General features: G+C 40.6%; 1 protein-coding gene and 1 non-coding gene across 2 annotated transcripts; one reads left to right on the top strand and one right to left on the bottom strand.

Moving 5' to 3' along the window:
• Positions 1-46,450: 46,450 nt before the first annotated feature.
• On the bottom strand, positions 46,451-46,525 carry Trnas-cga (transfer RNA serine (anticodon CGA)). Its single transcript has one exon. It is a non-coding gene; the product is annotated as a tRNA-Ser (tRNA).
• A 29,500-nt stretch (positions 46,526-76,025) lies between these two features.
• LOC126188396 (centrosomal protein of 78 kDa-like) lies at positions 76,026-267,066 on the top strand. The gene is made up of 9 exons (XM_049929997.1): positions 76,026-76,106; positions 76,782-77,028; positions 112,714-112,790; positions 163,111-163,287; positions 211,372-211,546; positions 238,151-238,338; positions 250,289-250,449; positions 250,524-250,586; positions 266,886-267,066. The coding sequence occupies exons 1-9, from the start codon at positions 76,026-76,028 to the stop codon at positions 267,064-267,066; spliced, it is 1,350 nt and encodes a 449-aa protein (XP_049785954.1).
• Positions 267,067-288,358: the final 21,292 nt, after the last annotated feature.

Here is a 288,358-nt window from a genome sequence, read left to right as displayed (position 1 = left end):
ATCCAGATTTAGGTTTTCCGTGATTTCCCTTAATCGCTCCAGGCAAATGCCAGGATGGTTCCTTTGTAAAGGAACGGTCTATTTCCTTCCCCAGCGTGGACACCATCCGAGCTTGTGCTCTGTCTCTAATGACCTTGCAATCGACGGGAAGTTAAACTCAATTTTCCTTCCAACTGAGCTACCTGAGCACGACTCATGACCTGTCCTCTAAACTTTACTTCCGCCAGTACCTCATCTCCTAGTTTCCAAAACTTCACTGAAGTTCTCTTGCAAAACTTGCAGGACTACCATTCCTCGAAGAAAGGATGTTGCGGAGACATGGCTTAGCCACAGCCTGGTAGACTGTTTTCAGACTGAATTTTCACGGAAGTTCTCCCACGAAACTTGCGGAACTATCACTTCTTCCAAGAGTGGTAGTCCCGCAAATTTCGCAGGAAAATTTCTTTGAATTTTGGGAGGTAGAAGATGAGGTACTGGTAGAAGTAAAGCTGTGAGGACGGGCTGTGAATAATGCTTAGGTAGTTCAGTTGGTAGAGCACTTGGCTGCAAAATTCAAAGTTCCTGGGTTCGATTCCCAGTCAGACACACAGCTTAAAACTAGTAGAAAGTTTCATAAAAGTGCTTACTCCGCTACAGAGTGAAAATTCATTCTGGAGGCAAGTGATGTACTGTGAAAGTACTCAAGTTGTCTATTTGATGTGTTTGTGGTTTGTTGAAACTGAGTTCCGTACACTCAAATGTACACAGTGTCTTTTCTTATTAATAACTGCCTAATGTCTTTAAATCCAGCAGTAGCATCACGAACAGTTGTTGCAGCTTCAACAATACTGAAAATCATGTCTTTGGGATAATGTGGTTGTCGCCTGCATCCTGTGCTCACCACGCCCCCTGGTGAAATCTGTAATATTTGGGAGCTTCTTAGTAAACAACGCCTGCTGTTTAGTAATTTTCAAGTAAAATGTAAAACTGCATGTATACGGATGTTAGTAGAAATACTTTTGGCTCCTATGTTACACAATGAGGCCATGTGCCGCAGTTGTGCTTACCTATGGCTTTGGTAATATGACAACTTGAGAGGAAAAAAGCGATCTAATAAGAGTCCAACATAGTCACAGTTCGTATGGTCTTAACCTGTATGTGCTTTATCACATGTGTGAAGTCAAAATATCAAATGAAAAAAGTGCAGGTTATATGCAGATTATGTCACCGTACCAGCATACACAACACATTAAAATACGCCAGCCTGCTGTGGAATCTGAAGCTGGTCATCACAAGAGACGCTGAAAGAAAATAATGCATTAACCCAGTTATGACTCAATGAAGAATTCATTATCCACACCAAATTGTTACAGCTGGGGGCGGGGAGGGAGGGGGCTATACTCACCATGTCCATCTCCATGGCATTCATTAAGCCTTATTTGCCTCCTGGTCTTGCCAAATGGCTACCATCTCAGGTAATTTAGTCTTTACTGACTGGCTACGGGTTGGCAATCCCGGGGTTCCTGAGCGCCACCAGTCCTCTGTAACTGTAAGCGGACATGCTCCGGCGAGTGTTGCACAGTGCGCCGATGGAACAAAGTGTGTCACAGGGAATGGGGATCTCGCTTTTACTGCCTGTATCACGAGGATGGTAAAAAACTTTATAAAGAAACGCCACAACCTCTAGGTGAGCTGCACACCAATAGAAACAAGGCTGTTGAGACTAAAATATCGTAATCAGGAAACCTTCGGGGACTCGACTACACATCTGTTTTATAAAGCTCACCCAAGAAAGCGGGTGCCTGCCTAAGTGGACCTTTATAACCCTAACAACTCGTGGGAACACCATGACGAATCAAATACTCAACAACACTCCCAAAGCAATCTGTGTAGTATATGCGAATTTTTACACCCACGCGCCCAAAGGACTGTCGGAGGCTAATCCTCCTGATAATGATTGTATTTAGTACTGGTGCTTAAGAAATAATGAATCAGAATGTGCTTCTAGTGATCAATGGGCAGGAGGGGAGTCGGCCGTTGTGGCCGAGCGGTCCTTGGCGATTGAGTCGGAAACCACGCGGCTGCTACAGTCGCAGGTTCGAATCCTGCCTCGGGCATGGATGTGTGTGATGCCCTTAGGTTAGTTAGGTTCAAGTAGTTCTAAGTCTAGGGGACTGATGAACTCAGATGTTAACTCCCATAGTGCTTAGAGCCATTTGAACCATTTTTGAAGGAGGGGAAGGTTGAAGAAGTGTCCCCTTTCTGTATTCATAAAGGTTTAGAAAGGCTTGCTGATACTTGAAAAAATATCGAAAGATTGAAAAAGGGTTCCTTGCTGGTTGAAACGAAAACATCAAAGCAAGTGGTACTTCTAAGGATATCAAAACATTTAGGTGAAAAATGGTTCAAATGGCTCTGAGCACTATGGGACTTAACTTCTGAGGTCATCAGTCCCCTAGAACGTATAACTACTTAAACCTAACTAACCTAAGGACATCACACACATCCATGCCTGAGGCAGGATTCGAACCTGCGACCGTAGCGGTCGCTCGGCTCCAGACTGCAGTGCCTAGAACCGCACGGCCACTCCAGCCAGCATTTAGGTGAATTTGGCATGTTCTTGAGATGGAAAACTCAAGAAAGGGCGTGGCCACATGCCATGATATTATGGACATGGAGAGCTCGGAACATAAAAAAGCAGCGGTCGTCACAGGCCTTAGTTAATGTGAAACAAAAAACCTGAAGAAGTAATGAAAAGATAGAGAAGATCATCAGCTTCATTATGACCATCAGTTCTCAACCATAGCAGACCATATCACGGCAGGGTCCCTCCAGCTCAGGTTTAGATTTTAGATAAATAAACCTATGAAGCGTTACAAATGTCAGCGATTTGGCCAACAACATTAAGTTGCGGGAAATACTGAGGGCAGTCAATGAATACGGCACTGACTGCCCATCTCCAGCTACATGCATCAACTGACCTGGGAACCACCCTATCTGGGGCAGAGACCGCCTAATACCCGCTAAAGAACAAAAAATTCAAAAAGTAAAAGTGACAAAACGAATCCGTTATGCAGAAGCCGAGAAAGAATATAAGATGCCGAAGCCACTAGACTTTGCCACTTCTTACGCTTCCCTAGTGAAGAAACCAGTCACTAAAGTAGATGTTATGACACGTCCCCTTAGAAAAATTATACATGACTGTGCTTAAACTGACACACAATATTTTTAGCGCAACGCAATCTGACTTTCAAAAATCCCTACAATGGCCCTGACTAACAATAACCTATACCTTTTACAAATCACTTACCTCACAAAAATCTTCGTTACTCGAACTACTGTAATATAGCGAGCGCCACTACTGCCAGGTAAATAAAAGTTTCAAACTACTGAAGGCACTAACTACTGATAGGCATAGTTAGCAAATGAAAGAATTTGATAGAGAAAAAACAATGTATTTACCATAATATTGTTCAAAAGTCATATTATATATATCAGTTCATGTCATCCAGTCTTACAAATTTACTGTCTCTGTCCAGATCATCCGCTCTCACAACTCTGCCATCTCACTTCCCACATCCACCACTGCTGGCGGCTCACCTCCAACTGCGCAACGCTACGCGCTGTTAACATCCAGCTGCCCAACACTACAATGGCAGACAACAATGCAAACTAGCCACAGACTGCACACAGCACAGCCAGTGATTTTCATACAGTGCGCTACGTGGCGTTACCAATATAAAAACCTAAACAGCCTACTTACATAGCCCTCATGCTCCCCACAAAAAATTTTACAAATTGTTTTGGGGTCTGGCCACTACAGATTTGAAAAAATTTTTCATAATCATAATTACAATAAAAAAGAAATCAAATGCATACACTTATTGATACATTGTTGGTCAAAACCTAAAATTTTCTCACAGTCCATAAAGACAGTCCTGATCATTCATCATAATAGTAATTACAGTTTTTTTCCACAAAGTCTCATTAGCAAAAGAAATTGCACACAGAAGTAGTGGATTTCCATGCAGTCTTGAAGAAGTAGTGTTGTCCTTCCAACGGAAAGACAGTGCTGACTCTTGACATGCAGACAGGTAATGGTCCACAACAGAGCAAACCCACCACAGGGTCAGTCGAAGTTTTGAAGAATATTGGTAGGTAGGTCGTCACAGAGCAGACCCACTGTAGTCCTGGTAGAGATTACGGTATTGGTGGGCAACCAGAGGTGCAGACCCACTGCAGTCCTTGTAGAGGTAATGGTATTGGTGGGCCATCAAAGGTGCAGACCCACTGCAGTCCTTGTAGAAATAATGGTATTGGTGGGTCATCAAAGGTGCAGACCCACTGAAGTCCTTGTAGAGACGGCCAGCAGCCATCCGTTGCGACTGTGCAGGTGCACAATCACCATCGAAGTGTCTTGCGAAGAATATAGCAAGTCCATAAACCACCACTTGTCCAATCACAAAAAATTTCTTTGAAATCTCCTTAGAACCAGCAATGCTGTTATCCAGTCCCTTGCTGAATTATTAACACACGTGCAAATGCTAACAGTCCCAACGTCTCACATATTGTCCATATACTATGACCAACAGAAACGTGTGCAGTGAAATGTAACTTACAAGTTACTTAATTTGATAAACTGGTGTCAATTACAATTTTATAACATAAGAATACAATAACAAAGGTACAAAATACATCATTAAAGAACATAACAATACAGATAACATTTGTAGTAATAGGGGCTTTACAAAACAATAGAAATAAACATATACATCAGTGTTACAGGAATTATGACATAAGTAAATACATAAAAGATCATTATAACTTTTGAAATATCAACTTCACACATGAGCATTAAAACAAAACAGAATAAGTAATGTCTAAACATCTTTAAAAAGTAAATAACATACTATGAGAAAAATTCTACAACGTAACTCTCATCAGATAAACACATAAAGACAGGAAGAACACAAAACCCAAGGGTACACAAACACATAGTGGGATAAGACTAGGAAAGGACAGGGTTTGTTTTACTGCAGTATTTTGCAAACAAAACTTTCTTTACTTCTCGGAGAACTCCCTTCGTTCTTCATTATTTCCAAAAAGTCCTATCTATACCTGCTTTCTGTACTTTTTTCGTATAACTTCTCAACGCATTTCTTCCAATTCATCGCAACTCATTCTCTTATATAGTCTATCCCCACTAAAGCTAACTTAAATCTACTGAGCTCAGATGCTAAACTAAGGGACAAGGCAATGCAGCAGCACAAAACAATTAATACAAACAGCAATGAAAAATGCAAATTGGCAAAGCTAACAGCAGTAAATGTATAAATTAGCAAAGAAAATGCAACATTATCACTAATATGAGCCAACGTGCAGCAAAAAGAAAAATAAATCAGTAGTAAAACTGGCTTAACAGAGTAATACAAAGTGAAATTCAGTAGCACTATGTCTGGCAAACAGCAGCAGCAAATGTAATAACTTATATCTAAACATGGCAAAGCTCAAGCAGAAAAAATAGCACACTAAAGATAACAATGCAGATAAGGGAAATATATATTCACATCTTAATGTCTATGTAATTAAAGTGGTGCACCACAGCTTATTCTACGAAATAAATTACCAAGTACTTGAAAAGAAAATTATGTATGCAGTTCCTATGAAGGGAAATGTCTTTTTGTGCTCCCTCATTTTTTTGGAAGTGCATCATAAGATTATTATTTACTGGATCTGTAGACAGATCTATTAAATTTTATTTTAACCAATGCTGCAGTGGAGGCAGAAACTAGATATTAAACAAATTGAGCAATCTCTCAACTAGAAAGACAATAGATGTAGAAATGTTTCTCATCATTTCATTAGGCATTTTAGTAAATATCATGAATTAAGAGCTCCACAGTGTAATCATATGTTTCAAGTTTGAGCATGTCGTATTTGCAATGCTTTCTACAAAGGAATGTCAATAGCAAGGATAATGGCCTCTTTTTTTTTTCTCCACCTGTGCCTCTGAAAGGCAGACACTAATGCTTTTTTCCAGGCGACTGTCACGCAGCCGGGTGCCCACGACGCATTACGTGAAGGTGGTCACTTAAATTTCTTACCGAAATATTTACGACACCAGTTTGCACTACAGTGACAGTCTCATATAAAAAATTTCACAGGTCGAGAATTTGCGTTGCAAATGTGTAGAAACAAAATCCTAAGAATATAACAGTATGCAAAAAATGTTCGCCTGCATTGTGATACATTCATGCATTTACACACATTTCATAACTCTTAAAGTACGATTCTCAGCTTATTGATCATAAACATACCTCAACAGCACAATACACATCGTCATTGTAATAATAATATCTTAACAGATCAATCACATCTCAGAATCGTTGCAGCTTCTTTCAATAATTTCAAGACCTTCAATAAAGTCATCTACCTCAAATGTTCTTAAAAAATCATGTTGTTGTTGTTGTGGTCTTCAGTCCTGAGACTGGTTTGATGCAGCTCTCCATGCTACTCTATCCTGTGCAAGCTTCTTCATCTCCCAGTACCTACTGCAACCTACATCTTTCTGAATCTGCTTAGTGTATTCATCTCTTGGTCTCCCCCTATGATTTTTACCCTCCACGCTGCCCTCCAATACTAAATTGGTGATCCCTTGATGCCTCAGAACATGTCCTACCAACCAATCCCTTCTTCTGGTCAAGTTGTGCCACAAACTTCTCTTCTCCCCAATCCTATTCAATACTTCCTCATTAGTTATGTGATCTACCCATCTAATCTTCAGCATTCTTCTGTAGCACCACATTTCGAAAGCTTCTATTCTCTTCTTGTCCAAACTATTTACCGTCCATGTTTCACTTCCATACATGGCTACACTCCATACAAATACTTTCAGAAATGACTTCCTGACACTTAAATCTATACTCGATGTTAACAAATTTCTCTTCTTCAGAAACGCTTTCCTTGCCATTGCCAGTCTACATTTTATATCCTCTCTACTTCGGCCATCATCAGTTATTTTGCTCCCCAAATAGCAAAACTCCTTTACTACTTTAAGTGTCTCATTTCCTAATCTAATACCCTCAACATCACCCGACTTAATTCGACTACATTCCATTATCCTCGTTTTGCTTTTGTTGATGTTCATCTTATATCCTCCCTTCAAGACACCATCCATTCCATTCAACTGCTCTTCCAAGTCCTTTGCTGTCTCTGACAGAATTACAATGTCATCGGCGAACCTCAAAGTTTTTATTTCTTCTCCATGGATTTTAATACCTACTCCGAATTTTTCTTTCGTTTCCTTTACTGCTTGCTCAATATACAGATTGAATAGCATCGGGGAGAGGCTACAACCCTGTCTTACTCCCTTCCCAACCACTGCTTCTCTTTCATGCCCCTCGACTCTGATAACTGCCATCTGGTTTCTATACAAATTGTAAATAGCCTTTAGCTCCCTGTATTTTACCCCTGCCACCTTTAGAATTTGAAAGAGAGTATTCCAGTCAACATTGTCAAAAGCTTTCTCTAAGTCTACAAATGCTAGGAACGTAGGTTTGCCTTTCCTTAATCTTTCTTCTAAGATAAGTCGTAAGGTCAGTATTGCCTCACGTGCTCCAGTATTTCTACGGAATCCAAACTGATCTTCCCCGAGGTCGGCTTCTACTGGTTTTTCCATTCGTCTGTAAAGAATTCGTGTTAGTATTTTGCAGCTGTGGCTTATTAAACTGATTGTTCGGTAATTTTCACATCTGTCCATACATGCTTTCTTTGGGATTGGAATTATTATATTCTTCTTGAAGTCTGAGGGTATTTCGCCTGTTTCATACATCTTGCTCACCAGATGGTAGAGTTTTGTCAGGACTGGCTCTCCCAAGGCTGTCAGTAGTTCCAATGGAATGTTGTCTACTCCGGGGGCCTTGTTTCGACTCAGGTCTTTCAGTGCTCTATCAAACTCTTCACGCAGTATCGTATCTCCCATTTAATCTTCATCTACATCCTCTTCCATTTCCATAATATTGTCCTCAAGTGCATCGCCCTTGTATAGACCCTCTATATACTCCTTCCACCTTTCTGCTTTGCCTTCTTTGCTTAGAACTGGGTTTTCATCTGAGCTCTTGATGTTCATACAAGTGGTTCTCTTATCTCCAAAGGTCTCTTTAATTTTCCTGTAGGCAGTATCTATCTTACCCCTAGTGAGATAAGCCTCCACATCCTTACATTTGCACTCTAGCCATGCCTGCTTAGCCATTTTGCACTTCCTGTCGATCTCATTTTTGAGACATTTGTATTCCTTTTTGCCTGCTTCACTTACTGCATTTTTATATTTTCTCCTTTCATCAATTAAATTCAATATTTCTTCTGTTACCCAAGGATTTCTACTTGCCCTCTTCTTTTTACCTACTTGATCCTCTGCTGCCTTCACTACTTCATCCCTCAAAGCTACCCATTCTTCTTCTACTGTATTTCTTTCCCCCATTCCTGATCCCTTACCAAATACATCATTCAAAGCTCTCATAGTATCACAATGGTTCCGAAAAAATATGAACAGTTCACAAATTACAGACAAAATACAGTTTCATAAGTGTGAAGTTATCCAACTGTGTAATTACGTAAACATCTGTCACTGATGTAGTAAAATAAATGTTCATCTCTCCCAGTTAAATGATCAGATAGCTGTGTAGTTTATGTGTTAGAGAAATATGGTACCGATGTGTAAAGTTGTATAAGCAAATACCGTATTAGCTAGGGCTCCTTGTGCTTGCCAAACACATGGTACACAAAGTAAGCGTGTACCCCCCTGAGGATTAATGTAATTATACCCTCAGGTATTACAGATTACAGCAATGGAATGAAATTTATCACGGAAAACTTTCTTTGTAATTCAAAAATCTTGAAAAATAAATGGTTTAAGTACAAAATTAATCTCCCAAATGCGTGTCCTGTAGCGCTAAATGTGCATCTTGCTGTAAGATAATTCTGTGGAAGTGTCGTAGTTATCGTCCTCTGTAAGCAAAGTTCTGCTGAAGTCAATGTACTTATCTCAACATAACCGAAAGTGAAATGCTTTGTGTATAGATATCGTAGTTATTACATACCTTATCGTGATCAAGAAAATACTATAATGTAACATATTGTTGTGCTACGGAAAAGGCTGTCTCATTGTAGCTATACCACAAAAGTTACTACTAAAACATGTTTTACTTTCCAGAATAATACAGAAAAACTGTGCAGATATAAAACAGATACACCGCAAAAGCATCAATGTAAATTGTGTCACATATTAGTAGCATCGTGATATAATCGTGTAGCAGTCAAAGAAACCAAATGCTAAGTCATCCTTAATTTCACCGAATGTACTTCAAATAAAGAGTATCTTTTCAAGTAAACCAAAATGTTGCATTAAAATCTCATTAGCAGTACCGGTATATGTTCTAAGTATGTGAGCCTTATAGTTGTTACATAATCGTGCAACTAACAAGCAAGAATGTACACACACAATAACACTGTGCCATCTGTTCACTATAACAATGCACTTCGTAAGTATTGTCTAAATATGTTCCCTGGGTTCTAGACTGGATAGTTAACTTCAAAACATTGTTGCATGTTAACAGTTTCTCAGTGTGACAAATTGTACTAGTAGCGTGAAGTGAAAAATTTTATGGCAAAGACTAAGTTAAAACAGATTATCTCTCAATAAGCGGTTTTATATGTGAAATGTGGTGCAATCCTTTACTCTTCATAGTACTCAGAGTTTCAACTTGACTCCAATTATCATGCGGTATATGTCGGTAAAGAATACTGGAATTTTTCTCAAGGTTAGCGTCTATGTTATTTTTCTCTGAGCCAGTCGGCGCACGTGGCTGCCTGCGGTGTGAGTCATTGTCTGTTTCTTTGTTAGCATGCGTCGTTATTGGGATTAAGAGACCTAACATCTACAAATTCACCTTGTTGAGAGGGCCCTGCCCTGTTTGAATCCCACCAGTTCTGATGCAATTCAAGTCTGTCGTTACGATTATATCTTCTGTCGTCATGTCGGTAATTTCTGTAATTAATTTCTTGTCGGTCACGTGGTGGAGAACTTCTCCCTGAATCGTAAATGCGCGCTGGACCGTTGCGTCTGAAGTTATTCTGTCTCCCTTGATAATAATTATTTTGGTTCCCATATTGTCTGTTTCTCTGATTGTCTCTGTGATACTCACTACCGTGGAGAGGCGATCTTTCCCTGTTATTATTACTACTCTGCCAACGGTTGTTATACAGGTGGTGTCTGTTTAGGTCATGATTTGTGTTGTGAGAATAGCCTTGTTGTGTCCAGTTATTATTTATTTCATCGCGGAATTGCGACGGATGTGACCTGTAATTGTTGTGTTCCTGTTTTCACATTCCGCGATTGTCAGTGTCAATTTCTAATTCTTGTAAGAGTCCCTGAAAAGTTTCAATGTCGTCTTTGCAACGTCCTGCCAAAATAATATGTCGTAAATGTTCAGGTAATTTGATTAAGCAAATGCGGATGAGTTCTGAGGGGCTGTATAGGTTTGACAGGTACTGATTCTTGTGCAACATGTCTTCAAAATATTTCACAAGACTGGAAAATTCAGATTGTTCGAAATGTTTCATCATTATGATGCTATGTTTTACTCGGTCTTGTGTAGCTTGAGACCAATATGCTGAGAGGAAGGCATGATAAAATTCTCCTTCATTGTGACAATCATGAATGACCGATCGCATTCTTACAGCAGGTTCATACTCTAAATAGCCACACATAAATTCTAATCTGTGCTCTAATGACCAGTTGGGAGGAAAACAATGATAGAATTGATGAAGCCACACTTGTGGATGAATGTCGTTGCCGGAATTTTTTTGATGAAGCCACGCTTGTGGATGAATGTCGTTGCCGGAATTTTTAAATGTTTTGAATTTACGTGTAGTAATAAACAGGTTATAGTCAAAATCATCATGTCGGCGAGTCGCATGTCGGTCATTGTTACGTCGTTTCGGCGGTTCCATCCTAAAATTCGGTGTACCTTGCCAATTTCTTTCATAATTTCCGAAGTGCCCTGTGTTATTATTTTGTGGCTGTTCCGTATTTCTATGTCCCTCTTCCCGTATTGGAGTGCGAGTGTCCTCAGAAATACGTAATTCTTGTATTACCTGTGTCAGCTGATCTTGTACTTACCGGATTTCTCTTTGGTGTTGCGTATTAATTTGATTCTGATTTTGTTTGAATTTCCTAATTTTTTCGCACTCTTCTGTGTCATTAAAGACTACCGGTTTTGTGTCATTCAGGTTATAATCTACCTTCGTAGATAAATTATTTAGCTGATCCGAAAGTTCAACTACTTTCTCTGATAATGAACTAATTTCCTCCATGTGTCTTCCTGAACCAATTTTCAGAGTATCTACTGTGTCCTTTAAGTTTTCCTGAGTTTTTGTAAGTAGCGTAACCGAATCGGTAGATGCAACTGAGTCAGTTTTAGCCCACAAGGTCTCATGATTTTCATGAACAATGGTTTGCAGTTATTTTATGGCTGCTTCGTGATTCTGTAATGCATTTTCATGGCGCGAAATAGGTTGAAAATGCTCACAAATTTGTGTTTTTACGTCATTACAGACTTTTTGACATTTCGATTCAATGTTATGTAACTCAGTAGTTAAATCTTCACGTGTTTGTTCAAGCGTGGTGTCTAACTTCCGAAGATTTTGTTCCATTGTGTCTAACTTTTGAAGCTTTAACTGTGTTAGTCTTTGATTTTGTTCCATTTGTTGCATTAATCGCAATAATAATGTATTAGTGTCTGGAATCTGTTTCTCTATGCTTTTTGGCAGTGCATTTTCACCGGTAACATTCACATTTTGACAAGCAGAAAATGTGTCTTGACTCATTTGAGAAAACGGTGAGAACCCAAAACCTGAGTCTACAGTATTTGCAATATTGTGTTCTGTCATTCCCGATTCCTGACGCGAGCTGTTGCCGACCGATCGATCGAAAATGCTTCCCTGTTCACTATTTGTTTCACTGTCTACACCATTATTTGCCGCCCGCTCCATTGCCCTATGCACAATTACCAAATTACTGCTTTGAATGTCTGTTAATTCATTACACAGTGGTGCTGATAAGCTACGCTCGTCGTCACTATTATTTCTCAGTTTACTTTGGAGCCTAGTGTTACGTTTTTCACACGCCATTATTGTCACAATATTTCACACGATAACACAGAAAAGCACAATTTGAAAAGCAAAAATAAGAGAACACATTTACATAGTACTGAAAATAATATCTAGTTAATTGCAAGCGCAGCTGCGAAATACTTGGTGCAAATCTTAATGCATGCCACAACTGTTTTACTGTACAACAATGAAAGACTGCAACTACAAAGGAGATTCTCTCTACAATTACGAGCTAGCAATAAACAAAAGCTGCACTAATTACACAAACTACAAGAAAATATCAAAACATTCCAGTGACGTATCCTCGGCTAAGGGTCGACATATGAAACATCCCCTTAGAAAAATTTACATGACTGTGCTTAAACTGACACACAATATTTTTAGCGCAACGCAACCTGACCTTCAAAAATCCCTACAATGGCCCTGACTAACAATAACCTATACCTTTTACAAATCACTTACCTCACAAAAATCTTTGTTACTCGAACTACTGTAATATAGCGAGCGCCACTACTGCCAGGTAAATAAAAGTTTCAAACTACTGAAAGCACTAACTACTGATAGGCATAGTTAGCAAATGAAAGATTTTGATAGAGAAAAAACAATGTATTTACCATAATATTGTTCAAAAGTCATATTATATATATCAGTTCATGTCATGCAGTCTTACAAATTTACTGTCTCTGTCCAGATCATCCGCTCTCACAACTCCGTCATGTCACTTCCCACATCCACCACTGCTGGCGGCTCACCTCCAACTGCGCAACGCTACGCGCTGTTAACATCCAGCTGCCCAACACTACAATGGCAGACAACAATGCAAACTAGCCACAGACTGCACACAGCACAGCCAGTGATTTTCATACAGTGCGCTACGTGGCGTTACCAATATAAAAACCTAAACAGCCTACTTACAATGTTTCGACGCAACAAAGTCCAGGGAAACAGAATCCACCACAATATCTGTACCTGCATACCTGCTCATGTACCTGCAAATGCAACCTGGATAAAGATACAGCGATCCAGGCAGCCAGGACGCAAGAGAAACGAATACTATAGCACTGTGTATGGCGTAGGCACCCCACAAAACAGTGCCTCTCAACGTTCCCTTTCCTCGTCAATCCGGAAGGGGAAAGGGGCAGGGAAAGCAGCACAATGTTTGGGTCTAAAGCTGTCCTGGGTGGAGTTAGATATACAGGCATGGTTGACTGATGAGGTTGACATAGTGGAGATGGATACCCAATTGCCTCGCTCTATCAGTGCCTCGCCATTCTGTCACAAAGATGGGAGTAAATTAGAACCACGACGCTGGAATGGCTTTAATGCTTCAGTAGAGTATGAATCGATAAGAGACACATGCGGAGGAACTGAGACCCATTGTGCAGGTCAGACATTTTTGCCAATGTCTCCAAGAGATTCACTTTAAAAATACTGACGCGTTCGTTCTTGGAGGACATATCACCACAGGAAATACGACCTTACTGGTAAATAGGGCGAAACATGGGATAGTGGTGTTCACCATGGAAGCATTCCATTCTTCACAACACTGGAAGCTATGGCTCTCACGATAAACGCCCTTGTTTACGTCACAATGTGTTCTGTGTATTATACTGGTAACTTAGGTACTGGAGCCGTAAGGAGGTGTGAATAATATGGATTGTTTCGAGGTGTATGTATGGCGTATACTTTCACCAACAGCAATTCAGGCGTCTAATTTCGCACCTCCACAGTCTCTCGCTCCTGTTACGACTGTCACAGTCTACATTGATTGATATATTAACCTCCATTTAACAGAGTGATATTTACCTCTTCTTTCATGAAGAAGAAGATGCAACGTAGAGTTGTGTTATAAGAATGCAGTATAATACAATCATAAATAATGTCCGGTGTGTTCCGAAGTTTGCAGTTTACGATGTACCTGGATAATGTTTTCACGATGAAGCAATTCTGATATGAAAGAAACTGCCTCCCTTTCCACAAAAGATATAGTAAAAACTTTAACACAAACATATATTGTTTGCTGACATACACGCAATACGTCCGCCCAGAATCGTGGACAGGAAGAGACAGATAGTTGAAGAATGAAAAATAGTTGATTTAGGCTTAAGGATACACTATAACACAGATATATATGTTCGTCTTTCTTTTCGTACATGTATCTTTTTGCCGCGGGCATGTTTGTATTGCATCTTTACCCTGTACAGTGTTCCGATACTTATTAAATGCCATATGCTTTATGGCTAAACCAGAATAAGATCTGTCACAACTGCTCCAGCACTGTATACTGGCGTTATCCATGATTACTGGACGACAGTATACAATAGTGGCACAGCACACTCCGTCGTCAGGCCACAAGTGGCCCATCGAGACCATCCGACCGCCGTGTAATTCTCAGTTGAGGATGGGGATAGGAGGGGTGTGTGGTCAGCACACCACTCTCCCAGTCGTTACGATGGTTTTCTGTGACCGGAACCGCTACTATTCGGTCGAGTAGCTTCTCGATTGGCCTCACGAGGCTGAGTGCACCCCGAAAAATGGCAACAGCACATGGCAGCCTGGATGGTCACCCATCCATGTGCCGGCCACGCCCGACAGCGCTTAACTTCGGTGATCTCACGGGAACCGGTGTATCCACTGCAGCAAGGCTGTCATACAATAGTGGGGCTTTTCACAAATGTACATAACATAAATAACCATATTTCATATGGAAGTATCACCTAAACTACTTTTTGGCCTGGCTGGGGATCAAATCCCTTTATTTGTGGCCAAGTTTATATCTTATTCATCCCCTGCATAAGTCAGCTTTATGTATATTACGATTAATTTACAAGAAATTTGCAAAACTTTAAAGGTATTTGAATTAAAGTCTTTTGCTCTATTATCGAGCTGTAGTGGCCAAATCTCCACACATTAAGTAGTGTTCGTTGTGCGGGTGTCTTGTGGTACCAATGGTGCAACTATGTAGAGCAGTTCAGCGTCGGGTCTATAACTTTGTAGACGATGACGAATTTCACGTCGCTATAGTGTTCAGAGGATAGCTTTGTAGTATAAGTGTACGTTGATGTGTGTTTGGTTTAAAAGGTCGAAGCCATTAAGTTCCGACCATGGTTATATAGACCACGTCGTCCATCACATACTTCAGTGTTCAAAAGGCCATCCCGTATCTTCGGCATCACGACGAGAGTTCATCATATTCCAGGTAAGTCCATAAATTACTTGCTTTAACTCCTCCTTTGTAGTAAAGTTCGTCGTTTAACGCCACTACAAAGGGCACTTAAAACGTTTTTGTCATTGTAGGCACACACAAGTTTAATCACAACTTAACATGAGTGTGTATTCCTCATTCAATAAATGCAAAATATAAGATATGTGGACAGTTTTTCTTGAAGTCCCTTTTCACTTCACATATGTTAAACATCCTTTCCATATAAGGTTTTCCTTACATGTCTTTGTACAAGTGTGTAAAATTTTACATGACTTACACAAAGAAATTAAAACATGACGTAAATTTGCTCCTTATAACTACACATAAATGTCATTTTAATATTAGCTGACACACGAGGTCTAAGACATTTTACTTATATACAAGTTTGGACATGAATTTGTCACATCAACCAAACAACAATATTTAAATAGAAGTGAGTAACATTTAGGAAGTCGTTTTTCGCCTTCCAAGTTAATAATGCAAGATTTCCATGACAAGTTATTCCATATGAATTCTCATCATTAATAAATCATTTATGTTTACAACATTTATGATGAGCAAGTACTCCTTTTTAACTTTTAAACTCATGCCATGATCTTTGTTTATATGACTAATTTGCAAAACATGTCACATGGCAGAACTGAAAAAACAATATACATATATGCAATCTGATGATATGCATGAGCTACTACTATCATGTCATTCAACTCAAGTGTTTCTAAATCCAAATTGCCAACGAAAGGAATAAAAAACTTCACCCTCGCGTTTCCAACACAAGCAAGCATACCTACACTTAGCCACACCTCTCTCAAATCTATCAAGAGATAGTCTACGAAGCTACAGGAAGATAATGATAAGGAATGGAAAGAAACATTTATCATCTCCTGCTGAAATCCATCGTTTACACATCACACCATAATAGAGCAAATTCTCTATAGACGCTTCTTTGTGTTTTGCCACAAACTATTTACTCACTGTTTGCAGCACTATAGATAAAATTCTAACATCATTGTGTCATACAAGTTTATTAATGTGATTTGCTTAAAAGTAATTGTAATGATTGTACTTCAGTGTACTTAATTTATACTTTTCACTTAATGATATAGCTCCTGAGTACTATAATACGTATATATCTAAAGTTGTGTCAAAAGAAGAGTTCTACATCTACATATCTACTCCACTAACCACCAAGCGGTGTGTGGCGAAGGGCACTACTCGCGCGAAAGTCATATTTCCCCCCCTCTATGCCACTTGCGGATCACGCGAGGGAAAAACGACTGTCTCGACGCCTCAGTACGAGCTCTAATTTCCCTTATCTTTGAATGGTGATCACTGCGCGTATTGATAGTTGGTGGTAATAATATATGCTCTACATACTCGGTGAAGATAGGATTTTGGAATTTAGTGAGCAGCCCCTTCCCTTTTAGCGCGTTGTCTATTTACAAGTGTGTTTTGTAACACTCTCTCGATGGCTAAATGTACCAGTCACGAATCTTGCCGCTCTTCTTTGGACCTTCTCAATCTCATGACTCAGACCCAACTGGTAAGGGTCCCTACAGACGACCAATACTCTAAGACTGGACGAGCTAACGTATTGTAAGCAATTTCCTTTGTTTAAGGACTGCATCGCTTCATGTTTCTCCAATAAACCGCAATCTAGATTTCGCCTTACCCGTTACTTTGCGTAATCTAATCGTTCCATCTCGAATATTCACACCTAGATACTTGACGGATGTTACCGCTTCCAAAGGCTGGGCATTTCTTTTGTACTCGTACATTAATGGGGATATTCGCTTTGTTATACGCTGTAGGCTACACTTACTAACATTGAGAGATAACTGCCAGACATTACATCACACATTTATTTTCTGCAAATCCTCATTGATTTGTTTACAACTTTCGTGTGATACTAGTTTGCTGTGGACTACAGCATCATCGGCAAACATTCTAATGCTGCTGTCAATACCGTCAGTCAGATCGTATATGTAAATCATAAAAAGCAGAGGACCTATTACGCTGCCCTGGGGCAGACCTGATGTTACGCTTGCTTCTGTTGAGGTCCCTCCATTCAGGACGACACACTTTTATCTGTCTATTAGAAAACTTTCTATCCAACCGCATATGTCACTGGATAGACCGTAAGCGCGCACTTTATGGAGCAGCAACAGTGCGGAACCGAGTCAAACGCCTTGCGAAAGTCGAGGAATATGGGATCAACCTGGTAGCCGGTATCTACAGCCTTTTGTATATCGAGCACAAATAGGGCCAAGTGTGTCTCGCATGACTGCTGTTTCCTTAAACCCTGCTGGTTTCTGCAGATGAGCTTCAAAGAGTCTAGAAAGGTCACTACGTCTGAACTCAAAATACGTTCCATGATTCAACTACAAATCGATGTCAGGGAAATTGGCCGGTAATTATTTGCATCCGATTTTCTACCCTTTCTACAGATTGCTATGACGTCGGCATTCTTCCAGTCCCGTGGAACTTTCCGATGTTCCAATGATCGCTGATAGATAAGAATGGTGCTATATTTGTAGCATAGTCAACATAAAATCTTACAGACATACTGTCTGGGCCAATTGCCTTCCTGGCGTCTAACGATCTTAACTGTTTTACAATCCCAGACACACTAAACACTACGTCGGCCATCCTTCATTTGTTCGATAATTGAAAGGGGGAGCAGTGCTGCAGTACTCTACCGTAAACAAGTTTGTGAAAACTAGGTTTAGACTTTTGGCCTTCTATTTATTATCATCCGTTACATTACCCGTACTGTCAGCAAGAGAAGGTATTGAATTATTTACGTACGACCAAAATTTTGTGGAGTTATTTTTAGAATCTGCAGATAAAATATTGCTTTCAAATTCGTTAAAAGAATCTCTCATTGACCTCTTGACAGCTGCTTTCAATTCGCATAATTTCTGTTTGTCAGTGGGGCGGTGACTAGTTCAAAACGACTGTGCAAAATCCTCTGCTTTCTCAGAAACTTCCTAATATGTTTATTGAACCTCCCATACATTTTTGCTAGGCACATATTTCTCTAGCAAGTGGTGGACAATACTTTTAAATACCGACCAAAGATGCTCAATATCTTTGTGGCCCGTGGTGAAGGCTTAGAGCTGACTACGAAGATATTCATTAATGACACTGTTATTTGCTTCCCCAAACAAGAAAACTCTACGCCGTTTCTTTGGAAGGACATTCAGATAAGCCGTGATCACGTGTAATTGTAGCTTGAACACTTGTATTCGGCATTCATATCAGTTACTTGCATACTTCAATGTATGGTCCGAAGTCACCTCCCCCTCTTTTTTATATCCTTTGGTAATACAGGACCTCGACATAATTTCACATCATTTTCATACTATAATGTATGGTCCAAAGTCACCCCCCTTTTTTTATATCCTTTGGTAATAGGGGACCTGTACATCATTTCACATCATTTTATGTACTAAACTTCTTTATACTCACACATAACATTCACACTGTCACATTCATAGAATATTTTTTTTATAAATAATTGCTTGGCTGGTTGGTTTGGGGAGTAAAGGGACTAAACAGATTGGTTATCGGTCCCTACAAATAATTACTTATATTACAGTGTGGCCCGTTTCTTTTGGTACCTGCTACCTACATTTTCATTCATCTCATTACTGGGACGTGTTCTTGCATCGTTCTTTGTAAAAATCTTAATATTAACTTATATGAAAATGTTTTTAGTGCATTATTTTTTGACTCATTCTCAGAATTCAACGCCTTTTTGTGAGAGTGCAATATTAACAGCAAGTTTGTCACTTCAGCTTCTCTGCCTCTTCCATACTCATACGTTGAGTGTACATGAAACCAATAGGTATCTTCTTAGACGAGGCACACTATCATTACCCCCTCTCATAGCTTATTCAGAGCGTGAACATATCCCTAGAGTTGTTCATTCTTTCATAGTAGATACAGATTTCTCATACTATAGCGCTTAGTTTATTTGCATATAGCCATAATGTAGATTTTTGTGAATATATTGTAAATAGTAACCAGTGTGCAGATATCTTCCCACAGTTAGTTCCTTTCCTTTCCTTCCATTTAAAAGTTTTATTATCTTAGTTATCTTTTCTTATACTAGTGTTATTCTTATAGTGTAGACCTCGGTATTTATTTTAATAATCAATTTATATTCACAATCTTTTGTGTATATTCCAACTGGTGTCCACATACTAGTATTGGGACAAAGCTGTTACCATTGCTGCCAGGTGTATCCAAGATGGCGGCTATGACGTCATGCATGATGGCGGAGTGTAGACTTGGCAACAGCACATGACGTCATCCAAGATGGAGCCAATGACGTCATCCATGATGATGGGAATTTTGAATTTTGGCGGGAAGATAGGTCAATTGGGCTACCTCCACTAACCTAACCTCCCTCCTCTTCCCCAGAAAATGGCGGGAAGTTCAAAATCCATTGGGATAATGCATCACACCACAGTTACCTCTACTAACCTAAGAAAATGGCAGGAAGATAGGTCACTTGGACTACCTCCACTAACCTAAGTCACCCGACCACCACCTCTTCCTATGAACTGGTGGGAAGTTTCCATTTGGCCGGAAGATAGGTCAATTGCGCTATCTCTACTAACCTAAGAAAACGGTGGGAAAGAATCCATCTAAAAGACTCTGCAAACATGATTGCTAATCATCAACTGTCAAAATCATGCCCCAGTCTTTATTTAAACAATTTGAGGCATTATCACCATCCAGTGTGTTTGCCATGGGGTCCAGAGTCCAACTGACCTAGTACATACAACCACCACCAGAGGGCACTGTAATCCATTCCGTGACATAACCCAAGATGGCAGCTTTGATGAGACACCAAATGATGTCGCTCAACAGGCTGGCTGTGTGCGCTGCTGCATAGGCGGGTGACCTTGAAGGGGACTTAGCCGCTGAGCGAGGCAGCCGCGCGACACGGGCCCTAGTATTACTAGGTCCGTGTTGCTGGAAAATCAAGTTGCGGTTGCGCAATCGGCACTGATAAGGCGCGCTGGCGGCGCTGGCGCCGGAAGTCGTGACGTCATATCACTTGGTTACTGTGCGTGCGGCAGCTGCATGCTCATTCGACTCGAAGCAGCCGCACAGAGCACACAGCCATGGCTGTGTGCGCTGCCGCATAGGTGGGTGACCTTGAAGTGGACTTAGCCGCTGAGCGAGGCAGCCGCGCGACACGGGCCCCTGATGACACAAGTACCGTTATACAAGGTGGGGGAAACAGTATGTCCACCACAAGGTCTGGACCTAGTACACAGTACTGCCACCAGAGAGTATTGTTGTCCATTCCGTGACGTAACCCAAGATGGTGGGAAAATGATGGGAAACAGTGTGCTCGCCAAGAGGTCTGGACATCTTACACAGTACTGTCACCATTCTGTGACATAACCCAAGATGACTCTGGAGGGGGACATGACTCAACCTGTGCTGGGCTGTTGGAGAGAGGAAGGGGTGTAGTTTATTTATTTTGGAAGATTTAATTAGGGACCGATTTGAGTCAGTATATTTATCACACTGATACAAAACACATGCTCTGACATGCTTAGGGTCATGCCACACAGTCCACAGACCTGTAAACTACTCCTAAATAACGCTCTGCAGACACACAAACAACTCCTAAACTACCAAATTAATTTCAGTACAAACATGCAAACTCCTTATAAATAATACAGTACACAGATGTGGAGAAATAAAATCAACACTTAAACTGTTCAAATAACACACAGCACAGCCTACAAACCTGCACACAAACTAATGCAACAGACATGGAAGCAACATATGCAGGCACAGCCCGCCACCCCCTGTCCACTGCCAAGCCACGCATAGGTGCCCCTTCGGGTACCTCAAGGATGAGGCTGCAGTATCCCCATCATACTTGACACCTGAGAAATTCCTCTCGAAATATGTGATCACCTAGGCGCCACTGAAGACGCAACCGGATGGGTGGGAAATTCTATTTGCAGAGTGCAGACACTCCAAGGTGGGAGGGGCACATATGTGTTCGCCACTGCTGTTGTCAACCCTCCCTCTACCTGTGATCTGGCGAAGAGCTAATTGCCGAGCGATGCTACAGAAATCCATTCTAGAATAGCACAGGCTGCTTTATCCCTAGCGATTCTAACAGACCATGCATGACATGTGGCTGATGCATCGCCTTGCATAGCTACATGCATCATAAGTGCATCTACCAATGTATCCGAGAAATACTTAAAGTGTGCTCTTGTAGGAGTTTTCGTGATGTCTCGGCTTGTATGCATGGAAATTCTTGCACTAGCAGAACTTCTTTACGAAAATAGTGCAAATAAACTAGAATGCATTCTTTCTCACAGTGCTAATGTGACAGCCCATCCATCACGTTTACCCTTCCTGCTTTCAACATACGCAAACGTTCTCACTGCTATGTGTTGTTGTTGTTGTTGTGGTCTTCAGTCCTGAGACTGGCTTGATGCAGCTCTCCATGCTACTCTATCCTGTTCAAGCTTCTTCATCTCCCAGTACCTACTGCAGCCTACATCCTTCTGAATCTGCTTAGTGTATTCATCTCTTGGTCTCCCTCTACGATTTTTACCCTCCACGCTGCCCTCCAATACTAAATTGGTGATCCCTTGATGCCTCAGAACATGTCCTACCAACTGATCCCTTCTTCTAGTCAAGTTGTGCCACAAGCTCCTCTTCTCCCCAATCCTACTCAATACCTCCACATTAGTTTTGTGATCTACCCATCTAATCTTCAGCATTCTTCTGTAGCACCACATTTCGAAAGCTTCTATTCTCTTCTTGTCTAAGCTATTTATCATCCATGTTTCACTTCCATACATGGCTACACTCCATACAAATACTTTCAGAAACCACTTCCTGACATTTAAATCTATACTCAATGTTAACAAATTTTTCTTCTTCAGAAACACTTTCCTTGCCATTGCCATTCTACATTTTACATCCTCTCTACTTCGACCATCATTAGTTATTTTGTTCCCCAAATAGCAAAACTCCTTTACTACTTTAAGTATCTCATTTCCTAATCCAATTCCCTCACATCACCCAACTTAATTCGACTGCATTCCATTATCCTCGTTTTGCTTTTGTTGATGTTCATCTTATACCCTCCTTTCAAGACACTGTCCATTCTGTTCAACTGCTCTTCCAAGTCCTTTGCTGTCTCTGACAGAATTACAATGTCATCGGTGAACCTCAAAGTTTTTATTTCATCCCCATGGATTTTAATACCTACTCCGAACTTTTCTTTTGTTTCCTTTATTGCTTGCTCAATATACAGATTGAATAACATCGGGGAGAGGCTACAACCCTGTCTCACTCCCTTCCCAACCACTCCTTCCCTTGACTCTTATAACTGCCATCTGCTTTCTGTACAAATTGTAGATAGCCTTTCGCTCTCTGTATTTTATCCCTGCCACCTTCAGAATTTGAAAGAGAGTATTCCAGTCAACATTGTCAAAAGCTTTATCTAAGTCTACAAGTGCTAGAAATGTAGGTTTGCCTTTCCTTAATATTTCTTCTAAGGTAAGTCGTAGGGTCAGTATTGCCTCACATGTTCCAACATTTCTACAGAATCCAAACTGATCTTCCCCTAGGTAGGCTTCTACCAGTTTTTCCATTCGTCTGTAAAGAATTCGCGTTTTATTTTGCAGCTGTGACTTATTAAACTGATAGTTCGGTAATTTTCACATCTGTCAACACCTGCTTTCTTTGGGATTGGGATTATTATATTCTTCATGAAATCTGAGGGTATTTCGCCTGTCTCATACATCTTGCTCACCAGATGGTAGAGTTTTGTCAGGACTGGCTCTCCCAAGGCTGTCAGTAGTTCTAGTGGAATGTTGTCTACTCCGGGAGCCTTGTTTCGACTCAGGTCTTTCAGTGCTCTGTCAAACTCTTCACGCAATATCATATCTCCCATTTCATCTTCATCTACATACTCTTCCATTTCCATTTCCATAACATCGCCCTTGTATAGACCCTCTATATACTCCTTCCACCTTTCTGCTTTCCCTTCTTTCCTTAGAACTGGGTTTCCATCAAAGCCCTTGTTATTCATGCATGTGGTACTCTTTTCCCCAAAGGTCTCTTTAATTTTCCTGTAGGCAGTATCTATCGTACCCCTAGTGAGATAAGCCTCTACATCCTTACATTTGTCCTCTAGCCATCCCTGCTTAGCCATTTTGCACTTCCTATCGATCTCATTTTTGAGACGTTGGTATTCCTGTTTGCTTGCTTCATTTACTGTGTTTTTATATTTTCTCCTTTCATCAATTAAATTCATTATTTCTTCTGTTACCCAAGGATTTCTACTAGCCGTCGTCTTTTTACCTACTTGATCCTCTGTTGCCTTCACTACTTCATCCCTCAGAGCTACCCATTCTTCTTCTACTGTATTTCATTCCCCCATTCTTGTCAATTGTTCCCTTATGCTCTCCCTGAAACTCTGTACTACCCCTGGTTTAGTCAGTTTATCGAGGTCCTATCTCCTTAAATTCCCACCTTCTTGCAGTTTCTTCACTTTTAATCTACAATTCATAACCAATAGATTGTGGTCAGAGTCCACATCTGCCTCTGGAAATGTCTTACAATTTAAAACCCGGTTCCTAAATCTTGTAACACCTCCGTTTTTTATCCCGACCTGATCTGATCGAATAGCAGCCCAATATTTATTATTAACATGACCGTGAACCTAATGGGGCTGGTAATCAGAATTGACTGCTACGGAAGTTGTTACTTTCCAGATTATTCTGCTCAATACTACAATACTGAATGTCTGGTCATGAGGAACACCAACACAGTTTTACTAATTACGAACTTATGTTCTTCTCAAGACACAAAGAAGGAGATAGCCACTGCCTTCGTCATACATATCTAATTATGGCTAATCTCAGCACAGGCTTTCTTCATTTTCCATTATCGTCACACGCTAATCCATCACTGCATCCAGCACTGCAATCCAAGGTTAGGCCGGCGCGGTAGACGCGAAACCAAATATTGGTACTAGTAACGTCACTGATCACTTTCGTAATGATTCTTCTTCACTTTCCCGGTATTAATCTATTACATAGGGGTCTAACCACGGCGATGGCGACACCCTTCTCCATTAAAGACCTTATTTCAACAATGGCCTTCACACACACTACTCCTACCAACCACACTGACGCATCTCCACACTCGATCTCTCAACATGTCACAATCGATTGTTCACCCTATCGACCTGTGCCAAGTGCAAAGTTATAGTAAGGGCCTATGGACCCCTTACATCCCCGCCCTAGAAAACTTCTTTGGAGCCTCTGGCGTAAAAGAATCGGCAAAGAAATTAGATATTATTACATCTGAACAAAACACACAGTGTAAATAATTAATGAAATTACAATTTACCAAATAATCCCTTGACTCTGGCAGTGGGCTGCCTCCACAATAATATTCTACAAAAGGTTATTACATCTCACAAACATGGCATTGTCCAAATCACAATTTTCCATCAAGCAGCAATAATCCTCTATAGTCCATATTGAATGTAACATACAACATACAATCAAAAATTATTACGTGAACACATGACATATGAGTTATTATATTACAATTTAGTTGTTACAGATTTTACACCCATTCTCAGGTAACTGTTGATATGAAATATGAAGTTCTAATTATAATACATCAGAAAATACAATGCAAATAAACATTCCCCTTTTTCAAATGTCCAATTAAGAACTAAATGTTCCAAACATGTCTTACTCAACTACATCATGGAGCTTGAACATCCCATTTCATGATACCTGGCCGTTGAGAAGATACAGGGTTATTACAAATGATTGAAGCGATTTCACAGCTCTGCAATAACTTTATTATTTGAGATATTTTCACAATGCTTTGCACACACATACAAAAACTCAAAAAGTTTTTTTAGGCATTCACAAATGTTCGATATGTGCCCCTTTAGTGATTCGGCAGACATCAAGCCGATAATCAAGTTCCTCCCACACTCGGTGCAGCATTCAAAGCGTTTGACTTTGTCATGAGTTCGAAAGCATCGTTGATGCGAGCTCGCAGTTCTGGCACGTTTCTTGGTAGAGGAGGTTTAAACACTGAATCTTTCACATAACCCCACAGAAAGAAATCGCATGGGGTTAAGTCGGGAGAGCGTGGAGGCCATGACATGAATTGCTGATCATGATCTCCACCACAACCGATCCATCGGTTTTCCAATCTCCTGTGTAAGAAATGCCGAACATCATGATGGAAGTGCGGTGAAGCACCATCCTGTTGAAAGATGAAGTCGGCGCTGTCAGTCTCCAGTTGTGGCATGAGCCAATTTTCCAGCATGTCCAGATACACGTGTCCTGTAACGTTTTTTTCACAGAAGAAAAAGGGGCCGTAAACTTTAAACCGTGAGATTGCACAAAACACGTAAACTTTTGGTGAATTGCGAATTTGCTGCACGAATGCGTGAGGATTCTCTATCGCCCAGATTCGCACATTGTGTCTGTTCACTTCACCATTAAGAAAAAATGTTGCTTCATCACTGAAAACAAGTTTCGCACTGAACGCATCCTCTTCCATGAGCTGTTGCAACCGCGCCGTAAATTCAAAGCGTTTGACTTTGTCATCGGGTGTCAGGGCTTGTAGCAATTGTAAACGGTAAGGCTTCTGGTTTAGCCTTCTCCGTAAGATTTTCCAAACCGTCGGCTGTGGTACGTTTAGCTCCCTGCTTGCTTTATTCGTCGACTTCAGCGGGCTACGCGTGATACTTGCCCGCATGCGTTCAACCGTTTCTTCGCTCACTGCAGGCCGACCCATTGATTTCCCCTTACAGAGGCATCCAGAAGCTTTAAACTGCGCATACCATTGCCGAATGGAGTTAGTAGTTGGTGGATCTTTGTTGAACTTCGTCCTGAAGTGTCGTTGCACTGTTATGACTGACTGATGTAAGTGTATTTCAAGCACGACATACGCTTTCTCGGCTCCTGTCGTCATTTTGTCTCACTGCGCTCTCGAGCGCTCTGGCGGCAGAAACCTGAAGTGCGGCTTCAGCCGAACAAAACTTTATGAGTTTTTCTACATATCTGTAGTGTGTTGTGACCATATTTCAACGAATGGAGCTACAGTGAATTTATGAAATCGTTTCAATCATTTGTTATAGCCCTGTACCTTACAACGCCTGTATAATACTGTGGCTAATTTCCTCTTAATCTCCTCGTCTAGGTATGTCATTTTCTCCAACTTTTTACTGATCTTATCCTCTTCATGTCGATCCTCTCGTGCTAATCCCTCAAAGTACATCAACACTTCTTCTTATAGTTCCTCTTCCCCGTATCCTACTGTGGGTTCCTCTTCATAACACAAACTTATCCTTTTAAATTCTTCCTCTTCTTTTATTGCACTACCCCCAGCAAACTTTAACCTCTTCTCTTCTCCCTTTCTTCCTTTGACCTTGATAGTACCTTCATCAAAACTCACTATAGCTTCAACTTCATTCACGCAATCTATTCCTGAAATAATTGATGTGTTCAGTCCAGCCACCACCAAAAATGTTGCTTTGTATTCTTCTCTCTCTATCTCAAAGGTAATCAACACTTGTTCTTTAATAGTTTTACTCCTTGCACCCAACGCATTCACAATTCTCACTCCACTCACCAGGAAACTAGGCAAGCTAATGTTTGCTTTCAGTACCTGTTCATATAGCCTCCTGGATATTACACATGCTTCACTTCCTGTGTCAACTAATGCCTCAATATTCTGTCCACATAGCTTGATCCCTATCATGGGTAGTGTGGGTTCTTTGGGAATCCTACTTCTTTCCTCCAGTAGATCTCCTCTTAGATCTCCACCATTGTCGTGTCTTAGTAGGTTTATTCTAGTCCTTATAGCTCTCACTCCTGACCGGACCTCATCTGGAGTGTCATTCAGTTTTCCTGTCTCTGCACCTCTTCTGTATGCACCACGTCATTCATTCGCCTTTCCCATCCTCTCTCATGATCTCTTGGTTCTTCACTCCTTCTCCAATCATTTCTCCATTGCCGTTCACCACCATGGTTCCTATACCTATGGCCACCACCTCTTCCTCTATAATCAGACGAATTATTAAAATGATTCCTTTGGTCACTACTTCCCTCTCGGTTTTGATCATTAGCTTGGTTATGTTCCTGTGATTGAACAGATTCCAACTGTTCCAGTATCTCCCTATCTTTAATGAGGCTCCCAGATACAGTTTCTTGCATTCTCCCTATCTTTAATCAGGCTCCTGGATACAGTTTCTTGCATTCTCTGGCTCAATCTTCTTTTTATCGCTGATATCATTATGTCATCACTCAGGGGTTGCTCCAAGCTCTCATTTAATTCCCACAAATGTTCGGCAAACTCTATCAATGTTCCTCTCCATGTATTAAGTGACTTGTGGTGTAGTAGGTCCTCAAGTGTTGCACACTGATGACTTTTGGACCAGTATTTCTTCAAGAATTCCCCTTCAAACTCATCGTAATTAGTAATCCCTTCCTTCTTCCTGACTCCCCAAGTGAAGGCCTCACCTTCCATCCTATCTATTGCAAATTGAATCTTGTCTGCGTCTTTGAAATGTGCTGGGAAAACTCCTTTTAACCATTTCATAAATATCATTGGGTGCAACCCTCCTTTTGGTTTAAACTTCTGCCCTGTATTGTTTTGGACATACCGATTATCACCGCTCATCAAGGTAATGACTCTACCTTCCCCAATGGTTAAAGTTGCATTGCTAATTCGTTTATCAATTTCTTCTGTCTTGCTCTCCAATTGTTGCACTTCATGTCGTAATTGCCTGACCTCCATTGTGACCCTCTTGTTATCCTCTTCTCGTTGCACGGCTATAGCATTTTGCAGATTGACAGCCAGTTGGTTTTGCCTATCTCCTATCCCCTTAACCGCATCATTGCATTGTTTCTGCATCTGCGTCAACTCGGCGATTTGATGGTTGCAATTTGTTTCCACTTCGGTGATCCTTTCTTCCAATTAGGCTTTAGTTTCTTTAATATCGTCTTCTATCTGTTTTGTTAACTTTCCTTCCATCTTCTCCGCATCTCCCTGGACTTGTTCTATGCTCTTCTGTAGCTTATTCTCTCTCTTGTTGATGTCCATCTTCAGTCGTTCTTGTAATTCCTGCATTTCCTGCTTCAGATTATATTCTATCTTCATTTGCGATGTTTTGATCTCTTGTGCTAGAGTTTCCTTAAATGATTTTTCTAAGCTTTCTTTGGTTTCTTGTAAATCTTCCTTTAATGATTTGAGGAATATTTCTTCCCTTTCTCTAGTTTCTTGTAAACCTTCCTTTAATGATTTGCGGAATATTTCTTCCCTTTCTCTAGTTTCTTCTAATTGCTCTTTTGTTGCCTTGGTTTCCTTTAGGAAGTCTGCTAACATCGACCGTATATCCTCAACCTATGAATTTGGCTTATCTCTTGTCGTTTGTCCCAGTGTCTTGGGGTAACTAGTTGAATGTGCTAATGGGCTTTCTAATGACAATCCATAATCACTGATTCCTGAATCATCTCTGTCTTCCTGTCCTATCCCTTTCCTTTCAGCTACTGCCTCACAAACCTCCTGTTTATCTTCGGTAGACATGTTTGGTTTATTTTTAATGCTCAAGCAAGTAATATAAAATAACCTCTTGTAACCCAAAACACTCCTGATTACCGCTAAACAAATCAAACAGTAACTGCAGTATCTTCAGTTAATCCCAAAATTGATACAATACATATGAGTACAGAACATAACGACTCTCAAAACCTAATAAATTCAAATATCAATGTTCACATACACAACTTATGTAAAATGTTTTAAATAAGACAAATCACACCATTCATTAAATCTATAAATGTAAAATCTCCTAAAACAATGAGCATATCTGTATAATCACCGTTTAGACAGCGCAGTATGCATAAATAAGCATGCTATATTTCAGAGTATGTTTTGTAAAATTCTCTGAAATTACTGAAATTGGGTACTTGTCCTAAGGCAAAACACAGCTTGAAACTGTTTATTTAATGTGAAGATAGTGTATTGCAATTTAATGTTGTGCTAACCAGTTGTCTTCACTCACCAACTGACGTTACCATGAGTCGCGAATTTGACGTTTGAAGTGGACGTGGCGCTTATGTGACACGCTGCTGTACTGCCGCCAGAGCTGCGTGAGTCGCGCTGAAGATCTGTGGCTAGTCGTTGAAGTTCTCAGTCGGCCACTCCGTGGTGCTGCAGGCGGGAGTAGTTTGTAGATCGGCCGCTAGATGCCGGGTTGGCGCTCAGTGTCTCGAAGACGTGCTGGTCGCTGTCCAGTGTAGTGAGTCTGTGTCTGACCTACTCCTTGCACAGGTAGTTGGGATGATGTGTGAAATCACCTCGTGGATCGAAGCTCTTTGGCGCAGCTGCTGCATGGGTCTGCGTGACGTCATTCAACAATTGCGTCGCCACATAAGTTGTCGCCTGCATAACAGTTTATGGGTCCACATGAAGTTTCTCGATTTTCATCATTCAAAAAGTAATTTCGGTCATAACATTACTATTAAACACTTCTTTAAAAGCTTTCGTGACGAATTCTTGGCTCGTTTTGTTGTGGTAATGTTCACACGTGTCTTTCTTTGGTGTTCACTTTTCACAGTTTTTCGTGCGGATTTACGCGTTTGCACATTATAACACAGTTTATCGACACTTATCTAATATGGCGAAAAAAACAGTTTATTCACAATCGTAAGATGCTATTACTTCGTATTGTTCAAGATGCACTGTTTCTTGACGCGATTTTTAATTTTGCAAAACGTGGTGTAGACATTGTCCACCATCCAACATTCGTTATGGCGCAGATTTAACTACGGTAATCATTTATAAGGTCCAACACATCGAAACACTGTTTTAGAGTTTCAATTTAGCATCTACCTATGCATATGTAACTGAATGAATTTATTGCCACAAGTTTAAAGTTTATATACTGTCTTCATCCGAAATTGGAAAATATTTTCTCGCGTTAAGCAAGATAAAATTACCTATTGTTCTTTACTATTTGTCCAAAGATTGCACTTGTCCTTTCACGGTAAGCCAAGGTGTAACACCTCCGTTTTTATCCCGACCTGATCTGATCGAATAGCAGCCCAATATTTATTATTAACATGACCGTGAACCTAATGGGGCTGGTAATCGGAATTGACTGCTACGGAAGTTATTACTTTCCAGTTTGTTCTGCTCAATACTATAATACTGAATGTCTGGTAATGAGGAACACCAACACAGTTTTACTAATTACGAACTTATGTTCTTCTCAAAACACAAAAAAGGAGATAGCCACTGCCTTCGTCATACATATCTAATTATGGCTAATCTCAGCACAGGCTTTCTTCATTTTCCATTATCGTCACACGCTAATCCATCACTGCATCCAGCACTGCAATCCAAGGTTAGGCCGGCGCGGTAGACGCGAAACCAAATATTGGTACTAGTAACGTCACTGATCACTTTAGTAATGATACTTCTTCACTTTCCCGGTATTAATCTATTACATAGGGGTCTAACCACGGCGATGGCGACACCCTTCTCCGTTAAAGACCTTATTTCAACAATGGCCTTCATACACACACTACTCCCGCCAACCACACTGGCGCATCTCCACACTCGATCTCTCAACATGTCACAATCGATTGTTCGCCCTATCGACCTGTGCCAAGTGCAAAGTTATAGTAAGGGCCTATGGACCCCTTACAATCTCTGTCTTACCATTATATAATCTATCTGATATCTTTTAGTATCTCCAGGGTTCTTCCATGTATACAACCTTCTTTCATGATTCTTGAACCAAGTGTTAGCTATGATTAAATTATGCTCTGCACAAAATTCTACCAGGCGGCTTCCTCTTTTATTTGTTGCCCCAATCCATATTCACCTACTATGTTTCCTTCTCTCCCTTTTCCTACTCTCGAATTCCAGTCACCCATGACTATTAAATTTTCGTCTCCCTTCACTACCTGAATAATTTCTTTTGTCTCATCATACATTTCATCAGTTTCTTCGTCATCTGCAGAGCTAGTTGGCATATAAACTTGTACTACTGTAGTAGGTGTGAGCTTCGTGTCTATCTTGGCCACAATAATGCGTTCACTATGCTGTTTGTAGTAGCTTTCCCGTACTCCTATTTTTTTTATTCATTATTAAACCTACTCCTGCATTACCCCTATTTGATTTTGTATTTATAACCCTGTATTCACCTGACCAAAAGTCTTGTTCCTCCTGCCACCGAACTTCACTAATTCCCAACACCGCTATGTAGCGGTCCTATATCCCAGCACAAAGGATGTCTTGTGAATGAATTGGGCATTACGATTGTCTCTTTTCGAATTTACCCGCCGAATTACTGATGTCGCCGGTGTGGAAGCACTGCCCGTCGTTTTCTTTCCTTCTGCAGACGAGGCTTACCTATTTTACACAGATCGTCGCCATATTTCACCAAAAATTAAACCCTGCAAAGCGCCCCTACATATTGTCAAATACTGAAAAACTCATACTCAATTACACTGCTCACCCACTGAGGACAGGAACTTGAACATTATAGCATGAAACGGATCTACAGTCCATCAATATATCACCGTGCACTGTGTCGATGTAGTTAACATACAGTTCGTGTCCTACGCCATACAAAAATCACCCCTTTTACATCATTCACACATATACCGCGATGACGGACAGAACAGTAGATGTACTCACGGCACTAGATATTTCCCTGTGAGGTCGATGGGCATCCACTCCCGACGCGTGACCAGAGTGCCTTCCTTCAGTGGGCCGAAGTCACTCTCAGAACTGTTCTACAAATTTGGGCTCGTTTCATCTCGACACAAACGCGTTACTGTTTCTGGTCCGGACCTGCTTTCCTGTTCGCTTTTCTACGCACATCTCCAGACTCTGGGATTACAAGAACGTATGTATTTTCGCATGGTTTGTCTTAATAGTATACCAACTCGCAGTACTTCTAGATATCAAGCACACAGCAGTATCCTAACGATCGCTCGCGGAACATAATTCCAAAGATATAGACTGGAAATTATTTCTCTACAAACGCGAAACTTTTTCGCTTATCCTGTCTGCAAGGACCTTTACGTGAGAACTCGAAACAAGTAGAGGAAACTGATACTTCCACTCTCGAATACCGATGTCAGTGATGTAACAGATTCCAAATCATCCCTATAAGTTACAAGGTATGCTAAGGTGTTTCTCATGTCTAGAGAATCGGCAAACGTGTCTTCCACATGCTAGATGCACACAGCACAATTGATCTTCTCTCAACTAATAAAGGCGCGAAATGTGCAGAAGCAGTCAACCAAACAATTTATATGGGAGGGAGTAACAGCCGAGTGCAAACACATGTACCTATTAAATCTTCTCAAATTTCCTACGCGATCACGCCAACACATACTAAGAATTAGTTCGCTATTCGGTCGTCTAGAGGACAACATGGTTAATTCATCTACATTCCTACACTCCAACAGGCCTCCCCATTCTGACAGTTCCTACCATTATCGGGAAACGTAGTAGATGCTGTGCTGATTGAGCTCGTAAGAAAATGTACACTAGCTACGTGTTAGTAGTGTTACGCTATCTGCTAGAAATGATGTCTATGATTTAGAATCAGGTCTTTCCTTTCAAGCACATACCTGTGTTTGGATCCTATTGACAATTCCTTCAATGATTACAACCACTACTCAATCATATTTCTGGCACCCTCATATCTCGAAACGAGTCACCTTTCTCAAACCTCTCTTCTACAGTAAAATTGCAACCTAGTTTTAGTCAGCCCCTACACATCTTGCAACTGCTCCCTTTTTGTACAGCTTTGCATGGGTGATAGTTCCAATTCAAGTAGGAACTGAACAGAAGTCGGAGAAATCCATATGCACCACCTTCTGCAACCCATATAGAAACAGAAAGATCTGATTTAGTGCAACAGGACCATGTTTTGACTATTCAGTGGAAATGCGCGCATTGTGGTGTATCTCCAAACCAGATTCAGATACTACAGACCAAACCAGATCTGCGTCCATTCACGTCTATCAGCGCAACATGCTATCATCGTTATTCTGTACCATCCAACAGAGAAAAATTACGAACTATAAAAGTTCCACTAACTTCATCCGATAGAGAACTCACCTAGGCACCGATACTGGCGCGATGATGCATAGTTACGGTAGGGGTCCAGTGCGGAGACAGAGAGATGTCGTAATGCTCCCCAGAATAGCATAAGGTGCATTCCTCGTAGCATTCCTAACAGAACAGCCCATCCATCACTGAATTCACCCATCAAACTGCTGCTGCTGCTGCCCGTGTGCGACGATCCTGTTAAATATACAGGTATTGATCCACTGCAGAGGCCAGTTTAACGTCTCATCTCTTGTACTGTAGGAGGATGATCGTATCTCGTGGACTATACAGTAAATCACAAGAGACACTCCCTGTGGCCATTTCTCGTTGTTTGAAACATCACGTTTTTTTTCTGCTGTGGCACGCTTTGTCCACCACCATACTTTTTTTTTCTGCCATGACTTCGAGTTCTGTGTCAGGTTCAAAACTGACATTAATACATTCTGATCCACGGTCTCTCGCAGAAAACTAGACGTCACATAGTGTAAAACATATTGTTACTGCGGTCACCATAACGCGCCACACATACTGGATGATTTTAAATAAAACACAGTTTACATTCTGTTTTGACTGATTCATCATATTGCAGTCACGTACGCGATCACTGTGTTGGTGCTATCCACCCCAGAAGGTGTTGACCATCAACCAAAACTCTTTCTCCAACTCAAACAAGCGATGTCAGTCAATCATTATGTGGTAACCAACAGCATGCCAGTGGATGGATGGGATGGAAAAGATATTATCGATATACTCTAATAATAAGCATCACAGTTGATAGTGTGAACAGTTTCAGCAATATTACAGTAATTTCAACACCGACCAATGATGCTACAACATGTTTACCAATTCCAGCATCATAGCTAAACCACCCCTTCTCCACTTTCAGAGTATCATTGCTAACGTGGATAGATGACTGTGCAGTACGCCCATTCATTGTTAATTCTCGAACACATACACCATCAAAGTATGTCAGACAGCGCTCTACATATTTCTAACGCCTCGAGGATAGTGATTAATTTATGATCTATCTGTCTGCGTATGGCAGTCACAGAGTATTCTCGCTGTCTTAGGGTAAGATTAGAGACTGAAAGACCCTCCTCACACAGCCATTGACCAACCCGCCCTGCAGCACCGATGCCGATTTAACATGAAACCGACCAGAAGTAGACCACTACAATCCATGCCTCGTGAATGAATGGAGTTTTCTGAGTCCTCGCCCATCCAAGTGCACAAGTTTTCTCAAGATGCACCCATGTCGAGTAGGTTAGCACTCCTTATCAATGTATCATAACAGATTTCAAAGTGTCGTGATGTAATAGCAGATGGTTACGATGAACAACAAACGAATGATTTTTATGTGCAACGGAGCTCCAGATGGATGGAGTGCGACGCATTTTCACGTAAATCAACCAAGCTATCAAATCTAAAGTATTTTCTAGAGTCTAGGATCAGTAGCTGGAAGGTATTGGTAAGAGAGAACATAAACACATGCACTCCGAAGGCTACAACGTTCCGCACTTAAAATGGGCTATAATTCTAGATCGCTTGCGTTTCTGACCTATCAGCTGTATGGAATGTTGCGTTGTTAATATTCCAATGTAAGAAATATATTTCAAGCGGATAACATACATCCTTCTTCCCAGTTTCTCTATGATAAAACTATGTTATCGAACTGTAAAACTAAAAAACTACTTTCTTAAAACATTGGCTCTGTGTGATACGAGTACAATATAGCTTTCCAGAGATGTATAGTGCCCATTGTTCACATCCGATTACGATTTGGAAATTATACCATGCCTGCATGAGCCCTATATAAAATGATCGTTAGTAACAGTGAATACCTATTACAAGGATACAGATAAACGCATAGCAGCAGCATCCAACATGTGAAAATTACAAGTTATTCCGCTACTAACTTTGTAAACAGCACATCTGTTGGGCAATTGTATACAGGGGGATTGCACCGCCTCACAAGCACCTATCGCTAACTTAGTTATAAAGCTGAAGTATTGATTTTACACCCAAGATGCGACAGGGGGATGGAGTACATCGGATAAATCATTCTTCGGTTAGAGGAATGCGCCATGTTTCATCACACATGAGATGGAAGTCCTCTGATGACCGACAGGGGTATCTTTAACGATTGCAGGTAGACAGTGCTTTAAACCACATACAGAACATGGGCTGTATACGAGTCGAACGCAAGCTATGTCACACGACTGACGCATCCTGACAGAACAGTGGAAAAATTGACATGCAGCAACATTCCCCTCTCTAGAATGCATTATCACTCTACCATTAAATCGTACTTTGTTACAGCTCTATCTCAATCTATCATCCTGTCCACTCTCTGTTATCCTTTTAACACAGATGCATGTAAGCTTAGGGGGCAGACGGTTCTCTGCCTTCCTGAAAAGCGTCAAATAACAGTAGTCAGCTCGCCCGTATCACTGGCACCCCAGTTGACATACAGCATAATGCTGCCTCAACAGAGAAAAAATCGCCTGCTTCCCTGATTCCCTCCTCTTCCATGTCGAAGTTTTCTCGTATTCCTATTGCTGCCACATCCTTGTCCCAGTGTACAAACTGTTCTGAGCGAACCAGAAGATATGCAAGTACTTCCTCAATTTCCCTTCATTTTGGTGTATATTCGGTCAATTTAAACCAATTCACCATAATTTTTCACAATACCATCGATTTTTTATGTCAGTTCTATTCATGCTATGATAACCTCTCGTTCTGTATTCTAAAACTGCTTGTAAATGTAGCACAGCTGCCAATACCTAGCCCAAGTGCACTGATTAGGAGGCCTAATATAGCACTGTACTCGATTGTATCCAATCACCTCCACATTTGGAGAGCGTTTGCTCTGTTTACTGTATTCCTGTGTATATGCAAGTGTCGCAGAAGGCACCCAGGACTCGTAGTAAACACAAGTTAGCTTTAGAATGTGGATCTGCATAGGGAGCGTCTCTTGCGATTTACAGTGTAGTCCATGGGATACGACCATCCTCCTACAGTACAGGTGATGAAACCTTAAACTGGCCTCTGCAGTGGATCAATACCTGTATATTTAATAGGATCGTCCCAGACGGGCAGCATTAGCAGCAGTTTCATGGGTGAATTCAGTGATGGGCTGGCTGTTCCGTTAGGAATACTATGAGGAATGCACCTTAGGAATGCACCTTATGCTATTTTGGGGAGCATTACGACATCTCTCTCTATCCGCACTGGACGCCCACCCGTAGCTATGCATCATCACTCCAGCATCGGTGCCTAGGTGAGTTCTATATCGGATGAAGTTAGTGGAGCTTTAATAGTTCGTAATTTTTCTCTGTTGGATGGTACAGAATAACGATGATAGCATGTTGGGCTGATAGATGTGAATGGACGCGGATCTGCTTCAGTCTGATGTATCTGAATCTGGTTTGGAGATACACCGCAATGCGCGCATTTCCACCGAATAGTCAGAACATGGTCCTGTTGGACTTACTCAGATCTTTCTGTTTCTACATGGGTTGCAGAAGGTGGTGCATATGGATTTCTCCGACTTCTGTTAAGTTACTAATTGAATTGGAACTATCACCGTCCCAAAGCTGTAAAAATCGGAGCAGTTGCAAGATGTGTAGAGGCAGACTAAAATTAGGTTGCTATTTTACTGTAGCAGACAGGTTCCAGAAAGGTGACTCGTTTCGATATATGAGAGTACCAGAAATATGATTGAGTAATGGTTGTAATCATTGAAGGAATTGCCAATAGGATCCAATGCAGGTATGTGCTTGAATGGAAAGACCTGATTCCAAATCACAGACATGATTCCTAGCAGATAGCGTAACACTAGAGAACTGAAAAGCTAGGGTACATTTTCTTATGAGCTCAATCAGCACATCATCTACTACTGTTTGTGATCCTTCTCAATCAGTCATCGCCTATAACTCAGTGGATATATCGCAGGACCTCTGACATGGTATCGAGACAGAATACATTACAAGTTCTATACAAATATCTAGCTGGGGCGGCTCGAGGGAGTCGCAAATACTGCTTACATACCACGTTCCTTAGCCGAATCACTTTCAAAATTAAGCGATTTTATCACAAGGTTGCATCGTGGGCTACATGTAACTGGAAGGCTGGTCTGATTCTTATGATCAAAGTCTTGTCCGGAAAAACCACCTCATCCAGAGGTAATGTCGTACCTCGATTTATATAGCCAGTATAGCTTTTAACATGGATACTTGTGTGCACCTGTAGAACCAAGACCGCTTGTGACAGTAACATACAGTAGTTTTGCAATCGCAGTAGTAGTTGGGATCAGTTTTCATTTAACATCTGGCAGTTTGTAAGACGATTACACCTATCTTTCTAAGACACAGTGGTAGCACTCGCAAGAAAAACGTATGAGACATACCCACCAATGGTTGATTTTCGGTCAGTATTATTTCGTATCTCTGGCAAACAGTTATTGACGAAATATTATACTTAGTAGTAGGGGATGTGTGATAGGTTCTCCTTGGGCATCTGGCTTATAAAGTATGTGTTTGTGTTCAACCATGTGCAAAGGAAGGCATGGATTTGACGTCGAGTACTGTCATAGCAAAGGGAAGAGTATATCATGTAATAAGAATGGTACTGATATTTCTACTTTCAGAGCCACAGCCATCAACAGGGTGTATTTCCGATACTTCGCTCATTGTCGAATGTCATTGAACTAATATCGCGATTGTAACATTTAGTTGTAAGTACGGGGATAAAATATGTGTATGATTAATTTCTTAGGATGATGATTCTACCTGTGCGTGTTTGGCCTGCAGCGCCAGTGACGGGAATGATTCACATTTCCCAATAATGGTAGGAGCTGTCAGAATGGGGAGGCCTGTTGGAGTGTAGGAACGTAGATGAATCAACCGTGTTGTCCTCTAGACGACCGAATAGCGAACTAATATTTAGTATGTTTTGGATAGCTTTCATGATCACGTGGAAATTTAAGAAGACTGAATAGGTACGCGTGTTTGCGCTCGGCCGTTATTCCCTCCCATGTAAATTGTTCAGTTTACTGCTTCTGTACATTTCGCACCTTTATTTAGTTGAGACAAGATCGATTGTGCTGTGTGCATCATATTGAGGAAGTAGCACTATGTCTTTATCTTCTTGGTGCATTTAGAAATGCCATAATGTCTCCATACGTTCTGAATGTAAAAAATGAATCCATCTACAAACTTTTCAGGCAAACATACGCACCAACATTCTTGGTTAGGTGTAAGTGATGAAACGGTACTCATTTACAAATACTATAAAATTTTTAAAGTTTTTATTATCTCCTTCACATAGTTTGAGTCTTTCCTGTTTCCAGCATGTGGATCTTCTTCTTGCACTTACTTCAGGCTATTGCACATTTTTACATAATATGGTTGATGTGTTTTGTCTCATAAGTAGAAAGCGGATTCAAAAATTCTGTTCTGTGAGTTCTTAAATTCATTTAACCGTTGGGGTAGCTGCGACAAGGCGTCAGAAGTTACGTTTTGTTTACCTTTGTTGTACACTACCTCGAAACTGAATTCCTGCAACTAAAGACGTCATATGGCTATTCTTCTGTGCAGCGGTTTGCACATCAAGAGAAAAGAAAGTGTGTAGTGGTCACAGTAGACTTTGGTGTGTTTTCCCCACAAATAATATTCGAAATTCTTAAAAGCCCACACTATAGAGAGGGAGCTTCGAGTTTTGTTACTGAATATGATCGCTAACATTCGGTGAGAATTCTGCTTACAAAACTATTTTGGGGGTTTGTTGTTTATCTGTATCGGTGATTTGGACCAGACATGCCCCCCAGACCCTGCAAATATGCATCAGTGCTTAAACAAACCTCTTGTGACAAGTCTGGGTGATGCAATATATTTCCATTGAGTGTAGCTTCTATTTATGGTTTCAAAGTTGGTACGATGTTGATTGGTCCATATCCATGGGTTATTCTTCCGTAACAAGTTTAACAAGACATCACTGTTCAGCTACTGGTCAGCAATAAAGTTTCTAACGAAAGAAACTAAGCTCACGTAAGCTTTGAGTTGTTTTTTGTTCTGGGATGGGGGAAAATGATTCCATCTAGTTCCTCCGCATTTGTCAAAATACCTTGAAGTGATATTATATATCCTAGGAATATGACCTTTCCTTCCAAAATTCAGACGTCATTAAATTTGTTGTAATACAGTATTCTGAGAATCAGTATAGTACTTGTCCCAAAAATCGCAAATGCACTTCCCACGTAGGCGTTGCTATTAGTAAATCATCTACGTAGACAGTGACTTTATTAAGTAGTTCTGGACCTAAAACTTTGTCTACCACGGAAATGAAGATACCTGCATTCATGTTTAAGCCGAGAGGCAAGGCACAAAATTCATAGCTTCTGCCCTCACATACAAAGGCTGTGTACTTTCTACGGTCTTCGTGAAGACCTATCTGCCAATAAGATTCCTTTAAATCAATTATGTTAGGGTATTTGACTTGATGGAACGTTAGTAACTCTTCTTCTAAGTTGTCGGGACGTGGCCTAACAAGAAAAATGATCTTGTTTATATTCGGGTGTCGAGTACACGCCTGCCGCTACCGTCGGGTTTGGCGACAGCTAAAACTACAATACGGCGAATGTTAGTCTTGTATGACATCCCAATGTACTATCTTCACAATTTTCTTCCTTACTGGCTCTTTCTTCGACCAGGATATGGGGTATGATGAACAACAGAACGTTTTGTGTAGGTAAACGTCCCTTTTATACGTGTAACCTTTTATTACTCCTGGGCGCTTTTCAAGTACAGGCAGATACCGAAGTATTAATTTCTCTAGCTCTCCTTTCTGGTCTTTCGACAAACAAACTGGTTCACTTACCTTTGCTTGCAAAATGGTTCAAATGGCTCTGAGCACTATGGGACTTAACATCTATGGTCATCAGTCCCCTAGAACTTAGAACTACTTAAACCTAACTAACCTAAGGACATCACACACATCCATGCCCGAGGCAGGATTCGAACCTGCGACCGTAGCGGTCGCGCGGCTCCGGACTGAGCGCCTAGAACTGCTAGACCACCACGGCCGGCCCCTTTGCTTGCACTGGTGCTAGATCCATACTCCTTTCATGTAGCTGTTCGTCTTTTTGGCGCATCACGGAAAAATACGTCTGAATAAGACAATTGTACTCTAATGTCTGTATCTGGCAGAGGTTTGTTTTTAATTATACTTGTTCTGATCAAATCTACCGATAAGCTTTGTTCGTCAGTCATAAACCCTTTCAATCTGTACCTTATACTGTCAGAAAATATCCATACCAATAAGACAACTAACTACAAGTTTTTCACCCACTTGAAAAATGCATTTTAAAGAAATTTTTTCAGTATTAATGCGTATTAAAGCTTGAAGTTTCACCCCTTTAGATTTGCTCCCTACTGCAGTCAGGATTCGATATTTATGCACAGGAGATGCCTACTGCAGTCAGGATTCGATATTTACGCACAGGAGATGTTGGTATGCGTGTTCACATTTGTAACTCTTTAAATAAACGTTGTGAGATTAAATTTGTCAATGGACCAATATGCAGTACAAAGTGCATATCTAAATCAGCTGTCCTGGCATTTATTAAGGCCTGTACAGTTTCCCTTCCGTTCTTGTCCAAATTGTCCACATTTTCCTGACACAGGTCCTCCTTGCTGTCTCTTCTTTATCATACCTCAGAAAATAATTAGAAATTAAGCGTATGCCCCTATCCCCTTCCCTGGTCTGCAATCGGGGCCTATCGCGACCTGTTTTGATTTTCCAGATTAGACAGAGCAAGGGGGGAGGGGGGGATAATCTCTTCATTCTCGCTAACCCCCGCTATATGTACAGTGTGGTCTTGACTCCCCCAAACAGTGTCTTGCAATGTCCATGAATTAAATTCTCTTTGATCTTGACCACCACCCGGTACATAATTGTTCCACTGGTTGTAGCCAACACGAGGAGGACTGCCTGGCAGTCTACAACCGGTCGACCCTTGCCAATTATTATACTGGCTATTACCATCTGCTGTGGTTATATTTTGAATCTGTTGTCCAAAACCCCTCTGTTTGGTATACTGTTCAAAAAATGTTCAAATGTGTATGAAATCTTATGGGACCTAACTGCTAAGGCCATCAGTCCCTAAGCTTACAAACTACTTAACCTAAATTATCCTAAGGACAAACACACACACCCATGGCCGATGGAGGACTCGAACCAGCCGCACAGTCCGTGACTGGAGCGCCTTAGACCGCTCGGCTAATCCCACGCGGCGTTTGGTATACTCTGGTCCATTGCAATTAGGGTTGCAATTTGCTTTAAAACCTCGTTTGTGTCCTTGGTTACCCCAGTTATCATAGTTACCTTTTGTGTGATTATTATTATGTGGGTGGTAGAGGTGCGCACTGTGTTGATTGCTTCCGCCATTACTACTTTAAGGATCACTATTTCGTACAGGTTCACTTTCCACATTATTGTTCTCGGATTGGGACTGCACCTCTTCATAAATCAGGTCAATCAAGTCTAGAATGGATAAAAAGTATTATACATCTTTCCCGGGTGTTGTGATCAATTTTCCCATGATATGTACTGATAAGCAACTTTTGGTACTTTTAGTACATCCATGTGACAGACTGGATTTGCCCAATACCTTATTTTGTTCTGGTATTTTTCAAAAGACTTCCGTAGTCCTCCATGTTTACTACTGAATGGAGGTGGGTCAAATACTCTCTCTTGGACTTTTATGGACCAGAATTTGTCAAAGAATGTATGCTCAAACTGTTTATAAGTAATTCACCACTCGACCATATCAGTTGCCCATAATGAAACATCGCTTTGCATGTACCCACAACGAACCTAATATTCGGTGCCTCACACCATTGCATGATAACACATTACAGAAAGCTATGAGGATTACCACGGGGTTCGTTCTTTTACCCTATGTAGTAAAAATTGGAAACTGCTTAGGGCGGAGTAATCTTTCGTCAACTAGAAGAGTAGATAGCCAGGAGGTACCATCTGATACTGCCACTGTATTGTTTGGCTGCATACGTGTATACTTTGTGTATGCCAGTGCAAATGGTATAGCCCATGCAGGATACGGTGGCTGGTGTGCAGTGACCAGCTTTCATCCAGAGCGCTGGTTGAGTTCATTCATTTGCTCGGAAGGGGAGGCTGACAAGTGCTTTACACCATTCGGCCAGTCAGCAATGTCAGAATTGGGACGCACGCCCTGCAATCTTTCTCAAATGATTTTACAGAAACTATTCCATAAAACAATCGTTTTTGCTTACTTGTAACTTTATATGTCAGAATCGTGATGAAGTGCCCATCATTTCGTTAAAGGTCATAGTTATTACGATATTTACGTGGAACCATGGACCTCGCCGTTGGTGGGGAGGCGTGCGTGCCTCAGCGATACAGATAGCCGTACTGTGCAACCACAACTGAAGGGTATCTGTTGAGAGGCCAGACAAACGTGTGGTTCCTGAAGAGGGGCAGCAGCCTTTTACGGTTGCAGGGGCAACATTCTGGATGATTGACTGATCTCGCCTTATAATGTTAACCAAAACGGCATTACTGGGCTGGTACTGTGAACGGCTGAAAGCAAGGGGAAACTACAGCCATAATTTTTCCTAAGGGCATGCAGCTTTACTGTATGGTTAAATGATGATGGCGTCCTCTTGGGTAAAATATTCCGGAGGTAAAATAGTCCCCCATTCGGATCTCCGGGTGGGGACGATCCAGGAGGACGTCGTTATTGGGAGAAACAGAACTGGCGTTCCACGAATCGGAGCGTGGAATGTCAGATCCCTTAATCAGGTAGATGGGTTAGAAAATTTAAAAAGGGAAATGGATACGTTAAAGTTAGATATAGAGGGAATTAGCGAAGTTCAGTGGCAGGAAGAACAAGACTTCTGGCAGATGAATACAGGGTTATAAATACAAAATCAAATAGAGCTAATGCAGTAGTAGTTTTAATAATGAATAAACAAGTAGGAGAACAGGTAAGCTACTATAAATAGCACAGTTAACGCACTATTGTAGCCAAGATAGACACGAAGCCCACGCCTACCACAGTAGTCAAGTTTATATGCCAACTAGCTCCGCAGATGACGAAGAAATTGAAGAAATGTATGATGGGATAAAAGAAATTATTCAGATGGTAAAGGAAGACGAAAATTTAGTCATGGGGGACTGGAACTCGATAGTAGGAAAAGAAAGATAAGGAAAAGTAATAGGTGAATATGGAACTGGGGTAAGGAATGAAAGAGGAAGCCGCCTGGTAGAATTTTGCACATAGCGTAACTTAATCATAGCTAACACTTGGTTTAACAATCATGAAAGAAGGTTGTATTCGTGGAAAAGGGCTGGATCACTAGAGGGTTTGTTCAAATGTTCAAACGTATGTGAAATCATATGGGACTTAACTGCTAAGGTCATCAGTCCCTAAGCTTACACACTACTTAACCTAAATTATCCTAAGGACAAACACACACACCCATGCCGAGGGAGTACTCGAACCTCCGCCGGGACCAGCCGCACAGTACTGGGATTCATATAGATTATATAATAGTAAGACAGAGATTTAGGAACCATGTTTTATATTGTAAGACATTTCCAGTGGCAGATGTAGACTCTGACAACAACCTGTTGGTTATAAACTGAAGAAACTGCAAAAATGTGGGAATTTAAGGAGATGAAAGAACCAGAGGTTGTAGAGGGTTTCAGAGAGAGCATTAGCAAACAATTGACAAGAATGGGGGAAAGAAATACATTAGAAGAAGAATGGGAAGCTTTGAGAGGAGAAATGGTAAAGGCAGCAGAGGATCAAGTAGGTAAAAAGACGAGGGCTGGTAGAAATCCTTGGGTAACAGAAGAGATATTGAATTTAATTAATGAAATGAGAAAATATAAAAACGCATAGATGAAGCAAGCAAAAAGGAATACAAACATCTGAAAAATGAGATCGAAAGGAAGTTCAAAAAATGGTTCAAATGGCTCTGAGCACTATGGGACTTAACAGCTATGGTCATCAGTCCCCTAGAACTTAGAACTACTTAAACCTAACTAACCTAAGGACATCACACAACACCCAGTCATCACGTCGAAAGGAAGTGCAAATTGGCTAAGCAGGGTTGTTTAGAGGACAAATGTAACGATGTAGAGGCATATATCACTAGAGGTAAGACAGATACTGCCTACAGGAAAATTAAAGAGACCTTTGGACATAAGAGAACCTCTTGTATGAATATCAAGAGCTCAGATAGAAAACCAGTTCTAAGCAAAGAAGGAAAACAGGAGGTGGAAGGAGAATATAGAGGGTCTATACACGGGCAGTGTACGTGAGGACAATATTATGGAAATGGAAGAGGATGTAGATGAAGATGATATAGGAGATATGATACTGAGTGAAGAATTTGACAAAGCAATTAAAAACCTAGGTCGAAACAGGGCCCCGGGAGTAGACAACATTCCATTAGAACTACTGATAGCCTTGGGAGAGCCAGTCCTGACAAACCTCTACCATCTGGTGAGCAAGATGTATGAGACAGGCAAAATAGCATCAGACTTCAAGAAGAATATAATAGTTCCAATCCCAAAGAAAGCAGGTGTTGACAGGTGTGAAAATTACCGAACTATCAGTTTAATAAGTCACGGCTGCAAAATACTAACGCGAATTCTTTACAGAAGAATGGAAGAACTGGTAGAAGCTGACCTCGGGGAGTCAGTTTGGATTCCGTTGAAATGTGGGAACACGGGAGGCAATACTGGCTCTATGACTTATCTTAGATGATAGATTAAGGCAAACGTTTCTTGCAGTTGTAGACTTACAGAAAGTTTTTGACAATATTGATTGGAATACTCTCTTTCAAATTCTGAAGGTGGCAGGGGTCAAATACAGGGAGCGAAAGGCTATTTACAATTTGTACAGAAACCAGATGGCAGTTATAAGAGTCGAGGGGCATGAAAGGGAAGCAGTGGTTGTGAAGGGAATGAGATAGGGTTGTAGCCTATCCCCAATGTTATTCAATCTGTATATTGAGCAAGCAATAAAAGAAACAAAAGAAAAGTTTGGAGTAGGAATTAAATTGCATGGATAAGAAATAAAAACTTTGAGGTTTGCCGATGACATTGTAATTCTGTCAGAGACAGCAAAGGACCTGGAAGAGCAGTTGATCGGAATGGACAGTGTCTTGAAAGTTGGATATAAGATGCACATCAACAGAAGCAAAATCAAGATAATGGAATGTAGTCGAATTAAATCAGGTGATGTTGAGCGAATTAGATTAGGAAATGAGACACTTAAAGTATGGATGAGATTTGCTATTTGGGGTGCAAAATTTCAAGATGCTACACCAGGTGGGTGTAAAATGAATGTGCGCAATGGAAAATACTGAATGAAAAAATGAAGATTTGGCCCTGTCTGACTACCCCCTGATGCAGATATTAGGATCTCTTAATGGTGATATTATCTCCCCATTCTTGCTTTTTGACATATAAATTACAACATAAACATAAATGAATGATTAAGGCAACAAGTATCTACAAAATGATAAATGCTGTGAAACTTCCTGGCAGATTAAAACTGTGTGCCGGGCCAAGACTCGAACTCGGGACCTTTGCCCTTTGGGAGGCAAGCGCTCTACCAACTGAGCTACCCAAGTGTGACTCACGCCCCGTCCTCACAGCTTTCCTTCTGCCAGTATCTCGTCTCCTACCTTCCAAACTTTACAGAAGCTCTTCTGCGAACCTTGCAGAAATAGCACTCCTGAAAGAAAGGATATTGTGGAGGCATGGCTTAGCCACACAGCCTGGGGGATGTTTCCAGAATGAGATTTTCACTCTGCAGCGGAGTGTGAGCTGATATGAAACTTCCTGGCAGATTAAAACTGTGTGCCGGGCCGAGACTCGAACTCGGGACCTTTGCCTTTCGCGGGCAAGCGCTCTACCAACTGAGCTACCCAAGCACAACTCACGCAAGCACGACCCACGCCCCGTCCTCACAGCTTTATTTCTGCCAATATCTCGTCTCCTACCTTCCAAAGGTAGAAGTAAAGCTGTGAGGACGGGGCGTGGGTCGTGCTTGGGTAGCTCAGTTGCCCGCATCTCGTGGTCGTGCGGTAGCGTTCTCGCTTCCCACGCCCGGGTTCCCGGGTTCGATTCCCGGCGGGGTCAGGGATTTTCTCTGCCTCGTATGGCTGGGTGTTGTGTGATGTCCTTAGGTTAGTTAGGTTTAAGTAGTTCTAAGTTCTAGGGGACTGATGACCTAAGATGTTAAGTCCCATAGTGCTCAGAGCCATTTTTAAAAGCCGGCACGGTAGCTCAGCGTGTTCGGTCAGAGAGCCGGTTGGCCTCTGTAATAAAAAACTGAGTGGAAGGATCAACCACCAAACTTGAACAGGACGTCTTGCCACGTCCGCAACGACCAAACACAACGATCAATAACGAAAAAAAAAAAAAAGTTGGTACAGCGCTTGCCCGCGAAAGGCAAAGGTCCCGAGTTCGAGTCTCGGCCCGGCACACAATTTTAATCTGCCAGAAAGTTTCATATCAGCGCACACTCCGCTGCAGAGTGAAAGTCTCATTCTGATAAATGCTGTTTCTGCTTATAATTTGTTGTAGACTAAAACCACTTTATATATTACAAATGTTTATGCATCAATGTCCAATGGACATAAAGAGAGACAAATGAATTTTCTAACTAATATTAGTGATCAACTGCCCAAATCTGCCCCTTTTTGTGGCTACGCGATCTAATATAAATAACGTGAAATGACAGATATTATCTACGTACCGAACACTAGATGACACTATTTTTCAAAGATGATCTACAGAGGTGTTCGACCTCAGTGGAAATACAAATAACGTGATCAGAGGTGTTTAGCTGTATACTCCTAAGAAGCCGAAGCAATTAGCAATATCACCATATGTACTGTGTCTGGTGCATCGTTGTGGTGGTTCTCATACACGTCTGCAACTATGGAAGAACTCCAGCCACAAAATATAAAAAACAACTCAGTCAAACTCTAGGACGGCAGAAGACGGTCCTCTGACAAGTATAATCTAATACTGCCTTCTCCTCTCTGTGTTCTGCAGACGGGAAACGCGAACTCCTAGCCACAAGGACGGAGTTCAGATAACATCTCAGTGTGAGTATAGGCAGAAGAAGTGCTCTCAATCACTGAACGCTGTGTACTCAACGACAACTCACTACCCGAAAGCAAAGTTCACAATCGTATAAGTTCGCAACAGTACAGTGCCTAACTGTCCTAACTACAAAATCTCCTGAGAGCAAGGACGGCAAGTCTGTCTGCAGCAACAAAGCTGTTACTGAGCGACTGTCAGACACGGGTGGTCCAAACATAAGACCTCATTCTCTCCACTGCTGTCTTCCCAGCAAAGCTCGACTCCCCTCCCTCGTAACTGCAGAAGGCGAATCATATTCCCGAAACCACGTAATATTCTCCCTCTCTACAGATACTTCCGAACGCCGACCAATCATATTTTAGTCTTTTGTCGTCCAGCGCGGAAAGTTTGCGAGGAAATCCTATCCCCATAAATTAGGAATTCATACAGTGGTATGCTTCTCAGAGTAAAAATCTTCGGAAATAACCCAGACTGCGTGGTTTCCGAGGTAAAGCTTCCTCATTCCTCTGTGCTGCGTGCAACTTCTTCAGAGTTTCTGAAGTATTATCTGGTTATCCTTCTGGCCTAGGTACAACACCGGCTGGACGCCACTGTATTGTGCTTCAGCGATCAGGGGCCCCGACCGTCTGTCTTGGCTACTTATTGTGTCAAGCAGGACCAACACACCTGTGCAGGCTTTTCCACCTGTGGGCTTTCAAATAATAAATGATGTAATGGTGTGTGACCCTTAACTATGTACCCTCAATCTCAAAGTTTAAATACTAAAAGATTTGGCTGGTTTCGTTGTCTAGGGGCTGGGATACGTAGTTGCTGCATTACAAGCCAAATACTGGTGACTCTACAGTATAAATATTAATATACACATGAATCGAATCGTTGAACGTTCCTGTCACTTGGCAATTGCGAATTTTGAATGTTATATAGGAATTTATAAATGGAAGATTGCAACTAAGTAAATTCTGCTGATACTATTTTAACGACTTTAAATGATGGGTATGATAGCAGAAGTGCCTTTAAGATTGCCCTTTATTACTGTAAAACACTTATTGGTGTCTATAGTCCAGCAATTAAATAAAATATAAGTTGAATAACAGGGTAACTATAGATTCCTACTTCAAGTAATTAGTTATGAACAACAAAATAGGTCACGAGATATTCACTTCTAAACACATACTACGTCTTCACTGCAGAAGCCATGGAAATCTCACAAGTGCACAAGTTGGCACTACGAAATATTTCTATCTTTCGTGACCATGCGCAAGCTGCTCCACTCTCCAAGACTTTCCCGCAACTGTGCGTCCGTCGCGCCGTACTGTCCAGGACTGTGTGTCCTCTACGACTGTCCCTCACGCTGCCCTGTCCAGGACTGCCCTGTGTCCTCTCGTGAAATGATGCTCCTCCCTCGACCTCCTTACATCTCTCCACGTGTCCTTTTTGGAACGATCAATGTGATTGGTTAGAGCGCTCCTGCCCTGTCTCCAAGCCAACACACACTCACAGACATAATGAAACATTTTAGAAATACTTGATTTACATTTAAATAACTTGAAATTAAATAAATATTCCTACGGCTGGACCATAAACACGCTCTAACACACATTATTAAATACATAAACAAATCAAATAAACATATATCAAAGCAATAGCAAGCAAAAATAGGCCAGTAGCCTAATGTCTCTGTACTTTCTAAAACACAGTAAATATTTGACCAATTTCTTCATGATATAAACAAAGACAAAGACGAAGAAGTATATTTATAAGCATGCTGCTACCGTTTTTTCGTGTAACTGTGGAGTACTTATGGTCTGACGCAAGTAATAGCAATCGGCCACTTTGACCTTCAATAACTCATGTGCTATTCAAGTTACATGCCTGTAATTTATACCAATTTAGGTTTACACTAATAGCTTTCTGAAGACACATCGATCGACAAAATCGGATGAACCGTTTAGATTTTGGAAATTCGTTGTTATCGTCAGACACTAAACTTTAAAATAATAAAGATATTTAAAAACTGCTTGACCATCAGAATCGTCATGCAAATAATAGTAATGTACATGTATCTTTCTGAGGTATCATGATTCATCTGGCTACTATTAATTTCTATACGAACTGTGAAATGTCTGCCATTAATGTTTAACAAAGTCTGCCATCTTTGGCACTCCTGGGATGTCTCCTTCATCGACACAGCGTCACCAAGGAATTCCCAGCCATGTGGTCGGCCTGCGTGCGTATTCTGTATCTTTCCGCCATTGTGCCGATCGTTTCGATACTAAAGAGCACCGAATGGTCTAGTACTCGAATTAGAGCCCCTGCATTATTCAGTATGCATTTTGGAAGCGATACCGTTCGGGTCTAGCGAAACCAAGCGCTGTTGTCGGTTCGTGTCGCGCAAGCCAATCCTCATAAAGCAAGCGGCCGCAGATCCGCGCATGCACACTGCAGCGCGCACAGCGCCACGAACGCAAAGCGGCAATCAGACGACACAGGCGCGCTATTCTTCGAAGTACCGAAAAGTGCTTTTACGTTGCCGTAACGCATGACGCCGCATTCCATCGAGCTCACGTGCCCACTTTCATCGCTCTTGCCTCCTCCTTTACAGTATCAGGCACAGTATATCCATTTCTATGATTATCAGCTGATATGCGTAGAAATTTTTACAGTTTCCCTGACCATATGTTTCCATACATGCATAATAACGATAGCGTATTTGACTGTATTCTACAGATTGTCGTAAATGCCGCATTATGTCATCTTATTATCATTCACACTGACATCGTGTTTTGGATTTTAAGTTTCAGAAAATGAGTTAGGAATTGTGTGTACTACCATATTGTACTAATACATCTATAAAAACACTCGAAAAATTGATTCTGAGAGTTTCAAAGAATAAGAAGATAAACAGAATGTGGTTATAGCTCGCTCCTAGAGATCCAAATGATTAAGTAGCCCACTTCCCTATATGGTACGTCACTGATTTGGGTCTTAAAAACAAAATTGAAAAAACGCAATTTCTAGAGCTCCTGCAGTTCGTCGAAGTTTATAACATGCATCTCATGAATGAAAATGTTTCGTATACCATGCTACAGTCTAAAAATATTACGCCGGAGATCTTTCATCTCTGTCTACTGTTGCTGAGGATTCGATCGCAGATAAATACTTGTGACAAACGAGATTATGAAGATGACTGCTGCTAGTTACACTCCCAGTAATTTAAGTTGTGCTCTTAATTTCCTCTCTAACCGCATTCTCGGAAATCTCTACATATTCGGAAAAATGTTGAATTATTTCTGATAAGAAAAAATATAAAGATCACAGTCGGCTGTTTCACTCACAGCAATTTCATCTTCAGCAATTTCGTATTTTAAACAAACAGAAATCACGAAATCATTAATGAGGAAGTGCGCTCTTACATGTAAGTAATAACGAATATTGCAGAAAAATCTTAACTTACACGAATAACAATGTCTCAGGACGTGTTGCATATGTGAAGAGGAAAAAATTTTTTTTCATCCATCCATGTGCGAACCCATGTCCTTTCATATCGCATTCCCGCACGCTAACCACTTTTATTTTATTCCACAAAAACAATAACAAAAAAGTGGCTAGCTTACAATGAAATGACATAAATAAGGTGACAGATAATTGCAGTCATAAATTACAGCATTCAGAGAATGAGGAATGAAATGCAGTCTTTAGCAGTAGCACACATTTGGCACCTTCACCGTCACCTTCAACTGGTGGCAGTTCATCATGCACATTTTCTTCTACTGCAGCCTGAGGTTCCTCATCATCATTTCCCAGACCCAAATTAATCAGTCAGTAAATCCTTGATGTGTGTTCCTTCAAGGGTAGGTTACGTGGACAGAAGAGCAGTCCCGAACAGTGACATCGCAAAGTCCTTCACTGCCTTGTTATTTTTGTGAGTTCCAGCCTTCTAAATGCATCCTTAGGGAGTTCAAGATCTTATAAAAACAGACACCAGATGTTTGCCGTCATATTCTTGTATTCTGCTGTACTACTGATTTATTTTTCATGTGTGACTTACACGTGAGGTTAGAGTCGGGAACGTGACACAACCCATCCCCTCTCCACGAGGAATCCAGTTCCTAACTTGTACCCATTCTGTTGAAGACAATTCGGAGCATGTTACTATATTTCTTATTGTGATTCTGATACTTAAGTGTTTTATCGAATTCATTTTCCATATACATCTTATATTCAATATGTTCATCGCTCCCAACATTATTAAAAATGTAACTTGTATATTTGCCCATTAACCAAAACACTGCGTTATTTTTTGCCTGAGGGTAGTAAATTTCTTCTGATCTGAAGAAATTGTTAGTCGGTGCATTGTTTGCTAAAGTTCTTGTTACTTGAGCAATTTTCTCCATGGTCCACCTCCAGTTGATAATCCGATCTCCACATGTGTAACGATGAGGCACACTATCAACGAGGTTGCATTTGCTGCAGAGGTTAGTGTCACTTAAACCGATGGTAAAGAGACGCTCATTTGTGCTGATGATGTTATTGACTACCTTGTACCACGCTGTTCTAACGTCAGACTAAAGAACATCACTACTGACGTTTCTCCAGACCACATTCCATGCTATTCCAGCATATTTAGTTTCTATGTTATTTTTCCTTTCATGTTTCCGTCTTTCAGCTAAAATCGCCTTCGCTGTAACGTTTTTGAAGTTTAAAAGCTTTTTGCTGAGATAGCTTTAGTTCAAGATAATACTCTATAATATGTTTTAGTTTAAAACTTATTTTTTGTATATTTAACGCCGGCTCTACACTTTCTGGCCTGACAATGTATAATTTTGCACCCTGGATCGTTACACATTATGCTCCATGTTCGTTTGACATACAATGCCATCGCTTTAGACTTGATGTCGGTTAGTCCCATTCCTCCATTGCTTGGATCCAAAACAGCTGACTTCACCGGCTCTCGAAACAATTCCCCTTTCCACAAAAAAACAGGCTAAGGTGGACATGATCGTCTTCGCCACCATTTGGAATGGGGAGAACCTGTGCTATGTAGTAGGCCTTGGATAAAATATACGTGTTGATAAACAGTATATTCTCTGGAACTGGTCTATGCTACGTTGACAGTTTTCAATCAAAGCTCCCTTGATTTTTCTTTCCACCTCCCGCCAATTTATTGCTATCATTTTTAAAAGGGAAGTTGTCAGTGCTATTCCAAGAGCTTTGTGTTCATTTATATGGTTCTCCCACTCAACGCGCAGGTTAGCAAGCCGCCTTATATATAGAAATTTACTTTTATTTTCATTTACCCACGCACCTGATGCGGATCAGTATTTTGCAAGTACCATCTCTAGTTGTGTCACATCTGCTTGGTCTCTGATGATTACGCCTACATCGTCCGCGTCAGCACCTACCACGGTCTTTGTTCCTTGAATGGTAATGCCTGTCAGCTTGTGCTGTAGCTGTCTCAGGAAAGGTTTACGGAGATTTATGCAGTAACACCCATTGCCATGTTCTTGATGATGTCGATGGTTTTTGGCAGGAAGTCCATTCGGCGCATTGTCTCTATCAGGTATTTGTGATTAATTTGATCAAGTGCCTTATGGAAGTCTACGAAAAGCAGTCCACATTTTATGTTACTTGCCTGCGTCAGCGCAATGACATCGCGATACAAAGCCGAAGTTTGTAAAATTGTCCTTCTAAAAGCACAAGTCTGCTGCTGGCCTATGATGTCAGCGGTGCACGGTGTAAAGCGCTTGTTAATTACTCGAGCTATAGTTTTATTATCCGAATTTAAAAGCGAAATCGGCCGTAGATTGTTTATTTTTTTGCAGCCTCTGTTCTTCAGGATCAACACGATTTTGCATTGTTTGAACTCTGCAGACACTGGCTTTCCCTGTAAGACTTCATTGACAATTTCGGTGAACTTTTCTCCTATTAGGGGACCAAAATCGTTCGTAGAATTCAATGGGCAGTCCGTCAGGTCCTGTAGATTTCCTAGCGGGGGAGCTGCACACGATTTCTAATACATCTTCCTTGGTGATGTCCGAAGAAATGTTCTCATCATCATCTCGCGATATTCGTGGAAGAGATGTACCAAAGAGCTCATCGTATTCTTCTTCGTTTGTTTCCCCTGACGCATGCATACGTTCAAAGTACGCTGAGATCTCTTTGATTATTTCCTTCTGGGTGGTGATTATGGTACCATCATCGATTTGAAGTTCATTCATGAAACTTGTTCTTCTATTCTTAGCGTGTCTGACAAGGTGGTACAATGCAGCAGTCTCATCTTCAGTGACAGACTTTGCTTTGGATTTTATTTTAAGTCTCTCCAGTTCCTTACGTTTCAGACTTATTAATTTTGCTTTAATTTGCTTGATGTCTTTTAATCTTGTAGGAATTGCATCTGTCTGATCGTAGAGATCTCTTAGCACACTGTAGTGCTGACTTCAGCCGTCGCACGGACGCCAAAATGGAAAATATTGAAATAAACGATATCGGAATTGAAAAACAACTGCTATCACTTAGTAGCGGAAAAGCATCCGGACCAGACGAGATACCCTTAAGATTCTACAGTGATTATGCTAAAGAACTTGCCCCCTTTCTATCAGCAATTTATCGTAGATCGCTGGAAGAACGTAAAGTACCTAGCGACTGGAAGAAAGCGCAGGTCGTTCCCATTTTCAAGAAGGGTCATAAATCAGATGCGAATAATTATAGGCCTATTTCGCTTACGTCAATCTGTTGTAGAATAATGGAACATGTTTTGTGTTCTCGTATTATGACGTTCTTAGATAATACAAATCTCCTTCATCATAACCAACATGGATTCCGCAAACAGAGATCATGTGAAACTCAGCTCGCCCTATTTGCCCAAGAAATTCACAGTGCCGTAGACACTGGCGAGCAGATTGATGCCGTATTCCTGGACTTCAGGAAGGCATTTGATACGGTTCCGCACTTACGTTTAGTGAAAAAAATACGAGCTTACGGAATATCGGACCAGGTTTGTGATTGGATTCAGGATTTCCTAGAAGAAAGAACACAACATGTCATTCTTAACGGTTCAAAATCTGCAGATGTAGAGGTAATTTCGGGAGTACCGCAAGGAAGCGTGATAGGACCTTTATTGTTTACATTATACATAAATGACTTAGTTGACAACATCGGTAGCTCCGTGAGGCTATTTGCAGATGACACGGTTGTCTACAAGAAAGTAGCAACATCAGAAGACTCGTACGTACTCCAGGAAGACCTGCAGAGGATTAATGCATGGTGCGACAGCTGGCAGCTTTCCCTAAACGTAGATAAATGTAATATAATGCGCATACATAGGGGCAGAAATCCATTCCAGTACGATTATGCCATAGGTGGTAAATCATTGGAAGCGGTAACGACCGTAAAATACTTAGGAGTTACTATCCGGAGCGATCTGAAGTGGAATGATCACATAAAACAAATAGTGGGAAAAGCAGGCGCCAGGTTGAGATTCATAGGAAGAATTCTAAGAAAATGTGACTCATCGACGAAAGAAGTAGCTTACAAAACGCTTGTTCGTCCGATTCTTGAGTATTGCTCATCAGTATGGGACCCTTACCAGGTTGGATTAATAGAAGAGATAGACATGATCCAGCGAAAAGCAGCGCGATTCGTCATGGGGACATTTAGTCAGCGCGAGAGCGTTACGGAGATGCTGAACAAGCTCCAGTGGCGGACACTTCAAGAAAGGCGTTACGCAATACGGAGAGGTTTATTATCGAAATTACGAGAGAGCACATTCCGGGAAGAGATGGGCAACATATTACTACCGCCCACATATATCTCGCGTAATGATCACAACGAAAAGATCCGAGAAATTAGAGCAAATACGGAGACTTACAAGCAGTCGTTCTTCCCACGCACAATTCGTGAATGGAACAGGGAAGGGGGGATCAGATAGTGGTACAATAAGTACCCTCCGCCACACACCGTAAGGTGGCTCGCGGAGTATAGATGTAGATGTAGATGTAGATGTAGTAGAGTTCTACAGTCTGTTTCCTTTCTCTGGCCATATCTATATTAAAAGATATTAAAACTTTCCTTAGCTTCGGTTTCGCTCGTTGGGTCCATCATTCTATCACACTTGGAAAGTTGTTCAGTGAACGGAGACACATTTCCCAAGCTCTGGTTAGGGCATCTCATAAGTCTTCTTCTGATAATAACGACATATTTAGATTTCACTGGGTTCTTACTCTTCGGGTAGGTTGTGGTGTTAAATTTACGCAGGTCAACAACGCACTGTGATCGGAAAAACTAACGGGAACAGTTTCTGTTTTCAGTACTGTATCTGCTAAATTTTCCGATACATAAATTCTGTCAATTCTACTACCGGAATTCTCAACAATATGAGTGAAGTTCACCATTGTTAGGTATTTCATTTCCCACTCATCTCTTAATTTTAAATCAACAACAAGACGTCTCAAGTCAGTTGAGTAATTGAAGTTGGGGATTTGATCCTTTCGACTCAATACACGATTAAAATCTCCCCCTATTATAAGTTGGAGGGTTTTTTTCCTCAGTAAATAAATTTACGCTTTCGTTAAAAAATGTCGCTCTTGCGGCTCTATTAATGCTGCCAGAAGGCACATATATGTATATAAATTGACAATAGGAACTCCTGCTACATTTATTCCAATACCTCGTCCCGATTCTAATTTATCAACGTTACGTACGGGGATGCCCTCTATAACTAAAATGGCCGTGCCAACTCTCGTTTCAGTGGAAATATTGTAAAAATCAACGTAATTGGAAAAATTTAATTGTGGGAATACCACTTCCTGCAGGAAAGCAATGTCCGTCGCTGACTCATACAGAAACTGTTTCAGAGCAGATATTTTAACATCCGACTGTATCCTATTAATATTTAATGTAGTAATCGTATATGACTGTAACGTAGGGGAGTGACCTTTCTTACCGCTAGTCTATCATTTCATGCCATTCCATGCCGGATACTTCCTGAGAATCTGACGGGAGACCACCGTCCCGGTTTGCATTTGAACCTTTCTTTTTACTTTTCTTGCGGTTTGCATTGACACCGGCCTTCACCGAATGTCTGCTCCGCCCACCCCCTGAGTAGTTTTCCACCGAGGGCGGTTTCGGTGAATCTGAGGGGCAGTCGTATGCCTCCATCTCGTCTGCCAAAGGCGGCGCGGCCGCAAACATTCTTCCAATACCCGGTCACTTCTATGATCACTTTCGTTTGCTGTTTGTTTGTTATTGCTGTAAAACTCCGATTCTTCGACTTGGGATTTCGGCTATTGTGACGTCGCCTATTGTTGACAGTCACTGGCTACCTCGTCATGTTTGCTTTCAGTTGCATCCGCGAGTGAATCTGTCTGCATTGATTGACGTACGGTACTGCAGCGCGGGGTTGTGGCGTCACCAAGACCAACGCATTGCCATCTACTGACGAGTCCAGCGCTACAGAATGGGACTGTGATGTCACATCGACCTGTTCAGTTGATGGTGGCCTACTCGATTTGTCTACTGTTATACTTGACTCAGAATTTGAATCTATGCTGACAATATTGTCTGAAACAGTAGTTTCCAGTACTGTTTTCTGAATGTCACCTACAGCTTTCAGCGACAGGTTGATATCTTCTCCATCTGTGCTACTGCCCTTGTTAGTGGCTATACTACTTTTTCCAGCCGGATTGTCTACAGTGTCTTTCCTGAGTAAAGGTGGAAACGCTTCAAGAGTATTTTGTGGCCTGTCGTCCACATTTCCTGTAATGATGGAAACTTCACCACTCGTCAACTGATTTTCGGTCACAAGATCAGCCAGTGTTAACCTTTTACGCTGTTGTAAATTATTCTGCAATACAAATGCCTTTTTTGGACAGTTTTGCCGGAGATACCCACCTTCGTTACACATGACAAGTCAAAGTCTGTCCGTTGTAAATAACGTGTGCTTTGTAGCCACAAACCAAAATATGAGATGGAATGTTTTGTTTGACTTGCATATCGGCAGAACGAACACCACTAAAGCATTGCAATCTATATTGGCTTGACCATCGTTTATTACGAATTTGCTTGATGTCTCCATATTTAGATAATACGTCTTTTAAGTAACAGTTTTCTAACTCAGGGGACAAATTAAATACTCTGACTTGTTTATAATCAACATCAGCATTTGAAATGGTAATGGTACTCACCGAATTATCGCGATGGCGGAATTCAGCTTTTCCTTTAAATTTCTGCAAAATCCGTTCCAGCACAAACGGGGAAAGCACCTTCACAAAAAAGCAGTAGTGCTCCAAGTCGTAATAAGCAGTGTGCGTCTGATCCGAAGTAATGCCAATAACGTCAACGATCCAGTCATGAATTTCCAGTGAACTTGGCTGAACATTACCGGTTGCTTTGTCAAATTCAAATCTTAGCGTAAGCTTTCTGGGAAACATGGTTACCACGTCAGCAGTTAACAGCTCGCGAAAACAAGGTGTGGCAGTGATATTTTTCATGTCTGGTGCAAAGTGATATTAAAAGTGCGCGAGAGTTTTTTTTCTGGTCATGTGTTGCTTTTTATCTTTTGCATAAGACTATAGAGTCTCCCAGCTTTTGTTACTTCTCTGTTTTTTTTTTTTTAATTTCTTCTCATTGTGAGTTTTTGCGAATAAATATTTTTTCGTTAACACATTATACCGGACGGCTATGCAATTATTTGTTGTAGGCACGTCGCCTACATAATTGGTGACCTCCGATTAAGGAACTTTAAACCTTTCGTTAGCTACGTCGAACATTAACTGCAAAAGCAATGAACGACGACGGCAAACGATACGGTTCGATAACGGAAGAAATTCATAGGCTTCAGAATGAGACTTTACAGTTGCATATTTCGAAAGATATGAACTTCAGGCATATACCGGACCAAAGGAATGACGTTGGTTCAACAACCATGGCACACACCAGCAAGGCAACATCATCGGAAACTGGGACTACTGCAGCACAACCACAGCAAGTAACAGCAATGGTACTACCCGCTGGTTTCAACGCTTCACCAACTCAATGGTTGCAATTACGAGCGCCCCCATGCATGCCTTCTCAGCCACACACATGGTTCGCGGTAATGGAAAATATATTTCTACAACAAAGAACAGTCATTGATCACGAGAAGTTCACCTTGGTGATAAGTAATTTGGACCATCAGACCTCGGCTTTGATATCTGACATTATAGTGAACCCGCCTACAGAAGGAGCATACTGTAGACTGAAAGAGGAATTAATTTCTCGGTGTGTGAAGTCAGTCGACATCAGAGTCAAACAAGTACTGTACCAAGAGAAACGGGGAGATAGGACCCCGTCAGAATACTGGCGTCATTTACGCAGCCTGGTAGATAGTTCGACAGCCTCAGATAGATTGTTACTCCACGTATGGCAACAACAGCTACCAACGCAAGTAAGAGCTACACTAGCTATATACGACCAAAGATCAGTTGACAAGCTGCTGCTCGCTGCAGACAGAATCTACGAGACGCAAGAGCCTACTGCAACAGTCGCAATGACGTCGACAGATGCCACGTACGGTAACTACCATTACCAGCAAGACCAAACTGACGATATGACAGTAAACTGTGCCGCGGTCGCAACGCGACAAACAACAAAAAGTTCAAACGAAATTAGAGATTTAAAAACTGCAATAGAGGATTTGCGAACGCAGCTACGCACGCTGCAGCGACCACAAGTTATCTTTAAGCGCAAGAGAGACCGGGCTGGGCGTGAAACACGAAGTCAACAAGAGGACGAGCGTAAGGTGTGTTGGTACCATAAATGTTTTGGGAGAGATACTACAAGATGTACATCACCGTGCGCCTACTCAGACAACCAAGGTATGTACAGAAACAGTGTTTTCATGTCAGCGACAGCAATCGTCAATACATATGCCTCCTGCTTAGAAAAGGTTGTATGTATCAGACGTACTTATGGGTACAAGGTTTTTGGTGGATACCGGGTCAGACATTCGTTCGCTTCCTGTCAACCATGCGCCACACAACGAAAAAGGCATACAGCCACGTTTGAAGGCAGTGAATAACTTGGTAATTAACACGTACGGATGTAAAGTGTGCAAGATTGATGTGGGTTTTTCCAAACAGTTTACCTGGCCTTTTGTGATAGCTGGTATATCAGAACCTATTTTGGGGGCTGATTTTCTGGCGCATTCCGAATTGGCGGTCGACTTACAAGCAAAACGTTTGTTAAATCTGACAGACAACAGTGCAATATCAAGCACTAAAGGGCATACAACTTGTGAGAAACTACAGGCGTGGGGCAACTCTGTAGCCGAACAGCTACACGACGAAGAGAAGAATCGGAGATGTTCTGGGAGACAGGCAAAAGAAGTTAAACATAGTACGGTTCACTATATTCGTACCACGCCAGGACAACCAGTTTCACGACGAGTACGTAGAATCGCACCAGAGAGATCGACAGAAACAAAGGCGATATTCGAGGAATTGTTACAGTCTGGAATAATTCGCCGGTCAGACAGTCCGTGGTCTTCACCCCTACACTTAGTACCTAAGAAAGATGGATCATGGAGACCGTGTGGGAATTACCGAGCTTTAAACTCAAGAACCATTCCAGATAGATACCCAGTGCCTAACATACAGGACTTCACATGTGCTTTGGCCGGCGCGAAAATTTTTTTGCGTCCTCGATTGCAAGAAAGCATTCAACCAGATACCGGTGGCTCCAAGCGATGTTCAGAAGACAGCAGTGATTACACCATTTGGATTATTCGAGTTTTTATTTATGCCTTTTGGCCTTAAGAACGCAGCAGAGACTTGGCAGCGTTTTATCGACGAAGTGATAAAGGGATTAACATTTTGCTTTGCTTATATTGATGACATCTTGGTTTTCTCTCCGGATAGTCAAACACATGAACAGCATCTGTGTCAACTTCGCAAGCGTCTATCTGACTAAGGAGTCGTTTTAAACGAAAATAAGTGCGTCATGCACAAGAACCAAGTCACTTTCCTCGGCCATACTGTGTCATCAGAAGGTATATTGCCTCTGCCAGAGAAGATCGCGGCGATACAGGCCCTTCCGAAACCGACAAACTACCAAGAGCTACGACGATACATGGGAGTAATAAATTTTTATAGACGTCATCTGCCAGCAACGGCTACGGTGCAAGCACCACTCACTGATGCACTCAAGGGACGCGACGCCAAAGGTCGACGAATAATTAAGTGGACACAAGAAATGGACAAAGCATCTAATGATCTTCAAGCAAGCCTCAGCAAAGCAGTGTTGCTCGCTCACCCAGTTCACTACGCACAGCTAGCTATTGTTGTAGACGCGAGCCAGTCAGCAATAGGGGCGGCGCTGCACCAGCGTGTAGAAGGGCAATGGCACCACTACGGTTTTTCTCTAAAAAGTTACAGACTGCGCAACAGAAGTGGAGCGCGTATGATAGAGAATTGTTCGCGATCTACGAAGCAATTCGATACTTCCGCCCACAAATAGAGGCTAGACCAGTGACTGTGTTTACAGACCACAAACCCATAACATTGGTTTTTAAAAACACCAGTGATAAGTGCTCGCCAAGACAGTTCCTTCATACTGAGTTCATAAGTCAGTTCACGACAGATGTACGTCATTTAAGAGGCGCAGAAAATTTAGTGGCTGACTATTTTTCACGTATTTGCGGGATTTCAGAAATTATAGACTATGATAAACTTGCAGGGGAACAGACCAAGGATGCAGAGCTACGACAGCTGTTAAACGACCCGTCTACAGGTCTGAAGTTCGAGCAAATTCTGGTGCCTAACTCAAAGCGGAAGCTGTGGCGCGACTTTTCTCAAGGCAGACCAAGACCATTCATTTCAGAAATATTGCGCAAGACGGCATTCGACAGTGTCCACACACTATCGCACCCAGGAGCCAACGCTACAATCAAGCTGCTGACAGACCGCTATGTGTGGCCTTCTATGAAAAGAGACGCGCGCCTTTGGTACGTTCCTGCATTCCTTGTCAACAAAGTAAAGTAGGACGACATGTGCGTGCTGATATTAGAGATTTTCAAGGTACCTCTGCTAGATTCGCACACGTTCAAGTGGACCTGTTTGGACCTCTCCCATAGTCAGAGGGTTAGATATTTGTTTACTGCCATAGATAGGTGCACAAGATGGGCAGAAGCAACTCCAATAGTCGATATTTCAGCCGAAAGTACAGCGAAGACGTTTCTGTGTATGTGGGTTGCCCGTTTTGGATGCCCCCTTCATGTCACAACTGACCAGGGACGTCAGTTCGAATCTACGTTGTTCCTCGAGCTATCCAAAATGTGCGGTTTCCAACGCCACCACACGACTACCTATCACCCTGCCAGTAATGGTATGGTAGAACGATTGCACAGAACACTCAACGCAGCATTGATGTGTCATCAAGAGAGATGGACGGAAGCATTACCATTAGTGTTGTTAGGCCTGCGGACAGCTCACAAACCCGATATTGGTGCATTAGTTGCCGAGATTGTTTACGGCGAGCCGCCACTGATTCCTGCAGATTATTTAGTACCAACCTCACTACCTGGATTAGAGGGCCTCACACACTGGGTGCAGCAGCTAAAACGTCACTGCAAAAATATACATTGCCCGCCACCTTCTCGCCATGGCAACCGTAAGGTGTTTGTACACAAAGACTTTACGATTGCTCTCACGTAATGTTGCCAACAGACTCAGTAAAATCGCCTTTACAACCACCATACACGGGACCATTTCAGGTGCTGAGTAGAAATAAGCGTAACGTGGACATAATGTACAATGGTGTTCCGACAAAGGTATCGATTGAACGTGTCAAGCCAGCATGGGTTTTACCCCCTCCGACCTCCGATACCACGCCTGTGCATCAACACATGATGGACGCAGAGCATACCGAAACACCGCTCAGTACATTGTCTGAGACAGGTGAATCACCACCACAAACAACAACGTCACCGCCCCCGAGACACCCGACGCACACCAGAGCTGGACGTCGAATAAAATTCAGGTATCAAGATATCCCTGGGGCTCCGCACTTTAAGGGGGGGGGGGGGCTGTGTGGCAGTGATATTTTTCATGTCTGGTGCAAAGTGATATCAAAAGTGCGCGAGAGTTTTTTTTCTGGTCATGTCTTGTTTTTTATCTTTTCCGTAAGACTATAGAGTCTCCTAGCTTTTGTTGCTTCTCTGTTGGTTTTGTTTTAGTTTCTTCTCATTGTGAGTTTTTGCGAATAAATATTTTTTCGTTAACACATTATACCGGACGGCTATGCAATTATTTGTTGTAGGCAACTCGCCTACAAAGGAAACTAAAATGCTGCATCACCACAATCACAATTTTACCCAACACTGTAACGCAGACACTGTACCGGTATATGAAGTCGTAAAATCCAAACAGAAGCGCCACAGCGCGTCCGTTCAGAACGGTCGCAAAAGCCACTATTCTGGTCCCAGACAAACGAAACTTTTGTGTAATTACTTGTCGAAATACTATGAACGATAATGGACACCGCTCAAAGTACAACTGTCTGTAATACAACTATATTTTTAAATTATTTCGCAATGCGAACCAAACTGAGATCTCTGTTTACGTTGGTAAGCAGAGATACTCAAGCCAAATAACAGAAACATACCGCTCAATTCTCGTACTATTTGCGTAGAGGAACGTAGGCTGACTTCGTTGCCAAACGGTGCTGCGTAAGTCATAAATGCGTGATAGTTTGGAAGGTTTCCAATATCAGGTTTCACATAATTGCTTTCCATTCTTACTTGAAAGATGTAAACACGTTTCGATAGTTACTAACTAAACCATTTGTGGGAAAAAGTACACAAAGTCACTAGTAACGTCAGTTCACACTCATGTAATATTCGTAAGCAGAGCCGATGTCTTGATATTTAATGATCTTTAAACTCTTATTTGCATAAAAATAACACGTATTTTGAGAGAATATTGAACGAAAACGTTTTTTTGGATGTTATCATTCACAGTAACAACCTGTTGTTGTTGATGATGTATTCAGTCCTGAGACTGATTTGATGCAGCTCTCCATGATACTCTATCCTCTGCAAGCTTCTTCATCTCCCAGTACTTACTGCAACCTACATCCTTCTGAATCTGCTTAGTGTATTCATCTCTTGGTCTCCCCCTACGATTTTTACCCACCAAACTGCCCTTCAATGCTAAATTTGTGATCCCTTGATGCCTCAGAATATGTCCTACCAACCAGTCCCTTCTTCTTGTCAAGTTGTGCCACAAACTCCTCTTCTCCCCAAACCTATTCAATAGCTCCTCATTAGTTATGTGATCTACCTATCTAATCTTCAGCATTCTTCTGTAGCACCACATTTCGAAAGCTTCTATTCTCTTCTTGTCTAAACTATTTATCGTCCACGTTTCACATCCATACATGACTACACTCCATACAAATACTTGCAGAAACGACTTCCTGACGCTTAAATCTATACTCGATGTTAACAAATTTCTCTTCTTCAGAAACGCTTTCCTTGCCATTGCCAGTCTACATTTTATATCCTCTCTACTCCGACCATCATCAGTTATTTTGCTCTCCAAATAGCAAAACTCCTTTACTACTTTAAGTGTCTCATTTCCTAATCTAATTCCCTAAGCATCACCCGACTTCATTCGACTACATTCCATTATCCTCTGGAGACAACTGTTCCAGTGGCTGCAGTAAGGTCCTGAGCGAGGCTACCTGCAATACTCCGTGGCCATCTGCGGGCACTGATGGTGAGATATCGGTCTTCTTGTGGTGTTGTACACTGTGAACGTCCCGTACTGTAGCGCCTGGCCGGCCGCAGTGTCCGAGCGGTTCTAGGCGCTACAGTCTGGAACCGCGCGACCACTACGTCGCAGGTTCGAATCCTGCCTCGGGCATGGATGTGTGTGATGTCGTTAGGTTAGTTAGGTTTAAGTAGTTCTAAGTTCTAGGGGACTGATGACCTGAGAAGTTCAGTCCCATAGTGCTCAGAGCCATTTGAACCATTTGTAGCGCCTGGACACGTTTCCTGTCTGCTGGAATCGTTGCCATAATTGTGTGATCACACTTCGTGGCACATGGAGCGCCCGTGCGCCGGCCGGAGTGGGCGAGCGGTTCTAGGCGCTACAGTCTGGAACCGCGCGACTGCTACGGTCTCAGGTTCGAATCCTGCCTCGGACATGGATGTGTGTGATGTCCTTAGGTTAGTTAGGTTTAAGTAGTTCTAAGTCTAGCGGACTGATGACCTCAGATGTTACGTCCCATAATGCTCAGAGCCATTTGAGCCATATTTTGAGGGCCCGTGCTACGACTTGCTGTGTTTGACCAGCCTCCAGTCGCCCTAGTATTTTGCCCCTCATAACGTCATCAATATGTGTTCTTTGAGACATTTTCAACACACAGTCACCATTAGCACGTCTGAAAACGTCTGCACACTTACTCGCTTCACCGTACTCTGACATGCACCAACACACGTCTGTGTCAAATACACTGCATGGCCATACCCTGTGGTGATTTAAACCAGCAAACCGCCCACCAGACCGTTGTTTCACCATGCATCAGCATTACCCTTAATTTATGAGCATGAGTGGATATATGAAAGAAGCTACATAAATATTGAATCAGACCTTGATAAGATTTCAAAGTGGTGCAAAGATTGGCAACTTGTTTTAAATGTTCAGAAATGAGTCACTGCTGGAATCGGCCAATTCATATAAATACCTAGGCGCAACACTTTGTAGGGATATGAAATGGAATAATCACATAGGTTCAGTCATGGGTAAAGTGAGTGGGACCCATATGAAGTAGGACTAATGGGGCATATGGAACTTATACAGAGAAGGGCAGCACAAATAATCACAGATTTGTTTGATCTGTGGGAGAGTGTCACTGACATACTGAAGGAACTGGACTGGGAGACTGTTGACGATAGATATAATCTATCTGGAGAAAGCCTATTAACAAAGTTTCAAGAAACAGTTTTAAACGATGACTAGGAATATACTACAGACCTCCACGTATCACACTAATAGGGATCGTGAGGCTAAGATTATAATAATTACTGAATGCATAGAGACATTCAAACACTCATTTTTTCTGCGCTCCATTCGTGAATAGGATAGGAAGGAATCCTATAAACTCGTAAAACGGGACGTAACCTCTGCCTTGCGCCTACATCTACATCTACATCTATACTCCGCAAGCCACCCAACGGTGTGTGGCGGAGGGCACTTTACGTGCCATTGTCATTACCTCCCTTTCCTGTTCCAGTCGCGTACGGTTCGCGGGAAGAACGACTGTCTGAAAGCCTCTGTGCGCGCTCTAATCTCTCTAATTTTACATTCGTGATCTCCTCGGGAGGTATAAGTAGGGGGAAGCAATATATTCGATACCTCATCCAGAAACGCACCCTCTCGAAACCTGGACAGCAAGCTACACCGCGATGCAGAGCGCCTCTCTTGCAGAGTCTGCCACTTGAGTTTGTTAAACATCTCCGTAACGCTATCACGGTTACCAAATAACCCTGTGACGAAACGCGCCGCTCTTCTTTGAATCTTCTCTATCTCCTCCGTCAACCCGGTCTGGTACGGATCCCACACTGATTAGCAATACTCAAGTATAGGTCGAACGAGTGTTTTGTAAGCCACCTCCTTTGTTGATGGACTACATTTTCTAAGGACTCTCCCAATGAATCTCAACCTGGTACCCGCCTTACCAACAATTAATTTTATATGATCATTCCACTTCAAATCGTTCCGCACGCATACTCCCAGATATTTTACAGAAGTAACTACTACCAGTGTTTGTTCCGCTATCATATAATCATACAATAAAGGATCCTTCTTTCTATGTATTCGCAATACATTACATTTGTCTATGTTAAGGGTCAGTTGCCACTCCCTGCACCAAGTGCCTATCCGCTGCAGATCTTCCTGCATTTCGCTACAATTTTCTAACGCTGCAACTTCTCTGTATACTACAGCATCATCCGCGAAAAGCCGCATGGACCTTCCGACACTATCTACTAGGCCTCCAGTGGTTTGCATAGTATAGATGAAGATGCAGATTAATTATCACAAGCCACGTTTCGTGAGTGATTCTTCCAAACTGTAATATTGGACAGAAGGTATGAATAACGACAATTCTGAATGACGAACCGACTGCAAGGTACATGTACTGCGACGTAAGTACCAGACAGCACAATGGTATAATCATTTTGTCGCAGCTGCTGAACTGACGAAAAGAAGGCGAAGGCTGAAGTATTGTTTCTGGAGAGAAAGGGAAAAATCTAACGACAATACAACTGACAAAGATACTGTACATCTGAACAGTGGCCTTTCTTTACTGAGATGTTCTTCCTGATGGACACCTTCAATACAGACTACCCTCCAAGCAGCATTAACGATAAAAAGCAAAGCTCTGCTTCTGATGACGAAGATAAGGAATAATGAGGTTGACTCGAATTAAATCTATCGTAGTGAAGAGCAGTTTACCAATAACGGAGATCATTTAGATTTTAGATGGTACAGATGATATTCAGAGACAATGTTCACGATCTGAAATCCAGGCAATGTCTGCATCACAAGAACAGAGTTTCAGGTGCCCATGTAGAAGTAAGATTCAGAAGCTAAATTACGATAAGAAACAACTTGAAACTGAAAATAAGAAACTGTCCTTTTTACACAAGTGAGAGAGAGAGAGAGAGAGAGAGAGAGAGAGAGAGATCGGCCTCTCAGAGTGAACGTTGTTATAATTAATTTTTGTTATCCTGCTACATATGGTGTGTCCAGTGAGTCTATAAAAAGTAAATCAGAAAAATACATGACAACCTCACTCACCAAAAAGCCGACTGGTCGGACGACATCGTGAGCAAAGGATGCGGTGTTCTCACGTGATAACGTGAGACACGGCAACGTGCGACTGTCTTTTGCATATTTACGCATACACTGGACACCTAGCCTTCATGGTAATTATAGAAACCGTGCAGGATATTGCGGTCGAGGCACAGTGATCAGTTTTCGTCCAAAGCTCTGGATGAATTCACTAGTTTGTTCGAAAGGAGTGGCCGACATTGTCCGCACTCTGCTGGTCGGCTACGCGCTGCGATAATAGACTCGAGGCACAGTGATCAGTTTTCGTCCAAAGCTCTGGATGAATTCACTCGTTTGTTCGAAAGGAGTGGCCGACATTGTCCGCATTCTGCTGGTCGGCTACGTGCTGCGATAATAGACTCGAGGCACAGTGATCAGTTTTCGTCCAAAGCTCTGGATGAATTCACTCGTTTGTTCGAAAGGAGTGGCCGACATTGTCCGCATTCGGCTGGTCGGCTACGCACTGCGATAATAGATTCTAGGCACAGTGATCAGTTTTCGTCCAAAGCTCTGCATGAATTCACTCGTTTGTTCGAAAGGAGTGGCCGACATTGTCCGCACTCTGCTGGTCGGCTACGCGCTGCGATAATAGACTCGAGGCACAGTGATCAGTTTTCGTCCAAAGCTCTGCATGAATTCACTCGTTTGTTCGAAAGGAGTGGCCGACATTGTCCGCACTCTGCTGGTCGGCTACGCGCTGCGATAATAGACTCGAGGCACAGTGATCACTTTTCGTCCAAAGCTCTGGATGAATTCACTCGTTTGTTCGAAAGGAGTGGCCGACATTGTCCGCATTCGGCTGGTCGGCTACGCGCTGCGATAATAGACTCACGGCACAGTGATCAGTTTTCGTCCAAAGCTCTGGATGAATTCACTCGTTTGTTCGAAAGGAGTGGCCGACATTGTCCGCATTCTGCTGGTTGGCTACGCGCTGCGATAATAGACTCGAGGCACAGTGATCAGTTTTCGTCCAAAGCTCTGGATGAATTCACTCGTTTGTTCGAAAGGAGTGGCCGACATTGTCCGCATTCTGCTGGTCGGCTACGCGCTGCGATAATAGACTCGAGGCACAGTGATCAGTTTTCGTCCAAAGCTCTGGATGAATTCACTCGTTTGTTCGAAAGGAGTGGCCGACATTGTCCGCATTCTGCTGGTCGGCTACGCGCTGCGATAATAGACTCGAGGCACAGTGATCAGTTTTCGTCCAAAGCTCTGGATGAATTCACTCGTTTGTTCGAAAGGAGTGGCCGACATTGTCCGCATTCTGCTGGTCGGCTACGTGCTGCGATAATAGACTCGAGGCACAGTGATCAGTTTTCGTCCAAAGCTCTGGATGAATTCACTCGTTTGTTCGAAAGGAGTGGCCGACATTGTCCGCATTCTGCTGGTCGGCTACGCGCTGCGATAATAGACTCGAGGCACAGTGATCAGTTTTCGTCCAAAGCTCTGGATGAATTCACTCGTTTGTTCGAAAGGAGTGGCCGACATTGTCCGCATTCTGCTGGTCGGCTACGCGCTGCGATAATAGACTCGAGGCGCATACCCTGCAGTCTTCCTCAAACGATTTTACAAAAACTATTCGGGAAAAAAGTTAACTGTTGGGTTACTTATAGCTTTATTGTCAGTTTCTTGATAAATGTGCCCATCAATTCGTTAATGGTCATAGTTACTGTGATATTTGTTTTTAAACAAGACTCTGCCAGAAATTCGAAAAAGTTTGCAATGAAAAACAGGGATCGCTATGATTTTGGGCTTGATGCATACTACATAATATATCGCTGCGTGTAAAATTTAGCTGAAATATGAAATCTTTCTTTAGACTTGGGTGGAGGTTTCTGTCACCAATCTGGAGAAAATTGATCTAATGTAGCATACTCATTTACGATCGCGCACGCCAGCAATAAAGCCAGAAACTAAGAGTAAACAGGCCTTTGAAGGCCCAACGGGACCGACCGGCCGCCGTTTCATCCTCAACCCACAGGCGTCACTGGACGTATATACGGAGGGGCATGTGGTCGCACACCGCTCTCCCAATAAAGCCAGAATGAAATATTAATAAATCTCTCGTATCTCGTAAACAGTTTGAAATGTCGAAATGAGATTTTGGCAAATGATGGCGCGCAAAGAGGAGAATCTTGCAATATGGTTATTACATTAAAACTTCATTATCTACCATGTAATTCCACTAGCTACACACTTTTTCTATGAAAGAATATAATTTTTAAGGGTCATTAATAGCTGGTTAAACGAGAAATGCTGTGGGTTTTGGAACAGCGTAAGTGAAACCATTACACGTTTATTTTTGTACCGAGCGTGTGCGTTTTCATAAGCTATTGGCCTTACTTTCTCCTCAGTTCCTCACTTAATAAACTGAATAAACTATGGTTTCAGAATTCTCTCGTAACTGCGTCCGCATAACATGTTAATGTGGTGAAACTGTGTAAACTCCGCTGCGTTTTGGCAAAAGAAGTAAATTTTAATATGGTAACAAGAGAAATGTAGGTTTGACTCAAAATTCGCGGTTCATGACGCATCCCTGAAAGCTACGAATGGTAATAAGCCAGGCGAAAATAAATCACCGCTTTTTGCATTTTCAGCACAATTATTTCTAGATACTAAGCAAAGCACAGGTGACAGTAGATCTTTCTGAATGGTCACCAAGCAAATGTGAGCATAGAGGGGCTTCGCTTAATATGCACAAAAAAACGTGAGCTTAGGTTTGAGTTTAAAACGGCACTTGCCGTCCAGCACTCGGAATTCCCTCTGCAGCGCCTGCCCGCAACCCCCACCACAGCCACTCTCCCCACGCATGCCTTACAGATTGCACGTACATCAGCCATGTTATTCTGCGTCATTGTAGTTGTGGTAGTGGTTGTTAGTAATGCTAGATATATGTTCATTAAAAGGGAATTTTCTAGTACATGCCCCCTAGCCTCCCCAAAATTTAAGCATAATGATCCGCCACTGGAGTATAGTCAGTGCAGTGTTGTTGATAAGGTCCCGAAAAATTTCACTTGTTTTGCTTCGAATAAAACGTAGCCTATACACTTCTTACAGTTCCCATCTCCTATATAATGTAGATGCTTACTACTGCGATCGCTGCATCAATGCTGCAATCGAAGGCTGCAGAAGTTTGTCGCTTTCACAAAGCAATATTCTGCATTTCACAAAAACAAAACCAGCTACCGCGTCTATCAGGAGAACAATTAACATACGACGTTATTCATAGCACGTCTTTATAATTCGTACATAATAAATTGGGTAATTGTATGAAACAGCACTTAAGAAAATACCGAATGACTAAAACACCTAATTCACAGTGCCAAAATCTATCGTGAAACATGTTAATTTTTTACAGGTTCAACTACTGTTTGTCAGCGGGGTGCTAAACTGTACCGGTATCTTGTGCCGTCGAAAAGATGTGTCAGCGAACAAAAATTTTGTTCCGTTACTTCCAGGAATGAGATAACTGCAACAAATATGAGACGTAAATCTTCATATTAATTGCAGCCTTTAGGGAAATAGAACTTCTTGGTGGTTTTTGTACGAAATAGCAGTATAAAAATCAAAGTGCTATTTCTAGTTGTCTTCTCTTTGAAACTCTACATAGTTATCAATATCCGGTAGAATTCAGCCACAGGGGAATAACAGAAATTAGTACATGGCGCGTTTAAGCCCATTTGAATTTTAATTTGTGGGGGTGGGATATTTTAACTGTATTAGGATCATTTGTTTAGTACCTCGTTGTACGAAGAAAACAATAAATGTTTCATGCCATCCATATTTCTGGTGGCGAGAAAGGGCCAGTCGTCAATTGATCCATTCACTAACCTCCCAACAACAGTGCAATTGAGTGTTATTTCCAGGTAAGTGTGCACACAATTGGTATAAAGTACAAGATTCTAATGCAATTTCTTAGCACAGTCTCCTCTCTTCCATACAAACTTTCGATGAGTTAAGCTTTGTACTTACATTTGCACTGTCTTGAAGAACTGCGGGGTATATCTCCTTTTCCATTATGAGAAGAAGCTGCTCGTGTCAGTTTTTAAATTCTTTAAGCATTTTCCACTGCATACTAAAAAAGGAGAAGATTGAATTCTACGTAAATATTCTGCGAACTATTCCATTACAGTACTAACAGTGTCATCTGTCGTCACTCTATGGGTACTTATTCAACGAGTCGCTCCCCGAGAAAGAGGGGGAAAATGAAATTCATTCTTAGCTGTATTATAATATGATGGACATAAAAAAGGGGAAGTTTCTTACGACCGAGAGTCGTGCCACAACAATATCATCAGACATTGACGTGTTAAAATCGAAGCTACCTTGGCGCAAAATGGTCAAGAATTTGACGTACGCTCCACTCGATTACTGCGTAACTACTTTTTTTATTTTTTGCTAACATTCCACTCATCAAAACTTATTCGCGTTGTAAAGGGCCAACGGCTTCTCTTTTTATATTTGACGCCATACACGTACTACGTTCGAAAATTATTCGAAAGTACCGATACTGTTGAAAGCGAAGTCGATTTGCTAGTGCTGTTTTATGATTTTCTTATCGACACACAGGTTGTAGGTTACGTTGATATCAGTTACCAAATGTTTCTCCTGATCTCTGCATTTTCACTCCCGCGAATTTATACCGCGATGAAAATATAGTTAATTGAGTACTGTGAGAATAAACTGGACTATGACTTCTAAACACTGAAAACTAGCTGAACACAAATTCTGAGACTTGTGTCCTCGCCGTTGTGAATTGTCAAAGGAATTGCAGCTGTTGTCAAGTAACTGCAAAGAAAGAAAGCGGTGCCGTACCGATGATACAAGAAAGAGAGTACGATTGTTGCAATAAAATCTAACAAGAGTGAAGCAATAAATAAATAAAAATAAAGTAGTAATAATAATTTTTAATTTGGCTAACTATGATTCCAAAACCTATGTGAAGACACATCTGAAGTTGCTGTCTATTGATTCATCTTATTTAGATGCGTGTAGTTGGGTAGTGTAGGCTATAGTTTGAGTTTCGCTCTTTATGACGACCATTTGTTGTTGTTGTTGTCTTCGGTCCCGAGACTGGTTTGATGCAGCTCTCCATGCTACTCTATCGTGTGCAAGCTTCTTCATCTCCCAGTACTTACTGCAACCTACGTCCTTCTGAATCTGCTTGGTGTATTCATCTCTTGGTCTCCCTCTACGATTTTTACCCTCCACGCTGCCCTCCAATGTTAAATTTGTGATCCCTTGATGCCTCAGAACATGTCCTACCAACCGGTCCCTTCTTCTTGTCAAGTTGTGCCACAAACTCCTCTTCTCCCCAATTCTATTCAATACCTCCTCATTAGTTATGTGATCTACCCATCTAATCTTCAGCATTCATCTGTAGCACCACATTTCGAAAGCTTCTATTCTCTTCTTGACCAAACTATTTATTGTCTATGTTTCACTTCCATACATGGCTACACTCCATACAAATACTTTAAGGAACGAATTCCTGACACTTAAATCTATACTCGATGTTAACAAATTCCTCTTCTTCAGAAACACTTTCCTTGCCATTGCCAATCTACATTTTATATCTTCTCTACTTCGACCACCATCAGTTAATTTGCTCCCCAAATAGCAAAACTCCTTTACTACTTTAAGTGTCTCATTTCCCAATCTAATTCCCTCAGCATCACCCGACTTAATTCGACTACATTCCATTATCCTTGTTTTGCTTTTGTTGATGTTCATCTTATATCCTCCTTTCAAGACACTGTCCATTCCGTTCAACTGCTCTTCCAAATCCTTTGCTGTCTCTGACAGAATTACAATGTCATCGGCGAACCTCAAGGTTTTTATTTCTTCTCCATTGATTTTAATACCTACTCTGAATTTTTCTTTTGATTCCTTCACTGCTTGTCAATATACAGATTGAATAACATCAGGGACATGCTACAACCCTGTCTCACTCCCTTCCCAACCGCTGCTTCCCTTTCATGACCCTCGACTCTTATAACTGCCATCTGGTTTCTGTACAAATTGTAAATAGCCTTTCGCTCCCTGTATTTTACCCCTGCCACCTTTAGAATTTGAAATAGAGTATTCCAGTCAACATTGTCAAAAGCTTTCTCTAAGTCTACAAATACTACTAATGTAGGTTTGCCTTTCCTTAATCTATTTTCTAAGATAAGTTGTAGGGTCAGTATTGCCTCACGTGTTCCAACATTTCTGTGGAATCCAAACTGATCTTCGCCGAGGTCGACTTCTACCAGTTTTTCCATTCGCCTGTAAAGAATTTGCGTTAGTATTTTGCAGCTGTGACTTATTAAACTGAAAGTTCAGTAATTTTCACATCTGTCAACACCTGCTTTCTTTGGGATTGGAATTATTATATTCTTCTTGAAGTCTGAGGGTATTTCGCCTGTCTCATACATCTTGCTCACCAGATGGTAGAGTTTTGTCAGGACTGGCTCTCCCAAGGCCGTCAGTAGTTCCAATGGAATGTTGTCTACTCCCGGGGCCTTGTTTCAACTTAGGTCTTTTTAGTGCTCTGTCAAACTCTTCACGCAATATTGTATCTCCCATTTCATCTTCATGTACATCCTCTTCCTTTTCCATAACATTGTCCTCAAGTACATCACCCTTGTATAGACCCTCTACATACGCCTTCCACCTTTCTGCTTTCCCTTCTTTGCTTAGAACTGGGTTTCCATCTGAGCTCTTGATATTCATACAAGTGGCTCTCTTTTTCTCCAGAGGTCTCTTTAATTTTCCTTTAGGCAGCATCTATCTTACCCCTAGTGAGATAAGCCTCTACATCCTTACATTTGTCCTCTAGCCATCCCTGCTTAGCAATTTTGCACTTCCTGTTGATCTCATTTTTGAGACGTTTGTATTCCTTTTTGCCTGCTTCATTTACTGCGTTTTTATATTTTCTCCTTTCTTCAATTAAATTCAATATTTCTTCTGTTACCCTAGGATTGCTACTAGCCCTCGTCTTTTTACCTATTTGATCCTCTGCTGCCTTCACTACTTCAGCCCTCAGAGCTACCCATTCTTCTTCTACTGTATTTCTTTCCCCCAGTCTTGTCAATTGTTCCCTTATGCTCTCCCCGAAAATCTGTACAACCCCTGGTTTAGTCAGTTTACCCAGGTCCCATCTCCTTAAATTCCCACCTTTTTGCAGTTTCTTCCGTTTTAATCTACAGTTCATAACCAATAGATTGTGGTCAGAGTTCACATCTGCCCCTGGAAATGTCTTACAATTTAAAACCTGGTTCCTAAATCTCTGTCTTACCATTATATAATCCATCTGATACCTTCTAGTATCTCCACGATTCTTCCATGTATACAAACTTCTTTTATGATTCTTGAACCAAGTGTTAGCTATGATTAAGTTATGGTCTGTGCAAAATTCTACCAAGCGGCTTCCTCTTTCATTTCTCTCCCCCAATCCATATTCACCCACTGTGTTTCCTTCTCTCCCTTTTCCTACTCTCGAATTCCAGTCACCCATGACTATTAAATTTTCATCTCCCTTCACTACCTGAATAATTTCTTTTATCTCATCATACATTTCATCAATTTCTTCATCATCTGCAGAGCTGGTTGGCATATAAACTTGTACTACTGTAGTAGGCATGGGCTTCGTGTCTATCTTGACCACAATAATGCATTCACTATGCTGTTTGTAGTAGCTATTTTTTATTCATTATTAAACCTACTCCTGCATTACCCCTATTTGATTTTGTATTTATAACCCTGTATTCACCTGACCAGAAGTCTTGTTCCTCCTGCCACCGAACTTCACTAATTCCCACTATATCTAACTTTAACCTATCCATTTCCCTTTCTAAATTTTCTAACCTACCTGCCCGATTAAGGGATCTGACATTCCACACTCTGATCCGTAGAACGCCAGTTTTCTTTCTCCTGATAACGACGTCCTCTTGAGTAGTCCCCGCCCGGAGATCCGAATGGGGGACTATTTAACCTCCAGAATATTTTACCCAATAGGACGCTATCATCATTTAACCATACTGTAAAGCTGCATGCCCTCAGGAAAAATTACGGCTGTAGTTTCCCCTTGCTTTCAGCCGATCGCAGTACCAGCGCAGCAAGGCCGTTTTGGTTAGTGTTACAAGGCGAGATCAGTCAATCATCCAGACTGTTGCCCCTGCAACTACTGAAAAGGCTGCTGCCCCTCTTCAGGTACCACACGTTTGTCTGGCCTCTCAACAGATACCCCTCAGTTGTGGTTGCACCTACGGTACGGCCATCTGTATCGCTGAGGCACGCAAGCCTCCCCACCAACGGCAAGGTCCATGGTTCATGGGGGTAGGACCATTAGTTACAACAAAATACGGTACCTCTTAGGACAGGGCAAAATATTTCCTCTAGAACATTAGTCGATGGTCGGATGGAAATTTTAATTTGAATAATGAATATATTTTTGGATCATTAATGAGATGACTCTCAAGGATGTGGAATATGTAAAAACAAAACTACGGTTTGTTTACATTTTCAATGATGGAGCAACAACAAAGATAGTTAGTACCGTAGTTATTAAAAGATGCTCCTTGTAACAGACCAGTATATTAAACTGTAGTGATTTTGATATTTCACCTGTGTAGTGATCAGTTGAGTATAAAAAGTGGAAACCTTCAATAACTGCATATGGTGTCTGTTTGGCATTCGTTCTAAATTGTGTAATAATATGCACAGATACCCCCAGCCGTATATGCCCAAATCTGAGAGCAGCCATTTGCCATTCCTTGACTCTGTGCGCTACGATACCATACTGATGTATCCGTAAACAGTTTCATTTTTTCTCAGAATTTGTCTTCCTCTTGCCATTTTAAAAAATCGTTATATTTTCTGAAACCAGCATTTTTACCATATTTTGTTTATGTGTACCAGTATGTCCCCTGTTATACGGATTTATTTTGGAAGTATTTTACTTTAACATTTCTTTGTACCCAACCACACTGATATCTTTCCACTTAAATCATGAATGAAATGCATGAAATCAGTTCTTCAGTGTATTCCACTGAAAAAATACAATGAGCATAGAAATAAATAGCCTACTGTATTGCATGTGATGTTAGCTTACTGGTTTCAACATTTCCTACCCAGATGTTACATGTTTTATGTTACATGTTTTAAAAATAAATTAATCATTGTTCTTCAACAATCATATTTTTTGTTTTTTCTTTTCTTTGCAGAAAATGGTTGGCCCTGCCCCAGATAAAAAAATTTGTACTTCAAACTTCTTCTCTGTTTATGATGAGCTCTGTAGAAAGAGAAAGATGATGCCACTTCGTAATGTTAAGGAACATGCATGGAGAAAGAGCATTGATTTTTATACTGATCGAATAAAGTGTGATGAATGGATTCCTATTATAGAGGCAATTTCCACTGACCGGTCATTGCATTATGTTGCTATAAGAAGTCGTTATGAGAAAAAGGGAGGTATGTATCTGCTGGATTAAATATTCACTTTAATTTTACATGACTTAAAAAGCTTTATCTTTCAGGAATTGTGTTCACAATTGTGGTTTCCTCATACCACATTTTCAATTGCTGCAGTTATTTAATAATGGAATAAAATATATGGAGTTGTGTTAACTTATACAACCCGTGTATTTATTTTTCCTGAATACTACCCTTTCACTTCATTTCTTTTTTAACGTTTTCTTCCTTTTTTCATTTTGTCTGGTTGAAAATTATATCACAAGTTCTTTCTAAAATTTCCACAGACACAATAAAGATGTAATTCTTCACTGATTGACTGATATGATAACCTCTAGGATGAAATGTTTTTTGAATGATACTTCGTCCTTCTGTTGATCACATCTTAATTATCTAGAGCGTAGGCATTAGTTGCTACAATCTCAGTTATGCAACTAATCAAGTGAGGTACACTGCTGACTAGAAGTCTCACACTGGTATGAAGATTGTTTCAATTTCTGATTAGTGCAAACATTCAGGAGATACATGGATGTGACTGATACATTGTCCCTCACTTGGTTGCAACTCACACAGCATGTTCTGTATCTGAATGCTTGTACTTAGAGGCAACTTATATCGCTGATTGTCATTATTATTTAATCTAATCATAACAGTATCCATCTTACACTAGTGATATTGAAAGTTTCAAAAATAATTGGTGCACTAAAAAATAAAATATAGAGGGACTGGATGGCATATCAGCAAAAATGGTAAAACACTATGATAGATATCTTGCAAAGCCTCTGGCATTCCTGATAAATTTTTGTAACAAAGGAGGGAGTACTCCCAAAATGTTTAAAAATGAATGAGGTAATGCCACTATTTGAAGGGGGGGGAGGGGGAGGGGCTCAAGGAAACTAAATACCTGTAAGAATCACAACTGTTCTGTCTAATATAGTAGAAGCAGCGAATAAAGATAGAATTATAAACTTCATAGAGAAACAAAACATCATAAATGGAACACACAGATTTAGAAAAGGAAGATCCATTAAGACTACGATATCATTGAGGCCCTGGGTCATCAAATGGAAGTATCTAGCGTGTACTTAAACCTTAAAGGCTGTTTATTATGTGTGTCTTACAATTCTTGTAGAAAAACTGGATTGCTATGGCTAAAGAGGAAAAGCTGCTCATATCACAAAAACATTTCTTGAAAACAGACACTAGTGTGATGAAAAAAAAGTCTACTATGATTTTCTGCAGGTAAAATGTGGAGTAGCTCAGGGTTCAGCTCTAGAACCTCTGTTCCTTTTCTTTTTTATAAGTGATATACCGACTGCAGTAAATGGAAATATGATTATGTACACTGATGATACAACTTTACTAATTTGTAGTGACTCAGTAAAATATGTGGAAAGGAGAGATAGTGATTACATGCATATGACAGAGTGGTATTTTAGAGAAAATAATTTATTTATCAGCAGGAAGAAAACAGTGTGTGCAAAATTTGAAACAAACAGCCCAGATGACTTTATTCTGAGCATTGGGGATGTAGACTTACAAGAAGTGAACTGTAGCAGGTTTCTGGAAATAAAGATGGACAAATTTCTGACATGGTAAAACCACAGTAATAAGATCAGTTCAAACGCAAGTGCAAATATATTCTTAATTTTTTTTTTAAAAAAAGGAAATTACTATATGGCAGACATAGAAACCTTGCTGAAGTATACTATGGACTTATCTTCCCACACATTTTGTACTGTGTACCAATATGGGGAGGAGCAGCAGATTACACTTCAGAGAATTTTAAAACTTCAAAAGGAAGCTCAGATGCATAGCAAAACTAACGCGAATCCTGCACAAACAAATTCAAAGAATATAAAATATTAATTGTGTCAAGTTTGTATATATGTGAGACAATACTTCTTTTGCTGGTAAGTTGCGAAATATCTTTTAACAGAGATGTTCATGACCACAACACAAGAATTAGAGAAAATTACCAAATGTAGAGCAAAAGATTGAAAATGACAGATAGGCACTCTACAGATGCAGGAAGCTTATTTTATAACAGTGTCCCTTAGCATAAAGGAAAACTGAAGGAACATATCATGTGGATGTCGGTATAAGGTGAAGCAGTACTTGTAAGCAAATCCATAGAACAGATGTAAATGTAAAGTTATAAATGGCGTAAAACCATTCCTTTTTCATGTGGAAGCAAATTTACTGAACAAAGGGAAAGTAAAACAAAGTGTGGTGCTGAAAATACAGAAGAGAATATATAGACTTAGTGTATTTGGTGCATATCGATTTAAATTAGTTTTCCGTGTGTATATATGTCTGAATATATTCTATAGTATGGGTAAACCTACATGTTATTAAAAAAAGTAGTTTTTACAGTTTCAGGACATTGTACAGGTTATTCTTCAGAATATGTCAGTTTACAAATTAAAAACTTAGCATTGAACATGTGTTCATCGACTTTGAGAAGGGGTACTTTTAATCCTGACCTGCAATCTTTGACTTAGTCTGGTATGAACGTCCATTGTATGTGCTCACTTGTAATGGTGTATATCATTTATAGTAAAAAGTGTTATGTTCAGTTGTGTGTTGGTGATCTCTTCTGCCCAGAGATTCCATGTGGGAATAGGATTTGCCACACTGATGACCCCAGATGCCTTCCATTCAATCACGTTTTTATGATAAGCATTTATGTTTATGTGCCTAAACTTAAACAATGGACTGGCAACAGTTTTGTGACCCAAAGCCTACCATGGACACACAGAGAGTGTTTTTTGATAGTTCATCCTATACTGATCCTGCACTTGTGTATGCCTACCAGCTCGTCCATCTGTGAATGTAAACTCTAACCTCTCTGGGTCACAGACACCTTGGCGGGAACCACAAGCAGGACAATGTGTCCACTTCCACAGTGTGCCACAAAACCCGATTTCATCCCACACCAAATCAAGCAAGAGATGCCTTCAGCTTTCCTCTGATCCTGCACTCATGTGTACCTAGCAGCTTGCTTTCACCTGTGAATGTGAACTCTAACCTCTCTGGGTCACAGGAACCTTGGCAGGAACCACATACAGGATAATGTGTCTGCTTCCACAGTGTGCCCAATACCCCAATATCATCCCATGCCATGGCAAGAGATGTCTTCAGCTTTCCCAGTGCTGCCGCAGCAGATATATATGTAAACTATATTAGTAGTAAACTATCTAGAGTAATTTATTTATTAAGACAACTCAGAAATTGTGTACCTGAAACATACATCAGATCATCTTATTTTGCATTTTTCCAGAGTATAATATCCTATGGCATTATCTTGTGGGGTAACTGTAGTCATATACATGACATCCTATTATTGCAGAAGAAAGCCATTAGGATAATTACAAATTCCTCACATAAGGCTCATTGCAAACCCTTATTTACTAAACAAAAAATTATGATTATAATAAACCTCTATATATACAATGTCTTAATCTTTATGAAGAAGAACCTACAAGATGTGAAACGTAGAGAAAATGTACATTGTTACAACACAAGAAGCATCAAACACATATACACGCCTTACCACAGACTATCAAAATCAATAAATAGCTATGAAGTCACAGGACACAAGCTATTTAATAAGCTGCCACATGCCATACAGGATCTTCCTGAACATACATTCAAAGAAAGACTGCATGAATGGTTTATTGCCCACCCGTTCTATGATATCAATGAATTCTTCAACTGTAAAACGCAGTAATCCGACAGATGACCCACTGTACATTTATTGTAATATAAGCTAAAATATTTCAGTAGTCAATACCTTATCACACTGTATTATAAATTGTAACTTCATTTGACGTTGTCAATTGCTGTAATGGCCTAAAGACAATAAAATCTTTATTATTATTATTATTATTATTATTATTATATGTACTGACCATGGATGCATCAACTGCATGCTCATCTGTGACAACCGTGTCTTGTACCATGTGCAGACAGAGCATCACTACCACAACCCCCACCCAGACTTCAGATGAGGTGCCACTTTCTGGGTCCATGCCACCATCGCGGTCGAAAAACTGCTGCTCACCTCTTCCTGCGCTGCTGCAGCAGGTGATTGTTGGATGTCTCCTGCAGAACTCCAAAACATGGTTCCCCTTGGTCAATAACTTGTTGGATACTCATATATTCTGAGTGACAATGTGTGATTCATGTGCCTGGTTAGCCACTTACATGAAGAACCAGACATCATCAGTGACCTGCTGCTAGATCCAACATGTCAATATGCTACACCATGCATTATTGAACGTCTATCTGCCCTCTTGCCAAAGCTATTCACTACACCATTAATGACTTATATCTGCAGGAGCAGACCCTGTCTCAATTGTGGCACCATCTGTGCTCCCAAGCCACATCTGAGAAGCTGCTAGACATTGTGCTTTGAGTCCTTGGCTTGTTAAATTGCTGTCCAATCTTCAACTATGTCCCCTGTCTCACAAGTCTGCTGTTTCAGAAGAGAAACTCCATCTTGCAGACAGTATTAGCCAGCATCAAAAGCTTGTTCCCTCTGGCAGCTCACCCATGGATTCAGAGGTTGTAGTCCTCCTGCCTCAGTCCAGATGCTTCTTTACCCTGCAATGGCCATGCGTGCGGCACACACTCTCAGCAGCTATGTCCAGTGCCAGCTGGCGGTCAACTTCTGGCACCATATGTGCCTCCTGTGCCTGCTTCCCACTCTTCTCCTTAGGCTGAATGAGTACACAGTGCGTCAAACAGCTCGGGTGATACACAGCAGAGACACATCTGCATACCCATTATGTTGGTACCATGTGACTTTCAGTGATACTGCATGGTCTTGTCATCCACCATGTGCATACCCAAACTCCGGTTGCGAGTCCATTTAGGGGCCACGACTCACGGCGTGTTGCCCGTCTGCTTAGTCATCCAATACAGTGAATGACCCTGCCTGCACTCTCCACTTTGTCATCGACACCAGGGCTGATACCAGCATCATTCCACCATCATGCACTCCTTCAAGTCTTCTTCCTGCATTACTGTTCCTCCATGCAGCCACCAACTCCAACATACTTGTCCATGGCTCAGCAGATATTCATCTGCAATGCATCCTGGGTCTGGTATTCTGTTGGACCTTCCAGATCACTAATGGCGACTGCCCCATTCTCAGGATCAACTTCCTCAAACATTTCAGCCTCTTGCCGGACCTCCAATCAGCTACTCTGCTTCTCCATGCACCTCTTGCATTCCAGGTACCTTTGTCATCACCCCCTCTCAGAACTTTGCACTTGTCTGTGCTACCTCGAAGTACTCATGTTTGACAGCGGATCTTGTCAATTTGCTGACCCAGCTTTCGACTTACCGCCCACAGTTTTCTGACCTCCATGCCAACAACAACAACAACAACAACAACACCAACAACCCGCATCATCTGATTTCCAATGCATCAGCCAACTTTGCGCATGCTATCCACATGGTCACCAACCTCACCACATTACAGCCAAACACGTCACTGAGGCTCCTGACCTGCCTGTGTCTCCACCTTAACCACAGTCTTAACAAGTCAGTGGCAATTAAACTTACAGCATTTTGTGCATCTTACCTTTGTCGATGAGTGTTGTTACGTTTGTACACATTCCATTATAGGTAATGTTACTAATGGTACCCGCCATAGGCTAGTTAATACTGAGGCCCCTTTCCTCTCCCTGTCCAGTATAAGGCTCACCCCCTCTGCGCCACCAAATTGCACACATTAAGGCTGCAACACAGGACCTGTTTGATTCTGGGATTGTGTAATAGTCGTCTCTTATACATCTTATGCCTAAAAAAGATGGTTCTTTCTGCTTGTGTGAGGTCTACCGCAAACTCAATGCTTGGATGATCCTTGACAGTTATCCGATTCCTCACATCTAGGATTTTGCCCAACATCTGCAAAGTGCACAGATTTTCAGTGTTATTGACTGCTGAAAGGGTTATCATCAACCCCTTATGCACAATATATCTAAAACCACTATTATTACATCGTTTGGATTATTTGAATACGGCTACATGCCTTAAGGTCTTAAAAGTGGCACACAGATGTAGCAATGATTTTTTGACTCAGTCTTGTTCCCTTTCCCTTTCTACTATGCTCACCCTGAAGATATTCTCATCTACCCCTTCTGCCGAAGAACATGATTTCGATTTATCTCGAGTTCTCAAAACATTCGTCAACAATGGCTTTAAGATAAACCATGATAAATGTCAGTTATGTGCTACCAGTGTCTCTTTCCTGGGCCATACCATCTCCACTGATGATATTCACCCTGAATCCAATCACATCACATTCCTCTAGATTTGCAGTTACCCAAAATATTTCATGACCTCCATCATTTGCTAGGAATGGTCAGTTTTTTCCAATGGCACATCCCTCACACTGTGTCCCTCAAGCCCCTCTGACATGTGCCTTGGCAGGCAAATACACTTCCAGCGCCGGTAAAGCACTATGATCTGATGAGACGCAGCGCACTTAAAAGAGCACTGGCCAATACTGCCACACTCATACACTCCATTAGTGACATGCACATTTCTATCAATACAGATGTGAGCGAGTCTTCGATTAGTGCCATCCTGCAACAGCACACGAATGACTCGACACACCCTCTTCATTTCTTTCCCAAAAACTTACCACCTCACAACATAAGTGGTGAGCCCTTGATAGGGAACTTTTGGCAATATACGATGCGGTCCACCCCTTCTGCAAGAACATAGAAGGCTGGTATGTAACTATACATACAGATCACAAACCACTAGCTGATACCATCCATAATTCTGCTAATGATTTGCTTGCTGCCCCACTGCTTTCATCACATATACCTCATTTGCCAGTAAACCACTGATTTCTGTTATACAAAAGGAACTGAGAATGTTGTCGCTGACTACATGTCTCGTGTACACACTATCTCTTCAACACTATATCTTCACTGTTGGACTTGGACTAACTTGCATGGCTCCAATAGGATGACCCCAGTATAGATCATTTACTATGAGGTAATGATATCTCATTGGTTATTGAGCTATGATGTCCATCTGGCTCTTCAAACATGGTACTATGTGACACTTCCACAGGTAGTCTACACCCTCTCATCCCCATCCCCCTACACCAGAAAGTCTTCTCGGTGATCCACGACATTGTGCATCCAGGTATTAAGGCTATTGCATGCGCTGTTACTGAATATTTAGTTTAGATGGGCATTAAGTCAAAGTGTCTCATCTGGACATGCGCATGTCTCCTATTCCAACGCAGTAAAGTCGGACACCATTCCCACCCTTCTCTGGGTCAGTTCAATATCCATAAAGGGCAGTTTTGACACATTATCTCGACCTCATTGGTCCTCTCCCTCCTCAGTGGGTTGCTGATACTTTCTGTCCATTATTGACTGTGTCACCAGGTGGGTCAAAGCTGTTTCAAGTCTGCTCATTATTGGAGATATTGTTGCTCAGGCATTTGTCACCTTTTGGATTCCTTACTTCAGTTTCCCCTCTTCTATTACTACTTATCAGGGATGACAGTTTGGATCTATCCTTTTCACCAGACTGTGCAACTTGTGCAGTGCCAATAAATTCACACTACTGTCAAAGAAAATGCTTGCACATGAGTTTTCAGTAGCATCACATGCTCTCTCTTTCCATATGAGAGCAGTCATTGTTGCAAAATATTTCAGCAAAAGCAATCACTTCACTAGCAGCTGGGAGCCTGGACCCTGCAGTCTAATGGGCTGGTTGAGTTCTGGCACCCAATCCTTCAGGCAGCGTTCATGTCATTCTATTTCCTGGTCCTATGCTCTCTTCTGGATCCTGCTTGGAATGGCATTTAGGGTGGACTTATGGACATCCCTGGCTCACATACGTTATAGCGAACCCTTGAGCTTGCCTGCTGAATTTGTCGAAGACTCTGAGCCTCCACTCTGTTCTGAGCTCTCAACTTTGGTCGAGCGTGACCGCACTCACTCACATTGCTCACATCTGTACCCCATCTCTGTGTGCCCACACTGCCTCGTGTCTTTATTCATAAAACTTTAGAGCACTGTGACTATGTAATACTCCTTGATGACACCATGCAGTCAGCTCTCCAACTGCCTTATTCGGGCCCTCACAAAGTGCTCTGTTGCTCCACCTGAAACTTTGACATCCTCGTTCATGATAAGCTGCAAACCATTTCCATCAACATATTCAAGCCAGTTTGGATGCTTCATGATGATCTTCCCACTACCAATACCTGACTGATGAGTTTGCTCCTGCTCCCTCCTTGCTGTCTACCTCTCACATTTGATCCATGTGATTCATGTGTTCTGAGTGCTTTGGGTATTGCATTTGACAGTTTTTCCCCCAACATGGCCTCCACAAGCACTTTCCTTTAGCTTTCCACATTTCCCACTCTCTCCTACATTCCACACTTCTATGTTGACATCTGTTCTCTGTTGGTCGATGACATCTTCTTGCAGTTATGTGACAGTACTCTCTTTGTGCTTCACTCACCTCCTTGTATGCTCGATGACTCCACACATCATGTCACACTCCTGCACATCTTCAACATTCCTCCTAATGTGGAAGAAAATAATATCATCGCCTTGATCGATGACCTCAACAGCCTTACCATCTGCATGTCTTTTGCCGCTCACGCAGCTGGCACAGTGTGGAACCAATCGATTCCCATCTCCTGCACTGGTCCTCCACTCCACTCTCTGACATATCATGAAAACTACACTCAGGCTGGTGAAACATGTCACTTGATACCTCATGTGTAGTTGGCTATAATACGATTACGAGGTTGCAATAGCTGCCACTGCACACACCCACAGCTCCGAAGTGTTTTGTAAATGTAAGCTACAGTCAACATATATTTAAACTGTTGCATGATAATGTGTACATAAGTACAACAAAGTATTTTTTTTTCTAACAGTGGACAGAACAACATTGGAGAAAAACATTTTGATAGTACATGAAGCCAGGAAATAAATGACACGTGAAGTTAATGACAATGTCTATGAGAGGTCATTCCAAATTGTTACTGTAAATACACTCCTGGAAATTGAAATAAGAACACCGTGAATTCATTGTCCCAGGAAGGGGAAACTTTATTGACACATTCCTGGGGTCAGATACATCACATGATCACACTGACAGAACCACAGGCACATAGACACAGGCAACAGAGCATGCACAATGTCAGCACTAGTACAGTGTATATCCACCTTTCGCAGCAATGCAGGCTGCTATTCTCCCATGGAGACGATCGTAGAGATGCTGGATGTAGTCCTGTGGAACGGCTTGCCATGCCATTTCCACCTGGTGCCTCAGTTGGACCAGCGTTCGTGCAGGACGTGCAGACCACGTGAGACGACGCTTCATCCAGTCCCAAACATGCTCAATGGGGGACAGATCTGGAGATCTTGCTGGCCAGGGTAGTTGACTTACACCTTCTAGAGCACGTTGGGTGGCACGGGATACATGCGGACGTGCATTGTCCTGTTGGAACAGCAAGTTCCCTTGCCGGTCTAGGAATGGTAGAACGATGGGTTCGATGACGGTTTGGATGTACCGTGCACTATTCAGTGTCCCCTCGACGATCACCAGTGGTGTACGGCCAGTGTAGGAGATCGCTCCCCACACCATGATGCCGGGTGTTGGCCCTGTGTGCCTCGGTTGTATGCAGTCCTGATTGTGGCGCTCACCTGCACGGCGCCAAACACGCATACGACCATCATTGGCACCAAGGCAGAAGCGACTCTCATCGCTGAAGACGACACGTCTCCATTCGTCCCTCCATTCACGCCTGTCGCGACACCACTGGAGGCGGGCTGCACGATGTTGGGGCGTGAGCGGAAGACGGCCTAACGGTGTGCGGGACCGTAGCCCAGCTTCATGGAGACGGTTGTATGGTCCTCGCCGATACCCCAGGAGCAACAGTGTCCCTAATTTGCTGGGAAGTGGCGGTGCGGTCCCCTACGGCACTGCGTAGGATCCTACGGTCTTGGCGTGCATCCGTACGTCGCTGCGGTCCGGTCCCAGGTCGACGGGCACGTGCACCTTCTGCCGACCACTGGCGACAACATCGATGTACTGTGGAGACCTCACGCCCCACGTGTTGAGCATTTCGGCGGTACGTCCACCCGGCCTCCCGCATGCCCACTATATGCCCTCGCTCAAAGTCCATCAACTGCACATACGGTTCACGTCCACGCTGTCGCGGCATGCTACCAGTGTTAAAGACTGCGATGGAGCTCCGTATGCCACGGCAAACTGGCTGACACTGACGGCGGCGGTGCACAAATGCTGCGCAGCTAGCGCCATTCGACGGCCAACACCGCGGTTCCTGGTGTGTCCGCTGTGCCGTGCGTGTGATCATTGCTTGTACAGCCCTCTCGCAGTGTCCGGAGCAAGTATGGTGGGTCTGACACACCGGTGTCAATGTGTTCTTTTTTCCATTTCCAGGAGTGTATGTGCATATAAAATGTCATATAATAATATAAACCTAAACATAGCAAAGAACATGCTGTCCACATCCTTAGAACAAAATAAAGCAAAAGATGGATAGTCTACTTGGTTGCATAGAGCAAGAATTAATTCTGTATGCATTTTCATTCACCAACTTACAATGTCAGTGGCGCAATTCCAATCAGTTCTCTTTCACTATCACCAGAATCAGCACCAAAATTGTCATCAGCTGTTCTCCAGGCTGTCCAATACATCCGTCGCCATCAGCGTATACAGTATATTATATGTTCAGATTCGCTCAGCTCTCTCCTCAGTCTCGTAGCTCTTTACCCTGTCTACCCTCTGGTCCACCGGATTCAGGACTGCCTCCACTTGGGGGGCGTCTCTGTGGCATTCCTCTGGATCCCAGGACACGTTGTTATCCGTGGGAACGAGGTGGCCGATATAGTGGCCAAGGCTGCTGTCTCTCTTCTTCAGCCTACTGTTCGCATGGTTCCCTTCGCTGATCAACAGAGTGTTTTACGTTGTCGTGTTGCTCATCGTTTATGGCACACACATTGATCTACACTTCCCAATAATAAATTGCGGGACGTGAAAGCTCTTCCCTGTGCTTGGACCTCTTTCTCTTGAACTCGTCGTCGGGAGGAGGTAATTTTAACTAGACTCCGGATAGGCCACTGCCTTTTTAGCCATCGACATCTTTTAAGTGGTGATCCTCCCCCTCTTTGTCCCCACTGCTCTCAACTGTGGACAGCGAGACACCTTTTACTTCAGTGCCCCTATTTTCTGCTACGCACCTGTTTACAGCTGTCGCTGGATATATCTTCCATTTTAGCAGATGACACATGCTCAGCCAATCGCGTCCTCGAGTTTATCAGTGTCAGTGAGATGACATCGGTCATTTGAAGCTCTTTTTGGGGAAAACAAACCCCGCCCCCCCCTTCTATAGTGGTTTTCTAATATTTCCTTCTGTTTTTTAGTTTCCCCACTTTTTGAGTTTCGCTCCCATTGCTGCTGATTTCCAAATTGTTTTCTTTCTTTTTTTTTTTTTTTAACCCTTCCCTAAGCCACAGATTGGGCACTAATGACTGTAGCAGTTTTGTGCCCTAAAACCATAAAAAAATCAAGAGAAATTATTAACTGTTTGTTCTCATTTATAATTCTGTCTATAGTCTGTGCTTCTCTTATGAATGTACCAAATGGTCTACTTTCTTCCTCAATGAGGTGGCGTCTACAGTAGCCATACCTTCATGTAGCAGCCTTTCCACTTCTGTTATTGTAAAATTCTTGTTGATATTTCAAATTTAGGCCTTGATATCACTCCAAACCAATTCATATGGGTTAAAATTGCAGTGATAAGGTGGTAGCCTAATTACCGTACGATCTTGTTCCCTTGGCATCACAGCTTATTTTGTTTTACAAATGAATATAACAGGAGCTTTGTTGTGCTCATGTTCACAGCAATGTCTCTCATTTGCAACCACTGCATAGTTTCTTTGTGGTCACTGATTGTGGAGTTTTGTCTAAAATCACAGAACGGTAAGATGCATTATCTGTTACAGACACTGTCGGAACACTAAACTGGAGCAACAAATCTGTAAACCATTGCAGAAACTGTGGGTGATCCATATTTTCATGATAGGCACAGGTTTTTCTTGGTCAAAAAACTACAAGTCCTTCATGCACAAAACATTTTGAAGAACCTGCATGAGCCACACTTAATTGGGATGCTTTTCCTGTTGGCTGATGACCACTGCTATTCAAATTATTTGTCTGTCCAACATATATTAACTGATTCTCCAATGTTGACCCAGGTTTTGTCTAACCCTATAATTGGACATATATCCTTTCCTACAATTTTATGTAAAAAAACACCATGAGCTGCAATGACGTGAGCTTTTTCAACTAACAGTTTTCGTCCATGTAACTTTTTATAGCAGACACCTATATTTTTTACCATTATTTTTAAGTGATTTTTTCTCCACAGGGCTTCTCTTGCACCTTTACCTTTTCGAAAGCCAAACCTGGTCATCCTCTTAACAGATCCTCAGTTTCCTTTTTGCATCTTCCGCATATTACTCATGTCAGGAACTTGGATGCATGAACTGCTAAGCTGATTATGTGATAGTTCTCGCATTTGTCTGCTTTTGCTATCTTTGGGGTGTGTGGATTATATTTTTCCAGAAGTCTGGTGGTATGTCTCCAGTCTTACAGATTCTACACACCAACTTGAATGATCATGTGGCTGCCATTTACTCCAATGATTTTAGAATTTCCAAAGGAATGTTGTCTATGACTTTCACCTTATTTGATTTCCAGAGTTTATCAACTCTGGATCTCCTATGTCTTCCATATTGACTCTTATTCCTTCAGGATAGTCTTTTCACTTATCCACTTATCCATTTTTGCCATGGCTGTCCTGCTCTTCTTATTTATTTAATTCCTAAGTGACTTAACATTCCTGTATTCCTGGCTTTTCCTGAACATTTTTGTACTTCCATTATTCATGAATCATTTAAAGTATTTCTTCTGCCACCCAAGGTTTCTTCACAGCTACCTTTCTTGTACGCATATCTGACTGTCCAGCTTCTGAGAGGGACCCTGTTAGAGATGTCAAGTGAACTGTGTATCGCAACAGTCATGTCGTGTCATAGCAGTCATTGTAGTCTCTGATTGCTTGAGCTATTACTTTGTTTCATACTGTTATATAATTGTACAAAGTGAAAGACAGAGAGAGAGACTGTGCTTGTTGAGTATGAATGCAGGCAGAATGGGCTGCTATCTCCAAACAGCTAAAACACTGTTTGCAACGATGCTCAGGCTTCAGGCTGCTACCTTGGGCTGTTCCAATGTTGGGGCACCTTGGGTAAAGGCTGTGCATCTGTAGGATCATCTGCAATCCCTGATGCCATTGTAGCTCTCAATGCACATAACATGGCTAGTTTGACCTCAAGTAAGGATATATTGTGAACAGTTATAGGCGCTAAACCTCTGAGCAGTAGGTGTACTAGGTACTGGGTGGATAGATAATCCATTTCATCCTTAACAGCAGATAAGAGGAGACCAAAATGAAATTTTCACTTTGCAGCAAAGTGTGCACTGATATAAATCTTCTGGCAGGTTAAAACTGTGTGCTGTACCAAGACTCAAACGTGGTACATTTGCCTTTTGCAGACAAGTGCACTACCAACAGAGCTACTGGAGCACAACTCACGATCCATCGTCATAGCTAAATTTCCACCAGTGCCTCATATCCTGGGGAGAAAGGATCATTGCCATAAAGGTATGTCCACACAATGCTGCTTTTGTTGTTCACAATTGCAGACAAACAGGAATAAAAGAGCCTGCACAAAAATTTGTGGAAAGAGCATGTGTACGCATGGGCATTCTTGTGTCTGCATGGTGCCTCACAGTGCAAGCAATCTTCCTTGCTTGGGAGTTTGTCCTGCTTTTCTTCTGATGAAAACATGACAGAAAGAAAAACACAAAGAGGATAGCTAAAGGAGTATCTAAATAACAAAGATAGAGAGAAGAAATTGAAAAGAAGAAGGCTGAAGAATGCCAGAGTAAAATTACACTTATGAATTTGAGGAAAAATAAAAGTCGTTTTGAGTTAAGTAAACTAGGCTGTCATCTGTTACGTACACTATTGTAAATTGGAAAAAGAACACCAAGAATTCAAAGGGAAATTTTAGTATCACACTCGTGAGGACTTATGCAGAAAACAATCACTCCAACAGAACCACATGTATCTGAATAGTTGACAGAGCTTGTGAAATGTCAGTGCTAGTACCCAGTATAATCTCCTTTTGCAGCAAAGTTGCTACTCACCATATAGCGGAGATGCTCAGTCGCGGTAGGCACAACTAAAAAGATTCACACAATTATAGCTTTCGGCCATTAAGGCTTTTGTCAGCAATACACACACATACACACATGCACACACACTCACACACACACAACTTGTACACACATTTGCAGTTTCAGACAACTGAAACCACACTGCGAGCATCAGCACCATTGCATGATGGGAGTGGCGACTGGGTGGGGTAAGGAGGAGGCGGGGATGGGGAGGGGGAGGGATAGTATGGTGGGACAGTGATATTTGGTATGTTGATAGAGACACTAACAAACACAAACACACACACAAAATGCAAACATTCGCAACCCACAGTTGCTTCATCAGGAAAGAGGGAAGGAGAGGGAAGGACGAAAGGATGTGGGTTTTAAGGGGGAGGGTAAGGAGTCATTCCAATCCCGGAAGCGGAAAGACTTACCTTAGGGGGAAAAAGGGACAGGTATACACTCACACACACACACATATCCATCCGCACATATACAGACACCAGCAGACATATGTCTGCTTGCCTTCAGACTGAAGATCACAACAACAACATGAGTCTCAACCACTTTCTACAACTCCACAGTAGTCATCAATGATATAGGCCTGTAATAAGTAAATCTGTGCAACAAAGCCTTTCTGTGTGTGAGATTGACCTCTAGCAGTTTCCAACCACTTTGAATATATCATTTTTTCAGGGGCCTATGATTAATCATTGCTGAAGAGGAGCAAGTTCTTTCACATAATCTACCCAGAATCATACAGGTATTCCATCAGGTTCAGTCACCTTTTACCTTTTGAGTAATTTCAGTTGATTCAACATTCTGAAGTCACTTATCTTTATCTCTGTCATTTCAATATATGTGCAATAACTGAAAAACGAAGCCATAATATGATTTTTCCCAGTGAAACAACTATGCATTATATAATTATGGCCTTCTCATTGTCATTCTCTGCTTTGGTCAAGTATGATCTCTTAGTGGCTACATATACTGCTGGAAAATGAAAAAAGAACACCTTGACACAAGTGCTAAGGCATGCCACACTTGCACGGGACATTGCCAGAGGGCAGTTATTGCGAGGACCAAATGTGCAGTGCTGTGGACAAACCATGAAATGCATTCTCAGCCATGGAACATTGGAAGATTCGCAGCAGTTGTTCACTTCCAGAGTCAGTAGCAGCCAGTTTGTTGTGGCAGCTCTGCCTGTGTCTGCAAGATTGTTAGCATGTGTGACACTGTGGATGTGAACCGTTTGTACAATTGTTGGAGTTTTGAGTGAGGGCGTAAAGTGTGTCCATAGGAGGCTAGGCTTGCGTTACATTTCGGGCAAGAGTTCTCCATGCTGAATCAGTGTTGTTGCCAGTGGTCAGCAGAAGGTGTACATGTCCGTGAGCCTGAGTCCAGACAGCAGCAATGCACAGATGTGTGCCATGACCATCACACCTTATGAAGTGGATTTTACATTGTTTGATGGAGCCATATATTTTTTGCTTGCAAAAATCAAATCATGGCTAACATTTCATCCATGGTGGAACAGTCATGTCAATTTCATTGTCCTGACTTGTTGGGCTCACCACATCGGAATAATAACAATAGGAAAAATTCTAAACTTAAAGATTATTCAAGGCATCAAGATACAGTTGTTGCTTTTCTGTTTCAACAGATATAGAAGAGTTTAATACACGAGAGAGAGCCACTAAAGCAACTGGGAGGCCCGCTATACAAACAAAGTTTGTGATGGATCTTCTTCTCAGAGCTCTTCATAACTGTATTTCCAGATCTACACATCTAACATGTCTAGTACTGGAAGGTCTTGCTCTGACAGAAGAATACTTATCTTTGTTGTGTGCTGTAAGTATTATCTAAGAGATGTTTGATGATATTTAAACAGTAATGCTCATGATCACTGTATAAATGAAAATGAGTATGGCAGACTCTGTAAATAAGCAATGTTTGATTCATTTAATTCCATAATGAAGAATGTCATAAGAAAATGCCCTCATGAACATTTGAACTGGAGATAGATGCTGTGTTGGAGAGGGAGAGCACTCTTTTCAACATGGTGAATGGTTCAGTGTGGTGTAGTTTTGAAAGGAATGGAACTGGAAAAAATGTATTATCCTTGAAAAATTTAAAGCAGACAATATGATGAAAGCAGATAACTTAACAAAATGATAAATGAAAGCAGTATTTTTTCATGTGTTCAGTAAGTCAAGTGACATATTTTTGTCCCTATTAAGAGCAATTGCACATTTACTGCCTCATTGTAATTGCATCACATTTCACTGATAAGCCTATTTTGTTCCTGTTTACAGTTTATATGTTGGCTTTATCTTCTATCAAGTTCAATGTCTCACTAATGCATGACCAGAGAAAGCGACCACTCACTTTCTCTGAATGAAAAGTGAGTTTTCCTTTTAATCATTAAAATCATAGCTTATTTATTATTGACTCACTTTTCTCAGAAACATTGTCAGTTTGTCTCATTGTGAAACCACAAGTTATCAGTCGTGTATAACTACCTTGAAATTTGCTCCATTCTCTGTTGAATGTTGTATCATTTTCCTTGGTGGCACTAGTGTCCATGGAGAATGAGTAAACTTACAGATGGTGCACCATTCAAGTGGCTGCAACAACAACAACACAAAATCCCCATGTTCAGTGTATTTTTACTCTACAATTTCTTGTCCGACCTACAAAAGAACTATATCTCTGAATTTTTCTCATACAGATCTTCTATTCTGAAGCAACAAATGCCACCACTCAGAAAAAAATGCCTCTATCACCGTGATTAATGATGTTGCAGAAACAGATTGATATTTGCTTAATGAGCCCTTGGTCACTACCTGTCAACATAAAAAGAGATTATAAATATTTTTAATGTGCAGAATGTTATTAGATGTGGAGTAGTGAGGCACTTCACCCTACAGATTGTGATCATATTGCCCAGAATATATTCATCACAAATGTTGAATGCTACAGCAGCCATTCTAACAGCTGGTTAACTTTATTCTTTAATTAATCCACATTCCTGGAGGTTTTCCATCATAATGGGATTAACTGGGTATCTTGAAAGATCAATCAACTGATTCCATTTGCGGCAACTGCATTGTCCCGATGAAAATGAGTATTTTCTGTTTCGCAATCCAAGTCCCCTTTATGTATTTTTCATTCAGTTGATTGAAAAGTATTCAAAAGTTTTTGTTTTTCCCTTTTCAGGGAAATTAAAATTGGGAGAAGGAATCCTATTGAAAGATGAAATTGACTTTGGATTTTTGATGCTGGTACACTGAGACTGATTGATAGGACATATCCTCAAGATTCAAGGAATTCTCAGTGTGGTAATGGAGGGTGATGTGGAAGGTCAAAATTGTAGTTGAAGACCAAGGCTTGAATATAATAAGAAGGTTTAAATAGATGTCAGTTGCAGTAGTATCCAGAGATGCAGTGGCCTGCACAGGGTAGACTTGTGTGGAAAGCTGCATCAAACCAGTCTTCAGTCTTGTAACCTGACGTGGGTTGTGACATACATAGTTTAGAAGCTCACTCTCAGATCAGAGGTGATGTGGGATGGTTAGGTCATCCTTTTCTTGGTACATGAGTGGCTTTGTACAGGAGTGAAACAGTGATGGGGTCAAGCTGAGATTTTGCAGGTAGAGACAGTACAGATAGACTTGGATATCAGGCTAAAGGAGGAAGATATGGTAAATGATAGTGAAATGAGAATCTGGGTTGGCTACTGGTCTGCTTTTTTATTGCGTCTTCATGTGTCAGGTATGAAGGGTGCAGAGACTGTTTTATACTAGATTCTCCAACCAGTTACCAGAATAAATGCCCACCCTGGCCTATAACTTTGTTAAGATTTGCATATGAACAGTATAATATGGTACTACATATGACAAACCATGAAAGTGGTGGGTTCTATTGCTTTAATGGAACTCTTAGGTTCAAGTGTTCGCTGCAGTGTAAATGACATACAGACATAGGTTCTTGTAGACAAATATGTAGCCCAGGGGTATATAATGGACTAACAGCAAGCTTTGCAAGTCCTTAGTGCACAGAGTTAATTGAGTCTGACTGCTCACATACATATTATCTGCTGTAGGCTTGTTCATCCAAAGCTGCTGTCATTAGCTGGAACACTTGAATTTAGCTGCACTCTGCCAAACTCTCTTGATGTTTGAGAGCCTCTACATATGACGTTTTAGGCATTATGCTTGTACAAGATATGTGACTGCATCCCTTTTTACTGCCAATTAGCAATCAGTAAGCATGAAATCAGCAGTTTCCCAATGTTTGTCAACCTAAGTTATCAGGCTTACAGCTAATATTCACCTTTAGATGATTTTTCTCTTTTATGTGGCAGCTCTTCATGTTTCAGTCATTACACCTTCCTTATTGGGGAAAGATTCACCCTCAAATCTTAGACATTAATTTTACACTTCTTTCTTACACGAGTTACATTTTATATACATAAATACACAGATTTCTCTTTTCTTTTTCCATATAAGTGTACATATGTAGATTAGATTTTTCCCTTGATAATACATCCCCATAACACAAGTGTGAACAATAAGTAATCCCATCTTCCACATTCTTCATCTGTGCTCTTGTGTATCTGGTGACGTAGCACTCTGGTTGGGAATAACTTCACTTGGGGGGGGGGGGGATGCAAGTGAGATTTTACCATGAGCTAACCTAACACTTCTCTTCTGGCCAGTTTCAGCACTGAATGCTGCATCTGAGAAGTTTAAGTGTAACTCCTGTAGTTATGAGGGTGTTGGTGATCACTAACATATAAAAGAAAATCTATGTTTTCCAGTTGGATCACTGTTTATGTTACCTTTTATGTAACCCTAACCTATTTTCTAAATCATGCATCCACCACCCTATACCTTTCAGGTTCAGCAAGTGATGTATGAGGGTGAGTCAAATGAAAACCTTAAATATTTTTTAAATATTATTTATTGTGCAGAAGTGGTACAAAGCTGTATTGCTTTTCAAGATAATCTCTCCCACACTCAATGCAAGTCCTCCAGCGCTTACAAAATGCATAAATTCCTTTAGAAAAAAATTCTTTTGGTAGCCCGCGCAACCACTCATGCACCGCGGAATGTCTTTCCTCCCATTGCATTTTTGAGTGCTTCAAACATATGGAAGTCACTTGAGGCAAGGTCAGGTGAGTATGGTGGATGAGGAAGACACTCAAAATCCAGGTCTGTGATTGTTGCAACTGTTGTAAGGGCAGTGTGGGGCCTTGCATTGTCATGTTGCAAAAGGACACCTGCTGACAGCGATCCATGTCACTTTGATTTGATTGCAGGCTGCAGATGACTTTTTAGGAGATCTGTGTATGATGCACTGGTGACAGTGGTCCCTCTAGGCATGTAATGCTCCAAAATGATGCCTTTTTCGTCCCAGAAGAGAGTCAGCATTACCTTCCCTGCTGATGGTTCTGTTCAAAACTTCTTTGGTTTTGGTGATGAGGAATGGCGCCATTCCTTGCTTGCTCTCTTCATTTCCGGTTGATGGAAGTGAACCCAGGTTTCATCCCCAGTAACGATTGTTGCAAGGAAGCCATCACCTTCTCATTCAAAGCGTCGAAGAAGTTCTTCACAAGCATCCACACATCGTTCTCTTATTTCAGGAGTCAGCTGCCATGGCAAACATCTTGCAGGCACTTTGGGGAACTGGAGCACATCATGCACAATGTGGTGTGCTGACCCATGACTAATCTGTAAACATGCTGCAATGTCATTCAGTGTCACTTGGCAGTTTTCCTTCACTATGGCTTCAACTGCTGCGATGTTCTGTGGAGTCACAACTCGTTGTGCCTGACCTGGATGAGGAGCATCTTCCACTGAAGTCACACCATTTGTGAACTTCCTACTCCATTCGTAGACTTGCTGCTGTGACAAACAAGCATCACTGTACTGAACCTTCATTCGTCGATGAATTTCAATAGGTTTCACACCTTCACTACACAAAAACCGAATAACAGAATGCTGTTCTTCCCTGGTGCAAGTCGCAAGTGGGGCGGCCATCTTTATACTGATACTGCGACGGTATGTGTGCATCTGCACTATGTTGCCACCTACAGGCCATTCTGCACACTGTTTGTAGCATGCTTACCAGCTTACAGGATAATGGCGTGAAATTTCGATTTGTTATTACAAATTTAAGGTTTTCATTTTACTCACTCTCGTATGTCTGCAGGTGTGGGGAAGCCTATTTCTCTATCTTCATCACTATCTGCCTTTATTTTATTTCAAATGGGACCTCTTTCATGGATAAGTTAACATTGGATAGTATGTCCAGAAGGTTCGCTCAGTTTGTATTGTCTGCTGGGTGTGTAGTAGTCTGCTCACCATATACTGTACACTTTCCCAAGAATGTTAGTTTACCTCTTCCTTTCACTATTATATCTATTGATTCATGACCATCATGTAACAGCGTTAATCTTCCGCTTTGTGGGCCATGTAGGTCCATTCATTTGGTTCCGGGGTTATCCAAATGCTATTTGTGATTGATACTATTTTCTTGATATAGTTACTTCGAAACTCTTGCATGGTTGTTTCAACAGATCTATCTTACAGAGGTTGTGCTCTTATTGTTTTTAATTGCAGATGTGGGCTTGTGCATCTTTTGGGCTTGTGCTAATGCTTTGCAATATACATTATGTGATCAGAAGCATCCGGACATATGGCTGAAAATGACTTACAAGTTCATGGCGCTCTCCATCGGTAATGCTGGAATTAGATATGGTGTTGGCCCACCCTTAGCCCCGATGACAGCTTCCACTCTCACAGGCATACATTCAATCAGGTGCTGGAAGGTTTTCTTGGGGAATGGCAGCCCATTCTTCACAGAGTGCTGCACTAAGGAGAGGTATCAATGTCGGTCGGTGAGGCCTGGAACGAAGTCAGCATTCCAAAACATCCCAAAGATGTTCTGTAGGATTCAGGTTGTGATGGTACTTGTGTGTAGTATCTGTAAGTGATTGTTCTTTGGAGGGCGACAATGCCCAGTGGCCCAGAGAGTCGCAAGCAGAGGTAGTTGTTGAGAGGCTGTGGAAGGTATAGGCTGTGTGAGCCAAAGACGGTTGCTTAACGAAGGATTTATCTCTGTGTTTAATAGTAGTGGCACACAGTTTGAATAATAGTGTGTTTATGTTTGTGCAGTGTGATGAGGGAAATAAATTAAATTTTATCAGTTTTTAATGCGTCTCCATCAGTTAGTACCACACCATTGCATTTAACAATGAACGAAGTCTCGATATACACGGTCAACTACAACAAGAGGATTGTAACATAATAGTCATTAATTAATCCAAATAGTCTCCAAGGAGAAGGGAGCTTATAAGGTCAGGACTATGTGCAGGCCAGTCCGTTACAGGGATGTTATTGTCGTGTAACCACTACACTACAGTCCGTGCATTATGAACAGATGCTTGATCATGTTGAAAGATGAAACCACCATCCCCGAATTGCTCTACAACAGTTGGAAGCAAGAAGGTGCTTAAAACACCAATGTAGGCCTGTTCTGTGATAGTGCCATGCAGAACAACAAGGGATGCACATCCCCTCCATGAAAAACACTACCACACCATAACACCACTGCCTCCGAATTTTGGTGTTGGCACTTCACACGCCAGCACATAACGATCACTGGGCATTCACCATACCCACGCCCCACCATTGGATCGCCACATTGTGTACCATGATTCATCACTCCACAAAACATTTTTCCACTGTTCAATTGACCAATGTTTACGCTCCTTACACCTTTTGATCATATAATGTAGCTGATGCAGGTATATGGCAGTTGTTGTTTAGCATCGCCTATTAAAAGATAGTCCATTTCTGGAGCCAAATATACCTACTAATCCTCCTTTCTCCTTACAGATAGTGGCAGTATCCTGTATCAAATAGAAAGTTTGCTTCTATGCTAGGGGTACTTTCAATACATATGGTAACCTTTTGTTGGTTATTTGGAGGAACCTATATCCATTCTCTTCTTCAAGGTTAGTGGAAACTTCTCGTTGCCGATGTCATCCCTCATTAACTGCAGGTATTCTATCACTTGTGTGTGGTTGATGATAAGGAATGCTAATATCTCTTTCTGTACATTCACAATGGCTGCTGGTAGCCATTTGTATTCTCCTCTGAATTTTTTGGAATATTACTATCTGTTGCATCATCTGCTCATTAAATTCTGTCTCTAAGGTTAGCCACTGAGATCTCTGGTCTGTTTCATTCTGAAATTTAGATGCTTGTTTCTTAATTTTGTTCATATTGGTCTGCAGGATATCAGAGAACCTTTGCCAACTTTCTTTTGTGTTCTTGAAGTTGGTTGTTGCGGGTTGCACTATCACCATTTCCTCCTGGCTTAAGTGCAATAGTTGCTTCTGTTCCTTTTCCACTTGCTTTTTTCTTGTCTCAAAGTACTCGGTGTCCTGTTTGTTTAACGTACCGAATAAAAGCATACTGGCTGATCCTACGATGTGCAAAAAGTCCTTACTGAAGCCATTGTTCACAACATGCCAGCTGCTTAATTAATGCCTGTGATTCTCTTCTGTTGTCTTTCAGCCCTTCCACCATTTCCACTGTGGTGTGTTGTTTTATAGTATCTATGCCAATGGGCTATGGCAGCTTGTACCTTGCGTATCGTCTTGTCAGCATTTTCTTTTAACTTCCATAAACTGATGTGTCACAATTTCCCATACGATGCTAGTGATCTTGATTTTCCCTTCTGCATTGTAATATATCTCTCTGGTGGTGTTGAACTCCTGCATCCAGCAGGCAACTGGCTTATACTGAATTGAAGTCACTGTTGTTCACCCACTCATCAAAAGCCACCTAGCAGCATCATCTTATGGCCATCAGTAATGTTAGAGTGGTTTTCCTAACACTCTGGATGTCTAAACTTTCAACTTTATACTTCTCACTAATGTATTCCATCTCTGTCCTTTCTTCCTGTTTACTGGTGCTTCCAGGGTTAACAGGAGGATAGTAACTGGTGGTCAGCATGTCTCCGAAGACCCATCACAGTGTCTCCATTAACTCTACCTTTTGAGTTTCCTCTTTAATCAGTTTTAAGATAGAATTGAGCCTATCCTTTCTCATTTATGTTTCAGAACACATCAGTGAACTTTATCACAATCTCATCTGTCTAAAGTTAGAAGAATTGCTATAATCTGTTCATGTGTACTGTCATGAATTTCTTATTCGTTAATTGGAGTATTACATAAGAGCCTTGAGTCCTTACAACACAAGAAGGTCCTCTCCACAGGCTTGTTAACTTCTTTCACCATCCTCATCTCAACATTTGTCATATAATAATATCTTTTCTCCTGCCTTGAATTTCTTGGGGTTTTGAGGGCAATCACAGTACTCCTTACTCTCCTCTTTACATTCATGTTTAACACTTCTTGCTACCTGATGCATCTGGCACATTCCTTCCTTTAGGTCCATTATGTAATCATCATAACTGCATTGTACTTTGGCCAGATCCTATGATAAGATGTTTAGTATGTTGCATATACTCCTGAAAAATAACTCAAATGTAGTGAACCCAGTTGATGGGTGCACTATAGTGTTATATACAAAAGGGGAAAAAGGCATCTATTCACCTCAGTTTTCCTGCTTTGTTCCCATAAAATGGCACAGGTATTATGTTAGTATACAATGCATCATTTTGAATGTTCATTTGTTTCCAGATGGTATGCACAACAATGAATATTCTAGATCTTCAGCAAATAACAAATCCTCTATAATATGTCACTTAGGAAGTTTATTCCTTGGTCACTCAGTAATACTAATGGTATATCATAAGTGCAAATTATACTCTGCACTAAGACTGAAGCTACTGTGTCAGCATCCTGTTGTGCTATTGCCTCTGCTACAGTGAATTTCATGAGGGCATCCTGAAATGTAATGCTGTATCTATTCCCACCCTCTATTATCTGAAGTGGTGCACCTATGTTGATATCATCGTGAGTGAATACATGCTTAGTTATTTCAGTCAGCAGTAAGGCACCTTCATTTATTCTGTGTAATCTTGTTCTTCTCACAAAAATCGCAATTCTGAATGTAGTCTTCTACATCTTTCTTCATACCTCTCCATGATCTATACATTTTAATATGGTAATATGTATGACTGATTCAGTGGTGTCCACCTATTGGCGAATCGTAAAATTGCTTCAGAATTGCTTGCCTTTCCTCTTCAATAAGCACTGGTTGTCTTGTTCTGTCTTGTTGATGTCCACCACATTCCCAGTCCGCCCCCGGTAGCTGAGTGGTCAGCATGACGGACTGTCAGTCCTAAGGGCCTGGGTTCGATTCCCGGCTGGGTCGGAGATTTTCTCTCCTCAGGGACTGGGTGTTGTGTTGTCCTAATCATCACCATTTCATCCCCATCAATGTGCAAGTCGCCAAAGTGGCGTCAAATCGAAAGACTTGCACCTGACGAGCGGTTTACCTGATGGGAGGCCCTCGTCACAAGCCATTATTATACCACATTCCCAGTGAATGCAGCTAGGTCATCTGGTATCCATGACAATCCATCTGCTACTGTGTTTTGCAATCTCTTTTTATATGTTATTTCGAATATCTATTCTGCCAGTTTAATCCTGGATTTCATTACTCTTGACGACAGATCACTTATATGCACCAAGCATTTCAAAGGTTTGTAATCAGTACATACGATGAATTTTTTTCCATACACATAAAGTGGGTAGTGCTGTCGCTCGATCATCATATACCATCTCTCGGCATGGTTCAGCATTCTGGACACAATGGCAAGTGGAAAATCATGTCCTAATTCTCCTTGACTCAAGAGGGTGCCAATCAATTGCTTGCTAGTGTCTATTGTAATTATGAACTGCTTTGCAAAATCAGGACACTGTAAGATCAAGGGGCTAACTATTTTCTCTTTCAGTTCCTGGAAGGCTGCTTTCTGCTGAGTTGACCACTTGCAGTTTTCTCCTTTCTTCAGGAATTCAAGTAATGGTTTTGCTGTATAATGATAAAGGACACTACCCATAGAAAGCTCTTCAATTACTTTGTGGTACTGGATTTGGATATATTGTATCATGCTTACCTTATGTGGTTTTAACCCTTCTGTTGTAATTACATGCCCCAAGTAAGTTGCCTCTTCCATAGGAACTCATACTTGTCAACCTCCAGTTTTAAATTGTGGAATCTGAACCCCTCAAACACTTCTCCAAGTCTGGCATTATGCTCTTCTAATGTAGCTCTGAAGATGACCACGTTATCTAAATATACAAACATCTTTTGTCCCTGAAGTCCAATTAGTACCATGTTATCAGTCTCTGAAAAGTGTCCCCACTATGTATTATTCCCATCAGCAATCTTTTGTATTCGTAATGCCCTTCTGAAGTGGAGAAGGTTATCTTTTATCATCCTCATCCAACAGTATCTGGTGGTAATCCTTTGCACAGTCTAAGCTATATAAAATCTCATCAGTATGAGAAGAGAAAATACAGCACTAATGGAGATGTCATTTAATCTCTGGTAGTCCATAACTGTTCTCCACTTTCACTTTTCTGAGCCTTCCTTCTTCTTCGAAATCATCAATAATGGAAAATTTCACCCACTTGTGCTCAGCATAATGATATCCTCCCTTTATCACTGTACCTTGCACCTCTGGTTTCAACTTAATCTCATGCTTCACCACCCCAGTAGACATTCATCTATCTCGAGGATGGTGAAATACTTCATGATACACAATACATAATTCAATAATTGAAGTCCTTTCTCTTTGTTTAAGTGATTTTCCTTTAATAATACACAGCCATGTCTTTTGGTCCACTGAAACTGTACTATGTATATGGCATTCCTCACTTTCTCATGTCAGGTACTGCTTCTGTTTTCAGTTTGGAACATTCCAATACGCAGAATGAGATTTTCACTCTGCAGCGGAGTGTGTGCTGATATGAAAACTTCCTGGCAGATTAAAACTGTGTGCTGGCACAGAGTTCGAGTCTCGGTCCGGCACACAGTTTTAACCTACCAGGAAGTTTTCATTCCAATATGACCTTTTGTGGTGTTCAAAATGTGTCTCTCTTGACAATCACCAAGGCTGCTTCTCCACTATTCCTTCTGTCAGATATGTGTCCTACACATTAATCCTTAAAATCTTGTCTTCTTGTGGGCCTGTTCATGTATCATCTCACAGGATGTCTTTCCTGTCTTCTCTGGTTCTGCCTTGGTGCCGGTAATGGCCATGTGTTGGTTACAAGGAGGCCAGTTGAGGCTCTGCAACCAACCTGTCTGTGCACTGGACCAACTGATAGAGTTATGGTCTGGAGTGTGATTTATTTTTTTATTTTTTTTTATTTTGTGACAACAGGAGCACACTCTTGGTTACCCATGCATCCTAACTGCAAATTTGTACATCAGTCTGGTGATTCAACCTGTTGTGCTGCCATTCATGAACAGCATCCCAGGGGTTTTTCCAACGGGATAACACTCACCCACACACCACTGTTGCAACCCAACATGCTCTACAGAGTGTTGCCTTGTTGCCTTGGCCTGCTTGATTACCAGGCCTGACTCCAATCGAGGACATATGGCACATCATTGGACAATAAATCCAGCATCATCCGCAAACAGCATTAAACATCTCTTTAGTGACTGACCAAGTGCAACATGCATGGAACTCCATCCCACAAACTGCCATCTGGCACCTGTGCAACATAATGCATACACATTTGCATACTTGCATTCAACATTCCATTGGTTATAACCTGTTACTAATGTATCAGGATTTCGCATTTGCAGTGACTTACTCACACTTACATTAACCTGTGATCTTGCATTGTAAATCACTTAAATATGTTACCTAGACAAATGTATCAAACATATTCCTCAAGTTTCTTTACATTAATTATTTTTTTGGTATTGCAATTTTTTTTATCAGTGTATTTTCAAAATCATTTCTGCCCTTGCAGTTTACAGAGTGCAAGTTTGTGGAATGGGTTGACTGCATACTGATGCCTTTCTTTTGTTTCCCAGTTTCTAAGTCTTTTTATTCACTAACTTAGCATCAGCATTACACTGTCAGGCCAAGTGTTCTAGTTCCTTACAAACACAATGTATCATGAGTTTGGCCTGATCATATGGCCCTGGCTGTCCTTGAAGATCTCATCGACAACTTATGTTCAGCCGCTTGCTCCCTATTTCCCTGTGATGACCTGTGCATAGTGTTTCCTCTGTGCTTCTTGGTTGTAGTGCAGGGTAATGGTCCATTTTTTTTCTCTACTCTGCTACAATTTGGCTGCATGGCAGCTATTTTCATGACATGTTTCTACATATTTCAATTCCTTACAAGATGTCTCCCTCTCTTACAGCTAAAATAGCAATCTCTCAGGTGAGTTGATTCACTGAACTTTTCTTTGCAAGAAGCTTCTTCTTTCCATTGGTTGTACTAATGTTAAATCATCTCCTCTTGCTGCCACTACTGTTTTAATCCTCTCGTGTCTGATTCCCTGTATGAACACTGCTTGTGCCAGCTTCCCAATTGGAGCATGGCTACTAGGAACATCTGATGACCTCACCAGTCCATGGACAGCTTCTTGAAATTGGTGTTGCAGTGTGCCAAGGCAGCTCATCCATTTGGCTATAATTTGAGGCATTTTCTGCCTACTGGATAATAATAAACACATATGGTAATGCAAAGCCCTTTTTGACTCATAGTTCTTCAATAAAAGGCCTTTCACATCTGCCCCAGTTGCTGTCATATTGCATATGAGTAGTTTACTTTGAGCTGCACCTACAATTCTAGTTTTAACAAATTTTAATAGTGCACTATGACTATGGCTTGGCATTAGTTCAAATGCTTGTTCATCTCTCCATCAAAAGCTCTTGGGATTAACGTAAATGTCAGGCAAATGCTGAACAGGGGCCTCACTACCTTCCAGATTCAAATTAGATGTTTTGTTGTCCTATCTTGTAGCTGCAGACCTTGTTTCCATACTTGTTTACTCACTGCATACTTGTTTATTCACTGCATTTCTCGGTGAGATGGTGATACTGTGTTGATGTCTTGCACATGAATTCAGCACATTTTTTCTTGCCTATGTGGGTTCGGAAGCTTATCATCTTCTGCAATAGTTGCATCCCGATGCAGAACCTCATGCTCTCTCCTTCTAGCCTATTGGATTATTTTGACTCTCAGGTCCACGTGGTGGTGGCACGTCACAAGCTTCCCTCACAGTCATACAGGGAATGGATTGCTATGCTGCAAGGTCTCTCCTGTGACTGTCATTTTTTCTGTGGCAACCCCCATTGCAAGCAGTCTTATGGTTCGGCACTCATTCGTGATATGATTCTTGTCCATGCCCCGGTTGATACCTTATGGACTGATCTTCTGAAGCTGAAAGATCCCTCTTTATACACCTGTTTATCCAAGATCCCTCTTTAGACACCTGTTTCTCCATTATTCGTGCTCATGAGCAGTCCTTTCGCTCTACTTCCACGCTGCAGTCCCCAGTGCAGGTCTTCGCTGCCTGCCCCCATGACACCGGTTCACATAACTGCAGCTGCCGCAGCAGTGCCGGAGCCCCCTCCTGAGGCTGCGCCCGCCCTCCAGGACCAGGGCACTGGTCCCCACCTGCACCAATGGTGGCCACAGCAGCAGCAGCGACAGCGGTTGCCCTCCTGTGGTCAATGCTTTGTCATACATCAGAGGCAAGATTGCCACTTCCGGAGGGTGGTTGTTCAGCCTCCAGAAAGCAGGGTCACAAACCAAGGTCTGTCAGTCGTCATTGTTGATGGCCATGGACGCCTCCAACTCTGGGGGATGAGCTGGACCCACTGCCGCCAATTTCCATTGTGAAGTCAGTTTTTCTGCACACGATGGCTGTGATCACTCTAATTGTGCGGTTGGATGGCACTCCTCTCCCATTTCAAGTGGGTACAGGATCCTCCACCACCATCATCGATGGGGATTCCCACTGTCAGTTGGGTTCATGGCCACTTCGTCCATTCCATACTATTCTGAAGAGCTACAGCAACGACATCATCCGACTACAGTGGTGGTTCTTGGCTCGGGTACAGTACCTCACTCACAATGTCACGGCCCAGGTTTTGATAATTGCCACCCCCAAGCCCACCAACTTATTGGGAATGGATTTTTTTCCCTTACTGGGCCTTGAGACCTCGAGATACATGACTCATGCCTGGCCATCCAGTTGTCGGCAGACAATCGCTTGCAGCAGCTTCTGGATGACATCCTAGATGTGTTCTCTGCCACAACTCTGGGGGTCTCTGGGTTCGAAGCCCATATCAAACTCCTCCCCTCAGCAGTCCCGAAGTTCGACTGACACCCCAGTATGTCAAGGCTATTCAGCAGCTGCCACCCCTGAAGAACATCTTCCAGCTCATGTCAGTCCTGGGTCAACTCAGTTACTACCGCTGTTTTATCCGACATGCTGCAGCTCTGGCGGAACCCTTTCACTGCCTCCTCTGTAAGAGTGTTACATTGGATGCATCACCAGCTTGTCATAGGGTGTTCCACCGTCTGAAGTCTTCTCTCCTGACAGTGTTTTGCCTTGCTCCTTATGACCCCACCAAGCCTCTCACCCTGGCTGCCAGTGCGTGAGACTATGGTGTGGGGGCCGTCTTGTCTCATGTCATCGACAGAGTCAAGCGCCCAGTGGTCTTCATCTCCAAAATGGTATCCCTGGCTCAGCGTAACTGCAGCCAAATTGAGGAGGAGGCCTTGGCCATCATCTTTGGGTTTAAGAAATTCCCTGATTTCATCTACGGCCATCACTTCACCTTATACACCAGTCACAAGCCTCTGGTCTCATTGTTCAGTGCTACATCCACTAGCCCCTCGAGGACTGCTCGCCGCCTCCAGTGCTGGGCACTGTTCCTCGTGGAATATTCCTACGACATCCGTTTTTGGGCCACAGCTCTCCGTGTGAATGCAGATCTTCTCTCTCATCTCCTGGTGGGCGCCAACCCTGAGTTCAATGCTGACCTGGTTGCCTGTTTCCACCTGGATGATGCTGCTGCTGAGGCAGTAGCTGATTTGCCACTGGATGCCAAGCTAATTGCACATCACAGGGCAGACAACCCGACCCTCCAGGCACTGATGCACCATGTTCAGCATGGGTGGCCGTCAGACCATCAGCTGCCACAGCCAGAGGTCTGGGACTACTGGCAGTGCTGCCAGGACCTGTCTGTTGTGCTTCCACCTTCCCTCCACCACCAGGCCTTGGAGCTCCTGCACATTGGTCATTAGGGGATTGTCCTGATGAAACGGCTTGCCCACCAGCATGTCTACTGGAGGGGTTAGACGCCACCATCACTCGCTTGGTGGCCTCATGTCCCTCTAGTCAACGGCACCAGTTGGCGCCCCCTCAACGCTTTTTGCACTTGGAGTTTGCGGGCCTGTTCCTCGGCTCCTCCTGGCTTATCGTTGTGGACACAGGCAGTGGGTTTCCTTATGTCTCCCACAGGTCCTCCATGACATCTACCCATACCATCCAAATTCTTTGCTGCATCTTTTCCATTGAGGGCCTTCTGGAGACATTGGTGACCAACAACTGCCCTCAATCTACATCTGCTGAATTTACCTCCTTCTGCACCATCCTGGGCATCCAGTTGATTCATACTGCTCCCTTTCGTCCTTAATCTAACGGATTAGCTGAACGGTCTGTCTGTACATTCAAAGTCCAGATGTCGAAATTGCACCCCCAACACTCCCTGGACGACACCCTTACCATCTTTCTTTCCTCCTACTGGTCCACTGTTCAGGATGGGTCATCCCCATTTGAAAAACTTCATGGCTGCCCTCATCGGTACCCCTTTTCTCTCCTGTTTCCGTCTTCTCCCCACCCAGCTGCTCCGCATTCGGCACAGCCCCATTTTTCTCTGCAGGATCTGGTCTGGGCAATGTTTTCACCTGGAATTATCCCCAGTGGTTCCCCGCCAGAATCTTGTTGCTCGTTGGCTGTGCTATGGCAACAGTCACCCCCGTCGACAGCATGGTGTGCTTGAAGCACACCAACCAGCTTCGCCCCTGTTGTGGTCCACACTTGGCTCCTCTGCCGTCTTTATGGCTGTCGGCCTTCGGGGATGGTGGTGCTCCTCTCCCCACCCGACCGCCGCCTCCACCATTGCTGCCGGTCACACCCCAGGCAGACCCTCTGGCAGAGGTCCCTATTCCCATGGAGGTGGATCCTGCACATGCGATCACCTCTGGTCTCCTGTCGCATATGGACCCGGGCCTTGATGTTGAGATGAGCCTACCACTCACCCCAGGGGGGCAGGGAGGGGGCCAGTTCATACATTGTAGCACCTACTGCATCGGTATCTCACTTCACGTCCAACCAACACAGGATGCCTGCATCATAGGCTGTATATTTACCAGGAAAGCCTACGTCGTGTTGTCAAGACAAATATTTACTGGCGACCACAACACGACACCAGGTCTCCACCAACGGCCACCAAGGACCACTACCTTTTCGCGGAGTGTGCAGAACAGCTTCACCAGAGGTCGCAGCTAGCCCAGGAACTGATTTGATACACCAGGCATATGATCGAAAATGGTTCTGGCAGATACATCTGCCAAACGGCTTTATAGGGCAGCGCACTGCCAGCAAAGGTCAGTTTGATGCACCGCTTTGAAGTATACAGAGCTGCCACCCTGGCAGCCACGGCCAGACACCTCTTCTAGCTGGCCAATCCCTTGCAGATGGACTTGGTATAGTTGACAAACATCTTGACATTGTAGAATTGTTTTATTGTGATCTCCCCTCGTGAAGGGGCAGGTATTTTCTATTATTATTTGTTTTTTGATACTGGTGACGGTCCACAGGGATCAAGTCTGTTGTTGTTTTGGGGATTATAATATTGTTTTGTTTTGGTGAGTCCAGTAAATTGTTATTGTACTTGTGTTTTCTGCATTTCTCTTTTGCTAACACAGATACTTCATTAACCTTTCAAGATTCAGCAGTTACAGTCTGTTGCAGCTTATGCACACATAAAATGCTTTCTCTAAAGCAAAGCTCCTGTCCTCACCTCATTATTTGATCTTGCAAGTGTCTCATACACAAAAGAGTAAATTGAATTTTTTCTTGTAGTACTATTTATACATTGCATTACCAAAGATATTTGAAAACACTGGTAACAGGGAATTTGTCATGCATTTGTTTATATAAACTTTTTATTTCTTTTTATTAAGTAATTTTAGTAACAAGTTTTGTAATCTGTCTCAAAACTAGCCACACCGGAAAACTCGTTACGGGAATGATTTTAGTAGCGAACTATGATATGGGGCACTGATATGGAACTTCCTGGCAGATTAAAACTATGTGCTGGGCTGAGATTCGAACTCAAGTTTGAGTCTCAGTCTTCATCAGCACACACTCTGCTGCAGAGTGAAAATTTCATTCTGGATGCTGCACGATCTTTGAAAAGTCTACTTGACACTTCAGTGTACTTAGTTGAGTATTTACTCTTCAGTGATTTAGTAATTGTCTCAGTTTCCTCATAATTTGTTTTCTGTAGCTGCATGTGACATAATTTGCTTAGAATATCAGCTTTTAAAAGTGCCACATGCTTGTGGTCTTTTACAGTTTCTCAGTGAAACTGATGATTTCCGGGTTTGTGGGTTTCCAACCATGTTGATATTGTCTTTTTCTGTGCTGGGTTTTTCAACAACTTCCTTACTTGTATTCATCATGTGCTATTTGAAGCAGTGAGCAACAAAACCTGCTCTCAACACCTGACAAAAACAGCTAGGAAAGTATGTACAATATCATCTAAAGAAAATGACAATGTTAATTCAGCTGAAAAATCCATATATTTCGAAATCTTGTACACATTTGCTTGGTCAAGAAAACTGACTTAATTTGCCAACTATTGACAGGAAATGGTTATTAAATATTTTGCACAACTCTGTAAGTCACTAATAGGATCATTCTCCCACACAAGAGATGTGGTTCGTTCATCATCCACATTCTGCACTGATACTTCTGTAACAACTGACCACATTGTATGATTTTTTGTTCTGAGAGATTTCAATTCTCATGGTGTACACTGTTTTAGCGTAACTGATGACATTCATCAGGCCTTTGCAGTATTGTCTGTAGAGAAATTCTGTAACTGGGTTGTAACTGTCCTCATTACAGTACTGGTCCCATTTCCTCCAGCATGATGTTCTGATGGCTTTAGTTATCCCAACTGATTGCTTATTGATACTGTGCTTCTACTTGAAATTTCTTGGTGGACAACAAGTGTCAAAGAAAAAATGAAGCTTTGTAAAAATATGTTGTATTTGTCATTCAGCTGGTTTGTATTGTGTGGTGACATAAACATGTGGGCTTTTCTCCCAAGAGTAAAGTGCTTTATATGAATTGAGAAGATAAATTGACACTCCTGTAAAGAGGACAAGTTGAATTGCAGAAAGGCACAATGAAAAGATGCTTACACATTAGCTTTCAGCCAAAGCCTTCATCAGGAAATGAAAAACACATACACTCATTCAAACAAGCAAGCACACTCTTGCACACACTTGACTACCATCTCTCAGATCAGACTTTTATGCTTTGGCCGTAAGCTATTGTATAAGTGTCTTTATGTTGCACCTGTCTGCAACTCACTGTATTGTCTTTACAGTTAGTAACAATGTATCTTTTTCTTGTATTGTTTAAATTCCAACCAGGAGTATCAGTTGTTTGATTTTACATGAATTGAGTTCATTTGTTTGTGTAAATATTGACAGATATTTTTAGCAGCGGCTTCATGTATTACTCTCCACCCATTCTCTATCAATTCTGCCTTGTTAGTTGCGCTTCAATGAGATATTTTCACTGTCTGATCACTTTAGTGTGTGTGCTGATATACCATTGCCTGAAACATTGGATTTCTGTCCAAGTCATCATTATCGTGAAACTGTTCCACTAAGAGCACTATGTCATCTGGCAATTTGCTTGTGATGATCCACCTTGTACTTTGTGGAATAGTGTCAGGGTTACTTTTTCTAAGTGACCATATTAGTGATGTAGCAGAATTTCTTTGCATCTTGGCTACACCTCATGAAAATTTTGTTTTCTCAGCTGTGATGCCAAGGCAATGTTGTTGTTTGTATAGCTCCATGTTATTTCAGATTTAGCATTCCTCAAGTGTGCTACACAAAAGGCCATCCGTAGGATGGAATCATATTTATTGCTTGCATGACAATCCACTCCTCTCTCAGAAATGTGTCCCATATATTTAAAATAGTACTTGTGCAGAGAGTAGTGCAGTGATTTCGTTGCTACTAACCCCTGATCTCTCCAGGAATAATGGACCTTGCTGAGATGGAGTGGCTTGCATGCCTCAGTGATACAGATAGCTGTACTGTAGGTGCGACCACAATCGAGGGATATCTGACTAAACCTGAAGGACAGAGGCTTTTCTAGTAGTAGCAGGGGAAGCAGTCTGGACAATTGATATGGCTTTATAACTTCAACCAACATGGCCTCGTCATGCTGGTAGGAAGCTGTGTGGGTTAATGACGATAAGGACCTCATGGGTAAAATATTCCAGAGATAAAATAGTTCCTCATTTGGTTTTCTAGCTGGGGACTACTCAGGAGGACGTGATCTTCAAGAAAAACAAAACTGACATTCTATGGCACATAATGTGGAATGTTAGATCCCTTAGCTGGGTAGGCAGGTTAGAGAATTCAAAATCGAAAATGGATAGGCTGGAGTTAGATGTGGTGGGAATTAGTGAAGTGTGGAAGGAAAAAAAGGACTTCTGCTCAGGTGAGCATAGGGTTATAAATACAGGATGTTCCAAAATAATCTTCACAACTTTGATCACCCATATTTCAGAAACGGGGATAGTCAGAAACATGTGGTTTGCGGTGTAAATGTTCATACACACCTAAAGTTTTTGGTTTTTGCAGGTTAGTTACTGATGAACATGCCTCCACGTCCCCCCTCACCCCCACCCCTCCCCCGGCAGACACAACAGTATGTAGAATGATTGATAGCAACCATATCTGACAACCAGATCCAGTGGAACTTCTTGGCAGGTCAGAGGAGCAAACCCCCATCATGTCCGACCATCAGACAAGGGAACATGAGGTTCAAGGAATCTGAAAGTATCATGAAAGGGGTAAGTTGTGGGCATCTGAACATGAGTGATTCAGATCTGGAATGGGTGAAACAGAGTTTTATCCGGAGCCCAACCAAATCAATTCGTCAAGCATGTTGACAAGTTGCAGCTACACGAACCATAGTGCCAAGGCTGGTATACAAGAAACTGAAGCTTCATGCCTACCAGGTGCAGCTGCTGCATACACTTGAGCCTGATAACAGGCCAAAGTGCAAAGTACTTGTTTTTGCAATAGAGATTCTGAGTCACATCAACAAGGATGCAGACTATATTGAAAAGGTGATGTTCATGGACAAAGCTTTCACATGTAAGGTAAACTGACACAATGTGAAGTTCAGGTGCTCTGAGAACCCCTGCTTTAGCATGGAAATTGTGCATGGCAGTTCAGAGGTAAATGTGTGGTTTTGTCTGTTTGAAGATCACGTAGTGGAACTGTTTTTCTTTGCAAGGGCATCAGTAAGCTCAACTATTTATCTGGACATGTTGGAAGAGATTGCATTTCCACAGATTGAAACACTGCATCCTGACATCACACTGAAGCAGGATGGTGACCCTCCTCACTGGACCTGACTCATTAGGAGGGCTTTGGACAACACATTTACAGGTCACTAGATTAACAGTGAAGGACTGATTTTCTGGCCCTTAAGGTCTCCAGACATAACTCCATTAGACTTTTTTCTTTGGGGCTTTGTTTAGGATGCTGTCTACTTGACCACACTGCAGGACCAGTAGGAACTGGGAACCCACATCAGAGCAGCAAATGCACAAGTTAGGTTGGACAGGGAAGGAACTAGAATATTGTTTAGGTATCCAGCATGATACAGATTGTGCACACATTGAACTCTTTTAAATGAGTACTAAAACCAGCCTGCCCTGGAGCAGATATAGACTCAGATCACAGTGAAGTAGTGATGAAGAGTAGGCTGAAGTTTAAGAGATTAGTCAGGAAGAATCAGTATGCAAAGAAGTGGGATACGGAAGTACTAAGGAATGACGAGATACTCTTGAAGTTCTCTAAAGCTGTAGATAGAGCAATAAAGAATGGCCCAGTAGGCAGTTCAGTTGAAGAGGAATGTACATCTCCAAAAAGGGAAATCACAGGAGTTGGAACAAAAAACTTAGGTTCAAAGAAGGTAACAGCAAAGAAGCCATGGGTAACAGAAGAAATACTTCAGTTGATCAATGAAAGAAAAAAAGTACAAACAAGTTCAGGGAAATTTAGGAATACAGAAATAAAACTTGCTGAGGAAGGAAATAAATAGTAAGTGCAGGGAAGCTAAGATGAAGTGGCTGCCTGAAAAATGTGAAGAAACTGAAAAAGAAATGATTGTTGGAAGGACTGACTCATATAAGAAAGTCAAAACAATCTTTGGTGACATTAAAAGCAAGGGTAGTAGCATTTAGAGTGCAGTAGGAATTCTACTGTTAAATGCAGAGGAGAGAGCAGATAGGTGGAAAGAGTACATTTGAAGGCCTCTGCGGAGGGGAAGATTTGTCTGATGTGATAGAGGAAGAAACAGGAGTCGATATAGAAGAGATACGGGATCCAGTATTAGAATAGAATTTAAGAGAGCTTTGGAGGACCTTAGATCAAATAAGGCAGAAGCGAGAGATAACATTCCTTCAGAATTTCTAAAATCATTGGGGGAAGTGCCAACAAAATGACTGTTCAAATTGGTGTGTAGAATGTTTGGTGACGTATCATCTGACTTTTGGAAAAATATCATCCACACAATTCCAAAGACTGCAAGAGCCAACAAGTTCAAGAAATATCGCACAATCAACTTAACAGCTCACGCATCCAAGTTGCTTACAAGATTAACTAGGAAAAATGGAAAAGAAAATTGATTATGTGTTAGATGAAAGGTGAAGGCACCAGAGAAACAATTCTGATGTTGCAGTTGATAATGGAAGCAAGACTAAAGAGAAATCAAGATGTGTTTATAGTATTTGTTGACCTGAAAAAGTGTTCGATGATGTAAAATGGTGCAAGATCTTTAAATTTTGAAAAAAACAGGGGTAAGCTATAGGGAGAGACAGGTAATATACAATGTGTACAAGAGCCAAGAGGGAATAATAAAAGTGGACAACTAACAATGGGATTAAAAAGGGTGTGAGACGAGGATGTAGTCTTCCACCTCAACTGTTCAATCTGTACATCAAAGAAGCAATGGTGGAAATAAAAGAAACGTTCAGGAGTGGAATTAAAGTTCAAGGTGAAAGGATATCAATGAAAAGATTTGCTGATGACATTGCTATCCTTAATGAAAGAAAAGAAGAATTACACAATCTGCTGAATGGAATGAACAGTTTAATGACTACAGAATTTGAATTGAGATTAAATCAAAGAAAGATGAAAATAATGAGAAGTAGCAGAAATGAGAACAGCAGAAACTTAGCATCAGGATTGATGTTCACGAAGTAGATGAATTTAAGGAATTCTGCTACCTAGGCAACAAAATAACCAGTGATGGACGGAGCAAGGAGGACATCAAAAGCAGACTAGCACTGGCAAAATCATTCCTGGCCAAGGGAAGTCTACTAGTATCAAATATAGGCCGAAATTTGAGGAAGAAATTTCTGAGAATGTACAATTGGAGCACAGTATTGTATGGCAGAGAAACATGGACTGTAGGAAAACTGCAACAGAACAGAATCAGAGCATTTGAGATATGCTGCTGCAGATGAATGTTGAAAATTAGGCGGACTGATAAAGTAAGGAGTGAGGAGATTCTGTGCAGAATGGGAGAGGAAAGGGATATGTTGAAAACACTGACAAGCAGAAGGGACAGGATGACTTGGCATCATGTAAACCATCAATGAGTGACTTCCATGGTATAGGAGGAGCTGTAGAAAGCAAAAACTGAAGAGGAAGACAGAGATTGGAATACATCCAGCAAATAGTTGAGGACATCATTATGGAGCTCCCTGTACAGTATCAAATAGAGATACAGCAGTAGATAGGCCTAATAACAAATAAGAAAATAGGAATGGAGATAAATGTTACATTTTAACTTTCCTACATTTTGTAGTGATCCTGGGGTGTTTCATTACTACGGTGTTGGGATGGGTAACAGCAGTGTGGCAAAGTCATGGAAACAGGCTGTTGGTAGCTGAGACAGTCAGCAACAAAATTGAAAACATTTTACTAGCATCTTGGTGGAGGTGGTGGCCAAGCTACCATGCAGCATGTAGTGAGGAAGGCATGTGGTTGTGACATACTGATGGCCACTGTGCCGTGACGTTGACACCCAGGAATTCTGACTCCAGAATATCCAACAGCATGCGGCCCCATTAGTTTGACAAGGCTGTTCACACTTGGAACAAGCCCTGCTGAAGATTTGCAAGTTGCTTGCAAGTTGCAAGTTGCTTGCCAGCCTCTGGTGATGGAAGTTGCTCCAGCAAGTGACAGCATGTGGTGCCTAGGTACCTGGGTGGGCAGCTGTACTGCCTAGGTCCATTCTGCTGCCTTCCAGGATAGGAGTCTAGTTGCTGCTAGAGTAGGCCAGGAAGCTGCCCACCAGTGGAGAAGTACAACTCCAAGGAGGACTTGGATCCAACAGGAGGTGCAGTAATGGAAGCCCAAACTTGTAGCAGCTACATACTGTCCCACATCACCCAGTTGTTTGGCGTGGCCTTACCGTCTCCGTAGGTGCTGCTGGAGTACTGATGCCTGTGCTCAAAGTAATAGTTATTTATACTCATTCGTGGTTCAGTAGTTGTGACAACATGCTGTTTCCAGTCATGCCCAGTACAACAAATCCGTGGGATGGGAGTGTGGAAACAGCTTGCCTTGACCTGCAAGAGCTCTGTTGTATTGCTGAGGTTACAATATTTCAGTACTTAGCCTAGTCCAGCATGTGCTGTCTAAAAAGCCCTGATGCTGCTACTGGTGTGGAGGCATATTGGTGTCCACTGGCTGCCTTCCACTGCTGGGGCTGAACTGTGAGAGTCTGCAGTAATGACCAAAAAATAGTATTGGCGTTAAATTACCTCAACTCTTTGGAAGACCTGGTCCTGAGTCTCTATCCAAGACTGGTCTGCAACAGAACTCAATATACAAGGGCAACAATCTACAATAATTATAAGTTTTCCTCTTATGTGCTAGGTGGCTTGAACCAGACGTTTCAGAGACTATGAGTTTATTCTGTAGGTTTAACACTCAGCTACTCATTTATATATACTGCACAATCATCTCAAGTCTTCCTTTATAATTATTAGACTTCCATTCTCACTCTCAACAGATAGACTGTTAATCATGAAAATTTTTACAACAGAACTTATAACTCCTTTTGTCACCTTACTCTTAAGTCATACAAACATGACACCTCTCCTCTACTGTTGCTACATGATAGTACAGGAGTAAATGTTACTCGTGCTGCTCTGCAGCAAATTCCAGCTTATATGTCAACTTCTGCACTTTCTGCAACTGAACCAGTTACTAATCTGCTGCTAGCAAGGCTGAACTAAGATGTCATTGATGAATGGCTTCCTTCTCTCTTACCAATGCCATTTTGCGCATCCCTGATACCATTAGCCAAACATTTTAGCAGTCTCACGATTGTTACCCCCATGGCCAACACGTCCAGTCTAGTCTGCATAATTCTTATAACCTGATTCACTGTGTCAACTGAAGACTTCACGTATCCTATCACCTCAGTTGCCAGTTTCTGTAATGCACTTTTATTGTTCCGCACCTCCTGCTGCATACTTGTCAACTGTGCGGTTATGCCTTTCCGCCTCTGCCTTGGTCCCATTTGCCATTTCCTTTACTCTTTCCATGATGCCATTTATCTCTCTGGAGTCATTTTCATTTGCAGTTTTGAACAGCTTTTTCAGTGTCCCTTCCCCAGCATCCAACCAACCTCTCATGTGTCACTGCAAGGTGTGTGCAGCATCTGTTCATAGTTGCTTGTACGATTTGTACTACATTTCATACTCTCCCCCATAATACTTTGAAAACACCTTTCTTCTCTGCTTTGTGCCACAATCCTACAAACACATCCTTCAATTGCCTTGCCTCATTTCTTATCTCCTGTGCATTGAAAACTAGCCTCAACATCCATTGGTGGCTGGTGAGAAGCACACCGTCTTGCCTGTTAAACAGCACTCTGCTGTTCAGATGCTGACTTAGCAGTGCTGCTACTCCACCCTTGGTGAAGAGTTGAAGCACTGCCAGACTAGGATCCACTTCGTCCGCATCCCTGGTGTATAGCAACCTGAGAACAGGGAGCCATAATTACTCCCCCTCCCACCTTTTTGAAGGTCTGCTGTACCTCAACACACTCCTCACACCAACATTAATGATACATGGTAGACAAAATTATAACAAACACAGCACACCAAAATATATTCCATACACCCTCTCCATTACACCTTCCTGTTTTCGAAAATCACACCATTCACAAGGTAATGTTGTCCTAATCTGTAATTACACAACAACACAATACAAAAATCTTCAAAATCACATCCCATTTCCTTGGTGTTCAACTTGTACGGCACTTCCTGCACAGGCAGTCCTTGGTCTGATCGCTTGAAACAGTGAGGGGATCTTTTTCCTATATGCCACCCTATAAGCAGACAGCCTAGTTCCAGAGTGAACCTGAGAGTTGTTCACTGTCACTACAAATGATAGGAATGTATCCCAGTCATTGTGGTGAAAGTTTACATAGTAGCTCAGCGTCTTACCTGTCATACAATGCCGTGATTTATTTTACCATTAGTTTGCAGGAGCAGCGGACCAGTTCTTAATTTCTAAATCTGTAACAAGTGACAGAGTTGTTTCATCAAGCCCAACATGAAATTTACCCATTGATCTGTGATTACCAGCTTAGGTGCAGCAAACTTTAGCAACCAATTGTTAACAATGGGCTGGGTCACCATAGCTGCTTGTTGATTTGGGATGGTGACCATTTACACGTACTGTGAAAAGTGCTCAGTAATTGTTGATATGAAACAGTTTCCTGCTGGAGTTTGGTTAAATGGCCTAGGACATCCATTCCTATGTTTTCAAATGGTTTTATTGCTTTCCATATAACCTCCATAATGGTATTTCCTTACAACTCATCTTCACTAACCTGGCACATTGCACACAGTTCTGTAAATATTGGTTTTTGTCTTTCTTCCTTCTCTTCCATCAGTACCATTCTGGCACTCTGCAGTTCATTGCCATTTAATCTTCATGCCCAGTTAGCATATTGTCTTGTGTTTGCATTAATGCTTCATCCCTGAGCTTAGCTGGTACCACCAAGTGTGGCCCTATCATAAAGACCATCTCACATGCTAAACTGTGGCTGCATCATGTACAGCTTATTGCATTTGACAGCAGCGGTATGCTCTGCATACCATCCAGAAAGGCTCTGTCCCACTGCCTGCATGATTGCTGCTTTTCTGTGCCCAACCCCTCCACTTTTCCGTGCATTTTACCCAGCTTATCCACAACTTCATAATCAAATTCATTCAGTCTTTACAATCACATTGTGAGCCAGATACAGCGGTCCTTCAACCCCAGAAACCACCTTGTGAGCCTGCTAGAAGGGTCCTTCAACTACAAAAACCACTTTATAGCTGCATGGTCCTACTACTTTGAATTTATTCCTATACAAGTAACAGTGAAAATATGTGACTAGTTGTTAAGCTGAGCATTTTATTCTCTCATTAAATAGTTCTTTTCCACTTTACTTAGTTGTTGAAAAGCTAAGCCACAGGATGTTGCTCACCATATACCACCTGACTCAAAACAAGCCTTAATGCCTGACTGGAGACATCACAGGGTAGCACAAACTCCTTCTCAAAGTCTGGGAAAATCAACTCTGAGCTTGTTGTCAGTCCCTCAGAGGCTGTTGGCACTCCTTCAACTCGAATTTTACACCTTTTCTCAACAGTTGCATGAGTGACCAAAGCCCTATACAAATTTGCTATAATAATTGGACACCCCTAAAAACGATTGTAGCTCTGTACCCATCCTAGTATTATGATCTTCCCCTCTATTACCATGAAAAACCATATTCTTATGCACTTTTTTAGGTCTACTAACTCTAGTATAGTGCAACTACTTTAAATGAGAAGGAAGATCAAATAATAAATAAAATACAAAGTTCATGTCGAAAATAAGGCTCATTGAAAACATGGCTTCATACCACAACTCTTCATACCATATGACTTCATAACAAAATTTACTATCTTACATGACACTGAGTTCCTAACCAACTGTTTCCTCCATCAACATCACATCTCCGTATACATCAGCATAATGACTGACATCATCATCATAAAGCCCTAACACATTGCTATTAATCCTCTCCTCTCACAATATATTCTTCTGGCCTTACAAGTTACTTCAAAATGTTATTAAAAGTAATAAACTCATGTCACAGAAACATCAGGAGAGTAGTACAACAACATTCACTTCTTCATTACCTCACTACAGATAAAAATTCCAGCAGCATCATTATTATACTCTCAACATCACCTACTTCACAAGGATCAGGACATGTGCTTTTTTCTTACTACATTTATATTAAGTTAGTTACTGTAATTTTTCGTAAAGCTGTGTTGTTGCAATGAGTGACAACTATTTCATATTATATGTGGAATGATTGAAAATAGTTGTTATTCATGACAAGCATTTCTCTGCCTCCAATACTAATTTTAATAATTTCTGTATTCTTCCATTAATCATTAACTTTGTTACTATAGCATGCCAGTGGAAACACAACTAATTATCCTGCTTTTCCATAATCTTTTCAGTAATGAACATATTTTATGCAGGATACCTCAAATAATTACAACTTTTGCCTGCAGGTCACTACATGCGTTATTTGAAAATCACACTGTATAGCTAAAGAAAGAAAAATATTAAGTATTTCTAGACTACAGAATCTCTTATTGACTCAAACAAATATGGCAACAGATCATTTTTCCAGTTATAAATACTTCATCATGACTTCACACCATATGATTTCATGAACATTATTTACTACCATACATGACACTAAGTTCCTAACCACCTGCTTCCTCCTCCTCCTCATCATCATATTTCCCTATAAATCAATGTAATTATGGACATCATCATCATCATCATCATCAAGCCCTAACACATTGCGATTAATCCTCACCTCTGACAAAATATTCTTCTTACTTTACAAGTCATTTCAAAACCTTATTAAAAGCAGTAAACTTACCTTACAGAAACACCAAGACGGTAGTGCACAAGCTAACATACATTCTGATGTTATCCACATCACAATCAAAAATCAAAGTTCATATTACAAGTAAAATAAGACAAAAAAAATAATTTTTTCTCTCATGAACATAATTTGCATGCATTGCTATGCTGCAATGCTGTATTTGTCTGGAGGTTTCTTTGGTCTCTTGACCATCACAAACTGTGATACTTATGTATTCTGCTGTTAATCTTCTCTTTAAATTTGTGGAACCATTAAAAGTAAATTACTTGATTATAATTTGACATACACTATGTGATCAAAACTATCCAGACACCCTGAAAAACTTATATTTTTCGTATTAGGTGCATTGTGCTGCCACCTACTGCCCGGTACTCCATATCAGCAACCTCAATAGACATTAGACCTCGTGAAAGAGCAGCCTGGGGCACTGTGGAACTCAGGGACTTCGAACATGGTCACGTGATTGGATGTCACTTGTGTCATACGTCTGTATGTGAGATTTTCACACTCCAAAACATCCCTACGTCCACTGTTCCCGATGTGGTAGTGAAGTGGAAATGTGAAAGGACATGTACAGCACAAAAGCGTACAGGCCGACCTCGTCTGTTGACTGACAGAGACCGCTGACAGTTGAAGAGGGTCATAGTGTGTAATCGGCAGACGTTTATCCAGACCATCACACAGGAATTCCAGACTGCATCAGGATCCATTGCAAGTACTATGACAGTTAGGTGGGAGGTGAGAAAACTTGGATTTCATGGTTGAGCAGCTGCTAATAAGCCACACATCACGCTGGTAAATGCCAAACAATACCTCACTTGGTGTAAGGAGCATAAACATTGGATGACTGAACAGTGGAAAAATGTTTTGTGGAGTGACAAATCGTGGTACACAATGTGGTGATCCGATGGCAGAGTGTGGGTATGGCGAAAACCCGGTGTACATCGTCTACCAGCGTGTGTAGTGCCAACAGAAAAATTCGGAGACGGTGGTGTTATGATATGGTTGTGTTTTTTCATGGATGGGACTTCCACCCCTTATTGTTTTGCATGGCACTATCACAGCACAGGCTTACATTGATGTTTTAAGCAGCTTCTTGCTTCCCGCTGTTGAAGAGCAATTCGGGGATGGTGACTGCATCTTTCAACGCGACCGAGCACCTGTTCATAACACACGGCCTTTGGCAGAGTGGGTACACGACAATAACATTCCTGTAATGGACTGGCATGCATGTAGTCCTGACCTGAATCCTATAGAACACCTTTGGGATGTTTTGGAACACTGACTTCGTGCCAGGCCTCACTGACTGACATTGATACCTATCCTCAGTGCAGCACTCCATGAAGAATGGGCTGCCATTCCTCAAGAAACCTTCGAGTACCTGACTGAACATATGCGGAGATCTGGGGTGCAAATTTCTCGACCTCCGCTATCGGGTGGAGAAATGTAGGGTCCCCCTGAATAGGTCAGGCGTGCACTACACGCCGGAAGCGGCTACAAGGGTAGCGGAGTACGTGTGGAGTGCACATGGGGGTTTTTTAGGTTAGAGAAACCCCTCCTTAGGCCCGACAAGACGCCTCCTGAGACGCGGCAAGGTAGGAGTAGGCAAAATGCAACAGGGAATAACAATATTAATGTGCTAATAGTAAACTGCAGGAGCGTCTATAGAAAGGTCCCAGAACTGCTCTCATTAATAAACGATCACAACGCCCATATAGTACTAGGGACAGAAAGTTGGCTGAAACCAGACGTAAACAGTAATGAAATCCTAAACTCAGATTGGAATGTATACCGCAGAGACAGGCTGAACAGTGAAGGAGGAGGCGTGTTTATAGCGATAAGAAGTGCAATAGTATCGAAGGAAATTGACGGAGATCCGAAATGTGAAATGATTTGGGTGAAGGTCGCGGTTAAAGCAGGCTCAGACATGGTAATTGGATGTCTCTATAGGCCCCCTGGCTCAGCAGCTGTTGTGGCTGAGCACCTGAAGGATAATTTGGAAAATATTTCGAGTAGATTTCCCCACCATGTTATAGTTCTGGGTGGAGATTTTAATTTGCTGGATATAGACTGGGAGACACAAACGTTCATAACGGGTGGCAGGGACAAAGAATCCAGTGAAATTTTTTTAAGTGTTTTATCTGAAAACTACCTTGAGCAGTTAAACAGAGAACCGACTCGTGGCGATAACATATTAGACCTTCTGGTGACAAACAGACCCGAACTATTTGAAAAAGTTAACGCAGAACAGGGAATCAGCGATCATAAAGCGGTTACGGCATTGATGATTTCAGCCGTAAATAGGAATATTAAAAAGGGTAGGAAGATTTTTCTGTTTAGAAAAAGTGACAAAAAGCAGATTTCAGAGTACCTGTTGGTTCAACACAAAAGTTTTGTCTCAAGTACAGATAGTGTTGAGGATCAGTGGACAAAGTTCAAAACCGTCGTACATTATGCGTTAGATGAGTATGTGCCAAGCAAGATCGTAAGAGATGGAAAAGAGCCACCATGGTACAACAACCGAGTTAGAAAACTGCTGCGGAAGGAAAGGGAACTTCTCAGCAAACATAAACATAGCCAAAGCCTTGCAGACAAACAAAAATTACGCGAAGCGAAATGTAGTGTGAGGAGGGCTATGCGAGAGGCGTTCAATGAATTCGAAAGTAAAGTTCTATGTAATGACTTGGCAGAAAATCCTAAGAAATTTTGGTCTTATGTCAAAGCGGTAGGTGGAGCAAAACAAAATGTCCAGACACTCTGTGACCAAAATGGTACTGAAACAGAGGATGACAGACTAAAGGCCGAAATACTAAATGTCTTTTTCCAAAGTTGTTTCACAGAGGAAGATTGCACTGTAGTTCCTTCTCTAGATTGTCACACAAATGACAATATGGTAGATATCGAAATAGACAACAGAGGGATAGAGAAACAATTAAAATCGCTCAAAAGAGGAAAGGCCTCTGGACCTGATGGGATACCAGTTCAATTTTACACAGAGTACGCGAAGGAACTTGCCCCCCTTCTTGCAGCGGTGTACCGTAGGTCTCTAGAAGAGCGTAGCGTTCCAAAAGATTGGAAAAGGGCACAGGTCATCCCCGTTTTCAAGAAGGGACGTCGAACAGATGTGCAGAACTGTAGACCTATATCTCTAACGTCGATCAGTTGTAGAATTTTGGAACACGTATTGTGTTCGAGTATAATGACTTTTCTGGAGACGAGAAATCTACTCTGTAGGAATCAGCATGGGTTTCGAAAAAGACGGTCATGTGAAACCCAGCTCGCGCTATTCGTCCACGAGACTCAGAGGGCCATAGACACGGGTTCACAGGTAGATGCCGTGTTTCTTGACTTCCGCAAGGCGTTCGATACAGTTCCCCACAGTCGTTTAATGAACAAAGTAAGAGCATATGGACTATCAGACCAATTGTGTGATTGGATTGAAGAGTTCCTAGATAACAGGACGCAGCATGTTATTCTCAATGGAGAGAAGTCTTCTGAAGTAAGAGTGATTTCAGGTGTGCCGCAGGGGAGTGTCATAGGACCGTTGCTATTCACAATATACATAAATGACCTGGTGGATGACATCGGAAGTTCACTGAGGCTTTTTGCAGATGATGCTGTGGTGTATCGAGAGGTTGTAACAATGGAAAATTGTACTGAAATGCAGGAGGATCTGCAGCGAATTGACGCATGGTGCAGGGAATGGCAATTGAATCTCAATGTAGACAAGTGTAATGTGCTGCGAATACACAGAAAGATAGATCCTTTATCATTGAGCTACAAAATAGCAGGTCAGCAACTGGATGCAGTTAATACCATAAATTATCTGGGAGTACGCATTAGGAGTGATTTAAAATGGAATGATCATATAATGTTGATTGTCGGTAAAGCAGATGCCAGACTGAGATTCATTGGAAGAATCCTAAGGAAATGCAATCCGAAAACAAAGGAAGTAGGTTACAGTACGCTTGTTCGCCCACTGCTTGAATACTGCTCAGCAGTGTGGGATCCGTACCAGATAGGGTTGATACAAGACATAGACAAGATCCAACGGAGAGCAGCGCGCTTCGTTACAGGATCATTTAGTAATCGCGAAAGCGTTACGGAGATGATAGATAAACTCCAGTGGAAGACTCTGCAGGAGAGACGCTCAGTAGCTCGGTACGGGCTTTTGTCAAAGTTTCGAGAACATACCTTCACCGAAGAGTCAAGCAGTATATTGCTCCCTCCTACGTATATCTCGCGAAGAGACCATGAGTATAAAATCAGAGAGATTAGAGCCCACACAGAGGCATACCGACAATCCTTCTTTCCACGAACAATACGAGACTGGAATAGAAGGGAGAACCGATAGAGGTACTGAAGGTACCCTCCGCCACACACCGTCAGGTGGCTTGCGGAGTATGGATGTAGATGTAGATGTAGAAGCCTGTGAGAGTGGAAGCTGTCACCAAGGCTAAGGGTGGGCCTTACCATATTGAATTCCAGCATTACTGATGGAGGGTGCCACGAACTTGTAAGTCATTTTCAGACATGTGTCTGAATACTTTTGATCACGTAGTGTAACTCTACTTTTATAAATTACAATTTTTTCCTCTGAACAAGTGTCAGCTCAAAAATTCAGCAATTTTTCACTGAATTAAACACTGCATGCAAATATGTTATATCATTAGCATTGTTACTGTGTTGTTTCAAAACATTTTTGCATGATTTCTGACCAGTCATTGCAATTTTCATGTTAAAATAACAAAATCTTGTATCAAACACTGGAAAATCCAGGATGGAATGTAACAATATTATGAAAAGGAAAGTTGGTACTCACCATATAGTGGGGATGCCGAGTCGTACATAGCACAACAAAAAGACTGTTGCAAATAAAGATTTCAGCCAGTAAGGGCTTCATCAAAAATAGATGACATACATATACACACCCACACTCATGCAAACGCAACTCACACACATGACTGCAGTCTCAGCCAAATGAAGCCATACTGTGAACAGCAGCACCAATGCATTAAGGGAGTGGCGACTGGGTGGGGGTAAGGAGGAAGCTGTGGCAGGGGCAGGGAGGGGGAGGGATAGTAGGGTAGGGGTAGCAGTCAGTGAAGTGCTGTTGGGTAGCACACAGGGACGAGGTGGAGAGAGGGTAGGGCAGCTATGTGCAGTCGAGAGGTTATACGGAAAGCAGGGGAGTGGTGGGGAGGGGGAAGGGATAGCATAAAAGGAGAGAAGTAAAAAGACTGGGTGCAATGGTGGAATGAGGGCTGTGTAGTGCTGGAATGAGAACAGGGAGGAGGCTGAATGGGTGAGGACAATGACTCTCAAAGGTTGAGGCCAGGATGGTTACAGAAATGTAGGATATATTCAGGGAAAGTTCCCACCTGCGCAATTCAGAAAAGCTGGTGTTGGCAGGAAGGACCCATATGGCATGGGCTGTGAAGCAGTCATCGAAATGAAGGATGTCATGTTGGGCAGCGTGCTCAGCAACAGGGTGGTCCAGGTGTTTCTTGGCCACAGTTTGTCGTGGCCATTTATGCGGACAGACAGCTTGTTGGTTGTCGTGCCCACATAAAATGCAACACAGTGGTTGCAGTCTAGCTTGTAGTTCACATGGCAGGTTTCACAGGCCTTTGATGGGATAGGTGATGTTTGTGACCGGACTGGAGTAGGTGGTGGTGGGAGGATGTATGGAAAGGTCTTGCATCTAGGTCTTTTACAGGGGTATGAGCCATGAAGTAAGTGGTTGGGAGGAGGGGTTATATAGAGTTGGATGAGTATATATTTTTTAGTTTTGGTGGACAGCAGAATACCACTGTGGGAGGGGTGGGAAGGATAGTGGGCAGGACATTTCTCATTTCAGGGCACAATGAGAGGTAATCGAAACCCTCGCGGAGAATGTAATTCAATTGCTCCAGTCCTGGACGATGTTGAGTTACAAGGGGAATGCTCCAGTCCTGGACGATGTTGAGTTACAAGGGGAATGCTCCTCTGAGACTGGACTGTGGGGCTTTGGGAGGTGGTGGGACACTGGAAAGATAAGGCATGGGAGATTTGTTTTTGTACAAGGTTGGGTGGATAATTAATCTCTGAAGGCTTTAGTGAGACCCTCAGTATATTTCAAGAGGGATCGCTCATGTCTGTAGATGCGACAACCACGGGTGGCTAAGCTGTATGGAGGGGATTTCTTGGTATGGAACAGGTGGCAGCTGTCGAAGTGGAGGTATTGATGGTGGTTATGTTTGATATGGACAGAGTTTCTGATCTAATCTTTGAGGTGGAGGTTAACATCTAGGTATCTAAGAAATTCTGGAAAGTTAACAGGAGGTGATTTGGCCAATTTCAGTGAGTTTTTGCCTTTCGCTATTGTTGACTCCCTCAGATTTCATCTTGTTTCCAGCTATTCCATCCATTTAATCCTTCTCGTGATTTTTCACATGTATTTGGGTGCTTTTTTGCCAATTTTTTCAGATGTAATTCTACGTTACTTATGTAATTTTTCGCATTTTTTCCATGACCACGGATTCTTGCTCCTTCCATCTGAGTCAATACAGAAAAGTTTCCTTATACTTAGCCAGATCCCAGCCCCACATACTCTTTCTGCGTTGTTGCTTGGCTCATGGAATCCCCGAAAAGGTCTTACCATCAAATTACCCATTTCCGGCTGCCACCTCTCCTTCCACAATGACCTCGATCTGTTCAGATTCTCCAATCCTTAGCCCTCACCAACACAGTCCTGCACAACCATGTCAACCAAGTCTGAACCTCGTTGTAGTACCTTCTCTCCATCCACAAAATTCTCCTGCTGTGCAATCCCAAATTCCTGGTACCCATAGCACACATTGTAACTCTTGCTATCCAGGAACTAGAGCAACGTGCACAACACTGCCTCCAAAAGCTCTCCACCCTACTCACTTCCCACTCCTGCCTTGGAGTACCACTGTCTACCACCTGTACAACAACCTCCAAACCTCTCCCATGTCTACTCAGAGCTGACAAACCCTGTCTCACAGACTTACTACAGTTACCCCACCCTCCAAAACTCCCTCCCGTCACCACACAGAACCCAGAACCTCAACAGATCCAAAACACAGTCATGAACCTATCCTCCAAAAGCCTTGCCCCCATAGAAATACCAGTCCTTTCCAAAGGCCTCACCTTTTGCCCCACTCCCAAATTCAATCATGCAGGACTTGTTGAAGACCTTCTCTCCTTCTTCTGGTCCCTACAGTGGAATACCTTCAACCGACTGTCCACAGTTCCTGTCCCTTTACCATAAGGTACCATGCTCGTCACTATTGATGCCACCTCCCTGTACACTATCATTCCTAATGCCCCTGGCCCTACCACTATTGAACACTACCATTCCCAACGCCCAATGGATTCCAAACCGACAACCTCCTACCTAGTCGCCATGACCAACTATATCCTCACCCACAATTACTTCTCCTTTGAAGGCATTACCTAGAAACAAATCTAGAGTATAGCTATGGGCACCCACATGGCGCCATCCTGTGCCAGCCTATACATGGGCCATCTAGAATAATCCTTCCTAGACACTCAGATTCCTAAACGCATCACCTGGTTCAGATTCAGTGATGACATCGCTGCGATCTGGATCGAGGATGAGGACACCCTATCCACATTCCTCCAGAACCTGAACAACGTCTCCCCCATTTGCTTCACCTGATACCACACAATCCAACAAGCCACCTGCCTAGCTGTTGACCTCCACCTCAAAGATGGCTACACCAGTATCTCCATTCATATCAAACCTCCACTTTGACATACGGCCACCCGTTCCATACCAAGAAGTCCCTTCCATACAGCACAGACAACCATGGTCGTTGCACCTACAGAGATGAGCGGTACCTCCCAAAATATACCGATGGCCTCACTAAAACCTTCACAGATTATAATTATCCTCCCAACCTTGTACAAAAACAAATCTCCCAAGCCTTTTCTTTCCAGTCTCCCACCACCTCCCAGAGTCCCACCGTCTGTCCACAGTGGAGCATTCCCCTTGTAACTCAGTACCACCTATGATGGGAGACACTGAATTACATTCTCCGCCAGGGTTTCGTTTACCTCTCATCATGCCCTAAATGAGAAATGTCCTGCCCACTATCCTTCCCACCTCTCCTACAGTGGTATTCTCCTGTCTACCGAACCTACACAATATACTCATCTAACCCTACAAAAGCCTTCTCCCAAATCCTTACCTCATGGCTCATACCCCTGTAATAGAATTAGATGCAAGACCTGTCAATACATCCTCCCACCACCACCTACTCCAGTCCGGTCACAAACATCACCTATCCCATCAAAGGCAGGGCTACCTGTGAGACCAGTCATGTGATCTACAAATTAAGCTGCAACCACTGTGCTGCACTCTGTGCGGGCATGACAACCAACAAGCTGTCTGTCTGCATGAATGGCCACTGACAAAATGTGGCCAAGAAACAAATGGATGACCCTGTTGCTGAGCACGCTGCCACACATGACACCCTTCATTTCAATGACTGCATCACAGCGTGTGCCATGTGGATCCTTCCCACCAACACCAGCTTTTCTGAATTGTGGAGATTGAAACTTTCCCTGCAATATATTGTATGTTTCCATAACACTCCTGGGCTCAACCTTCGTTGGTCATTGTCCTCACCCATCCAGCCTTTCCCCTATTCCCATTCCAGCACTACACAGCCCTCACTCCACCATTGCACACAATCTTTTTATTTCTCTCCTTTTCTGCTACCCCCCTCGCCCCTTCCCCGCACCTCTGTCCCCCCCTCCCCCCCAGTTTCCACCTTCCGTCTAACCTGCCGACAGCACGTAGCTGCGCTACCCTCTCTCCACCTTGTCCCTATGTGCTCCCTAGCAGCACTTCACTGTCCACCACCCCTACCCTACTATCCCTCCCATTCCCCGCCTCAGCCTCCTCCTTAACCCCATTCAGTCACCATTCCCATCATGCACTGGTGCTGCTGTTCGCAGTGTGGCTTCAATTGCCTGAGACTGCAGTCATGGGTGTGTGAGTTGTGTTTACGTGTATGTGTGTGTGTGTATGTGTCTGTCGTCTACTTTTGACGAAGGCCTTTCTGGCTGAAAGCTTTATTTGTGTATTTGTGACAGTCTTTTTGTTGTGCCTATCTGCGACTGAGCATCTCTGCTATATAATGAGTAACAACTTTCTTTTTCAGAATCTTGTATAAGAGTTAGATGTTGTAAACATTACAAACATGCTTGCTACTATTTCTAAACTGACTTCAAAATTTGTTTTGATACATCATTCACCAATTAACCTGTAGTTTACTACACAATCATAATATATTTTGAAAACTGATAAACCTTTAAAAAATTCAGGAACTTCTTTTCATACAACTCATTTGTAAATGAGAGGTTCTAACTAATGTAAAAAGTTCATTTCCTGTAGCCAGTTCAAGTAATGATTCATCATTTACAGCAGGTAAGCAATATGTTTCTATACCAAAATCATTTACTGTATTTGCAACACTTTCATTTAAATTGTCCTCTTCACTCGCACACACAGTTTCTAAATCATTAAATAAATTATTTATGTTTTACTCTTTGTTGACTGTTTTAGACACATTACAGTTTTCAGTACAAGCTATATGGTTGGTTCAGCTAACAAAATAGATTCTTGTTCAGGTATGTTTTTGACTATATTCTTAATGTGAACTCTTGCTTCATTATTGTCTATTGTTGATGTCCACTTTGTCAAAATCTCCCAACCCTCAGTTACTGACAGTTAAAAAAGTTTCTACTCTCAGCAGAAATAAAGTTGTTTTTCAGTGCGATATCCTCTATTTCTTGACTGATTTCTTGAAGCCTTCAGCTGCCATTTTCTTTATTTCCTGTACAACTGTACAATTTCGGCCTTAGGCCATTTTCAAGTATTTTGTGGATGATTTTTTGGTAACAGATTATGTCATATACGTCATTGCTCCTATGACATCATGTTATACTCATAAACACCTCGAACTAATTTGTGAGCATGACATGATGTCATAGGAGCAACAACGTATATGACATGATCTGTTACCAAAAAATCATCCATAAAATACTTGAAAATGGCCTAAGGCTGAAATTGTCCAATCATACAGGAAATAAAGAAAATGGCAGCTGAAGGCTTCAAGATATCATTCAAAAAAATCATCACAGCTGCGGACCCTATCGCTTTGAAAACCCTCTATTTCTTTTCTGGGGGTTTGAAACAGGCGATTGTTTTGAAGTTTCATTTTCTAAACATGATTGTTCAAATGATAGATGATAGGTAAGATGAACCACAATCAACATGTGACTTGCTCAACAGTGGCAGTACATATGGACACATTAAGATAAGTAGAAAGTGTACAGATTTTCTACTTATCTTGATGTATCCATTTGACTGCCATTGTTGACCAAGTGCAAGGTTTATTATTGTTCATTGTAATTATCGTCAACCACTAATGGTTGTTTTATTTGTACCTCAATTTATACATAATAATTTCATTGACAGTGATTTTTAAATAAATCCACATGTAGTTCTCTTTCTTGATCTACAAAAACATAAATCCATTACAAAAATGTAAATCCATATTTGTCTTTTAAATTATCCCAGACAGGAGCATCCACATTGTTATGAACTTCCCCTGTATGACTGTGAAAAAACATATTCATGTGCACCTTTTTAGGTATACAAACTTTAGTATTGTGCCACAATCTTCAGCAAGAAGGAAGATCAAATAATAAATAAAACACATAGTTTACTCCTCTGTTTCTTGTAGCTCTTAATAAAAATGAGGCTCATTAGAAACAAGGCTTGGTGAAAAAAATAATTTTTACATCTAGGTGGTGTGAACAGGTATGTTACTTCAAATCTGAACCATGCTGTTTTCTGTTTCTTCCATCCATTATTTTTATTTTATTCATTTTGTATATGCACATCACATCGAAAATCAGTCTCTATGCTGCTACAGACAGTAAACAACTCTCACCCTGAAGAGACAACAACTTAATAATGCCATGACAACAAGTTTACTCCAAGAAGATCAAACGTAATACAGGCAGCCTCAGCTCAGGGATCTTACAAAATATCTTTTACATTCAAAGACAATTGTACACAGTTAACTAGTTTTTTTACAAACATATCAAATTATTACTCAGAATAAATTATAGCATGACATTCAGAATTTCAAATGTGATTACAATTTTGAATTAAATTGGAAGTATAAAAAATAATTATGTTTTCTGAGAAATAAATCTTGTGTTAATTCCTTCTTTTATTTCTGTTTATGAAAATATAAGACCATTTTAGTTATATTGCCAAAATTCACTAAACACATAATTGTAATTTGTATATTCTTGGATCATCTTGTAAATTTATCTGTATCGTATTCTATAATATGTGACAATTTTCTGTACTTAATGTAGGTTGCATGGCATGTAACCTGTTCAGGACCTATTTCAACCATTGTATGTGCTCTTTCATATTCCTTTAGAATACAGTTATATCATCGAGGTATATTAAGCATTTCTGAGGTTTCAGCCCTCTCAGTACTCCATCTAGCAATTGCTGAAATGTTGCTGGCACATTCTTTAGTCTGAATGGCATCCTCCAATATTGATAATGACCTCAGGTAACTGAAAATTCTGTGTTCTGCTGATTCTCTGGCATTACTTATAACTAATGATACCCACCCCTTAAATCCACAGTAGAGAAGTATTGGCGTTCTCTCAAATTATCAGTGATGGTAGTGATATCATGTGGGGTAAGCATCGCTTATCATCTTAACAATTAAGATGTTGATAGTCATAGCACTATATTTTTTAGAAGTATTTGCTGAAATTTTGGGCACTAAACTGACAGCTGCTTCCCCCTGCCCCCTAAGGACTAGTACCCTCCTCTATTATTTCATCAGCTAACTGCTGGTAAAAGAAATCCTCCATAACTGGTTGTAAATGTTAAAGTATACGATATGATATAACTGGATAGATAAAAAATTCTACCTGCCAAGTAGCAGCAGGAGGAAATGCATATGAAAGCTAAAGGTAGTGAGTAGAGAGATTTGTTGTCAATCTTGTAGGAAATATTTTCACTAAGGGGGATGCGGTGGGGACAATGTTGGCTCTCTCCTGGAACTGCAGAATATACAGTAGGAACATTTTGATTGGGGAACAGGGAAGGAAACTCTGTGCCTTCAGACACATTTGGAGGAATCAAGGAAGTAACTGATAAGGATCAAGGGAGATAGGGGGCAGGAAGATGATTGGGAACTGGCAGCTGGTAGGAGGATAGGAAGAAAGAAAACACAATCTGACAGTTTTATCATCAACACCAAAAACAGGTATCTACCACTGCCAGACTTAAGTGGAGAAGAGCCTCAGGTAGAACGAGGAGCAGGAAATGTGCGCACACTTCAACCGAGACCACAAAGTGTAGGTATGTACAAAGTGTTAGGAAGAAGAAAGTGCTGCTGCTAGGTAGTAGCCATGGACGAGGTGTATTCTCTCAGTTACAGGAAAGTTTAGGGACAGCATACCAGGCCACCAGTATCTTCAAGCCAAATGCAGGGCTAAGTAATGTGGCAGAGGACTTATGGTCTTTATGTGAGGACTTTATTAAAGAAGACCATGTGGTGACTGTGGGTGGTGCAGAAAACAGTTTGGACAGGGATGGGGCGTATGACATAGTTGGTGACCTGGACAAGATAGCTTCCCTGACTCATGGCACCAACGTACACTTTATTGAGCTGTTCCAGTGTCATGATGGCCACACATTGATGGAGCTGTGAGGCCAATCAATGTGGGATTAGGGATGGCTCTGAGGGCAGCCAACTTTGCTTATGTTCTTCTCGTGCCTGCCGGGACTATCAACAGATGGGGTTTCACTAGGCATGGCCTACTCCCAAACAGGACTGGGAAGGGAAGATTGCTACAGCTGATTCATGAAAGTATAGGGGCCACACATGAAATTCTCTAAATGCTCCACATTATTTAAATTGAACTTTGAAAAGGCGTTCCCAAAAATATGCATGTTTGCATCAACATCTCACAAAAACAGATGGATAACAGCAGGTATTAAGAAGTCCTCCCAGACACTTAAATAGGTACCTCAGTTCCATGAGAATGAGTTGCAGTGATGCAGAATTCTTAAATTTCTATCATAGATACAAAAAGATCTATAAGAAGGTGCTTATTGCTGCAAAAAAGTCGTTTAATGACAAAATAATACGTAATTGAGAGAATAAAAACAAATCAGTCTGGGATGTTGTAAAAAAGGAAATGGGAGAGGCAGACAAATGCAGAATAACATACTGCTAAGGGATGGGGATAAGGTAATAAATGATACTCAACACTTAGCAAACTATGTAAATGAGCATTTTTCAAGTATTGCAGTTCTTACAGCAAAAATTGCCCAAAACAAATATAACACCTGTAAATAATGTTGCACTAAATACAATGATGTTACTTCCAACCACAGAGATTGAAGTCAATAAAACTGTTCGAAAACTAAAAAATAAAAAGTCAGTAGGCTTAGATGAAGTAACAATGTGTGTACTGAGACAATGCATAGAGATTATACAAGGCACCTTAACAAATATAATAATGAATCAGGGTGTATACGACCCGGGACAATCGGGAGATCTGGGAAAAATCTGGGAATTTTTTCATCTGGGAGAAAACCAGGAAAAACCCGGGAATTTTTTAGAATTCCGGGAATGTTTCATTGTTTTAGTTTCCAGTTAAATTTTTGTGATTTTGATTGGAACCAATACTCCAACAAAGGATATCACTGTATCCCGCGTCTGCAGGATAATACTGCAGCAGCAAAACATTAACAAGACGAAGAAAAAATGAAAATAAAACTTAAGTCACAAAGGAAATCCGCCATATACAACAACAAAACATAGTGGTCATACAAGCATCTGCCAACAGCAAAGTGTGTCAAAGGCTTTAGAAAGACTATGCAATGATTCATAATGACAAATTGCCTCAGATGAGCGTGACGTGACGGCTGCTGACATTAGATTCGTTTGAGCAGTTGCGGGCGGGCTCTTGTGCATGTGCAGTTGAGTCGCTTATGGGTAGTACCTTCTCCCGCTTCTGGCTACGGATGTGTGGCTGGGCACCTCTATCTAGTATTGCCCCAGTTCGGAAATATCGTAGATCAGGGGCTGATGCACAGAGTGGTCTGAGTTGTGGTGTGGAGGTGGGCAGTCTTCACGTGACCTGTGTTTACGTTTAGTGATTTTGCAGTTTCCTCTTCATTTATTGCTCTCACATCAAATGAAAACAAAACGGATTTCTGTGCCCGGGAGCTATCAAATGAATTAAAATATGTTCACATAATTGCGGAAGGCTAAAATATGTTATTATTTTCAGGTTTTATTTCCACCTTTCTGACAGTCAAGCATTAATCGTCTTGCAGAACAGTGAAGTTATTTTTGTTGCTTTGCCAAAGAGATATGGCTTTTATTAATCTTTTGGGCTGAGGCAGTCAATTTATTTGAAACGAAGTGTTTAATTTCACACTGTTGGCTAGTTTCAACTGTTTGCTGCACGTTTTCCATCTTCTAGCTCGCATGGCATTATGCCATAATAGAGAACCAAACATGAGATAATACAGTACTGGTACTCAAGAAAATTTACATCCAAATCTGGACATACGATTGTGCACTATAAGCCCAATTATGCATTTTAGTATGGTTCATGAAATTCCTATGAACTTGAAGTGCCCTCTGATGTCTTGTTTCTTTTGTGACATACGGCCTTCCTGTGTCATCGTAGCTGCACAAGAGCAGTGGCGCCTGTTATTTGGCGCTCTCTGGCAACTGCTGAAATGAATCAGTTTTTAACAGGTCACGGGAAAACATTGCAGATGGTGGTTTGAATAGCGTTACTTTCTAAGTAAATTTCCTTTTACACAAGATGATCTATATGCGAGAATGTACGATGAATTTCTTAAGTCACAGAGCGTTTGACTCTCAGATAAAAATCAACTCTTTGAGGGTGACCATTTAGAAGAATTTCAAGTCCATAAGATCAGACATTTACGTCGTTATTAAAAATTTTACTGGCACATTTGTGTGATATATCTTAAAGTGTAACACGCGCAAAAAAGATCAACATTATATGTGGAAGCTTAGCTCCTCTAGCAGCTTATTAATCTTCGAGACTACGATTATATGTGAAACCTCTGTTTTTCTTGTAGCAACACTATGTATATTAATTTAAACCGTCAACTTTTCTTAGTTGTGTGTTCACACTACTTAAGAGTGATCTTGCTATTGGCTGACTACATCACGTGTCCTATGCTGTCATCAGCTGGCCAGATCACATGACATGAGCTCTGACTGGCTTACAAAAGCGCGTCGCAATCTCGATTTCAATGCTTTGGAAAGTAACGTGTTGTTTGGTGGAATTCGAATTTATATCTTTGTAACACGAAAATATGCAGCATACATCTTGCTGCTGCACATCAAAGGTCTTTCCAAAATGTGTCCCCTCCCCCCCCCCCCCCCCCCCCCCCACACACACACACACACAAATTCTACATTGGTGTATAAAACCATAAACATTCAAAAGACTGATAAGTTTTACAGTTCCGAGGAAAAGTGTACTCTCACATAACACGGGGAAAAATGTATTTTCACTCGGGAGAAAGTGTGTATTCAACCAGGAAATCCGGGAAAAATCTGGGATTTTTTTTCCTTGTCCATGTATACACCCTGTGAATCCTTCACATTAGGGACATTTCCAGAGCAGTTAAAACAGGCAAGAGTTGTACCTTTGCTTAAGAAACGTAATGCAAAAGACATAGACCTTTGCTTAAGAAACGCAATGCAAAAGACATAGAAAATTACTGGCCCATTTCCCTGCTCTCACCATTCTCAAAAATAATAGAAGCAATTATGAAAGACAGATTAATGAATTACCTGAATAAATACAATCTTTTAAGCAAATGACAGTTTGGTTTCTGAAGTGTCAAAAATACGGAGTCAGCCATAGTAGAATTCACAAAGGTTATGCTTGATGCTCTTGACAAAGATAAGTGTGTCACAGGCATATTTTTGGATATTTCTAAGGCGTTTGATACAGTTGACCACAAGATTCTAGTAAATAAATTAGAAGCATTAGGAATAAGAGGGGTAGCTAATGACTGGTTTCAATCATACCTAGCAGATAGGGTACAAAGAGTAGAGATAACACATACTTCAAATAGATCTAAACATTTAGTAAAACACTTATCAGAAGAACCAAAATACATTAATATAGGGGTTCCGCAAGATAGCATATTAGGACCAATACTATTCCTGATATACATCAATGACCTTCCCAGTATTATTATTCATGGTGAAAAAATTCTCTTCAGTGATGACAGCAATATTATAGTCACAGAGAAAACAAGAGAACTCCTTGCAGAGAAAGCAAATGAAGCTCTCAAGGAAGTTTGCGATTGGTCAGTAAGCAATAAAGTGACACTGAATGTAAAGAAAACTAATGACATGAATTTCAGTTTAAAGAGGGAAAATGGCAATGTTAAATTAAATGTAGATAGCACCTCTATAGATTGTGTAAGAAATGCAAAATTTCTAGGAATGAATATTGATTCTCTTTTGAAGTGGTGTGAACACACAAAGGTACTTGCAAACAGAATGTCGTCAGCATGTTATGCCCTTAGAATCCTATCACCAGTGTGTTTTAGTTACATACTATTCATGTGTACATTTATTTCTTAGCTATGGCATTCTTTTTTGGTGAACAAATGCACAAAATATGAACACAATTTTCAAACTCCAGAAAAGAGCCATAAGAATCATAACCAAAAATGGTAGTTGAGCTCATTTTAAAGATCTGTCCAAAACACTGGGGATTTTAACTGCTCCGTGTGAATACACTTACCAGTCAGTTGTACACATCAAAAATAACATTGGTAATTACTGCACAAACAGTTCTGTCCTTGACCTTGGAAGAAGAGCGAGACTCAACTTACATTTGCCAAGAAAAAATAAACATAAAACTCAAACCAGCATTTTCTACCAAGGAATAAAACTGTACAATAAATTACCAAAAGAGACTAAAAAATTGCAAAAATACACTTATTTAAAAGGCAGCTAAAAAGTACCTGTTATGCAATACCATTTTATACATTGAAGGATTACTTGGATAAAACAGAGTAGGGGTTTGGTAAAAAAAAAATGTTGTACAAATAAGTAATAATGATGATTACAAAACATCCAACATTCCACGTAACACCTACACACTGTGATTTTTTCCTTCTTTTTTCCTTTTCTAGAAAAACTTAACCGCAAGCTATGCATAGCTCCTCCTCTTTCTGAGCTCAACATCTCACTCATTATAGAGGGATGCTGACTCAGTTTTTCAGGATAGCAAATGGGAAGTTGTGGTACAGAAAAGATCAGTGTGTGTGTGTTTGTGTGTTTAGTGAGTGAAGTGTTTTGAAACAATATGTGTATAATGTGTGCAGTGACTGATAGTGAGATATGAGTGAACAGTGTGCCATTACATTATTTAAAAAGTCATTTGTAAAAAAAGTATTGCATACTAGGAGTAAACCTAAGAGGGGGATTGTCTCTAACTAGTAGTCTGTAAATGTATGTGTATACGAATTAGCTTATTTTAAATTGGTCTAAACTTGTAAATACTTTGACATGCCCGGTATCCTTGTAAAAAGAGATCTACGGATGAATGAAGTACTACTACTATTACTACTACTACTACTACTACTAGGTGTGCAAGCTTTCAGTGCCCGTGGCTCGTTCTTCTGGCAGAAGGATTGAGAGGTGAGGAAGAGGGAGGTTTAGGAAAAGGGGAGAGTTATGTAAAAGTTGCACAGAACTTGGGTCAGTAGAGACTTACTGGATGGGATGAGTATGTTGCACCAGTGCAATGGCCAGATTTGTGGGGCAGTTGGATGTGACAGTGGCCTGATGTTGGACATCAGGATATGGGAATGTGAGGGCAGCATACTTATTGTCAAGGTTCCAGTCAATCACATTAGAGCACTACAAGCAAGGATTGGTGTGCTGTGTGCCGCTTTACATCTGTGCCTGCTCTCCAAAAACATGGAATGGGCTCCTAGCAACATTCTGCATCATCCCACACTGTTAGTCGGGGACTAGCAGCAGCCAGACTAGGAAATTGTTGTCCCATGCATAGGCCGCCATTAGCAACGCAATGCAAATGGTTGTGTTTGGTCAGGTGTCATGGCAGGGAAGCACAGACTGCTGATTAATGGTGTCATATTGTGTGCAGCGCTGAATTGACCAACATTACAGTAACTACACAATTAAATTGATCGTTTTATGTTGCAGTCAGGGAGATGTAACATAGCACCCACAGCCATGGCATAAATCAATTACTTAAAAATTTATTTACTGCTAAAACTCACTTTCATGTGACATCATTATAAGGTGATGCATTTCTCAAGTTTGTTGATTTGTAACCAGAAGATACAAAATCCGCTGTAAATTTTATAATTTTTGTTATGGACTGAAGACTCAGATGTGAAGTCAAGATCATACATGAAATTTGCTGTATTTAGGTGGATTACTAGTTTTGTCTAGTAGTCTATCCATCTTCAGATCATAAAACATTCTTGATTATGGTTGGTACTATTACAGTACACACATCATTAAAATCGTTCTTGAAATGACAACATCCACACATGACATAATTAAAAATAGTGTTTCATCATTTGTGGCCAGTGTAATTGAATGATAGTCATAAAACAAAGGCATTATGTTGTTAGAATGTAGTAACTGACACAGTCAGTATTTACATCATTTTGTAACAGCTGTGTGAAGCCATAATGGCACCAACACTGATCAAGAATGTTTTATGATCTGAAGATGACTAGATCGTTATTGTCAGATCATAATATCAAAGCCTTAGTAATTGTACTAAGTCCTTGCAAAAACTAAAGCATTGAGTGGCCAACTTGCCATCCAGTTTCTGTCACTTGACTAGGACAAATCAACTCGAACAGAGCTACTTGCAAAAGTTACTGTCTCACAGTCTCAGAACAGAATGTGTTCAGCACATCTGCACCCCACCTTTTACGCTCCTAAGGGCACATCAAACAACAACAAATTTAACAAAATGATCCAGCATTTTAGTTAGAAGTAACTTATAAGTAACAAACATATACTGTGAGGTGCACTTCTCTTTAGCAGTCCTTTTCCAACCTTGTGGGATAACCTAAGCCTACTGGTTTATTTATAAACAAAGTAATTATGTACCATGCACACATGTGCTAACACTTATTACAATGGAACTGTGTTTTTCTGTACAAATTTCAGATTAACATCGCCTGCTTGTAAGGAGCATCTTTTGTGCTCTTTCCAGTGGTGGTTTCAGATAATGGATAAACTGTACCAATTTTGAATGACTTGTGTCTTTATTAACAGTCAACTGAATATTTAATTAACTAATAAGTGAAACCGAGAACTATACATATGACCAATTTCCATGTATGAGAAAGATATATGTAAAACATGCTGCATTCATTATGAGTGTATGTGCAGGGGAATTGTTATCCTTACACATTTGCATAACTATTTATAATAAAATTGCTATAATTTAGGCTGTTTAATAATGAGCAATGTGACACAACCACTGACTAAATCTGATTCCCTCACCTGTTGTCTGGTAGCTGGGCAATAATTACTCTCAGTGCATTTCCAAGCTGTTAATTCTTCTGATGCAACTTCTGTAATTTTTTAGTATAATTAACATTCAAGTTGCTGTATCCATCCATAGAATTTCAATGTAGGAAGACAGGTGGCCAGGAATAGCAGAGCAACCAACTGTCATCATCAGAGATCTGCACAAGGGCAAGTGATTAATCTGCACTTGTATCTGTAAACATATTTTTGCTTAACTTCAATCAGTCCTGAAGTACAATCCAACATCATAGTCCAATCTTCACAGCAATATACTTCAATACTAAACACGTAATAGGAGAGGCAGGACACGATGTAGTCTGTTCTTTGGCCAACAACTAAGTGATCAGAACCCTTAGCTGCAATGGGGCTGTCCTTTCTGCAGTCTGCAGAGGTTGCTCATTTTACAGCTGGTGGAGGCAAGATCCTGTGGGCACGCATCATTAATTGCAGTGATGTCCTGCATGATTGCTATTGGCATCTACCAAAAACATGTGATGTGTCACCAACTATCGCCAGGCTCTAACTCCAGTGATATCAACTGCAGCAACACCACACAAGCAGCTAGAAATGACCATGTCTAGTTTACAATTACATTAGCAGTGGTCCATTTCTATTCCTATTTTCATTGTTATGATCCCGTTGTTGCTGGTTATCGTTGCCAAGTTTCATGGTCATAACCTTTGTACATTCTTGGTTATCACTGCCACATTTCCATGGTCATATCCTCTGTCTATTCTTTGGTTTCTATATATCTATCTTGATTGACCCCCCCCCCCCCCCCCCCCCCACCTCCATACAGCGACCAGTGATGCCTTCGCTAAGATTTTGCTACCTATCTTGAGTGATCTGCTGTAATAATGTGACTTCCAATGCCTCCTATTGTTGTTTTGATTACAAGCATATCCATTTTTCTCTCATCTGTTTCTCTCTCTACATTCTCGCAATGTGTATCTCTGCTGTATGATCTTGCATGACTAGTTTTCAACATATGTGACATAGTTTCAGTTCACTCACAAGTTCCATCGAGAACAACCAAAAATTCTTTAAAATTGTTGTCTGGTACTGTTAATAATTTTTCTCTAATTTCATAGAGCATTTGACTGTCAGGATCCTATAAAATATCGACTTGTGGCATGTCTTGTTCCCAGTAGTTTGCTAAATTCTGATACTTCCAAATTAACTGTGAAGCATGTCTTGCTTGATGTTATGTTGTCTTTCCATACAATCTCTAACAAATCTGATTTTTTTGGTTTTTGTTCCAGTTTGGTGGCACTACACTGAGTTAAGATTTTTATGAAACTCAGTGTATTAAAGAGTAGCGAAAGTGGCTGCTGAGAGGGGTAGGTCAGTTCTTCCATTCCTCATCTTCGCTGCATTTCTGAGTGACAATGAGAAGCCTTTGGTTAGTCCAGCTTGCTCTGACTCAGCTCTCACTGTTACCACAGGGTCGTTTCCACCATGGGTGCTGTCCGGGTATCATCATAAGAAGCACGGCTACCAAATAAACACCTAACATTAAGAGGGTTTATTAAGGCAGTACTGCACTTCATTCATGCTGCTTCTGGTACATCATGTTGCTACCCATTATCCAGCATTCATTTGTTTTTGCATTACATGAAAGAGTATGTTCCCAAAGACAGCATTAATGTTCACTGGGTGGTATTGCTATTTTGGTTTTTAAGTTAAGATGACTAAGTTTCAAGACACATAGAGCCAAACCAAGTGTGTTATATACAAGGTACACAACTTTCATTGTTATCTTAACTACAGTGCCAGAAGAGACAATTTTTTATTGGCACCACAGACTACAACAGCAAAAGCCTGTGGTGCTTCATTATGAACCATACAGAGAATATTTGCTGAAGCACAGGCAACAGAAGCTTGTGGTCAAGAAATGAAGTTTCAGTGTCCGAGAAAAATATTAGTGAAGTAAGAAATGATGTAAATTATTCCTAGAAAGATGTTGGTGGTGGCACAGTATAGAAAGGTCATGACCATGACCATTTCCTACAAGACAATAGATAGCAGATGTTTTAAACAACAAGATAGTTTTCACAGGGGGCCGGCATTCAAGTGGAAGACTTCCGAAATCCTTTGGATTTAGGTACAGAAAATGCAATGATGGAAGATGCCTTCTGATAGAGAGATCTGATATTGTAGCAGCTATGGCTACTTTCCTGAGAAAAATACACATCAGAAAAGAAAATCATAATTGCCCTGTTATTTATCTCAATGAGACATGGCTCAATCAAAATCATTTCAGAAAGCACATGTGGCAGAATTTGAAAAGCAGTGGAAGACTGAAAGTAGAACTGGCAAAGGAAACTTATTGTTGGTAATGCAGGATCATCTGAATATGGCTTTATCAAAGGTGCAGGACTAATACTTACATCCTGTAAAGCCAGTGATTGTCATGAAGACATGAATAGTGATGTATTTAAAAACTGGTTTTTAGATTTATCTCATAGTTCAGTAGAAGGTTGTGTGATTGTAATGGATCATGCCAGTTATCATTTAAGAAGAAAGAAGAAAAATCTTAATTTACAGAGGAGGAGGAAACTGTGCAGTTGCTAGGAAAGAAAAAAATTCAGGCTGCAATTCAAAAGCAGAAAAGTTGGAGGAAGTCAGACACCACAAACACCTTTCTAATCAATGTGAATTTCACAGCTTAGCAGCAGAAATGGGACAGGGGGTTGTGAGGTTGCCTCCTTACCACTGCCAATATATCCCAATGGAAAATTTTTGCCCCTAGTGAAAGGAAAAGGCACAAGCAAAAATTCCACATTCAGATTGAAAGATGTAGAGAATTTACTTGACAAAGCAGTTGATGATGTCACAGTGGAAAACTGGATGAGATGCATCTGCACGAGAACAACTTTCTGAAGGAAAGGATCCGAAAAAATGTCATTGACAGCATTGTCATTGTTTCAAATGATTCCTTGGATTGTGAGTCTTCAGAACAGGACAGGCGAATAAACATGACTGTTCAGTCGTCTGTAGACTGTGTGTCTGGAGACAACTGTTCCAGTGGCTGCGGTAAGGTCCCGAGCGAGGCTACCTGCAATACTCCGTGGCCATCTGCGGCACTGGTGGTGAGATATCGGTCTTCTTGTGGCATTGTACACTGTGGATGTCGCGTACTGTAGCGCCTGGACACATTTACTATCTGCTGGAATCGTTGCCATAATCTTGAGATCACACTTTGTGGCACACAGTGAGCCCATGCTACGACCTGCTGTGTTTCACCAGCCTCCAGTCGCCCTAGTATTCTACCCCTCATAATGTCATCAATATGTGTTCTTAGAGCCATTTTTAACACACAGTTACCATTAGCACGTTTGAAAATGTCTGCTCACTTACTTGCTGCAGCATACTCTTACATGCACCAACACACCTCTGCGTATGTGGACTACTGCCAGTGCCACCGTGCGACGACCGCAGGTCAGATGAACAGCATGGTCATAACCCAAGGTGATTTAAACCCGCAAACCACCCACCAGAGTGTTGTTTCACCATGTATCAGCATTATCCTTAATTTATGAGCATGAGTGTATGTGATCATTCCAATTTAGGGTATTTGTAATTGTAATCCCTAAGTATTTAGTTGAATTTACAGCCTTCATATTTGTGTGACTTATCACATAATCGAAATTTATCGGATTTCTCTTAGTACTCATGTGAGCAACTTCACACTTTTCTTTATTCAGGGTCCAGGGTGTATACGGCCCGGGACAACCGGGAGATCAGGAAAAACCCAGGAATTTTTTCATCCGGGAGAAAACTGGGAAAAATACGGGAATTTTTTATAACTCTGGCAATTTTTCAGAGTTTTAGTTCTCAATTCATTTTTTGTAATTTTGATTGCTAGCAACTGATAGTGTAACAATGAATATTACTCTTCCTCACTGCTGCAGAATTATATTGCAGCTATAAAACATAAACAAGAGAAAAAAATAAAGTAAAACTTAAGTTGCAAAGAAAATGCACCATTTACAACAAAACAAGCTGTACACGCAAACGTCTGCCAACAACAAAACGTATTAAAGGCATTAGGTCGAAAGACTATGCAGTACTTCATAACAGCACAGCAAACTGCTTGCGATGAGCGTCACGTCACAATTGTTTACGTTAACTTCGTTAGAGAAGATGCCAGTCGCACAAGAACTGTACGTTCTCATGCTTCTGGCTACATGGAAGTGTGGCTGTAGCAAGCACCCAGATGCTACCCGGAAAACGTTTTTCTGGCACACAGTGTTTACATTTAGTTATTTTGCTGTTTCCTCTTCGTTTACAGATCTCACGTCATGAAAGCAAAACGGACTTCTGTGGCCAGGAGCCATCAATTCATAGATTTCATAGAAAAAATAGATTCACATGATTATGGAAGACTAAAATACGTTATTCGTTTCAGTTTTATTTTCAGGTTTTTAACAGTCGAGCATTAATCGCCTTGCGGAATGGTGAAGTTATTTTCGTCTGTTTGCTAAAGAAATTTGACTGTTCTTAATCTTTTCCGCTGAGGCAGTCAGTTTATTTGAAACGAAGTGTTTTGTTCCATACTATTGGCTAGTTTCAACTGTTTGCTGGATTTCAAGTGTACGGTTTCATCTTCTGGCATGTATGGAATTATCGATAAAATGAAATGAGAGTATGGCATCGTTGGCCGGGAGGCCCCTATTCGGGGAAGTTCAGCCGCCAAGTGCAACACCATGATAATAAAGAACCAAACACGAGATAATGCAGTATTGGTACTCCAAGAAAATTTACGTCAAGAAAACCACACTGAAAAGCTTAATATCAGGTTGGAACCTACTTCATTGTGAATCTGGACATACGAATGTACACTTTAAGCGGAATTGGGTATTCTAGTATGGTTTACGAAATTCCGATGCTCTTGGATTATCATGTGATGTTCTGTTTCTTTTACTACGTTATGTAAGTTCTCTTAGTGCTTTAAACGCACGAACATACAGGCTGCTCACAGGCAGTAACAACTGTTTTCTGGCGGCCAGTGGCAGCTGAAGAAATGAACCTGTTTCTAACAGCTCGCGGGAAAACATTACAAATGGTGGTTTGAAAAGCGTCAATGTAAATATCCTTTTGCGCAAGATGAATTATGTTACATATGAGAATGTGCGATGAATTTCTTAAATCATAGACCGCTTGGCTGTCGATTAAAAGTTAAAATTTTACTGGCGGATTTGTGTTATGTATCTTAAAGTGTAACACACGTAAAAAAAGACCAGATGAAACCTTAGCTTTTCTGGTGGCTAATTGATCTTTGAGACCGGTATTATATGTGAAAGCGTATCTTCCCTTGCAGCCACACTTGTATTTTAATTTAAACCGTTAAATTTTTCTTCTCATGTGTTCACGCTATTTAACAGCGGTGTTGCTGTTGACTGACTACATTGCGTGTTCTATGCTCTGAATACCTGCTTTCATTGGCTGGCGGGATCATGTGGCATGAGCTATGATTGACTTACAAAAGCGCATCGCAATCTTGATTTCAATGCTTTGGAAACTAACTTTCCGAGTTTGGTGGAAATTCAAATTTATACTTTTGTAATATGAAAATATGCAGCATAGGCCTACTTGTTGCTGCATATAACTTTTTTTCCACGCTCGTGGTCGTTTACTAATATGCCGGGAATTTCGGGCCAGTGCATGAAACCTTAACCCGTTAAAGGATTGGTAAGTTTTACAGCTCTGAGGGAATGTATCCTGTCATTTAACATGGAAAAAGTGTATTTTCGTGCGGGAGAAAGTGTATTTTATACTGGAAAATCCGGGAAAAATCAGGGAATTTTTTTTCCTTGTCCACGTATACACTGTGAGGGTCAATTGCCTTTTTTTGCACCACACAGATATCTTATCTAATTCATTTTGGTCATCTGATGACTTTACAAGACGGTAAATGACAGCATCATCTGCAGACAATCTAAGACAGCTTCTCAGATTGTCTACCATGTCGTTAATATAGATCAGGAACAATAGAGGGCTTATAACACTTCCTTGGTGAACGCCAGATATTATTTCTGTTTTACTCGATGACTTTCTGTCTATTACTACGAACAGCGACCTTTCTGACAGGAAATCATGAATCCAGTCGCACAACTGAGGCGATATTCCAAACGCACACAGTTTGGTTAGGAGACGCTTGTGAGGAATGGTGTCAAAAGCCTTCTGGAAATCTAAATATATGGAATCAATTTGACATACCCTGTTGATTGCACTCATTAACTTAGGAGTATAAAGAGCTAGTTGTGTTTTGCAAGAACGATATTTTCTGAATCCGTGCTGACTATGTGTCAATAAATTGTTTTTGTCAAGGTACTGCATAATGTTCGAATACAGTATATGTTCCAAAACCCTACTTCAAATCGACGTTAGTGATATGGACCTGTAATTCAGTGGATTACTCCTACTTTCCATTTTGGGTGTTGGCATGACTTGAGCAATTTTCCAGTCTTTAGGTACGGATCTTTCTGTGAGCGAGGGGTTGTATGTTGTTGTTGTTGTCTTCAGTCCTGAGACTGGTTTGATGCAGCTCTCCATGCTACTCTATCCTGTGCAAGCTTCTTCATCTCCCAGTACCTACTGCAACCTACATCCTTCTGAATCTGCTTAGTGTATTCATCTCTTGGTCTCCCCCTATGATTTTTACCCTCCACGCTGCCTTCCAATACTAAATTGGTGATCCCTTGATGCCTCAGAACATGTCCTACCAACCGATCCCTTCTTCTGGTCAAGTTGTGCCACAAACTTCTCTTCTCCCCAATCCTATTCAATACTTCCTCATTAGTTACGTGATCTACCCATCTAATCTTCAGCATTCTTCTGTAGCACCACATTTCAAAAGCTTCTATTCTCTTTTTGTCCAAACTATTTACCGTCCATGTTTCACTTCCATACATGGCTACACTCCATACAAATACTTTCAGAAATGACTTCCTGACACTTAAATCTATACTCGATGTTAACAAATTTCTCTTCTTCAGAAACGCTTTCCTTGCCATTGCCAGTCTACATTTTATATCCTCTCTACTTCGACCATCATCAGTTATTTTGCTCCCCAAATAGCAAAACTCCTTTACTACTTTAAGTGTCTCATTTCCTAATCTAATACCCTCAGCATCACCTGACTTGATTCAACTACATTCCATTATCCTCGTTTTGCTTTTGTTGATGTTCATCTTATATCCTCCCTTCAAGACACCATGCATTCCGTTCAACTGCTCTTCCAAGTCCTTTGCTGTCTGTGACAGAATTACAATGTCATCGGCGAACCTCAAAGTTTTTATTTCTTCTCCATGGATTTTAATACCTACTCCAAATTTTTCTTTTGTTTCCTTTACTGCTTGCTCAATATACCGATTGAATAACAATGGGGAGAGGCTACAACCCTGTCTCACTCCCTTCCCAACCGCTGCTTCCCTCTCATGCCCCTCGACTCTTATAACAGCCATCTGGTTTCTGTACAAATTGTAAATAGCCTTTCGCTCCCTGTATTTTACCCCTGCCACCTTTAGAATTTGAAAGAGAGTATTCCAGTCAACATTGTCAAAAGCTTTCTCTAAGTCTGCAAATGCTAGAAATGTAGGTTTGCCTTTTCTTAATCTTTCTTCTAAGATAAGTCGTAAGGTCAGTATTGCCTCACGTGTTCCAGTATTTCTACGGAATCCAAACTGATCTTCCCCGAGGTCGGCTTCTACTAGTTTTTCCATTCGTCTGTAAAGAATTCGTGTTAGTATTTTGCAGCTGTGGCTTATTAAACTGATTGTTCGGTAATTTTCACATCTGTCAACACCTGCTTTCTTTGGGATTGGAATTATTATATTCTTCTTGAAGTCTGAGGGTATTTCGCCTGTTTCATACATCTTGCTCACCAGATGGTAGAGTTTTGTCAGGACTGGCTCTCCCAAGGCCGTCAGTAGTTCTACTGGAATGTTGTCTACTCCGGGGGCCTTGTTTCGACTCAGGTCTTTCAGTGCTCTGTCAAACTCTTCACGCAGTATCGTATCTCCCATTTCATCTTCATCTACATCCTCTTCCATTTCCAAAATATTGTCCTCAAGTACATCGCCCTTGTATAGACCCTCTATATACTCCTTCCACCTTTCTGCTTTCCCTTCTTTGCTTAGAACTGGGTTTCCATCTGAGCTCTTGATGTTCATACAAGTGGTTCTCTTATCTCCAAAGGTCTCTTTAATTTTCCTGTAGGCAATATCTATCTTACCCCTAGTGAGATAAGCCTCTACATCCTTACATTTGTCCTCTAGCCATCCCTGCTTAGCCATTCTGCACTTCCTGTCGATCTCATTTTTGAGACGTTTGTATTCCTTTTTGCCTGCTTCATTTACTGCATTTTTATATTTTCTCCTTTCATCAATTAAATTCAATATTTCTTCTGTTACCCAAGGATTTCTACTAGCCCTCGTCTTTTTACCTACTTGATCCTCTGCTGCCTTCACTACTTCATCCCTCAAAGCTACCCATTCTTCTTCTACTGTATTTCTTTCCCCCATTCCTGTCAATTGTGCCCTTATGCTCTCCCTAAAACTCTTTACAACCTCTGGTTCTTTCAGTTTATCCAGGTCCCATCTCCTTAAATTCCCACCTTTTTGCAGTTTCTTCAGTTTTAATCTACAGGTCATAACCAATAGATTGTGGTCAGAGTCCACATCTGCCCCTGGAAATGTCTTACAATTTAAAACCTGGTTCCTAAATCTCTGCCTTACCATTATATAATCTATCTGATACCTTTTAGTATCTCCAGGGTTCTTCCATGTATACAACATTATATAATTGCTAAATATGGAGCTATTGTATCAGCATACTCTGAGAGGAGCCTGACTGGTATACAATCTGGACCGGAAGCCTTGCTTTTATTAAGTGATTTACACTGCTTTGTAACACCAAGGATGTCTGTTACTATATTTCTCATCATGGCAGTTGCTCTTGATTGGATTTCAGCAATATTTACTTTGTCTTGTTGGTGAAGGAGTTTCAGAAAATCGTGTTTAATAACTCTGCATTAGTTCTCTGACTTCACTGTTGTTATCGCGCAGTGAAGGTATTGATTGCGTCTTGCCACTGGTGTGCCTTATGTATGACCAGTATCTCTTTGGGTTTTCTGCCAGATTTTGAGGTAGAGTTTCATTGTGGAAGTTACTGAAAACATCTCGCATTGAAGTACGTGCTATATTTCGAACTTCTGTAAAACTTTGCCAGTCTTAAATTTGGCATGCTTTTTTCTCTGCTTCTGCTACAGCGATCTGATCTGTTTTATGTACCATAGGGGATCAGTACCAGGACTTACTAATTTATGTGGTATATATCTCTCAATTGCTGTCAATACTATCTCTTTGAAATCATTCCACAATTTTTCTACGCTTACATGATCAGATCAGAAGGAGTGCAGACTGTCTCTTAAAAAGGTGTTAAGAGCATTTTCATCAGCTTTTTTAAATAGATATACTTTGCATTTCTTTTTGATGGTTGTAGGAGTTACAGTTTTCAGCTGAGCAGTTACTGCCTTGTGCTCGCTAATCCTTGTATTCGTCACAATACTCACTGTTTGTCGAGGATTATTTGTTGCTAAGAGGTCAAGTATGCTTTCGCAACCATTTATGCTTCGGTGGGCTCATGAACTAATTGCTCAAAATAATTTTCTGAGAAAGCATTCAGTACAATTTCGGATGATGTTTTATGCCTGCTGCCGGCTTTAAATGTATAATTTTTCCAGCATATCAAGGATAGATTAAAGTCACCACCGACTATAATTGTATGAATGGGGTACCTGTTTGAAATGAGAGTCAAGTTTTCTTTGAACTGTTCAGCAACTATATCTTCTGAGTTGGGGGGTCCATAAAATGACCCAATTAATAGTTCAGTCCGATTGTCAAGTATAGCCTGTACCCATACTATTTCGCAGAAACTATCTACGTCAATTCCACTACAAGGCAAACTACTTCTGGCAGCAATAAATACTACACCACTAATTGTATTTAAAATCTCCTTTCTGAACGCTGTTAGATCATTAGAAAAATTTCTCTTGTACTTATTTCTGGCTTTAGCCAGCTTTCTCTACCTCTAACTAATTGAGCTTTAGTGCTTTCTATTAGGGCTTGGACCTCTGGTTCTATCCCAACACAGCTATGACAATTTACAACTACAGTACCGATCATTTCTACAACTAACTTGCTGTGTTTTACATGCCCCCTTTTACCCCTTCTGGGTACAGAAGTGTGAAGCTAATGATGCCATAAAAATACCATCTTCTGGCGTGTACAATGTTACAAGTGTTTCTACTCCTATGTGATTAGTGTTTCTTGTAATTTTTCTTCCTATTCCCTACCTGCAACGTCAACTGATTCCATTCAAACTGGATATCTCAGATTGTTAAATCTTGACTTTTGGTGTTCTGACACCTGTTTCTTTAATTTGATCATTAATTTCATAGACATCCAATTTTACATTATGCGTGTCATCTGTGATTGCATTTTTGACAATTGTCAATTCCTTGCCAGTGGTTCCCAGAAACTTCTCTGCTTCTCCTATATTTCATGTATGTATTCCTTTCTCGCATTTTCATGTGTATCTACACTATGTGATCAAAAGTATCTGGAAACATGGCTGAAAATGACTTACAAGTTTGTGGTGCCCTTCAATGGTAATGCTAGATTCAATATGGTGTTGGCCCACCCTTATCCTTGATAACAGCTTCCACTCTTGCAGGCATACATTCAGTCAGGTGCTGGAAAGTTTCTTGGGGAATGGCAGCCCATTCTTCAGGGAGTGGTGCGCTGAGGAGAGGTATCGATGTTAGTTGGTGAAGCCTGGTGTTCCACAACATCCCAAAGGTGTTCTGTAGGATTCAGGTCAGGACTCTGTGCAGGCCAGTCAATTTCAGGGATGTTATTGTCGTGTAACTAGTTCGCCACAGGCCGTGCATTATAAACAGGTGCTCGATCGTGTTGAAAGATGCAATCGCTATCCCCAAATTGCTCTTCAACAGTGGGAAGCAAGAAGGTGCTTAAAACATCAATGTAGGCCTGTGCTGTGATAGTGCCATGCAAAACAACAAGGGGTGCAAATCCCCTCCATGAAAAACGCAACCACACCATAACACCACCGCCTCTGAATTTTACTGTTGGCAGTACACATGCCAGCAGATGACATTCACTGGGCATTCGCCATTCCCACACCCTGCCATCAGATCACCACATTGTGTACCGTGATTTGTCACTCCATACAACATTTTTCCACAATTTAATCGTCCAATGTTTACGCTCCTTACACAAAGCGAGGCGTCGTTTTGCATTTACCGGCGTGGTGTGTGGCTTATGAGCAGCCACTTGACCATGAAATCCAAGTTTTCTCACCTCCTGCCTAATTGTGCGTACTTGCAGTGGATCCTGATGCAGTTTGGAATTCCTGTGTGATGGTCTGGATTGATGTCTGCCTGTTACGCATTATGACCCTGTTCAACTGTCGGTGGTTTTTGTCAGTCAACAGACGAAGTCGGCCTGTACGCTTTTGTGCTGTGCATTTCCCCTCATGTTTCCACTTTATTATCACATCAGAAACAGTGGATGTAGGGATGTTTACGAGTGTGGAAATCTCGCGTACAGACTTATGATACAAGTGATATCCAGTCACCTGACCATGTTCGAAGCCCGTGAGTTCCGCAGAGTGCCTCATTCTGCTCTCTCACAATGTCTGGTGACTACTGATGTCACTGATATGGTGTACCTGATGGCAGTAGGCTGCAGCACAGTGCACCTAATATGAAAATTGTATGTTTTTAGGGGTGTCCGGATACTTTTGATCACATAGTGTATTTGTATTCCAATAACTTCTACAATGTGCACATGTGTTCTTGCATTGTATTCTTAATACTCTTCCTGAAAATCATTGTGCAGTTTATTGGCTTTTGCATTTCTCCACTTTCAGAATTTCTTATCCTGCATTTCATGCGATTTCCTGAATTTGGCATCAGACATTTTTATGAACTGTTCACCTTTTTGCTCTACCCATCTGTCAAATTGTGGCTCTATCAAAATTTTCATTTATGGAAAATTCTCAACAAAATATGATTGCTTCATTCATACCCGAGATCTTACCACCACTGCATCACGTCCGGCATCATAAAGTCACAATTGAGGCAGGTGGTATTGAGCATCCCCCAGCGTTCAGTATTAGGTTCTACACTCTTTTCAATGTACGTAAATGATATGTCATCAGTTTTGTCCTACTGCAAATGTCCAATGTATGCGGATGGCTTCTACTTTGATCTAAGTGCAAAACCCATAAACCTGAAGACAGCTATTAAAAATCTCAATACCAATCTGTGTGCACTGCCAAAATGGGTATGGGATATAGGATCAAATATCAACCCATCCAAAACCCAAGTTGATCATTCTAGGCTCATTAGCCCTAAATATCAGGGATTCCTAACATCTTTAACCCTAAATGGGACAAATATCAACTTCTCTCCTTCAGCAGAAAGTTAACAAGTAATAAGAGGTCAAAATCTAAAATGGATGGAACACATAATTGTAATGGCAAGAAGGCAGCAGCATCTCTCCATGCCCTACAAAAATATAAAAAGTTCTTCCATTTGGAACTGAAAATGAAATTTGTGCAAATGCTTATATTTCAGTTTATTGATTACAGCAATGTTATCCTGCCGGCCGGAGTGGCCGAGTGGTTCTAGATGCTACAGTCTAGAACCACGCGACTGCTACGGTCACAGGTTCGAATTGTGCCTCGGGCATGGATGGATGTGATTTCCTCAGGTTAGTTAGGTTTAAGCAGTTCTAAGTTCTAGGGGACTGATGACCTCAGGTGTTAAGTCCCATAGTACTCAGAGCCATTTGAACCATTTTGATGTTATCCTACAAGATCTTTCTCTGGAAAGTTCATGTCACCTGGAAATGGCTATGAATGTTTGTGTTCATCATATCTGTGATGTTTGACTCTTTGATCACATTTCACCATCACTTGCACAGATGTCCTGGCTGCGTGCAGACAAGCACAAAGATTTCCATGCCCTCTGTGTTGTCTCCTGTCTTATCAATGAGCACTGGACCTCGTATCTCTCCTCAACCTTAACGTCCTTGCCTGAACAACACGGCACAAGTACCCATTCCTATCAGAGCAAAATCCTTTCCATCACACTCCATCACTCAGTCACCTTCTTGAAGTCCTTCTCAGTAGCAGGAACCCGACAGTGGAACAACCTCCCGCATTGTATTGGAGAAATAAATAACATCTCCAGCATTGAAAGATAGGTAATGACATATCTACTAAAGCAACAATAAGATTACCAATTACCATTGTTCCTGTACACACTCTTTACCTTTTAAATTTCCTTTTCCAAGAACTTACTATATCAGAAAACATCTGTTATGTAGACCAATAAATTTTTCTTTTATCTGCCACTATGATTATTGTTATTAATGTCACAATTGTCATCATTACTAATATTATTATGTATTTATTATTATTGTTATTGTTACTGTTATCACTGTTTGTGGCTCCAGCTGCAGTAGAACAAGTAACGTCAGTATTAACTTTGTTAGTTCATAGTTAGTATAATTTGCTGCACCATCATTTCAGACCCTCAAATCATTGTAATACAACTTGTCACATTAAAATGATTATTTTCTTAGGTAACTCCCCTTATGGTGAAATATGTACTGTTTTTGTGAAGCCCAGGTCTGATATAAGAGAGGGTCTGATGGCCAAATCAGATCAAGTTAAAGAAATAAAAATAATTCATGTTCCTTAAAGTTTGGCATAAGTGCTTTCTCAGTGCTCCTGTCTTTGTATTCTGTTGTGAAATAACTTCCACATTTCTCTGTAGTGTCTTGTTGCAGCTTTTCTAATGTAATAGACCAACAACCTGAGACATAACACCAATTTTAAATTAAAATTGTACTTGCACTGTTGTTATGATAATTCCAAACTAATAAGTATAATCAATAGGTCATGTGAAACATTGAATCTGAGAAATATTATTTATATATATATATATATACACACACCTAAAAACAAAGATGATGTGACGTACCAAATGAAAGTGCTGGCAGGTCAACAGACGCACAAACGAACACAAACATACACACAAAATTCAAGCTTTCGCAACAAACTGTTGCCTCATCAGGAAAGAGGGAAGAAGAGGGAAAGACGAAAGGATGTGGGTTTTAAGGGAGAGGGTAAGGAGTCATTCCAGTCCCGGGAGCGGACAGCCTTACCTTAGGGGGAAAAAAGGACGGGTATACACTCGCACACACACACACATATCCATCCACACATATACAGACACAAGCAGACATATTTAAAGACAAAGAGTTTGGGCAGAGATGTCAGTCGAGGCAGAAGTGCAGAGGCAAAGATGTTGTTGAATGACAGGTGAGGTATGAGTGGCGGCAACTTGAAATTAGCAGAGATTGAGGCCTGGTGGATAATGGGAAGAGAGGATATATTGAAGAGCAAGTTCCCATCTCCGGAGTTCGGATAGGTTGGTGTTAGTGGGAAGTATCCAGATAACCCGGACTGTGTAACACTGCGCCAAGATGTGCTGGCCGTGCACCAAGGCATGTTTAGCCACAGGGTGATCCTCATTACCAACAAACACTGTCTGCCTGTGTCCACTCATGTGAATGGACAGTTTGTTGCTGGTCATTCCCACATAGAATACATCACAGTGTAGGCAGGTCAGTTGGTACATCACGTGGGTGCTTTCACACGTGGCTCTGCCTTTGATTGTGTACACCTTGCGGGTTACAGGACTGGAGTAGGTGGTGGTGAGAGGGTGCATGGGACAGGTTTTACACCGGGGGCGGTTACAAGGGTAGGAGCCAGAGGGTAGGGAAGGTGGTTTGGGTATTTCATAGGGATGAACTAAGAGGTTACGAAGGTTAGGTGGATGGCGGAAAGACACTCTTGGTGGAGTGGGGAGGATTTCGTGAAGGATGGATCTCATTTCAGGGCAGGATTTGAGGAAGTCGTATCCCTGCTGGAGAGCCACATTCAGAATCTGATCCAGTCCCGGAAAGTATCCTGTCACAAGTGGGGCACTTTTGTGGTTCTTCTGTGGGAGGTTCTGGGTTTGAGAGGATGAGGAAGTGGCTCTGGTTATTTGCTTCTGTACCAGGTCGGGAGGGTAGTTGCGGGATGCGAAAGCTGTTGTCAGGTTGTTGGTGTAATGCTTCAGGGATTCCGGACTGGAGCAGATTCGTTTGCCATGAAGACCTAGGCTGTAGGGAAGGGACCATTTGATGTGGAATGAGTGGCAGCTGTAGTAATGGAGGTACTGTTGCTTGTTGGTGGGTTTGATGTGGACGGACGTGTGAAGCTGGCCATTGGACAGATGAAGGTCAACATCAAGGAAAGTGGCATGGGATTTGGAGTAGGACCAGGTGAATCTGATGGAACCAAAGGAGTTGAGGTTGGAGAGGAAATTCTGGAGTTCTTCTTCACTGTGAGTCCAGATCATGAAGATGTCATCAATAAATCTGTACCAAACTTTGGGTTGGCAGGCCTGGGTAACCAAGAAGGCTTCCTCTAAGCGACCCATGAATAGGTTGGCGTATGAAGGGGCCATCCTGGTACCCATGGCTGTTCCCTTTAATTGTTGGTATGTCTGGTCTTCAAAAGTGAAGAAGTTGTGGGTCAGGATGAAGCTGGCTAAGGTAATGAGGAAAGAGGTTTTAGGTAGGGTGGCAGGTGATCGGCGTGAAAGGAAGTGCACCATCGCAGCGAGGCCCTGGACGTGCGGGATATTTGTGTATAAGGAAGTGGCATCAATGGTTAAAGGATGGTTTCTGGGGGTAACGGATTGGGTAAGGATTCCAGGCGTTCGAGAAAGTGGTTGGTGTCTTTGATGAAGGATGGGAGACTGCATGTAATGGGTTGAAGGTGTTGATCTACGTAGGCAGAGATACATTCTGTGGGGGCTTGGTAACCAGCTACAATGGGGCGGCCGGGATGATTGGGTTTGTGAATTTTAGGGAGAGGGTAGAAGGTAGGGGTGCGGGGTGTCGGTGGGGTCAGGAGGTTGATGGAGTCAGGTGAAAGGTTTTGTAGGGGGCCTAAGGTTCTGAGGATTCCTTGAAGCTCTGCCTGGACATCAGGAATGGGAACTTCAAGGAATCCTCAGAACCTTAGGCCCCCTACAAAACCTTTCACCTGACTCCATCAACCTCCTGACCCCACCGACACCCCGCACCCCTACCTTCTACCCTCTCCCTAAAATTCACAAACCCAATCATCCCGGCCACCCCATTGTAGCTGGTTACCAAGCCCCCACAGAATGTATCTCTGCCTACGTAGATCAACACCTTCAACCCATTACATGCAGTCTCCCATCCTTCATCAAAGACACCAACCACTTTCTCGAACGCCTGGAATCCTTACCCAATCCGTTACCCCCAGAAACCATCCTTGTAACCATTGATGCCACTTCCTTATACACAAATATCCCGCACGTCCAGGGCCTCGCTGCGATGGAGCACTTCCTTTCATGCCGATCACCTGCCACCCTACCTAAAACCTCTTTCCTCATTACCTTAGCCAGCTTCATCCTGACCCACAACTTCTTCACTTTTGAAGACCAGACATACCAACAATTAAAGGGAACAGCCATGGGTACCAGGATGGCCCCTTCGTACGCCACCCTATTCATGGGTTGCTTAGAGGAAGCCTTCTTGGTTACCCAGGCCTGCCAACCCAAAGTTTGGTACAGATTTATTGATGACATCTTCATGATCTGGACTCACAGTGAAGAAGAACTCCAGAATTTCCTCTCCAACCTCAACTCCTTTGGTTCCATCAGATTCACCTGGTCCTACTCCAAATCCCATGCCACTTTCCTTGATGTTGACCTTCATCTGTCCAATGGCCAGCTTCACACGTCCGTCCACATCAAACCCACCAACAAGCAACAGTACCTCCATTACTACAGCTGCCACTCATTCCACATCAAATGGTCCCTTTCCTACAGCCTAGGTCTTCATGGCAAATGAATCTGCTCCAGTCCGGAATCCCTGAAGCATTACACCAACAACCTGACAACAGCTTTCACATCCCGCAACTACCCTCCCGACCTGGTACAGAAGCAAATAACCAGAGCCACTTCCTCATCCTCTCAAACCCAGAACCTCCCACAGAAGAACCACAAAAGTGCCCCACTTGTGACAGGATACTTTCCGGGACTGGATCAGATTCTGAATGTGGCTCTCCAGCAGGGATACGACTTCCTCAAATCCTGCCCTGAAATGAGATCCATCCTTCACGAAATCCTCCCCACTCCACCAAGAGTGTCTTTCCGCCGTCCACCTAACCTTCGTAACCTCTTAGTTCATCCCTATGAAATACCCAAACCACCTTCCCTACCCTCTGGCTCCTACCCTTGTAACCACCCCCGGTGTAAAACCTGTCCCATGCACCCTCCCACCACCACCTACTCCAGTCCTGTAACCCGGAAGGTGTACACAATCAAAGGCAGAGCCACGTGTGAAAGCACCCACGTGATGTACCAACTGACCTGCCTACACTGTGATGCATTCTATGTGGGAATGACCAGCAACAAACTGCCCATTCGCATGAATGGACACAGGCAGACAGTGTTTGTTGGTACTGAGGATCACCCTGTGGCTAAACATGCCTTGGTGCACGGCCAGCACATCTTGGCGCAGTGTTACACAGTCCGGGTTATCTGGATACTTCCCACTAACACCAACCTATCCGAACTCCGGAGATGGGAACTTGCTCTTCAATATATCCTTTCTTCTCGTTATCCACCAGGCCTCAATCTCCGCTAATTTCAAGTTGCAGCCACTCATACCTCACCTGTCATTCAACAACATCTTTGCCTCTGCACTTCTGCCTCGACTGACATCTCTGCCCAAACTCTTTGTCTTTAAATATGTCTGCTTGTGTCTGTATATGTGTGGATGGATATGTGTGTGTGTGTGCGAGTGTATACCCGTCCTTTTTTCCCCCTAAGGTAAGTCTGTCCGCTCCCGGGACTGGAATGACTCCTTACCCTCTCCCTTAAAACCCACATCCTTTCGTCTTTCCCTCTCCTTCCCTCTTTCCTGATGAGGCAACAGTTTGTTGCGAAAGCTTGAATTTTGTGTGTATGTTTGTGTTCGTTTGTGTGTCTGTTGACCTGCCAGCACTTTCATTTGGTACGTCACATCATCTTTGTTTTTAGGTATATTTTTCCTACGTGGAATGTTTCCTTCTATTATATATATATATATATGTCTATTTCGTTAATTTACTATGAAGGAGGCTATTTCAAGTTTAAATTGATCTGCTATGTGGCGGCACTATATTTTGCAATTTATACTGTCAAAATCAAATGTATTTTGTTAATTTATTGAGTTAAGGAGAAAAATGAATGATGTTAATGCAAAATGTATATATAGATTCCGCCAAGTCACTGACTTATGCCAGTTTGTCGAGAGATTTCTAAGTGACCACCGCACGAATGAGTTTAGTAAAAATAAGAAGACGCTCTCTCTTTGATGGAGATCTTTGGAGGTGGCAGTGGAAGACTTTCTGCTTTGTTTGATGTTGGGGTATAAAGGCTGCACAGTGGTGTGATGGCTTTTCTTTGTTCTATTGTAACAATCTCAAGATATGAATAAAACATTTTGGAAACTATAAAAACAACATGTGTAGCACAAATAAATGGCATGTAATTAACTGCTTGGCCAGTGGTCATATCACCAAGAGATAAATTATCCTTTGCATAACAGTGGAAGCAGATCAACTCACAGCACCAATGATAGCAGAAAGAGAAGAGGAACTTTTTAAACCACATTTTTTAAGCATTAACATGTGACATTCATGTTGCTTGTTCTTGGCCCTTAGGGTTTGAGTTCCTCAAAGAAAAACGGAGCAGTCATGAAGTGTGCTATGAAGCCACATCACACATGACGTGTTCACTTTAGAGGGGAACTCCATGAATGTTTAGTGACAATCCCCAAATCAACAATTGTGAGTGTTCACTGCCCCAGTGAGCATAAAGTTTGCTTCACCATTCCACAAAGTGTTCCAAGGCCACATGGCCTTCAACATTGCAAGAAATGTAAGAGCAAAGTCTACTCAAATGACTACATCATACATCAAAAATTGGTGAGTAGTATGAAGTTAGTATGGCTACCATTTCACGATTGTTGGCAGCACCTTTCCAACAGTGGACCATGGAATGTTCAGCCATAATGACATAACCCGTGCACTGATTGAAGATTGCATGTTGCATCCAGCATTCTCAGCCATGGAAAAAGTAATTTCTTCAACAATTTGTGGTGCAATTGGTTGGCGGCCTGTCACAGGAGCAACGGACTTTCATATATTCTTCAGTCCTGGCGCAGAAAGACAACCTCTCTGTAGTCCTTTAATGCATTGATACACATGAAGAGGAATAGCATTATTGCTGTTGTTTTGATACAACAGCTTTATGATTAAAGCCCTGCTCACTTTGTTCAGACCCACGTTGATTGTCTGCAACTGTAATGCACACTGAAGCTTGTGTTTCAATCCACGTTACTGTGCCAGTACCGCTGTCTGAAGACACTAACACTGCTAACAACACAAACCTGCAACTCACAGCTGAATATCACTCCTATAAAGTTGGGTATCCATGTGGTAAATAGTTTTCCATCTAGAGTGGCTCAAATAGGAAAGGTTTAATCCCAACCATCCTTTAGAAACATTGGTGAATGGAACAGCTGCTGTTATGAAAGGCTGATTCGATTTGTGAGTGTGGTTATGCAATTTTGCGCATGTACATGTTAGATTTCACAGTTTGCTGTAATTCTGTTATAAATATGTCACATTTGTTTAGTGAGCAAGAACTTTTGGAAGCTCAAGAAGAAGAATTGCTGAGTAATTCACCTCACACCTTTTTTTGGTAGAATAATTGAGGTGTTCAAAAGCAAACTGCATCAAATCCACATTTTCTTTAAAATGAGTTGGTGCCACCATTTTGTTTCTACCCAAAAACGTACCTGCAAAAAATCCTATAGTTACAAAAGTCAGTTTATCCACTTCTGGTTGTAGAGCAAAATTGAGTGAATCCATTGTGTGATGAAGTGGCAGAACTTGGTGAATCCTTAGCAAATGCCATTGTCTAAGAAGGTATGAAGATGCAAAACTCACTTTGTACACATTATGTATTTTGTCTGAATAATGCTGCTTTTCTGGCTTATTGCTTCAAGAACTTTAGTTTTGAGCCTATGTGTGGCAGTTTCATTAAGTTGTCCCAACTGAATGCAACCACGAAACAAAAAGCATTAAGATATTGCCATTATATATATTGGTGCATTATTCTTGGCTCGATTTGTTTGTGAGTGCATGGAGAATGTTTATATATTATCATAGGATAAAATAGCAAGTAAAATATCAAGAGTGCTTTATCAATTCCTCCATAATCATGGATGTTAATTACGGAATGCGTTTATAACCAGGTACAAAAGGTAAAGCCCATAAAAGATCAGCAAATCCTTCTGACTGCAAGAGGAACAAAACAAAGTGCATTAGGTAAGATTCAAACATCGATCCACATATTTTGTGCTATTTCTCTACAAGGATATAATAAGAACTTCATTATCAGCATATCTGTAAACATTTATTTATGCTGCAATTTGTTACTTTCATCAGGAGTTGCTCAACCTGGCAAGCATCTGGGCATGGACATTGGACGGGTTGGTTGGCCTTCTTCTTGAGTGGGACTCTGCACTGGAGACCTGCCTCAGCCTTAAACACTTCACGACTGTGATAGCTCATGATGTGTGGGTCACCACAGTTCTTGCACTTGGGAGGGTGCATCTTTGGTAGCAGGCATTTCACACATGCCTCAGGGAAGTTACAATGGTGTGCCACATGTCACAGCCCTTGGTACTGGAAGCAGTGGGGCAAGCCACTCTTGATCCATAGGTGTTTGATGGTGGCCTGCGTGTCGGCCACCCTCTTCACCGAAGAGATCATCTTTTTTGCCTCATTCTTGTTAGCGATCACCAGGAGTGATGGTGACTGTCTCTGTGAATAGATGGATTTGATGCACATCATTGAACATACACCAAATCCAGTGTCATCCAATGCTCCTTCTGGGAGGTCTAGATCTACACTCTTTGAGAAAACCTTGAAGGCTGCCTTGATAAGATTGTCTGGGGAACAGCATAAGTGTAGAAAGGAAGTGACAGCTCTGCTGCCTCACCTGTGACCTTCCTGAAATCTTCAATATTTGAGAGGTGGACTCGCACATTGTCGTTTCCTGCTTCCCTCACAGTGAAAACAGCTGCAGTCCACTGTTTGAGGCACTCCAGGAATCCTTTGTAGTCCTTAACCTGCACGATGCTGGGAGGAAGTCAAAGCTCAGACTGCCTGGCAGGGATTGTCGGATTGGAGCTTGCCATGTCTTCTGTGCATTTGCTTCCACCACTTGCATGGCCAGCCTCTGCTGCCGGTGGTTGATCCCAGTTGGTGACTGGGGTGATGGTGGTCACTTCGGTGGTCAGAAGTTTTGGTCGAATGGAAAAGGTTATCAGGTCTAAAGTCACAGTTACCGTACCAACTGAGTGCATTTAAATGTTCAACAATCACAGAATAGTTTTCCAGCTAGGAATAGGTCTCACAATCAGTGTTGGTAAGATGCAGTTGCTGATGCCATAAAACGACCTAGCTAGTGGCACTTCAGATTTGCCCCTATGGAAAGTATTGTGATAGCCATAAGTAAACTTGGAAACATATTATTAAGAGGTGAAGCGACCTACAGAATGGACACTGGTGAAGGAAGAGGGACATGCAGATGAGGCAAATGTTATCAAAATTTGAAGAGCTTTCGAGGAAGCAAAAGTGAGGGACATTGATTTCCTGCTAAAAAATCATTTTGGACAGACCTGGGAAGTAAACAAAAATCTTTGTTTCTACAGGAATATAACCTGTGCTGTGAACAATGTAGAGGAGGACGTTTTAACTACTTCCAAACTTTTGTTAAATGTCACATACTTTGTAATCACAGTCAGATGAAATCATTAAATCATTTTGTTCTTTTCTTTGTACCAGCATTAAGGTGTCTTTTTGCAGTTATATTATGTTAATATATGCACTATTAGATCATATTTTCCTCTCCTTTGTACCATTATTAAGGTATCTTCTTACTATTTTGTTATGATAGTATGTGCACACTCATCTCTATGTTAGTGAAACTCTGTAGATCCTTGGGAATGGATACGATACTTGGTGAATCCAAATTATTTTATGTTGTAAGTAGTAAAAGGAAAGCCGAAAATTTCAGGGATTGTCAGAAATATACTCCTTAGGTAAACATAAGACTACAATGCAAAGGAATTTCGAATATCTGTAATACAAAGGAAGTAAGAAGTTTTTCATGTTTCCTGAAAAAAAAAAAAAAATGTTCTGATGTGTTCACTGCATTTTGCTTTTGGAAGCCTCATTTATACTTTCTGTCATCATTATTTTAAAGTTTGTAATCTATCAAAGAACTAAAGTAAATATGAAAAATAAATCTTGTAGCATGGTAGTGTGTGGTACGCTTCAAGACAGATCAATTACATATGTGCCATAATGCTTTAAACAATGATGTAAATGGCTGGTTTTCTAGGCCTGACATTCTTCTAAGTGGCTGGTCTTCAAAATATTAGTTGGGAAAGTAGTTACATTGATTTTGGTCTCATGGCAATTTGCTTCCAATGTTTTGTGCTTTTTCAGGGCATTTCGAAGTGCTGCTCCCTGCAAAACATTTCATTTCATCGATGTTGCTTAGGTGATGCTGGCTGTGAAATGATATGCAACACTATTAAGAACTCACCTAACATACGGACAATAGGAATGTCTGGATGCAATATAAGTGAAAAAGGAGCATATCACCTCTACCTCTTACTAAAGGTAAACTGCTTATCTTATATGGGATTTGTTTAGAGACTTGTAATTTTAACAGTGTTTGTTCAGAATTATTGTCCAGTACTGGGAAATTCTAGTACTGATCGAAATTATAATGAAATTAATTTTTTTAGTAGAGTAGATTTCCATGATACGTTAGTTTCAGAATCAGGTGGAAAATAAAGCACACTGTTTTTTCTTTATAGAAAATGCCATAAATGCCCAGAGCCAAAGACAAATAGTTGTGTAAGTGAAAAATTTGGAAAAAAGGAATAGGAAAACAAATTTCTAATTGTATACATGTTTCAGGAAAATCATATATTTGAACATCGGAAGCTTGAGTACAATGAAAATTATAATGAGGTGAGGTGTTCAAATCTGAGGTTTCAATGAGTAGGGAACTCTTCATCTTTCACAGTGTAAAATGTTGCTCTGAGACTGATAAGTTATTTTGAAACCAGATTAAAGAACACATCATTCAAGAGACCGAGATAAAAACTAGAAAATAAACCAACTGGTTTGCAGCTTGTTCAGTAATTCATAGTGTTGCAATAGGGAGAGCATTTGTTCAGTCAAAAATTATTATTGCATTACAAGTTGGCCAGCCTAATGTGAAATGAAACTTTTTTCAAATGTTGGCGGCGAAATCATGTGTAAAGAGGAAAGAGAAATTAGGAAAAAGGTTAGAAATAGAGGACATAAAAAAGTGCAAAAGGCGAAAAGTGAAGAACAAACAAGAATGAATAAAAAAGGAGAAAAAACAAAATGAGAAAAAGGAAAGAGGATAGAGAATGAAAAAGAAATCAGAAAAAGAGGAGCATGGGGTGGGGAAAGTAGAAGGTAAACAAAAACAGAACAGAAATGTGGAAGTGATACTATTTATGTCAAATCAGGATTCAGTCATTGGAGGGTAAAATCTTCCCTACTTTTTCCAAAGTTCTGGTAGTGGAAAAAAGAGTATGAACATCATATTTAGTGTAACAAATATCCAACTTCTTACAATCATGTTTGAAGAAATGATATGCTACAAACACTTGTTGTACTATTCTGATATGAACATATTTAAACCAATCTGTCAACTGCAGTTACCTCACAGTTACCACTACCTTTCACTCTGTATGTTGTGCCAGCTGCACATGTAGTTGACTGCACCGTCACACCACAGGTGCACTTCAATGCACTGAGCTAAGGTTCGCTAGCTGCTCATGCGGGGATTGACACCAGAACCTCCACTGTAGGCCTCCAGCATGAGTCTACAACCCCGGCTGCACACACCATCTCATATCTAGCACCATCAACATCAGTGATGTCTACATTTATCTATATGCAGGCTAACATGAGCCTCTATGCCTTGCTGTCAGATGTTACATATCATGCAGCTCTCAAGATTTGGATGTTGTTACACTATTGACATTGTATTGCCTAGGTGCAGTTTCATGTTATTCTACATTATGCCATCAGGTACTGCAGCCTACCCATAAACAAGTTGTAAAAAAACAATGTTCATTTGTGTTGTGCGAGAACTGGTTTCTCAGGATGGGGCAGGATAAGGTTACGATTGAGGATGGGGCCGTAATCAGTTACTCTCGGTTACACAACAAATACATAAACTTTATTTAAAGAAATTAAAATTTTAAGACAATCTCTTAAAAAAACACAATTGACTGTATGACGGCTGAAGGCCTTATCACAGAAAAAAAATTCCACTATTTTAGGGCCAAAGGCCACCAACAATAACCTCAAACAACAAATGACTGAAGGCCTGAATTAGAAGTCAGAAGAACAATTCCAAATAGCACATATTAAGATAAATACTTCGTTTTAAAACAAACTGTAACATGGCTGAAGGCCCTATTATAAAAGAAGTGATAAGGTGAAATTATTGCTTGGCTGAAGGCCACACACAACTTCAAATCACAAATGGCTGAAGGCCTGAATTAGAAGTCAGAAGAACAATTCCAAATAGCACATATTAAGGTAAATACTTTGTTTTAAATCAAACCGTAACAAGGCTGAAGGCCTTATTATAAAAGAAGTGAAATTATTGCTCGGCTGAAGGCCACAAACTATTTCGAGTAACAAACGGCTGAACGCCGGAATTAGAAGTCAGGAAAACAATTCCAAATAGCACTTTTAAAATAAATACCTTGCATTTAAAACAAGTTTGCTTAAAAAAACATACTGTAACACGGCTTAAGGCCTTACCATGAAAGAAGTGAAAAAATTGCTTGACTGAAGGCCACACTAACAATAATTAGAAAATTACAAATATCCTTAAAACAAACATCACAATCAAAGGAATCAGGACAAGCAGTTCTCAGCAAGTGATCCAAGGGTTGGCCTGGGAAGGTAACTCAAACATAAGGTAAGGTGAGACAGGCAGCCAAGAGTTGTACTCACCTAACAGGATGGCAACTCAAATTAGGGCAAGAGCGAAGAAGCAGACAACACTATGTCTCCAGAAAACACCCAAGGCCAAAGGAAACACTAGAACCAAGCTAGACTTCCCAAAAAATTATGCAAAGTACAATACAAGAGGCTGTTGAATTACACGCCGTGTCAGACAGCATCAAAATGACAAGGAAAGGTACACTGCCGGAAAGGTATGCTAACCTCCAGGGCAGGTAACTGGGGTGTTAGCGGCCACAAGGCAGAAAATACCGCTGGTTGCACTTCACTAATAAGAATAATACTAAATTCAGTGATGAATATTAAATAGAGAAAGACAGCTGCAAAATTTCACCACCTTGAAATACTTCACTTGTTGTCACCAGGCTCAGCGGCCCTGGGAGCAACAACCCACTGACCAAAGTCGAGATCTCAGAATAGTCGAGGTTGGATTAGCAGTTAACTCTTCACTCAACTTAAAATTCCAGGGCTCAGTGTGCAACAAAGTCATCACTCTCACAGCTACTCCTCCTCAATCTGGCAGTGGCAGCATGCCACCTGCGATGCCAACTTACCCTCGCGCTGCACGTACCTGCTGGCTGCTGCGCCCCCAGCCAACCTGATGTCCGTTTGCAACTCCTCCACAAATCCAGTACGCAGACAGCATTAAAATAATTGCTCATTCAAAACCACAAGTTACACAGAGATCTGAGAAAACAGTTCCACCAACAACTCACAATACTAAAACCAGCCACTGTGGAACAACACGGACAAATTATAAGTCTGCACAAACACAGAGAAGCCAGAAGCAGTCAGAAGACCAAATGCACACCATCTGCTGTGACGACCGACCAAACGACCAACCATTGGTCATCCCACTCAAGTCATGCATGGGAAAGATCCCAGTATGAATTGTCGACTGACATCTTATTGCCATGAGGTCACTTTGATGGATGGACGCACGCACACAAGCGAAAGTTGCACTACTCAAATATCACGGTCCATTCAACTAAAACTCGCTGAATCTGGTCCTTGACATGGTCATGCACTCTTGCGACCACATCCTTCCGTTGGACAGAGCATGTGTGTTCCCAGCGGTCGGTAAAGTACTGGCTGTCCGGACCTCACTGCTGTTCCATCCCGACTCACTTTCTCGACACACAACGACCCGGAAATACTAGAGGCCACTCCAAAGATGGTACCACAGTATGTGCTATTGATAAGTGCTGCTGCTGCCACTCACAGACAGACAAGGTGAGCAAATGTAGTGGCGCCAGTGAACACACTAAGAAAACGAGACGCCACTATTGATATTACCAGATGCCAAGCTATGAAAGGCATCAACGCGAGCCACACACGGCTCATTGTTTTCCATAACACCAGCAATCTTGAAACAACAACAAATCTCAATCTGTTGATATTGCTGCACAGCTTTAGTGTGTTTGAAGAATGGCATCATGAAATAATTAATATTTATTTGTAGACCTATCTGGAAATAAATAAATATTCATTACAGACGGTTTTATTGGTTTCACAGTTTTGACTTTTAAACAACAATAAATTATAATTCCTCTCATTGAAGTTTTGTTTTGAAGCAAATAAAGTATTGTGAAAACTGTTTGTGATGTTCCACAGCAGAAGAAATCTGAATCCAACTGTGGCGCCGATAGTTCCCATCGACCACGAAACTTAATATATGTGAACTCTGTGCTCTGTCGGGCCTCCATCTAAACTTTACTTTAGTCAGTTGTTTGTTATACTTCATTCTGTACGGGTGCAGTGTCAAGTGTAAATATATATGAGCTACGACATATATGGGAATTATGTTTTCTATATCCCGATTACCGATCCTGTTCCCATAGTGGTGACCCCGCAGTTCATTCATGTTTTGCGTCTTCATTGCCGGTGTTTATGCAACAGGTTATATGCACTACACAATGACCATGCCAAACAATGCCTTGTCCGAAAATGTGGAAGCACAACTCCGCTCACCGAGCTTCGTTGTTTCTTCGCCAGTGATGTATTCATCATTTACGCACAGTGATTTGCGTTCTCAACCAACGTCGTGTGCTAACCTCATTAGTTTTCAATGGTCGGCAACTACGCTGTTAGAGTGATTAATGGACTCAGGCTTCGCGTCACTGGATTATGCCCATCCGACAGTGAAATGTGAACAGAACAATATTTCAAATTGTCTCTCTTCAAATCGAATGTTTCAAGAACGAAGCGATCTCCATTTGAATACGTGTTTAGCCATCCACCGGCATGCTATATCAGTTACTGTTGGGCCGTGTGCAACGCCGCCATTACTACAAACCACGCCAGATTCGTTCCGCGCATGTAGAGGTCCAGTTGTGTCCAATTTACATGCACAATTCAAGTGTTTTGTGTAACATGGAACCCTTACCTCGCCTCAGTGGTCCACCACATGCACTACAGGCATGTTATGCATCAGATAGTTTCCATGTGGGTGGCATTCTTAACCCCTCCTGCCCCCCCCCCCCCCCTACCCCTCTTGTGTGGGTCCCTGTTTTCGGTCACTCAACCGCCTACCGCTCCCACAGCACCGCCTGTGTCTGCCGCGCTGGTCTCTCACCCCGTTCTGGAAGCGGGTTGTTTCCATCCAGCACTCATCACTCACGGTCCAGTTTCCAGGCCCCTCACATACTGTGCACCCACACCTATGTCCAACGCTCTGTTTCCAACGCAACATACGATATCATACACAAGTGCTCTGCCCTCGCGGGCAACATTGTGACCCGCATTACCGACCTACTGTCACAATACGCCTCAGCTATGCAGCTCCTCCAGGACAATGAGAAGCTGAAGCAATGCATCGCATCCACTTACAGCGAGCTCGTTGCGGCTCGTACCTCATTCTGCAACTGCAGTCCATGGCGCTGCCACCTAAAAATGATTGCTCGGCCGAGCCTAGTTCGAACTCTCACCAGGTTAGTCCAGAAACTTTACTTGCGTGTTACATTCCAACCCCACCCCACCCCCTACCCTCACCTCATCCAGTGTTGTGTGTTTCAAACAGTGCTGCTAATGACAGTCGCATGCACATTGCGACCACGCCAACCTCTTGGATTGCTACCGTGCGTCACCAGCCACATGACCCAGCAACCATTGTGGCCCCACGTGTGACACCAGCGCTGCTCCAGCCCATGCCGGTTGTCCAGTGCAAGGTTAACAGTGGACAGTCGTCACCCATTCGCCTTTGCTTGGCACTGCACATGCACCCACCCCCTTCACACAAGCGCATGCCGCGCTCCCGTAAGAGACATATGACTTTCGTGCTACCTTTCCCCACTCGCACTAACGGCTGCGCCTCATCGTGCCATACTCGTCCAAAGACTTGTCACCAGGACGTTAACCAATCTTATATGCAGTTCTCAGTTTCTTTCATCACCAATGGAATGGCACACAAGATAGTTACCACTGGCTGCCCTCCTATTAGGCATAAGGTCCGACGTCTCAGCCCCATCAAGTTGCGTGCGGCCCTGCAGCAGATTAATGAACTTTTGACGGCAGGTGTTCTGCAACCTTCAGCCGGCAACTGGTCTTCACCAATCCACCTCATCCCCAAACACGATGGATCTTTTCGAATGTGCGGCGATTACAGACGCTTAAACACTCTTACCGTCATGGACAATTACCCAGTGCTGAACATCAGTGACTTCACTCATATGTTATTGGGCGCCATAATTTTCAGTCTTATTGACTGTAAAAGTGCCTACCACCAGATTCCTGTGGCGCTGGAAGACATTCCTAAGACGGCTGTTATCATGCCGTTCATTTTATTCCAATACCACTTCATGCCGTTCAGCCTAAAGAACGCAGCACAACATGGCAATGTTTCATTGACTTTATCTTGTGACAGTTTAAGTTTTGCTTTGCTTATCTGGACGACATTCTTGTTTTCAGCAGCTCAGTGGAGGAACATGAAAATCATCTGTCTACAGTCCTCCAGACCTTGAACTCCAACGGAGTCGAGGTACACAAAGACAAGTTTCAGGTGCGCCAGGCGTCAGTCTCCTTCCTAGGTTACACCATCTCCGCTGACGGAATACAGCCTCCCAAATCTCATGTGCAGGCTATCACGTCTCTCCCACCCCTGGCTACTTACAAAGAGCTATGCCGTTTCTTCGGCACCATCAATTACTATCGTCGCCATCTGCCTTCCGCCACCGTTGTTCAGGCACCTCTGACAGACACGCTATCAGGCAAACAAATTTCAAGTATCAAACCGGTCTCTTGGACTGCTCCAATGCTAGAGGCCTTCAAGGCCTGAAGACATCTTTAACTCACACTGTGACTCTTGCCCACCCTGACCCCTCGGCTGAGTTATTCATCACTACGGACACCAGCGACATCGCAGTGGGGGCAGTGTTGCAACAATGCAAGGGCGACAAGGTTTCTCCCCTTCATTTCTTCTCCAAGAAAATATCTACTCAGAGAAAATATTCTGCATTCGATAGAGAGCTCTTTGCTGTTTATGAGGCAATCAAACATTTCCTCCCCGACGTCGAGGGACGTTAATTTTTGTCCTCACTGTCCACAAACCACTGGCAGAAGTGTTCTGCAACCCACCTTAGGACCCATCCTCTCGGCGTTACCGCCACTGTGACCTGGTTTCTCAATTCACAGCGGACGTCTGTTACATCAAGGGTGCAGATAACATTGCTGCAGATTTCTTCTCGCGGATCAGTGCTGTTTTCCGCATCGTTGAACTATCTGATCTGGTTTCCCTCCAAGCTTCTGATGAAAATTCTCAGGCTCTCCTACGAGACCCACAAACGTCACTTGTTTTCACAAAGGCTAAATTTCCTGGTGTTTCTGATGAGGTGTGGTGTGATTCTTCGACCGGCACCCTATGCCCTTTGCTCCCACCCGGGCTGTGCCGACAGGTTTTCGACGCCCTAGCCCACCCGAGCGTTTGATCCACCACACATTTTGTGTCAGAATGTTTTGTTTGGAAGAATATCAAACAGGACTGCCGAACGTGGGCACGCAGCTGCGACGCTTGCCAGTGCAACAAGATCAGCCGCCACATCTCCCTGCCTCTGGGCAAGTTCGACATTCGCGCAGGACGATTCCATCATGTACATATTGATCTGATTGGGCCTCTTCCTCCTTCAGAGGGCCATAGATATATCTTATCAACTATCAACCGTTTGTCTCACTGGGTCAATGCTATCCATCTCCCTAACATTACTGCCAAGATGGTAGCCAAGGCTTTCATTGGCTCATGGATCACTCGTTTCGGGTGCCTGATCACTATCCCCATCGATCTGGGTCAACAGTTCGAATTCTCCCTTTTCACCGTCCTCTGTATTAAAAAAATACACACTACCACCTATCACCCACAAAGCAATGGGTTGGTGGAGAGATAGCACCACACCCTCAAGACGGCCCTTCGATGCCATGATTGTCTCTGTTCAGAAGCTCTCCCATGGATGCTACTTGGTCTGCACTCGACATATAAACCTGACCTACAGGGGACTATATCTGAATTTGTTTTCGGTGATAATCTGGTCCTACAGGGGGAACTTATGCTTCCCCAGTTTAGCGAGGATCTTCCCCCCTCGCCAGATTTCAGTAGCCGGATGCGCACGCATTTTCAAGAAACGCATTTGCACCCGCCCATCAGTCACTCACCGCCAGAGGCTTATATTCCCACCGCACTTTCTGACTGCTCCCATGTCATGCTACGTGATGATGCGGTTAGGCAGACTCTTCATCCTCCTTGTCTTGGCCCCTACCAGGTCCTGTGGCGAGGGGACACGGCTTTTGATATCATGATTAAAGACCGCACACAGACAGTTTCTCTGCATTGCCTGAAACCGGCTTTTGTTGATCCTCATGGTCTCACACCACCGCAGTCAGACTCTGCAGATGACCCATCCTTGATCGAGAATGAAGACGTGCTCCCATCAACCTCACTGGACACCTCTTCCGCCGAAGACTGTTTGCCACCATTCGCTGGTTTCCCAACCTTGCCCCCTGTTTCACCCTGTGCAGGTTTCATGCCCTCACCTCCATTGTCAGACGCACACACACCTACTATCAGTTTGTCCTGCAGTGTGCCACCGCACTGAGTGAACGACGTTTCTATATTGGTGTTCAATGACCGAGTGCTCATTCTTTTGACAGATACCAAGGTCCCGCCATCAGACGGTCCCTTACACGTCAACACTGCACACAACCTCACACTCCTGCGCGAGTGTGACCAAGAATCTCTACATGCTTTTATTTCTACAGACGGCTCGATCCACTTAAGGGCCACACACGCCTCCACTACACCATCGACCGCCCTGCCCGCTTACTCCCAGGCTGGACACCGTCTCATCTGGCCACGGTGGCTGACTGACTACGAAGTGGACCTGCCTCTCACTGCTCCGCCTGCACAACCCACCTCATTCGAGATGGAAGTACCTGTGATGCGCCTGCCTACGCGCACGAGTGACAAGTGTAAATATATATGAGCTACGACATATATGGGAATTATGTTTTCTATATCCTGATTACTGATCCTGTTCCCATACAACTAATCCAAACATGTGTTTTATGAGTAGTATTAGGGAAGTATGAAAATACATTTGCCAGAAAGCAAATGATATTATAATGCTCTGACTTTCCAAACAAATCTATGATGTGCAAGTTTCTTCATCTTGGTATGACTGCTGAGCCCTATTTCCATTTTAATCAGCTTACTGTTATCAAGACTGGTCCTCTGTTTACAATTTTTTACCTCTTAAACTTCTGCCCATTATTAAATTAACTTCTTTGATGCCTCAGAATGTGTCGTGTCAACCTATCCCTTCTTTTAGTCAAGTTGTTCCATAAATCTCTTTTCACTCCCAATTCATTTCAGTGCCTATTCATTAGTTATTTGATCTAAATATATCTTTTCCAGAACTCTTTGTTAACTCAGCATTTCTAAAGCTTCAGTTCTCCTCTTGTCCGTATTGCTTATGGTCCAGATTTACATACTGGTAATGCTACCACTCTTGATGTTGTGATAACATAGCAGTGTATGTGAAATTTTTTATCAGTGATAGAAGTGATGAATTCAGAATCTGAGGTGTGTGTGAAAAGTAATGGGTGTGTGCTTATTATATTTAAATGTTGGCAGTCAGAACAAAGTTGTACAAATGCGACACAAGCTGTTGATTGTTTACAAAGTGACAGAAGTCAGTGTTTTGATCCAGCAGTTGTGGGTGAAAGCAAACAACAATGGCTTTGAAAATTGATGCTCCTACCAGTTGTAAAGTGTATGCTGAAATTTGATTTGCTGCAGAAATATCTATGGCTCCTCAGATTTATGAGTTGTGTATAGTTTGTGAGTCTACAGTAATGAGTGATGAAAGAGACTTCAAAAGCAGTCTTACAAGTGTATGTGATGAAGAACAGAACAGCAAGTTCAGTATTCAGATGAATGAAATAGCGCAACAAGTGGGCAGGAAACTTATTGACAGTTGCCAAATGAGGTTATGGCCAATGAATTTGCTTATGTTGGATGCCCACTGTTTACATAATTGTCATGGAAAACACTGAATGTCTCAAATGGTGTGCAGTGTGGGTGCCAAACATATTTACTGGCCAGCGCGCGCGCACGTGCCCACACACACACACACACACACACACACACACACACAAAAACACACACACACACACACACACACTAGAGAGAGAGACTGTCAAATAAGTGAAATTTTTTGGATTGCACTTTAAATAGTGACATTGTGGACAACAGGTTGAACATGATGGAGGTAATCACTGTTGCCATTGTTGTCTGGTTTAGTTCACAGGTGGAGAACTTTTTGCAGAGAGGTTGAATTAACGAGTGCAACATAAAGTGCCTAGAAATGAGCGGAAATTATATGGAAAAGTGAAGTAAGTTCGTTTGAAATTAAAAGAAAGCTTGTACTTAGCTAAAAGCTGATGCTTCCTCAGTAATACTAAATTGCTGCTGTTAAACTCCTGGATTACTTTGCTATTTTTCAAAGTAAATAGTTATATACATCTCTAAACACTGATTCCTATGTATAGTATGTTATGGCTTGTATGCAGTTTTGTAAGGAACACTGCTACTTGCCAAAAGAACTTTCCAGTTCACAAATCTAGATGATACTCATAATTTGTAGAAAGTGTGGCTGATAAGTTTATAATTTTTGAATGAACTGGTTGGGAGTCTTAATTTTTTACATTATATTAGATATGTGATGCACAAAGCTGTGGGAATGGGAAGTAGCTGTGGTTTGTATGGACATAAACTCTTAATCAAATGTAATTTAATTTAGTAATATGTATAAACAACCCAGAGCACATAGAGACACTGAAACAATGAAGGAGCTCAGAGCTCAAATGAACAGAATAACACTGAAGGCCTAATTCAAGAGAGTACACTATAAATAACTTGCTGGACTGGAATCAATCAACCTTACAGTAAACCAGGCACAGATTAATATGCCAAAATAACAATACACTAATAACTAATGCGGTAGAATGGAGTATCAATAAATGAGGCCCTCTGAATTCATTCAGACTTACAGTAAAAGGGGCATGAATTTGTATACACAAATAACAACACACAATATTAGAATATGAGAATATCCAATAAAAGATATCAAACAAAATCAGATCCTAAAATGTACCTAATCAAAGCTGGCATCTTACTTAATACTAGACAGGCAATACAAGAGAGACAAAATCCACAGTAAACCTGACTGTACGTACACTCTGCTACACACAGAAGATAAGAACAGTAAAACAACAAAATCCAATACACTTTGACCAAATAGAACTTTTTTAGCTGAATACACTAGGCCCAACAGTAGCCTCACTGTGTTTCACAAATATAATCAGTTGGCGACTTAAGTTGGCTAACCCTGACTCCGTCATATGTAACACATCATATGGAATACAAGATAGCACCGGTCACACCAAACACACTCTCCTCTAACTGTCATATTGCAAAACACAAGACAACAGCTAACTCTTCACTCCGAGCTATGCTGTGTTTCTTGGATCTGCAAAGCCAAGCACCATCTGGTGCTCCAGCCGCAACAGTGTCCTGTGTTGACAGCAAACCAGTGTCAACATCTGATGCCTGAGTACCAGGCTGCCTTGCTGTTCTGCCCCACACTACATCCATTATCTCTTCTGTGTGTCTGTTCTCGTGTTCTTTTTCACTGACTGTTCCTAACTGGTGACAGCGGCTGTTCTGTCCTGCATCTGCATGGAGCCCTGCTGACACCGCTAACTCCCTAGGAAAGCGGTGCTGATACACAGACTTGCTTGACCAGTTCACTATGGATGGCCCTGGTGCCACACTAACTACTTGTTCGCAGTTGTCCGTGGTCCCCAAGTACTGGCTCCAAGATCTTGTTGTCGCTAAGAGTTCTAGTCACCAGACTGACCACTGATGTTCCTCTTGACCACATCTCACCTTAGTGTGGAGCTGCATCCACAAACTAACAGAGACACAAGCCCCCACCCCAAGTGGTGTCTGGAACACAAGAGCTGTGCTGTGGTGCATGTTAGACAGGGAGGGAATTCAATTCACTGCACAGAAGGGAGCTTGTTGAACACCTTTTCACCAGAGTATGAAACTGCAGCCTCAGTCCTGTCTCAATGGAGACAAAGCCTACATGAAAATTAATATAGTGTGATATAACAGGGATTAATAGGACAGAGTTGAGCTTTGTGTGATCTGCAAGCCTTAAAGCTCCAATTTAATAACATATCAAACATAATTTTACAATCAGCTTTAAGAACTCAAAATGGCACTGTGTTAAATTCCAATACTTAGTGATAGTATAAAAGAAATATTTTGTACCAGAGTGTAAGGCTAGCCAAAATGACAAAGCCTTACAGTAAATATTTAAAAATTCAAAAACAGGCCAGAGACCCCCAAGGATACCAAACATCGTGTTAAAACAATGAAGTAGGAAAATTTCACTGAGGCTGCCCACTAAAATAAGTACAATTAGAAAAATTCTGGAATGCATAGCAGACTCAAACTTACTGTACCTAGGCCAGCCCACCACATACAAGCTTGCTATAACTGTGAAAACTCTTACATGAAACCTTGCTCTCAGTAATGGGGCACTCAGTCTGGCAGAGAACACAGCTACAATTGACCATCAAGATTACCAAGCATAAAAAAAATTGAGACAGTTAGAAATGACCACAAACTGATCAAATACTTTCAAGAACTTCTCAAAATAATTTAAACCCTGTATTCAAAGCAGATGTATGGCAGGAACATTGGCAAGAAAGCAATATTTCCACATAGTCGTACAAAATGGAATCAGAGCAGTAATACAAAAACTCTAGAAAAAATATGGCCATGATTTGTTTCAGTTATAAGTGCTCATGTCACCTGGCAGCAGGTACAACACAACTCTGTTCAGTCAGTACTACGGCACAACTAAGTTGCAATAACTACACCGCACTCAGAACCGTAGTGATTTTATACTGAAACTTGGCATGCCTGCAATAATCAGCAGGTGCTCTAGCACTGACTAAAAGTGTGTGGATGCATAAATAAATCTGCTCTCCTCTGTAAGCACACTACCGATTGTATTATGAGATAGTTAACAACCACTTGCACCAGGATTTTGGGGGAGCATTGTATGACAACAAACTCATGCAGATCAAGATGCTGCCCCAAATTGTGCCTTCCAGGACAGACAGCCCTATAGCAAACAGCATCAGACATGCTGTACTGTGACAGTTCACTCTTCTTATCGGCTGCCACCTCGACCATGGCCACCCAGACATGCAGTAAAATCCATCATGCTTCGTTGTTTGGTGTTGCTTCTGGGCTCCTTCTGATGTTAGTAACTTCTGATGTTAGTAACTTTGTGAACCACCCCCATTCTCCTCTTTTCTGTACAGCCAGTCTAGTGTGCCAATTCATGCCAGCATTCGTGTTACACTGCACTTGCAGACAGCTTTCCAGATGTCACACTGCTGTGGCTGCAACTGTGGTGGCACAGTTTTTCAAATTACTGTGGCTGAGTGATGTCTTATGATGGCACAAATAGAATGGATAATCAAGATCATAATAGGAGTCAAGTGTTGACTCAAACAGTGCGAGCAGTGCATGCTGAAATAGACCAACAGACAAGCATTTTCCTAACCAGTTACCAAAGACAATGAATGTTTTGGAGCATGGACAATGCTCCAGGACATAACGGTGGGACAGTAGGCCCTCATCTAGAAAAGGTAGTAGCATTCATGTGGACAATATCTACTTTTGAGTGGTTACTCAAAGAAGAGGGAACGAAACCAGGGAAAGAAAAAGTAAAACCATTGTAGCTGATGATATTCTTCAGACAAAATTTGTTGTCCATTTAGCTTGTGGTAGCTAAGTATTGTTGTTAATATCACAGGAGTTGTTGTCGTTAATGAGCAAAAAGTATTTGTGCCCTGTACTACCAATACCTGATATATATATGTATTCTAGTAATAAAGAAAAACAAATAAAGGAAAAACAATTAAAATGTTGATTTTCTACCAAGTGCTGCCAATAGGATCATTTAAACTGGACATACTATTAGGGTTAAATTGGCCAAGGAGTTATTAGATTTCAACATAAAAAACTTAAAAAAAACTGGAATTCAAAGGTGTGTGACAGTTGGTGAAGCATATCCACTTAGCAGCTTCTACTGACATCATTGTTGTAGAGGAACAAGAACAAATTAAAGAAAAACTATTAGAAAAAATTAAATTAAAATCAGAAGAATTGGATATATTTACAGATGAACAGAAGAGTCAATTAGAAGATATTTTACCTAAAATATAAGAACATATTTTCTGATGAATGGGTTTAATTAAGTTTATAGTAAAGGAAGATAAATCTTTCTTTTGTAAATCCTATCTTATACCTATGAACCTTCAAACTGATGTGAGAGAAAAAATAAAATAGATAGTTGAAAATGACATTGTACAATGTTGGATTGGTGTTTATAATAATCCACTGTTACAAACAATCCTGTTGGAAGAACATCTGCAACTGAGCATTATAGCAGAGGTTGAAAATACCGCTTCAGTTGTGAATTACTTTATTTTCAAATGACCGGTTTCGAACTGTTAGAAGCCCATCCTCAGGTGTCGTACTGGAAATAGCAAAAGACGGGAGATAATTTCCACATGCCACAACACACATACAAAATTAAAAACAATTTTTCTTGTAAAAAGTTTTAAAAACTTTTAAAAAACATTTCAAAACTGCCGGTCGGGCTAGGTGCTGTGAAACCTAAGTCAGTGTGCAAGTAGTGCCAGACAATACTATGGATGACTGCCTGGGTAGGGAATATACACAAATGATAGCACGACACTTATGCCGTCCTGTGGTCCCCGAGCACCGCGTGTACCAGGCACAGTGTTCTGCCTTTGAGCGCAGAACAGGTAGTAGCGGATGCGAACAAGGAGGCAAATTGGTAAATCAGAGTGGCAAAAGTGCTGCCATCCATTGACGGAGAGAAGAACGTAGGCCCACTAGCCCGGCCATTCACAATTTGAATTTAGTGGTTTACATTTAAAATGAAGAAAGCAACAACAAAAAAACTACATTAAAAATAAACAATATAAGTTAAAAGTGCATTATGTGTAGTAAAGGAGCGTATTGAGCAGGTCGGTCTAGAACTGTGATAAAACTGAGTGGAAGGTGCAATATAAGATTATTATATAAACCATAGAGTGCAATGAAACTTTCCTTTTACATGAGTGGCAAACAGTTTTAAATTTAGTGGGGATATGTAAGTGGCAACGTGGAACAATGTGCAACAGTCATCTGTTAAAAGAAAATGCACATGCGCCACTCATATTTACAAGCTCTTGTTACTGATCAACAAGGAAAGTAATGAAACCTTACAGTTTATACTGTCAGAAAGTAGTATGCCAATTAATAGCTAGCAGTAATAGCATTAAAAGGACACATTAAAAGTGGGGTCAATTTAAAACTGCTAATCAACAGTCGACAACTAATCGAGGCTTACATTAGATAAGATATGAGACACACTTTACATCATGAAAGACGGGTAAATTTTGATTAGTGAGGGCACAGATAACTCCACAGTACTGTAATGCGCCATAGTCATAGATAAAATGAAAACATGCAACTCTTAGTAAGAGAGGACAATTTTACAATTACGTAAAATGAACTGGGTGGACCTTGTGGACCACACTAGAGGAAACAGGCTTATGCTGTACATTCGTTAAGCATATTGAAGGCCACAAAAAACACTTACCCAATAAAAAATAGTATACTTGTATGGCGTACAGTAATCAGAGATCAGAAAGAGAAGGAAATGAGGCAACAGAATCAAAATCATAACTTAGTATTTATTCTAATGCTGATATATAACTTAGTCGTATATTTTTATAAACAGAGATGAAACCCAAAACTGACATAAGATTTATTCTTCAGAATTATTTTTTGTACTTCCAATTTAATTCGAAATTGTAATCACATTTGAAATTAATGCCATGCTATAATTATGTTGTGTAAGGATGGATGAGTATATTGTGTATTTCCATCCTTACACAACCCCCACAACCTCTGCTCCCATGGCTCATTACCCCTGTAATAGACCTAGATGCAAGACCTGTCCCTTACATCCTCCTACCACCACCTACTCCAGTCCGGTCACTAACATCACCCATCCCATCAAAGGCAGGGCTATCTGTGAAACCAGTCATGTGATTTACAAGCTAAGCTGCAACCACTGTGCTGCATTCTATGTAGGCATGGCAACCAACAAACTGTCTGTCCACATGAATGGCCACTGACAAACTGTGGAAACAACAAGTGGACCACCCTGTTGCTGAACACGCTGCCAAACACGATATCCCTCATCTCAATGACTACTTCACAGCCTGTGCCATATGGATCCTTCCCACCAACACCAGCTTTTCTGAATTGTGGTGGGAACTTTCCCTGCAATACATCCTACGTTCCCGTAACCCTCCTGGCCTCAACCTTTGTTAGTCACTCTCCTCACCAATCCAGCCCCCTCCCTGTTCCCATTCCAGCACTACACAGCCATCATTTCACCACCACACCTAGTCTTTTAATTTCTTTTCATTTCTCTCCTTTCCGCTACTTACCCCCAGCCTCCTCCGCACTTTCTCTCCTGCCCTCTGTCTAAACTGCAACACTTCACTGTCCGCCACTCCCACCATACTATCCCTCCCCCTCCCCGCCCTAGCCTCCTCCTTATCCCCACCCAGTCGCCACTCCCATCATGCACTGGTGCTGCTCCTCGCAGTTTGGTTTCAGTTCTCTGAGACTGCAGATGTGTGTGCAAGTTGCATTTGCGTGAGTGTGTGTGTGCATGTATGTATGTGTGTCTACTGCTGACAAAGGCCTTAATGGCCGAAAGCTATAATTGTGTGACTCTTTTTGTTGTGCCTATCGTGACTCAGCATCTCCGCTATACGGTGAGTAGCAACTTTCCTTCTCTGGTTTTGTTACATTCCATCCTGGATTTTCCATTGTTTGAAATTTGAAGACTTGGTTGTACATATTGTTGTGGTTGACATACTGCCTTGGCTCAGATGATACCTATGTTTCAATTTATTTTAAATGAATTACCTCAATTTATCTCCTAGATTTTCTCCAGAGGTGTTAAACAGTGAATTTATATTGGAGGCACATTATTGAAATGAAATGGCCAGAAGGTATAACTCAACAGAAGGATGATGTTTGTGAATGTGTGAAAGAAGAATTAAATAAAAGGTCCAAAAATAAAATAAAAGAGCATGATCATAAGGCTAGAATGCATCATTTTAGAGTAGATGATACAGTGTTGGACAAGACGTATCACCCATGTTCAAATATAATGGAGGAGACTAATACATATTTTTCATAAATATGAAGGCCCTTAAAAATAGTAGACATTCCACATCGAAAAGCAGTATATCTGGGTAACCTGTATAGTGGTAAGGATAAAGGCTTCTATGAAATAGATGTGATTAGGCAGTCTGCCCTCAACAATAGAGGCAGTGGTCACATGTGTGTGAGATGTGCTTGTGTGAATGTGCATGTGTTTTCTACCTTAGAAGAAGGGCTTTTGGCTTAAAGTTCAAATATATCAATGTCTTTTTGTTGTGCCTGTCTGTTACTCATTTTATGCTCAATATGGTGAGTACCAATCTATCCTTTTTGTAATATTAAACAACAGAAAATCCAGGTTGGAATATCAACTATTGTGGAAAGAATAGATCGCTACTCACTGCAAAGAGCACATGTTGAGTTGCAGACAGCCACAATGAAAAGACTGGTACAAATTAAGCATTTGGCCAAAGCCGTCATCAGAAAAGAAAAACACACACACACATTCATACAAGCAAGCATGCCCAACACCCTCACATGGCCATTATTTCTGGCTGCTCAAGCCAGACTGAAACTGAAACACATCAGATGGGAGCAACAATTGTAGTGGAGAGGGGAAGGGGGAGGGATAACAGAGTATGGATCTACATCTACATCTACATTTATACTCCGCAAGCCACCCAACGGTGTGTGGCAGAGGGGGAAGGTGGTGGATGGGGGAAGGGGATACAATGCTGCCTGGTGGAGCATGCAGGGACTAGTGGTGGTAGACAAAGCTACCTGGTGTAGTGTTGTGAGGCTGTAGGAGAGGAAGGGAAGGAAAGAAAAGGGAGCAGAAAGGGGAGGAGCAGAGAAGGGAACAAGATTTGCGATTGCATTGACAGAGGGCAGAGCACAATGATGGTGAGGGAACATGAATTGGAAGTAGGTGATAGGACAGAGGGGGTGGAATATATTGTGTAGGTGGTATGTGGATAAAATTTCAGCAGTGAGGACAATCATGCACAATTTCAAAACAGATCCTGACCTAATGATCCTACCTGCAGATGAAGATTCCACCACTGTCATTATGAATCACAGTGAGTATGTGGTGGAAGGCCTCCTCCAATTGGCTCCTCCACCTATTAACTCTGCCAGAGCAATCCCATCTCAGAAGTCCAACATGACCTCTAGTCCCTGCTTAAAGCCATAGGACTTCCCCAAAACCTCTTCCCTGAATATGTATCGCCATCCTCACCCCTATCCCCCCCACTCGCACCATCTACATGCTCCCTAGAATCCACAAACCAAAAATCCTGGACACCCCACTATAGCTGGTTATTATGCTCTCAGTGAAATAATTTTGGTCCTCATTGATGAGCACATCCAAACTATTGTCCAAAATCTAGCCTCTCGTGTCAGACATATCAACCATTTTCTTTACCAACTCTCCACCATCCCCACCCCAACACTTGTCACTGTTAATGCCACTTCCCTGCACACCAACATCCCTCCTGTCCATGGTCTTGGCACTGTTGAACACTACCCCTCCCAACACCCTTCAGACTCCAAACCCCCTACCTCATTCTTCATATACCTCGCTAACTATATCCTAACACAACTATTTCTTTGAAAGGAAGTATACAGACAAATCTACAGCACAGCCATGGACACACACGTGACACCCTCCTATGCCAAGCTCTTCATTAGCCATTTAGGGGAAACCTTCCTAGCCTCCCACAACGTCAAACTGCTGATCTGGTTTATGTTTGTCAATGATATCTTCAAGATCTGGACACAGAGCCCGGACACACTAAACTCATTCCTTCACAACCTCAGCACCTTCTCTCCCTTTCACTTCACTTGGTCTTTCTGAATCCAGCAAGCCACCTTCATGGACACTGAAGTCCTCCTCTCTGAGGGCTGCATCCACACCTCTGTCCAAATTAAACTCACCCACCACTAATAATATCTGAATTTCAACAATTGCCATATCCCCCCCCCCCCCCCCCCCCAAAAAAAAAATCCTCTCCCATACAGCCTAGTCATCCAGGGACAGCATATCTGCAGTGACAGAAACTCCCTTGCCCAATATGCTGAAGGTCTCACAGAGGCCTTCACAGACAGACCTAGTCTGCAAACAGATCTTCCATGCCAAATTCCCACATACACCAAATCCTCCCACCACCTGGAGCAACCAGCTAGAAAGGAGCACCCCCCCCCCCCCCCACCCCCTGTCTCCTAATACCACCCCGAACTGGAACAACAGAACCACATCCTTTGTCAGGGCTTTGATTACCTATCATCATGCCCTGACATTAGGGACATCCTACCCAAGATCCTTCCTCTCCCTCCTAAAGTGGTGTTCAGTCATCCACTGAACCTCCACAACATCCTAGTCCATCCCGTTGCCACTCCAAAACCCAACTCTTGCTGCAGGTACCATAGCCCTGGGGAAGACCCAGGTGCAAGACCTGCCCAGTCCACCCACTCAGCAGTCTGTATTCCAGTCTAGGCTTATCCTGTCCCATCAGAGGCCAGGTCACCTGTTAAGATAGCTATGTTATATACCAACTCTGCTGCAACCATTGCTCAGTAATTGATATTGTTATGACTAGCAACCAGGTGTCCACCAAGATGAATAGCCACTGCCAAACTGTGGCCAAGAGCAGAGTAGATGACCATGTGGCATAACATATAACTGAGCATAACATGCTTGATTTCTATCACTGCTTGACAATCTGACCTATCCGGATCCTCCCCTCCTCGACCAGGTTTTCTGAACTGTGCAGATGGGTTCTACGCTTAAACACATTCTCCACTCCCAAAATCATCCTGGACTCCACCTGCAGTAACTTACTGTCTACACACACCCCACCTAACTGGTTTCGCTGCCTTTCCTCATATCACCTCCTGCCAGTCCTCAATGTGTGCTGCTCTCTGCCAATGTCGTCGTAACTGCCGTCTGCTTCACGTCTGCAGTGCAGCGAGCTATCTTAATTTAAGTATTAACTGTATTTTTCTTACTTGTCACTTCTTTATCCATGTGTATTTGCTTTTAGGAAGCTTTAATTGTCGGGTGCTATTAATAGTGTTCCATAGATTTTGTGTTTGTTTTGAATACAGTCAGAGAGAGTCCCTTTAGTCAGTCATAGTGCCAGTAGTGTCAGTGTCATCGTAACTGCCATCTGCTTCATGTCTGCTGTGCAGCGAGCTACCTTAATTTAAGTATTAACTGTATTTTTCTTACTTGTCACTTCTTCTTCCGTGTGTTTTTGCTTTTAGGAAGCTTTAATTGTCGAGTGCTATTAATAGTTCCATAGATTTCGTGTTTGTTTTGAATACAGTCAGAGTCCCTTTAGTCAACCATAGTGCCAGTAGTGCTAGTGTTTATTTTCAATACAGTCCAGAGACAGGTAGTGCTATTTTCATTGTTTTCTACAAGAAGTGTCTAGCAACCACAGTTTATTGACTAAACAGCCGCCTTTAGTGAATTAGCAGTCTAGTTAAAGGTTGATTAACTCTCTTCAGTAAATTGATTCCTTAGGATGGATAGGATGTGTGACTGTTGTGTACGGACGCAGGAGGAGCTGGCCACTGTTCACGAACAGCTGAGCGTGTTGATGGCCGCGGTCAGCCGTCTTCAGGCTGCTGCCTCGGAGTGTAGCGGCAGTGGGGAGTCTGGTGCGTCGCAAGGTACACCCCAGGTGTTACATGCTTCACCCACTGTCCCTGCTGTCGAGACATCTTCGCGGGTACCGGGCGCGGTTGGGCCACCCTCTCCCCAAGGGGAGTGGTGGGTTCAGCGGCGTTCGTGGCACACGAGGCGGAGGGTCAATGTGGAGGCTGGCCGTGTGGTATCGCCCACTCTGCCTGTGAGTGGACATGTGGCTGCTCCTTCAGCAAGGTCCGAGCAGGCACATGGTGAGAGGGGTTTATTAGTTATTGGGAGCTCCAACGTTAGGCGGGTGATGGAGCCCCTTAGGGAAATAGCGGGAAGGTCGGGGAAGAAGGCCAGTGTTCACTCTGTCTGCTTGCTGGGGGGGTCTCATCCGAGATGTGGAGGAGGCCCTACTGGCGGCGATAGAGAGCACTGGGTGCACCAGACTGCAAATTGTTGCTCATGTCGGCACCAATGACTCCTACCGTCTGGGTTCAGAGGTCATCCTCAGTTCGTACAGGCGGTTGGCGGAATTGGTGAAGGCGGAAAGCCCCGCTCGTGGGGTGGAATCAGAGCTAACTATTTATAGTATCGTTCCCAGAACCAATCGCGGTCCTCTGGTTTGGAGCCGAGTGGAAGGCTTAAACCAGAGGTTCAGACAATTCTGCGGAGGTCTGGGGTGCAAATTTCTCGACCTCCGCTATCGGGTGGAGACATGTAGGGTCCCCCTGAATAGGTCAGGCGTGCACTACATGCCGGAAGTGGCTACAAGGGTAGCGGAGTACGTGTGGAGTGCACATGGGGGTTTTTAGGTTAGAGAATCCCCTCCCTAGGCCCGACAAGACGCCTCCTGAGACGCGGCAAGGTAGGAGTAGGGAAAATGCAACAGGGAATAACAGTATTAATGTACTGATAGCAAACTGCAGGACCGTCTATAGAAAGGTCCCAGAACTGCTCTCATTAATAGACGGTCACAACGCCCATATAGTACTAGGGACAGAAAGTTGGCTGAAACCAGACGTAAACAGTAATGAAATCCTAAACTCAGATTGGAATGTATACCACAGAGACAGGCTGGACAGTGAAGGGGGAGGCGTGTTTATAGCGATAAGAAGTGCAATAGTATCGAAGGAAATTGGCGGAGATCCAAAATGTGAAATGATTTGGGTGAAGGTCACGGTTAAAGCAGGCTCAGACGTGGTAATTGGATGTATTTATAGGCCCCCTGGCTCAGCAGCTGTTGTGGCTGAGCACCTGAAGGATAATTTGGAAAATATTTCGAGTAGATTTCCCCACCATGTTATAGTTCTGGGTGGAGATTTTAATTTGCCGGATATAGACTGGGAGGCTCAAACGTTCATAACGGGTGGCAGGGACAAAGAATCCAGTGAAATTTTTTTAAGTGCTTTATCTGAAAACTACCTTGAGCAGTTAAACAGAGAACCGACTCGTGGCGATAACATATTAGACCTTCAAACAGACCCGAACTATTTGAAAAAGTTAACGCAGAACAGGGAATCAGCGATCATAAAGCGGTTACGGCATCTATGATTTCAGACATAAATAGAAATATTAAAAAGGGTAGGAAGATTTTTCTGTTTTGAAAAAGTGACAAAAAGCAGATTTCAGAGTACCTGTTGGCTCAACACAAAAGTTTTGTCTCAGGTACAGATAGTGTTGAGGATCAGTGGACAAAGTTCAAAACCATCGTACATTATGCGTTAGATGAGTATGTGCCAAGCAAGATCGTAAGAGATGGAAAAGAGCCACCGTGGTACAACAACCAAGTTAGAAAACTGCTGCAGAAGCAAAGGGAACTTCACAGCAAACATAAACATAGCCAAAGCCTTGCAGACAAACAAAAATTACGCGAAGCGAAATGTACTGTGAGGAGGGCTATGCGAGAAGCATTCAATGAATTCGAAAGTAAAGTTCTATGTACTGACTTGGCAGAAAATCCTAAGAAATTTTGGTCTTATGTCAAAGCGGTAGGTGGATCAAAACAAACTGTTCAGACACTCTGTGACCAAAATGGTACTGAAACAGAGGATGACAGACTAAAGGCCGAAATACTAAATGTCTTTTTCCAAAGTTGTTTCACAGAGGAAGACTGCACTGTAGTTCCTTCTCTAGATTGTCGCACAGATGACAAAATGGTAGATATCGAAATAGACGACAGAGGGATAGAGAAACAATTAAAATCGCTCAAAAGAGGAAAGGCCTCTGGACCTGAAGGGATAGCAGTTCGATTTTACACAGAGTATGCGAAGGAACTTGCCCCCCTTCTTGCAGCAGTTTACCGTAGGTCTCTAGAAGAGCGTAGCATTCCAAAGGATTGGAAAAGGGCACAGGTCATCCCCGTTTTTAAGAAAGGACGTCGAATTGATGTGCAGAACTATAGACCTATATCTCTAACATCAATCAGTTGCAGAATTTTGGAACACGTATTGTGTTCGAGTATAATGACTTTTCTGGAGACTAGAAATCTACTCTGTAGGAATCAGCTTGGGTTTCGAAAAAGACGGTCATGTGAAACCCAGCTCGCGCTATTCGTCCACGAGACTCAGAGGGCCATAGACACGGGTTCACAGGTAGATGCCGTGTTTCTTGACTTCTGCAAGGCGTTCGATACAGTTCCCCACAGTCATTTAATGAACAAAGTAAGAGCATATGGACTATCAGACCAATTGTGTGACTGGATTGAGGAGTTCCTAGATAACAGGACGCAGCATGTCATTCTCAATGGAGAGAAGTCTTCCGAAGTAAGAGTGATTTCAGGTGTGCCGCAGGGGAGTGTCATAGGACCATTGCTATTCACAATATACATAAATGACCTGGTGGGTGACATCAGAAGTTCACTGAGGCTTTTTGCAGATGATGCTGTGGTGTATCGAGAGGTTGTAACAATGGAAAATTGTACTGAAATGCAGGAGGATCTGCAGCGAATTGACGCATGGTGCAGGTAATGGCAATTGAATCTCAATATAGACAAGTGTAATGTGCTGCGAATACACAGAAAGATAGATCCTTTATCATTTAGCTACAAAATAGCAGGTCAGCAACTGGAAGCAGTTAATACCATAAATTATCTGGGAGTACGCATTAGGAGTGATTTAAAATGGAATGATCATATAATGTTGATCGTCGGTAAAGCAGATGCCAGACTGAGATTCATTGGAAGAATCCTAAGGAAATGCAATCCGAAAACAAAGGAAGTAGGTTACAGTACGCTTGTTCGCCCACTGCTTGAATACTGCTCAGCAGTGTGGGATCCGTACCAGATAGGGTTGATAGAAGATATAGAGAAGATCCAACGGAGAGCAGCGCGCTTCGTTACAGGATCATTTAGTAATCGTGAAAGCGTTACGGAGATGATAGATAAACTCCAGTGGAAGACTCTGCAGGAGAGACGCTCAGTAGCTCGGTACGGGCTTTTGTCAAAGTTTCGAGAACATACCTTCACCGAAGAGTCAAGCAGTATATTGCTCCCTCCTATGTATATCTCGCGAAGAGACCATGAGGATAAAATCAGAGAGATTAGAGCCCACACAGAGGCATACTGTCAATCCTTCTTTCCACGAACAATACGAGACTGGAATAGAAGGGAGAACCGATAGAGGTACTCAAGGTACCCTCCGCCACACACCGTCAGGTGGCTTGCGGAGTATGGATGTAGATGTAGATGTAGATGTAGAGAATGCACTCACTGGTCTCTTCGCCTTTCTCTGCCCTTCTCCTTTCCAACCCCCCCCCCCTCCCCCCCACCGCCCTTCTTCCCCCACAGCCACCAAACTCTGCACCTGGCAGTCTCCTCCAGCTACCTCTACTTCCTGCATGCTCCGCCAGGCTGCATGGATTCTTCTTCCCCAACTGTTACCCTGCTATCTCTCCCCCTTCCCTGCCCCAATCCAGATTGTTGCTTTCATATGATGCATTTCAGTTGCATTCTGTTTGGAGTGGCAGGACATAGTCGTCATGTGTGTGTGTGTGTGTGTGTGTGTGTGTGTGTGTGTGTGAATGTATGCACGTTTTTCTTTTCTAAAGAAGGGTTTGACCAAAAGCTCATATGTAACAGTTTTTTCATTGTACCTGTCTGCAACTTAATGTGTCATCTTTACAGTGAGTAACAATCTATCCTTTGATATTCCAAGTCTGTCTTTAGCTTTATTATCTGACAATAATGATCTAAAGGCCAAGATCTCTTATAAATACTTAACAATATTCCCCATCAAGATCTGTAAGTATGTGGTCTAAAACTGAAGTTGAACTTTTTGATACCCTCATTGGATTGTTCATCATTTGTACCACGCTGAAAGTGTTCAAAATGTTTAGGAAGTTATTACTAGTTTCTCACTCACAACGTGTGCTAATATTCATCCCTCCACATATAATTATGTTAATTTTGTGGGCTGTAGCTCTTTTCAGAACTTAAGTTAATTTGTTGAAGACCACTAGGTGAGTGGTACATACAGGATAGTTAACTTCTTATAACTATCTAGCTTCTCTAGCTCAGTGGCTGCCAATTCAATGGCTCCTCTGTATGGTGAACAGCAATCTGTCCTTTTCATGTTACTGTTATTCTATTCCAAGTTTCTATGATTTGATTTCTGACCAAGAGAAATATTTTAACATTAAATATAAATTTTAGTGTTAGAAAGTCTTCTCTGAGTGTATTTATCGGCAGTATAGCATTGTGGGGTGTGCACTGTTCTCTGCAAGTGCACTCACACATCTTTTCCACTTTTCTGCTCCTCTCCTTTCCATTCCATTTTTTGGCTTCCCTCTCTTCCCCACAGCCTCCTGATGCTGCACCAGGTAGCCTAGTCAGCGATTTCTAGTCCCTGCATGATCTGCCTCCTCCTGTACCCTGCTATCCCCTCTCCCCCCCCCCCCAACCCCCCCCACCCCCCACCCCACTCCACTACAAATTGTTACTCGTGCTTGGCACATTTCAGTTTCAGTTTGGCTGAGCAGCCAGAAATAGTGGTCATGTGAGTATTTTTCTTTTCTGATGAAGATTTTGGCTGAAAACTTAATGTCTTTTCTTTGTGCGTGTCTGCAACTTAATGTGTCATCTTTACAGTGGTTAGCAATCTAACCTTTGGGTAACTTTTCATACTATTTTCATTGATGTGATTAAAAGATTTGTAACTTCAAAGAATGTCCTGAGGGGATTCACACTTTGTGAATTTCTGGATGGACAACAATAAGGTCCCAAGTAAATTGTATTTCTTCACATTTCATTTTCTGTACAACTTTCCCCATCTTGTATTATTATACATGCTTTAATTAAATTTCTTATGAATATTGAATAAAAGATAATAATCAAGTTTGGTGCAAAAAAGGGTTACTTTTCGTAAAAGTTATCTAGAAGATCATTCAAAAACATGTAAGTAGTGGATAACTAACGACATTAAAATATCATATAAGAGGGAGAGGGAAGTTTATATTAAGGCCAGAATAAGTCAATAACTGACTTGACTTGCATACTACAAAAATACTGTAATACTTTCAGGGAAGTCTGTAAAATGCCAAGAAGTATGTATGTCCTGACAGAAATTAATAATGTGGATAATAAGATTAAAACCATAAAGAATATTGTCAAGCAGTTGTCAGGACAGCCAGTCAGTGCACAGGATACCATAACAACTAAACTGAATGACAATGTTGTGACTGGTAATTCACAGGTTTCTAAATGTAGCAGCAGAAATAAGTTTAAATGGTATCACTGAAGAAACAAGAGAATATATTAAAAATCTTATTCCACAAAACTTTAAGCAGCTAGAAGTAGCACAAAAATACTTCACTGAAATTAATGGAAGAACAAAAAATTCAAAAAAATGAAGGCTCATATGGTGTTGATGGAATTTCAGTCTGAATTGTGAAAAGTTGCCCCAACTTAATATGTTATGTCCTTAGTGGTATTAACTTCCTGACATATTACCAGTAAATAATGTCTTAGGGAATAATTTTCTGGAGTAACTCACCACTATAAAGAAAGTACTGAATGCGCAAAAGTGAGCAGAAAGAATAATATGTGGTGTCCACCCATGGACATCATGTAGCTGGGCATTTTAACTGCATCATCAAAATGAAATTCATCATTCATAATCCACAACAATTTCAGAACACTTATGTCCATATCTACAACACTAGAGGGAAAAATGGTCTGTATTACCCATTATTATAACTGTAAGTATCTCAGAAGTGAGTTCAATATACAGCAACATAAATCTTTCTAATTTACCCAATAACATAAAATGTCTCACAGGTAGCAAAGCAAATTTTAAATCTAATCTAAAACCATATCTGTTGGACAAATTCTTCTACTCAATTAGTTGCATGACTAGGACTAAAAAGTAATGTGCTCGTTAATGTTAACACTATACATATATACATATCCTGTAAACTGACTTGTTCCACATCATTTCAATAAAAAAACTGTTCAGATTATGAATGAAACATGTAACTCACTTAAGTCATTCTAACTCCACAATGTATGTAACCAGATATTGAAATATCCTGAATACTACATCACTTGAATGTATGCAGACACTTTCTTGACAAAAAAGTCTGAAGTTCTCAGATGGAAAAGAAGAAACTAACTGATACTTCACAGGTGGAAAGGGTATGCCATGTTATTTCAGTCATTACAATACCCAGTCAAATTTGCCAAGAATGTGGCAGTGCGATCCCACTTATCAGTATGTAGTAGAACTGCCTCTGACTTGGATGCATGCCGTGATTTGGTGGGGAAGGGTTTAATACAACCATTGTATTCTCTTCTGAGCCAGACTGGCCCACAACTGTTCTAATTGGTGCTCAGTATCCTGGGTACTAGCACTGGGACGGAGATGACATCAGTTTTGGTCTCACATATCTTCATTTGGAAACAGATCTGGGGATCTTTTTGGCCATTGCAGTATGTCAACATTATGTAGACAGTTTATAGAGATGTGTCGTGTCAACGAGCATTGTCTTGTTGAAAAGTGACACCATGATATTGTTGCATAAGAGGTAGCACATGAGGCCATAGGATGTCTGTGATGTATTGTTGTGCTGTCAGAATACTGTAAACCACTACCAGTCATGACCTGAAGTCATACCATATGGCTTCCCAGTCTGTGATGCGCCACTGAGCCTCTCTAAAATATAGAATGGGACTTCTGCCACAGACACTTCCATGCTTGCCCATGACGCTCATCCAGGGAGGTGCAGAACCACAATTCACCACACAATACAAAGCTATGCATCATCAGCCCATGCTTCCCAATCATGGCACCAATCCCAGTATGGCCGTTTGTGTAGTGGTGGTTATTCTTCAATGGTGGGTGCAGATATGAAGGGGTTACAATGAGCTTGGTGCACAATACGACAGGCCTTCCTCGCAGGGCCAGACTTGGTCAACCAGAACCTAGGCAATGAGTATGTGTGCTGTCACATTCCTATACAATCCAATGGATCACTGTCACATCTGAATGCCCCACAAATCTAGAGATTGCATGATTTGACCAGCCAGCCAAATGGAGACACACAATTAGGCTCCTTTCTAACTCTGACAGGTGATGAGATATTTGTATCACACAAGAATGCATCTCCAAGTCTTTCACTCACTGTCTGAGTCTGTGCTCCAAATGTACATTCTCAGAAATTTATTCCTCAAATTAAGGCAAATGTTTGATACTGGCAGACTTCCCTTGGCTGGGAATGCTCTCTTCACCTGTGCTAGTCAGCTTTTTATGTCCTCCTTGCTTCATCCATAATGGGTTATTTTGCTTTCCAGGTAGCAGAATTCCTTAACTTTGTCTAGCTTTGTGACCACCAATTTTGATATTATTTTTCTCACTATCTTCATTTTTGCTATTTCTTATTACTTTTGCCTTTTTCTGGTTTACTCTCAATCCATATTCTGTACTCATTAGACTCTCCACTCTCCTTCACTTTCACTGACAATAGCAAATGTCATCAGTAAATCTTATCATTGGTATCTTCTCACCATGAATTTTAATCTCAGTCTTGAACCTTCCTTTTATTTCTGTCATACTTCTTTGATGTACAGATTGAACCTCCTTTTTAAACAGAGCATTTTGTTCTTGGTCTTCCAGTCTTATAGTTTCTTCTTGGTTCTTGTATATACAGTATATTAGCTGTGCGGGGTAGCCACGCGGTCTAAGGTATCTTGTCTTGTCATGGTCCGTGCATGTTGTCCATAGTGTAAGTTAGTTTAAGTTAGATTAAGTAGTGTGTAGGCTTAAGGACTGATGACCTCTGCAGTTTGGTCCCATAAGACCTTACCACACATTTCCAAATTTTTCCAATATATTACCTGTCTTCCCCTATAGGGTACTCTATTTTTCCAAGAATGTTGAACAACTGACACTGTTTCATATTGTTGAATGCTCTTTCTAGGCTTGTGTGTGCTGTAACTGTGTTGTGATTTTTCTTTGGTGCAACATCAGAACTACCTCTCTGGCGCTTTTACGTTCACTAAAGCCAAACTGATTGTCATCTAACAGATCCTCAATTTCCTTTTCCATTCTTCTGTATATTATTCTTATGAGTAACTTGGACTCATGAGCTGTTAAGCTGATTGTGCCTTAGTTCTCACACTTATCTGCCCTTGCTTTCCTGAAAGTCTGATGGTACATTGCCAGTCACATAGATTCTACACACCAATCTGAGTAGTTGTGTGATTGCCACTCCCCTGTTGATTTTAGAAATTCTTCCAGAGCTCTTTTAAATTCTGACTCCAATACTGCATCCCCTATGTCTGCCATATTGACTCCAATTTCTTCTTCTCTCTTAATCAGACAAGTCCTCCCCCTCAGAGATGCCTTCAGTGTACTCTTTCCCAATATCTACTCTCTCCTCTGTGTTTATCAGTGGATTTCCTACTGCACTCATAATTTTACAACCCTTGCTTTTAACTTCACTGAAGGCTGCTTTGACTTTTCTATGTGCTTAGCCAGTACTTTCAACAATTTCTTTTTCAGTTCCATAAAATTTTTACCACATTCATTTCACCTTGGCTGCTCTGAACTTCCTACTTATTTCATTTATAAAAGATTTATATTGCTGCAGTCCTGTCCTGTTCTGAATATTTTTGTACACCCTCCTTTCATTGATAAGGTTTTTACCAGTTACTTTCCTTTTACTTATGCTTGTCTGTCCAACATGTGTGCCTGCCCTTTTTAGAGATGTCCCCTCCTCTTCAGCTGAACTGCCTGTTCTGGTATTCCCATCACAGTATCCACATCTGCAGCAAACTTCAAATGAGTCTCATCATTCCTCAGTAATTAAGTACCCCACTTCATTCCCTACTGATTCATTATTTAGTTTCTTAATAATAGTGATATCTTCATGCTTGATGTGTCTTGTTCCAATCACACCATTCCCATTGTTATTCACATGATTTTAAGAAATTTTCCTATTATTCTCCACATGCCTTGAGGAACCTTTCCTGTTACTGTTAGCAAGACTTCAGAAAGCTTTCCTGTTGTTATTCACACATCTCTAGGAAGTTTCCCTGTTTTTCTTCACATGCCTTCAAGAAGCTTTCCTGTTATTCTTTATACCTTTTCAGGAAGCTCCCCCATTATTCTTCATGTGCAGTTTTGCTACTACGGCCAGCTTGAAGGCTACAATAAATTCTTTTTAATAAAATTACATTGATCTTTATTATCGTTTTAACATATTTTTAAAAAAAATGTATCAACTATTCCTCTCATCAGTCAGCTTTAAGCTCTGTGCTACTAATGCCAGACTGAAGATTGCAATGAAGCCCTTTTAATACAATTACATTTATCTTCATTACTTGTGTGATATCATATTTTTAAATACATCCTTATTCCTTTCCATGAAATTGACTTTATGCTGTTCTTTACAAATGGCTCCACCAGACATGGAGTTTAAGTCTCTCTATTACTAAAATTTTCTACTTTAAAAACAGCAATACACTCACATATCACAATGTGAGCTAACTAACAATCTGAGGCAACTACCCATATCTGTAGGTTTATCAGTACACAGTGAAGCCTCAAGTAAATGAGCACAAGAAAGACATCCATTATAGGCTTCATACTTTTTTAACTTTATTAGGAGCAGTCTCTCTAAGACACTGGCCTGAAAGAGCAGGGTGTTGAGATCACTTTTCTGGACCTTTCAGGGTGAAGCAGGTAGTGTCCATTTTGTACATTGACAATCATCTCTGTCCTGTGCCCTACCAGTGAAGTACCAACCCCCCTGCCCCCACCACTGCCCCCTCCCCTTAGAGAGGGTTCTTGAGCTTGTTGGTGGGAAGGATGTTTGTGTTTTGGGGCTGTATTTTTTTCTTCTTCGATCTCAACAATTTTTGTCTTTTTCTTTCTTTATTACTTCACTCTTTTGGCCAATGGTTTTATGATCCCCTCTTTCCAAATTCAATGTTCCTCATTGTGATAATCTTTGCCCCCCCCCTTTTTTTCCCCCCACGATTGTGAGTTCACTGAGAGAAATGTTTCCTTAACCACACTGTAATACATCATACCATGCCAATAATTTTTTTTTACAAAAATAACTAATGTTATTCTATTGTGAACTGCAGCATAATTTCAGTTTGAGGATGTTAACAATGACTAGATAAGATGCTTGACTGAGAAGATGATTAGTGATGCTATGTTAAAATATAATTATGTGCCTTCCTAAAAGCAAAATTAACAAGATTCTGGTAACTTAATATAAGTTTTACAATAAATGACTTTGTGTTAACTAAATTTGTTTGCAAGATCTTAGCATGTGAAAAGAGATTGGTGTCATTTCTTTGCCTGAACACTATGTAACCGCAGAGATAGATAGTCTTAATGTTAGTGATTGTAAGTTGGCTGCATCTTCACATAGAACCAGTATGGATAAAGGAGAAATTTTGAATAAAATGATTGAAGCATTTGCAATTTACGTTTTTTTGTTATTATGTAGGTTAATCTTTTGGATATTGATGTTGTTCTGTATCTTATTTTACTTTTAAAGTATTTCATAGGGCTTCATTTCATCACTTGCCTATCTCTGATTACTTCCCTGCACTCTACATGTTCTGCCTGTTATTTGCTCATTCCCCCTTTAAGTGCTACTTCCTTTCCCGTCTCACCAATCATTCTGGGTGTTCTCAAGATATCTGTCGTGGAAGTTCATGTTATAAATATCAGCTTCTTAGTTGTTTAAATGAGTTTATACAGTATTTATTATGCTGTTTTTGTGAAGTATACTGACGTTTTTCAACATTATTTAGTCCGTGGAACATATACCTATTTTTAATAGTAAACTAATTTACACAATATTATTTTTCATTCTGTTCCTTTTATGAAGTTCATTATGAGTTGTTTTGCAACTTCTATCATTATACTTTCTGTGTATGATGTTATACTATCTGTGTATGACACCTGTTGCTACATTATTCTCTATTTCCCTAATACCATTGCACTTTGTTTCTTTATACTATGTAGATGCGACAGAATAATTGCCTTGGACACTCAAACCAGTCATGGTTTGTAAAATAAAAGCGAAGTGCTGGTATTGTATTCAGAATCAGCACCACAGTTTGTGTACCTGTGTCAAATGCACCATACTCTGGGCTAGAAATTAAATGAGTTGTTGTACATTCATAAAAAAGGGATATAATTGCAAAAATGTAGAAATAAGTAAATTTTATATTGATCAGGACATAAAAGCGTATGCCTTTGAGCTACAAATGAGAAATTTAATATATGTGATTATTACAGTATACTGTGTAATTTTTCATGAAAAATTTGATTAGTTATTGCACTCTTTGTAAGACAGAAGGAAGGAATTATTAATTTATGGTAATTTTAATGTGAATTTCGTGTAGGAATCTGACAGGAAAAGTGATCTAGATGTGCTTTTAGCCACTTGTAATTTGGTATCAGCCATAATTTTTCGTACCCGTGATGCCCACATAATAGAGTATTCATTCAGCAATCAGAAGTTAAAGAGAGACATGTCTATCTGGTGGAAAACGAATTATCAGGTCATGATGCTTAGTTAATCACATTAGGCACCTTAGCTCCATGTATACATCAGAAACACTCTAAGAAAACAACAAGTCTGACTAATAACAAAACTACTGAAAATTTCAAAGAAAGCTTTAAAAATGTTGACTGGACTTAAATTGATAATAAGTTTAATGCTACCTCTAAATTCAACATATTTCTTAAAGAGCTTATATCCTTTTTTGTAAATAGTTTTCCTAAAAAGACGGTTAAATGTAACAATGAGAAGTCATTAAAGAAATCTGGGATCACTACAGATATCACAGTCTCTTTGTATCGAAAAAAAGACTTATGAAACAGCCAGAGTGAGCAATGATGCAGAAATAGTTCCATGCTGTAAATGCTACTACAACATATTCAAAATTTAAAAAAAAATGTCGAGTATGCACATCTTGTCTGAAGTTGGCAGATCAGACACGAAAATAAAATCAGCGTGGATTTTGTTAAAAAGGAACAGAGGAATAAGCCACAGAAAATGACACCATTTCTGTCACAGAGAACTGCAGCATTGTAAAAGAATGTTCATGTGTAGCAGATATTTTTAATAATACTTTTTGAAAGTAGGGAAGAAAATAGTTTCAGATGCAAAAATAAAACAGCTCAATGAAGAAGCAATATAGAGGGCATCTAATGAATTAAAAATTAATCTCATATGCTCATCTGAAATAACGGAAATTGACATGAATCTAAAAAGTAAAAGTTCATGTTGTTGTTGTGGTCTCCAGTCCAGTGGATGTAGTTTTCAATTTTTTTCTGCTGTTTTCTTCTGTATATTTGTTGTATTGGGTATGTATATTTCGATTAGTTGTGTTAATTTCTTCTTTTTATTGGTGAGTATGATGTCAGGTTTGTTATGTGGTGTTGTTTTATCTGTTATAATGGTTCTGTTCCAGTATAATTTGTATTCATCATTCTCCAGTACATTTTGTGGTGCATACTTGTATGTGGGAATGTGTTGTTTTATTAGTTTATGTTGTATGGCAAGTTGTTGATGTATTATTTTTGCTACATTGTCACGTCTTCTGGGGTATTCTGTATTTGCTAGTACTGTACATCCGCTTGTGATGTGATCTACTGTTTGTTGTTTGCAAAGTCTGCATTTATCTGTTGTGGTATTGGGATCTTTAGTCATATGCTTGCTGTAATATCTGGTGTTTATTGTTTGATCCTGTATTGGAATCATGAATCCTTCTGTCTCACTGTATATATTGCCTTTTCTTAGCCATGTGTTGGATGCGTCTTGATCGATGTGTGGCTGTGTTAGATGATACGGGTGCTTGCCATGTAGTGTTTTCTTTTTCCAATTTACTTTCTTCATATCTGTTGATGTTATGTGATCTAAAGGGTTGTAGAAGTGGTTATGAAATTGCAATGGTGTAGCTGATGTATTTATATGAGTGATTGCTTTGTGTATTTTGCTAGTTTCTGCTTGTTCTAGAAAGAATTTTCTTAAATTGTGTACCTGTCCATAATGTAGGTTTTTTATGTCGATAAATCCCCTTCCTCCTTCTTTCTGCTTAATGTGAATCTTGCTGTTGCTGAATGTATGTGATGTATTCTATATTTGTGGCATTGTGATCGTGTAAGTGTATTGAGTGCTTCTAGGTCTGCGTTAACTCCATTTCACTACTCCAAATGAGTAGGTCAGTATTGATATAGCGTAAGTATTTATAGCTTTTGTCTTGTTTCTTGCTGTCAGTTCTGTTTTCAGTATTTTTGTTAGTCTTTGTCTATATTTTTCTTTTACTTCTTCTTTAATATTTGTATTATCTATTCCTATTTTTTGTCTGTATCCTAGATATTTATAGGCACCTGTTTTTTCCATCGCTTCTATGCAGTCGCTGTGGTTATCCAATATGTAATCTTCTTGTTTAGTGTGTTTTCCCTTGACTATGCTATTTTTCTTACATTTGTCTGTTCCAAAAGCTATATTTATATCATTGCTGAATACTTCTGTTATCTTTAGTAATTGGTTGAGTTGTTGATTTGCTGCTGCCAGTAGTTTTAGATCGTCCATGTATAGCAAATGTGTGATTTTGTGTTGGTATGTTCCAGTAATATTGTATCCATAATTTGTATTATTTAGCATGTTGGATAGTGGGTTCAGAGCAAGTCAGAACCAGAAAGCACTTAATGAGTCGCCTTGGTATATTCCACGCTTATTCTGTATTGGCTGCGATGTGATATTATTTGAATTTGTTTGGATATTAAGTGTGGTTTTCCAATTTTTCATTACTATGTTTAGGAACTGTATCAATTTAGGATCTACTTTGTATATTTCCAGTATTTGTAGTAACCATGAGTGAGGTACACTATCAAAAGCTTTTTGGTAATCAATGTATGCATAGTGTAGTGACCTTTGTTTAGTTTTAGCTTGATATGTCACCTCTGCATCTATTATCAGTTGCTCTTTACATCCTCGTGCTCCTTTGCAGCAGCCTTTTTGTTCTTCATTTATAATTTTGTTCTGTGTTGTATGTGTAATTATTTTCTGTGTAATGACTGAAGTTAATGTTTTGTATATTGTTGGTAGGCATGTTGTGGGGCGATATTTAGCTGGGTTTGCTGTGTCTGCTTGATCTTTAGGTTTCATATAAGTTATTCCATGTGTAAGTGTATCAGGGAATGTGTGTGGGTCTGCAATATAACTGTTAAATAATTTAGTTAGATGTGAATGTGTTGAGGTGAACTTCTTTAGCCAGAAATTTGCTATTTTATCATTTCCAGGGGCTTTCCAATTGTGAGTAGAATTAATTGCTCGGGTGACTTCATGTTGCAAAATTATCAATTCAGGCATTTGTGGTATCATCTTGTATGTGTTTGTTTCTGCTTGTATCCACCGTGCATGCCTGTTATGTTGTACCGGGTTTGACCATATGTTACTCCAGAAGTGTTCCATGTCTGTTATGTTTGGTGGATTGTCTATTTTAATGTGTGTGTTATCTATTGTCTGGTAAAATTTCTTTTGGTTTGTGTTGAATGTTTGGTTTTGTTTCCTTCTACTTTCACTTTTTTTGTATCTTCTAAGTCGTTTGGCCAATGCTTGTAATTTCTGCTTCTTTTCATACAATTGCTCTATTGTTTCTTGTTGTGAGATTTTACCTAACCTTTTTCGTTTTTTATCTGATATTTCATTTCTTATAAATTGTGTTAGCTGTCCGATGTCTCTTCTCAGTTTTTCTATTCTGATCTGTAGCCTGTGTTGCCATGCTGGTTTTGTGGGTTTCTTCTGTGTGTTGGTTGGTTCTGATCTCTGCCTAGTGTGTATATTTAGTGTAGTGAGTGCTCCTATATAAACCAGTAGTTATAACTCCTCCATAGTTGTATTTTTATTTATTTTGTTGTGTATGATTGTGTTGATAGTTGTTATTGTTGTTTCGACTTGTGGGTTATTTGGTGGTCTATGCAAGAATGGCCTAATGTCTGTATTTGTGTCTTTGTATTCTATATATGTCAGCTGAAATTTTTCTTCTATATCTAACATGTGTGTCACTTCGTGTTCTATTTGTGCTTGTTCTGGTGGCTGTCTTAAGAGTTCGTTTTCCTCTGATTGTTTCATTGATGCGTGTTGTTCTTTGTTTGTTTGCTCTGGGATGTTTGAGTCCATTACTGTATTTTCTTCTTCTTCTGATTGCACATTATTTTGTTCCAGTATTTGTTGTACTTGTTTGACGTTTTCTAATTCTGACTGGGGTATCCCGTTATTTTTTATTATTACACGGATCTGATCAGCTACTCGTTGATCTGTTAAAAATTTTAATTCTGGGTATCTGGTAATAAATGTGTATACTTGTGATCTGTATCCAGTTGTGTTGGTTCCTAAGTTTGTCGCTTGGTAATAACAGAACATGAGGTGTCGGTTAACTTCATCTGACCATCTCGTCCTCTGTCTTTGTTTTCCTTCTAGAGTGGTTGCAGGAAGCATATCCTGCAAAACACCTCTTTTTGGCTTTAAATCATTTTCCGCGTGGCTAGCAGTGTCGTTACCATTGTGGACGGGCATAGGGTTCAAGCATCGTCACCGACCATGACAGCGCTTGTCTGAGGCTTCATTAGTTCTGTCCTGAACCAACTAATCACAATAAAAGGGGGGTTAGCCCTATTAGTGGTTTGTTCTTTTCGTCGCCTTTTATGACCGGCAGAACATACCGGAGGCCTATTCTTTTCCCAAGCCTCCATTATTATTATTATTATTACCTTCTTTCTTTTCTCAGACCTTAGGTCTGGTTAAAAATGGAAAGTGATGCGGACCTTGATCAAGCGTGACTTCCTTTTAACTGTACGGTATATGTTACATTGCATTTAGGAAATTGAACATGTATCAATAATTACAGATTTCTTTAGTTGTATATATACATTTGGATGTAGCTGTATTGCGTTGATCTACTAGTGGATATTGTGTGGTATGACTCCTGTAGTTGATAGTATAATTGGTATGATGTCAACTTTATCCTGATGCCACATGTCTTTGACTTCCTCAGCCAGTTGGATGTATTTTTCAATTTTTTTCTCCTGTTTTCTTCTGTATATTTGTTGTATTGGGTATGGATATTTTGATTAGTTGTGTTAATTTCTTCTTTTTATTGGTGAGTATGATGTCAGGTTTGTTATGTGGTGTTGTTTTATCTGTTATAATGGTTCTGTTCCAGTATAATTTGTATTCATCATTCTCCAGTATATTTTGTGGTGCATACTTGTATGTGGGAACATGTTGTTTTATTAGTTTATGTTGTATGGCAAGTTGTTGATGTATTATTTTTGCTACATTGTCATGTCTTCTGGGGTATTCTGTATTTGCTAGTACTGTACATCCGCTTGTGATGTGATCTACTGTTTGTTGTTTGCAAAGTCTGCATTTATCTGTTGTGGTATTGGGATCTTTAGTAATATGCTTGCTGTAATATCTGGTGTTTATTGTTTGATCCTGTATTGCAATCATGAGTCCTTCTGTCTCACTGTATATATTGCCTTTTCTTAGCCATGTGTTGGACGCGTCTTGATCGATGTGTGGCTGTGTTAGATGATATGGGTGCTTGCCATGTAGTGTTTTCTTTTTCCAATTTACTTTCTTCGTATCTGTTGATGTTATGTGATCTAAAGGGTTGTAGAAGTGGTTATGAAATTGCAATGGTGTAGCTGATGTATTTATATGAGTGATTGCTTTGTGTATTTTGCTAGTTTCTGCTTGTTCTAGAAAGAATTTTCTTAAATTGTGTACCTGTCCATAATGCAGGTTTTTTAAGTCGATAAATCCCCTTCCTCCTTCTTTCTGCTTAATGTGAATCTTGCTGTTGCTGAATGTATGTGATGTATTCTATATTTGTGGCATTGTGATCGTGTAAGTGTATTGAGTGCTTCTACGTCTGTGTTACTCCATTTCACCACTCCATTATTATTATTATTAACCCGCCACCTCACAGTACTAGATCCTCTGCTGCCTTCACTATTTCATCTCTCAAAGCTACCCATTCTTCTTCTACTGTATTTCTTTCCCCAGTTCTTGTCAATCGTTCCCTAATGCTCTCTCTGAAACTCTCTACAACCTCTGGTTCTTTCAGTTTATCCAGTTCCCATCTCCTTAAATTCCCACCTTTTTGAAGTTTCTTCAGTTTTAATCTACAGTTCATAACCAATAGATTGTGGTAAGAGTCCACATCTGCCCCTGGAAATACCTTGCAATTTAAAACGTGGTTCCTAAATATCTGTTTTACCATTACGTAATCAATCGGAAACCTTCCAGTGTCTCCAGGCCTCTTCCACATACACAGTCTTCTTTCATGATTCTTAAACCAAGTGTTAGCTAAGATTAAGTTATGTTCTGTGCAAAATTCTACCGGGAAGCTTCCTCTTTCATTTCTTACCCCCATACCATATTCACCTACTACTTTTCCTTCTCTTCCTTTTCCTACTATTGAATTCCAGTCCCCCATGACTATTAAATTTTCGCCTTCCTTCACTATCTGAATAATTTCTTTTATTTCATCATACATTTCTTCCATCTCTTCATCATCTGCAGAGCTAGTTGGCATATAAACTTGAACTACTGTGGTAGGCATGGGCTTTGTGTCTATCTTCACTACAATAATGCATTCTCTATGCTGTTCGTAGTAGCTTATCCAGCTCCTATTTTTTTTATTAATTACTAAATCTACTCCTGCATTACCCCTATTTGATTCTGTATTTATAACTCTGTATTCACCTGACCAGAAGTCTTGTTCCTCCTGCCACCAAACTTCACTAATTCCCGCTATATCTAGCTTTAAGCTATCCATTTCCCTTTTTAAATTTTCTAACCTACCTCCCTGATTAAGGGATCTGACATTTCACACTCCGATCCGTAGAGTGCCAGTTTTCTTTCTCCTGATACAAAGCAGATAATATCTCCAATAAGACATTACTTAGTTGTGGCCTATAGTATGTAATACTATTAGTCACTTATTTACTGCATCTTTAACTCAGTGTGTTTTTTCAAAAAGATTGAAAAAATGACGTTGTTAGGAGTCTGTAAAAAGTGTAGCTCCATAGATTTCAATAACTATCACCAATCATCATTCCTTACATAATTTTCAAAATTTTTAGAAGGTAATGTACTTCAGGTTTGTCTCCCAGCCATTTAGTAAAAGGATATTTAGCCAATCACTGTTAGAATTTCAAAAGGAACAGTCAACTGAATTGGCTATTTATACACTTATGAGCAAATAATAAAATCTTTTAACATTAAAATAGTACTGGTTGGAATCTTCTGTGACTTATTGAAGGCTTTTGACTGTGGTAGTCACAATATTCTATTAGAGAAGTTAAGTTTTTGTGTAATACATAGCTCAGCAAATGCTTGGTTTGGTTCTTATTTCAGAAACAGAGTGCAGAAAGCTACACTAGGCTGTTCAGGTAATACAAAGAGGGACACCACATCATCTGTGTGAGAAGAAATTACAATTATAGAACCACTACTGTTCTTGCTTTATGTTAATGATGTGCCATGTTATTGGAATCAGGAGATAGAATTACTCAATTTACAGATGATAAAAGTGTTGTTGTGAAGCTGGGAAAAGGAGCATCAACAGAGAAAATAGTAAATGATGTTTTTATGAAAGTTAGTGAATGGTTTTGCACAAATGGACTAACTTTATACTTCAGAAAAAAAATGCAAGTCATCCGTTTTTGTATTGTCAAAAATATGCCATCTCCTATTAACCTAGTACAACAACAAGAAATAATAAACAGTGTAGAAAATTGTAAATTCGTAGGTATGCAAGTTGGTGAAAACTTAAACTGGAAAAAACCATATAGTACATCTGCTAAAACATCTAGTTTCAGTTACTTTTACTGTAAGAATTATTGTCAACTTTTGGGATACAAAAGTCAATAAGTTAAGATATTTTGCGTATTTTCATTCATTGATGTTTTACGGGATAAAGTTTTGAGGTAACTCCTCACTTAGGTAAAAGGTATTCATTGACAAAATAAAGTAATTAGAGTTACATGCGTAATTCATAAATGTACATCTTCTCTTTAAGTAGCTGGGAATGTTAAACACAGCCTCACAGTACATTTATTCACTTATGAAATTTGCTATCAACAATCCTTCTAAGTTTGAGCGAAACAAAGACATTCACAACACCTGAAGGAAAAATGATCTGCAGTATCCTGTACTAAATATAACTTTGGCTCAGAAAGAGCTGAAATATTCAGCTTTAAAACTCTTTGAGAATCTACAGATGGAAATAAAATGCCTGACAGGTAGCAGAAGTGTTTCCAACTTTAGTTTAAAGAGATATCGCCTTAAGAACTAGTTCTATACCATAGAATATCAGCATTCTATGTTTGACATAGGGAACAAGTAACTAACTGTAATTAAGGTTTGACATTAGTCTTATTAAGAAAAATTGTGTGCAGAGACAGAAACACGTTACTGGTGTATAGTTGCGTAAAGAAACATAGCAAGACATCCAGCAAAGAAAAGTAAGAATTCCAGTACTGTATCCATGAAAGGAAAATATTAACTTTATAATCTATTTTTGTGTGAGATCTTTACATAAGGGATTGATTGCAATTGTGAAAGTCATTACTTATTTACATAATTTGACGTCAGTCTGTAAGTGTGAAGTGTATCCTTTTGTATTAATTACCAATGAATGATACAAATGAAAAAATGATAAAAAATTGTGATTTAGAAGAGCACAGCTCCTGTGTGAATTAATTATTTATTTTCATGTGAAAAACTAGCACAAGGGACCATGAAAGAAGGGACAATGTTGCAGTAACTTCATAAGGGAAACTATGCAACTGCAATACACACATTGCATGAATCACTGGCCTACAGTGCTACAGTTGAGTAGCATTTTGTACAAGAATAAGTGGAGGGGGGGCACTATAACTGTATTCTGTATGAAACAAATTAGTTAATTGCTCTTTCTTATATGTCACTTGGAACTGTCAATTTCGTTTCTTAATTCTGAAATTAAGTGGTGTTCTCAATTTGATGTGAAGATTGAAGTGCTTCTCATATGTTTATTTATTTATTTATTTAGCGATCTGTGGACATTTTAAAATGTATAGATGTTGTCAGTTGTGTACATTCATATATTTATACAGTTTGTTGTTACATGTAGTTAAACATTGTGACACATAAGTTATTTACAATCATTTTTGCTCCTTATCAAAATATTGTGAAACATAAGCTATTTACAATAATTTTGTACTAAGGAATTCACTTATAGTGTAAAAGCAGTGTTCATGCAAAAACAGTTTAAGATTTTTTCTAAAGTGGTACATGTTATCTGCTTCTTTTATTTTCTGCGGCAGTCTAGTATACAGTTTTACACCTTCATACAAGAAGCTATTTTGAGTCTTATGTTTATTCTTCCTGTCTAGGTGAAGACAGTGACTTGTTCTTGTACTATAGTTATGAAAACTGCTATTTGTGCTATAATTTTCTATATTTTTCTTGATGTACACTATGGTTTGGAATATAAATTCACAAGGAACAGTTAGAATTTCTAACATTTTGAAAAGTTCTCTGCAATGGGCCTGCTTACTGCTTTTTGTTATAATTCTTACTGCTCTCTTGTGCATTTTAAATACCATTTGTAAATTTTGAGCACTGTTTCCCCAGAAAATAATACCATAACTGATTACTGAATGACATATCTAAAATATACAGTTCTCAAACATTCACTCCTGCATGCGGACTTTACGTGCATAACATGTTGTGGATATTTTTTTCGAGAGTTTCATAGCATGTTCATTCCACTTCATTTGGCTGTCAATGGGCAACCCTAAGAATTTTGTTGTAGGTACATCATCTATGGAGATGTTATCCAGTTTTAAATTTAAGGGACTCTGTTTTTTGTTCATTCTAAAGCATATTGTATTTGTTTTCTTTACGTTGAGAGTTATTTTGTTTCCCTCAACACTTCAGTAGGATTTTCCGACATTTGTGCTGGTGTCTTACTGGTGATTACTATGTTGCTGTCATCCGCAAACAGTGTCTTCTCTCCATGGCTGATATGTTGCGGGAAATCATTTATATACACCAGAAATAATACAGGGCCTAGTACACTTCCTTGAGGGACCCCAATATTGATATATTGTGGATCAGATATATGTTTCTCAATGTACTTTGATCCACTGGAGACATGTGTGATCTCTACTGACTGTACTCTGTTATCTAGATATGAACGAAACCATTTGCGAACCACTCCCCTTATCCTAGTGCCTCTAATTTATGCAACAGCTTCTGGTGGTCAACTGTATCAAATGCCTTAGACAGGTCTAGGAAAAGGCCAGTTACATAGCTGTTCTCATCTAGTGCTTCTAAAACTGTTTTTGTTAATTGTGCATTGCAGATTCTGTACCTTTACCAGGCCTGAAACCGTGCTGGTCATTGCAGAGGAGGTTGAATTTACTTAGATAGCTCAAAAGCCTGTTTTTCATTATTGTTTCTATCACTTTGGAAAAGTATGACAATAGGGCTATTGGTCTGTAGTTCTCAACGTTTTCTACAGCACCTTTCGTGTGAACTGGTAAAATTTTGGCATGCTTCAGATAGTCAGGGAAGCAACCAGTTTTGAAGGATTCATTTATGATTACTGTAATGGTTTGAAGAAAACACAGAAAATGTGTATGAGAACTGACAGTATATTTATTGGAGAAAAGTAAAAACTGTTGTAAGCCACTTTCAGCAGTTATTTCATCAGAAGGAGAAGAGATTGCTGCATTCTACATTATGGCAAACTGAGAAACTGAAGAAATACAGAATAATATTTAGTCTTTACTGCTTGAAGTGAACCTTAACAATACAGAGGCCACCAAGACTAGAATAAACACTTGTGTTTGTTAATGTACTCCTCTTGAATTTCCTTGCAGTCTGATAAAAGCAGCAATAGTTGTTTAGTGTGGTACTCTCATGACAACATAAAAATGTAGTAGAAATGTAAGTGCAGAAAGTTACTGTCATTTGCAAAACCACTTACATCCCAAAAAGGGAGAAGCAGAAAACAAAGAAAATCGAAAACTTATTTTGTCTGATGGCTCAAATAACAATCCACTTTTGGAACAGATGGAATATGAAGTTAGCTCAAAGGGGCCCCCTATCTATGTTGGCTTACCATTCCATAAAGAGAAAGAGAAAAATCCCTTAACATGGTTTCCCATTTCAGTGAAACGAAGATGGGATCAAGATTCATGTGGAAGAACTGAAACTCATAACACTGATGAGGCCAGTGTATTTGTCTCTAGGAGACAAATTCCAAAGACATATGCGTCCCTTGTATAGAGTGTTTGGTGCCTCCATAGAAAGGCCTCAGTAAGGAGAGGGTTAAATACAGCGTATCCTGCCTTGTTTCTACCTCTTTACACCAATTTAACTTTGAAAGCAGTTGTTGCAATAGTGCAAGTGTCACACACAGTAACAATATGTTCTCTGTACCTACCTGCTAATGATCATTTAGACAGCAAGGCATTTATAGATCTTATTGCACCATTTCACTGCCCATTCTGCTTTTGCAAGGAACATGCACTGTGAATCAACCACCTACACATTTTGGGAATCAGGATGTCTCAACTTTATATGTTCAGAAACATGTCTGCTTAACATGAGGCACCACGTGTACTTCAACATTACTAGGGTATCATTTTCTGTCATTGAACTCTTGATATGGTCATCACCTTTGCTGATGTGTTATGTGGAAAGGGGTTGACAATTTGCACTCCAGTGGCTAATTCCTGTTGAGCATTCACCTAACCGATTGAGCAGTAAACAAAAGGCAATATCTGAAATCAATGCTCAGCAAGACTAGTTGCAGAGTGTACAGGCAACTGATTGTCTTTGAATATTTTCAGAGCATCCTGGAATATGTGGACTAAATTACAATTTTGATTCATCAAGTCAGTGCTTGCACCCAATCAATTTTAATGACATCTGTGAAGATCAGTGATCCTCTGGTGATCAGTGCCACTTCAATCAGGTTGAGGTTTGTGATGCTGCAATGGTTGCTGATCAAGTGTAGAGAACATTGCACTTTTTGAGTAACAAAATAAAATGCTATTGCATTGTAAATGAGAGCAAGAGGAGTTCATGGCATGAATTCATGAACATATGAATTATTCCAGTAAGACAGCTTCAGTATGGGGGATCATCAACAGGATTTTTGGGTGAGGTGTGTGATGTCCTGTTACAGGGGTAATGTGCTATGGAACTTGTCAGACCAGACCAAGATAAACACCCCAAGTAGTGGTGAACCATTTCACAGAAATGCCTGCTATTACCAGTAGAGTTCAGCTTTGTGTCACCACAAAGCTGTCACTAGAGGGACAGTTGAGACTTTGAACTCAGCTAACCAGTTACCTTAGTGGAAGCTGTGTTTGAGAGTACTATGGCCCATGAGACAGCACTTGGCCATATAATTTCCTGCAGCTACTAACTATAGCACCTGACTGATAGTGCAAAAGAAATCCCATCAGCCTTCCCAAAATCCTTGATGTGTGGAGAAGGTCATCCTTATTATTAATTCAAAACCAAGGAAGGGTCATATTTGCCCAGTGGATATGCCAGTCTTGTGCTCAAAGATTGTGAGGAAGAGATCTTGGAGCCTGACAGTAAACAATGGATATTCAGAATCAGAATTTTAATACCTCATAACATTCATACATAAATCATTGATTTAATGTACAGGAGACTTTCCAGTATAAGTTGTATAATTAGGGCACATACAGTGTCTCAAAAAGACCTAAAATTAATCTTACTTTGCAACCATCTGTACAAGTTTTATTACACTTCTCAACAAATAAAGCTTTGTCATAATTTAAAAGTATTGTTGTTGAGTAATAACATTTTTGCACAAGGATAACATTTTCACCAAACCTGTACTGTGAAAGTTTTTCACTTTTAGTTTATTATAAGTGTTTGTTATCCATGTATTGAGGAGTCTGGAAGTGGACTTTTAATCTGTGAGATGGTAACAAGAAATCATCTTCATTTCTCATATCACAAATGTGTTGGAAATGATTTTCTATGAATGTTTCTGGATTGTTACATATAAAGATAAACAGTTCATAAATATAAATACATGAAGTAGGTACAATAATTAGGTACCTAAATAGTGGTTGACATGAATCCCTAGACTTAATATTAAAATCCTTACAGCTCATTTGTCACTTACGTTGTGGATGCAGGAGATACGATTCCACAAATCATAACTTGACTTTTCTGGAGGCAGTGCTGCAACAGGCTTTCCTGAGAAAGCAACGCTTCATAGGTGTTTATTTCAATCCTAAGAAGGCCTCAGATAACTCAGCTTAACAACCAATGAAATTCAGTTTAAGAGAAGCCTAAAGGATTTATTGGTGGCCAGCTCCTTCTACTCCATTGATGAATTTCTTAGTAAAACCAATTGATTTTTATATAAGTACAACATAACTTCTGCACAATTTCAGTGCAGTAATGTGTTCATTGAAAATTTGTGTGTCTGTGTGTGTGTGTGTGTGTGTGTGTCTGTAAATATAATCTAACTTCTGCACCATTTCAGTGCAGTAATGTGTTCATTGTAAATAAGTATTACAGTAGTTGTATTACATGTTTATTACCTTATAAATAAATAAAAAACTTTTTATTTTAAATTCAGTGCATTAGTATTTGTAAAATGACTCTTAGTGTTCATTAAAAAATGACAATCATTCCACTTGGGACCTGTGGAATGGTACATTAGCTTATTTGTTTTAGTTGTAAATATTTGTCATGTATTGTTGTTTTTCTCACATGTTCCACATCCTGGAGGACCTCCTCACTACGGATCAATTGGAATGAAAGTAAATCTAATCTAATCTAGACAGTTGGACTTCCATTGAGATTCAGCCATCTTTATACGGTTCTTCATAGGCAGTATTTTAGATACCAAGTCAGGTTCGACCAGATTATTTTGAACAGATTAGTGTCCTACAAGGAAGAATATCACTGTCTTTGCCATCGCCATTTGTAACATAATTTTAAGAAGAAGCCATCACAGTGGTTCTTATCTGTGGATGATTGTGCCATTTTTCGCTGCTTCTCCAACCTTTGAACAGCAACATGTCTGCTGCAACTTAAGTGAAAGAGGTTGGAGGGATGGGTACTGTATAGAGATTTCAAGTTATAGGCATGGAAAGTAGTGTACATTGATTTTAATTCATCACAGTAGTGATGAGTGACTTTGTTCAAATGTAAAATATATTGTGAGATGTCTGGAAATTATACTTGATTGTAAACTCATGTGATTACCACACATAAGGATCTTAAATACATGATCCTTTAAGGCACTAAGATTTTTAAAATGTCTTAGGCACACGCCTGGGGGAGCAGAGATATCTGCTCCAGTTGAATAAGATTTTCTTGCACTTCTAATTACATTGAGTGTGTGTCGGGTAGAAGATTCAGCAAGACCTTTGCGTAGGAGTCATAGATGGTATCCACCATGAAGGAGTAACACTGATCACAGTTGTCTTTAGGACCATCCCAGTAACAAGTCTCTGTGCTATGGCTAATGAGGCTCCATTCTCTATCTGGTGGTACCTACTGAAAAGGCAACAAGGATATGGATTGTTGCCTAATTCCCAACCAACAACATTCTACAAGGCTGACTGCCTATTGATGGAAATGACAATTACTTATGAACAGCAAAGTGATTTGGGACCTTGATGGCAGCAAATGCAGTAGCACTTGCTATATATCAGATTCCATTCTTTACTCTGTACTCCAAGGATCCAGTACTAGTTGAAAGTTGCTGGAGAGTACCACAGATTTATTTTCTTAAAACAAGTTTTCACACCACATAATTTCTGCACTATAATTAGATACTAGTTGACAATGATTGACCTAAGCAGAGGGACAATATTGGCTGCTCTGTTTACTCTGGTCATGCCTTCACAATCTGATTACTGAAGAACTTAGTGTTTGTGATGTGGAAGCACATAATATCTTGAGGACTCTAGAAAAGACAGACACATCTGTGCTAAGAAATGCTTTGTTTACCTCATCAGTGCACCAGTGAAATCAGTCCAGTCCATTCAGGAAAATCTCCTTGATCTGCAAGTATAATATAAATATGTTTGCATAGGCTGCTTTTGAAAAGTTTTAAACTTGTTTCGTAGTTCATTTTATGTGTTTGAATAGCTTTTGTCAACTTTTAATTTTAACTGTTTTGATATTTTATTACTCCCATATTATTTTCATTAGTTTATTTTTGTTTAATTTGTTTCTATGTAATTATACGTATCACTGTACGAGAACTTCACTGTTATGCAACCCTGGCTCAAACACAAAAGAAAACTGAGTTTTCATTTTGGACATTTCACTATTTATTTGTGCAATAAAGCTTCATTTCAGTTATTTTTCAGTTTTGGAGTTAAAGTTTTTTAATGATGATGTGAAACCAAACTGTGAAGGGTTTTAATGAGATTGTTTTGTAATGTCTGTAACAAGTTATGCTTACAGCTGAACAGTGGACCCTAATTGGATTCACTGTGTACTTAAATAATGTGAAGTCTAGAGGATCTGAACTATACATGGATAATTTGAAGGCTCAGTGTCCATTCCCCTTATAAAAGAAAATTACATTTTTAAATATTGTTTCAGGTAATACTTGCATTCTGATTTATTTTTTTGTAAATTAAAGATTGGCATTCTTCCCCTCTAGCATCAGCAGATGGAAAGGTATAACGAATCTTGGGTACAGTCCCTACGCTATCGAGCAATTGATGGTGACATGCTGGGAGGTGTGAGGCGCATAACATTGAATGACAACAAAGAATTGGGAGATGCAGGAATTGCTCATTTTATTGAGATCCTGAAGGATGATTTTTGGCTGAAAGGTAAAAATTAATGATATAAAATGAATATCTCCTCTTGTAGGTGGACTTCAGTGTAACAACATATATGTTTCATTATCTAGAATCTGGCACATGGACTTTTCCTGTTGCAAGCCAATTGCGTGCCAATATTACAAGGTGTACAACTTTGCTTCTGCCATTTTCCCCCCAACATTTGAGGCTTTAATGAAATAAATTGGTTACACATGTATCATTTAAAGTATTTTCCATTGCTGGCCACTACTTTCTCCCATCTTTCAGGCAGTGTACGAATCCCGTGTCAAAAAAATTGTTCATCTTTTGAAGCGATCCACAGATCGATCCAATTTGTGACTTCTTCATGAGATCGGAAGTGTTGGTCAGCCAAGCTATGCGCCATTGATCTAAACAAGTGATAGTCAGAGGGAGCAATGTCTGGAGAATATGGCGGGTGGGGTAGGACTTCCCATTTTAACGTTTCCAAGTACATTTTGACCTCTTTTGCAATGTGGGGTCGAGCATCGTCGTGCTGCAAAATCACTTTATCATGCCTCTCACTGTATTGCAGCCATTTGTCTTTTAATGTTCTGCTCAAACGCATTAATTGCATTCGATAATGAGCACCTGTGATTGTTTCACTTGGTTTTAACATCTCATAGTACATGATGCCAAGCTGGTCCCACCAAATGCAGAGCATGATCTTGGAACCGTGAATATTCGGTTTGGCCTTCGACGTGGAAGCATGGCTGGGATATCTCCATGATTTGTTGTATTTAGGGTTATCATTATGAACCCATTTTTTGTCCCCAGTCACAATGTGATGCAGAAACCCTTTCGTTTTTGCCTCTGAAGCAACTGTTCAAAAACACACAAATGCTGTTCAACGTCTCTTGGTTTCATCTCACACGGGACACAAGTTCCTTCTTTCTGAATCATGCCCATAGCCTTGAGACATTTTGAAATGGCTTGCTGTGTCACTCTCACTAATCGTGCCAATTTGTCTTGAGTCTGACATGAGTCTTCACTTAGCAATGTCTCCAATTCAGCATCTTCGAAAACATTCTCTCTCCCACCACTACGCTGGTGTACGGCATTAAAATTACTATTCTTGAAGCGGTGAAACCACTCACAACACATTCTTTCACTAATAGCATTTTTACCATACATACTTGAGAGCATTTGATGAGACTCAGCCGCTGTTTTCTTCATATTGAAACAAAACAGTAACACCTCCCACAAATGACGAGAATTAGGCTCGTAAACTGACATTTTCAATCAAGAACCACTTTATGATGCAGAAACAAGTTGACTAGTGTTTGAAGCGGATTATGTTGACCGAGGTCCAAGATAACTGCCTGATGTCTGCGATCTGTTTCTTTCGACCACTACTTACTGTTGTTGCGACCTATCGGCAAATGGCGGAAGAAAAGTTGTATGCCTTTTAAAAATTTTTCTCAGTTCTCTGAGTAGTGATACGATCTGTTAACTTTGAATAAAACAGTGCATAACATTTGGATTCATAAAATGTCTAATCATAAAGTTGCAGCAGGAGAAACCACAAAAGGAAAAGTAGCTCCTTCTTCTAGCAGAAGACTTGAAGGGAAAGAAAGACAGATCAAGGAGGAGAACTGGTGGGATTTATGAGCTGGGAAGAGTTATGGATAGTTCACCCAAAACCCCAGGTGAGGGGTGAATGAGAGGGGTAGACTTATTGTTGGTGCCTCTAACGGACAAGATGTGAAAACCTTTTACCAACAACATTATCCATGTACATGGTGTGTCAGAAGTTGAACATTACCTCAGTCAGTGCTCGCCTAACAGACAAGATGTGAAAACCTTATACCAACAACATTATCCATGTACATGGTGTGTCAGAAGTTGAACGTTACCTCAGTCAGTGCTCGCCTGAGTCCAAACCCAGGACATCCTTCCCACCAATGTTAACCAACTTACACTTACCGACAACTACTTAATTACTTTACCTTTGAGGTGCAGACATACAAATAAATCAAAAGTACAGCCATAGGAACCAGGATGGCTTCTTCCTCTGTGGACCCTTTCACGGGGAAATCTCTACGAAATATGACTTTGAACTCATGCTGGAGTCACTGATATACCAAATGCTCCTCATAGAACTAAGCTACAGGCATAAGAAACTACAAAATGTGAAACTTAGTTCATGCCAGAGGGAATACACATGGGGAGAACATGAAACATGGTTGAAAATATCATGAAACTGTAGTAAAATTTGGGTAACAAGATGCACATGAGAAAAAGTAACTGAAAAAGAGAAGAGATAATCCATACAGTTAAGATGTGGTAAAGTAGAGACTATGGGAGGAAAACAGGATGAACTTGAGGAAAAAATATTCAAAATAAGGCTAATAAAATCATTAAAAAAAGAATGAAGTGTAGGAAAGTGGGGAAGAGAGAAATGTATAGATTTAGTTAGTAAAGATAAACAGATGTTGGAACCAGGAATTTGTTAGCACAGGAAAATCAGCATCATTTCTGGAATATTATCCAAAACCAAAGTTCAAGAGAGACAACAGGACATATGCAATTGGCTGCATCAGTGTGTTCATTCATAGAACAATAAAATGTTGTTGTTGTTGTTGTGGTCTTCAGTCCTGAGACTGGCTTGATGCAGCTCTCCATGCTACTTTATCCTGTGCAAGCTTCTTCATCGCCCAGTACTTACTGCAACCTACATCTTTCTGAATATGCTTAGTGTACTCATCTCTTGGTCTCCCTCTACGATTTTTATCCTCCATGCTGCCCTCCAATACTAAATTGGTGATCCCTTGATGCCTCAGAACATGTCCTACCAACCGGCCCCTTCTTCTTGCCAAGTTGTGCCACAAACTCCTCTTCTCCACAATTCTATTCAATACCTCCTATTTAGTTATGTGATCTACCCATCTAATCTTCAGCATTCTTCTGTAGCACCACATTTCGAAAGCTTCTATTCTCTTCTTGTCCAAACTATTTATTGTCCATGTTTCACTTCCATACATGGCTACACTCCATACAAACACTTTCAGAAACGACTTCCTGACACTTAAATCTATACTTGATGTTAACAAATTTCTCTTCTTCAGAAACACTTTCCTTGCCCTTGCCAGTCTACAATTTATATCCTCTCTACTTTGACCATCATCATTTATTTTGCTCCCCAAATAGCAAAACTCCTTTACTACTTTAAGTGTCTCATTTCCTAATCTAATTCCCTCAGCATCACCCGACTTAATTCAACTACATTCCATTATCCTCATTTTGCTTTTGTTGGTGTTCATCTTATATCCTCCTTTCAAGACACTGTCCATTCTGTTCAACTGCTCTTCCAAGTCCTTTGCTGTCTCTGACAGAATTACAATGACATCGGCGAACCTCAAAGTTTTTATTTCTTCTCCATGGATTTTAATACCTACTCTGAACTTTTCTTTTGTTTCCTTTACTGCTTGCTCAATATACAGATTGAATAAAATCGGGCAGAGGCTACAACCCTGTCTCACTCCCTTCCCAATGACTGCTTCCCTTTCATGCCCCTCGACTCATAACTGCCGACTGGTTTCTACACAAATTGTAAATAGCCTTTCACTCGCTGTATTTTAGCCCTGACACCTTTAGAATCTGAAAGAGAGTATTCCAGTCAACATTGTCAAAAGCTTTCTCTAAGTCTACAAATGCTAGAAACATAGGTTTGCCTTTCCTTAATATTTCTTCTAAGGTAAGTCGTAAGGTCAGTATTGCCTCACATGTTCCAACATTTCTACGGCATCCAAACTGATCTTCCCCGAGGTCGGCTTCTACCAGTTTTTCCATTCGTCTGTAAAGAATTCGTGTTAGTATTTTGCAGCTGCGACTTATTAAACTGACAGTTCGGTAATTTTCACATCTGTCACCACCTGTTTTCTTTGGGATTGGAATTATTATATTCTTCTTGAAGTCTGAGGGTATTTGCCCTGTCTCATACATCTTGCTCACCAGATGGTAGAGTTTTGTCAGGACTGGCTCTCCCAAGGCCGTCAGTAGTTCTAATGGAATGTTGTCTACTCCCAGGGCCTTCTTTCGACTCGGGTCTTTCAGAGCTCTGTCGAACTCTTCACGCAGTATCTTATCTCCCATATGAAATAGGAGATGAACTTCATCTACATCCTTTTCCATTTCCATAATATTGTCCTCAAGTACATCGGCCTTGTATAGACCCTCTATATACTCCTTCCACCTTTCTGCTTTCCCTTCTTTGCTTAGAACTGGATTTCCAAGTGAGCTCTTGATATTCATACAAGTGGCTCTCTTTCTCCAAAGGTCTCTTTAATTTGCCTGTAGACAGTGTCTATCTTACCCCTGGTAATATATGCCTCTACATCCTTACTCTTGTCCTGTAGCCATCCCTGCTTAGCCATTTCGCACTTCCTGTCGATCTCATTTTTGAGACGTTTGTATTCATTTTTGCCTACTTCATTTATTGCATTTTTATATTTTCTCCTTTCATCAATTAAATTCAATACTACTTCTGTTACCCAAGGATTTCTACTAGCCATCGTCTTTTTACCTACTTGATCCTCTGCTGCCTTCACTACTTCATCCCTCAGAGCTACCCATTCTTCTTCTACTGTATTTCTTTCCCCCCTTCCTGTCAATTGTTCCCTTATGCTCTCCCTGAAACTCTGTACAACCTCTGGTTTAGTCAGTTTATCCAGGACCCATCTCCTTAAATTCCCACCTTTTTGCAGATTCTTCAGTTTTAATCTACAGTTCATAACCAATAGATTGTGGTCAGAGTCCACATCTGCCCCTGGAAATGTCTTACAATTTAAAACCTGGTTCCTAAATCTCTGTCTTACTATTATATAATCTATCTGATACCTTCTAGTATCTCCAGGATTCTTCCATGTATACAGCCTTCTTTTATGATTCTTGAACCAAGTGTTAGCTATGATTCAGTTATGCTCTATGCAAAATTCCACCAGATGGCTTCCTCTTTCATTTCTTACCCCCAATCCATATTCACCTACTATTTTCCTTCTCTCCCTTTTCCTACTCTCGAATTCCAGTCACCCAAGACTATTAAATTTTCGGCGCCCTTCACTACCTGAATAATTTCTTTTATCTCATCATACATTTCATCAATTTCTTCATCATCTGCAGAGCTAGTTGGCATATAAACTTGTACTACTGTAGTAGGCATGGGCTTCGTGTCTATCTTGGGCACAATATTGCATTCACTATGCTGTTTGTAGTATCTTACCCGCACTCCTATTTTTTTATTCATTATTAAACCTACTCCTGCATTACCCCTACTTGATTTTGTATTTATAACCCTGTATTTACCTGACCAAAAGTCTCGTTCCTCCTGCCACCGAACTTCATTATATCTAACTTTAACCTATCCATTTCCCTTTTTAAATTTTCTAACCTACCTGCCCGATTAAGGGATCTGACATTCCATGCTCCGATCTGTAGAATGCCAGTTTTCTTTCTCCTGATAACAACATCCTCTTGAGTAGTCTCCGCCTGGAGATCTGAATGGGGACTATTTTACATCTGCAATATTTTACCCAAGAGGACGCCATCATCATTTAACCATACAGTAAAGCTGCATGCCCACGGGAAAAATTACGGCCGTAGTTTCCCCTTGCTTTCAGCCGTTCGCAGTACCAGCACAGCAAGGCCGTTTTGGTTAGTGTTACAAGGCCAGATCAGTCAATCATCCAGACTGTTGCCCCTGCAACTACTGAAAAGGCTGCTGCCCCTCTTCAGGAACCACACGTTTGTCTGGCCTCTCAACAGATACCCCTCCGTTGTGGTTGCACCTACAGTACAGCCATCTGTATCGCTGAGGCACGCAAGCCTCCCCACCAATGCCAAGGTCCATGGTCCATGGGGGGGGGGGGGGGGGGAATAATATAATATAATTGCATAAATATGCACATAGAAAACAAGTAGATACATATGCTAAAATAATGGTGATAATAAAATAATCATACATACAGTGGCACCTTACAGTGTTAATACAATATAATAATAATAATAAATATAATAAAAACGACCACCACCGAGTTAGTTTTCATCTTGAAAACCAAACATGATGATAACACAAGGAATGAATCCACTATCCTGGGCACCAGTCGCAAGGCTGGCTTCCCTGGTCATCGGATTCCGGGGGACCAGGAGCATCATGTTACGCCTAAGGTTGAGAACCAGATGACGTCCAAATTATTATGCACAAAACAAAGACACTTCATCGGCACACTTAATACTAATACTCTTTTCAAACTGGGCAAGATCAAACAACTTACAGATGTGCTGCAAAAATTCCAGATCAAAATCCTTGCAATCCAGGAAACATGATTTACTGATGAAAACCATTTTGACACAGACAACTACAGGCTCTACAAAGGAAAACCAGCAGTTAAAACTAATGAGAAAGGACTCAAACAGTTTGGTACAGCATTTGCAGTCCACAAATCTATCAGCGACTCTGTCATTGACTTCCAGTCTGCCTCAGAACGTGTATCAACGCTCTCCGTCAAATCGGCCAACAAAGCATATAACTTGATCAATGCATACGCACCCACAAATAACTATAACAAGAAGAACCACCAGAAAGTGGATTACATCTGGAATGACCTTGAAGAGACGACAAACAAAATTGCCAAACACCATGTAATAATCTTGTTAGGCGACTTTAACGCACAATTAGGCAAAGAGAAAAAATACAGGAAAATCACCGGAATCCATACAGCTCAGAAGAGAACTAACAAGAATGGGGAAAGATTGATAAGCTTTTGTGAAAATTTTGGCCTCATAATTATGTCAACACAATTCAAAAAACCCAACAAGAAACTGTATACTTGGAAGTCGCCCAACACAATGTTGGGTGAATTCCAGATAGACCATGTAACCATCTCCAAGAGTAACACAGCAGAAATTCTGAATGTGAAAATGAGAAGAGGATTTTTTGACTCAGACCACCATCTTCTACAGATAAAGACCAGATTACAACCCAATAGAAAAAAGCCAAAACTAAACAAAGTGCTGAGACCAGACCCCGAATACATAAAACTCAACAAGGAAAACATCTTACAGGAAATTAGTCAGACAAACACCACAAACTGGACAGAACTTGTGGACGTCCTCAAATACACGATGAAATTGGGTCAACCCCTGAGAAGGAGAAAACACAGGTGGTGGAATATAATATGTGACCAAGCAATAGAAGAAAGGACCAATACCTGGAAAAACTTCAATAGTTACAAAACATCAGAAAAATGACAACAATTTCTAGTAATCTGAAAACAAACATCGAAAACTATTCGGAGGGAAAAAAGAAATTATGACAAATGGTGACTAGATGAGATAGAACAAGACTTTAAGAAGAACAACACTAGGAATTTTTATAAGACATTTAAAGAACATATTGCAGGACACCAGCCACCCAATCTTTGCTTCAGGAAACCAGATGGTTCACTAGAAACTAACACGAAGAATAACTGCCAAATCCTTGCAGACTATTTCAACAAACTTCTCAACTGCGAAAGACCTACAGAAGATATTCACTACCAGACGTCTACACCAAATCCTGATGCTAAACCACCAACCATCAACGAAATAGTAGAAATTATCAAGACACTGAAAAACAATAGAGCCCCAGGAGAAGATGGAATTATTGCAGAACTATGGAAACTAAATGATGAAAGATTAACAGGAAAAATTCACAAAATCATATTAAACATTTGGGAAACAGAACAGATCCCTTCTGAATGGAAATGCGCACTCATCCATCCACTCCACAGAAAAGGGGTCAAAACTGAACCAAATAATTACAGGGGTATCTCACTCGTACCGCTTACATATAAAATCCTATCAGAAGTTCTCATGAATAGATTAGAAGAACAAGCTGACCCACAAATAGGAGAATACCAGGCTGGTTTTTGCAAGGGACGATCATGCATAGAGCAGATCTGGAATCTGAAAATGATTCTCCAGATGAGAAACACCCGAAACACAGTGGTCACTTTTGTAGATTTTAAAAAAGGCCTACAACTCAATAGACCGAGTAGCGCTCTGCAAGACGCTGGAAGAATTCAGCATTGACAGAAAGACAAGAGCAATCATTCGGCAAACATTAACTGACACAGTCTCTAAGGTTAAATTTATGGCGGATATCTCGGAACCATTTGAAATCCAAACTGGAGTGTGACAGGGTGACGGACTTTCACCATTACTCTTTAATATCATTCTTGAAAGAATTATCAGGACATGGGGAAAGGAAGTCAAAGGAATCCAAATTGGCATTAGAAAAGATAATAGATTCAATGTGAAGTGTTCAGCTTTTGCGGATGACCTTGCAATCCTCATAAATAATAGAAAAGAAGTCACTAACGCCATAGAGAAGTTACACAAAATTGCACAAAGAACTGGCCTGCAAATCTCATATGAGAAAACCCAGTACATAGAAAGAGTGCCACAAGACAAATTGCCTATTGTGACAACCCATGGGAAAATCCTTCAAGTACCTCATTTTAAGTATCTGGGAGAAATCATCCAGCCATCAGGGATCAACCTAAAGGCCAATGAGGAAAAAATTAAAAAACTACAGAAAGCATATAAACTCACGTGGAACTATTATAACAAAAAGTCCATATCCATTAATGCAAAATTGAGGCACTACAACACTGTTGTACTTCCAGAGGCACTGTATGCATCTGAAACAACACAAATAGGTGGGCAAACTAAAATCAAAGAAATAGAGAAACAAGAAAGGAAAATTCTCAGGAAAATTTTTGGCCTGATACAAGAGCAAGGAATCTGGAAGAAGAGGCCAACATCAGAATTATATAAATACACAGACAAGATTACAGATGCAATAAGGAAAAGAAGAATTCAGTTCTATGGACATATCCACAGGATGAATGAAAACAGAATTTCAAAGCGAATTCTTAAAGTCATCAACTCAGGCAGGGGAAAAACAAAATGGATAAAAGAAGTTGAAGAGGACCTCAGACAAGCACACATAACAGTAAACAATGCTGAAAATAGAACTGAATTCAGGAACATCATCAAAAAACATAAATTTGAGACCACAACACAGAAGAGACCAGGATGCAAATGGACAGTGGAGCGAAAGAAACAACACAGTGAACACAAGAAGAAATTTTGGGCTCAGAAAAAACATAAACAATCATCATAAAGGAATTCAAGTTCAAACGCTCTCTTAAATGGGAATAATCGAAAATAATAATAATAATAATAATAATACATCATGTTAATCACATATTACATGACAGTATCATATTTAATTATGTTTAAACTTTTTAATCTTAAGTAAAATGTAGGGAAAAGTATAAATGAATATAATAGAGGGAAACATTCCACATGGGAAAAACATATCTAAAAACAAAGATGCTGTAACTTACCAAACGAAAGCGTTGGTATGTTGATAAAGACACTAACAAACACAAACACACACACAAAATTGAAGCTTTCGCAACCCACGGTTGCTTCATCAGGAAAGAGGGAAGAAGAGGGAAAGACGAAGGGATATGGGTTTTAAGGGAGAGGGTAAGGAGTCATTCCAATCCCGGGAGCGGAAAGACTTACCTTAAGGGGAAAAAAGGACAGGTATACAGTCACGCACACACACACACACATATCCATCCGCACATATACAGACACAAGCAGACATACGTAAACAGACATACGTAAAGGCAAAGAGTTGCTTGTACATTACTGTCACACACATATAGTTATACTTCAGAATGTAGTTATCAGCTACTTACAGTATACGTTTGAACAAAACTTCTATGGTATGCATAAGGCTATTTATTGGTAGATTGTTCAGTGCCTTTAGGAGTTTGCTATAGAATTTCAAACATAGGCACTTGTGGCTCTTAAGTGTTAGTTTCAGTCTTAAATATGGAAGTTCTAGGTTCCTGTTATTTTGAGTGTTATGTGCAGGGACTTGGGATCTAAAGGTAAAATTCCTTATGTTTTCTTTAGCATATATTAAACAGTTGTAGACATACATGCTAGGCAGTGTCTTTATCTTGAGTTCTTTAAAGTGTTTTTTTGCAGCTTTGTCTTATTGATAGACCTAATATACACCTAATTGCTTTCTTCTGCCACTTGAAGACAGGGCTTGAACTCACTAAATTACCCCAAAGTAGTACTCCATACTGCAGTTCTGGTTGAAAGAAAGCTAAGTATGCTGAAATTAATAAATCTTTACTAATAATGTGCCTCAGCTTGTGCAGAAGGAAGAAAGTACAAGCAAGTTTGCCACTTAGATAAGCTGTATGCTTGTCCCATGTTAGTTTTTGATTGAAATGCAACCCCAGTAATTTAATGTTTTATGTATCGTCTCTAAATATCTTTAGGGCCAAGTAAATTTCTTCAGTTTTCATTTTATTTGTAGACAAAAGTTTGGCCCTGCACTAATCACCATGCATTTCAGTTACTACTTCATTGTATTCTAAGACATCTTTCAGATTTTCTCCATCTGTCATTAGTGTCATGTGACCAGCATACAGTACACTGTCACGTCATGTAATAAATGTACACAAAGAAGAGGATGTTCATGTCTGCGGAGTTTGGTGGCCAGTGGAATTATTTAAACTCAGAAGAGCGTTCTTGGAGCAACTCTGTAGCAATTCTCAACATGTGGGGTGTTGCACTGTCCTGCTGGAATTGCCCAATTCTGTTGGAATGCACAGTGGACATGAATGGATGCAGGATGAACAGACAGTATGCTTGAACATTGTGAATCATCTCAAACAAATTGATTTATTGGCAAATAGCCAACATGGATTCAGAAAATATAGTTCTTCTGAAACACAACTAGCTCTTTATTCTCACAAAGTAATGAGTGCTGTCACATGGGATGTCACATTGATTCCATGTTTTTAGATTTCCACAAGGCTTTTTACTCCATTCCTCACAACCAACTTCTAATTAAATTGCCTGCCTATGGGATATTGTATCAGTTGTGTGACTGGATTTGTGATTTTGTGTCAGAAAGGTCACAGTTTGTATTAATTGATGGGAAGTCATTGAGTAAAACAGAAGTAATTTGTGGTGCTCCCCAAATAATTATTATAGGTCCTCTGCTGTACCTGATCCACATAAACAATTGAAGAGACAGTCTGAGCAGTCCTCTTAGAATGTTTACAGATGATGTAATGTCATCAGATGATCAAAATGAATTGCAAATTGATTTAGTCAGGATAATGGTATGGTAACTTGACTAGAAGAAGGGATCGGTTGGTAGGACATGTTCTGAGGCATCAAGGGATCACCAATTTAGTATTGGAGGCCAGTGTGGAGGATAAAAATCGTAGAGGGAGACCAAGTGATGAATACAGTAAGCATATTCAGAAGGATGTAGGCTGCAGTAGGTACTGGGAGATGAAGAAGATTGCACAGGATAGAGTAGCATGGAGAGCTGCATCAAACCAGTCTCTGGACTGAAGACAACAACAACAACATTGGTATGGTGCAAAAGTGGCAATTGGCCCTAAATAATGAAAAGTATGTAGTCATCCACATGAGCACTGAAAAGAATGTGCTAAATTTCAGTTACATGGTAAATCACCCAAATCTAAATGCTGTAAACTCAACTAAATACTTTGAGATTACAGTTATGAGTAACATAAAGTGGAATGATCGCATAGATAATGTTATGGGGAATGCAAACCAAAGACTGCAATTTATTGGCTGAACACTTAGAATACTAAATGAGACTGCTTACACTATGCTTGTCTGCCCTCTTCTGAAGTATTGCAGTGTGGTGTGGGATCCACATCAGACAGGATTAATGGAGGACATCAGAAAAGTTCAAAGAAGGGCAGTTTGTTTTGTATAACTGTGAAATAGGGGAGGGAGTGCCAAAGGTGTGATACATGAATTGAGTGGCAGTCATTAAAACAAAGGGTTTTTTTGGTGTGGCAAGACCTTCTCATAAAATTTCAGTCATCAGTTTTACCCTCAGAGTGTGAAAATATTTTAATGGTTACCACCTACACAGGGAGAAATGATGATCATAATGAAATAAGGCAAATCAGAGCTCATGTGGAAAGATTTAGATGTTCTTTTTTTCCGGTGGTGTTTGAGAGTGGAGTGATAGAGAAGTAGCTTAAAGGTGGTTCGATAAACACTCTGCGAGGTACTTACTTGTGACTTGCAGACTAATCATATAGGTGTAGATGTGTGACAGATTCAAAGGCTTCACTTAAATCTAACAATGTTGTACAAATGTGTTTCTTGTTCTCAAATCCTTCATATACATTAATGAAGCAACACTACACTGCTTTTCTTGTTGATAGCTGAGATCAAAAGCCAAACTATCTATTACTCAGCAATTTATTACTTTCAAAATAATTGTAAATTTACATATGTATACTGCTTTCTGTGGGAACTATTGCTATGGGTCTATAATTATTTGGAAATTATCTTTCTACATCTCCATCTACATGTACATCCATACTCCGCAAGCCACCTGACGGTGTGTGGCGGAGGGTACCCTGAGTACCTCTATCAGTTCTCCCTTCTATTCCAGTCTCGTATTTTTCATGGAAAGAAGGATTGTTGGTATGCTTCTGTGTGGGCTCTAATCTCTCTGATTTTATCCTCATGGTCTCTTTGCGAGATATATGTAGGAGGGAGCAATATACTGCTTGATTCTTCGGTGAAGGTATGTTCTTGAAACTTTAACAAAAGCCCGTACCGAGCTATTGAGCGTCTCTCCTGCAGAGTCTTCCACTGGAGTTTATCTATCATCTCCGTAACGCTTTCGCTATTATTAAATGATCCTGTAACGAAGCGCACTGCTCTCCGTTGGATCTTCTCTATCTCTTCTATCAATCCTATCTGGTACAGATCCCACACTGTTGAGCAGTATTCAAGCAGTGGGCGAACAAGCGTACTGTAACCTACTTCCTTTGTTTTCGGATTGCATTTCCTTAGGATTCTTCCAATGAATCTCAGTCTGGCATCTGCTTTACCGACGATCAACTTTATATGATCATTCCATTTTAAAACACTCCTAATGCATACTCCCAGATAATTTATGGAATAAACTACTTCCAGTTGCTGACCTGCTATTTTGTAGTTAAATGATAAGGGAACTATCTTTCTATGTATTCACAGCACATTACACTTGTCTACATTGAGATTCAATTGCCATTCCCTGCACCATGCGTCTGTTCGCTGCAGATCCTCCTGCATTTCAGTACAATTTTTCATTGTTACAACCTCTCGATACACCACAGCATCATCTGCAAAAAGCCTCAGTGAACTTCCGATGTCATCCACAAGGTCATTTATGTACACTCCTGGAAATGGAAAAAAGAACACATTGACACCGGTGTGTCAGACCCACCATACTTGCTCCGGACACTGCGAGAGGGCTGTACAAGCAATGATCACACGCACGGCACAGCAGACACACCAGGAACCGCGGTGTTGGCCGTCGAATGGCGCTAGTTGCGCAGCATTTGTGCACCGCCGCCGTCAGTGTCAGCCAGTTTGCCATGGCATACGGAGCTCCATCGCAGTCTTTAACACTGGTAGCATGCCGCGACAGCGTGGACGTGAACCGTATGTGCAGTTGACGGACTTTGAGCGAGGGCGTATAGTGGGCATGCGGGAGGCCGGGTGGACGTACCGCCGAATTGCTCAACACGTGGGGCGTGAGGTCTCCACAGTACATCGATGTTGTCGCCAGTGGTCGGCGGAAGGTGCACGTGCCTGTCGACCTGGGACCGGACCGCAGCGACGCACGGATGCACGCCAAGACCGTAGGATCCTACGCAGTGCCGTAGGGGACCGCACCGCCACTTTTCAGCAAATTAGGGACACTGTTGCTCCTGGGGTATTGGCGAGGACCATTCGCAACCGTCTCCATGAAGCTGGGCTACGGTCCCGCACACCGTTAGGCCGTCTTCCGCTCACGCCCCAACATCGTGCAGCCCGCCTCCAGTGGTGTCACGACAGGCGTGAATGGAGGGACGAATGGAGATGTGTCGTCTTCAGCGATGAGAGTCGCTTCTGCCTTGATGCCAATGATGGTCGTATGCGTGTGTGGCGCCGTGCAGGTGAGCACCACAATCAGGACTGCATACGACTGAGGCACACAGGGCCAACACCCGGCATCATGGTGTGGGGAGCGATCTCCTACACTGGCCGTACACCACTGGTGATCGTCGAGGGGACACTGAATAGTGCACGGTACATCCAAACCGTCATCGAACCCATCGTTCTACCACTCCTAGACTGGCAAGGGAACTTGCTGTTCCAACAGGACAATGCACGTCCGCATGTATCCCGTGCCACCCAACATGCTCTAGAAGGTGTAAGGCAACTACCCTGGCCAGCAAGATCTCCGGATCTGTCCCCCATTGAGCATGTTTGGGACTGGATGAAGCGTCGTCTCACGCGGTCTGCACGTCCAGCACAAACGCTGGTCCAACTGAGGCACCAGGTGGAAATGGCATGGCAAGCCGTTCCACAGGACTACATCCAGCATCTCTACGATCATCTCCATGGGAGAATAGCAGCCTGCATTGCTGCGAAAGGTGGATATACACTGTACTAGTGCCGACATTGTGCATGCTCTGTTGCCTGTGTCTATGTGCCTGTGGTTCTGTCAGTGTGATCATGTGATGTATCTGACCCCAGGAATGTGTCAATAAAGTTTCCCCTTCCTGGGACAATGAATTCACGGTGTTCTTATTTCAATTTCCAGGAGTGTATATTGTGAAAAGCAACGGTCCTATGACACTCCCCTGTGGCTTACCTGAAATCACTTACTTCGGAAGACTTCTCTCCATTGAGAATGACATGCTGCGTTCTGTTATCTAGGAACTCTTCAATCCAATCACACAATTGGTCTGATAGTCCATATGCTCTTACTTTGTTCATTAAATGACTGTGGGGAACTGTGTCGAACGCCTTGCGGAAGTCAAGAAACACGGCATCTACCTGTGAACCCGTGTCTATGGCTCTCTGAGTCTCGTGGACAAATAGTGCGAGCTGGCTTTCACACGACCGTCTTTTTTGAAACCCATGCTGATTCCTACAGAGTAGTTTTACTGTTCTTACAGAGTATAAGTGTAAATTTCATTTTCAGACATTTAGGGAACACACCTTCATCAAGAATATGATTTGCCAGATATGTTGATGGTATCATGACTGAAAAGGATATTGTGTAACAGTACTGTTACTAACCCTATAGTAATCCTCTATTTTTGAGTTTTAAAGTTTATTTATAGATTTTAGGACATTACTTGAGGTGATTTTTGACCAAGATAATTTTTTGCAGCAGAGTGCCATTCCTCTCTACTGTCTGCCATCCTCTTCATTTCCATGTATGTGTTACATCCTACATCATTCATGATCTATTGCATGTATGATATTCTTGGTCACCCCTGCTGATTATTGTCTCGTGCATTTATGATTATAGATAAAAAACGGAGAAGCATTTATCAAGATTTTTTACATTATGCAGTATATGTAGCCGTCAATTACCTCAAGTTCACATTTCAGTTGTTCAATATTGCTCTCACTTAATATTCTATATGTGACTAACTGATTAGTACTCTCGTGTTTTGTACTGCTTATTCTGACCCATATCCCATCATGATCAGATGATTTCAGCTTCATCACACCATACTCTAGTTGACCCCTATTTACATTACTAATTTTATACAGTAGTGATTTAGTGCTTTTATACAGTTAATCATGTTATTTACATTTTTTTCTACTTTCTAACAATACAAGAGGGAGAAAGTTGCTACTGACCATATAGTGGAGATGTGGAGATGCTGAGTCACGATAGGCACAAAAAAAAGATTCACACAATCATGGGTGCAGGAAGAGCGCTGAGTCTGATTTGGTGATGCGGTGGGGGGAGTTGGGAAGCTGTTCTAAGTGGTGTGGACAAAATATGAGACAGAATGGACCTCATTTCAAGGCATGATTTTAGGAAGTTGAAGTAACTGATTAATATATTCAAGACAGGAGAGTACTTAGTGACAAGAGGTGACTTCCTCAGCTTTTTTTGGAGAGATCTAGAGTACCAGTATTGATGTGATGGTCCAGTAAATATGATTTTGAACCAGGCTGGTGGATAACTACATGCAGTGAAGGCTGTGGTGAGAATGGTAGTGTATTACTGTAAAGAGTCTGCATCTGAACAAATACATTTTCCTCCAGTGCCAAAGCTGTGCAGGAGGGAATGTTTCACATGAAAAGGATGGCATCTGTCAGAATATCAGTACCATTGATTGTGACTTTAATGCAGGGTTGGCCATGGTGTGCCAAATGTCACATGAGCTGGATGTATGGTCTGCTTGATGGTCATGGCTCGGCCTGTCTTGGTTTTGCTCAGTCCTTTGTGGAAGTACCTAGTATGGCACAACATTTCATTTAGTAATTCAGTGTGGAACTTTTTGGTCACCTCAACTCTCTTAGTTTTGGCAGAATTGTGGTGTCAATGCTGTTTACCCTTCACTATTTGTTCGTGGTATGAAGGACATTCAAAGGTCCAGTGGCTGTTCGCACAAGGAGGATCTATTACCACAAGCCTTTAAAACTGAATGGGAATGACAATAGAGAGGAATGAGAATTCACAATATCAATTATTCAGTTGCATAATCAATGGATTCTGGAAATTTTCTATGAAACAATACTACAGTACCATGCAGAAAGAATTTAAAGATTTAGCTGACAGTGAACGAGCAAAAAATTACAGTGATCAAGAGACAGGATGCAGTGTTGTGTACATCAAGAAGTAGTTTGTGCTAAATTTACAGACATGGAGCACCTGAAGAAACTGCTAGTGTGAATAGTAAAATTTCTGAAGTTGCAGGCATTATTCCACTGTTAGTAGCAATAGTTTTTGATGGAACTGAACCATGAGTGTGGAGACTTTATTTTACAAAGTACATGGGTTAAGTCAAGGGATGTGGCTGGAACTGTTTTTTTTTTTAAACTGACTTTTGTTGAATTTATGAAAGAAAAAGAAGTGTGGGAATGAAAATTATAACATCTGTAATGGATTGTAGTCCTCACATTTTAATTGGACTTGACTGGTTCAGTGCCAAAAGTAAGACATTGCATGGTGAGAAACAACTTATTTCTGATTTGATGGGGATACATTTAAAAAGAAAATCACATTGTAGAAGGGACAAATTCTGACAAACACAGTCCAATTTCATAAGCTCATAGGCATTAAGGAAAATGTGAGGTTTGAAGAATTTGTTATGGCCTTGAAACAATTACAAGGATGGAAATGGAAATGAAGTCCCATGCTTCTTGACAGAACATAGGGAATGATGCGGGAGACCCGCACTGCCATACTAGGCAAGGTCCTAATGGATGTGGTTTACCATTACATTCCTCCAACCATAATGGGGATGAATGATGGTGATGAAGACAACACAACACCCAGTCATCTCAAAGCAGGTGAAAATCCCTGACCCCGCCAGGGATTGAACACGGGACCCCGTGCTCAGGAAGCGAGAATGGTACCACGAGACCATGAGCAACAGACAATTACAAGGATAGTTTTCTAAATGTTTTGAGGACACTGCCAATGTTACATTTGTTTCCAAGCTGTCATGGAGACTGTTTTCTATTTCAGTTGCAAGCACCCTGCACATATGCAGATGAAACTGATTTATCTGCAGTATAATTTCCATTTTAAAGACAAATCATTTTACATTAAAATCTTTCAGGATGTCTGCATTATTTTCCTCAGGCAGAGTTTGCTCATCTCCTTAATGGGTTGTAAAAGGGCAACAATATTTCAGTCAACATATACGTGTGAAACACCTTGTTTTCAATTATGAAGGTAAATAAGTGATGATTATCTGGCAACCTGAGTGTGAAAATCTACAAAATATTCAGTGTCTGTTTGTATGGTGACAAATTGTACCAGATAAAAATTATATTGTGCCTTCAGTCCACCAAAAATAATTAAATACTACTGATCTTTTATCTGTGTTGTTGAGAAATGTGAAATATAAAGTCAAGTTATATGCAGTGTCACTGCATTGTCATTTAAATGTGGTCCTTTTGCAGTTTCCCCCCTCCTCACACGGAGACAGCATGTTGTGGCAGTGGGGGAATGTGCAACCATGCTGAACACTATGGCACTTGAGCCAGAGTACAACTCATGAACTGAAATCTTCTCCATACCTGCCTCAATGTGAACAGAAGTGTGTGGCTGATGCTCAATGAGGGTGGGGTCAGCATCAACGAAAATGGCCTGAGATTTAGAATAGAACCATATAAAATTTAACTGGGAGACTTTATTTAGAGGTTCCAAAAATTTCAATAGGTGAGCCTCAACATGATGGCAAAAAGTCATCAACTTACCTAAATCGAATCAGGGACTGGAGGCTTATGGATCCCAGGAAAGCCCCCTCCAAGTGACCTATGAAAAGCTTTGCTATCAGTTGTCAGCTAATGAAATGTTATTGCCAGACTTAATTGCTGCAGTTTCCCAAGCAGAAAATCTTAAATATTGCAGCAGCTACCATCCAAAATTTGCAGAAAAATGTCACTGTAACTTTGTATTTCTCATACCTCTCTTGTTTAGATACTTTCAAACCCATAGTGACCTTGTGTTTGTTTTCTTTTCCTGTTGCCTTTCATTGCATTAAATACAGCACAGATTGCTTAGCAAAGAAATGGATCCATGGCAGACTGCTTGAACAATGAGGAGGGCAACATGTGGACATGAGAACATGCATGCAGACATGTGTACTTTATACTAATTTTTGTACATACAGTTTCATTTCCATGAATCAGTGATTACATATGAGAAAAAGGCACCTTGTTGACATACCTTTATAGATGAAAGATAATAGAAGAAAACAGAAAAAGAATATTATCTGTACTCAGTATAAATCCAGTATAATCGCCATTTAAAGTTGCTGGTCACAGATATGTAGAAAGTGAAAACTGTACACATCTCAAGTGACTAGGTATTTAATATGCTGCACAAAAAATTGGTTATATGGAAACTGTTGAAAGCATCCTAGGGATCAAAAATGGAATCATGGACATTTTTCATCAGCTTGTGTGTGTGTGATCATAAGCTTTCCCAGAATATCAATTGTTTGTTTATTCTCATATGTCCAGCTGGGTGCAGCTGTCTATGAAACATGAGATTTTGACAGTCTACCTCGCCATCACCTTCATGTGGTACCTGTAGAATGAGCATATTTGCTGCATCCCGTCTTCCTTATGTCTTTCCCACACTAACCAGCAGCATGCTGCATTTGCTGGCATGAGGGTGGTCACTGAATGCTGGTCATGAACTCTAGTCCTTTATTGATTCTTCTGTCCCACTGGGCACAGAAGCCATTCTTGTCTGATATTTTGACTTCAGTTCATTGAGCACTGGATCCCACAATTTACTGAAAGTGAAGCCACTGTCTCTATAATCAGACTGTTGGCTACTCATATTTCAACAGCCTTGTTTAGCATGCAATCCCAAAATGTGTCCCACAATTCCATCCACTCTGCACTTGTCTAGAACGTCCAGAGAGTTCACCAATCTCTTCCACCTCCATAGTGAATTTGATGCTAGGGTGCAGAGAGTTCAGATGGGGGAGAAGCTCTTGAAATATTTCACTCCTATGTGACCACACCAAAAATGCGTCCTCAACAGAACTGCAAAAGTAAGTGAGCTTCAGGGTGGCTTTTCCAGAGCAGTCTCTTCAAAATCCTTTGTGAACAAGTTTTCCATAAGTGGTGGCAGTGGGCACCCCACAGCAGTGCTATCCTTTTTTTCTAGAAGCCATTGAAGAGAAAGAATGTAGATTTTAGGACAAATCTAGGATGTTAGGTACTGTGGAGTTGAAATTCTCTTTGCTAAGGGAATTAGAAAGCAGCACTCTGATGACAAGGGAGGCAACATCAAAGTTCACCATAAGGTATTGGCTTTGGAGGCATAGTTCCTGTACCTTTTGAATTGCATGAACAGAGTTTGTGATGTGGTACTGAAATGTATCAATGTGGGGGCTTAATACTGCCATTAGATGTGTGGCCAGCTGGTACACAGAGGCACCTACATTGTTTACAACAGGCCATATAGGAGTGTTTTGTTTGTGAATTTCTGGTAGGCCATAGAATCTTGGCAATGCAATAGCCTACGGTCAAAGCTTTTTGATTATTTCCTTTAGCAGGAACTAATGTAGAACCTAGACCATCTTCCTTTCTACTCTGTTGATCGGGTCTCCATTTAATTTCCTATGTGCTGGATCCTCAAGTAACTTATACATTTCAGAATTGTAATCCGACAGTAGAAGTAGTTCAGTGACATTTTCTTTGCCCACAGATAAAATAACAATTATCATTCTGTTCTTCTCAAATGGCAGTTCTTTCTGCTTCAGGATGTTAATATCTGATGGATCTTTTGACCACGCAGCACGTTCCCTGATGTATTTCTTCCACATAGTGAATGAGGAAGTTTGAAATTGCTTGTTCTGTAACACTTACAAAATCTGGAAGAGGTTCAGCAGTCAGTTCTGTGAAAAATGGAGTTGCTTTCCCAGAACTGATTTTGCTGTGTTGTTGATCCCTTTTCCCAAGACATTAAGCACACTTAGTCATCGCTAGTCTTGCAGCTGTTGTTGTTTTGTTGCCTAGGTGTTTGAATTTGGACTCTGCTTTGAGATCGATTGACCGAAGCCCAAGAATTTGGACTCTGCTTTGAGATCGATTGACCGAAGCCCAAGACACAGCATAAATCCAGTCCCAAGAACCAGGCAAGAGTGAAAAAGCCATCTCTATGTGGAGAACAAACAATTCATTAGACATGTGTTCTGGATCCTTTCTCTTAGAAGGGCCAGACTTGCACATCTTGTGATGCAGTGGGTGGCTGTGGTATTTACATTATGGGTGATCGTCACACATATTGAGGCTATGCCATGGTCATGGCATCTCATCAAGAAGGTGAGAGATCTAAGAGGATGCTCTTTTCTGTCAGGAAGCTTATCCCACTTTCTAAGTCTCTGATATGTCTTTTCTCCATAGTGGATTCTAATATGTGATATTAAACTTTCCCGGCAAATCAACTGATTATACTCCTATTGGGTGTTACTTGCACTTTGTTTATACTCTTTGATATGATTGCCAATGCTGTTGTGCGTGAACTTCAGTCCCTCAGTGCTTCTCCGGTCACTGTTGGCGTGTAGTGTCACTCTTGGCCAATGCTGTAATTTCAGTCAGCTGATTGCTGGATCCCACACAGGACTGAGAGTGAAGCCAATGCTTCTATAGATCAGGCCATTGACCAACCATATTTCAGCAGCTCCATTCTGAACACAATCCCAAAGTGATGAGGTCTGTTGTAGCACTTCAATTTATTCATATTTCATGAGTCCTTTGTGTCTATGCAGTGTTTTGCAATTGCAGATTTTGTTGGTTGCTTCAGTTTGGTGTGTCTCATGCAGAGAGTTTAGATGTTGGAGGAACTCCTAAAGCCTCATTGCCAAGAGGCACAACCATAAATGCGCCATCAACAAATCTGAAAAAGCATATGGGCTTCAGTGCAACTTTTTTCCAGATCTTTGTCTTTGAAATTCTGCATGAGTAAGTTCACCTCAACCTGTGACAGAGGGTATCCCATGCCAGTGCCATCCATTTGTCCATAATAGTTGCCATTGAAGAGAGAGAATGTACATGTGAGGACAGACTTGAAAAGAATAGTCAGTGTAGGGCTGAATTTCTATCTCATCAGCTTGAGAGAGTCCAAAAGTGGCACTCCAGTGGAGAGGGAGACCATATCAAAGCTCACCATGAGGTCTTGGTTATGAAGGCATAGTTATTTCAGTTGTTGAATGAAATGTACAGAGTCTGTGATGTGGATCTAACATTTACCAGTATAAGGACTTAATGTTGCTTTTAGAGATTCACCATCTGGTATGTAGGTGCACCTGTGTTGCTTGCAACAGGCCATAGAGGAATGTCTTTTTTGTGAGTTTTTGCTGAGCTGTAGAGCCATGGCGATGCAACAGCTTGTGGTCAGTGATTTCCTGCAGCAGGGATTGGAATGGAAGTTCAGCAGTCATCCTTTTTACTTTTTTGGTCATATCTTCTTTTAATTTCAAATGCGCCAGGTCCTCGAGTAAGTTGTACATTTTGTAATGGTATTCTGACAGTGGAAGTAGTACCATTTCTCTTGTCTACAGAAAAAATGGCTATTTCAGGATCATTTCATAGTTCATAGATTGCAGCTCTTTCTTTATACAGGATGTTGGGCTTTGGTGGGTCAGCTCTGGCAAGCACGCAGTATGTTTTCTGAATTGTCTCTTCCACATTGTCACTGTGGAGGGTGGAATTAAATATGCTCTATACTTGATCATTTTGGGATTTTGTTCTGAAGAGGGCTGTTGAAATACCAGTCGTTGATGGTCTGATCAATAGAAACCGTGGCTTCACTCTCAGTAATATGTGGGACCTGGCACTGGGCCAACTGAAATTACAGTGTCAGACGAGAGTGACTTCTGCATCTGACAGGAGTGGCAGAGCAACTGAAAGACCAGAGTTTCTGCCCAGCATTTGACAACTACATCTCTCTCCCACTCCACTTAATGTGGTTTGTGGCTGGGAAATGAGAGAATAAGTGGGGAGCAATGAGAATTTAAAGGAGGCATACCTTATCAAAGATGTTTATTTTATAGGTATCATCTGAAGATAATGGCAAAATATGCTATCAAAATATCATGTTTTGTAAAAGACTGCACCTTGCTGGTCACCAGAGAGCAATACAAACAGCTTGTAGACATTTTCCAGCGATTCTGAAATGTGTGTGAGGGATCATGCTTTTTAATATTTTTTGTAATGGAATACTATTTACGTGACTTCTCTTTCTCCTCTATTCATATTATTTTACAACCATGTATTTTGCATCAGCCATTTCACTTCATTGCAGTTACTTTTGTGTCAATCCTTCACATCCAGTAAAACATTAGTACTTGAAGTTAATTTTCCTGTACATATATAGAATAAATAGTTCTTTTCTATACATATACTAACACTTTCACCTTCAACTAAATCATGTATGCACATAGGGAATACATGAAATAGAAGTGCTCACTCTGAGCCTTCTTCAGTGACCGGTAAATTTTGTTACAAGCACACACAACTTTTAATATTAAAAATGGGCCATGACATCATTCAGTGACTTATAAGTATTGGATGTTCCATGGTCATTTGTAGAGGCTCTCTCCTGACTTATAAACAATTGTTGTCAGGTGTCCCCCACCACTTGCTGTCACTGCACATGGGTGTCAGTTGTGAACAATATACAGCAGTGCTGCGAGACTCTGAGAATTGCCAGTATACCACTATCAACTTCTAAATGATTTATAGCATATGACACAATAGCTGATCTACCTTATTTATCACGTTGATGCCTAGGTTTGTACTGGCCAATTGGTGTTAATTGTAGCTGGGTGTTAGTTGTGAACAATACATTGCTGTGCTTCAAGATTTTGAATATTACTAGTGTAATGGTATCAACTTCTAAGTAAATGATTTATGGGATTGTATATAATAGGTGGTCTACCTCATTTATCAAGCTGATGCCACGTTTTATACCCTTATATAAGCTTGTGAGATGCTGTGGTAACTCTTATTAAAATAGAGAGCAGTAAAGAATAAAACTAGTAATTCCCTTGAGAAATCTCTAAATGAGTTAATCTATTCACTCATGATTTCTTGAAGTAAAATTTGTCATGTGATAATAATTATTTTTGTTTTATATTTCTATGTTTCACATAAACTTGATTATTTGCAAAACCCAAACAAATACATTTGTTCTCAGCTATTAGAATATCACAAATATTTGTACATGGTTCATTTATGTATGGTACAGTAGATTCTGATTCAGATTCAGATTCTTTATTGGTCATTCAGCATTATTACATGAAATAGACTTCATCAGTTCACTTAACCTATTAATTTTATAAAATAAATTTTTTCATATTTAAGTTGATATAGGGCATTTCTAAAAATTCTTCTAATGAATAGAATGGATTCGTTAACAAGAAGTTATGTACATTTTCTTTAAATAATTTGTCAGGCTTGATTGACACATTTTTAGACAATTTGTTATATATTTTAATTGACATATACTTATGACTATTGTTAGTTTTAGCTAATCTGTTTTGTGGCAACAGTAGAGAAGTACAGGTTTTTGTATAATAGTCACGCCTTTGATTTGTTACACTTAAATTAGGTAGTTCAGCAAGTATGTAGTTAACACTGTCAAGAATATATAAATAAATAACAGTTAAAATTCTATATTTAATGAACAATGTTTTACAATGTGTTCTATTATCTACCTTAGCCATTACTCTGATTCTTTCTGAATCTTAATGTTTTTATGTCTTCTTTTCAAGTAAATTCGATATTTTATTGCTACCCATTTGGATTGCATCCTCTTCTTCATCATCAGCATCATCACCTTCCTCTTCACATTCTGTCTCATCATTAATTTTCACTGCAACTTTGTCAATATTGGATAAATAATAATGAATTTTGGAAGTCATTTCATTTTCTCGCTCAATGAATAACTTCTTAGTTACAAGTTTGCTAGCTACTGCTTGAATAGTAAAACCAGAAAATTCTCACAAACGTTTTCAATTTCTTCTGTCATCCAGAATTTACTTATGTAGAGATTTGATGATTTTAACCGGCACAGGTCATATTTTTATTTATTTTTATGATTTCTCCTTAAGTTGCCATTTCTAGATGTTTTTTTATTGTGTTGGGTATTTCTCCTTTCATCACTTTTAAAATGTTTTCTTGCATTACTCTGCTACTGCTGATCACCGTTAAAATGTGAATCCTCATTGTAGATTCAAAATCAACACAATTACATATTGCTATGTTTTTGCAGGCAAAATGATGCTCAGAATATTTTGTTGTAAACTTTGTAGGTTAGGTGGCACAACTGCATTGCCAGTTATTCAGTTGATCCTGGACAGGCCTCCAGAACTTGTAGGAAAAATGGTTGTGTCCATTCATTAGTCTCCCAGTTACAAGCTTTAATACTGATCTGTCAAAAAGAAACAAAAGAATCTAACCAACAAGCTCATGTTTTTTCCACAAACAGTGTTCCTCCACAAACACACAAAACTAGTGTCTAATATTCAGCTTCCCTATTGTGTCATCAGGCTTGTCAGCAGAGAAATCTTTAAATCCTACATCAGAATCCCACATTATAGTTCAAGTTACGATTTAGGAAACCTATCCTATTGTATATGTAGAAGTTACCTTCCTATGTAATGTTGAACACAGGTTTCATATACACTGAAGAGTCAAAGAAACTGATACACCTGCGTAATATTGTATAAGGCCCTAGTGAGCACGCTGAAGTGCTGCAACATGATGTGGCATGGACTTGAATAATGTCTGACATAGTGCTGGAGGGAATTGATGCCATGAATCCTGCACGGCTGTCCATAAATTTGTAAGAGTACGAGGGGATGGAGATCTCTTCTGAACAGCATGTTGCAAGGCATCCCAGATACGCTCAATAATGTTAATGTCTGGGGTGTGGGGTGTCGCATTGTCCTGCTGGAATTGCCCATGTCCATTGGACTGCACAATGGTCTTGAATGGATGCAAGTGATCAGACAGGATGATTATGTGTGTCACCTATCAGAGATTTATCTAGACATATCAGGGGTCCAATATCACTCCAACTGTACACACCCCTCACCATTACAGAGCCTCCACCAGCTTGAACAATCCCCTGATAACATGCAGGGTCCATGGATTCATGAGGTTGTCTCCATACTCATACACATCTATCCACTTGATACAATTTGAAATGAGACTCATCCGACCAGGTAACATGTTTTCAGTCATCAACAGTCCAATATTGGTGTTGACAGGTCCAGGCAAGGTGTAAAGCTCTGTCTCGTGCAGTCATCGAGTGTATGTGAGTTGTCCTTTGGCTCCAAAAGCTCATATCGATGATGTTTCATTAAATGGTTCACACACTGACACTTGTTGATCGCCCATCATTGGAATCTGCAGCAATTTGCAGAAGGGTTGCATTTCTGTCACGTTGAACAATTCTCCAGTTATTGTTGGTCCCGTTCTTGCAGGATATGTCTCCAGCTGCAGAGATGTTGGAGATTTGATGTTTTATCGAATTCCTGATATTCACACTACACTTGTGAAATGGTCACATGGGAAAATCCCCACTTCATTGCTATCTTGGAGATGCTGTGTCCCATTGCTTGTGCACCAACTATAACGTGACATTCAAGCTCACTAAAATCTTGATAATCTGTCATTGTTGCAGTAGTAACCAACCTAACAACTGTGCCACATCCTATATAGGTGTTGTTGCCCGCAATGCTGTATTCTGCCTATTTACACATCTCTGTATTTGGCGCTTCAGTGTATTTGATATCTATTTAATATATGCTTGTAACAGACTTTTTGTTGTGACATATATTCTGAAGTCATTTACAGTGACTTGTGTTTCCTGAAATGCTGCCAATTAAACAAAACTACAGTATAGAATGTTTCAGTTATGATAATGTATATGTTATTTCACTTTTCATAACTTCTCATCTATTCCTCTTGCAGCCATAGATCTTCAGAATTGTGGAATAACTGACCATGGTGCATTTAGCATACTTCAGATGTTGGAAATCAATAATGTATTACTTGTGGTGGACATAAGAAACAATCGTTACATCAGCAGTTACATTGAAAATGAGATAATGAAAACACTGGCCAGAAACAACATGCAGAATTTAGATGAATCAAAGGAGGTAGGAAAAAGAAATGTTACCTTCTTTTGCTTCAGCATTTGTCCTGATGTGTCAGGGTCCATTAACAGTGGAAAACTGCCCATCTGTAATAAGGAAATTATATTAATGTTGTGGAAGAATGTCCTACCAGTCACCACAACTATCAGTTATCCTAAGGAAGAAAGCAGTGTGCCATTTGTCTGTGAATGACCTTAACTTAGTTCTGGTTGTACCCGTATGTCAACTGTTTGTCTCTAATTTCTGACGTGTAGATGGGGACCCAATGCTACATTTGCATAGACCAGTGAGGAAAATGGCTAAAACCCACACTCAGATTGGCTGGTTTACCAGACCATAGGTTATTATTCTGTCATTAATCCTTCACATAGACTTTATATGACTCTGACTCATCTCTGTGCCTTGTAAGCTAGTGTGCTGGAAATGCAGTTACATGAGCATGTTTAGTCACAAATTAATGTGTATAATGTTGTCCACTGTAGTCACTGTCCATTCACTGAGTTTATTGTATAAGATCTGGCCTGAGTAACTGTGCTAAATATAAATAAGTAAACCTGAACGGCCTACAATTTATAGCGCATTCCTAAATTAAACTCGAGGACCATTGATGTAATACTAAAATTGCCACAAACATGTAAATGTACAAATACTTACATTTATTGATGGTATTTTTATTTTGTCTCTGCAACTACAAGAAAATGTGTATTTTTGTCTCTAAAAGCACTTAATGTTATTGAAATATAACATCAGTGAAAGATATTTACAATTTGGCTTGCCTTATAAATAAAAAAACAGTTCATTACAGAAGATACTGATTTTTACTTATCAACAATGTATGAAAAGACAGATTGCTATTTGCCATACAGGAGACACATTAAGTTGCAGACGGGCACAATTAAAAGACACTTACATAGAGCTTTCGGCCACAGCCTTCATCAGAGAGAGAGAGACACACATACTATTCACTAACTCAAGCAAGCACATCTCACGCACACATGACCATCTCAGGCCAGAATGCTGGCATTTTGGCCTGAGACACTGGAGCTGGCAATCGTGTGTGTGTGAGGTGTGGTTGCTTGTGTATGTGAATGGTGTGTGTCTCTCTTTGCTGATGAAGGCTGCGGCTGAAAGCTCTGTTAAGTGTCTTTTAATTTTGCGTCTGCAACTTAACATTTCTTCTTTACAGTAAGTAGCAACCTGTCTTTTCATACATTGTTGATATTCCTGCCTGGGGTTTCCATTGTTTGATTTTTACTTATGATATTTTATTCCTTTTTTCTCTTTGCATCATGAAATGCTATCTGCATGCACATTTTTGAAGTATTGTGCTATTTGGCACTGTTGATTCTGGCCTAATCCCACATTGCTTACCAGATCTTTGCATTTCTTGGTGCAAAACACAACACAATTAGGCCAGAATGAACAGTGCCACATGAAGGAATATTTCAAAAACATGCCAGCAGATGGTGTTTCCTTATGTGAATGAAAACCAAGTGTAAAATACATGGTGTTTCAAAATGAATATACATGGTGTGTGGCTTTTTAGCATTTATTACATTCAGCTTACAATTATAAATAGTCCACCAAATGGAAGAGGAACTCAAGTAGTTATTCTTACTAGTGTTAAATGCGAGCAAAATTTGTCACAAATCGAATTGATAGGCAAGTTCTTCTCAGACCTGGTTTAGTGTCTCTGGAGTAATTGTTCCAAAATTGCTGTTTATACAGTTGAGTAGATCAGCTGGTAGTGGAGGCACAAACAAATGACCTTTTATGAGCCCCCAAAGATAAATAGAATATGCTATCAGACTGTGTGTTTGAACATGGTGGTCACGCAAAACAACCTGTCACCTGGCCCTTTGCTGTTGGGTACATCGTCTTTTAACCAGTCATGTACTGAATTATGTCGGTCATGTCGCACACCATCTTACTGCCAAAAAAAGCACTGTGATTCAGATTCTTCCAATACAGAAAAGAGCCATAGATCTATAAATAAGAAACACCAGTTTCAATTGGTTCACTGTAAAGGAAAGGCCCGTAAACATTGTGTCGAAGCAAGCTGGGATATTTTAATTCCCCTCTTGTTTTGCCATTTGCCTCCTTAAATTCATTTTGTTACTTAAATTATTTTGTTTAACTAATTACCATTAAAATACGTGAGCATAATCAGCATGTATTCAGTAAACTATTGTAGCAGTATGTGGAGGTTTGCCTGCTAACTATTAATGGGGTTTATGGAAAGTTGAATATCTCAATGCAGAACTGAGCAAAACATGTTATCTTCTTTGTTCATTAAAATCATGCTGTAGTGAGAAAACAGTATTGAATGCATATCATGCGTACTTTCATTCTCGTCTTAGATATGGGGTCACCTTCTGGGGAAACTCTAAAATAGCTAATAGCACTTTTAAACTACAAAAAAGGGCCATTAGAATCTTGTTTGGGTGCAAGCCTAGAGACTCTTGTAAACCCCTGTTTAAGAAATCTGGTATTCCCCCATTACCGTGTGTATACATTATGGAAACCCTTTTGTTCTTTAAATTAAATGTAATAGGCAAGGACCAGAGGCTACAAAAAATTGTGATATACATGAGCACTTTACCAGACAAAACAGGAACTTACATATGACTCAAATCAGCACAGCACTGTGCCAAAAAGGTACTTTTCACATGGGAGTTAAGCTTTATAACAAACTTCCTGAAAACATAAAAGCTATCACTGAGGTCAATACATTTGGAAAATCTCTAAAGTCATATTTACAGCATCACTGCTTTTATTCCATTGAAGAATATTTAAATTTATGAAATGTGTTATATAAATACTTGTGTGTAAAGTGTATTATTGTAAGCTTAAATATGTATGCCTTGAAATTACTTTCAGCCTGTATATTTATAACTTGACTTGTCCAATGTCTTATGCATAAGCTGCTATGTAGACAACAGGACCAATAAAATACAATCTACAATCTACAATCTAATAGTGCACTGGCCAAATAACTGTGTATTGTTTGGGGGTTATGAACAGTGAAATTAAACTGCTGTGATATGTAGCTTGCCAAATAACTGTGTATTGTTTGGGGATTATGAACAGTGAAATTAAACTACTGTGAAATGTAACTGTGCATCTGTCAGCTACATATTTTTCAGTTAGTACGTCGACACCGAGGACAATCAACAAACTAGGAAATAAAGCAGGTGGAACCGCTACTACATTGCGCCAGGATATGCACAAAAAACATTCAATTTAGGGGAGTCTCATGGCAGCTGTACCATCTTGTGGGGATTTGCTGACCATCAGATTGCACATTACTTGTGTTCACATTTTCACATAAGTGAAATGCCAATTCATCACTGAAGACAACACAATCCTTAAAATCTTTATCGTCATGCAGCAACATTTCATTTTCAAATTTGTCACATAAACCCTAGTCTGTGGGCTTTAGAGCTTGTAACAACTGCAAACAATAAGGATGTAGTTGTAAGTGGCTCCTTAAAAGTCTCCAAACAGATGTCACTGGGATTTCTAATTCATGACTAGCCTTCTGAACTGATTTCTTGGGGCTACACATGTAAGGCCTTCACTCGTACAACACATTCTGCAGTCACTCTTACTCATTCCGTACTCATCTGTTTGTGCACAGGTATACAAACAAAACTGTCTGAGTTGTTCTTTTATTTGGTGTATTATTTGTGATTGTAAGTTGAATGTAATAAATGCTACAAAGCTTACAACCCATGTATTCAATTTGAAACACCGTGTACTATAAGTAAAATGTATATCTTTTGTAACAAACTGTGTTTCAATCTTGAAAGCAAGCCAAATTTTAAATATATTTCATTACAGACCACTGATGATGTTTTATTTCAATAAAATGAAGCACATTTGATTACAAAACATGCATTTTCTTGTAGTTGCAAAGATAGAATTAAAATACCTTCAGTAATTGCAAAGCAGCTGAGTATGATATAGTCACACAAGTGAAAAACTTACATTTACACATATTAAACTGTATAAGGCAATTCATAGGCTGTTGTACCCACACAAGACAGCTTTCCAACAGTTGCCCTAAAAATGTACAGTCAACTGCCTCCAGAAGTGGAATCCCTGCCACCTGAATTATTTCGGAAAAAAATTGCTCAGGACTTGAAACAACATCCACTATATTCCTTGGAAGAGTTTTTCAACAGTGGTTCTAGTGAATGGACAAAATAATAAATATTGTTATGTTTTATATATACTTTTGCCTAAATTTAATCTTCTTTTTATGTTTTCAGTTAACTGCACATTTAATTTTATGTTTTACTTAAAGTACATATTTTGCCAAAACGAAACTTTATGTGTGTGATCTACGTGGTTTTGTAAACATTTTGCTTTATGGTATTTTCATTTGGTGCTATAAAGTTTTACTTTCCTGTTCAGTTATATTTCATTTTCTCTATGTTCTATGTGTTTTTGTGCACTGCATAAATATTTTCTTTTATTTGTAATATAAATTTTGTATATGGTGTTGTATAAATGTTAGTTGATAAACATTGTATTTGTGACGCAGTCTGTCCAGCCATGGCTGGTAAATGACGAAGATATAGTAATAAAGTAATAAAGCACAGTCAGAAGAAAGTTATTGTATGGACAGTAAAATACTATTTGTGAAACTAAAATATTCTGGAGTTAACAGCATACCTGTTGGCACTTATTCAGCAAAACCAAGTAAGAAAGTATTGTGTAGAAATGATAACTACACTTCTTGCTGATGCATTTACAAAGATCTTGAAATCTGTACAATCATTACTCACTACATTTACTCTTCTGTGGTATTTGCCTCTATTAATAGACTCCAGTTTCAGATGAACTGTGACTTAAAACAACCACAATATGTGACAGAAAAATAAGACTTCTTCCTATCAGTTTTCCATTTAGCTGATGAACTGGTCAAAGGTAGCATAACTTGTTTTAAACTTGATTACTTTTTCACCCACTAATAAGTAGCCATAGTTTTAAAATGGTAATTTCATCTGAAGATCTGTATACAGCTGGTCATAGATATATGCACTGTTATACATATCTGGCCCCTTGTGTAACTTTTAATTGTATGATTTTGCTGGGTGCATACATTTCCATGGATTAGAAAGACCTATTTATGAAAAGACAAAAAGGTATAATGTAGATAGTTACAACTTCTTTGCTACCAATATTTTCAAATGTTTCTGAGAAGGCAATGCAGAAGGGAGCTGTAAACCATCTCAGTAAATGTAATTTGTTGTCATGCTTGCAGTTTGTGTTCAGAGTGGACATTCAACACAAAATCCTATTTATTGTTTTATTTGTGAGGAACTTATGGGGCTAAATAAATTGAGTAGTTATGTTCTTCCCATTAACAAAAGCCTTTGATTGTACTGATCTTTAAACACTTTTGCATATGTCTGACTGATATGGAATGAGTAGGACAGCTCATCAAAGGTTCATTTTATATGTAGCAGGTAGGGATAAAAATCACAGGAAATCATTTCTGAAAGTATTCATCTGACATGTAGCACTATATTCAAGTGAAATGCAGACAATAAACAGTAAAGACAATAAGAGAAGAAAAGCTTTTGAAATGTGATTTTGCAAAAGAATGCTGAACATTGGGTTAGTATATCAGATAATCAATGATTGGGTACCTTTCTTTATTAACAATTAACAATAGCTTCCAATCTGGTATGTAAGCATAGATCAGATGTGGCTTAAATTCAAAGAAATAGTATTGATGGCAATTGAGAGATATATACCAAATAAATAAAAAGAGGGATGATATTGATCCCCAATGATATACAAAACAGGTCAGATCACTGTTGCAGAAACAACAAAAAAGGCTTGTCAAATTTAAAAGAATGCAAAATCCACAAGATTTGCAAAGTTTTACACAAGGTCAAAATTTAGCACAAACCTCAATACTAAATACTTTTACTAGTTTCCACAGCAAAATTCTGTCTAAAAATCCAGCATAAAATGCAAAGAGATTGTGGAAAATATAAAGGACACCAGCAGCAAGACTAAATCAATACCTTCACTGCACAATAACAGTGGTGATTTTATTGATGTCAGTGCATTAAAGCAGATTTACTAAACACTGTTTTCCAAAATTCCTTCACCAATGAAGATGAAGTAAATTTTACAAAATTCAGATGAAGAACATGAGTAACTTAGAAGTAGTAGCAAAAAGAGCTTAAATCTCTCAGTAAAGGCAAGGCCTCCAGTCCAGATTGTGTACCAACAAGGTTCCTTTCAGAGTATGCTGATACAGTAGCTCCATACTTAGCAATCATACAACCACTCGCTCATCATAAGATCCATACCTAAAGACTTAAAAGTTGCACAAGCCACACCAATACCAAAAAAAAGGAAATAGGAATAATCTGCTAAATTACAGAGCCATATCACTAATGCCAATTTGCAGTAGGATTTTGGAACACATACTGTGTTTGAACATTATAAGTTACCTTGAAGAAAACGATTTATTGACAAAGAGCCAACACGTGTTTCGAAAATATTGTTCTTGTGAACACAACTAGCTCTTTATTCTCACTAGGTAATGACTGCTATCAACAGGGGATGTCACATTGATTCCATATTGTTAGATTTGCAGAAGGCTTTTGGCACCATTCCTCACAAACAACTTCTAATCAAATTGCATGCATATGGAGTATCATCCCAGTTGTGTGAGTGGATTCACGATTTCCTGTCAGAAAGGTCACAGTTCATAGCAATTGATGGAAAGTCATTGAGTAAAACATAAGTAATATCTAGCCTTCCCCAAGGAAGCATTATAGGCTCTCTGCTGTTCCTTATCTACACAAATGATTTGGGAGACAATTTGAACAGTCCTGTTAGTTTGCAGATGATACTGTCATTTACCATCTTGTAAAGTCATCAGATGATCAAAAAGACTTGCAAAATGATTTAGATAAGATGTCTGTATGATGCAAAAAGTGGCAAAAAATGGAATGAGCACTGAAAGTTACATGATAAATCTCACAAATCTAAATGCTGTAAATTCAATTAAATATTTAGGGATTACAGTTACAAATAAGTCAAAGTGGGATGTTCACATGGATAATGTTGTGGGGAATGCAAACCAAAGACTGTGATTAAGAAAATGCAGCAAGTCTGATAAAGAGACTGCTTACACTATGCTTGTCTGCCCTCATCTAGAGTACTGCCGTGTGCTGTGGAATCCACATCAGATAAGATTGGCAGAGGACATCAAAATAGTTCAAAGAAGGACAGCTCATTTTGTGTTATCACAAAATAGGGGAGAGAGTGCCACAGATGTAATACACAAATTGGGTTGGCAATCATTAAAACAAAGGCACTTTTCATTGTGGCAGCATCTTGTCATGAAATGTCAACCACTAACTTCCTCCTCAGAGTTTGAAAGTATTTTGTTGGAGCCCAATCACATATAGAGAAATAATCATCATAATAAAATGGGAGGAATCAGTGCTTGCACAGAAAGATTTAAGCATTCATTTCTCCCACATGCTGTTCGAGAGTGGAACACCAGAGAAATATCTTGAAGGTGGTTCGATGAATCCTCTGTCAGGCACTTAATTGTGAATTGCAGAGAGTCATGTACATGTAGGTGAAAAATCTTACAAAAGAAGATATAGGTTGATTGAACACATTCTAGGTCATAAAAGAATAATTTTTTGTGAATGGAAGTGTTAGGGGTAACAATTTGGTAGCAAGTGGAACTGTCAGGGTAAAAATTGTATAGGGAGATCAAGACTTAAATTTAGTAAACATGCTCTAATTGAGGTGGGTTTCAGTTGTTAGGCAAAGGTGAAAAGAGCTACACAGGAAAGAGTAGTGTGGAGAGCTATATCAAACAAGTCTTCAGACAGAAGAGTACAATAGCCATATACAAGATGTATCATAATTAGTAGTAAAAACTGATACTGGTGAAAGTATGTGATAACAGCAGCAAAAACAGTCAAAATAAACATGGGTCCACAAAGAAGTCATTTGGGAGATGATTGCAAATGTATGGTTCCACTGACTTCAGTATGAAAGATTGTCCTAGTTAGTACAAATGTAACTCAAATGTTAACTTCTTGATGAAGTCTCCATCTAATTAGTTTCAAATGTCACCCATGGCCTACTTTAACAAGAAATTCCATTCTACTCCAGCATGCTACTTGTTACAACTTACTCCACTGTTGTACATGTTAAAGCAGGTGTTCCATGTGCTCACTTTACATTTGGGTGCAATGCTACCCTCTTTTCAAAACATCTCCCAGATCATCTCATAAATACTGACAAGACTACAGTTTGCTGCTCCAGTTGTTCAAACGTATTAGTTGGAGTGCTATGTACAGTACTTTTAAGATAACCTCAGAGAGAAAAATCTGAGGACTGAAGTCAGCTTATCTTGGAGCACTCGAACTATGTATCTTGGGCTGTATTGTCATATAAGATGTCACCTTACATTAGCAGCGCAATATGTCAGTGTCCCGTCATGTATGTACCGTATTCCCTAACCAAGGGTAAAGTTGGAGCATAGTTGAATGGAGACTTAATAAAAAAGTTTACATTTATATTACCTAGGATGATACTTCATAATGAAGTCAGTGGTGGCTTGTAATGCATGCTTAATTTTCTCACAAACAATTCATTTGTTGATGCATGTTTACAGAACATTTTTTGCTTCTGCTATTATATACTTTTGCCCTTGTCGTTTTTCATGATATACATTGATTATCTGACACGAAACATGATAAAGGATTCTAAAATATTCATTCTTGCATATGATAGATGTGTTATGTTATATACATTATTTGATAAATAGGGTAGTGGCTAATGTTGGATCATGATTCACAAAATACAGATTGCCACTTAACTGCAAAAAAAGATAATGCATACAGTTATTGACATGGGACTCCTCTAAAAGTAAAATTGTTATTATCTCAGGGTGCTCAAATAATTAGTGAAGTTAAATAGGTTAAATTCTAAGGGGTGAAGATTGATGAATGGGCTTTCTTTGGTGTTTCGCATTTAGGACCTTACGCAGAAACTAAATGGTGCTACCATCACTACAAGAACAATCTCCAGTGACAATGTCACTGAATTTTGTAGGTTGTTTATTTTGGATACTTTCATTCTATTATCTCCAGTTGTATTATATTTTGTGGCAACTCTGTACATTGACAAAGAATATTCATAACCAATGAAAGGGTGGTTAGAATCATCCTGCAGGCAGTCATTCAAATATCCATGAATTTCAACTCACTCAGAGATGCTGGTGGTTCTAGTCATGCATGCATGAGGTATGTTTGCTTGTGTGAATGTGTGTGTTTTCTTTGCTGTAGAAGGCTTTCGCCAAAAGCTATAATGTGTGATAGTCTTTTTGTTGTGCCTATCGGCAAATTGCCTGGTCATTTTTGCAGTGAGCAACAATCTTTCCTTTTCCTAATGTCGATATTCGAACCTCGAAACTCTGCCATCCCTGTACATATAGTCCATCATGGAATTTATATTTAATAATACAGACTCATTCAAAATGAATTCCAATATTCACTCAGTTAACACTCAACAGAAAAAAAATATCTGCACTCGAGTAACACTTCCTTAATCATTGTATACTGACAGGATGGAAGTGTAGTACAGTGAAGTACTAGTTCAGTAACAGATATAGAAATTCATCATTTAATGGGCTTTAAATGATTAGATGTTGGTTCCATTTGAAACTGGTGTGACTCACATGTGCATAAATTCACTCTTGTATTCATTATGACATGTGTACAAACAACCTCTGAATGTTATGTTGAGTCATTTCTTGCTGTGCCTGAAACATGTAATTGGTTATTTTATGAAGATGGCTAAGTGGAGGCTGACATGAAAGTATAAATCTTCCTGTTACATCTCGGACATGCTCAACAAATGACAAAGCAAGTGACCGGGCAGAGCATACAAAGATCAATACATTCCTGAAGGCATTTGTGGTGTAACTGCAGTGTTGGGGGATTTTGATTTATCCTTCTGTAATATACCTTTTGGTACCCTAGTCATAAAGGGTATGACCACAGGGCATACAATTCTCTTGACAAACTGCTGGTTATTCAGCCTCCTTTCAACAATTAGTGAATCATTCCTGTTGTCATATCCAGTAACTCCCCACACAATGATTCCAGGAGTTGGATAGGTATGAGTCCCAAGAACTGCTTACTGTGACCTTTCACCAGTTTGTGTACAGAAATGTTGGCATCGATTTCACTGCCACAAATAGACATGTGAATCACTGTCAAATTCCACAGAATGTCACTCATGTCCCAGTTGCCTCAAGCACTACACCTTGCAAGCTCCTGTTGTCTGTGGTATCGTGTCAGTAGTAAACAATGCATGGTAACTTGGAATCTCAACCGAGCTTCCAGTAATCTGTTCCCAACGGTTTGCTGTGACACTGGCTGTGACCTCTACCTGGATTTATGCTGTTGTCATCTGTCTATTCATCAGAGCCGGTTGAGAAATCCAGTGATCTTCTCATGCTGTAGTTCTTCTGGCAGGAAACATGCCACTCTTCTTGCCACACTGTTATCCTGAGTCCACCTTGTCACCATTCATTCTGCAGTCATTACTCTCAAGACAGCTAGCTGTCTTATGTGATCTGTCTGAGTTTACTTTGCCATTTTCCTGGTGCCAATGATTTCATCTGTCTTGAAGTCTGAAAGATAATTTTCCAATAATGATGGACACAACCAATAGCAATCAGTATGCACACTATTATTAGTTCATCTGCAATTTTTCAAATCTTAAGTTGAAAAGCTTCATTGTGTCTCACTCAGTTTATCTTGTGCGGTTGTTCCATACAGTAGTTCAGAGCCTTTCATTATTAACTCATCTTATGTGTGAATATTGAACAGGCTATGATCATAAAGATTAAGAACAAAAAAACTTAATTCATTTATCAGGTATTCACATCGTTATAGGTACAGTTTGACAAGGATGAGACAGGTAGTCAGTCATAACTTTATCAGGAACAATGCTGGTTAATTTATAATACTATTAAACATTTTTGTTTAAGTTTTAAATATTAATTGAGTTGCTTTGGATTATACTATGGTGACTTGTTCCATGATTTAGTTTGACCCAAACTAAATCACACAGCTTGAGAAGAATCAGATAAGGGCTCCACCACTGTGTTCATGGACTGCATGTCTGCATTGCTGGACTCATCTGACAGCTTTCTGATACCTTTACTAACAAAACTTACCACTGTGATCCCATTCCAGAAGTCCAGTATGGCTTCCAGCAGTTTCTGAAAATGTAATATCCATTTAAAACCCTTTTACCTGAGTAATTTCATGAGCTGCACCCATGATCAAGGGCAATCTCTATTGTTTTTCCTGCAAAATGGCATCTTTTCCCGAATCTGCTACACTTGTCTTTCTCAGCTCAGTAAGCTATCTTCTTGCATGTTAATCATCTTTCCCATGGCACCAAAAAACCTATGTTCTAGTCAAATATGCCACCACTGTTCATCTATGTTGTTGTTATCTGTACCAAATGTAAAAGTTTCTTCCCTATAACTGAGATGCCCTCCCCTTTGTCAATCTCCTTGGCTTAAAACAGTACTAGAGCAATTCTCTGCCCTGTTAATTATATAATTAGTTAATTATGAACTGTTAATTATGACCCATTAGTCAGTTACAGATGACGGTTGTTTTTCCTCATTTTTATTTATTTAATAATGAATGTTCTAGAGAATATTGATTCATTAACCTTATTGACAGTTCATATATGAGTCAGAATATATTTTATAATCCTTATATTGACAAATAGCTTTCAAAATCCGAAGACACCATTGTTGTTCTCATGTTGACACCAGTGTGACACAAACTCATGTTATGCTATCAAGTAAAATATTTCCCGTCGTTTTCTTTAGCTCATAAACTTAGATGTGCTTTTTTATTTTCAGTATTGTTGGATATCACTTGCAAAGTCCATTGAGAATTCTGCATCTTCTCAGAGACTAAAATCTAGTCCTTCGGGGTCTTCTATAGGATCAAAGAGCTCGAAAAAAAATGAAATTTCATCCCAAAGATGTGCAGTAAAATGCTCTGTTCCAGCAATAAAAAGGTAAAGTGTTCAGTGTAAGCACCTCGTTAACAAAATCTTAAAGTTCCTAGAACTTATAGTTATGTCTTTTTCAGGAGTTGTTCAGATTATAATCAACAGAAGATGGACAAAGAGCAATATGAAATGAAGAGTCATAAGTGAGTGTTCTAAGTAATATAATTTATATGCTTGATAATTGTTTGTTACATTAAAATGTGCACTTTTGACGAACACTTCATAAGTGTACATTTTCAAGGCTCTGTATTCTTGTTGTATCTACCTGTAGATCTGCTACTGGATATTCACTTGATTTTACTAGTAAACATGTAGCAGAGTGTTACTGTTACCACAGCTGATTAGTTTAGATGAAATATTTGTACGTATTTTCTTATACCTAAGCAAGTATATGTAAACACTTTCAGATTTTCCGAATGAACCTTTCACTCAATAGGTGCATATGGAGTGTTTTTAAATTTCCTGGCTGATTAAATCTGTGTGCTGGACTGGGTCTTAAACCCAGTACTTTCTCATTTATAAGCAGCGCTCTTACTGACTGAGCTATTCATGTATGGCTCATGACCCACTCTCATACCTTTAGTTCTGTTTTTATCTGCCTGCTGCTTTTCAATCTTCACAGGAGCTCTCCTGCAAATATCTTGCTAGACTGTCACTTCTGGAAGCAATGGCGTAGCTACAGCCTGACAGTTGTTTTCAGAATGAGTATTTTACTCTGCAATGAAGTGTGCACTGTGTAGAAACTTGTAGTTTCTTAAACCTGTTACAGGACATCGTTTAACAAGGAACTTGTTACTTAATCCTTTACTTGACACTTGGATATCAGAACCAAATGCATAGAAGACATATGTTTTCCTAGCATGGGCTTTGTTTTAGCCAACTCTGCACTTGCTACAGCTTTAGCTTACAGTACATTCATTATCTTCCTCTGTATGGTGTTTTGTTCACCATGGAATGTGAGAAGGTTTCACAGCCTGGCACATAGGTGGCACCAATGTCAATGATATTTTTTTAATGTTGCTTCATGTTGGGCAGTATACACGGAATAGCTGTGTGTTTCTTATTAATAGATTAATTGTATTGCCTTCTCATTGTAAAATTCCTAATTTTATGGGTCTGTTGTCAACAGAAATCCAGCCAAGGTGGTAAAGGTGTACCTACATCAATGTGTGTACACTGTAAACTACTAAGAAATACATGTCAGAGGCTACTTCCAATAGCATCACTTGCTAGGGCATTTTTCAGTATCATTCATACATGGACCATGTGAAAAATGGATTCCTTAACTGCTCTGTGCTAGCTACAATTAGTTGAATCTTGTCTTTGTCATCCCTATGGGGACTGTGGTATATTCCTAGATCCCTCACTTAAACCTGGTTCGTAAAACTTTATAAGGACACTGTCTCGGGATAGTTTCCATCTGTCAGCAAGTGTCTGCCAGTCCAGGTTTCTCAGAAACTCAGTAATGCTCCTCTGTATGTCAAACAAACCTATGACAACTCATGGTGCTGTAGGAGTTTTATTGGTATAGCCATGCAATCAAAACATTAATTGAGTAGGCACACTTGTTTGTGGATATACACTTTTAATTCACTTTATTTTTACACCTTGTGATAGCTAGGAGTCAGCATGAATGCACGCTTCTTAACTGAACAAACATAACAATACAAAAGTATTTCACATACTCTCAGTCACTTGGGTGTTTCCCCCATCCTTTTGAACACTGAAGCTCCAGGGCTATTGGGGAACCTGTGTTTGACTGATCTCCCTGCTTGTGCTACTGCCACTGGATGCTGTAGTGTATTTGTGTGGGAAGAGGAGCCTAAAGGTGTAGCCGGAGAGCCCAGAGAGTCCTACTCCATTGAATTCTCTTCAAGGTGTGCCTGCTTCAGATGCTTAATAGATACTGTTTTCTCTCAGTTGTAGCACAAAATCTTGAAGGTGTTTGTTCCCCTGTGGACAACTTTGAATGGTCCTATATATGTCGGTTTTAATTATAGGCAGACAGTATTGTACCTCAACCAAACATGCAAAGTTTGTTCAAGTTCTTGTGGATGAAAACAGGTTTAGGTGTATAAGGACAGGACAGGGCATATTATTTCATAGATATTTCCCAAAATCTGTAAGTTATTCTTTCTGTGGTAACAACTGAGGCTTTTCTGAAAGTAATTCAGGTGACAGCCTTAAATTTTCACTATAGACCAGCTGGACTGCAGTGTGTAATGAGTGTAATTCAGTGAAGTCCATAAACGAAGAAGCACCAGAGGTAAAGCTTCAGACCAATGCTTACCTCTGCACTGGAGTGCCATCTTCAATGTCCAGTGCTAGCTGCACCACCATCCTGTTGCTCATGGGCTGGTAATTGGTAGTCCCAATGTGCAAGCAACCACAGAATCACAGTAGTTTGTGACATAGTAATGACGCAAACTGCTTCTAGTCTGCAGAAATTGTTTGGGGAACACTGAATCAGGAAATTAGCCTTTAATCAATGCATGGGCATCTGTTATTCCTGCAATATCTGTAATTGGAAAATCCTCTGACCATCATGTAAAGTGCTCCACTCTGATTAGCAAATAAAAATAGCTATTGGAGTAAGACAGCTGGCCCACCAGTTCCACATGCACGTGTGAGAGACATAGGTGTAACTATTTTGCTGAGGGTGTAGACACATGCCTGCCATTCTTGCATAGTTGGCAGTCTTTCTTCATTCCTGGCCAGATCATCTGTTTTGTTAACAACCTGGCTGTGGCCAGTACACCAGGGTGAGATAAACTATGAAAACCTTAAAAAACTGGCTGCCAAAATTATTGTGTTAAGGAAACTTGCACTATGTTGTGAGATGTTTCACACCATAATGAAGCATTCAGCTCCGGTGCATGTATTTGTGACAGCACAGGGCTGTACTGCACCTGCTCCAGCATTGAACATAGTTCTGAGTCCTTAACACAGATATTCAGTGATGCTCCCCCATGGGACCGCTTTTACACTAGCACAGCATCGAGAGAGGAAGTTGGCCATCGCATTACTTTTTCTGCTGATGTGAAGTACATCTGTCATGAGCTGTGAAATGTATTCAGTGTGACTGCGCTGTCTCAATGATGCATGAGTGGTATCCTTGGAGAAGATGGATGTGAGAGGAGCATGATCTGTGTAAACGATGATGTGTTTACCTTCCATTTTGTTTCTGAAATGTTTTCTTGACTCATATATATCATACAATTCTCTGTCAATGGCACTCTCTTTTTGCTGTCATCATTAGTGAGTGAGAAAAAAAAATGTCAAAGGCTGCCATGGCCCGTTGGCTAATTGTTGCACAATGGCTTCTACAGCAGCTTGGCTTGTGTTCACCATTAGGGCCGTAGGAATACTAAGACTTGGATGAGTGAGTAGCACTGCCCGTGCTGTGTTGTCTTTGGCAGAGTTGAAGACAGTCAGCTGCTCTGGACTCCATCTCACTTTCCTGTTTCCTGCAATATACTTTCCTTTTAATAATTACATGAGTGGCATCAGTAGTACTGCAGCTTTTGGAGTTGGCATCCCTGAGCATCCAAGGAAACACTGCAAGTTTTAGTAAGTTTTTGGTAGTGGACCATTACAAATGTTATCTACCCTTTCTGACAAAGTGACGATGCCATTGCCGGCCAGAGTGGCCGAGCGGTTGAAGGCGCTACAGTCTGGAACCGCACGACCGCTACGGTCGCAGGTTCGAATCCTGCCTCGGGCATGGATGTGTGTGATGTCCTTAGGTTAGTTAGGTTTAAGTAGTTCTAAGTTCTAGGGGACTTATGACCACAGCAGTTGAGTCCCATAGTGCTCAGAGCCATTTGAACCATTTGACGATGCCATTAGAGGACAACTCAAATGCTAGAAATTTGACACAGCTTTTACCCAATAAAGATTTCTCCCTGTTTATGGCCACTCTGTGTAGGCAAGGATGTTTGAATAGTTGAACCATCATTTGAGGTATAGGGGACCCATCCAGTACTGTTCTGGCATTCAGTACTTGGTGGTCTTCACATAGGTGCCAAGTGTTGTTGCGCTTCCATACCATGAATAAAGGCAATGCCCACAGGCTCTTTGAAGGTGCCATTACTCCACCTTGAATATGGCTGTTGATACCCTCTCTAACCACAGAGAACTTTTCTGGCATTAGGCATCACGGTTTAGCCACCACCATAGGCCTAGGCAATATGCAAATGAAGTGCATCATTTTCTGACTCTCCTTGTCCTTTGCTTGTTTCACAGACATAACATCAGGAAATCTATTGATAATGATGTCCATGTTACCATAGTACTGCATTGACAGTCAGTTTTGCTATGAGCAGAAGTGTGCCACTATGCATGTCAACCACCAATAGGAAGTGGTGCAAGAAATCTGGCCCCAAAACGGGGTCAATAATATTCACGACAATGAATCTATACAGAAACTGTCTATTCAAACTGGTATCCAATAGCATTTCCTTTTTTCCATATGCCTTGATAACTGAGTTATTGGCAGCCATTAACGTTTGCAATCTCACAGCATCAATTGCTTCAAAACAGTGTTCTGAGGTTCTGAGGTTAGAACCAGTGTCAACCAAAATGATGGATTTCTGATACCTTGTCCATCACAAAAAAGCCTTTTTGAATTTTTCGAATGATTTCATAAAAATTATTCTCTGCAGTTACTGAGCGAGACTGATGAGCCTCAAGCAGAGGTAGGTGTAGACAGGACACAACAAACTTTCAATAGGAAATTGAAAAAGAATGTAGGAAAGTCATCGAAAAGGAAGAAAGTTTTGTTGTTAGGCAGTTCTCATGCCAGAGGTGTAGGCCAACTTCTGCAGGAGGAATTAGGACCAGAATACCAGGTCACAAATTTTTTCAAACCAAGTGCTAGTCTGAATCAGGTGACAAAGGATTTAGGTTCACTCTGTAAAGGACTTGCCAGGGAAGACACCATGGTTATTGTGGGAGGGCCAGGGAACAGTATCGACAGAGATCCTGGGTACAGTATAGAGTGTGACCTGGTAAAGATTGCGTCGGCATCGAGACACACCAATGTTGAATTTGTATCTGTCCTGAGATGCCATGACCGGCCTCATTTGAACTCTTCTGCTGGGAGAGTTAATTTGGAGTTGGAACGGCTGCTTGGGTCAGGTGCGGGGGCTCATATTGGTGTGGTTCCTGTTGATTCTCTCAGTAAGTGGGACTATACCAGGCACGGCCTACATCTCAACCGGAAAGGGAAGGGTAAACTGGCTGGGGTAATAGCAGGAAATTTAAGGGGGGGAGGCACTGCCATGAATGGTAAAATACCAGTGGTTACAGGTGTTTTCGGGCATGGATGTGTGTGATGTCCTTAGGTTAGTTAGGTTTAATTAGTTCTAAGTTCTAGGCGACTGATGACCTCAGAAGTGAAGTCGCATAGTGCTCAGAGCCATTTGAACCATTTTTGAACAGGTGTTTGAGCATCACCTTTTTTACGATAGGTAAGACAGAAAGATGTCAAGTTCTATGAGAGGTCAGGATTGAAACAAATCTTCAGTTTAGGAAAGAAATTAAACAGCACAATTCTAGCACACTGGATCACCAATCACAGCTATCAATTATAAATTTTCGCCAATCACCAGAAATTTTATCTCTACCAAGTTGTATCTCAGTCCTAGGTAATTGCATTGATGAATTAAAGTCACCCAACCCAGTTGACATAATCTGCCTCTCTGAACACCATGTGACCACTGGTATAGGAACTAGGCCTAAGCACGATGAGAAACTCAGGCAGGAGAGTACTGCAAATGTTAGAATAAGGAAAGGTTCTCATAAAAGTATAATTAAAAATAATGTAACTATATTTCATCAAAATATTGGGAGTTTAAAGAATAAAACAGATGAGCTTCTGATTTGTATAGAAGATTTAGAAGCTGAGGATGAAATAGTTATACTATGCCTGTCTGAGCATCACATTGTTACTGATATGGATAAGGTAAATGTAAGTGGATATACGCTCTCTGCACATGTAATTAGAGAAAATATGGAGAAAGGAGGAGTTGCCATATATGTCAAAAGTTATCATTGTGCAAAAAGTATAGAAACAAAAAAGTTTTGTGTAAAGAAACATATAGAAGCATGTGCCTGTGAGCTTAAATTAAATAAAGGCACATTTATAATTGTAACTGTATATAGGTCCCCATCGGGAAATTTTAATCTATTTCAGAAAAATTTGGACTCCTTGTTGTGCTATCTGTCAGACAGGGGGAAGCAAATTATTATTTGTGGGGATTCAATGTAGATTCTCTGAAAGAGGGTAATAGGAAAAATGACCTTGAAGTATTACTCGGTTCTTTCAATTTGACACCCGTTATTTATTTTCCTACTCGGGTGGTAAAGGATAGCAGCTCACTGATAGATAACTTGTTTATATACCAAGATAAGTTTAACCAGATAAATGCTCAGCCTGTTGAGAATGGTCTTTCTGATCATGGTGCACAGCTAGTTACAATATATGACATAGCTCCATTCAGCAGTCCTCCAAAGTAGTATGTTCAGTCAACGATTTAACAATTGCAAATTTCAGGGAAAGCCTACAGCAGTTAGATTGGGATGAGGTGTACCATGAACCTGATGCCAATTTAAAATATAATTTATTTCATGACACTTTTGTAAATGCATTTGAAAACTGCTTCCCCAAGAAAATAGTTAAATATACTCATAAGAAATCATGTAACAAACCATGGCTTACTAAGGGTATAAAAATATCTTGTAACCGGAAAAGGGAAATGTATCTGACAGCAAGAAAGAGTAGTGACCCATAAACTATCAAACATTATAAAAACTACTGTGCTATATTAAGAAAAGTTATTAAAAAATCCAGAAGTATGTGCATCATGTCTGAAATCAGCAACTCTGATAATAAAATTAAAACAATTTGGAATATTATTAAAAGAGAAACAGGTCAACCAAGAGCACAGGAAGACAGTATTACCATCAAATCGAACGAAAACTTTACGAACAAAAAGTCAGAAGTTGAAAATATTTTTAATAATCATTTTCTAAATGTTGTGGATATAGTAGGATCCAGGCGTTCATTAGAAGATGCTAGGCTGTTAATGGAAGAGGCCATACCTATGCAATTTGATACAATTGAAATCTCACCCACTTCTCCCTCTGAAATTAGGAAAATAATAAACTAAAAGCAAAAACTCACATGGAATTGATGGTATTTCCATCAAAATACTAAAAACTTGTTCTCAACAGATAAGTAAGATTCTCAGCCACCTGTGTAATAGCTCTCTGGAACAGGACATTTTCCCTGATAGACTGAAATATGCTATTGTTATACCTTTGCATAAAAAAGGGGATAGATCTGATGTCAACAATTACCGTCCAATCTCCCTTCTAACAGCTTTATCCAAAATTTTTGAGAAAGTAATGTATTCAAGAGTAGCTTCACATATCTGTAAAAATGAAGTACTAACAAAATGTCAGTTTGGTTTCCAGAAAGGTTTTTCAACAGAAAATGCCATATAATCAAATTTTGAATGATCTGAGTTACCGAACACCACCCATTGGGATTTTTTGTGATCTCTCAAAGGCTTTTGATTGTGTAAATCATGAAATTCTGCTAGACAAGCTCAAGTATTGTGGCATGAGTGGGACAGTGCACAAATGGTTTAATTTGTACCTAACTGGAAGAGTGCAGAAAGTTGAAATAAGCAGTTCTCATAATATGCAAAGATCAGCACATTCCTCAAACTGGGGAACTATAAAGAATGGGCTTCCACAAGGGTTGGTCTTGGGTCCTTTGTTGTTCTTCATATATATTAATGACTTGCCATTCTATATTCATGAAGAGGCAAAGTTAGTTCTCTTTGCTGATGATACAAGTATAGTAATCACACCTGACAAACAAGAATTAACTGATGAAATTGTCAATAATGTCTTTCAGAAAATTACTAAGTGGTTCCTTGTAAACGGACTCTCACTGAATTTTGATAAGACACAGTACATACAGTTCTGTACAGTAAATGGTATGACACCATTAATAAATATAGACCTTAATCAGAAGCATATAGCTAAGGTAGAATATTCAAAATTTTTAGGTGTGTCCATTGATGAGAGATTAAATTGGAAGAAACACATTGATGATCTGCTGAAACGTTTGAGTTCAGCTACTTATGCAATAAGGGTCATTGCAAATTTTGGTAATAAACATCTTATTAAATTAGCTTATATTTTCGCTCAGTGCTTGCATATGGCATCATATTTTGGAGTAATTCATCACTGAGGAATAAAGTATTTATTGCACAAAAGTGTGTAATTAGAATAATAGCTGGAGTCCACCCAAGATCATCCTGCAGACATTTATTTAAGGATCTAGGGATATTCACAGTAGCTTCTAAGTATATATACTCTTGTATGAAATTTGTTATTAACAACCAAACCCAATTAAAAAGTATTAGCAGTGTGCATAACTACAATACTATTTACCATTAAATCTAACTTTGGCACTGAAAGGGGTGAATTATACTGCCACTAAAGTCTTTGGGCACTTACCAAATAGTATAAAAAGTCTGACAGATAACCAACAAGTATTTAAGAAGAAATTAAAAGAATTTCTGAATGACAACTCCTTTTCCATAGAGGAATTTTTAGATATAAATTAAGAGAGAAAAAAAATTAAAAAGAAAATAAAAATAAAAAAGTTGTTATATTAAATTAATTATGTTGTTAAATTAACTTAATTATGTAATGTATTGGAAAATTTGACTTGTTCCACATCATTATGAAATATCGTATTCATGATCTATGGAACTAATATTAATCTAATCTAATCGAGGTGGTGCAGTGGTTAGCAGACTGGACTCACATTCCAGAGGATGTTGATTCAAACCCATGTCCAGCCATGCAAATTTAGGTTTTCCATGATTTCCCTAAATTGGTCAAGGCAAATGTCAGGATGGTTCCTCTGAAAGGGCACAACCAGTTTCCTTCCCCATATTTGACACAATCCAAGTTCGTGCTCTGTCTCTAATGACCTAAATGGTAACAGGATGTTAAATCCAATCTTTGTTCTTCCTTTTCTCTGCAGTTGTTGGTACCACATGTGTGGGGAGCCTGAATTCATCTGGAATTCCAGGCGAATCCTCTTGAAGCTCAGATCATCACAACCTGGCATGAAGTTTATGCTGTGGCATCTTATTTTTATCATATCAGCACCTGGCATGGGTGGGAACTTTGTCAAGCATCTGTGGGCCGTATCTTACTCGAGAAGAAACCTGATGCTCGTGCTTGTGCTTAAGTTAAGTTTGAGTTTTCATCAGTGATTGTTGAAGTTAGACATGCCTGTGACTCAAGTTGGTTTGTTGCAGATGTTCTGCAGAAGGGAACTTGAGTGATGAGCCATTTGTGGTAACCTTCCAGCATTATGTGTCTAAGTGCATGCTGCATGCATTTAAAGTTTCAATTATCACTTACAAGGGTAGACACAGCAGGGAAATGAGAGGACAGGCAACATTTATGAGTGGGACAACAGTCACTGGCACCACACACTTTTGTGCCCTAACTCTGAAGTGTTGGTGTACCAGCACCAATAGGATTTTGTTGCCTGCCATTGAGCACTTACTGAGCTTGGACAAGGAAGGAGTGGGTGAGTGGGAATTGAATGTCATTCATTATAGGGACATGTGCTTCCAAATATAAATTTACTTAAAACCCAAAACATGTAAGATTCAAGATGATAATTTCCTTTTTGGCTAAAATAAGAACAAGCATTTTGATTACCGTATTTACTCAAATCTAAGCCGCACTCAAATCTAAGCCGCACCTGAAAAATGAGACTCGAAATCAAGGAAAAAAAAATTTCGCGAATCTAAGCCGCACCTGAAATTTGAGACTCGAAATTCAAGGGGAGAGAAAAGTTTTAGGCCACACCTCCAAATCGAAACAAAGTTGGTCCATTGTAATATGACACACAATTTAGGTCGAATGAATGACGATACAGTTACAGTAGTTTGGTTCGAGTCATAAGCTTAGCATTTACACTTTACCAGGTAGTCTTTGCTATGCGTCAGGCGCTCCGTCCGTATTTATAAGGGTACCCTTCCTTTTTCACGTGCTCCGTCTGGTTTTAATCGATTGCTTATTTTGCTTTGATCTGATAAGTGCCGTTTTCTTTGTTATAGGTGTTTACGTCACTCTAAGCTGAAAATGCATTACTGTACTGTGTCATGCATTGTTTGTCGTATTCTGATAGTGCGTGTTTACGGCCTGTCGCCGCTCACGGCATGGCTTGCTTTTGTGCACGCTACCACCGCTTAAAATTAAAAAAAAAGAGAGAGGAATTGTCTCATTAGTGAAACAATGGCAAGAGGCTGCTATTTGTTGTTACTTACACTGCTGCTTTCTTTGATAATGATCAACAGGAACGAAAGTTAGCCAAAAATTTTTCTCCGTTTGAAAATCTTTGCAGCCGCTTCTTTAGTACATCAAATTCTGCAGAGAAATTAGGGTCATCTTAGATTTAAAAAATCTAGTCAGTTGTCGTGCTTCATTTCTGACTGTATCACTATTAGGCATAAGAATAATACGAATATAAACATGACACGATACAGATATTCTTCCGCGTTTGCTGTTGTCTCACTCTAGTTTCGTAGTTTATTAGGCAGACAGGATTTAAATGAGATAGCAGCAAACGTGAAAGAATACATTGCAAAATGTTTATATTCATATTATTCTTATGGTGAAGAGAATACTGCATGTGATTCACATTTCATCAGCTTCCTATTAGCAACCATTTCTTCTCACAGGTAGGAAAAAATTCAGAACGTAGAGACGGCCATATTGACAAACATCCCAAACAGTGTTGCCAGTCGGATTTTCGTAACACATTGAAATTCTGCTACATTCAAAGATGAACAATACGGAATTTGCATTTTCATACATTATCCAACGAAGTAAATACAGTGGTCGAAACTCGGGGCGGAGAAAAAGAGCTCGCCTTCCACATTTTTTTTTAATTTATTTACTGACACAGAGGTTTTGGCGCCAGTATTTATCTTTGTGCCTACAAAGCATGCCTGTGTAGCGGAACATATATTCAACGGCAGAAGTTAGTTGTGGCGGCACTTACCAACATTTTTCAGAACTTCCGCTTGCTTTGCACTCGATTTGAAGCCGCAGGCGGTTTTTTGGATTACAAAAACCGGAAAAAAAGTGCGGCTTAGATTCGAGTAAATACGGTAAGACAATAAGATTACAGGAGCAGCCAGTTAAATTTCAACTGAAAAGTAAATCTCAGAAGCAGCAAAGGCTGAATAATAAATTAGGTAATCTCAGGAAGATGTGAAACAGATTACACAGTGATTAATAACAAATAACTTGAATTTAGACTTCAGAATTAGTAAATTACATACAATTGGGCATTAAATTCCCAGAGCAAGTCATCATGCTTCAACAACATCGCAACTTCGGCTCATGTCACCATGTTGCGGGATGCCTCTCGTTTGCCCACCCGAGCAATTCTAATTAGCTGCCTCTAAAACACACATAAAATACAATTTCAGAAACAAGAGAAAAAGCACACATAATTATGTAATGCCTCTAAAAAATGCATAAAATACAATTTTAAAAACAAGAGAAGAAGTACACATAATCACGTAACAGCGGTGTTCCAACTCCAGTTCCCCAAAGGTTAAGTAAAGGAATCTACAGCATCTGTCCCATGATATTTCAAGCAATGGGAACAGTGTGTATACTAAGTAACAGTCACAAACAGAACACTTCCCTTATGAGGGCAGGTAACTGCTACTGGCAATTACTAAGTAGACACTGAGTGTATGGGCAGACACAAGCAAGTAGTGAAACACAAAAACTAGGTGCAAGGCCATCAGTGCCACTCACTAAAATTTTAAACCACCAAATACAGTAACAAATACTTATATTAAGATGAAGGCATTAAATAAACATAAGTAAATATGTCAGAAGGACATTCCTCATGGGAGACTGAAATTAGCCAAAACTGGACAATGGGTTATAGTAGAAATAATAACAATTTGGCACCAGGAAGTTCACTTAGCAACTAATGGCTACTGCCAATTACTCCATAAACACTTCCTGCACAAGCAAGCAAAGCTAGGTACAAGGGCTGTCAATAAAGTTATGTTTTCGTAGCTGCAGGAGTTTACCACAAAGTGCTGCATAAAACACATGTGAGACTGTACTTCCCACTCACACAATGCCATCATACCAGACCATTTTCCTAGGGTATGGGCAATGCAGTACCACTGCAGGCTCTACCTGTGGGAAACACCTACACGCTTTGGGAGGAGTCTGTCCTACTCATCACAGTGATTTACTTGGATGGAGGGTTGGGTAAGTCAAACTGAGCAGCAGAAAACTTCTAGGCAACAGCCGCAGAATTTGTTTTGTGTGCATGGGCAGTGTCAGAGAAGTTAATTCTTCCAATATAGTTATTGAAACATTTACCAGTAATGTCACCTGACTGCTTCTCTGCCCCAGAGGATGAGCAGCTTATCTGTCTAGTATCCAAACAGCATATTTTTTGGAGCATGGATGAGTTGGAAAACTAAATGCAAAATGAATTAATTTGGGGAGAAATTGGAAGAAAAATGAATGAAGCATATAAGATGAAATGTCCTTGCTTATGTTCAGTGTAATACATTTGTAAATATACACACATCAAAAAAAGTTTTGCATCACCTCAGTTCCGAGAGTTCAGGAACCTGTACAGAAAATTGGAATAGAGCTCAACATAAGCATCATTTTCGCCCTTTTTACCACTCATGATAACTTCACATTGCATGTTGTACCATCATACAGTGAGACATTCAGAGGTGGTGGTCGACATTGCTGTACACACCGGTACCTCTAATACCCAGTAGCATGTCCTCTTGCATTGATGCAAGTCTGTATTCATCATTGCATACTATCCACAAGTTCATCAGGGCACTGTTGGTCCATATTGTCCCACTCATCAATGGTGATTCAGCATAGATCCCTCAGAATGGTTGGTGGGTCACATTGTCCATAAGCAACCCTTTTCAATCCATCCTGGCATGTTCGATCAGGTTCATGTCTGGAGAAGAAGCTGGCCACTCTAGTCGAGCGATGTCACTATCCTGAAGGAAGTCATTCACAAGATGTGCATGATGGGGGTGCGAATTGTCATCCATGAAGACGAATGCCTCACCAGTATACTGCCAATATGGTTGCACTGTTGGTTGGAGAAGGCATTCACATATTGTACAGCTGTTATGGTGCCTTCCATGACCACCAGCGGTGTATATCGGCCCCACATAATGCCACCCCAAAACAGTAGGGAATCTCCACCTCACTGCACTCGCCAGACTGTGTGTCTAAGGCATTCAGCCTGACCGGGTTGCCTCCAAACATGTCTCCGATGATTGTCTGGTTGAAGGCACATATGACACTCATCAGTGAAGAGAATGTGATGCCAATCCTGAGCGGTCCATTCGGCATGTTGTTGTGCCCATCTGTACCACACTGCATGGTGTCATGGTTGCAAAGATGGACCTCTCCATGGACAATGGGAGTGAAGTTGTGCATCATGCCACCTACTGCGCACAGTTTGAGTCATGATACAACATTCTGTGTCTGCACAAAGTAACAATGTGGATGCAATCAAACCGTGGTATTGACCATTTAGGCATGGTTGAACTACAGACAACATGAGCTGTGTACCTCTTTCCTGGTGGAATGACTGGAACTGATTGGCTGTCAGCCCCCTCCGTTTAATAGATGCTGCTCATGCATGGTTGTGTACATCTTTGGTCAGGTTTAGTGACATCTCCGAACAGTTGAAGGGACTGTGTCTGTGATACAATGTCCACAGTCAATGCCTATCTTCAGGAGTTCTGGGAACTGGGGTGTTGCTAAACTTTTTTTGATGTGTGTATTTGTACTAAGCATTTAACCACAGTTATAATAAGTTATATGTTGTGTTATCATGATCAGTACTGTAATGATGATCAAAATTTGGCCTGGTGAAGTAATCAGTGAATCTGCTCCTCACGTGAATCTCTCAGCTTTGGCATAAGTGCGAACACTTAGCATGGGTATCATGTTGTTTTTAGGCAGTTCATTGTTATTGTGATCAGTTCTGCAAACAATGATTAAAATGTGGCCTATTGAACTAGCCAGTGAATCTGCTCTTCACACTGAATCGCTCAGCTTTGTAGCATAGCCATCAACACCTACCAAGGGTATCATGTTGGCCTTCGGAAGTTCATTAATTTCTGATACATCTGCATTGTAAGGCAGTGGGAACCAGTATTCCTCCACAGTGTCGAACAACTGTTTTGTTACTAAAATTTTACACACTCATTCTTCATCATGATGAAAGAACATTTGTGCCACTGCTTTGCACTTTCTGAGTGCTCTTCCCAATAATGTACAGTCTAGTGTCAAAGTTAAGAGGTGTTTAGGTTAGTCACTGAGTCACTGTGGTGCATGTTTCACGTTTGCTGCCAGTGGTCACACGTGTGAGAGTTGCATTTGCATAAATGTGTGTGTGTGTGTGTGTGTTGTATAATTCAAAAGAAGGCTTTTTGGCTGAAAGCTTACTTGTTTCTTTTTGTTGTGCCTGTCTGCAACTCAACATTTCCATTATAAGGTGAGTAGCAATCTATTCTTTTTTAATACTGTTATTATTTCATCCTGAATTTTTCATTGTGTACTAGCAAAACATTTCTTTTAGTGCTCTGGAACTTGCGTTGCACCAATGAACCCTAAAATACTGCTCTCATCTAGGGGAAAACTACAGCACCCACTGACTTCCAACAAACTAAAAATAAATTCAAACCTTTCTGAAATCTTTTTGCACTTTGAGCCCCCACAAAATGTGTGAAGGGAAAAAGTTTGTTGCTTACTACATTTCGGATATTAGTTTCCTGAAAATTTCATATCAGTCATGATATTTTAATTTATTACTTCACCATTACTGACTCTATTGGCCAGAAAGTTTGTGCACACTATTGCTGTATACTACCAAAGCCAGCCATAAGATTAAATTGTTGTACAATACGTAGTTCAGGAGATATGACGTGATAAATATTGAAGAGCACAAAAAAACCAACTTTTCTTAAAGCTTAAATATTTCTCTATTTCAATAGCACAAAATCTCCATTGAATTAAAAAAAGTGTCTGAAGGTAGTTCTCATATCAGTCTATCATGTACAGTTGTCAGATTATAAAAAACACCACTTTCATTTTTTACATTCTGATGTGCACCACCCTGCGCCTAGGAAAATGTTTCACACAGTGTCCTGCGGCCCACATCAAACAGTGAAAGGTGCGGGTGTATTCCACAACATGCTGCAATAAATAGCTTAATGCTCAATAACTTTATAAAGCACCCAATACTTTAATAAGTACATATATCAAGGTATAAAGCACCCAATACTTTAATAAGTACATATATCAAGGTGAAGACAATAAACAAACAACAATAAAGTGGTTATGCCAAACTGATCCTTTAACTTGCTTTCCTCCAATTTCAGCCAAAACACACCATGTGTGTACAACAGACCAACGCAGTGATGAACTTCTCGAAGGGCCAACATGACCCTCCAACACATATTAGCTACAGGCACACAAAACTGCTGGCTTCCTGTTACCACCACCTCTTTCTTGTGATTCAGCTTTGAGAGAGTGAGTTCACATGAGCCTCAGTTCACTATGTGTGTGCATCATCTGAGTAAAGATATGTCTACTCTCGAGCTGGACATGACCTATTGACTCGTGACACAGCTCAGATTCATTGGTATTTGTTGTCCTGTTGACTGTTAAATGTATGATGCGTTCTGCTTTACTTTTTGTCATTGGAGTGTTCTGTGGCGGTGCAATTTGTGTGCTGAGCCCTTTGACACTCTCTGTCAGCTGATCTGTAGCTGTCGCTGATGTGCTGCTCAGAATGCTTGACCCGGGGCCTATGTTTGACTCTGCCCTTAGTGTGTGTGGTTTGAGGCCATCTGCCAAGTCCACTCCAGCTGTAGTGTTGCCAACATTAAACTGCATGCAACTTACAGAGGCTTCCACCTTATCTGTTATTGCTGTGGACACAGCTATGTATCTGCAGCCAGAACAATCTGTCTATTTGTTGGAAGCCTTTTTAACAACAGTTAACAACAGTGTCTGTAATGAATTTTATGGCAACAGATTGAAATTTGCTGATGACTGAAGCTCTTTTAATAGTTGCTCAGGGGGAAGGAATCTGTTCCCCAATTGATCATCTGTTAGAAACCGTTATAGCCTTGCTTCAGATGTTAGTATCAAATATTAGATAAGGTGTGTTTTTAAAGTGGCATAACTGTGTGCACAAGACTTTCTCTGCCTGAACAACCCAAGTTTCATTCAAATGAGCAATAACATAGCAGAACTAATCTGTATCAGTGTTAATGTCATGTTGGCTGAAAATCTTTCAGCTTGAGGATACCACAGCTCAGGTTTTGTAGTCTGGTAGTTCAACATGATGCACTGTCCCATTTTGTGTTGGAGGTGCTGGTTGTGTGGGAAGCTGTACTGTCAAAGTACCTGCTGCTGCAAGTGGTAATGGCTTCTGTTCTGATTTGCATCCTTTTGTTTGATGTTGTTGCTCTTATTTAGATTCTCTGTACTTCATGTTATTGCTTGAGGTTACCAATGTAGGATTTTTATCAGTATAGCCATGCAGACAAAACACTAACTGAATAGGCACACACAGTTGTGGATATGCACTTGTAATTCACTTTTTTTATGCTTTGTGGTAGCTAGGTACAAAATAGAAATGCGTGCTTCCCAGCTGCACAAAGATAACAATACAAAAATATTTCACACACTTATAGTCAATTGTTTGTTCGTAACTGATTGGTTGATCCTCATGTCACTAAAGTGGCATTTTTTGTATATGTTCAATATTCCCTGTTAGCACTTTTTGGTATGGTTCTCATATACTTGAGAGAAATCTCCTTTGTAGATTGATGGCATTTTTCCATAGTATCCTATAAATGAAATAAAGTCTGCCACTTGCTTTACTCACAGAGCATATGTAATAATTCCATTTCATATCCTTACAACTTATTACATCCAGGTATTTGAATGACTTAACTAGTTCCAGTTCTAACTCATTGACATTATGGTAATAATAACCTAAATTTTAATTTTTGTAGAATGTACAAGTTCACATTTCTGAACACTTAAAACAAGTTCCAGTCTTTGCACCACTGTGAAATCTTATCAAAATCTACTTGAGTGTATGTGTAGCTTTTTTCAGATTACTTCATTATAGGTAACCATATTATTTGGAAAAGTTAGGTTACTGTTAAAATTGTCTGTCAGATCATTAATATACAGTATGAACAACAAGGTCCCAACAATTTCCCTTTGGCATGTTTAAAGGTACTTCTGTATCTCTCCATGACTCTCCATCGAAGATCAGAAGTAAACACTTCTCTACCGGTCATAAATTGTATTTGATATCCCATAAGATTGTACTTTTATTAATACACCTTTGTGTGGAACTGATTCGGATACTTTTTAGAAGTCAAGAAATACCAGATCTTCCTGTTTACATTGATCCATGGTTTTCAGTATGTCAAATGAGAAAAGGAGAGTTGTGTTTTGTATGACCAATGTATTCCAGGTGCATGCTGAAAGTCAATCTTTTTGAGATACCTTATTGTGTATGATATCAGAGATTAAACTGCCAGTTAAAACTTTTGTACATCACTTGCAAATTTAGTGATAAATCATTATCTGGTTGGGAAGCTGTGTGCTTCATTGTTTTAGACTGTTCTGTATGTTTATTTTAAAAAAGCACAGAAACAACATGTTATCACTTATTTTATTTGTTTTCCATTTAAACTAAAAAGTGTGTAGTTTTTCCTTACATTTCATGTCAGACTGTCACTTTTCAATAGGTTGAGTGAGGTAACAATAGCAGTTGGTAGAAGAGTCAGGGTGCTTTGTGACCAGTTGCAGATGGAAAATGAGTTGCATCATTCATATTGGTTCTGAACAGAGATGAAAAATGATTGTTTATGAGGATAGATTGATGAGTTAAATATTCTTAAACTACATGATTGCTGACATAGATAATTATTTCTGTGGTGCTTTTGTCGAAAATTTCAAGTGGGTACAATGTGAAATAGTTAGCTGATAGCCAACAGAAGTTGACCATGTGATGTGTAGTGTAGAATGTCGCTATTATTGAATAATGTCATTTGCGGAGTTTGATGTCAGCACAGATCGAAACAAAATAATCTGTAAGATCAAGTTCATGTGGACTCTGCATTGATATTTAAAATTGTCCATTTAAGGATTCAGGTTTTTAAACACCTACACATACGCACCTAAGTTGAAACACACTCCAGCTGGTTGATTAAGTTGTGGCATTGATAGGTCATATCGACCTCAGACAACATTAATCTTTGGGACTCAGGTCGCTTATCCAAGCCGCCATGTGTAACTCAGTCTGTTCTTATACTTTGTACTGTGTGCACGCGTATGATAATTGCCAAAATATATGTATGTGCAGGTATTAATGGGGACAGTTTATTCGTATACTGCTATTCGTATCCTGATCCCATACTGGTGACCCCGAAGTTTCTACGTCTTCCGCGATTTCTGTGTCGGGTGTTGTAAATCAACAAGTTATGCGCACACCGCCATGACCACTTCACCCAACGCTTTGTTCGAAGATTTGGAAGCCCAAGTACGACCGCCGGGCTGCTTCAATCCTTCGCCAATGGTCAGCTCTCCATTACTGCTTAATGATTCATGATCTCCAAGCACGTTAACCCTCAAATTTTGTTGTTCTACAATGCTCGAGTGCTACACCGTTAACTTTAACAATGGACTCAGGTTTTGTGTCACCTGACTATTCTCCCCAACATGTGAAGTGTGAAGTGGTAATATTGAGAACTGTGTACCTGCCGATGATTGTATAATGTGTACATTTGCACATGTACTTTGACTCTCAACGAGCCGCAACAACGGTTACTGTCATGCCATGTGCAACGCCACCAGTTGTGCAAAATGCACCTGGCCACTATCAATTGTGTCCTGTTCCAGTTTTCCCTCATTTGCAGACTAACAATGGATATATTAGTGTGCAAAATTCTCCTTGCTCACCCCCCAGACCTGTTGCTCAACTTTTCGACCACGTGGGTTCGACTACATCTTTTGGCATTTTGCCTTCCAGGGGCCTCTTAGCACACCGTAGTGATCTTCCGCAAGTTCCCCTGATAATTTATAGTCTGACCCCATGGGGCATGTTCTCAACGTGCGCAGAGAACTCACACTTTTGTCACACAAGTATGTTACCAAACCAACCCCCCCCCCCCCCCCCCCACACACACACACACACACTTGCAGGGGTCCCCGGTTCTGTCTGCAAAGCTGCTCGCCTCTCCCACAGCTCCACCTGTGTCTGCCGCGCTGGCCTTCCGTGTTATTTCCGAGGTGGGCAAATTAAAATCAGTACCTGTAACCTATGGTCCAGTTTATAGGACCTCTACACATATTGTGCAACCGCTTGTTCCCACGATACCAACTGTGCCAGCCACCCAGCCGCATCATGCATCATGTTTTTGTGACACCTCAAGGACAATGCAACCCGCCATTGCTACGGAGGTTCTTACCAGTAACACACCCACGTCTACTGTGCCGGCCTGCCATGGACCAGCCGGTTTTGCAAGGGACACCAAAGCCGCCTTTGTCCCCTCCCCCAGGTCGTCTGCTGAAGCTGCCACTTTTATACAAAGATAACCCTGTAACATGGTTTACACATTTTGGGCATCTTTTTGAGTTGCATCATGTGTCTGAAGACAACTCTTAAATTCCTGTGTCTCGTCATGCACTTCCATGATCACTTGGACTTAATTTGCAATCTACCGCTCTCACCACCGCCTCCACTGAAGTACGAGTTCGCGAAGAAGACGATCAAGGAACGACTCGCCTGCTCACCACAAGAATTAATCATCAAGATCTTGAGGGACTGAACTCCACCTGGGGGACCGAACTCCATCATGACTCTGGTGCCAACTTCGGTTACTTGTGAGTGAGCATACCATGCTGTCATCACTCTGTGGGTAGTGTGGTCTACTAAATTGTCTACTGACCTACAGATGCACCTGCTACTGCATTCCTTCGAGTCAATCGGCTCTCATCTCTGCATCACAGACCAACTGTATTCATTGCTGCGACAACACCAACCAGCTCACCATTCACTGTTAGTTGGCACAACTGCTCCTGCTTACCGGCCATCTGCTGGCAGAGGCAGGGCTCATTCCGCATCTGCGCCTTCTACATCACCTGGCAGTATCTGCTCACTCTCTCCATCGTCCAAGCTCTCCAGGATCGCCCACGCACCATACGTGCCGGTATACGTGCCAGAACAAATCAATGAGGACAAGCCTCCTCCACTGCCACAGTCACCACCACCACCGCATCTGCCTCATCCATACTGCTGGTACCACAAGATTTTCAGCGATAATGCCAAGAAGTGCTGATTACTTTGCCAACACCCAAACGCTGACCGCAAGACCTAAAAGACGCCGAGTCCTGCGGGGAACCTCATAGGTGTCCTCATACATTGCACTCCGTCCACTCGTCTGCCCGGCCAAGTGGTCGTTTGCATGTGACTGACATTTTGTCATGGCTCGTTTTCCTAGTCAACACGGGTGATGACGTGTCTATCATACCTACATCAATGGCTCCCCCCACTTTTCACCAATGAAGTCACTTCTTCGAGCTGTCAACGCATCAACGTTACAAATCTCAGGCTCTGTCAAAGTTACGATGCACCTATCTCCTTCTCTGTGTTTTCCGTGGACTTTCTGTGTTGCTGACATCAATGAACCAATTCTTGGTATGGATTTTTTGTCCCATTACAAACTCTCTCTGAACATAGTTCAGGGCTCAGTGCTACATCATCCCACTAACACTCAGATACTGTGCTCCCGCACTTATGTTCCACGTTTAGTTTCTCTCATGACTGTGAGATGGTACGCGAGTGCTCCACCCTCACAGGTGACATTGTGACCTGCGACACTAACCTACTGTTAGAATATGACTTAGTGGCACAACTCTGCCAGGAAACTGATGAGCTGAAACAATGAATAGCACACACTTACAACGAGCTCATCATGGCTTGTACCTCACTGCTGAAACTGCAGTCCACAGTCCAGCCACCCAATCGTGTTTCTCCAGCAGACACCAGCTTGGACACTCATCAGGTTAGTCCAAAACATTAATTGCATGTGATGATTCACATCTGGTAGACTCCGCATCCCCGACGTGCTCGCCATGTTCACTTCCATACTTGTCAGACAATGCTTCTAATAACAGTCATGCCCACTGTGTGGGCAGCTGCCCTGTTTGTTGGTAAACATTCCCCCTCTCTTGCGCACCAGCTACATGACTCGGTGGCCATCGCTGTTCCACGCGTGATGCCAACGCCCTCTCTCCTGCGCTGGGTACCAAGTGCAAGGTTGACAGCAGACAGTCGTCACGCATTCCACCATGCTCTGCATTGCGTGCACAGCCGGCCTCTCCAAACAAGCGCACGTCGCGCTCATGTACTAGACATGTGACTTTTGTGCTGCCATTTTCCCACTCGCACTAATGGCTAAGCCTCGTTGTGCCCTACCCGTCCAAAAACTTGGCGTCAGGACATTGATCAGTCTCGTGTGCAGTTCTCAGTTCCTTCTGTCACTGACAGAATGACACACAAGATAGTTACCACTGCCGGCCCTCCTATTAGGCACAAGGTTAGACGCCTCAACCCTATTAAGTTGTGCACAGCCCGGCAGCAAATTAACGAACTTTTGGGGGCAGGTATCCTGCAACCATCAGACAGCAACTGGTCTTCACTGATCCACATCGTCCTCAAACATGATGGTTCTTTCTGAATGTTTGGCGACTAGAAACATTTAAATGCTCGTACGGTCATGGACAATTACCCTGTGCCCAACATAAATGATTTCACTCATATGTTATTGGGTGCTACAATCTTCAGTGTTTTTGACTGTAAATGTGCCTCCCACCAGATTCCTGTAATGCCGGATGACATCCCTAAAACTGCTGTTATCACACTACTTGGTTTGTTCCAATACAACTTCATGCCATTCGGCCTAAAAAAATGCGTTGCAAATGTGGGAGCGTTTCATTGACTCTATCCTACGACTATTTGAGTTTTGCTTCGCATATGGATGACATACTCATTTTCAGCCAGTCAGCTGAGGAACATGAAAATTATTTATCCATGGTCCTCCAGACCTTGAACTCCAATGGCATTGAGGTCAACAAAGAAAAATTCCAGGTGCACCAGCTTTGTGTCACTTTCTTTGGGTTACACCGTCTCCAGCAATAGAATACTGCCTCCCAAATCCTACGTGCACACCATCACTTCACTGCCAGCCCTGGCTACTTACAAAGAACTGCGACATTTCCTGGGCACAATAAATTACTACTGCCATCACTTGCCTTCTGCTGCTGCTGTGCATGCCCCGCTGACAGAATCACTGTCGGGTAAACAGACTTCAGGACTCAAACCCATTTGCTGTAGGCTTTCAATGCATTAAAGATTTCTTTAGCTCACACCATGACACTCGATCACTATCAACAGCTCAGAAGAAATACTCTGCTTTCGATAGAGAACTCCTTTCGGTCTACGAGGCCATCAAACACTTCCGCCCCCATGCAGAGGGTCACTCGTTCTTCATCCTCATGGATCACAAACCACTTGCAGACACTTTCTACAACCCCCCCACCGCCCACCCCCCGAGGCTCCTCCCCCTCGGCGTTTCCATCACTTTGATCTAGTCTCCCAATTCACAACCGACTTTCGCTACATCAAAGGCACAGACAATATCGCCACAGAATTTTTTTCGCGGGTCAGTACTATTTCACACATCATTGACTTATCCAACCTGGCTGCCCTAAAAGCCTCCGACGAGAAATCTCGAGCTCTCCTCACGCACCCTCAGACATCCCTTGTGTTTAGTAAAGCTAATTTCCCCGGTGTTGTGGACGAAGTGTGGTGCGACTCTTCTACCGGCACCTTACGCCCGTTATTCCCATCCCCCCCCTGCGCTGGCAGACCTCACCACTGGGCACGTTCGACATCCCTCCAGGACGATTTCGTCATGTACATATTGATCTTACCAGTCCTCTTCCACTGTTGGAGGGCCACAGATACATTCTATCCACAATTGACCACACGCCCCACTGGGTAGAGGCAGTCCCCTTACCTAACATCATTGCCGAGACCGTGGCCAAGGGTTTTATCTCCTCATGGATTGCTAGGTTTGGTTGTCCGACCACCATCATCACCGACCAGGGTCGGCAGTTTGAGTCTTCCCTGATCACCATTTTATGTCTGCAGCATAAAGAAAATTCACACCACAGCCTACCACCCACAAAGCAATGGGTTAGTGGAAAGGTGGCACCGTACTCTAAAAATGGCGCTCAGGTGCCACGACTGCCTCTGGTCTGAAGCACTTCCATGCGTACTGCTCGGCCTCTGTTCAACTTTCAAGCCCAACTTACAGGGAACTATCTCAGAATTGGTTTTCAGGGAGAACCCTGTCCTATCAGGGGAACTCATTCAAGCTCAAGTACCTGAAGATTTTAGCCCCCTCCCCGGATTTCATAAGTCGCATGCGCACCCACTTCAAACATGCATGCCTTCACCCACCTATCAGCCACTCCCCACCAGACACTTAATGTGCCAACCGCTCTCAACACTTGTTCCCATGTAATACTGAGAGATGATTCAGTCCGACAACCTCTGCAACCACCATATCTCGGCCCATTTAAAGCCCTCTGGTGGGGCAATACAACTTTCGTCATCATCATCAAAGACAATCTGCTAACTGTTTCGTTACACCGACTCAAACCAGCGTTCGTGGACCCCAACGTCCCTCTGCTGGCTCAGTCTGATTCTCCTAACGACTCTCCCACCGGTCTCCCTCCCGCCGTGGAGTCTGACAACGTTTCTCTTCGGGCCACCACACCGTTTTGTTCACCCGACGCCTCCGCGTCGCCTTTCACAGGTTTCTCAGTCACATCATGTTTGGGTTTCGCTGGTATCTCATTGAGTATGGAGACACCCTCTCCCATAGTCACCCTGCTCTGCAACATACCCCCACACTGCGTGGACGACATTTCAATCATCACTCTCGATGACTGAGTTCTCATTCTATTCCCAGACACCACGGCCCTGCCACCCAATGACCAGTTAAAGTCAGTGTTGTGCATAGTCTCACCCTCCCTCATGAGTGTGACCCTACGACAATTCACGCCTTCATCTCTCCGGGCGGCTCAATTAGCATGCGGGCTTGCCACACATATACCCCGACATCTGCTGTTCAGCCCACCTGCTCTCAGGCTGGCCACTGCATCGTCCATCCTCGCTGGCTCAATGACTTCGAGGTGGACCTGCCTCCCGTCGCTCCACCTCCGCACCCCACCCCACATGTGGAGGTCCCAGTTGTGCGTCTACCAGCTCATACAACCACCAACAGTGTCGATGCCCACATGGTTTTCCCTCAAGACTCACATGCGGTAGTCTGTACTGCTCTCACTCAGTTGCAGAGTGAAAGATTAGTCTGGAAATTATCTGTTAGGCTGTGGATAAGTCATATCTCTTTGATATCCTTTCTTCCAGCAATGATAGTCAGACAAGGTATACAGGAAAACTTCTGTGAAGTTTGGGAGGTAGGGGAGGGGTATTATTTGTAGTAAAGTGGATCGTGAGTTTTGCCTGTATAGTTACGTCTGTAAGAGCGTTACCCGCAAAAGGCAAGTTTTCAGGTTTGAATCCTGGTCCACCATATGCTATACAGTGACATGTAGAAAAATTTTGGTGATGTAGGAATCTGAAATGTGATTTATTCATCTTGTTACAGAGCATTTTCAGATCAATAGGTTTGATGCCTAAGAGACATAGTAAGAACATTTTTAGGAAAAATACAAAAGTTTCCATATTTTAGGTATGTTTCTGAGATACATTAACACATGTTGTCATAGCAAAAGAATCAGCCTCCTATGTGTCAATGTGTGTAGGTAAGTCTGAATACTTGATAAGAGAAATGGATAGGATGAAATTAGATATACTGGGAATTAGCGAAGTGTGGTGGTACGAAGAACAGGACTTTGTGTGAGATGAGTGCAGAATTACAAATACAAAATCAAATAGGGGTAATGCAGGAGTGGGTTTAAAAATGAATAAGAAAATAGGGGTAAGGGTCAGTTACTATGAGCAGCATATTGTACTCAGAATTGTACACAAGATAGAAAAAAGCCAAGACCCACATCAGTAGTGCAAGAATATATCCCTTCCAGCTCTGGAGATAAAGAAACCGAAAGAATGTGTGGTAAGATCAAAGAAATTATTCAGTGTGTTAAGGGAGATAAAATGTAATTGTGATGAAGACTGGAATTCAATGGCGGGAAAAAGAAAGAAGGAAAAATACTAGGAGTAATGGAATGCATAGAAGGAATTAAAGAGGAAGTTACTTGCTAGAATTTTGCACAGTGTTATCACTGCTAACATTTTGTTTAAGAATCATGGAGGAAGGTTGTACACTTGGAAGAGACATGTAATCACTGGAAGGTTTCATGTGGTTACATAATGGTAAGACAGTGATTTAAAAACCATATTTTAAAGTGCAAAACATTTCCAGGGGCATATGTGGACAATAACATTATTTTTTAGTATGAACTGCCGACTAAAACCACAGAAAGTTTGTAAATTAAGGAGATGAAACTTGGAGACAAGGAAACTACTAGGGGTTGTCCAGAGTTTCAAAGGTAGCTTTAAGCAATGACTGACTGAAATAGATGAAATAATGTGATAGAAGATGACTGGCTAGCTGCAAGAGATGAAATACTGAAAGCAGCAGAGGAGCACTCTGGTAAAATATCAAAGCCCAATAGGAATCTTTAGATAAAATATGTTGTTGTTGTTATGGTCTTCAGTCCAAAGAATGGTTTGATGCAGCTCTCCATGCTACTATATCCTGTGCAAGCCAATTCATCTCCAAGTATCTACTGCAGCTACATCCTTCTGGATATGCTTAGTGAATTCATCTCTTGGTCTCCCTCTGTGACTTTTACCCCCTGCTGTCCTACAATATTAAATTGGTGATCCCTTGATGCCTCAGAATCTGTCCTACCAACTTATCTCTTCTTCTCATGACACCACAAATTCCTCTTCTTCCAAATTCTATTCAGTACTTCATCATTAGTTACATTTTCTATCCATCTAATCTTCAGCATTCTTCTGTAGTGCCACATTTCAAACACTTCTGTTCTCTTCTTTTCTAAACTATTTATTGTCTATGTTTCACTTCCATACATGGCTACACTCCATAGAAATATTTTCAGAAAGGACTTTCTGACACTTAAATCTATACTCAATATCAACAATTTTCTCTTCTTCAGAAATGCTTTTCTTGCCATTGTCAGTCTACATTCTATATCCTCCAAACTTCAACCATCATTAGTTATTTTGCTTCCCAAATAGCAAAACTCATCTACTGCTTTAAGTATCTCATTGCATAAGCTAATTTCCTTGGCATCACCTGGTTTAGTAGGCTACATTCCATTATCTTCATTTTACTTTTGTTTATGTTCATCTTATATCCTTCTTTCATGACACTGTCCATTTCATTCAGCTGCTCTTCAAGTCCTTTACTGCCTCTGACAGAATTACAATGGCATCAGCAAACCTCAAAGCTTTTATTTCTTCTCCATGGAATTTAATTTCTACTCCAAATTTTTCTTTAATTTCCTGTACTGCTTGCTCAGTACACAGATTGAATAACATAAGGAATATGCTGCAGCCCTGCCTCATTCTCTTCTCAACCACTGCTTCCCTTTCGAGCCCCTCGACTCTTATAACTGCCAACTGGTTTCTGTACAAATTGTAAATAACCTTTCGCTCCCTGTATTTTACCCCTGCCACCTTTAGAATTTGAAAGAGAGTATTTCACACAACATTGTCAAAAGCATTCTCTAGGTCCACAAATGTATAATGTAGGTTTTCCTTTCCTTAACCTATCTTCTATGAGAAGTCATAGAGTCAGTATTGCCTTGTGTGTTCCTACATTCCTCCGAAATCCAAATTGATCTTCCCTGAGGTCAGCTTCTACCAGTTTTTCCGTTCTTCTGTTAAGGATTAGTGGTAGTATTTTGCAACCATGACTGATAGTTCGGTAATTTTCACACATGTCAGCAACTACTTTCTTTGGACATGGAATTATTACACACTTCTTGAAGTCTCAGGGTATTTTGCCTATTTCATACATCTTGCTCACCATATGGAAGAGTCCTGTCATAGCTGGCTCTCCCAAGGCTATCAGTAGATCTAACAGAATATTGTTTACTCCCAGGGTCTTGTTTTGACTTAGGTGTTTCAGTGCTTTGTCAAATTTTTCACGCAGTCCTCTTCCATTTCAATAATAATGCCCTGAAGTATATCTCCCTTGTATAGACTCTCTATGTACTTCTTTCACATTTCTGCTTCCCCTTCTTTGCTTAGAACTGGTTTTCCATCTCAGCTCTTGATATTCATTCAGGTAGTTCCCTGTTATCCAAAGGTCTCTTTAAGTTTCCTGTAGGCAGCATCTATATTACCCCTAGTGATATATGCTCCTACATCCTTACATTAGTCCTCTAGCCATTCTTGCTTAGCCATTTTGCACTTCCTGTTGATCTAATTTTTTAGACTTTTGTATTCCCTTTTTCCTGCTTATTTATTGCATTTTTAATTAAATTCAATATCTCTTGTGTTATCCAAGGATGTCTACTAGCCCTCATCTTTTTATCTACGTGATCCTCTGCTGCCTTCACAATTTCATCTCTCAAAGCTACTCATTCTTCTTCTAGTGTATTCCTTTCCCCTGTTCCTGTCAATTGATTCTTAATGCTCTCTCTGAAACTCTCTTTCTATCTTCTGATTCTTTCAGTTTATCCAGGTCCCATCTCCTTAAATTCTTTCTTTTTTGCAGTTTCTTCAGTTTTAATCTGCAGTTCATAACCAATAAATTTTGGTCAGAGTCCACATCTGCCCCCAGAAATGTCTTACAATTTAAAACCTGGTTCTGAAAAATCTGTCTTACCATAATATAATTTATCTGGAACCTTTTGGTGTCTCCAGGTCTCTTCCATGTATACAACCTTCTTTCACTATTCTTAAACCAAGTGTTAGCTATGATTATACATGCTCTGTGCAAAATTCTACCAGGTGGCTTCCTCTTTCATTCCTTTCTCCTAGTCCATATCCATTCACTACTTTTCCTTTTCTTCCTTTTCATACTATTTAATTCCATTGCCTCATGACTATTAAATTTTCATCGCCCTTAACTATCTCAATAATTTCTTTTATGTCATAATACATTTCTTCCATCTCCTAATCTGCGGAGCTAGTTGGCATTTATACTTGTACTACTGTGGTGGTTGTGGGCCTTGTGCCTGTCTTGGCTACAATAATGCGTTCAATATGCTGTTCACAGTACCTTATCTGTGTTCTGTGTTCAATTTTTTTTTATTCATTATTAAAACTACTCCTGCATTACCAATATTTTACTTTGTTTTTAACCCTATATTCACCTGACCAGAAGTCCTATTCCTTCTGCCACCAAACTTCACTAATTCCCATTATATCTAACTTTACCTATCCATTTCCTTTCTTAAATTTTCTAACCTACCTGCCCGATTAAGGGATCTGATATCCCAAGCACTTACCCATAAAATGCCAGTTTTGTTTCTCCTTATATGACACCCTCCTTAGTAGTCCCCACGCAGAGATCCAAATGGGGGACTATTTTACTTCCAGAATATTTTACTCAAGAGGATGTCATCATCATTTAGCCATATAGTAGAGCTGCATGCCCTCAGGAAAAAATATGGCTGTAGTTTCCCCTTGTTTTCAGCCTTTTGCAGTACCAGCACAGCAAGGCTGTTTTGGTTGATGTTACAAGGTCAGATCGATCGATCATCCAGACTGTTGCCAAAGGCTGCTGCCCCTCTTAAGGAACCACACATTGGTCTGGCCTCTCAACAGATACTCCTCCATTGTGGTTACACCTATGATACAGCTATCTCTATCACTGAGGCATGCAAGCCTCCCCACCAACAGCAAGGTCAATGGTTCATGGGGTGGGAGGGGGAGGGCAGTGGGGTGGGGTGGAGGGGGGAAATAACATATCAGGTATCAAATTTGACAAAAGGATTAAAAGTGAAAATGCAGCAAATGAAACAGGAAAAAGAGAATGCAAACACCAAAAAAATGAAACTGAGAGAAAGTGCAAAATGATGAAGCCAGTACGTGTAGAGAACAAATGCAAGACTTTTAGAAGGATTAGTGACTGGGGGATAGTAGATGCTGCTTATAGGAAAATTAAAGAGACCTTTGGTGAAAGGAGAAGCAGCTGCATAAATATCAAGAACTCAGATGGGAATCTGATTCTAAGCAAAGAAGAAAAAGCTGAAAAGTGGGAGGAATGTATAGAAGAGCTATACCGGAGTGATGAACTTCAAGAAAATAATTTAGAATTGGATACATGGGCTATACAAGGGAGATAAACTTGAAAGGCAATATTATAGAAAGAGAAGAGGAAGTGAATGAAAATGAGATGGGAGCTATGACACTCCTAGCACTGTCAGGTGTGAATATTATCAAATCGTCAGTTTTAATAAGTCATAGTTTAAAACACTAACATGAATTGTTTCAGGATGAATTAAAAGACTGGTGGAAGTTTTAACCCACCTCCCCACTTGTCAGGCTCTATTGGCTTCAATAATCAAAGAAACAACAACATTAGCAATACTAGGCATTTATAAACAATGTGTCCATTTGCTTGATAATTGTGAGATTACTATGAGCAAGTGGAATTCATACACTATTAGTTACTTAACTTTGTTCTCATTGATGTAGAGGTTCTTGAGTTGCTGTTTGTGTAGATCAATGATTCTACTTGCTGCAAAAGGATTAGGCTGTTGCTTGGATATAAGTACTGCAAAGTGATATGAACCAGGATGTTGTCATCATATCAACTTTTTAATTGATGCTAAATTTTTCACTGCAGATTAGTTAAAATACTTGTTCATGTTTCAATAAAATCATTTACAAAAATGAATTTTCAGTCCAGCACCTCGTGATTACACTTTACTTCATAACTGTACAATGGTCAACAGCCTCTAACTGTTTGTTCACAATTGCAATGACATTGCAAAACTTCACATACAAAGATATCCATATAATATTAATATAATCAAAGTTTCTTCTAAAGAGATAAAGGCACATTTAACATTCCTTTAAGAAAAACATATTTTTATCAATTTTATCGGTAGGTATTATATTAATAATGTATCAGGAAAATGATTACGTTAGTTTATCATATTTCATGAAAAACGACTTGTGAGTTTATCGTATTTCATGAAAAACAACTTGTGCTGAGCAGTTCCATTACAGTAGCCCACCAAGAAGTTTGTAAGCATGCACAGGTGAACAGAATTCTGATACAAAAATAATAGAACTGTTGAATGTTGTGTTTTGACAAATACAGTAATTAATTTTTTGTTAAATTTGTACTGTTTGTATTGTGTGAAAATGATATTTTTGTAGTAATACATAACTAACGTGATCAGCATAAATTTGAATTGGTATAATGAATAAAATTTGCTTTAGTTAGCTCATTACAAATGTATATATAATATCAGAACATCATGTACAAGCATTTCCATTGAACCATGTAATAGTCAACATAAACAAAATTTAAATCGATAAAGCAGCTTTCATGAACCTTCAAAAGTAACAGAGTATTATATTCAGCAACTGTATTAATTAGATCAGAAATCATATCTGACAAATTTATGTACAAAAATGTCAAAAGGCTACATTACCATGAAAATTACATAAAAATACAAAATAATGTTACTAATTAGCTGTACATTTACTGCAGCAGGTAACTGTATTAAAAATAACTCAGTGTAATTATTATACAGAAAAGTATTTCATAGTGGAATAATGCAAAACTGGCATAAAATTGTTCATTGGCAAACACAAAAGCAAAATTTAAACAACATGTAAAACATCATAATTTTTCATTTCCATTTCAATGTATGTTTTAGCCAAAGTCTCATAGTAAAAAAAGTATTTATAAAGGGAGAAGGTTCACAGATTTTTTATTCGTTTTGCAAAATTTAGGAGTTAGTTTCATATATCTTTCTTCAGTTTTGTTTACACCTCACTCTTTTTAAATAGACTGCTACATTCTGGTGGAATAAATTAGTAGTCAGTAACATCTCAACATTACAAGTGTTTCCACAACTAACATTTTCTAGTTTCATTATTGCTTTCACCATATGATATGTATTTTACTACAGAAAGTCTTAGAAATTCTCAATTTACTTTCCTCTCATCCATCAAAACGCCAGTAGATTTATCATGAACCTTCAGAATATTTCCAAACAGAAACATCCACTTGCTGACATAAATGAACTTGAGACACTTCAGAATACATTTCCCTAACCATGACTATCTTCATCCTCTATCTCATCAACATCAACAATATAATTTCAACATTGTGAAACATAATTATTTCATCAATAATAGCCACCTCATTAGCATATATTCTCTACCATCAACATGTTCTCAACATCTCATAAAGATCCTACTTTAACATAATTCTCAACAGAACAGCTTTATATTAAAGCAAAAATCTTTACCAGTGCATCATTATTCAATCCGTTATCAATCACAGTACACGTTAATAGTTTCTCAAATTGTAAATCGCTTCAGGCAAATGCCGGTATGGTTCCTTTGAAAGGGCATGGCTGATTTCCTTCTCCATCCTTCCCTTATGTGATGAGACTGATGACCTTGCTCTTTGGTCCCCTGCCCGAATCAACCCACCAACAGATTCAAATCTCCACAAATATATTATAGCAGTTGTAATATTTGAAAAGTCATATACAGTCATTCCCATTATACAGAAAAGCCCAGAAAAGCAAAAATAACATAATTTCTTCAAAATATTTTCAGTTTAGTAACTATACAGGCATTCTGACCCAAGCCGCCAGAGGTGGCGGTCATATGTGCATGAGGTATGCTTGCTTGTGTGTATGAATAGTGTGGGTTTCTTTTTTGTTAATGAAGGCTGTGGCCAAAAGCTTTGTGTAACTTTTTAATTGTGCATGTCTGCAATTTAACATGTCTTGTTTATGGTATGTAGCAGTCTATCTTTTCCTGTATTGTTGATATTCCTACCTGGAGTTTCCATTGTTAGTAATTCCACTCTGTAGTTCTGTTTGAGGTTGCAGATGCAGACTATTTGTTCATCTATGTGGAAGTTGGATTGTGTTATAGACAATCTGGTATGGCTATCTTCAAAAACTTGAAACTATTTAAAATGTTAGGAAGTGGTGAACCAAACCTAATAAAAGGACTCCTTCTGTTGGAAGCTACTGAACCTTCTGTGTCCTTTACTTTATTAGGTGATGAAGCATTTTGTCTGTGTAATTTTGTAATGAGACCATACATCAGAACTTTCCTCTTCTGCAAACAATGGATATTTAACTACCATTTAAGCTGTGCCTGGAAATATGTGGTGTGCACATTTGGAATTCTGATGAATAAATGGAGAATTTCCCAGTCATATCATTTTTAAGTTAAACTTTAGTGTTAGCATTAACAAATGTTGCTCTGTCCTTCACAACTACTGCTGTCACTGATATGGCTTTAACACTGAAGACACTTGAAGTATACAGGGGCTGTGTGATCTGGATGATGACATCACATCTACCCAACGAGGGAGTACACTTAATGGCAGAAGAAATCTCTTTGCTGATTATTTTGTAGGCAACGCTGGAAAAGTACCACAACAAGACAAATGTATCTAAATCTGGTTGATACCAATATTAGTGAACACTGAATCAATTTATTTCCAAACACGAAACACTATTTGATTTATACCACTACTGAAATGTGCATAGTTCTGTATTTTGTGGCTAGAAAAACAATAAAATGTTGACTGCATTGAATCAGATGATGTACCGGATTTTATTTTAAACTGTTATTATTAACTGAAAATTTGTTCATTCAGATGAAAGGGTTCTCACCAAGGACCAGAGTGTTTGCTGCTTAGCGGTATTTCCAGTTTTGAATCATCACATTCAAGTGAAAATACCACCAATAGATTATAAACACGAAATAGTTTAACAGTGATATTTAGCTCTTAATTTTTTTCCTGATCCAGTTTCTCAGCGAAACCCTTACAGAACTTTTCACACACTTGAAATGAAGTGACTCTCTTCTCAATTCAATCATCATACTTCTTATAATAAGTGTTCCATATTTCTGGGTATTTTTTCTCCTCTTCAATAAACTGTTCTACATAAAAACTGGCTACGTCCATGGCAGGGTGACAGCAACTTTTGCTAGGGTTGCAATCATGTGCACAGCCCCATTCACCTACAATGACTGCTGCTTCACGGCAACTGGTGAGACTGTTTCTATGGAGCAGTAGCTGGTGAGCACAATTCTCTCACTACATTCTTTCGGTGAGTTCACAGTGTCACTACTGTGTTGTGTGTGGCTGCACTGTTTCACATGCAGTGCTGAAATGCATGGGGAAATGATGCTGTGAGCTCTCAATAATAAATTACTCATATGTATCAAGCCTTAGTGAAATAGTAATGTTTTCTCTGATAAGGGCCACTTAATTGCTGGACTAATGATACCCAGCTTTTTAAAGATCACTTTACAATGAACTCAACTACTTCACTAGGGTATGTAGGCATAGCACATCACCACAAGAGACTGGTTATTAGAAACTGATGCTAAAATCCTAGGAGCATAACATGATGATGGTATTCTTGTTTTAAACCCTCATGTGCTCATCCTGTGTTAGCTGACAATCAGTGTTCATCCCTAAAAACTTTGTGTTTGTTACAGAATATATAATGGAAAATCTAGGATGGAATAATGACAGTATTATGAAAAGGACATGTTGCTACCCACCAAATAGCAGAGATGCTGAGTCGCAGATATGTTCAGCAAAAAGACTTTCAAACAAATAAGCTTTCGGCCAAAAAGGCCTTCATCAGAACTAGACAACAATCATATACACACACACATGCAAATGTAACTCACACACATGACCACAGTCTGCCAAGGCAGCACTTAATAAATTTCCACTAAAAATGTCTTGTAAAATGTAAAGCAACTCAGAGATAACAGTAGTACAGAGATCATAAAAGAATTGCATTTATTGAATGCACCAGTGACAATAATAAAAAGTGTGCAGAAAGAATAAAGAAGAATAAGTACCATAAAAACATAAATTCACAAAAACAAAAAATAGGAAGTTCGTTAGAATACAGGCTTACCAAACAGCACTGTTGAGAAACTGAAACTTTTGCACATGAACATCATAATACTAGTGTGTAGAATCCAGGCCCCATGTCAGTTTTCTGTCAGAGAATTACACTGTTCAGGAATGTTTATGGTAGTGTTCAATATCCTATTCATTCAATGGATCTCAGCGTAGGTCCTACAAACTCAAGATCGTGTTTTCTAATGTGTGGCTAGCTGTTAAACCAGTAAGCTTGGTCCACAGCTTCCTCTGTGCCAGGAAATATCATAATCTGACTGTTGGATCTTGAAATATTTCATGATTTATTCAGACAACTTCACTTCAGATGTTTCTGCACTTCTCCTTCAAGGCAGAGATGTTAATTAGCTTATCCTCCTTAAGGTAAGGCTGATGTCTTGATGTCAGGTGACAGTGAGATAGTTCCTACACATCTGAGTGGAGCAGAAAGTCTGCCTTATGTGTAAATATAGACTTTGCCAGAAGTTACTGCTGATCTCAAACTCTCAGATTTCCACATGGGCAGCTCTGATGTAATTTGGTGACTTTTAGATGACTGGCTGGAACAAGGGATGCCAATGTTTTTAGCATGTTAATATTCAGCACAGAGTAGCTGTGAATTGTTTTGAATTTAGGGTAACTGATCAGTTCTGTTTTCAAACTGTGGCTGTTTTTCAAAATATGCTTATTGGTTGAATGTTGAAAGCAAGATGATTTTGTCTTCAGCATAAATTACCATTTTCTAACTATTGGTCAAATTTAATGGAACTTGATTAGTTTCTCTTCAACTATTTCAAGGCTGCAGTTTTTGAAAGTAATGACCAAAATCATCAATATTTTGAAAACTTGGTATACACATGATGTGTAGTTATAGGTAATGAAGGAAGCAGCACCAAAAGCACCTTGAGGTAAGCCATTGAACAGTGTTACCAATGGCTTTTGTTGTGCATTCTATGTAGACTACCTAGTCAATTGGAGTATAAAAGAAAAAAAGGAGCAGAATGCCAAATATTATTTTTTCTGGAAATTTCTTTTATTTTGAGTCACTAGTTACACCACTTTTTTTGTTTATTTATTTATTTATTAGTCGTAAAGCTCCCAACATGGAAGACGCTAAGTAAAGATGGTTCACTTCTGGGGCTTCTTATTCTTCTTGTTTGCCCACCAGGTCTTCATTCTTTGCGAGAATTCAGCTTTTCTTTCTTCGCTCCATTTTGTTCCAGTTCTCGGCACTTTTGTCTCTGGTTTGACCTCCCATTTGTCAACTTTAAGTTTGAAATTGTTTCTTTTGTTCATGTCTTCAGTAGTAATCTTGGCTAATTCCAGATCTTTCTTTACATTTTTGATCCATTCTCCTCCATTAACAAGGGATGCTACGTATCTTACTATTCTTTTTGTAAGTCTGTGATCGGGAAGTCTCATTATGTGGCCATAGAATTTTAGACGCCTCTTCCTCATGTCTATCTCTATGTTAGAATATTCTTCAATTTTAGAATTTTTCTGTAATCTATACCCCTCTTTGGTCCATCTTGGTCCCAGAATTTTCCTAATGATTTTCCTTTCCTCTTTCTTCAGGTTTTCCATATCTGTTTTTCTTTTAAGTGTCAAGGTTTCGCTGGCATATAGCATTATTGGTTTAATTACCGACTTATAATGTTTAATTTTTGTATTTATAGATAGACATTTTTTATTGCAAATGTTTTGGACCAGCCCTAGACCCCTACGAGCTTTTAATATTCTTTCTTGTTGTGAGTATTTTTCAGAAATTATCTCTCCTAAATATTTAAAGTATTTTGTTTATTTTGTTTATTATTATTGTTGTTATTATTACTATTATTTACATCAGCCTCTCCATGTCTAAATCCAGGCTGTTCTTTGATGACAATTATAATGATTTTGCCATGCATGTGCAGATGCAGCATCTCTGAATGGGAATGTAAGTGACACACTGAAGAGGTAGTAGTCTAAAATGGAACTGTTCTGTCCTTCAAATTCCTTAAAGGGCTTATCAAAAAGATTCAATTTCAAGTATTTATTCAAAACATCTGAAAATATTTTTTTTTAGCATCTGGTTTGAAGTATATCAGGAATTCCGGATAGATGTTGTAAGTCCCAGTAATGTTTCTACACGTGTTATACATCCATGTATTTTAAGCTCAGTCAATTTGAAGGGAGTGGGCAAGTCACAGCCTGAATTCAGACTCATCTTCTCTAACTATAGGGACCTTATAATCTTTCTTGTGATGTCACTCTGTGCTTTGAAAACTAAATAAATTTGTGCTATGGAGTTACAAGAAACTGTATCTGATTAGGTTTGCATGAATGTATCAGTGTCAGGTTTTGGATGAGGGTCCACACATTCCTATTGAAATGAATGAAATCCATCCTATACCTCATTCTGTTAGCATCCAATGAATCAAACATTTGCTTGACAGTGCTGCTCTCAGCCATACTTTTGGATTCTTTGGAATTCTTCAAGAAGTCTTTCACAATCTCTGCTCTATCCTGATGTTAATGGCAATGTCCAAATGACACACCCAAAAGAACAGACACCATACATTCATATAAATGATAGGCTATGAATTTACCACCTTCAGTGCAGATACACGGTTACGTTCGACCTCCTGTGGGAATCTCAAAGTAGTGAGCATGGAGGATATGGACAGGAACTGTGGATAGGTGGTGGGAGTGTGGGTCAGTTGGGAGGCATGCCAGAATAGTCTGCACAGTTGCAATAAACATTGTGTCTGGATGGTGGAATGCATAGTAAGCAGGAGATCCCAGGTTCGAACCCCAGTCTGGCACACATTTTCACTCATTCCCACTTGTCCCACTTGAAGTCCTGATGCAGCTGACATCAATAATTACTTCCCTTTCCTTTCCTTTCTGCTTCCTATACCTTCAATTTCCATAATATGCATCATGGCTCCAGATTCTGTGTGGTGTCTGTTCTTTTGGACATGTCCAAAAGAACAGACACCATGTGTTCTTTTAAAAGTGTTTGTCATGTGCAAGTACAGAATGATCCTAGTCTGCATAGACTAGGTTTGGGAATCTTTATGGGTGTTAATAGAGAAGTTGAAGTCTTTATCTGAACATATTGTGTTTATTCTGTACAGGATAAATCAGAAATGCCCAAAAAATCTAAGAGATCAAGAACGAGTCTTTCCTGGGTCAAGAGATAGTTTACTTAGAAATGTAATTTCACACATATAGGACGTATGTAGGTCTGTATAGGAGTTGGGAAAGAAACTTGTCTGTTTGGTGCAAGAGAGATCTTCAAGAAGCACTGGCATTCCTCAGTGGCATGCAGCAGGCAGCACATATTCATCCATCAATCTACCTACTATATGTTCTCATTGAATGTGTATGGCCAGGGGCATATTTCAGTGTATGTGTGGGGGAAAAAAAATCAGTGAATATTTTGGTATTTAAAACTGTTTGCAAGAAAACTGAAACATGTTGATTCTTGAAATGCCATCTGTTTGTCTCTCTTACCCACTGCTTGCAAGAAATGTGACAGGGAAGAAGTGGAG

Source organism: Schistocerca cancellata, chromosome 5 (genome assembly GCF_023864275.1).
Source record: "Schistocerca cancellata isolate TAMUIC-IGC-003103 chromosome 5, iqSchCanc2.1, whole genome shotgun sequence".
NCBI classification, from domain to species: domain Eukaryota; kingdom Metazoa; phylum Arthropoda; class Insecta; order Orthoptera; family Acrididae; genus Schistocerca; species Schistocerca cancellata.
The sequence above is the reverse complement of the archived record's forward strand: the minus strand, read 5'-3'. Positions and strand labels throughout refer to the sequence as shown.

Excerpts from the sequence above, each read along its gene's own strand:
- LOC126188396 (XM_049929997.1), top strand. The coding sequence starts at position 76,026 with ATGACTCTCAAGGATGTGGAATATGTAAAAACAAAACTACGGTTTGTT. Across the intron at positions 77,029-112,713 it reads TCGTTATGAGAAAAAGGGAG|AGATTCTGAGTCACATCAAC; the intron begins GTATGTATCTGC and ends TTTTTGCAATAG. Across the intron at positions 112,791-163,110 it reads ACAAAGCTTTCACATGTAAG|GGCATTTCGAAGTGCTGCTC; the intron begins GTAAACTGACAC and ends GTGCTTTTTCAG.